Below are 248,592 nucleotides of genomic sequence, written 5' to 3'. Positions count from 1 at the left end.
TTTATGAATGTCGATTACATGTGATCGGGAACTGTGCAAAAGTATGCAAGAAGTTTTTCTTGAATACTTTTGACATTTCTAATGGACGACTCTCTAGGCTTTTAAGAAAAAGGCAAGGAAGAAGGTAAACCTCACCTTGATGGAACGGACAAACATCAGGACAAATTCTCTGTACCGGAAGGTCTGATCAATGATGTAAAGAAACATATCAAAAGCTTTCCAGTTTCCGAGAGCCATTATGCAAAGAAGGATAATCCCCACAAAAGGTTTTCAAATCCTGAGCTGTGTGTGGCCAAAATGTACGATTTGCACAAAGATAAATGCATATCTCAGAATAAACAAATTGTGGGGGAGCACATCTATCGAAAAATCTTTAACAATGATTTCAACCTGTCATTTCGACCACTAAGTAAAGACATTTGCTCTTCTTGTGACAAATTGAACTTTGAAATGGACGCTGCTACCAATCCAGAAGAAAAAAGAGAGCTTAAAACTGAAAAGGAGCTTCACCTTAGGAGGGCTGAAGCTGCAAGAACAGCAATGGCTACAGACACAGTATGTACAGAAGAGGCATATTCCCAGGTGTTCGTGTTTACCTTTGACCTGCAAAAAGCACTTTCATTTCCTAAAACGATAACATCGATATCTTACTACAAAAGAAACATGTACGTGTATAATTTTGGTTGCCACAATTTAACTGACGGCAAAATCCATATGTATTTTTGGGATGAAACATCTGGATCAAGGGGTTCGCAGGAAATTGGTACCCGTTTATTGAAACATATTAAAAAGTGTGTCACTTCTCAAAAACAGGTAGTTGCGTACAGTGACACGTGTGGTGGGCAAAACAGTAACATAAACATTGCCTTAACACTAATCAAAGTGACACATTAACAGGTTTATCTACAATTTTCAATTTATTTTATTTCAATAGTGGTACAGCTCCATTACATCCACTTTTCTGCCTATAATGCTGCTGAAATTAATGATCCAAACAGATAGAAAGAAAGGTTCATATCTAGCAACAAGCCATATACTTAAATATTTCTGGTATCTCAACTGCAGATTTTTCAGCGGTCATTTAACTTTAGGACTCTATCTCAGAATGAACAAAAGTGGACTTGTACCACTATTGAAATGAGCCCTTCATATATACTACTACAAAGGGATGTTAACCTTTGTGTTGCATGCAAATGGAGGACGATTCAGCACAAGACGGCGGTCGTATTGTTGGAGGCTACAATACCTGCTCGGACGCGGTTAAAGTACATTCCGTAAGTGAAGCCGCAGCCCTAGAAAAGCGCTGACCCCTCCAGAAAAAAAATTACAAATTTTGTCAAAAATAGATGCGAGAACATTATTGCGTAATATGCTAATTTACTGATAGTTAGCATGACTCATTTAATATGGTTATGGAAAAACAGATGACCAAATCACAGGTTTTTAAACTTCGTTACACTGTGTCCAAGCAACACGGTTTAGACACAGTGTAACGAAGTTTAAAAACCCATGATTTGGTCATCTAGTTTTCCACAACCACATCAACTGAGTCATGCTAAATGCCCGTAAATTATCATATGACACAAATGTTCTCGGATTTATTTTTGACAAAATTCGTTTATGTAACCGAAGATACATGTTTTGACAATGACTTGTGTTCTACTCAACTCTAATGATTTATAATACTTGTAACATTTGATCGTGGCCTGTGACCGAAATCTAAATTGCGAAATATATTTGCAGAGCAGTATATATATATATATATATATATATATATATATATATATATATTGCTCTGCAAAATTTAAATACGAGATAGATAAAGTCCGTAACAAATTAATGACTTGGTGGAAATGAATGAAAGTGTGGGAGCACGTTGCCTGAGATCTTCCAGTCGTGCAAACAAATTTGGTCGACACATGGCGTGAGGTCATCGTGACTATAGCGCAAAATGGGGCTGGCCCCGCAACGGGAGGCATTTGAAGGAACGGTGAAAGACGGTGTGTCTCAATCAGAGAGCAGTTACGGTGCCCTACTGTGGTACTCTTCACTACAGCATTGGCCGGAGACAACATTTGGATGACGTCACACGGGCGCGGGTCGTCGGGAAACTGGAGGAAAGACGAAGTTCAACGAGTGTAGCACTGGAGTTTGGCATTGCTCACAGCATTGTTTCACGTCGTTGGAGACCGTTCCGAACTACAGCACTGCTGCCCAAAGGAGAAGAGGCGGTCGACCTGGTCAGCTACAGCAGCAGATGACGCTACATTGTGCAACAGGCAAGAAGGGACCCATGTCAAAAAGTGGCAGCAGTTGCACGGTCTGTGATTGTGCCGAGAGCATAAGGGACTGCACGAATGAGGACCGGGGATGAATGCTTGGCTGACAGGGATGCAGTCTGAGTAGTGATTCTCGATATGTTTTTATAAATCGAAAGATTGGAAAACGTAATGCGCCCACATCTACAATATCTAACATGATCGTCTTGATGGTCTAGGTGTTATAGTGTGGGGATGCACGTCGTTGCATACGCGAACGGACCACCAAATGTTTTAACACGGTACACCCACCGGTCAACGTTATTGTCACACCGTACTCCTTTCCCATGTGCGTCTTTTCAAGGACGCAACGGGCCCTGATTTCGTTTTCATGTGTCACTGCGCGACCGCATCGAACAGCATAGGTGGAGAAGGTCTTGGAACGAGGTAATATTAGGCGAACAGACTGTCCCGCCCACTCCCCCAATTTAAATCCTGTCAAGCAGGCGTGGGATGTGTTAAGGAGACCTACTGCAGCAGGTCCACATGCCCCAACGGCCATCCAGCAATTGCCAACTGCGCTGGTGGAGGCTTCGGAGCACGTTGCAATGCATGCAATGCATGCATTACTGCCTGTGGTTATTACATGCCCTATGAACTATCACGTCCCGCCTTTTGTAATGTCGAGGGGGCCATCATAGATCGCGGAGACACCAGTGAAGCATCGAACAGCAAAAGTGGAGAAGCTCTTAGAACGAGGTGATATTAGACGAACAGACTGTCCCGCCCACTCCCCCGATTTAAATCCTGTCAAGCAGGTGTGAGATGTGTTAGGGAGACCTACTGCAGCATGTCCACATGATCCAAAGACCATCCAGCAATTGCCAGCCGCGCAGGTGGAGCACACAGAGGGCAGGGGAGCACGTTGCAAACCGTGCTTCACTGCTCTGTGATGATCACACTTCCTATTAAGTATTATGTCCAGGGGACCATCATAGATCGCGGAGACGTCAGTGAAATATGTATGGTGCAAAGTTTCATCCAGCTATGGTACTTGGCAGTGACACATCGTGCGAAACTCACTTCTCTGTTCAGTTTTGCACATCAGGCTATATATGAGAACCAACCACACAGTGTGTTAACTGTAAGTCAACCAGTTGCCAGAAAAGGTTGTTGGGAGCGGAGGGAGCGAACCTGGTCCCCCCACTGAGTGCCACGCGGCTAGCAGGAATGCGAGGGGAACAAGCCCTCCTGTTTCTTCCTATACATGCACCTTAACCACCCTTTATGCTTCCGCAAGACCAGAAACAGAGGGGTAACGACCGTCTGAATATTTCTGTGACTGAAACTGAAATCGTCTTATTTATGCTATGTTCAATAAACTTCTTAACTGCAACAATTACGTACACTTATCACACCAATAGGAAACAGTAAGGCATATTAGAAAACAGTAACACAGCAGACAACAACGGCTGCGTCACACAGTACTGTCAGCTAGGAAAAGCTGTCTGCGACGAGAAATATAGAAGCGCCGACTGAAGCCTTTCGGCCTCTATGGACTTGTACCAATGCAGGTCTAAGGAGTCGATAGGCCACCTTGCAGGTAACACGCTGTAGATAAATTTTGTGGGAACACAAGAGTCACGCTCCAAATTCCCTAAGCTCTATCGGGATTAAAATCTTATGGAAAAGGGGATCATTTAATTTTATATATAAAATTAAATTGGGCAGGTGCCAGTAGGAGTCGCACAGTGAGGGTTCCGCAAAACTTAATTGTGTATGCATATAGTTAATCCATCCTGGAAATCGACAGCCTCAACGACTTTTCCCTGTTATCGATATCGATACTGGCAAGATTTTGGACCCAGGAATTCCAAGACTGTATCAAAATCCTTACAATAGTTCTTCAGACTAACTCCGACATACAAGAGAAGCAAACAAGCGTCTCCAGTTTATGTATGTAGAGAGAGAGAGTGAGAGAGAGAGAGAGGGAAGATACACTAAAACATTTTTATTCGTTTGCTAAAACATGACTACAACTTACATTTTATATTTACATGCAGTAATGTTCGTCTATTACGCTTCTAACGGATGATGAATGCAATGGATATTCAAATGGCAAAATATTTTTTTTATATGATAATATTACAGTTTAACAAGTTTCAGATTTTTTACTTTACTTGTACTGTGAAATCTAGCTTCTTGCTACATCATCCTAGGTGGACGGGAAGTACATTATAAATTTTGATGATTTAGTTTTCGAGTGTCAAAATATGTTTTGATTGCATTGACTTAGAAGCCTACAATTTTTACATCGCCAAGGTACCAGGCCCTTAACATTTTACATAAATTTGAGCGTGATACGCCTAATTGTTCCAAAGAAAAGGGGTCTTAATAGACGAACAAACAGAGAGCCGGGAAAAATGACAACAAATATTTTTTCGTGTTATGTGATTACAAATTAACATTTTTCGGATTTTTTCCTTCACTTGTATTGTGAAACCTCTTGTTTTGCTAAATTTCATGGGTCCCGGTTGACGGGAAGCATCCTATAGGTTTTGATGAGTGAGTTTTCTAGTGTCAAAATATGTGATGTAAATGGCCCCATCTTTTGACCGGAATGACTTATAAGCTTAAAATTTTCACACCTCCAAGCGACCATTGACCTTAACATGTGACATAAATTTCAACTTTTACGTCCACCATTGCTGAGAAAAATGGTTTTTCACACTCAGTTAGCCAGGGAGGCAGACAGACAGACAAACAGACAGGACAGATAGACAAACGGACGGACAAAAAGCCATCCTATAAGAGTTCCGTTTATATGGACTGAGTGATGGAACTCAAAAAATGTTCAAATGTGTGTGAATGCCTAAGGGACCAAACTGCTGAGGTCATCGGTCCCCTAGATTTACACACTACTTAAACTAACTTAACGCTAAGGACAACACACACACACACACCCATGCCCGAGGGAGGACTCGAACCGATGGCGGAGAGCGGCCGCACTATTAGTGACATGGCGCCTCTAACCGCGCGGCCACTCCGCGCAGCGATGGAACTCCAAAAACGTACAATATTGCCTGAGTCGTAAGGGCAACTACACAAATAAAACTACTAATATTAAAATAAATTTATTGGTATAACTATCAACATTAACAACTGCAACCGCACATGACCGACACTATTGGTCATTTAAAGTAAAAAATCTTACGTTCCACAAATTTTGCATAGAAATCAAAACAAGAATACGTTTACACTTCATTAATTACCTGTAGAAGAGATGATATTGATTTTCACATCAAAATGATTTACAACTGAAGACAATGACTTATTAACTTCATATTTTTCCGACTTTACAACGGGTAGCCATAGAGTTTTAACTGTCACTTCGAAAAAATAAACTTGTGTAATTAAGTTTTTGTTTGCACAAGTACATTTCGCGGTCCCGCTACACGTTGAAATCAGTGCGCCACAACATTGCAGCTCCCCCTAAAGGGTCCTAAATAAAACGGTTCTGTCTATTGTTAGAGTGGAGCATCGTGTGGGAAACGTTGTAGGTGAATCAGGCTGTCTAGTCTTCAGTCGTCTGGATTGGTCTGACACAGTGCGCACCATTCTCGCTGCCGCTGAAAATGATATACCGCACGAAAATCCACTCCACGAATGAGCATGCTGCGGTACTGTGGAGCGGAATGTCTACCAAGACTGCAGACATACCACTGCAAACAAAAAATTCTGTAACTTTATTTTTTTGATGTGACTATTAAAACTTTATGGTATCTATCACTTGTATAGAGACACAAAACATCCCTGACAGGAAACTTTTCGGGAAAGTCGTGAGCCTTTGTTGTTGGCATAACGGAAGAGGAAGATAACAGGACTCAATGCAACATTATCACTGACCAGTTGCACCCTGGCAGTCGTTCCGCAACGACTCTCGCAGCTGAGGCGACTTAAGGATTTTGGATTTGTTACAACTGCCTCAGAATAATGCTTACAGAAATAAATGAAACATAAAACTGTCAACATTCGTAGTACACAGTTTTCAGTCATCAGTTGAACACGTGGCACTGATATTCAGTCGATGTCGAGCTTTTTGAAGCTTCCTTCCACGCCAAACAGTTCTCCAGCGCTTACTGACTTGCCCGCTCGCTTGGACTCGTCAGATTTCCATGACTCAGTTTCTATGTACCAGTCGCGGTTAGCCTCGACCTTAGCTTTCAGCACTTCTGTAAAAAGAAAGCACAGTTTCACCGTAAAACGCACTCACTGAGACTGCGTCAACTCCAGACAGCGTTCTGATACTCACCTGACAGTTCTGCCATGCTCGCCTCTTCTCCTCCGAAATCTTTGGGTAGAATGCTTCTCGGTATTCGCGAGTACAGAGGTTCCAGGTCAGTAGAGTAAAAGTACATCTGAAAGAAAGAAATATTACTTTCTCAGCAAAGAAAGATAAACCATCGTACATTATTGTTAGGAATGTGCAGCTAGTTCTTTTTCTGATCTTACGTGGTCCATTAGCTCTTTCTTCATTAAAGGCTTCACGACGCCCATAACTTTGTCTGCCACGGCACTCATATTGATCGTGCTGACACTCTTCATTCTAATCCGGAGACCTTCCTAAAATTCAAAATGAAGACACTTAACACTTTTATATTTTCAGTCTACAGCAGGAAGCAACATCTTCCAGAATATATAAAGTGTAACGGGTATAAGAGCAGACATTTTGTCTTTTCTTTGCATCGAACAGTCTTCCTACAAACACACCACAAACTTTATGACCTGATGTTTTCTGCACGGTCGTAACTGTACCTCTAAGTGGACTACACCTGTTAGTATAAGTTAACTATTTTGCATCCACATGTCCATACTTCAACACCCGACCTGCTGCCCGGGGAAAACACTCGTAAACTTTAATGGCTTGCTCTTGCCACATGTACTTGGAGGAACTCATCAATCTAAAAATATACTATTCCTCACAGCTGCAACTATTAGTCTGCACGGCTGGTCCCGGCGAAGGTTCAAGTCCTCCCTCGGGCATGGGTGTGTGTGTTTGTTCTTAGGATAATTTAGGTTAAGTAGTGTGTAAGCTTAGGGACTGATGACTTTAGTCCCATAAGATTTCACACACATTTGAACATTTTGAACATTAGTCTGCAAATGAAGTAAATATTGACATAATGTTGATCAATACACCACCATCAGTCAGCAACAGCAATATTTGCACTTATACCTGTTACCCTGTTATAACTACATTAAACAGTTTTGCAGTAGACTAAATATATTTCAGAAATTTTCATTTAAGAGAAAAATTACATTATTGCATGGCCTTCCCTGATGTATCTGAATACCGATTTTATTTCCACGAATTAGTCTATTTACTATGGCAGCAGCGTCATATTTGGAACCCTAGGTTGAGTCTATGGAGAAGGGCTCTACCATGAAAAGTTAAAGTGTGAAAAACAGCATTTTGGAGAAATTTGTGAATTACAAGCCTATAACACAGATTTTAAGGTTTATTATTTAATTGTAAAAAATTTTATTATGCAAGTTATGATTTAAGGAACTGATGAAATAAAAGATGAACTTCCCTTTTTAAAGTCTTCTTTCTTATTATGGGGTTAGATTGTACTTTTTGGCGGTCCATAGCAGTACAGGATTTCCACGTGAAACCTTCCTGATTTTCAAATGGAAATTTAAAAAAGCTGCGAGACATTCATAAGTGCGGTGTGTGGCGTCATGGAAAGCAAAACAAAAAGTTTTGTGTATGGTTTTTTTCTGAACGATTCCTCTCTTTTGTTTCAGGTGATAAATAATAAACAGAAAATACTACGTCTCAAAAGAGAGCCCATTGCTGTCCAAAGAAATTTCCGACGTGAGCCACCAGGCACTAAGACGATTAGGGCTTGGCGTGACAAGTTCCTAGCCACTGTGATCGTAAGAAGAGCGCCAGGTTCTCGCAGAAAGCACGTATCTGATGAAATGGTAGAGGAAATGAGAAAGACCTTCCAAAGGAGCCCATCCAAATCGTTTCGCTGAGTACCACGAGAGCTAAACATCCCTCGCTCAAGAATCATGACGTGCTGTATGTACGAGTTCGCTTGCACGTTTACAAAGTTCAAATCGTTCAAGCATTGAAGCGAAACGACTTGTAGCTTTGCCACGAATATGCTACTGAACCGTTGGACCGAATCCTGCAAAACCCCAACTATCTAGGAAATGTCGTTTTCTCTGACGAAGCTACCTTTCAGAAATGTGGTAAAGTTAAGCATTGGCATCTGGGATTCAGAAAACACACACAGTTTTCGGGAGCATTTCAGATACGGCGAAAAGGTAAATGTATGTCGTGCGCTGTTGAAAGATAGTAAAGGTGGATCAGTTTTCTTCAACGAACGAACTGCAACACGAACCATGTATCTGGACATGCCTGAGGAATTTGCTGTCTCTCAGCTTCTTCCCCTTCTTCCAAACGCGATCTTCCAGGAGGACGGTACACCACCACACTAGAGTTTACACGTTCGTCACTTCCAGGACCGAACATTTTCACAGTGATGAGTAGGAGGAGGACCAACTAAGCGGCCACCGAGATCTGAAGGCGTGATCTCTATAGATTTCTTCCTGTCCAATCACGTGGAACTCATTACATGTACCTCGCCGATAGGGGACTTGGCGATCCCCGCAGAAGTTTTGTGGATAAAATGTGGACATGTGTGGCCAGCGCTTTCTTCTGACTACTGGACAGAAATTTTTGTTCGAGTGTTCTACGACAGATTATATTTAACAGAAGGGTTAACTCAGCACCAAGTTGGAAATAGAATCCGACAGGGATTCCAGCGCGCCCTGGGGCTTTAGTCAGTTTTAACGATTTCAGCTGTTTCTCAGCGCCACTGACACTAACATTTATTTCACTCATGTTTTCAGTGAAACGAGAATTAAGTAGGAGCAATACTAGTGGGTTTTCCTTTGTGAAGAAACATTTGAAAACATAGTTAAGCAAATCTGCTGACATCGAAATAAGTGTCCAAGGAATAGAAAAGCAACTGAAATCACTCAACAGAGGAAAGTCCACTGGACCTGACGGGATACCAATTCGATTCTACAGAGTACGCGAAAGAACTTGCCCCCTACTAACAGCCCTGTACCGCAAGTCTATATACACTCCTGGAAATGGAAAAAAGAACACATTGACACCGGTGTGTCAGACCCACCATACTTGCTCCGGACACTGCGAGAGGGCTGTACAAGCAATGATCACACGCACGGCACAGCGGACACACCAGGAACCGCGGTGTTGGCCGTCGAATGGCGCTAGCTGCGCAGCATTTGTGCACCGCCGCCGTCAGTGTCAGCCAGTTTGCCGTGGCATACGGAGCTCCATCGCAGTCTTTAACACTGGTAGCATGCCGCGACAGCGTGGACGTGAACCGTATGTGCAGTTGACGGACTTTGAGCGAGGGCGCATAGTGGGCATGCGGGAGGCCGGGTGGACGTACCGCCGAATTGCTCAACACGTGGGGCGTGAGGTCTCCACAGTACATCGATGTTGTCGCCAGTGGTCGGCGGAAGGTGCACGTGCCCGTCGACCTGGGACCGGACCGCAGCGACGCACGGATGCACGCCAAGACCGTAGGATCCTACGCAGTGCCGTAGGGGACCGCACCGCCACTTCCCAGCAAATTAGGGTCACTGTTGCTCCTGGGGTATCGGCGAGGACCATTCGCAACCGTCTCCATGAAGCTGGGCTACGGTCCCACACACCGTTAGGCCGTCTTCCGCTCACGCCCCAACATCGTGCAGCCCGCCTCCAGTGGTGTCGCGACAGGCGTGAATGGAGGGACGAATGGAGACGTGTCGTCTTCAGCGATGAGAGTCGCTTCTGCCTTGGTGCCAATGATGGCCGTATGCGTGTTTGGCGCCGTGCAGGTGAGCGCCACAATCAGGACTGCATACGACCGAGGCACACAGGGCCAACACCCGGCATCATGGTGTGGGGAGCGATCTCCTACACTGGCCGTACACCACTGGTGATCGTCGAGGGGACACTGAATAGTGCACGGTACATCCAAACCGTCATCGAACCCATCGTTCTACCATTCCTAGACCGGCAAGGGAACTTGCTGTTCCAACAGGACAATGCACGTCCGCATGTATCCCGTGCCACCCAACGTGCTCTAGAAGGTGTAAGTCAACTACCCTGGCCAGCAAGATCTCCGGATCTGTCCCCCATTGAGCATGTTTGGGACTGGATGAAGCGTCGTCTCACGCGGTCTGCACGTCCAGCACGAACGCTGGTCCAACTGAGGCGCCAGGTGGAAATGGCATGACAAGCCGTTCCACAGGACTACATCCAGCATCTCTACGATCGTCTCCATGGGAGAATAGCAGCCTGCATTGCTGCGAAAGGTGGATATACACTGTACTAGTGCCGACATTGTGCATGCTCTGTTGCCTGTGTCTATGTGCCTGTGGTTCTGTCAGTGTGATCATGTGATGTATCTGACCCCAGGAATGTGTCAATAAAGTTTCCCCTTCCTGGGACAATGAATTCACGGTGTTCTTATTTCAATTTCCAGGAGTGTAGGAACGGAAGGTTCCAAATAATTGGACAAGAGCACAGGTAGTTCCAGTTTTCAAGAAGGGTCGTCGAGCAGATGCGCAAAACAATAGGCCTATATCTCTGACATCGATCTGTTGTAGAATTTTAGAACATGTTTTTTGCTCGCGTATCATGTCATTTCTGGAAACCCAGAATCTACTCTGTAGGAATCAACATGGATTCCGGAAACAGCGATTGTGTGAGACCCAACTCGCTTTATTTGTTCATGAGACCCAGAAAATATTAGATACAGGCTCCCAGGTAGATGCCATTTTCCTTGACTTTCGGTAGGAGTTCGATACAGTTCCGCACTGTCGCCTGATAAACAGTGTAAGAGCCTACGGATTATCAGACCAGCTGTGGGGCTGGATTGAAGAGTTTTTAGCAAACAGAACACAGCATGTTTTTCTCAACGGAGAGACGTCTACAGACGTTAAAGTAACCTCTGGCGTGCCACAGGGGAGTGTTATGGGACCATTGCTTTTCACAATATATATAAATGACTTAGTAGATAGTGTCGGAAGTACCATGCGGCTTTTCGCGGATGATGCTGTAGTATACAGAGAAGTTGCTGCATTAGAAAATTGCAGCGAAATGCAGGAAGATCTGCAGCGGATAGGCTCTTGGTGTAGGGAGTGGCAACTGACACTTAACATAGACAAATGTAACGTATTGTGAATACGTAGAAAGAAGGATTCTTTATTGTATGATTATATGATAGCGGAACAAACACTGGTAGAAGTTACTTCTGTAAAATATCTGGGAGTATGCCTGTGGAACGATTTTAAGTGGAATGATCATATAAAATTAATTGTTGGTAAGGCGGGTGCCAGGTTGAGATTCATTGGGAGAGTCCTTAGAAAACGTAGTCCATCAACAAAGGGGGTGGCTTACAAAACACTCGTTCGACCTATACTTGAGTATTGCTCATCAGTGTGGGATCCGTACTGGGTCGGGTTGACAGAGGAGATAGAGAAGATCCAAAGAAGAGCGGCGCGTTTCCTCACAGGGTTATTTGGTAAGCGTGATAGCGTTACGGAGATGTTTAGCAAACTCAAGTGGCAGACTCTACAAGAGAGGCGGTCTGCATCGCGGTGTAGCTTGCTCGCCAGGTTTCGAGAGGGTGCGTTTCTGGACGAGGTATCGAATATATTGCTTCACCCTACTTTACCTCCAGAGGAGATCACGAATGTAAAATTAGAGAGATTCGAGCGCGCACGGAGACTTCCCTGCAGTCGTTCTTCCCGCGAACCATGCGCGACTGGAACAGGAAAGGGAGGTAATGACAGTGGAACGTGAAGTGCCTTCCGCCGCACACCGTTGGGTGGCTTGCGGAGTGTAAATGTAGATGTTGATTTGCTGCTCTTAGTTTCAGTTCCAGCTTCATCCACGAGTGACTGGACGTCTATATTGGTGCCACAAACAGCCTTTACATATGACCAGAATTTATTTGGGTTTCGTGGAAGATCGTTTGACAATATGATGCTAAGGTAGTCACTGAAGGCTTCACGCGTTGCTCCCTTGTCTGCAAACGCGTTTCATTCAGCATCTCTCTATGGCCCTGGAACGCGGTTCTAGAATGATAGAGCGCCAACCCATTTTCTCCGCAATGACAAAGAACATCTCACACAGACATTTAATACGCAATGGATTGATTGGAGACGTCAAGCACTTCGGCCAGGTCGTTTCCCAGATCTTAATCTCTCGAATCTTTTGGTTGTGGGTACACCTGAAATTCTCCAGTAATCTCTGTTTCTTTAGAAGTTTGTTTACAGTAATTGTATATCATGGAGAATCTCTCCTGTTGTGAATTGTCCTACTGGGTACATATCTATCCAGTGCATGGTAAACTATTGTTTTAAATTTGCGCCTTAGTTCCCTACGTGTTCCTACCCTGGGCTAAAAGTTTCAAGTTCCTTATTAATGTATGACACCATTGTTTCTGTGTCTAGTTTGCTCAACATATAAATCTTTCTGCTTGTTTTAGTTGCCCATTCTGTTTTGGGATTCATTGTTGCATTCCAAAAGCTCCTGGGATGTGGTTCTAGAATGATAGAGCATCAACCCATTTTCTCCGCAATGTCAAAGAACATCTCACACTGACATTTAATAGGCAATGGATTGATTGGAGACGTCAAGTACTTCAGCCGGGTCGTTTCCCAGTTCTCAATCCCTCGAATCTTTTGATTGTGGGCACACCTGAAATTCTCGGTGTATGCAAACCCCACTGATAATGTAGAAACACTACAGGAACGCGTCATAAAAGACGCAGGGCATCTGTGAACAATCCGGAGTTTTTAAGAGATATGGAACAAATGAACGTCTCACTGTGAATGGACTCATCACCGAACATCATCCTTAGCGATGGATCAAGTGCAGGTCGTAAGTATGCAGATTACATTAGAAGCTTCGCTGTTTCACTGTAACAGAGTAACGCCTTCTCATTCGTTCATTCATTTGTTTACTGCATACTGTAGGTCATTCGTCATAGCAAAGAGCCTGTAGCAGAAGAGATATGTTTCACAACAGCGAATATGAACAAGCGCCCATAGCTCTTGAAGTACCCATTTTAGAGCCCATGTTTCCTGGATTTTTTCTTGTTCTAGACCATACTGCCACCTATCAAAATATGGAGAACTTTTTTTTAAGCCTTCTATTCAGCAACATATTGTATGTATCGATGGTCAGCTTCCAGAAGAAATATCGATTGTGAATGGAGTTCGCCATGGTTGCACTGTCTCCCCATTACCTTACAGCATCTATCCTGAAAAAATTTTGCGCGATGCTCTTGATGGAAGTATGAAGGAGTGATGGTTAATGGAACTATCATCAATAACATTAGATTCGCTGATGACTCTGTCTTAATTGTAACCTGAGAATCCGCAAGACATACTAAGCAATGTTACTGAAGAGAGTTACGTTTGAACTCCAAGAAGACAAAATACGCGTAGATATCTGTGGGTAGAAACCGGGACGAAATTCAGGGCAATTAGAGTTGAGTAACGGATAGTTACTGCAGTATTGGGTAAGCAACTGGAGGCATCTGAAATTTGGACGTATCCAAGGATATTAAGGATACCATGGATAGATGAAGTTTCAAATGCAGCGGTACCGCGGCGTATCAACTAAGAGTTAGAAATTATCAATACTGTCAAGGTAAGAAAACATGAATACTGTGACCGTATAATGCGCAACAACAGATACAAGTTGTTGCAGCTAATACTTCAAGGAAAGATTGATAGCAGACGTGGCCCAGGGCAAAGAGGGTTATCCTGGCGAAAGAACTGAGGAAAGTGCTTTGGATGGAGCACACAGTAGCTGTTCACAAAAGCCATAGGCAAAAAACAGATCTCGCTAGTAATTGCCAGATTGTTTGGAAGACGAGGCACTTGAGGTGGAGAAGGAGGAGGAAGAGGAGCAGACAGTTTTATTCAGAAAATGTAGACAATTGAGGAGCCTAGTAACCTGACGGCCAAGTCCATTTTTTCGATTTTCTGATATCGATGTTTTTTACATTATTTTCTGTGGTGAATCAGATGGTAGCTTCAATTAGTACCATAAAACGGACGAAAATGGTTTAAAAAGCTGTTGATAAGTGTGTCTTTACTTCAAAAAGTGCCAAGTCCAAGCAGGTGTTGTTTCAGAAGTGGCCAACTCCACCAGTAGCCAAGCATAACACAAGACTCTGCACGTGGTACCCATCTTGCTCTGTGGATACGAAAAATGTTGAAGATGTAAAAACATTAGTTGGGAAACATTTCGGTGAACACTGGCATGTAACAGAGTGACTGCAGTGGTATCGCAACATCACAAAAACAAGCGTCTGGTTTGGAGGAGAATGAAGAACATTGCGAATGTAAGAATACGGGAGAAGATGAGGATTTAGTGGTGAGTTCATCTGCTTCATTCTTTACTGTTTCTTTGTAAATGTTTGAAACTTGTCAAGTATTTATCTTTTTTATTCAAGAACAATCAGTCCCAAAATTGATGTTAATTCAACATTTTTTGTTTCAGATGCTTCAGTTAATAAAAGTTTCAGTTTTATCGTTCAGTTTTTAATATTTTTTTTTTAATATTGTGGGAACTAATCTAAGAAGCATGTGGATACACTTTGGTTTAGTTTCAAAAGCGAACAAAAAAATGGTTCAAATGGCTCTGAGCACTATGGGACTCAACTGCTGAGGTCATTAGTCCCCTAGAACTTAGAACGAGTTAAACCTAACTAACCTAAGGACATCACAAACATCCATGCCCGAGGCAGGATTCGAACCTGCGACCGTAGCGGTCTTGCGGTTCCAGACTGCAGCGCCTTTAACCGCACGGCCACTTCGGCCGGCAAAAGCGAACAAATCCAGTAGTTAGTATCAATGCCGACCAGGTTCAGCTTTTACCCATTTATACGACTGTACTATTGATTGTTGCCATGTTTTCGTTACCGAAAGTCATTTGTTTGATATAAAAGGGAACAGACAAAAAATTTCAAACGGGAAAAAATGGTTCAAATGGCTCTAAGCAGTATGGGACTTAACATCTGAGGTCATCAGTCCCCTAGACTTAGAAATACACTAAGAAGAAATGCATATGATAAACGGGTCTTCATTGGACAAATATATTATACTAGAACTGAAATGTGATTACATTTTCACGCAATTTGGGTACATAGATCCTGAGAAATCAGTACCCAGAAGAACCACCCCTGGTCGTAATAATGGCCTTCATACGCCTAGGCATTGAGTCAAACAGAGCTTAGATGGCGTGTACAGGTACAGCTGCCCATGCAACTTCAACACGATACCACAGTTCATCAGCAGTAGTGACTGGCGTATTGTGACGAGCCAGTTGCTCGGCCACCATTGGCCAGAACGTTTTCAGTTGGTGAGAGATCCGGAGAATGTGCTGGCCAGGGCAGCAATCGAACATTTTCTGTATCCAGAAAGGCCCGTACAGGACCTGCAACATGCGGTCGTGCATTATCCTACTGAAATGTAGGGTTTCGCAGGGATCGAATGAAGGGCAGAACCACTGGTCGTAACACATCTGAAATGTAACGTCCACTGTTCAAAGTGCCGTCAATGCGAACAAGAGGTGACCGAGACGTGTAACCAATGGCACCCCATACCATCACGCCGGGTGATACGCCAGTATGGCGATGACGAATACACGCTTCCAACGTGCGTTCATCGCGATGTCGCCAAACACGGATGCGACCATCATGATGCTGCGAACAGAACCTGGGTTCATCCGAAAAAATGACGTTTTGCCATTCGTGCACCCAGGTTCGTCGTTGAGTACACCATCGCAGGCGCTCCAGTCTGTGATGCAGCGTCAAGGGTAACCGCAGCCATGGTCTCCGAGCTGATAGTCCATGCTGCTGCAAACGTCGTCGAACTGTTCGTGCAGATGGTTGTTGTCTTGCAAACGTCCCCATCTGTTGACTCAGGGATCGAGACGGGCTGCACGATCCATTACAGCCATGCAGATAAGATGCCTGTCATCTCGACTGCTTGTGATACGAGGCCGTTGGGATCCAGCACGGCGTTACGTATTACCCTCCTGAACCCACCGATTCCAACGCGATTCCAACGCGAGGAGCAATGTCGCGATACGATAAACGGCAATCGCGACAGGCTACAATGCGACCTTAATCAGAGTCGGAAACATGATGGTACGCATTTGTCCTCCTTACACGCGGCATGAGAACACCGTTTCACCAGGCAACGCCGGTCAACTGCTGTTTGTGTATGAGAAATCCGTTGGAAGTTTCCTCATGTCAGCACGTTTTAGGTGTCGCCACCGGCGCCAACCTTGTGTGAATGGTCTGAAAAGCTAATCAATTGCATATCACAGCGGTTTCTTCCTGTCGGTTAAATTTCACGTCTGTAGCACGTCATCTTCGTGATGTAGCAATTTTAATGACCACTAGTGTACTTAAACCTAACTAACCATAGTTCATCACACACATCCATGCCCGAGGCAGAATTCGAACCTGCGACCGTAGCATTAGCGCGGTTCCGGACTGACGCGCCTATAACCGCTCGGCCACAGCGGCCGGTTCAAAAGGGAAAAAGAAATCAAAACTAGACCCGGTTGTGTTAGATATTAGGCTCCTCAATTATCTCAGGCTTATTCAGGAAATTTATAACCTATATTAATTTACGAAGCGGCGGTTAATACTAGAATTCTATGCTGCGGCTGTCCGTGTGCCCACCTGCACGTAGACCATGTACTTGCGCAGCACGGTGAAGTTGCACCTGGCCAGGTGTCCCATGGCGAGGCCGGCGGTGTCGTATATGAAGTGGTAGCCTGGAACTGTGCCGTCCTCCCGCAGGCTCGCGTCCATCGCCAAGAGGAACACCTTGGTGGCGTCGGCGTGGTTGAACTTCTGCGGGTCGGTGTCCGCCAGCTTGACCACTATCACCTTGTTGCCTTCGGGGTCCCTCTTCGGCAGAGAGGCAATGTGTCTGTGCAAATAAGTCCTGTGTTATTCAGGGCTTAAAACTTTTCTACGCCAACATAAACACATCAAATAGCAAGACAGAAAAGATAATAGATTTTACTTATTAACAGAAAACAATAAGCAAAATTCCATTTAGTTTTTCCAAAATATCTGGGGAAACAGCCCACTACAATTATGCAATTACATCGCCTTAAAAAAAAAAAAGAAAAAGTGAAGCACCCAAAAGGCGTGGGGTCGGTGGATGTCAGTGTAACTTACAAGGGAACCTCCCCATCGCACCCCCTCAGATTTAGTTATAAGTTCGCACAGTGGATATGCCTTGTAAAACTGAACACAGATCAATCGAGAAAACAGGAAGAAGTTGTGTGGAACTATGAAAAAAATAAGCAAAATATACAAACTGAGTAGTCCATGTGCAAGGTAGGTAACATTAAGGAGTATTTGAGCAAAGGAGCGCCATGGTCTCGTGGTTAGCGTGAGCAGCTGCGGAATGAGAAGTCCATGGTTCAAGTCTTCCCTCGAGTGAAAAGTTTACTTTCTTTATTTTCGCAAAGTTATTATCTGTCCGTTCGTTCATTGACGTCTCTGTTCACTGTAATGAGTTTAGTCTCTGTGTTTTGCGACCTCACCGCAAAACCGTGCGATTAGTAGACGAAAGGACGTGCCGCTCCAATGGGAACCGAAAACATTTGATCGCAAGGTCAAATGTCAACCGATTCCTCCACAGGAAAACACGTCTGATACATTCCATACGACACTGATGACGGCATGTGCGTCACATGACAGGAATATGTTGTCGACCCACCTAACTTGTACACTTTGCGAATGGGTGAAAAGATTCCTCTACCTTGCCCCATTTAGGTGTTCTAATGGATGTGATAATCACTCCCAAAAAAGTGATGAAACCATAAGAGTTTGTCACATAAACTGCAACAAATGAATGCAACAGTTTCACAGTCGCACAGTTTTCCCTGTGCTCTGTCGAAACATATGTTTTTAACGTTATCAAATTTTTCCGTGTGTAGACCGTCAAATCCTGCATATGTCCAAGCAAATCTGAACATGTCCTAGAATTTTGGAGAGCGAAGTTGATTATGTGTGAGTGCCTGAACTTTGGATAATTGTGTGAAAATAAAAAATTAAAATTTTCGCTCGAGGGGGAGAGTTGAACCAAGGATCTCCCGTTCCGCGGCTGATCACGCTAACCACGGGACCATAGCACACCTGACCTGATATAGGCCTTGATATGACCTATCTTGCACATGGACTACTCAGTTTGTATATTTTGCGTATTTTTTCATAGTTCCACACAACTTCTTCCTGTTTTCTCCATTTATCTGTGTTCAGTTTTTCAAGGCCTATCCACTGTGCCAACTTATAACTAAATCTGAGTGGGGTGCGATGGGGAGGTTCCCTTGTTAGTACTCGTGGTCTTTCAGTAGCGTTCTCGCTTCCCGCGCACGGGGTCCCGGGTTCAATTCCCGGCGGCGTCTAGGATTTTATTTGCCTCGAGATTTCATCATCACTGACTCGCAAGTCAGCTAAAAAGGACTTGAAATTTCGGCGGCCGAACACCCTGCATGGGGTCTCCCGGCCAACAATGCCGTATGATCATTTCATTTCATTTCGTACACATGCACATCATTATCGGGTACGTAAATGATTAGAGTTGCAATTCACGTAGAACTGCCACAAGAGTGGCCTGGGAAGGAAACGGAGATGTCACATACTCGTTTGAGACAATGTTACCAGCACCTAACAGAATTTAAAAGGAGGTCCATTGTGGGTCTCCGTTTGGCCACCAGTTCGAATCGTGCAACATCTACCTTTGTGGAGCAGTCGGGTGTAACAAGAACCCGATGTTGGGTTGGATGGGAGCGTGAAGGCAGGCTTAATCGTCGTCAAGGTTCCAATTGACCACGTCTGACCACCACGGGGAGTATCGCAATATCTCCCACCAAGCGTATCGTAACCGCTTCATATCTGCGCCTGCTACTCTACAACAAGCAATGGACTCCCTCGAACATGCTGTGCATCTTACATCATCGTTTGCAGACTACTGACAGCTGGACTAGGTTTAAGATTGTTGTTATTTTTAAAAATATCGAGAGTCTGATATATCGACAGTTTGAAAATTGTGGTTATCTTACATTGACATATCGAAAAGAGAAACGTTGTATCGATATGTAGACGGAAGAAATGTCGGCGTACCGGCCTGTAAATATATCGGCTGCACACTGTAAATATACTGCCGGTTTTAGAGTTGTATATTTAACTATTGACTTATTATTAGATATTCTGCACATCGACAAGCTAGCAGCCTGTTTAACCCGCTTAGAGCAAGAACGTTCACGCTTGGCGATAACCACTCTGCTAACAATGGTAACAGCACATAAAAGCACAATAAAAGGTGTCCAATGTCTCTATCGTTCGTTTTCGCCACATATCAGATTTGTATGATTCACTTCATTTCGACTTCCTTGTTCTTTTTTTTTTTTAATTTCTGCAAACGGCAGTGACCTAGCCGTTGTAGTATCATGACTGCGAGATGAAGTCAAACGTTGCAGTTTCTATTGGCAGCACGGCGCGCCGATTACGTCAGCATTTCCCCTCACACGTCTCTGCACACAGTAAAGACCAAACTTGTCATTTATATTTTCGTTCATTATTTTCAGCAACTCTTTTTCAAGAATGCCGATGTACAGAAATAGCACAATACTTTTAATAGCTGTGCTATTTCTTCACATCGGAAATCTTGTTATTCGAATCACACCGCCACCCCCTAGTGCAATCGGATTTCTTTTGTGTCACCTATACTTGCTTCACACAGTCAAAGAGAAAGACTGGACGTGATGAACCTCAAAGAGTAGTAAGACTCTTTCACAGAGTGAAAGTAAAATTATCTTAGAAAAAAAACCATTTCAATTTGCGAAAAAAATATATAAATAACGGCACCAGATACTGCTATTTGAATATATATATATATATTATATATATATATATATATATATATATATATATATATATATATATATATATATATAAGGTATCGATATATCGATATTTTATCAACTGCCACAATAGATAACTGCTCATACCATGCGTATGCTGCCGTTAAGGCGACAATACAAACTACATTTGGAGTGTGCTGTCTCCAGGAAGCAGAGATTGGTGATGAATGGCGTCTCATTGTGTTCAGCGACGAATCGCTGTTTTGCACTAGCTCGCATTGCCATCGTTAGCGAGTATGGCGACCTGGGTAGATGTCCTGTTATTCCAATGTCTTGCAGGAAGAGACAGGTTTTACTCCTGAGGTCGTGGTGCAGGGAACTGTCGGGTAGGACTTCATGTGACGTCTGATAGATGTTGAGGGAGTTCTGACAGCACAATGGTACGTCTCCCACATAATGCGCCCCCATGTGTTACGTCTCATGCGACAAAATCGTGATGCCATTTTTCAGCAGGACAATGCTCGTCCACACATGGCACAAGTCTCTCGGTCAACGAGATCCCCTGATCGGTCACCAATGGAACAAGTGTAGAACCAGCTCGGATGTCAACTCTGTATCTGAATACTGATTCAGGATACCAAAGACAAGTTACAACATTTGTGGGCCAGCTTGCCTCAGGAGATGCTACAACGGCATTATGACACCATTTCGAACCGAATAAGTGCAAGTGCGTCCCTCCAGGCAATAGGGGATGCAACGTCAAACTGATAAGCGGGCTCAAACTGACAAGTTTTTACCAAATATATTCGATTTTCTAATCACTGAAATAACGTCACATGCTATCTCAATTCGTGAAGGTTCATTTCGTTACCTCCTCCCTTTTTGGGTGCTTCTCTGTTTGGGGTTTCGTGTCTCAAACAGTAAAAACAGAACCCATGTACGATCGGTTTGTTGTCCGTCTGTGTGTCCATCTGTCCGTCCAACCGTTGAAAACCCTTTTTCTCAGGAGCGAGTATACATATCTCGTTTAAATTTGTATCACATACTGAAATCTATGCTCCTTTCGCAGTGTAAAAAATTGAAGCCTCTAAGCCAATGCCATAAAAAGATGCAGCGATTTACGTCATATTTTAACAGTCGCGAACTCACTCATCAAGACCTACAGTGTACTTATCGTAGATCTAGAGTCATGAAATTTGGCAAAAAGGAACATTTCACAGTGCAAGCAAAGAAAAAACTGAAAACTGTAAATTTGTAACTACATCACTTGAAAAATATGTTTTTGTCATTTACTGTCTGAATATCTGCCTGTTCGTCCGTCTGTTGAGACCCATTTTTCTGAGGAAAGGGTGGATATATCAAGTTGAAGATTATGTCACGTAATAAGATCTATGGTCCTTCGTCAGTGTAGAAAATTGAAACCTCTAAGTCGATGCTGTCAAAAGATACGGTCAATTATGTCACATACTTTGATAGTCGCAAACTCACTCATCAAAACCTATAGGCTACTTCCCGTTGGTCTAGAGTCGTGAAACTTAGCAAGAAGCAAGGTTTCACAGTACAACCAAAAGAAAAAATCCAAAAATTGTAAATTCGTAATTAAATCAAACGAAAAAAACTTTTGTCATTTGCTATCGGACTGCCTGTCTGTCCGTTCGACTGTTAAGACCCCTTCTTTCTCAGGAACGGGTACACATCTCAAGTTGAAATTTGTGTCACATACTCTGCGGCTCTGCGGCCGCCTCCTTGGTAGTATTCGAGTAGAGTGGACTGTATGCTGGCATCGGACTTCAGCCTCTGGCATCATCGACAACAACAGACTATACGACACCGCACTATTACACTCACCCTTAGCACGATCACTTAACACAAGATAACTGACATGCCAATCATCCAAGTAGCATCAGCAGCAGCTGGGCCCGCAATGGGGCCTCTCTCAAACTCTGTCGGGTGCTCATAACGCTGTCTCACGTGACTACGCGGGATCATCAACATCATCATCGTCACTCAGTATGACAATCTGTGTCTTAAAGGGAAAATCTTCCATTGTTCTCCGTAACCACAATGATAATGATGCTGTCCCCATAAACCATAATTTAATCTCTATAATTCATTCATTTCTTATATTTCGAAGATTATATTACGAAGGAGAGCTTTCAGATGTGTGTCAAGACATATTTGCCAGGACATATATTAACTGAGAGAAGTAGCACTCGCTAGCTATTTGTGCAGGCCGCGTTAACAATGAATAATCATCAAACCGTTATTCCACGTGGATGTAAAGACACAGGCCCACTCACGAATATGATGTCTGTTATTGCTTGTCATACCACGGAAAGGTGCTATCAGATCTATAATCTAGCTACTCAGATAATTTCTTATAGAGAGTAGCTAAGAAATAAGTATGTAGCTTTTATATAGAATTTAAAGGGATTCGTATGTTGTTACAGACCTTGTATCAAGCTACTAGAACCCACTCTGAAACCTGTACCAAATCAAGAAGCCGAAGTTTACTCATTTTCTTGTCCTGTATCATGGCCACAAAATGCGCAATTCATTTTCAGCTGATTTTTATTACGAACTGCAAGTACTAATAATTTTAAGCAGCAAATGTACTGGTAGTAGTACGTAAAAATATCACGTTCTTTGAAGAGGCCTCTACAGGCTGCATTAGTATCTGCTGTTCACAATACTCATATTATTATCTTTGGCTGAATAAATTAACCACGTTCTCACATAAAAAAATTCATCCGGAAAGCACGAAAATCTAAGTATCCTGAATAACCTAACCTAGCTGTGTGCAAGTCAATGCAGTGAGAGATACCGCCGAAGATAAAACGAGTTTCACCAGGTTATCTACGGGCTGACTCCATTTTAGCTAGTTTACAAACAGACGCTACGGAATTTCACGCACAGTATTTCATTTAATGCGGAAGTATTAATTTCTTTTTCCGGTACCAGCCAATGACTTTTACAGATGTCGTACAAGAAGGACGGAAGGAAATGTTTTACAGAATTTTCTTTTCATTACTGACATTTGGCAGCACCGATGCAGTCATTCGTCTGTTTTACATTTTCTAAGATAAAAGTTTTGTCATCTTGCTCTGGTATTTCTACCATATGTTCAATAAATTTACTGATTCTGTTGGTGCTCGTCGTAATGTCGGAGGAAGTTCCAGAGAACCATAGTCATATGAATTACCGGGGTGGTCGAAACTACCGTTCCCATATGTCGGCTTCGATTTGTGACGCAATACCTCAACAGCAAGAAAACAGAACACTGAACTACTCCTTTCACTGCTATATTATTTTTTTGCAACGCTGATTGTGGCGATAGACACATGTAGCATAGATCGTGGTCTACATTAGGTTGAAAGGTGGCATATTGTAAATGGCCGAAATCAACGAAATTGATGTACGAAAATGACAATAGTTCTTGTTATGGTGCGTATTTTACACATATCGGATTTCAATGATTATATCTACCTTGATGGCGTCAGACGTCCAAGTAGGTTCAGGATTTGCGAATCATCGAGTAGCGACGAAAAGGAGAACACATTTGGTTGATCGAGCTTCGCGTGTCGCGGAGAGAGGAAGCTGAGACTACTTACGCCATCTTCCAGACCGCCTGTAGCTCCGGCTTCAAGGGGTCCCGATCGGAGAACATTTCCGGCGCCAGGCACCTGATGGTGTACGAGGCTTCAATTGTCTTCTTGGCTCTTTCTAGACTGTAGTAGCAGCTGTGCAGGAACAGGATCAGCTGGTCGTCTGCGTAGATGAGAATCCATTTGTATTTACTTATAAACGGTGCATAACAATAACATAAAGAAATATAGCGTAATAAACCCAGTTGTTCAACATGACAACGCCTCGCCGGGAAAGCCTGAAGAATTACCTCATTAAAGAACTTTGCGCACGTCAGGGCTCTTGGCTCTAGCTGAACAACAAATTGACTGTCCAGTTATCATGAAACTGAAACAGTGTTCCATTACTGACAGATGTAAGACCTACTACTTTGCTTTAAAATGACAAACATTACACTTACCCCGTGGGCAAATAAAAAATTTCCTACTTATTAGTCTAACAGTTGCTAGTTGTTTACTAACCAATAGCTATTAAATTTATACGCTTCGTAAAGAGCACACCTTCACATTACTCTATATTAGTAGCTATAGAGGCTGGCACAAAAATAGGGCTTCAAGGTCATCTCACCATCTTACAGCATAGGTTCAAATGGCTCTGAGCACAATGCGACTTAACGTCTGAGGTCATCAGTCGCCTAGAACTTAGAACTAATTAAACCTAACTAACCTAAGGACATCACACACATCCATGCCCGAGGCAAGATTCGAATCTGCAACGGTAGCGGTCGCTCGGCTCCAGACTGTAGCGCCTAGAACCGCACGGCCACTCCGGCCGGCTCTTACAACATTGCCAGTTTTTTATAATGATGATTTAAAATGTTTGTAAAAATTCAAAAAAAGCATTGGGCAACCCTATCTTTAGTCTAGAATATAATGGAGTACTTTCCAAGAGAAAATTCTCACTATCTGTCAGGAGAAAAAAAAAGAAACCTAACGTTACGAGAAATTTTGAAGGAAAATAAATTTTTACTTCAACCTGTGGTAGTAACAGAATCACTAACGTAATTGGACTGAAAAAAATATATCAACGTATTCAAAATTTGCAGATGCATATGCTGCGTCTTTTATTTCGGAAACATAAAGGTATTCTGAGATAAAAAATAAGACATTATAAGAGGTGTGAAACCGTGTCCAGTGCGTAGCGAAACATGTAGTCGCTGATGAATTTTCGTTCTGTAGGACTGCAAAGAAACTTCCCACAAGAAAGTTGTTAAGAAAACTACAAAATTATTTTTGGTAACATTTCAAACGTCATTATTGTATCGTATCACGTACAAGGCAAATTACTTCCGCAATATTCCGTGCGCAGCAGTGCGCGAATCGCTGTAGGCCGTCGCCAAGAGTTTTGTGCGGACAGCTAGCTTTAATATGACCGAGAATATTCCCTACTTCCCGAAAATATTTTACTGGCTGCTAATACATATCCTTCGTCATTGCATGCATCACTCAAAACGCCAATATAAGCTACGCAAAAGTAATTGCAGCTATTTTGAAGCCAATATTTTCACTGAAGTCGAGCAAAGTATTTGTACGAAAGGTTTTGTGAAACCGAAGTTTTATCTAACTTTGCTGTAAGCCTATTATTCTCAGCACGCAATACGTGCTTGGTACACAAAAGCCTCGTTCTTACTACTGCAATGTTACTGTCTTTTGTTACAAATTTAGTCCATCATTACAGTTTCTGAATTAAAAACCAAGTGGGCGGAGAAGACAGTGCATTGAAGTGAGTGGCCAGAATAATCAGTTTTATCACGGACATTGCCCTGCATTTTTATAGCCATCGGATAATATCCTCTGTCATACTGAAGTAATACAATTCTACGTTCTAGCTTTCTGAAAATCGTCAAATATCGTAAATTTCTATTCTGTTCTCGGAGAATTAGAATAGGTGCTGTGACTGTTCTGATGTTACTACGCTCGTTATATATACAGTCAACACAGAAACACCACAACGTTTTCTCATTTTATGAACTGCATTACCCTTACTACGAAACAGCCAGTAAATCCTTCTATCAAAAAAGGGAGTTAAATTTCGAATGTGCAAGTAAACCGAATGCAGTAAGATTATATCCGAAAGTAATTTAGGAAAAACTGTTGTTAATTAATGCAGAATTGACAACCTTATTTTAATTGACAGTTACCGTCGAGTAAATTAATCGCCACCACTTGTGATCAATTTATCAGACTCTACTGTAAGGGAAAAACATTCGCAGTAACCACTTGGTGTCTCATTTCGTTTGCCAGTTGATCGAATTCCTAAGTCTTTTTGACACGTACGATTTCTTCCTTAGACAGGAGTTCAGCCTTCGTTTCATCGACTGAAAATGAAACATTCTTTCTCTTTAACCACTCCATAATATCTGCCTTGTGCCAATTTGAACGTGGCAGGTTTTCTATCTGAATGGAGTGGTAGCTGGCAATATCATTCACGATGACCCTTCTTCCAGGGCAGACAACAGTTGAATAAACCAATTCTTAATAACTTCTCTATTCATTTCTGAATGGTAATCGGATTAGCAAGTTTGGCCTCTGGTACGAATCCTGTCGTTAATGAACCAGCGTGAGCGATGATTAATCGGCCAGCTCTACAAGTAGGCACTTTCAAACCGCCGTTTGCTTTGGAGTCATGCCACATATACTTATTGGTGTGGTTCTGTGAATCCCAAGCTTCATCCAAGTACACTACAGACCTGGTGTCTTCAGCACACAAGCTTCGCTCTTGCTGCTGCAGTGTCTCTGCGTTCCGTTAAGAATTTCCGTCCGTCATTACACTTCTTGAATCGGAAACCAAGGGAGCAAAGAAGACGAAGAACGGTGGTCTCTGAGCCCGAGTAATTAATTTTTTTCACGGAGATCAGTCTGTATGTTTTTAGCCTAAGGACAAACTGACACACCCATGCCCGAGGGAGGACTCGAACCTCCGCCGGGATCAGCCGCACAGTCCATGACTGCAGCGCCCTAGACCGCTCGGCTAATCCCGCGCGGCTCAGAGACAGTTGTTTTCCGTTCATGTTCATATCACTTTCTTGGAGAATCGAAGCACTCATTCATTTCTGGAGATTCTGCCAGTGGCACAGATTTGCTAATATGGCCTACAGTTGGAGACACCACACGCTTTAGCAGTAAGTTTATGAATTTGTGCAAAATTTAAGTTATTCCTCAATTATTTATTGTCAGCCAAGTCAGTAAAAAACTTGAGCATATTCGATTCGATATGATAATTATCGATTGTTTACGATTGTCTTTCTGCCCCTTACGCACACCGACCGGAGAAGTACTACAAGCAGCCATTGCTCCTGCACTGTTGTTCACCACCGAACACACGTCAAAGCACCTTTCTGAAGACAGTAAGACACTGAGATCAGACATGAACACTTGATATAGCACGGTAACACAGCTTTCAGCTGCTCTGACTTACTGCACCGCTAAATCTCCCTACATGGCAACAAAGCACAGAAGCGAGCGAATCACAGCCCGCAGCCCCTGCTGGCGGCAGGCAGCAGCTGTGACCTTGAGGACTCTACTTTCGTGTCGGTCACTATAATTGCCAGTCTTTCCCCTAACAGGTCATTGTCAGGGTAAGATTTAGCCGTATGCTACTACCATTTTATTGAATATATAACTTCCTCATGGACAAGCGCATCATCTGCGAAAAATTGACATTACGTATCATCATTTATGCCATATCATTAACATACATAGTGTCCATGTAATTAGGGCAGCTGTAAAACCTTTGTTAATTTTGATAAGATAACAAAGTTATTGAGACAAAGCTTATCTAGTTCATAAAATTAGCCACAGCCTGGGGGATGTTTCCAGAATGAAATTTTCACTCTGTAGTGGACTGTGCACTAATATGAAACTCTATCAGGTAGAAGGCAAGGTACCGGCTGAACAAAACCTGTGAAGAGAGGTCCTGAGTCGTGCTTGGGTAGCTTAGTCGGTAGAGCACTTGCCCACGAAACGGAAAGGTCCCAAGTTCGAGTCTAGGTCCGACACACAGTTTTAATCTGCCAGGAAGCTTCATACCAGCGCACACTCCACTGCAGAGTGAAAATTTCATTCTGGAAACATCCCCCAGTCTGTGACTGAGCCATGTCTCCACAGTATCCGTTTTTCCAGCAGTGCTAGTTGTGCACGGTTTGCAGGAGAGCTTCTGTGAAGTTTCAGAAGGTAGGAGACGATGTAAGCTGTGAGGAGGGGCCGTGAGTCGTGCTTGGGTGGCTCAGTCGGTGAAACATCATGGCGAGGAACAACAGAAAATGATGATACACTGTTGCACGTGCTACAAAGTTATCGCAGACAAGTCATTATTCTTGTAATTCTTCGTCGCCATTAGTCGGCCGGCAGCACTGTGAGTGGTATATGTCGTAAGAGCCAGAGAAACATAGAACAGAGTTGCACCAGGTATATTTTATGAACGCCACTTTCTGACGCCACATTTGGTTTTGATAACAGGAGACACTCCTCACTAACGTTAAAAAGAATGGCCACTCAGAAATAATGTTTGATACAAGTAATGCATATTTCTACATAGGTGCGAACACGAGAGATCAAAACATTGCAGATTACTACGGCCAGAGCGAATTTAGTTGCATTTAATTAACATTTTCATCAATAGATGTGTCCATAAGGTCTAAGCGATTTTTGGGAAAGCTTAGGGCATTTAGTACTGTACTTTTGCGACCACTAGTTGTTTATTCAGGATACCGAACTCATGCTGATTATTTCGTGAGCACTCATAACATTGTGTCTCTGGTAAAAGACTTATCCTTAAAAAACGCAGGACTGAGATTTCTTAAGGCGATTGTGTGTTACTAGTAGGTAGGGACAATTAACTAGTGTTTTAAAAATAAATTCAAAGAGGGACTGAATATTAATTCTGGAACTATTCTTATTTCATCTATTCTTCTCGTTGTTGTTGTTGTTGTGGTCCTCAGTCCAGAGACTGGTTTGATGCAGCTCTCCATGCTACTCTATCCTGTGCAAGCTTCTTCATCTCCCAATACGTACTGCAGCCTACATCCTTCTGAATCTGTTTAGTGTATTCATCTCTTGGTCTCCCTCTACGATTTTTACCCTCCACGCTGCCCTCCAATACTAAATTGATGATCCCTTGATGCCTCAGAACATGTCCTACCAACCGATCCCTTCTTCTTGTCAAGTTGTGCCAATAACTCCTCTTCTCCCCAATCCTATTCAATACTTCCTCATTAGTTATGTGATCTACCCATCTAATCTTCAGCATTCTTCTGTAGCATCACATTCTTGTCCAAACTATTTATCGTCCATGTTTCACTTCCATACATGGCTACACTCCATACAAATACTTTCAGAAACGACTTCCTGACATTTAAATCTATACTCGATGTTAACAAATTTCTCTTCATCAGAAACGCTTTCCTTGCCATTGTCAGTCTACATTTTATATCCTCTCTACTTCGACCATCATCAGTTACTTTGCTCCCCAAATAGCAAAACTCCTTTACTATTTTAAGTGTCTCATTTTCTAATCTAATTCACTCAGCATCGCCCGACTTAATTCGACTGCATTCCATTATCCTCGCTTTTCTTGATGTTCATCTTATATCCTCCATTCAAGACACTGTCCATTCCGTTCAACTGCTCTTCCAAGTCCTTTGCTGTCTCTGACAGAATTACAATGTTATCGGCGAACCTTAAAGTTTTTATTTCTTCTCTATGGATTTTAATACCTACTCCGAATTTTTCATTTGTTTCCTTTATTGCTTACTCAATATACGGATTGAATAACATCGGGGAGAGGCTACAACCCTGTCTCACTCCCTTCCCAACAACTGCTTCCCTTTCATGTCCCTCGACTCTTATAACTGCCATCTGGTTTCTATACAAATTGGAAATAGCCTTTCACTCCCTGTATTTTACCCCTGCCCCTTCAGAATTTGAAAGAGATTATTCCAGTCAACATTGTCAAAAGCTTTCTACGAGTCTAAAAATGCTAGAAACGAAGGTTTGCCTTTTCTTAATCTAGATTCTAAGATAAGTCGCAGGGTCAGTATTGCCTCCCGTGTTCCCATATTTCTACGGAATCCAAACTGATCTTCCCAGAGGTCAGCTTCTACCAGTTTTTCCATTCGTCTGTACAGATTTCGCGTTAGTATTTTGCAGCCGTGACTTATTAAACTGATAGTTCGGTAATTTTCACATCTGTCAACGCCCGCTGTCTTTGGGATTGGAATTATTATATTCTTCTTGAAGTCTGAGGGTATTTCGCCTGTCTCATACATTTTGCTCACCAGATGGTAGAGTTTTGTCAGGACTGGCTCTCCCAAGTCTGTCAGTAGTTCTAATGGAATGTTGTCTACTCCCGGGGCCTTGTTTCGACTTAGTCTTTCAGTGCTCTATCGAATTCTTCACGCAGTATCATATCTCCCATTTCATCTTCATCTACATCCTCTTCCATTTCCATAATATTGTTCTCAAGAACATCGCCCTTGTATAGTCCCTCTATATACTCCTTCCACCCTTCTGCTTTCCCTTCTTTGCTTAGAACTGGGTTTCCATCTGAGCCCTTGATATACATAGAAGTGGTTGTCTTTTCTCCAAAGGTCTCTTTAATTTTCCTGTCGCCAGTATCTATCTTACCTCTAGTGAGGTAAGCCTCTACATCCTTACATTTGTCCTCTAGCCATCCCTGCTTAGCCATTTTGCACTTCCTGTCGATCTAATTTTTGAGACGTTTGTATTCCTTTTTGCCTGCTTCATTTACTGCATTTTTATATTTTCTCCTTTCATCAATTAAATTCAGTATTTCTCCTGTCACCCAAAGATTTCTACTAGCCCTCGTCTTTTTACCTACTTGATCCTGTGCTGCCTTCACCACTTCATCCCTCAAAGCTATCCATTCTTCTTCTACTGTATTTCTTTCCCCAATTCTTGTCAATTGTTCCTTTATGCTCTTCCTGAAACTCTCTACAACCTCTGGTTCTTTCAGTTTATCCAGGTCCCATCTCCTTAAATTCCCACCTTTTTGCAGTTTCTTCAGTTTTAATCTACAGTTCATAACCAATAGATTGTGGTCAGAGTCCACATCAGCCCCTGGAAATGTCTTACAATTTAAAACCTGGTTCCTAAATCTCTGTCTTACCATTAAATAATCTGTCTGAAACCTGTCAGTATCTCTAGGCTTCTTCCATGCATACAGCATCCTTTTATGATTCTTGAACCAAGTGTTAGCTATGATTAAGTTGTGCTCTGTGCAAAATTCTACCAGGCGGCTTCCTCTTTCATTTCTTAGCCCCAATCCATATTCACCTACTACGTTTCCTTCTCTTCCTTTTCCTACTATCGAATTCCAGTCACCCATGACTATTAAATTTTCGTCTCCCTTCACTATCTGAATAATTTCTTTTATCTCATCATACATTTCTTCAATTTCTTTGTCATCTGCAGAGCTAGTTGGCATATAGACTTGTACTACTGTTGTAGGCGTGGGCTTCGTGTCTTTCTTGGCCATAATAATGCGTTCACTATGTTGTTTGTAGTAGCTTAGCCGAACTCCTATTTTTTTATTCATTATTAAACCTACTCCTGCATTACCCCTATTTGATTTTGTATTTATAACCCTGTATTCACCTGACCAAAAGTCTTGTTCCTCCTGCCAGCGAACGTCGCTAATTCCCACTATATCTAACTTTAACCTATCCATTTCCCTTTTTAAATTTTTTGATCTACCTGCCCGATTAAGGGATCTGACATTCCACGCTCCGATCCGTAGAACGCCAGTTTTCTTTCTCCTGATAACGACGTTCTCGTTAATAGTACGTAATGTAGATTGAAAATTTTATCTTGATCGTGTTTGTTACGATACGGAACTTGTTAGGAATAAACGCGATCTACACATGCGAGCACCACTACCAGCTAATCTGTCGGATGCCAAAATGTTTTGAACTATAATGGCAAATACTGGCAGCGATTTTGAACACTGATATTACTTACTTCTATCATTTATATTGTAACACATGCTGCAATAATCTTAGTTTATTTTCAGGTCGTTCGTTCAATGGAGAATATATTTAAAAGTTTCCTTAGCGGCTGTTTAAGTGTTGTCAGTCAGGATTTAAAGGAAATTCTCAGTTGTTTGCGTGTTTGTGTAAGTTTCAGGTTAGTTATGATCCAGACCGAATACCGGTGGATTTCTGAGAAACGTAGGTGGTGAGAAACTCGTGATGTTCGCAAATGTCCTACAAACCGTTGATAAAGATTTACTGCTTTATTCTGTGTTTCTATCTCCCGAAAAGCTGCTGATCCACAATTACAGTGACGTTAAACAAAGATATGTGGTCAGATTTGTAACACCATTGAGTATTCTTTTCTTAACATAGGAAACTACCTTACCGTGGGAAGGGAGTCATACACAGATGTAGAAACATCCACAGATTTGTCTCAGAAAACTGTTAGGAGCGCAACAACTGACGTCACGTCTAATGAATTGGTGTGAGATGTTCACTGTAACCTCAGCCTTTGCGAAAACAAGCTGTTACTTATGATGAAGTTTTATTCCTTAAGAAATGCTGTACAAATATCCACACATCGATATGAGGTATTGACCTCTTGTGGAAGCTGCCGCTAGATCTAGGAAAACGTAATGCGTGAAACTTCATGAGAGGAAATAGTGCAGTAAACCTTGACTAACAGATTTATGGGCCACGACCTACAAACAGTTGGGAGTGTGAGCATTAATGCAGGTGTCACCATGGTGTAGCCACTACAGGAGCCGGCCTGCGCCCACATCTCCTCTGCGGATAAGCCGAGAAGGCCACGAGAGAAATGACAGTGTCTAGCAAGAGGCTGTAAAGCCTGAAACTCCATCAGCCATAGAATTCTGCTAAAAAAAAAATGAAATACAGGGTGAGACAAAAGTTCTTAACATTTGACAGTGCCAAATTTGCAGGATAAAGAAGGTGTAGAGGTAAAAATATACACACATGCCTGAAATGACATAGGGTTTTAATGAAACCAAAAACGAATGCAAAAACTAGCCAACATATTGATAAGTGTCATGTATAATTTTGGTATCTGAATCGATTGTGAGCGTACAGCGATGTTGTAAAGCTGTATCGCAGAAGTTAGGTTGTGCGCAGAGGTGCAGGATCAAATAATGTTAAGCTGTGTTGGAGTGAGGAAGCAATTGTAACGTTGTGTTTCAAATGTAAAGTTTTTAATGAACATGATTATATCAAGATTGTAACAGAAACTGAATCTGTGAAGGAGGAAGTTTAATGGAACTAAGTGTACACCAGAAGTGGAATGTCAAAGGTAAGTATTATAATTCTGTTACATATTTTTTCATTATTGCTGCGCTATCGGACTTTGTTATTGTACTAATAGTTACTAGACTTGAAAGATAGGAAAGTGTATTATTTGGATGTTAGGACATTCATTAATTTTGAAATCAGCCATGAGGACTTTTTCACAGTATAATACAAAAAAACTTAGTGTTGTCATTTATGCCAATATTTCATTTTTTACCCACCTTTACGTTACAATTTTTAACTGACGTGTTTTGTTTTTTAATGGAAAAGGAACTTGCTGTGTTCGGAAAATATTTCGATTTGCAACTAACAGAGATCTCATTGCACCTCACGAGTGTATCTGTTCAGATATAGTAATTTGCAGCTTTAGCATATCCGCACGTAAGACAGAGCAGTACAGCAACGCGTTATCCAGATTTGCGCAGAATAGAGGTAAGGACTAAATATTTTGATGTTTTTTTTTATTTGTTCAGTCTGGGCCAACTTATGTCTTTCAGAGACAGTTTTTGTGATCAGTTTTGCAAAACTAATTATTGTAGGTTTTATGTCAAAGTTCATTAATCAGGTACTTTATACTGTTCGAAATTCTTGCAGTCAGGTTGATATCTTTTACAGTAGAAATACTTCCCTTTTCATTACAACAATTAATTATTATTAGAAAGCAACTTTGTCTTCACGTTACTACAGTACAAGTTTCATTACGGAAGTTCATTTATTACTACAGCTCAGATCTTACAATCAGAAACAGTACGTCAGTCATATTTCTATTAATTAAAGAGAACTTTCAAGATAGCGCTGGACAGTAACATGTCAGTACCGACACGTGAGAATCGTGTAGTGAGGGAGGGAGTTAGATGTCCCAGCAGTCGCGGCATGTTGACTTTACCAGAGAAGGCACTATTAGCGAAGCTTTACTATCAGAATCGAGAATCCGCTACTGCAGCTCTACGATTCTCTCGACTTAAGAAGGATGTTCGAACGGGAAAAGGTCCTGTGACTCCAATGCTGTACGTACAAAATCCAGCTTCATCATGAATTGTTAGTTACCGCTTTTGTGACGCGGAGAGGAGCTGCGATGTGGGCACTTCAGAAGATGGAGATAGGTGACGAATGGTTGTCTAAAGTGTTGTGGATCAACGAAGCCCATTTCACACTCCGAGGGTCTGTCAACACCTACAACTGCAGAATTTGGTCTACCGAAGATCCTAGGACGGTCTTGGAAACCCAGTTGCATGCCGAGGAAGTCGCGGTGTGGTGTGGATTTACCACGTCAGTCGTGATCGGAGCCTTTTTCTTCGAGGGAATGCGGGATGCTACTTTCTGTCAGCGTGAAGATGGCAGGGTACGCCGATATGTTACACAATCGCATCATCCCTACCCTGGCTGGTAAACACCAGCTGCAAGGTACGATTTTTACGCACGATAGCGCTCCACCCTGTACTGCGACAGGCGTGAAAGATCTCTGGCGCGCATTGTTTGGTGAGAGTAGCGTGCTGAGTCGTCACTTTCGTGGTGTTTGACCTCCCACGTCCCCAGACCTCAATTCGTGTGATTCTTTGTGATGGGGTTACCTGTAGTCGCAATTCTACCATGATCATTAGACCTCGTTAGGGATGCTAAAAGACAACGTCTGATGGCAACTTTTCACCATACCTAATGATGTGCTGTACGGCGCTTTTCACAACATTGCCCCTCGACGGGAGATATTTTTGATGAATGACGGCCGACATGATGAAGATTTGTTATAAAGACTTCAAGCATCTGTGCCAATTTTTACCTCTTTATCTACATTATCTCGTGAACCATTGAATTTTCAAATATTGTAAGTAGGCTGTTTATGTTTTTTTATTGGTAACGCCACGTAGCGCTCTGTATGAAAATCGCTGGCTGTGCTGTGTGCAGTCTGTGGCTGGTTTGCATTGTTGTTGGCTATTGTAGTGTTGGGCAGTTGGCTGTAAACAGCGCGTAGCGTTGCGCAGTTGGAGGTGAGCCGCCAGCAGTGGTGGATGTGGGGAAGTGAGATGGCGGATTTTTGAAAGCGGATGATCTGGACGTGTCTCATTAAGAAAGAGTAAATTTGTAAGAATGGATGTCATGAACTGTTATATATATTATGACTTTTGAACACTAGTGAGGTAAATACATTGTTTGTTCTCTATCAAAATCTTTCATTTGCTAACTATGCCTATCAGTAGTTAGTGCCTTCAGTAGTTTGAATCTTTTATTTAGCTGGCAGTAGTGGCGCTCGCTGTATTGCAGTAGTTCGAGTAACGAAGATTTTTGTGAGGTAAGTGATTTGTGAAACGTATAGGTTAATGTTAGTCAGGGCCATTCTTTTGTACGGATTTTTGAAAGTCAGATTGCGTTGCGCTAAAAATATTGTGTGTCAGTTTAAACACAGTCATGTATAATATTTCTAAGGGGGCGTTTCAATATTAACGAAATTTTGTCACCCTGTATAATGGTTTAGCTATAATGGATTAAACAGGCTAGATGTCACTTACGATCAGATGCTTATAGATACCTATATATGTAGAGAGAGAGAGAGCGTGGCCAACCCTAAGAGGAGATCATGTTTATTTCCAGACTGCACGTGGAATGGAGAATTAGATAACGTCGCAACATGCAATGCAGTCACCTATCGCCTATAACAAGACATAAATCTGACAAGTGAGACCAAAGCAGCACTTCAAAATTTAGTCCACAAAAATTGATATTCAAATGTAATGAAATAATCATCACTACAGATTCGACTCACATAATTCTTTCATCGATGTTAACTTACGTACAATGAAACAACAAAGGACATGCTAAATACACCAAGATCAGCAGTAATGCTGTGCCAACTAGAGCACACTCTGTTTACAACACGTGACCGACGTCGTTGACCTAGCTGCATCATCAGTCTTATCTTCTCTTCCTCTCCCCCTCCCCATCCTCTCACCTACAACCAACCAAAATGTAGTATTAGGCCAATTAAAAAGATTCAAGACGGCGGAATTAACGTAACTGCGTTGTTGGGGAATTAAAAAACACTCTCTCACTCCCCAATAAAAAATCCATGATGGGAGAACAAGCTCAATTGCGCTTTATGTTCCACCCTCCTTTCCCTGTCTCTGGCCTATCACAGTGAGGTACCAAAAGTTAAACATCCAGTCGGAGATCTAAGATGGAGGAACTAGCTCAGTCCTGGTTTACATCGTTCCACATCCCCTCTCACGGCTCTTTCTAGGCAATCAGAATGTAGTATTAAAAATGTGTAAAAATGACACCAAGTTGCATAATTGCCATGAGTGTGTAAACACACACTGTATAAAGTATCATCTCCCTCCCCTTTCCTATACTCAGAGCCTAATATTTTAGTCACTGTTAAACTGAATGAGTCAATTATGGTGTCGCCTCACCCCAACTGTGCTCAACAGTATCCAAAGTATCACAAAATATATCACATACCCAGAAAAGTATCTGGATCTCGTAGAATGACGAAAATGCTGTCAACTACGTTTTCATTACTGTCTTGATAAGTCGTTTATAGATTGGCTCATATACTTTGGCTATACTACTCACTGATTGGTTGGGAATGAAAGTAGGAAGGGCTTGGGGTAGCGTAAAGTACAACTGAGCTAGCTCCCTCATGTTGGATTTCCAATTAGCTGTTTCAGCTTCAATACTTCACTGTGATTGGTTGAGATAGGGAGAAAGGATGGCACATGAAGCATAATTGAACTAGTTTCCCATCTTGGTTTTTTTTCACTAGTGGAGACATGGGAGGAGGAAAGGGCTTTTTAATTTCCCGCTAACACAACTATAGTAGTTCCGCCATCTTGGATTTTTTGATTGGCTCTTTCATTTTTAACACCACATTGTGATTGGTTGGAGATATGGGGAGGGGATGGGGAAAGAGGAGGTAGAGGTAAAAAGGGGATGTCGCTCCCCATTGGTAAGAACAATGTCATCACTTCTAAGAGAGATGACGTCACTGATAAGATCAATGACATCACTTGGTCACGTGATCTAAACAAAGTGCACCAGTTAGTAAGTATATAACCTAAGTGTGCTGGAATCGACATACCGTCATTAATCCTATTGTACTATGCCACAGAATAAGTATTGGAGGTCTTAATATCAGCCTACGATAGCATTAGTAAACATAAGACATTTAAAAATATAGCGTCTTGAGCCTTCAACCAATCAGCATCACCCTAGTCCTGTTTTTCGCTCTCTCTCTCTCTCTCTCTCTCTCTCTCTATGAAGGCTTTCTAGATGTTTGGAACTTTTACTGCTTTGCTAATTCCGTAGTTTATTGGGATTACACTTGCCATTCAGACACACTAGTGTACTTAACTGAGGAATGTCCTGAAATATCCAATAAATCGTTAAAGAAATTGGGTTTCAAATTAACAATTATCTTGCTATCAATAAACCTGTATTCTTCATTCTAAAATCACTGAAGACTTAAACACTATAGCGACTAATCAGTGTCTGCAGAGGCGGATCCGTTAGTATAAAAGAATGAGAGGAATATTGTGTTGTCAATAGAGATGCAGTAAAAGAGGAATCGGTCGAACAGGAGAGCTAAGTGAATTCGAACGTCGACTAATCCTTGGATGTCACTTGAGTAACGTCCGCCCCTGGTAGCCGAGTGGTAGCCGGCACGGTAGCTCAGCGTGTTCGGCCAGAGGGTTAGATATTCTCTGTAATAAAAAACTGACTGAACGGATCAACGAAGAACCTGAACGGATGTCATCGAACGTCCGCCCCCAACAAATTCCACGAACAATATAGAACAAAATGAGATCAACCAAAAGGACGGCACTGTAACTCAGCGTGTTCAGTCAGAGGGTTAGCTGCCCTCTGTAATAAATAAAAACTGAGTTAATGAATCAACGACGAACTGAACCGGGCGTCTTGCGACGTCTGCCTCGAGCAGATGCAACGAACGAAAACGAACAAAATGAGATTTAAAAAAAGAAGTGGTTAGCGTGACGGAATGTCATATCTAACGGCCCGGGTTCTATTCCCGGTTGGGTGGGGGATTTTCTCCGCTCAGGGACTGGGTGTTGTGTTGCCCGTATCATCATCATGTTATGCCCATCCACACGCAAGTCGCCGAAGTGGTGTCATCTCGAAAGACTTGCACCAGGCGAACGGTCTACCCGACGGGAGGCCCTAGCCACACGGCATTTTACTTGAGAAACAAAGCATAAGAGACATTTCAACCCTTCTGAAGTTGCCTAGAATTTGATGTGGAACCACGAAGTAAAAGCTACAGCTAAACCAAGATCAGGCAGAATCATGTAGTGGCGATCAGCGAACGTCGAGTATTGCGGAGGATAGTTGCAAAAAAACCGCATGAAATCAGCCAAAGAAATCACCTATGACACTCAAAGAGGTTCTATCTGTCCAACTGACACAATGACTGAGCGCAGGGAGATAATAAAAAGATGTGCAGTGCTGAAGCAACTTTTCATACCCCACATATTGCTGTAGTCAATAGTAAGAAACACTTGAGGTGGTGTAAAGGACGACGTCGCTGGACAGTGACTCGACGGATGACCGAAACAAGTGGTGAATGATGCTATATTCTGTGGCAATGCAATGGAACGGAACGATTTGGGTTTGGTGAACGTCTGGAGACCGTTACCTGCCATCATGCGTAGTACCAACAGTGAAGTACGGAGGAGATGATGTTCTGTATGAGCGTTTCTTTTGTGGTTAGGGTCTGTTACCTTATTACCCTTAAGAGAGCGCTAAATCCAGAAGGATATGAACACGTTTTATAGTATTGTGCACTGAGTACAGTAGAGAAACAGTCTATGATTATTTGCATCAGAATTACAATGCAATCTGTCCAAGCTAGCATCTGTGAGGTAATGGTTTGTGGACGATAACATCCCTGAGATGGACTGGCCTGCCCAGAGTCCCAACCTGAACCCAGTGCAACATCATTGGGATAAGTTAGAATGTTGAATTCGCTCCGGACCCCAGCGCCCAACATCAATACCTTCTTTTGAGAAACATGCGCTGCCATTTGTACACAGACATTGAAACACCTCACTGAAAGCTACATTGCTGATAGACTCGTGTATGTTTCACACCAAGAAAAGTCAACAGTAGATTAAGTTGCTTAATCTTCGACATCACATAAAGAAATATGACACGCACCATCGTAGATGATTGACGTTATTAGACTTACAGAGATACAAAAGTATTACTCGCATATAGGCAATAAAGCGTGTCGTGCTTCATTGAACGCCATCACGTACATCACAGGGGGAGGGGGTCACCAAAGGAAAGGATCCTATACAACAGAACAAATTAAAATATTGATCCAATGATGTTGATATATACTACAGTTACCGTAGATCAGGTTGTTGCGTCTCTCAATTTACAGAAGATGATTTTGCTGAATAGGGCATTGCGCTCTACCAAATTTATGGTAGTGAATAAAGGAATGTGTGAGAGAGAAACTGGGAGCAGACGACTTTTGTTTCTTTTTTGTATGTTTGTTTTGCACATCCTCAGAACTGCACATCGTTCAGTGTTAGTCTATTGTGTATTCTGTAACCTACAAAATGTAAATTGCGTTTCATAAACAATAAAATTAGTTGATCGCGTAACTTCTGCGCTTTTATTGAAGCAACGCAGTCACTTCTGATGCATACTCAAACATAAACATATAAAGCTACATAATTATTGTTGTTATTTTGTACTCAATGTAAGGTTCTTCAACATGGTCAAAGGCAAGGGTTTCTTGTTATTACTGATGAGTGCAAAAGTCTTTTATGTATAACAGAAACATGTTTCATATAAGCTGTGTTTTCTGGCGCTACACGATAATGTATATTTTTTATTTTTCCTATAACACCCCGCTGTTTCACTTTACAAATCAACAATATATTAAACACTGACAGTTTCAATTTTGCTAAAATACTCTTCATTATTATGTAACAGAGAGGAGGATTAAGCATGTAGAGCAAAAATGTTCCATAGGTTACGCAGCCCTTTATGTAATCATCATTCAGTTTCTAGACGATTCACTGCTTACTATTTCAAGTGGAGTCTAATAAGATGCTGATCGCATACGCAAACAAAGCGATCGAAATGACGTAATGCCCGATTCGTATGCAACACACCTAACGTACAGGTAACGTGGTCACGATCCGAACTGACCAAGGTTACGAGGGAAATTACCGAAGTCTACGGTAGACTACGGCAGTTTTACGACTATAGGTACGCCAGACGACCATGTGGAACGTTCTGCACAACTGTCACCATCCACCTCACTTACGAGGCGTGCAGGCCTTATTATCTACGGACTGCCTTCGCGGCGGCGATTTTGTCGCACTCCGTCGAACAGGCCACCACTCTGCTGGGATTTCTGCCATCCATCTTATATCATAAGAGCACATTTTCGATGCTTGGTATCGTCAGCCTTCACAGCACCCACCTGTGGGCTACGGACAATGCCCAAGATATGGTGGCAACGGAACATCAGCACCGGTTCAGCCTCAATTAGTAGGCGGAGATTATTGGTGACCACCTCGTGGGGCCTGTCATTCCTCCACAACGCTTCACTGCTTTAAAAATATTTTTTTCTGTTTTAACGAGAAATGAAACAACGCAAACGTCAACACTCGGCGCCGCATGAAAGACGACGATCAGTACTTGTTTGGGATGACCGCAGCTACACGTTACAAAACGAAATTACAAATACCTGCAAAATCATCAGATAAAATGCGCCTGACGACTCTTACGAGAGACGAACATATCTACTGACGAGCAACTGAATTAGGAACGCTTGATGCATTGGAGACAGTGCCCTTGTCTTCACAACGAATCGTATAGTTCTAGGCCTCATGTGAAAGTGATGTCATCAGACCTTATGCTGCTGTCATTCTGACAATTGTGTCAGCGCAATAGACAACAGCAATATCCATGGGGCACTCCACGTTCAGTACTGTGCAATCACTACGCTCTTCGTGTGACACCGTCTCAAGGGCGAACCACAAATACCTCGATTCGGAAAACATGCGACAGCTAAAATTTTCAGATTGTGTGCTGAAGTTGTTTGTAAACTACTTGAGAAGCAAACATACCTGTGGGAATGAAAAGTCGTCCTGGAATTATTTTCTCTCAGTACCAAAACGGTAAGTCCGAGGCTACTACTGTTCTACTTGTCGTCATTGACACCTCGTTGAATCTGTCGAGTAAATATCACATCTATTCCGAAGGCCTCCATCTTTACTTAAATGCCTGACCTGCAGGCATCAACAGTAGGGGACTGTGTTGTACAGCGGAACACTTTACAAACATTCTCTTACAGTCAGACCTTTAATAGGAGTTAAATGATTAATTAATAGGAGTTTATCCCATTCCATTTTGGAATGATGGCATTCAGTTTTTGTACGCTGCATTCTTTTTTTGAAATTGCAAAAATTACTCCAGAAAACTAAGATTTTTCCAAATGTGGAAACGTGTCCCGGGATACAGTATAGTCATCTACCTAGAAACAAATATTCTACTGAAATTTAAAATCGAGAAAATCCTTTCAATACTGTATTTAGCCATTTAGGCCTACCTGTTACAGTAATTACTTCAATATACACCCCGAATCAGTAAGTACAATCGAATTACGCATAAGCATTACCAAAAACGAGTTACAACTTAAATACTTTTTGAAAGTTAAGCTAATGGAAAGTAATACAAGATTCCATTTTCAAGACAGGTTAAGTTGTTCAGACATTAACGAAATTCAGTTAATTTGCGAATACCCCATATTCCATTGTAAAAGACTGTGTTTTGTTCCAAGGTACAAAATAGTGTATGACCGACGAAGTATGGCTTAACCACCCATACGTTATGTAACTAGTTTCAAAATTTTATAGAATTTTACCTGTCATAAAAATTTGTAACTGAAGAATTAACCATATACTCCAAATAGCTTCAATGTGTTACAATGCACTTAAATGTGTAGGGCTAGAAATATTACAAATGCTGCACAAAACACAACCTCATCTCTAGCAACAACAAGAAGTGCAGAAAATGGCGGAAACTGCTCACGGCAGTCTCTAATGCACATTCCTTCATGCGATTCTAAAATCATACATTGAAGTATTGACCAAACGACATCACGTGTTCCTATGTACTCTATTCTCTATGTACAACAGTCTCAAATACTATCGTTCAGATGTCTGATGTTCCGAATGTGGACGCACAGCCTAGGCTTTAAACAAAATGGGAAGAGGTCCCAAGCAATTTTAGTATCAAAAAATGGCTCTGAGCACTATGGAACTTAACATCTGTGGTCATCAGTCCCCTAGAACTTAGAACTACTTAAACCTAACTAACCTAAGGACATCACACACATCGATGCCCGAGGCAGGATTCGAACCTGCAACCGTAGCGGTCACGCGGTTCCAGACTGAAGCGCCTAGAACCGCACGGCCACACCGGCCGGCTATTTTTTAGTATCCCATTAGAAAATAATTAGTTCCGATTCCACAAACAATTAATTATCTTCTACTTTTCTTGATTGCATCCCGACACCATATTAAAAAATGGCCAAGAACTCGGATGTAAAGTTGGACGAGTCTCTCAGATGGGCAGCAAATGCCGTCGCCACCTACAGGGACAGTTCCGACTGTCTCTATGCATTCCAGAAGTTTCGGAACATATTTCCACAGTGAAATGTAAATTTGTGGAATCACGCCGGCCGATGTGACCGAGCGGTTCTAGGCGCTTCATTCCGGAACCGCGCTGCTGCTATGGTCGCAGGTTCGTATCCTGCCTCGGGCATGGATGTGTGTGATGTCCTTAGGTTAGTTAGGTTTAAGTAGTTCTAAGTCTAGGGGACTGATACCTCACATGTTAAGTTCCGCCGCGCGGGATTAGCCGAGCGGTCTCAGGCGCTGCAGTCGTGAACCGTGCGGCTGGTCGCGGGGGAGGTTCGAGTGCTCCCTCGGGCATGGGTGTGTGTGTTTGTCCTTAGGATAATTTAGGTTAAGTAGTGTGTTAGCTTAGGGACTGATGACCTTAGGAGTTTAGTCCCATAAGATTTCACACACATTTGAACTTTTTTTTTTTTGTTAAGTTCCACAGTGTTTAGAGCCATTTGAACCATTTTGTGGAACCTCTCGTTCTGCTAAACCTCAACTGACAATATTTATGACTCAACAGAATATAGAGTTCACCAGATATCAGTGGTTCAAATGGTTCAAATGGCTCTGAGCACTATGGGACTTAACATCTCAGGTCATCAGTCCCCTAGAACTTAGAACTACTTAAACCTAACTAACCTAAGGACATGACACACATCCATGCCCGAGGCAGGATTCGAACCTGCGACCGTAGCGGTCGCGCGGTTCCAGACTGAAGCGCCTAGAACCGCTCGGCCACCAGCGGCCGGCAGATATCAGTGGATTAAACATTATTCGGAAGTGCTTTCATGGTAACATTTCTGGCAATTGTGTAGTTTCTTTGGCACACTAAAAGAGGGCGTTAAAAAGTGACAGCGAAGGTTGCTAACATATACTCTGATGAGCCAAAACACTATGACCACCTGCCTCATGAAGCGTTAGTTGACATTTGGAAAGCAATGCAATGCAGAAGCGGTTCTGCATAGTACAGATTCGATGAGGTACATGGCATCAGATGTCTAGGAACAGGCTATACAAATCCTGTAAATTACGGGTCGGTGCTAATAGGCATGGAGCTGATGCCCTATAGCGTCTTATATGTAATCCGCTTTGTTCAAATCAGTAGAACTTGGTGCCCAAGACATCAGTATGAATCCACGAGTTACCAGTAACAACCTCATTAGCAGTGCAAGAAAAATTAATCTTACAACCTACAAAGGTGAGGGGACCAGTAAGCAGTTCTTGTTGACCAACATCAGTAGGAATCATATCAAAACTGCTGACAGGCTTGTACACAGGCATTCTGCTCCTACGAGAATATCTTCTCCTCCTGTAAGGCATGCTGCGTGCGGCTGCCTCGAGTCGAATGAGTCCCCTAGAACTTAGAACTACTTAAACCTAACCAACCTAAGGACATGACACACATCGATGCCCGAGGCAGGATTGCCTCACGAGCGAGATAAGGCGGCTTCTCATCCCAACGCTGCACGACTGTGACGGCGACAATTTTCCGGCTTGAAGATGCCATCGGCCTCAGGAAGGACATCAAGCATTCAGGTGATCCACAGTAAGGCTCATTTAGTGCGCGGGAGGTCATGATGGCTTCGATTGCCACCACAGGTTCCATGGAAGCTCAGGTGAACGTCCCCTACCGCACAATACCACCCATACCAGCCTATGCCCGTAGTGTGGTGCATGTTTCGAACAACCGTTCACCTAGATGGCGGAGTATCCGGACGCGACAGTCGGCCTTCTGTAACAAAAAACGTGATTCATCGAACCCGGCGCTTCGTTTCCATTGATCCACAGTCCAATCTGGATCGCTCATCGCAATCGTAACTGATGCTGTTGATCAACATGAGAATCCACAGCATTCGTTTCCTACGGTGTCCCGTGTTCAACAAAGTCCGCTGGGCGAAGAACTCCTAAACACTTGCGATTGCACCAGTACTGTAATCTTGTCGTTAGGTCTGCCATATATCGCCGCCTATCCTGTTTTATTGACTGGACCTGTCTCCGACCTCCAATTTCCCTTACGAGGCGTAGTCGAGCACATTGGCTGATCAGTGTACAGTTTATTTAGAATATTGCCTACATATAGGTTGTTTCCAAAGTTTAATCTGATTTCAGAAGTCTATATCTTGTATACGAATGACGACGGAAATTTGGGTTTCGTGCAAGTGACGATCAAAAACTTTCCATTTGAGGACGTTGCTGCACCGAATATGCAACATAGCGTGACTCTGATGCGAGAATATGAGCACAGGCATGTAGACAAGGGGTTAGTGTAGCACTCGTGTCTATTCGATGTGAGTGCCATAAATGCGGAAACGTGGAGTATGGCGACGTTATTAACAAATCCGTGCAAACAGCAGCTACGCACTGTTACTTTTCTTTCTTGGAGGCCGAACACCGGTAGACATCCATCGGAGAATCAAGAATATGTATGGGGCAGCGTGTCTGTCGAAAACCAACGTAGTGAAATGGCGCGCTACAAGCTGTTGCTTCATCATAATGCACCCCCCCCCCCCGCCCCAATATCGCTAATGTTGTAACGCAAAAGTTACGACAACTCAAGTGGGAGGCACCCTAGCATCCGCCCTATAGTCTGATCCCTCCTCACAAGATTATCACCCTTCGATCCGCTAAAAAAGACCTTGAAAGGTCAACGATTGCTGTCGGACAAGGATGTGAAGCAGGAAGTTGACTTCAGGCAACAGAAGACGGTGTTTTACCAAACGGCTATCTTCAACCTGGTGTGTCGTTGGGATGATTGCCTCAGTGCTCACGGCGATCTTGCCTGATTCGCTTACCGATTCTGGACCGTACGGCATTCGAAAGGAAACTCTTTAATCACCCCTTATGTTAACTTCCAACTAAAAATTAAATGTGTACCGTGCAGACAGTTGTATGTTGTTGGATCATACGGTTCCTGATAGAGATCTGTGGAGTGCAGGTAGGTCACTCTCTCGTTCGCTCACAGCTCAATACACTTTGAGTCGAGATGGCGGTAACAGAGAATCTGTAGGCATTTTGTGTTCTGCGTTTCACCAGGTGCAATTCAAGCTACGATTGTAGGGTGTCATTTTCATCGACACTGAGCCTCCGCATTTGCCTCCACGGTCGCTTATCTCCCAGTATGTCGTTTTTTTTCTGAAGGTGTGTGAAAGATCCTATGTGCCTCCCGCTCTATCGAATATGAGTGAACTGTGCTGACACACAACAGCAGCAGTGAACGCTATCCCAAATTTTTATTCACATTCATCTACATCTACATCTACATTTATACTCCGCAAGCCACCCAACGGTGTGTGGCGGAGGGCACTTTACGTGCCACTGTCATTACCTCCCTTTCCTGTTCCAGTCGCGTATGGTTCGCGGGAAGAACGACTGTCTGAAAGCCTCTGTGCGCGCTCTAATCTCTCTAATTTTACATTCGTGATCTCCTCGGGAGGTATAAGTAGGGGGAAGCAATATATTCGATACCTCATCCAGAAACGCACCCTCTCGAAACCTGGCGAGCAAGCTACACCGCGATGCAGAGCGCCTCTCTTGCAGAGTCTGCCACTTGAGTTTGTTAAACATCTCCGTAACGCTATCACGGTTACCAAATAACCCTGTGACGAAACGCGCCGCTCTTCTTTGGATCTTCTCTATCTCCTCCGTCAACCCGATCTGGTGCGGATCCCACACTGATGAGCAATACTCAAGTATAGGTCGAACGAGTGTTTTGTAAGCCACCTCCTTTGTTGATGGACTACATTTTCTAAGGACTCTCCCAATGAATCTCAACCTGGTACCCGCCTTACCAACAATTAATTTTATATGATCATTCCACTTCAAATCGTTCCGCACGCATACTCCCAGATATTTTACAGAAGTAACTGCTACCAGTGTTTGTTCCGCTATCATATAATCATACAATAAAGGATCCTTCTTTCTATGTATTCTCAATACATTACATTTGTCTATGTTAAGGGTCAGTTGCCACTCCCTGCACCAAGTGCCTATCCGCTGCAGATCTTCCTGCATTTCGCTGCAATTTTCTAATCCTGCAACTTCTCTGTATACTACAGCATCATCCGCGAAAAGCCGCATGGAACATTCACGTAGATGATATAGTCTTTTCAAATCAGATGAAACTTTTTGAGACACCCTGAATTGTGGCAAAGAAAAAAAGCTGTTGTTGTTAAATTCAGATATTTGTTATTTTCATAGCCACTGATGTGGTCTCACTTTATAGCCTTCATTTTGGACAATAAAAAAAATTTGTGTACTCACATTCTAGAGCCTGCTGGAGAATTTTAAAGAATCATCTTACCTGGTATGTTTGGTAGATGAGGCTGCTTTGACACCCATTCCCGCAAGTGCTGGAGGTCGTCTTCCTTGAGCTCTGGATTTTTGCTGAACTCGTCAGCTACGGTGATTACCTTCATTTCCGTGGGTGGCATTGTTCCCTATAATAGGAATAAATCGTTTTAAAACTCTGGAAGTGGCAATACTTTTAGCAGGTATACAAAATTATGTTCACACGTTTTTTAACTGGTAAACGTACGTTTTGAGTGACAGACTAACACTGGAGCAAAGAATCGCTGCAACCGTGATTGAGGTCTGTGGTTAATCAAGTAATATTATAATTTGACGAAAGATTGTAGAACGATGAGCACAAGAGCCATCTAACAATATATCATGTCTATGAATAGTTTATCAAGTAGCTACGAAGGCGCTGTGATCTATAATGAACGAAAGAGGCCTACCAAAGTCTTTCACAAGTTCTCACGAAAATACCTACATTAAAATAAAACTGGACGCACACTTACCGAAGGCGCTAAAAGCTACTGAAGGTCTGAAGAAAGGTTTAACATTTGTGTTGAAGGTACTCTAAAGGAATATAACTTGTACGGAAGAAAGTTTAAATTAAATTCAAGCAGATTTACATAATCCAGAATGAGATTTTCACTCTGCAGCGGAGTGTGCGCTGATATGAAACTTCCTGGCAGATTAAAACTGTGTGCCCGACCGAGACTCGAACTCCTTGCCTTTCGAGGGCAAGGGTCCCGAGTTCGAGTCTCGGTCGGGCACACAGTTTTAATCTGCCAGGAAGTTTCAGATTTACATAATATATCAGTTATCTTTTCACAAAATTAGGATGTACGGTACTATGCATGATATTTCGCCAAGTAAATCTACTGTGTAATGAAACTATCCATAATAGAAGTCATAAATCGTTGCCTTCAAAAAAGCGCACCCACTTACAACAAAAATTTGAGTTTCTGATCAGTTAATAGGTCTTACACTTTAACTATTTGAGACGGGGGATAAAATATGCCTGAAATTATGATATAAACAGTAAAACACACAGATTTCGATGTACACGTGGTACAAAATAGTGAAGAAAAAAACAATAAGAGCGGAAAGGGTCTATCGCTGAAAATTCGTATAACAAAATAGTGCTCACTATACGGTACAGCTACGCAAATTGGTGCACATTGTAAAGTACCCTTTCCCAACCGGTTCGGTTGAGTTTTGGGAAGAGTAGTTATTTCACCCCCAATTTTAGCTTGGAAAGTGGTATGAAAAAAGGAAGTGGAAAGTGGTATGAAAAAAGGAAGAGATATGGATGATTGATATTTCACGAACTCAAATGAAGGATTACACACTCCCCTAATAAAATACTATGATAAAAATAGGGCCCAAACACCTTTTAAACTTCATATTTAGAGCGTAAAATATGTGTTAAAACTTGACTCGCTCATCATCCCTCTCACTCACATTCACTCGTTCGATGACACATCATCACGCAATGCTAATAACCCGCTGTATGAAATTCTTTTTTAAAGTCTAATAAAATGATTTTATCAGGATTAGAACCATAAATCAGAAAACAACGCTGGGTGATATGTTATAAATCATATGAGCTGGTTGCGAAAAGAGAAAAGAAATGTACGCGATGCTATTACCAAGTATGGTAGCGGGGAGTGCAGTGGTATAAAAGAAGTGACCCATTATGTGAAGAATTAGAGAACCAACCGAACGTGACCAAATGAGAAAGGAATTTCAGAAATAAAATTAATAAAAGAAAAGAAAAAAACAGCAAGGAGTAATTTATGTCCTCTGAAGACATACGCAAAATGTAGTAGTCGAAACTCACTTGAACTAATAACAGTAAAACGGGTAGTCTGAAAAATCAACAAATCAAACGATGCAGGCCTTCAGGACCAGTATTTGCGTTTTTGCTGATTTTTGTTTCAGCGGCGTTAGGCCATGGTTCATGGCAAATTTCTCTGCCTAACGTGTCATCTTCCAATGCTGGAGTCGCCACAACAGGCTATAACCTCTCAGAAAGCTATTACAGACACAAAACAAGCTCAAGAAGTCGACATGTTTATACGTAGCCACGCAACTAAAAAAATGGCTCTGAGCACTATGGGACTCAACTTCTGAGGTCATTAGTCCCCTAGAACTTAGAACTAGTTAAACCTAACTAACCTAAGGACATCACAAACATCCATGCCCGAGGCGGGATTTGAACCTGCGACCGTAGCGGTCTCGCGGTTCCAGACTGCAGCGCCTAGAACCGCACGGCCACTTCGGCCGGCGCCACGCAACTGTCGGTTCGTGTTGTCATCAGACTACAGCCTCGGATCGCTGAGTCGCGCCGAGGCTTTGTTATGGGGATTGTTTTAGATTTTATTTGCTTTCTGAGACTATAGTCTCGGATAATGTCTCCGGCATTAGGAGACGAAACGTTACCCAGAGAAATATGCCTTGGGACCACGGCCTAATACCCATAAAACAAAAATTACCGAGGAAACAAATACATGTCATTTTGCCAGTTTTTCTGCTTCAGTTGTAAGGTAGCAGTATTTTGCACCTTACTGTAATATAATAATTGTTGCAAAGACGAGTTAGATATCGATTATTATGTTATTTATCAGGCAATCAGCCTACTGAAATTAATATAGGGAGTATCAGACGGCATAAGACGCGTATTAACTTTAAGAAATTCGCATGTTGCATGAAGTCGGGGTTCAGGCGATATTTTCACGGAGTTTGGCTGGAGCGGACGAGCGGCAGTGCTCAAAGGCAGGGCAGAGTGGTGCGGAAGTTTACAACAGACCATTACGAGTCGGCATGCGAAACGTCCCACTGGGGGAGACGCGCCGCCGGAGCAGGTAGGCACCCATTGCGTGGTCAGTTCCCTGAACACTATTTAGTTATTAAATATTAATCAAAATCAGTGAAGGGGCAGTTTTCATTAACAGGCTGGGTCTCTGCCTAGGGTCCCTAATCATCATTTCATTGAAAGAAACCCCTTCCACAGTGATCAAGTTTTAAATTTTTAAGGGACAGATTACCTGGCAATGATTAATAAGGTAAAACTATCTTCATAATAGTTCATTTCCATTACACAGCCACTCTATATATTCTTACACCTTTCAGCTTTCCCTTTTTGGTCAGCAGTCAGCACTGGTCTTTCATCTGACTCTTGACATTCATATAGTTGCTTCTCTTTTCCCCAGAGGTCTAGGTCCCACCCATCTCCTTAGCGTCGTATATTTTTGTAAATTCTTCAGTTTCAATTAAAGCTCATAGCCAATTAATTGCGGTAAGATTTCACATCTGGCCCTTGGAAATGTCTTACTTTTACAATCTGGTTCCGAAACCTCTGTGCTACCATTATACAATCAATCTGAAACTTTCCAGTATCTCCAAGAGACTTCTTTCAGAAGTAAGCATACAACATACAAGGTAGATCTAAAAAAAATTACCACACTTTAAAGAAAGGAAAGAAGATTAGGATTTAACATCCCATCTGGCTTTACAGATCACACGTTTTGAAATCACAATGGGTGTTTTACAATGGGTGTAGTACAATGGTTGAGCAGCAGATGTGTTGTGACGCGCCAGTGTTAATGTACAAAGTGACGCCGTGGCGCAAATATGACTGTTATTCGCGCAACAAAAAAGCATTTTCAAATGGTAATGGAAATTCAAGAACATCAGTGAAGTGCAACGACACTGAAGACAGGAATATGGAACTGTACCACCGACACGACCAAGCGTCGCTCGCCATCGCTATTGAGTTCGAAACTGTGGAACACTATGCATAAGGGAAAATCAGACCGGCACAGAAACAGGTGAACCTCCGCTGAGGTGCTAGACGCATTCACCCGCTAATCATGGGAATCAACGTGCACGTGAAACAGGTGTCAGTAGGGCAAGCATAAGGCGTATTTTGCAGAGTAAAACGGAAAGTTTACATTCCGCAACTGTTACACTCACTGAATGTGGACCACCGAGATACGAGAAGGCAGTTTAGTGAATGGTTCCTCGCGCAGGTTGAACATGTCAATTTTGTTTCCAAAGTGGTGTGGCCTGATGAGCCACAATTTAAATTACATGGTACGGTAACGAGGCATATATGGTGTAGGGGCCCCGCGAAATCCTCAGGTTATGTCGAGAGAGCGGTCAATGTCTGGTGCGGGTTATCAACAAGGGGACCGGCTGGATCTTTCTTTTCCGGAAAAGGAGTTACTAGGAGATGCTCGACTTATTAATTTTACCATCCGTTCGTGCTTTATTTGATGGAATACAAAGAAGCAATTCTGCTAGATTTTTTACCGATAGGTTCGAAGAATACGCAGGTATTACGGAGATACTTTGGGAAATTAACTTGGAATCACTGGTGAGAGGGCGACGTTCTTTTCGAGGAGCAGTACTGAGAAAGTATAGAGAACCAGCATTTGAAGCTGACAGCAGAACGATTCTACTATCTCCGGCGTAAATTTCACGGAAGGACGATGAAGATAGATTAGCGAGGTTAGGGCTCATACAGCGGCATACAGACAGTCATTATTCCCTCCCTCTACTTACGAGTGGAACAGAAAAGGAAAGGCTGGTAATGGAACAGGGTGCCCTCCACCAAAGACCGTATGGTTGCTCGCGGAATATGTATGTAGATTTAATGTCGACAAACCTATTTTCTTCCAACAAGTTGGCGCTCCATCCCGCTTTCATAGGGATGTGCACGCCCATCTGGATAACAATTCACCGGGAAGTCGGGTTGGAGAAAGGCGTCCTATCGAGTACTTGCACTTTCTCCTTATTTTCCCATACTTGATTTTTACTTATGGGGTACCCTCAAGAAAGTAGTGTACGGCAGGTAGCCATACACACTAGCGCAACTGCGGCATGAAACTGACACGGTTTGTCAAGCAATTCCTGCAGCTGCTCTGGAAGATGTGACCTCGAACGTAAGAGGAAGAGGTTAGAGGCGGGTGGTTTGCAGTTTGAATACTTACTGTAATTGTTTTACTTTGAGTCATTGTAATATGATCATAATATATAATTATCTTTATCAAAAACTGTACACTTCTTTTAAATCTAGCCTTCTACCATTTAGTGTACGGAAAGCCCGCTGTCTTTTGTAGTGACAGAAAGTAGCTAGCTTAGTGTACCACTAAGATATGTACACGCGATCATCCGACGTCGACAACATTCTCTTCGCGGAAGGTCGCTGCAGCAACTGACGAGTAACTGTGCAACCGTCAGCGGGTGTGTTGCCTACCTCAGCTGACTCGCCATCGGTAGCGCTATGTGCTGGTCATTGCATCACGAAGGGTTTTCTGCGCTGTTTTGCCTGAGTCAGAACGAAGAATTACGCTCGAGTAAACTGTCATAACAGTGCGATGGAGTTGTGCAGCGCGCTCACGTCGCGATGTGTGTTTCGCATTCCGAGAGCGCGTTCCAAACCGTATTTTTTACCGGCCTTACAAGCAACACTTTTCTTGACAGCTCAGTTCAATGATTGTAGTTCCCGGTTCCCTACAGTTCCCACTCTTTACGTTGGTGTGCCTCTTTAAATGACATGCATGCTTGGATCTGTAGACGCCGAAATTAATGTTTTTTTTTAATTTTTTATACACCGTATTCTCTCGAGCTAGACGCCTGTTCTTACCGTGCGGAAACTGTAGGCGTTCTTGACAAATAAACCAAAAGCTTCCTCGTTATGTATCACTTCCCTCAGAAATAATACTGTAAAACTGATTTGAATTAATTTATACTTTTTGATCACCTAAAAGAACAAATTCTAGGCTACCAGCCTGCGCAACCGAGAGTTACGTAGTGGCACTCTGGTTTGAATCGATCCTTCCCTTATTTCTGACAAATGTTCACTCTTCGTCTCTCCATATCCGTTTCCAGTTATCTGCCGTAACAATGTGTTCCATCCACTCTGTTAAAAAAAAAAACTAGACATCTGACACGTTGTCTAAATCTAGAGACTCGCATTCAGAGAGGAACGGAATTCAAACCCATGTTGGTCACCTTACCACTGTTTCCTTAAATTAGGTCAGTCGAATACCCTTCATAAACCACGGCCGTCTGTCTTCGCTCAGTTCAAACTAATTCTCTGTCTCTAATGAACTTACTTTAAACATTAACTTCCCTTATTCCCTTCTTCTCTTCCCTCCATCCTTTATGTTCCCAGAAGTATCAAGGTCAACACATCTTTAATGGCTTAAGGCGGCTAAGACGTCAAACGGGCCGACTTGGAGCAGGAGAGGCACCACACGACATTTTAATTTCCACTGTCTGTGCTTTTACAAATAAATTCATAAAACTTCGTCAGCATTACCAGGAAGGGTACAGGATTCACACTCATAGCAGTGGAAGTTCAAAAACATAACAAAATAAATTTCTTTTCATTTGAAATTTCATCATTTTGTCATTTACTTGTTGCTATACGTACACAATTCTTCGTAAGTATGAGAGATTCTTCGATGAATTTTGCACAGCACACAAACCATACTTACAGGTGTATAAATCTCTAGAATTTATTTAATTTATGAATAAATGGTTGAGCTGTTACATTTGAAACTTCATTTTTGGAAAAAACTCAAATTTTACAGTTTTTAGCACAGTTTTTAATAGATTTCGAAAATTCTAGAGTTTTGCATTAAGAAGGGTGTTTAATAAGCAGTGCAAAAATCAGCGAACAATCTCTCATACTTATGAAGAAAAGTGTACCTGTAGCAACAAATGCAGCCAATAACAAGTGAAAAAAGATGAAATATCACGTGTAAAAAAATTATCTTGTTATGACTTGGGCTTCCGCTGCTATGAGTGTGAATCCTGAATCCTTTCTGATCATGCTGACAAAGTTTTATGAATTTATTTCTAAAAAAAAGAGATAGTGGAAATTAAAGTGTCCTTTGGTGTCTCTCCTGCTCCACTGCTCCAAATCGGCCCGTTTGACGTCCTATCCCCCCCCCCCTTCCTTAAGACATGTTCCGTCAATAAATACCATTCTTCTAGTAATGGCTTTTCAGAATTATTTGCACCGAGAAATCCTTTTTTAAATGGATCTTTAGTACTACTCCTAACAAAGTGAATTCGCATGAAAGATGTTTTCCTTTTACCATCCACTTCGGCCACATGATGGGCAGTATTCACCTTTTCTACCACTTATACCAGATGTTTCAGGAGAAATAAATATTTTAGGAGGCAGTAGTGTAGATTAGTTTGCGTAAAACATTCCTTATAACATGTATCCAATTTTTATTCGTTATGTAAATATAGCTGACAGAATGCAACCGAAATAAATACTCATGTAAGATGTTAAGCAAAGGTAAGTTATTAAGTTCAAGAGTGGTTTTCATAAATTTCCCCTCTCCCATCAATGCACTTTCGAATTCTCTTGACAACAGCTCGTGTAGCTCTTCTAAAGTCTTGGTGTTATTTTATAAGGACAGCACTATTCACAATCGTAACGATCAGTATTTCTTTTGTGTTTGTCTCTGTAGACTTAGCCTTTGAAGCATCATCACGGGAAGAAATCTAAAAGGTGAAGGTCTGGAGACCCCCGTGGCCAAGAAACGTGACCGTTTCTGCTGATGCTTATTCCGGGGAATGTTAGGCTAAGTGTATGCAGGAGCGACAACATACTAAAAGAGCATAGCCATCTTTGTAGACAAAGGAATCTCTTCAACAATGCTGGAAGCTCGTATTCAATAAAGTTTAGATAACAGGGCCACGTAAGACGAAGCGATAAAACAACAGGTCGAATCAGTTGATTATCGTATTACGCCACACATTTACAGAGAATTCTTCTTGAAAATGAGTCTCCGCAAAGGCATGTGGGTTTTGGTCGAGCCACTGATGCGACTGACGAATGCTGTCGACGCCGCCACCAGTGGGAGAAAATGTATTAATGGGATTACTCAGAGATTTGCTATCAGCCAACGAAAAAGTCCCAAATGTGTACGTTCATCTCGATCTTGAAGGCGTTGAGTCAGCTGTAAATGATAAAGATAGAGGCCGTGCATACGTAATGTCCTTCATAATCTTGGAATTGGGATACGTATAGAAATTTTGCGTTTGTTTGTTGAACGACTACGTCTGCAAACTTAATGTCTTGTATTTCATCCACATTCTGTCCATCTACACGTTCAGATGAAAATGATTGTTGCGAGCAGCACCAGCCTACGGAGTTTAGTGAAAACACCACTTGAGCCTGGTGCTCTGCGGTTAGGAAATCAACTTCCGTATTGTCTACAAGCAGCACCAGCGCCGTTTCCATTACAAAACCCGTACAGAAGTAACATCTCGACATACTCAGCATTTGTTAAATGCGTGCGAAATGGTTAAAATTTGAACCCGCTTACTTAATTCAAAACTGGACCATACTCTACAAGTTTAACCACCCTCTCTGCTCCCAATGCCTCCCATTACCAAACTGAAAATTCCATTATGCTTAAGGACGTGCCCTTCAAACAATCTTTTTTAGTCACATTGTGCCACATATTTCTTTTTTCCCCATTTCGATTCTGTAGCTCCACATTAGTTACGCAATCTACCCATCTAATCTTCAGCATTCTTCTAATACATCACTTTTTAAAAACTTTTATCCTCTTCTTGTCTGAACTGAAATGCTTAGCATCCACGTTTCAATTCCATTTAAGGCTATACTCCAGGGAAACACTACCTAACACTTAAATTTATATTTAGTGTCGTCAAACTTCTTATTTTCAGAAACGCCACTGCCAGTCTGCACTTTATATCTACCCTACTGCGTCATCGTTACTTGTTTTTCTGCTCAAATACCAAAGCTCATCTACTATTTTGAATTTCTCCTTTGCTAATCCGATTCCCTCAGCAATGTCTGATCCATTTCGATTACACTCCATGACCCTCGCTTTATTGTTGTTCGGATTCATTTTTTAATCTCTTTTTAGGAGACTATCCATTCTGATCAAATGCTTTTCCATGCCCACTGTCGCCTCCGGCAGAATTACAGTGCCATCGGAAAATCACAAGATTTATATTTCTTCTTCTTGAACTTTAAAATTTCTCCTTGGTTTCCTTCACACTTTGCTCAGTATGCAGATTGAATAGCATCTGGGATAGACTTAAAATTTGTCTCACTCCTTCATCGACTATGGCTTTCTCATCATGCTCTTTGTCTCTTATAACTGCATTCTAGGTTCTCTACAAGTTGTAAATAAATTTGATCCACCAACAGGATTGGAACTGGCTACTTCCTGGGTTGGGCACCGCTGCACTAGCGTGCCGTTACGGCCTCGGTTTCAAAGATCAAATGGCTCTGAGCACTATGGGACTTAACACCAGAGGTCATCAGTCCCCAAGAACTGCTTAAACCTAACTAACCTAAGGACATCACACACATCCATGCCGGAGGCAGGATTCGAACCTGCGACCGTAGCGGTCGCGTGGTTCCAGAATGAAGCGCCTAGAACCCCTTGGCCACACGGCCGGCTAGTTTCAAAGAAAAAAATAAAATTTATTTACAAGCTCCTTTAAAGAGATTCTGAATGTTTTCCCCATGAAATGGCATATACGTGCTATAAGTCAGCCGATGATTTAGGTCTTACTGGTAAAAGAATGCGTATCATGAAAGTGTTAACAACAACAATAATACTGCCATTCCAGTAGACTACAGCCGCGGCGCAGTAATTCAGTTGCTTTTCTCTCGTTCTGCAGAAGCCACTCTCACAAGGGAACCATCGTACCTGTTACTCACGGATTTTCATGAATTTTTGGTAGGCTGCAGAGGGACTTGAACTGAGTACCTGACTAGCAGTGTTCGATGCGACGGCCGTAAGTTTCCAAGAAAATCGATGTTGAAGTTAGACAAGTTAATACCAAGTGAAGTAGCGCCGCGGCACGTGTTCACGACGGTCAAGGTGATGGCACAGGTTCAAATCCCGCATCTGTACGTATTTTTCTTCACTTTAATCGTACATGATATCTTTTAATAGTATATGTCACACAAAATTATTCAGAAATAGTCATTTTCGCTATTGTAATTTAACTAACAAATCAATCATTACAGTAAACTGTCTTCAGATGTCTTCGTTACAGAATAGCTTACAAACCGTCTTACACGCTATGGATTGCATCGCTTGCTGTGCCAGAACACAATTCCGGATGATACGTGTCGTAAGAACAACTAGAAAAAAAAATGCATAGAGTACCACGCACATTTAATGAAAGCTACTACTACCTTGTTGCCACACGGATGTTACAGAAGCGATACCGGCAAACATAGCTCCTTTACATTCAAAAATATTGTTCTTTCTACGGTCAGCTTCGATGCGAACTAAGTTTATATCATCATTCCTGTGAAAGCAGGCCCACTAAACCGATGCAGATTTTTTTTTAATGTGTTTTACGCAATCTTCCCTCTAAGCTATTTCTCTGTTATATTCTGTTCATCATAAGAATAAACATAATGTAAACAAACACAGACGCGATGATTGTCAGAAACCGTAGCACACGTACACTGGTGGTGTTACGCTCTTGGAAGTAGGTCTTACTTATGTGTTGGATATCTTATTACTTAGTTGCGTTAAATGATATTCTAATGCATTAACAGCTGTTTTTCTTAATCTCGCTTTAGCTACGTAATTTTTGTTTAAAACATCATGTTCTGTCACGACCCCCTTACTGTTGCGCTCTGATTGTCGCGTAATACACAGAACGAAAATTGCTGAGGCTGCTTCCTGCCCCGTATCGAAATACGCGTGTGGAACACGGTTAAAAACTGCCGAGAAATAGGTTGTTCCTGGTGGTTTTCATAAATTTACAGATAAAATCGGCTTTGAAGTTATTCGAGGGACTGTATTTAATACAGCTGAGATTCAAATGCACACTGGATATATAGCGGAATCAGTAACGTAGTAGATACATAATTTGATGCAGTTCATGGATCAGTGGATCTAGTCTCACGTTGGACTTTTTTTTCTTTCCTTTTGTACAATCTACATCTCGTAATTGTAAAATTCATCATTTTTTTAATCAATAATGTACGTCTTCTTGTTTCTGATTACATAATGTTGCATTTCAAATATAAGATTTTAATTATCGATATTTTATGAAAGATTGTTAATAAAGGCTGCTTAAAATAAGAAAACATAAAATTTTAATTTTTAGGACAAAAATGAAAAACCAAATACTCTTTATTTAGACTACGTCCATTGTTTTATGCCACAGATGTAGTCACACCCGAACCAGAGTGAGAAGTGTCGTAGAAACATGAAAAACAACCTTCTTCACAGCATCGAACACTCCATGCAAATGCTGCATATTTACATTTGCCACTGTACCATTATAATATGGAACCAACGGAAGTGATCTGGAGCCAAGTTAAGGGATTTGTCGCGAAAAATAACAAGACTACTAAGCTGCCAGACGTATTACAACTAACGTACGCAGCTTTTTCACACGTCGCTGCCGAACGCTAGCGGGGTATAGAACGGAACGCCATAAAAGGATAAAATGCGGTGCCTTGGTGGCTTCGTGGATTCTGTTGTTGATCGACTCGTTATCGACAGTTCCAGAACTGAAATGTAGTTCTCGAATTCGGGTAAGGAAGGAGCTAAGAGATTATCAGATGACTGACCGCAATTAATACCTTCAGTATTCAACAATACGGTGAAATCTCTGCAGTTTGCTTTTTGCATCAGACATAGCTCTCACAGAAAAATTACATTATGTGTAAGTTAGAAATTTTCATAACTCTTCTTTGCAATTAGAATACTATATTAGGTGAGAACGAGAGCATTTTATGCCTTCCGTCTGGTCACCTAAAAAGCGTGCGATAGTGCTAGAGTTTTGTCGAATATTATTTCATTCTCTTTAAGAATTAAATGATATTCGAAGCTATATTGTTTCTCTGCTCGTCTCTTTTTAAGTCTGAACTGCAGATGCTCACATCATTGCAGATTAGTTACACCAGTTAGCTGGCTGGACTGTGCTGTCCAAGTTAATTCTCCGGTAAAGCTGCTGTCCCGCATTATCGCTCAATCTACGTGCCCGTAACACAGCATGAAACGTATCCTTATGATCGTACTTGCCTGTACTGAACACAGCTTGGCTTCCTCTCCACGTGAAACGAAATCCAGTGAGAGAGAAGCAAACACGGAAGAATACATGGTGTAATGTTTACATCAGGTTTATTCTTATTATGAACAGAGTATTGTCTGTAGCAAGTTGAGAACATTTTTTGTGGAAATTTTAAACTGCTTGTAAAAATAAACATCATACTGTTGGCAAAGTGGAGTAAATTTGGATGAGATTATTGTTACGATGTAGGTATTTGCTTTTCTTTAATCTACAAAGATTTGATCGTAAAGTCTGTGGTCGGTATACGCCCCCAGTGATCAGTATGCCCCCCCCCCCCTCAGCCCCCACTGATCCGTATGCCCTCCCCCCTCCTCCGCCCTCACAAGAATCCTCAGAATTTTATCCAAATATTTGACATTGTAATTACGAATTACAAACATAATACGCATTTGCAGAAAGTTTGCTGTGATAATTGATATACCAATAAAATTACTACAGCGAAAATGATTGTTTCTGAATAATTTTACTTGACGTTTACTGCTTAATGTTATTGTCTATGAGAAAACTGGAAAGAAGAAAAATCCGTGGGCAGGATTTTAAACAGTACCATCAGCGTGATAGCTGCGAATCTTAGCCGCTGCGCTACTTTTGCTTGGTTGAAACAGGGCTGACGTTACAAATATATGAGGCAAGCATAAAACTTCAACATCGATTTTTTCGAAAACTAGGGGCTGTCGCATGAAAAGCCGCTAGCCACTCAGGACGGGTCACTCAACGACACACCCCAGACTCACCAAAATCCAGGACTAACAGGTCTGATTGTCCCTTGTCAGACACTCAACAGTACGCATTCCCGTTTATGTTCTCCGTCGTTTCTCCAAGTCCACCGCCGAGCTCCAAACCCTTATTTTTCGTGTGACTTAGAGATACCTTTCTAAATACATCGCATTCGACGAGACGATAAACTCATGTCTTCCTCCAGACAGACGCCTTTGAAAGAGGTTAACGCGCCGGGACAAGATTAAGTAACGACTTCACAAATGACCTGCAGGAAGACCTAGGCAGCTAATCGACTTCCCTAGGCAGTTACCAGGCCTACTGCCAATGGACGTTAAATGGATGTTTACAAAGTTTTCAGTAAATCATCTCCGACACATTACGCCGGTCTAATGATAACAAAATATCCATGTAGAGTAAGAACAATGCAACCCTGTAACGTGCCAACGTCTACGACCCGTTAGGGTTTTAGCACGTCTCTTAGAGCAGGTGTGACTTGTCTAGAAGATATGCAGCATTTTCTCCGTTAAAAAGAGTGTATCACATTAAAATTGTAGCTTAGACTCTACACTGATGTGCATTTGCATCATATCGACCGTCATTACTTCAGAGCAGACAGGTGCGTTCACGATGTGACTGTAAAGCATTCAATGCTGATTATTTTAGCACCGTTTCACTCTACAGTTTCCGACTTTTTACCGAACTGGTATTGTACAGCTGTCTGTCTGTATCCACTCTCTCAATTTACGTCTGAATTTTCGCGGTAGTTCCTGCTTGCAAGTTGAAAATCACATTATTTTGAATCCTGTTTAAGAAGAAAAAAATGAATCTTCATTTTGCCGAAGGGACCACACTCAAAGTTCTTTAATGATAAGCAGATGCCAATGCAAATAGCTTAAGAAATGAACTAATTATGGAATGTTACTCTTATTTTTCCTCAAAAAAAGTCATCTAACTTCCGGGCTCAGCAATTGAACTATTTTTCTTAAAATATACACCCAACTTCGGTTCATAAGACTGTGTCTTTCGCGGATTAAAGAAAAAGAATTAAATATGCTATTTAGCCCACGTCATAGGAAGTCTAAACCTTATCATCATTGTTTTCTCTTTCTCCTTTTGGAAATTTGTGGTAAGTTCTATGAGATGAAACTGCTGAGGTCATCGGTCCCTAGGCTTACGCATTACTTAATGTAACTTACAATAACTTACGCTAAGGACAACACACACACACACACACACACACCCATGCCCGAGGGAGGACTCGAACCTCCGACGGGGACAGCTGCGCGAACCGCGGCAAGGCGCCCCAGACCGAACGGCTACGCCGCCTGGCCTTTTTTTTTTCTCTCAACCGTCTTATTCTAGAGCGCAACAAATTGAGAGTAAATGAAACTTAATTCTCTTACACAGAAAACGCAGAGCGAGAAACGACGTCAGCGCCAATGAAAGCAAAGTAAGTAAGTAAGTCTTCTTCTTTTTCTTCTTGTAAACTAATATCCTTCTTGGTAAAAAAAATACCCTTAGAAACCAAAAGTCACCTGTATCGTAAAAATCTTATAACAACACGAACTTTTTACCAGGAATAAAATCAGTATTTTGAACACGGCTGCAGTACGGCAACCGTTACAGAACAGAAGGGATAAAGGACATCCAACCAGTTGCAATAAATGATGGTTTCCAAATAACCTTGACCACGGTTTCGACGGACCTAAACTCGTCTTCTTCAGAGGAGCAGGAAAACGTCACGTTAGCAATTCACTCAGTAAATCTGTCTCCACGTGACAACTATCGGTAACCATCTGTATGTCCATAAGTAAAAATTAAGGCCTCTAGAAGCAAGGGCTTGTCACATCAGTAAAACCGATCACTTAGTATAACAGTTCATGTTAGTAGCTACATGCCGGCATGTAGCTACTGACCGTCGAAACCGTGGTCAAGTTTATTTGAAAAGCACCATTTATTTCAACTGGTTGGATGTCTTTTATTCCTGCAGGAAAATAAAATCTTACACGGATGTAAAATTCCTCTCGAAAAATAACGTTTTTTCGGAAGAAAAATCTTGTAATTTTACTGTACCGTCCGTGCACTCTGAACTAGTTACTCGTTTCCCCATATACCTCACAAACTCTAATAGCACAGTGCTACCGAAAAATGGGCACACAGGCTGGACTTCCAGTGCGTTATTGCATAGTTCATAATTTTCACAAATTTTCATCATGGCTTATGAAATATGCCATCTTTCGTTATATTATTTTGTGAAACAGAATATTTCATATAGCTCCAGGAACTTTTCCAGCGTTAAAATTCCCTCCGATAATCTGCATTCCCATTATATTTTGCGAGTTTGCAGATGACGAAGGCTCCATCTGTGTAAGAGAACGCTGGGTCAATACGGTCGTGTCGCCATCTCACCGAGACGCCTGCAGTCCTCGGTACGTGCGCAAACTCTGGAAGCAGTCCTCAATACGCCCTGATCAAGCTGCAAGCGACGACTTCGTGGCACCTGCAAAGCTGGCGTGCCAAGCACTGAGGCCTGCATACGGCCAGCTGCTGAGGCAGCCTGCGCTGTGGACGTGCAGTGTTCTAATACCCATCCCTGAAACTCATTTAGCTTCCCTAACTCGACTCTGGTGAATTCCGGGATGGTTCCTTACAAAAGGGCAACGGTCGATTTCCCTCCCCATTTTTGTCCAGTCGGGGCTGACGTTGAAATATGTCAACAGAAAATCAACCAGGCCATGAAAAATATTTATAAGCTAAGAAGTATGTAAATAAGAGTTATAGTGAGTAAGAAAAATGTTAAGAAAACTGTTTTGTAAAATTTGTTTAAGGTCTTTGCATATCGATGGAGACAGTGAAGCATCCGCACCAAGCTCTTTGTTGGCGGGAGAGCCAGCGCATTGATACATAGGGAGCGCGGCGAGATGCTCGCAGCATTGTCGATACAATTACTCTTGAGTCAACCTTTGTGCAGTCAAGTTGTGTCTAGAGACAGAGCGGTGTGCCTGTTCGCCACCAGCTATATATATTACTTGAAGAATACTACAACTGTATAATTGGTAATTAGTTATGAATTTTTAGAAATCGACGTCATGAAGACATCAAAGGTATTTAAGTGCTAACTGCATACTGTAAGTTCGTTGTTACATTTTTTATCTGTTTTATCTAAACGATCCCCAAACTAAAGTTTTATAAATTGAATCATTATAAAGAGTTAAAAATTTATATTCAATAATTTTCAGAATAGATCATTTTATCTCAGTCAGTATCGTATTATTTTTTATTGAACCCAGTAACCACAAGATTTAACTTTTGTTGAGTTTTTTCAGTTTTTTTATTTGATAAGGACATTGAATTTTGCACCAGTAACTTCAATAAAAAAAGCAAACGACTAACAACCCAAATAATTATCAACAATAGAGCAGAGTGAGTACATTCAGACATGCAGTCAGACGACGTTATCCAGAGGCGACCCAGTAAAATAAAAGGTAAGGAAAATATATATGTATGTTTTCAGGTTCACTGCATAGGCAACCAGTACTAAGGCCCTCGGCGTATACTTATGTGTTCACATCGAAATAATCTTCTTTTGAGTAGATTGAATTGCTACCCATAAAGGCACAAGGCGTACAACATTGTGTACGCTAAAGAGTATCAGATCAGACACGTTGTCAATAGCAGCAAGTCCAGACAGGAAAGCTGCAAGGCACAAAAAGTTCAATTCTCTTTCTTTCTCTCATTAGACGGAAAGTAAGTTAAATTATTTTATTCTAGACGGGAAGGTTATGGTCTAAACGCATTAAATTCATCATTATTTTTTTATTTATTCGACGGGAAGGTTTCAGTGTTGCATCGATAACGATACCGGTGAAGCTAAATTCAAGATTTTCGTAACTCGACCAGTTCAAACCAAAAAATAAGGAAAAAATTGGTGTCTCTCGCTCTACGGCAAAAAAAGACACACCACGAAGGAATTATCCGAAAGAGACTGAAATCGGTAGGTGTCATGTTCACGTACGGATAAACAAATCATTATAGTTTCGAAAAAAATTATGATTTATTCAAGCTTCATAAATTAAGCAAGTGAATAACGAGTTGTCTACCGCAGGCCATTATGCGAGCACTTATTCGGCATTCGTCTTGGCATTAATTGATAAAGGTGTTGGGTGTCCTGACGGATATCGTGCCAAATTCTGTCCAGCTGGCACATTAGATTGTCAAACTCCGAGGGCCCTGCCTATAAATGTTACAAACGCTCTCAATTGGTGACAGATCCGGTGACTTTGCTGGCCAAGGTAAGGTTTGGCAAGCGCGAAGACAAGCAGTAGAAGATCTCGCCGCGTGCGGGCGAGCATTATCTTGCTGAAATAAAAAAAAATGTCGTGTGACTAGGGCCTCCCACCAGATAGACCGTTCGCCGGGTGCAAGTCTTTCGATTTGACGCCACTCGCGCGACTTGCGCCTCGATGGGGATGAAATAATGATGATTAGGACAACACAACCCCCAGTCCCTGAGGGGAGAAAATCTCCGACCCAGCCGGGAATCGAACCCGGAGCCTTAGGTTTGACAGTCTGTCGCGCTGACCACTTTTTTTCTGAAAAATATCATTTTGTTCGCTTTCGTTCGTTGTATCTGCCCTGGGCGGACGTCGAAAGACACCCGTTTCAGTTCGTTGTTGATCCATTAACTCAGTTTTTTTATTACAGAGGGCTACTAACCGAACACGCTCATCTACCGTGCCGGCTACCACTCAGCTACCGGGTGCGGACATCTTGCTGAAATCTAAGCCCAGAAGGGCTTGCCATGAAAAGCAATAAAACGGGGCGTAGAATAGTGTCGATGTACCGGAGTGTTGTAAGGGTTCAAATGGTTCAAATAGCTCTAAGCACTATGGGACTTAACTTCTGAGGTCATCAGTCCCCTAGACTTAGAACTACGTAAACCTAACTAACCTAAGGACATCACAAAGATCCATGACCGAGGCAGGATTCGAACCTGCGACCGTAGCAGCAGCGGGGTTCCGGACTGAAGCGTCTAGAACCGCTCGGCCACAGGGGCCGGCGTTGTAAGGGTGCCACAGATGATAACGAAAGGGGACGTGCCATGAAAAGAAATGGCATCCCATACTAATGCTCCTGGTTGTCGGGCAACAGTCAGGTTGGTATTCCACCGCTGTTTATGGGAACCCCAGGCACATCTTCCTCCTGAATATCATTGAGTGGAGTAGAATTCTATTCAGTGACGAGTCCCGCTTCCAGCTGAGCCTCGATGACCGGCAAAGACGTGTCTGGACACGTTCCAGACAGCGGTGGGATACGAATCTGACGGTCTTCCCCCATACGTCCCGCCAGCCGGAAGTGATCGTCTGGGGTGGCATTCCATTTCACAGCAAGACCTCTTTGGTTATCATCCGCGACACCCTTACAGCACAGCGGTACGTCGACGATTTCTGGGCTTACATTTCAACAAGATAATGCTCACCTGCACACGACGAGAGCTTCTACTGCTTGTCTTCGTGCTTGCTAAACCTTACTTTGGCCAATAAAGTCACCGGATCTGTCCACAACTGAGAAAGTTTGTAGTATTATGGTCAGGGCCCCCCAGATTTTGCCCATCTAATGCGCCAGTTGGACAGAATTTGGCACGATATCCCTCTGGAGGAAATTCGACATCTCTGTCAATCAGTTCCACGCCGAATAACTGCTTGCATAGGGTGAAGAGGCAGATCACCGCGTCATTGACTTGCTCAATTTGTAAAGCTCTCTCTCTTGAATAAATCATCCAGTTTATCTGAAATTATAATGATTTGTTTGTCTGTACATGTGCATCATGTCTACAGATCTCCATACCATTCGGTTAATGGCGAAGCTGCTTCTCGGATCACCATATTTTCTCCTTTCCCTGTTTCATTCACGAATGGAAAAAGGAAATGAGCGTTTGGCGTCATTGGCCGGAAGGCCCCTTGCGGGGCAGGTCCGGCCGTCTAGGTGCAGGTCTCGTTACACTCTACGCCACGTTGGGCGACGTACGCGCCGGATGGGGATGAAATGATGATCAAGACAGCAACAACAACCAGTCCCTGAGCGAGGAAAATCTTCGACCCAGTCGGAAATCCACCCCGGCCCCGCAGGACGGCAATCCGTCACGCTGACCACTTTTTATTTTATTTTTTTTTTTGTTCGTTTTCGTTCGTTGTATTTGCTCGGTGCGGACGTCGGAAGACACGAGTTTCAGTTCGTCGTTGATCCATTAACTCAGTTTTTTTATTACAGAGGGCAGCTAACCCTCTGACCGAACACGCTGAGCAACCGTGCCGGCAGCACTCAGCTATCGGGGCGGACATTCACGAATGATGTGTGGAAAGTATGATTGTCGGTAAAGCTCGATGTGACATCTAATTTTTCTGATTTTTTTCGCCGTGATGACTGTATAAGACATAATTAATAGAGTGCAAAATGTTGTGTTTTTCGACTCTTCTTGGGACATACACTCATGGAATTCTAACAGAAGATGTCCGCGATGCATAATGGCATTCTTGTAACGTCTGCTAGTGAAGCTTGTTGCATTCCTGTAATGCTCCCGTGCCAAGTAAACTATCACGTGATGAAACGCGCCCTCTTTATTGAATTTTCTGTCTCTCTACTATTAATCCTACTGATAAGAGTTCCAGACTGATAAGCAATACTCAAAAAAGCCACTTATTTTGTGCATGACCCATAATCGCTCAAGATTCTCCCTCTGAATCTCAGTCTGTCATTTGCTTATCCTACAATTTGCTTTAAGAGGCAATTCCAGAGGGTTACTCCCAGGTATTTTACGGCTTATATTGTTCCAGTAATTTGTCGCCAAGGGTGTAATAGAACAGTAGTGAACGCCTTCGCCTTTTTACGTGCAAGATGTTACACCTAATTACGTTCAAAGTCAATTGTAGTCACCTGCACCAACTGTCGAGCCTCTGTCGGTCTTTATGCATTTCGCAAAAGTCATCTGTCGTTGCAGCCTTCCAGTGTCTGCAAATAGGCTTATGTAGCGTCCAATATTACCTTGGAATACTCTCGTAATTACCTTTTCATCTGTCTTTGGACATATCCAAAAACATACTCGTATGTAGAAAATGGAGGCGTGGAAAATAAAATACGCGAAGAATATCAACTGATAAGAGACATGCAACTAACATTTTCGCATTGTCAACACACTATCATAATTTCGCTGTGAGGTAGCTTAAATGTGCGACTGTGACCAGTTGGAGAAGTGTTCTGTGAATGCCTCATTCCAATGCATTTCACCCGGTCCTCCTTTCGCTATATCAGCAGTTTCCTGGCAGTAAGTTTCGAAATCGGTTGCGTTTCTCCGAATGCTGTCTATGAAAACAGTAAATTGTGGTGCAAGATTTTGTCTGTTATTTGGCTGATAATCCACACTGGCTGATAGAAGTTGATAAACAACGGCCTTGGCCTGTCAACGTGTAGTGGGCGCTTCTCAAGAATCGCATCACTGGTCCCATCATTGACTCTGATGAAACTATAAGAAGTCACAAGTAACTACAGTTGCCGAAAGGCATAAAATTGATCATATATCTACTCACATGGTACTAATATGACAGATGTCCATTCCGCACAGATATTTACAGGACTTCTGTGTATAACACATGGAGATCGTTGGATCGATTGTTTCGTAAATAAACAATCATCTGCTTGTTCATCAGGCTTAGCACCCCTCCGCTTTTATCTACGGGAAAAAATTAAAACTGTCGTAGTGCTTGCAGTGGATCCTGATGCCGACAGTTAGGCGGGAGCTGAGAAAACTTGAATTTCATGGACGAGCGGCTGCTTAAAAGCCACACATCACGCCGGTAAATGGCAAACGACGCCTCGCTTGGTGTAAGGAGCGTAAACATGGGACGATTGAACAGTGGAACAATGTGTGGAGTGACGAATCACGGTACATAATGTGGCGATCCGATGGCAGGGTGTGGGTATGGCGAATGCCCGGTGTGTGTAGTGCCAACAGTAAAATTCGAAGGCGGTGGTGATAAGGTGTTGTCGTGTTTTTCATGGAGGGGCTTGCACCCCTTGTTGTTTTGCGTGGCACTATCACATCACAGGCCTACATTGATGTTTTAAGCACCTTCTTGCTTCCCATTGTTGAAGAGCAATTCGGGGATGACGATCGCATCTTTCAGCACAGTCGAGCACCTGTTCATAACGCGTGGCCTATGGCGGAGTGATTACATGACAGTAAAATCCCTGTAATGGACGGGCCTGCACAGAGTCCTGACCTTAACCCCAAAAGACACCTTTGGGATGTTTTGGAACGCCGACCGACATCGATATCTCTCCTCAGTGGAGCACACCGTGAAGAATGGGCTGCCATTCCCCAAGAAATCTTCTAGCACCTGACTTAACGTATGTCTGCGAGAGTGGGAGTTGTCATCAATCCAAAGGGTGGCCTAACACCATAATTACTTCCAGCATTACCGATGGAGGGCGCCACGAAGTTTTAAGTGATTTTCAGCCGGGTGTCCGGATACTCTTGATCACATAGCGTACTTTTCAAGTTTAATCATGTTTCGGCGTTGAGTTCTTCTTAGAAAGATCCATCCAGTGCCACTGAAATAAGCATACAGTTCCACAAAAAAAAGTCGGCGTCATAATTCGACACCTACAAATGTTGAAACTGATTTTCATTAAGTCATGAAATTCGCCCATTTGTGCGCTATGGCTGAGCGAGAACCACATACATGCTACGATCAAAAGTATCCGGACACCTATTTGTGGACTTTAATAAACGGTGTGTTCACCCTTAGCCTTTATGACACCTTGAACTATGCTGCCGGCTGCGGTGGCCGAGCGGTTCTAGGCGCTTCAGTCTGGAACCGCGTGACCGCTACGGTCGCAGGTTCGAATCCTGCCTCGGGCGTGGATGTGTGGGATACCCTTACGTTAGTTAGGTTTAAGTAGTTCTAAGTCCTAGGGGACTGATGACCTCAGATGGTAAGTCCCATAGTGCTTAGAGGTATTTCAACTACGCTGGGGACAATTTCAATGTCTGTGGAGGAATGGCAGCGCATCCTCCTCGACAGCCGAAAGTAGAGAAAGTACCGATGCTGGACGTTGGGGTCAGAAGCGAAGTCGGCGTTCTAAGTCACCCACTGGGTTCAGATCGGGACTCTGGGCAGGCTACTTCATTTCAGGAACGTTACTGGGCACAACCATTGCCTCCCAGATCTTGCTTTATGACTGGGTGCTTCTTCATGCCGATATAACTCATTATCGTCTCCCAACTGTTCCCCTTCTTATTCAGTACACAATGTTGTAAAATGTGTACATATCATCCTGATTTAGTGTTCTCCTAAGCCCAACAAGGGGACCATACATCATCCACGATAAACATCCCCGTACAATGACACCGTATCCTCCTTATTTCACTGTTCACACGACACATGATGGCAAGTAACGTTCTCCAAGCGTTCGACAAACTCAGATCCTTCCATCGGGTTTCCACTGGTTACAGCTTGCTTCATCACTCCAAATCTCTTTTTTCCAGTTGTCCACTGCTCAGTGGAGTCTTTCCTTACACAACGTCGAGCGTCGCTTAGCACTGCCTATAGAAATGTGGGGCTTATGAGGGGCTGCTCTCGACTGTACCCTATTCTTTTTGGCCCTCTAGACACAGTCACTGTGCTAGCTGGACAGCTGGTGGCGCTTTGGAGCACTCGAGTAATCCCTTTCGCTGATTTCACGCGATGTTTTTATCCCCACCCCCTTTAATGTTAGACTGTCTCTGGTAGGCAGTACATGCGGTCTGTCTGGTCTTGGTTTAGTCTGTAGTTGTTCCTTCGCGATTCTACTTCACAATCTCATCATCAACAGTCGGCTTGGGCAGCTTTAAAAGGCTTGATTTATCCTTGAGGGATTTGTTACTCCAGTGACATCTAATGAAAAGTCCACGTTCGAAGTCACTAACCTCTCCTGACCGACCCATTCCGTTGTCACTGTTTGTCCACTGACAACACGATACTCCCCGCATCCTTTCAAGCAGACGGGTCGACCTCCCGTGACATCTAGTGGCCAATTCCGCATTACATAGGGGTATTCGGAAACTTTTGATCAGATGCTTTATTTGGGATGCCCTATTTCAGCTACCTCATCCTCCTCTATATAACCTCATTGATGTTTCAAAAGAACGTTTCCAAACTTCCTGCTTTGTAAATTGCTTTATATTTTACTCTTTTTGCTACATCAGATCTAATTATACAAGCACACTATTAACACTATGCCGTCCGGCGACACCACAGTGGTGTCGTACGCGAAATAGCGGTCAACGGCCGGCGACACCACAGTGGTGTGTGCATAGTATCGCTCAGTGGCCAGCGACACCACAGTGGTAACGTGAGCGTAGTATCGCGCAGTGGCCATCCACAGCACGTTAGTATCTTTGCATTCTGTTGCTGTTTTGTTTAGGTAACAAGTTACGCACGTCAACAAGTGTTTTGTTTTTATAAGTACAAGTACCCTTTCATCGTGGCGGACAAAAGAGACAATAGGATTATTTACGATGAATGCGCGGACGTCTTGTCTGACTTTCCGGACGACTTGGACGACTGGGAAGAAGACACTGGACATCAAAAAAATGAAAGTGAAGCAGAATCGTAGGAAGATAGTGAAATACGTCCAAGAAGAATTCGGGGAACGCTACGTGTAATGACACATTCCGACGCAGAGACATACAATACCTTAAAGGCTGCGCCAAAGATTAAATTGAGAGGCATGTAGGTTATAATCTTTGCAATGTTCACATTGGATTCCCTTTTGTTTCATACTCCAAGAAGGAGCTAAGGGACACTTTTGATTGTTGCCTCGTGGAGGATGGACGTAATTTTTGGTGTCTGCGGAAAGGCAGCCATATCGTTAGTAATTATGGTTTGTGCGACGAGCAGTGCAAGTCTTATTGTCTTGTGAATAAAAAAAATAGTGAGAAGTATCGAAGTGTTACGAAAATTATTTAAAGCAACGTAGCATTGTATTCCTTGGTTTCCACCGTCTTCGTGAAGTGAACCGATGCCGACTTAGGAAGATACACACGGTCAACAAAGAGAAGAACTTCGATGGCGACTGATGAATTAATATTGTGGCAGAAGGACTAATTCTACGTCTAAGGTGAGAACTCTGATTAAATCAACTATGACGTAGAATTCAAAATGTAATTAATCGGAATGGTAAATTATATTACAGGCATATTTCACGCAGCACTGTATTTGTCCGCATTCAAGCCGGTCAATACAGTCCGTAAAAAAGCCTTTCAAAAATTCTAAAGTTAAAAAACACAATAATTTGACAAATGTTTTTTTTATTTATTTCGCCACATACGGTTGCCAATTGATTCGTCTGAATCAGACTAAGAAGACGGTGCACAGCGGTCAGACTTTGATTTACCGAGGACCAGTAACAAATTTGAAGGATCCCCGGGTCCGAACATGTTTCCCAAAGATACACAGAGCGTCGAGGATATCGTACAGTTATATATTGGGAACGATCTATTTGAATATATTAGCAACGAAACCAAAAAGTACTACAGTCAAAATTGCAATAGAAGAAAACTGGATTAAGAAAATGCCAGATTTGTCGACGTTAAGGGACCCGAACTTAGAAAATGGTTTGGGCTTGCTATCCTTATGGGAACTGTAAGAAAAGCAAGGATCAATGATTATTGGTCAACGAATCCGTAGATAGACACATCGACATCCCGCAACCGATTCAGACAAATATTATAATTTTTACATTTTTCCGACAGAAACAATAAACTGGATAAAGCCACATTATCACTGTTAGCATTCAACCGCGATTCTTATACATGTTTTTTAACAACGCGTTTCAAGAAACAATGCTCCCATCATCAGGTTGTAAAATCTATGTCATGAAATTAAACGGACTAAAAAGACAAAATACAATCACAAATAGTTGGGAAGTCCATAGAGTAAAACAGAATTAAAAGTATATTGGACTGTGGGTCCTCGTCTTACATTGAAGTTGTTGACACAAGTCTATGGCCGTCCCGTAGCTACCAAGTATGCTGTCGCTCTGTGCCGGCTCGGGAGCTGTTGTGGACTGACGTGCCTAGGTGTTGTGGCGTGGTTACAGCCGTGTGCTTGACGGTAACGCTATGCTATTGGGCGCCTGATTTCCTTATAGCATTGGTCTGCCATCGTTAGTCTCTCGCAGCTCCGTCAGTGACATGCTACAAGTTTAAAGTCGCATACCTACCCTAAAATAATCCTAAAAACCCGCTAAAAAATCTCATTTCTTTAAAATTATCTTGTGCATTTAGAATGTTGCTTTGTTTCTTTTCATGGATAGCTATCTCAAATACCTCTAGTAAATCAAGTTTCCTCCCTTTCTTTTCTACATGCAATATTTCTACGTTGTCTTCTATGCTATTAAGGGGATGGCCTGTTTTATATATATGGTTCGCAACAGCTGATTTGTCATAATTTCCTAACCTGTACGCATCTTTATGTTCTTTATACCGGATCGCGAATGATCTTCCTGTCTGCCCTATGTATTTTGCATCACAAGTTCTGCACTGTATCTTATAAACTCCCGATCATTCAAACGTATTTCTCTTCTCGCCAATATCGTGCTTAAGGCTATACCTCACTAGGTTACTAGTCTGAAAAGCTATTTTAACATCGTATGGCTTAAAAATATTTGCTATCTTTTGTGAGACTGTTCCGTAGTATGGCATCGTGATAATTTTCACTTTCTCCCCGTCAGGTTTATTCTTTTTGCGCTTATTACTTTTCCGTAACAGTTTTTTAACCATATCTATTCTGTAACCGTTATTCATCGCTATTCTCTTAACGGCATTAATTTCAGTCTCCCTATCTTTTTCGCTCATAGGTATATTGATTGCCCTATGCACGAGACTACGGAAAGCAGCTTCTTTATAAGCCTCCGGATGGCATGAATCATTCGGGATCACGGCATCAGTCGTAGTTTGTTTTCTATAAACGGAGAACGCATGTTTGTTGCCCTGCTTTTTTATATTCAGGTCCAGGAACTGTAAACAATTGTCAGTTTCATACTCCACGGTAAATTCTATTTTATTATGTGCGTCGTTGAACTGGATAAAGCCAGCCGGCTTGTCAAAGTGCAATTCATAATTGATTATTTTTCCAAAAAGTTTACAGAAACGTTTAATCTAACTCAAAACATCTCAACTGATGGAGGAATGATACCGTGGCGTGGACGGTTAAATTTTAAAGGTTACAATCCATCGAAAATTACGAAATACGGCACACTGATACGGATACTGTGTGATTCGAGTACGGGATACATTTCCTCAATCAAGATATATTCCGGCGCTGGACAGCCTTTAGCAAAAACAGTGATGGAACTACTGACACCTTCTAATGGAAAGTGGCATCACTTCTGCATGGATAATTATTATAACAGAGTAGAACATGCAGAGAAGTTCCTTGAAAAGAAAATTCGAGTTTATGGAACGACATGGAAAAATAGAGGATTTCCGGAAAATTAAAGCGCACAAAAGTCAATGTGAGTGAAGCTTGTCATCAGCGGAAAGGTGACAAGCGGCCGGCGACAAGCCAAGTGCGGACGGCCAAGTGTTAATTTTAGTCTGCACATGAAGCGATGGCATGAAAGAGAATTAATAAAAAAAACTATAAATGCTGTACTTATTAACATGTCACTTTCTCCATAAGAATCATAGCTATTGTGACAGTGAGTGACCCATGTCACCATTCTCATTGTTGAAGCTAGAAAGCAAATTTAAAAACAGTGTTTTTGTCTTGAGACACGAAACTCGTGGGTGTATCATGGGAAGGCGTGCATCTTGTTGCAGAAATTATGTAACGACACTAGCAGAGGGGTTTCTTTGAGGTTATTGGCGTGGAAAATTGCCTGTGAAAGTGCGACTGCGTCTCAAAGAGACAAGAAGGCCTGCAGACATGTCCTTGCGCAGCAGATTTTGTCCTTATGCTGTAACTTCTTACGCAATAGTATCATTCCTACTGCAACATAAGACATCCAAGGTAAGACAGCTCACGCGACGAGAGATGCATATACACGGCTCCAAAATAAAGAAAGCACCAGTTTCTCGGAACACGGTGTTGTTCTGATGCGAGTATTGTTGTTGTTATAGCGGTATGGTAAAGAAAGTTTTCTTTCGTATAATTAGCTAGACGCAGTTCATTCAAAATAAGAATCCGCGATGCCTTCTGACGAGAAAGTATTGTTGGTGCAAGATATGTTGAAACAAATTATACCTAACAAACATAAAGTACAGTATAAAGGAAAATGATGTAGTGTTACACAAGTGGAATTATTTCTCAACCTATTTCAGTGGTGGACGCAGAAACTATGCGTCCATTACCAGGAAATGTAAGTCACTGAGGAAATGGAAATATTTACCAGTGACTAAAATGGAAAAATGAAATACTAAATGAGACGACAGATTTCAAGATCTCACGGTTTTTCACGTACTTTAATTCAGTACCCGTTGTCAAATTAGAAAATCCGAACTGGTCAGAACTATGTATGAGTCTGAATTTTCAATACTTCTATCTTTGTTCTTTTTGAGTAACAATATCTTTGTCGTTAATAATGAGAGATATATTATATTAACTGCCGCAGTAACACAGTTCTACTTGGAACATCAAAGCTACTCTGTCCAAGTGTGTAGAAATTACAGAGTGGCAGATAACACTACCATCGACACATGGACACTGAAATCCAACCCAGTTTTTTTTCACGGCTATTTTGACTGCAGTACAGACTGGTGTTCAGTATAATAAACGATGCTTTGCAAGTACGGACAAGAAAAATCCAGATGGTCATAGCGGTGCAAGAAGTAGAATAAACCACGATAAAACGGCCATTTATGACGAATAATGTAGTTACTTACGATTTTTTGTTGTCAGTTCACCAGGAAATAAAGAAAAGCTTGCTCAGACGTATTACACTTCTCCTTCCCTCGAATGTACTCCACAAAATGCACAGAGTCAGAAAACTACCACATTAAGTTAATTGTGTATTAATGATGAATGATTTTGTGTTGCCTATTTTGATTGATGATGAGGTCAAACGTGCTGCATTACCAAGATCACTAGAGAAAGTCACCAAAATATTGAGACTGATGGAGATCTATAGACAAAAACATGTTCAGAAACTTTAACAGTCAGTCACAGTCTAATAGAAGATAATTCGGCTTTAAACTGAATTGCCTCTATTAGGACTGTGTCCAGTTAATAACCATTTATGTGCTTTTGAATTTGGCTTCCCTGCCTATTGACAGAAGTCATCGAGTGAAAATTAGATAATGTTTGTGTGTCCCCAAGAATGAGCTGTGTGTCCTCTGCTGTTCTTACAAGACGATCTGATCAGCCCCCTTAGATTGTTTGCAGATGATGCTGTCGTTTACACTCTAGTAAACTCATCAGTAGATTAGTATGAATTACAAAGTGATTTACACAAAATATATGCATGATGCAAAAAGTAGCAGTTGACCCTTAACAATAAAAAAAATGTGAGGTCCTTCACGAGAGTAGTAAAAAATGCATTAAATTTCGATGACACGATAGACGATACAAATTTAAACGTTGCTGATTAAATTAAATATCTACGGATTACAAATACGAACATATGAAATTGGAAGCATCACGTAGATGATGTTGCGGGGAAAGTAAAAAATTTGTGGTAAGATCTTTTGGGACCAAATTGCTGAGGTCATCGGTCCCTATGCTTACACACTACTTAATCTAACTTAAACTAACTTACGCTATGGACAACACACACACCATGCCCGAGGGAGGACTCGAACCTCCGACGGGGAAAGCCGCGCCGACCGTAACAAGACGCCCTAGACCGCGAGGCTATCCGTGGGGAAAGGAACCAAAGGCTGTATTTTATTGACGGGATATCTGAGGAGATACAATAAACCTACAAAAGAGAGACTGCCTGCACTATGCTTATTTGTCATCATATGGAATACTGGTGAGTGGTATGATATCTATTGACGGACACAGAAGAAGTCCAGAGAACGGCAGCTTGGATTATGGGGAGAGAATGTCACGAGTATGATAAGAACGTTGGAGAGGCAATCATTAAAAAATATAGTTTTTGAGGGTGTCCGTATACTTTTGATCACATAGTGTATTTGTAGTTTCAGTGGCACAGTATAAAGCTGCTAATTGTGTGTTAAATTGTTTCTGTTTCCTCTACTCTGATACCGCTTGATACAGCCGATTTTCAACCTTCTTAGTGAAGAAATTTTTGTCATCGCCGTCATCGTTGTCCGATTTTCAGCCTTCTTAATGAAGAAATTTTCGATGTCGTCATCATCATCGTCTTCGAGGATCTGGCCTTTTGGCCTGTTTCGCATCAGAACATCTCTGTTAAGAACTTAGTTTCATTTTGCTATACGGTTACAGTATAGTACTACAATTTTAGTTATCCTAGTATAACATTGAACACGGTCTTTCCAGTTCAGTCTTCATTTTTCAGTTATAATCTTAATGTGTGCTACATATACGTAGCCCTAGTCTAATAACGGTGTTTCTTTTGATCCATTAATAAATATCTCGCTACAAAGCGAGGGAACTTCATCACTGATGACTCATCTCGTAGTAACTGATGAGATGTTAGGGTCAAAAGGCTATCACTTTGTGAAGTTTAATTAATGCTTCTTTCCGTACGTTGTATTGTAACATACTTTGTTACACAAAAATGTTTGTAGCTCTGTGTGATATGAATTGGGATATTTAAAATTTCATCCCAGGTACTTAAACTCTATTCCTTATCAATTACTTTTTTGTATGTAACAACTTTGTCACTTGTGGTTTCCAGTCCTTGGAACGTCATCACTTTTGTTTCATCTTTAGACACTCTCTTTTCGTATTTAGCGGAAATTATGAACCGCAGTTAGAACTTTTTCTTCAGATTTCTCAACTATAAGCTGATCATCAGCAAAGAATATCGTCAAGAAATTAAAATTATCACTTCTTATTGTGTCGTTTAATATAATCAGCCATTTACAAATGATATCATCAATATAAACATTTAAAAGCTTACGGTGTGAGCGGTAGCATGTTTACATGTCCAGTCATTTTAGAAGAGCGAATGACTGGAAAGAATTACTTATATTTTTGGAAAATTCGTTTGCTAAACACCATGAGAACATTTCTTTGGCCACGTGGACTGTAATGTATTCCAGAACCATGGAGGCCCTCCACATTATACCATACGTGTGAGGGAACATCTCAGTCACACTTATTTTAACCGTTGGGTTGGTTGTGGTAGCACAATTAACTGACCACCGAGATCGCCAGGCCTTACGCCTTTACATTTTTATTTATGGGGTGAAGTGAGTGGTGTACAAACGAATGGTGAATACGCGAGATGACTTGCTTGATAGCATTATGGGTGCTGATACCCTCAATAGGGAACCTGCGCAGTCACACAGACAAGCAACACAACATGTTCTCCCAAGACTGCACAAACGAACTGAAGTTAGCGATGGTGTACTCGAACACTTACTGTGAGCTGTATAGCAACTGTAATGTGACATGTAAAATAATACTTAGAGGCGAATGTGTTAAAAAACCCATATTTTCCAATTGATACTTAGTAAAACATATGTTGTAATATTTACTACTTGTTACACATGTGTAAACCAAACAATATATTGAATAATACAGAAAATAAATGACAATGTACATTAAATATGTTCCCTCTATGAAACTATGCGGAATAGAGCACAAGTCCACATAAAGTTTTTTGCTTCAAACTACCGTTCCTGTCATATACCTGAATGCTGACCATTCGTCCTGTGGCATCCTTAGACACAGTTGGTATGCTGCGCTGTCAAGTGCGTGAGGTAAAAGGTTGTCCTCAACCCTAAGGTTCATTTGAGCATAAAAGTGCTTTACTACGCACATCTGAACAGATTTACACGCCCAGTTATAGGGAAGCATGGTGCAGATCATTGCCAGAAGTGAAAGAAGCCGCACGTGCTACAAAAAAAATTATAACTGAGGAACGAAACCCGAAATGGTATGCTTGTTTTCTGACATTTATCTACTTGTTGTTAGTGACTGAGTTCTATAGTCAAGTGTATAGTTTAGTGTTGAAACTTATAGTACTTAAAATAGGAATAGCATCAACAGTGAAGCGGGGGTATTACACTTTATAAGTAATAAATATGCACTGTGAGTCATACATGTGGAAAAATGTTATGCATTAGAAGTCAAAAAGCGTTGTTATTTAGTTCCTCCTGAACTTATTGTTCACAAAGGAACGAGGCACCGAAGAACCTCAAGATTTAAACGTACCAATCTCGCACAGATATGTCACATCAGACAAAAACCTTGATTTATAACAACGAAAATAATGTTTTTAACAATATAATGTAACTGGATAGATAAAAAAAAATCTACTCACCAAGGCAGCAGGAGAACACACACTCAAAGGAAGTTTATACTTATTCAAGCTTTCGGAGCCAGTGGCTCCTTCTCCCGACAGAAGGGTTGAAGGGGAAGGAAGAGGGGTGAAGGAAAAGAACTGGAGAAGCTTAGGAAAAGGGGTAGATTTCGGAGAGTCACCCAGAACCGCAGGTCAAGGGAGACTTTCAGTCTTTCCTCATCATCCCCCGATCCGCGGTTCTCGGTGACTTTTCCGAAATCTACCCCTTTCCCTAAACCTCTCCAGTACTTTTCCTTCACCCCTCTTCCTTCCCCTTCAACCCTTCTATGGGAAGAAGGAGCCACTGGCTCCGAAAACTTGCGGAAGTATAACCTCCTTTTATGCGTGTGTTCTCTTGCCGTCGCTTGGTGAGTAAATTTGTTTAAAAATCTTGATTTCTATCAGCTAGTTCTGGGAAGACACGGAAAAAGGATCATCTCAACGTAGAGTACGAGCAGTCAGAACCACGCGTTGCTGACAGTAGCCATTGCGTAGACTTCCGGTTCCATACACCTCATAAAACGTACCAAGAAGTTCTCAAATCCACGACACCCGGAATCGCTATTGCACTGCGTTCCAGAGATGGACCGACATAGTATTGATAAGGTGGTCACAATGTTTTAGCTCACCCAGGCTAGCTCAAGTGCTCAGCTAAATGCTTAGGGATTACGATTACGAAAATTTAAATTAGAACCATTTTTTGCATATTGCTGTGTGGAAAGCAAACCAAGGATTGTGATTTATTGGTAGAAAACTTAGAAAACGTAACAGGTCTGCTAAAGAGACTGCTTACACTGTACCTGTATGCCCTCTTCTGGAGAATTTTGTGCGGTGTGGGATCCGCAACAGGAAGGATTGACCGAGGACATCGAAAAAGTTCTAAGAAGGGCAGCTCGTTCTGTACTATAGCGAAATAAGGGAGAGTGTGCCACGGATATTGTACAAAAATTGGGGTGGCAGTCATTAAAACAAAGGCAAAAGTTTTTCGCTGCAGCAGGACCTGCTCATGAAATTTCAACCACCAACCTTGTCTTGAGAGTGTGAAAATATATTGTTGGCGCCGATCTACATAGGGAGAGACGATCATCATAATAAAACAAGCAAAATCAGAGCTCACACGGAAAAATTTAAGTGTTAGTTCCTCCCTCGAGCTGTTTGAGAGTGGAACTATAGAAAAGTAGCTTAAATGTGGTACGAAGAAGCCCCTCGGAGGCACTTAATTGTGAACTGCAGATAATCATGTAGATACAGCAGCAGAGTAATGGTTGCGGAAGGCAAGGTTCTGGTTTTGCTATTTCAAGATCTTTCAAAACTGCTCACATTCAGCTGCAGAGTGTAAGGTTCAATCTGGAAACATCCTTTAGGGTGTATCTAAACTGTTTATGTCCCGGGTTCGAGTTCTGACCCATCACACACTTTTATTTTTCCAGGAAATTTAACTACAGTATTAATTTATTTCTAAGCGTTGATACGTTAGTTTATACCAGTAAAACTCGATTCTTTAAAGAACCGTACTTCCGTGTATAAAACAGCTTTGCAAATTAGTTAATGTGTAAAGTATTTCTTTTATTCATGTAAGCCAGGAAGGTTTAGGAAATGTTTGAAATTATGCTTAAAATTTGTTGGAAGTCACTAAGAGCTTTCATTACGAAACAATGAGTGAATATGGTCGGGGTAATTCGCGCTCAATTTCACACAAAAGCTATTTTTTCACGTATCTCTATATTTATGACACCATATCTCCAGACCTATTATTTCCTACAATGATACATTGCTTGACAGTGCTAAAGAACAACCGACACGTGCTAAGGAACAACAATCAGTTGCTACGGAACAACCGACAATTGCTATGGAAGCTTCAGCCAATGATAGTAACAGGGAATATAGAGGGCGGGATGTGTTAAATGCAATGAAGCCTGTGCACGAACGCTCTGTTTACATTCGACATTCCATGCCGTTCGGTTTTTGACGAATGCTGTTGTGGAACCGATTAGTGTAACATTCGGTATGGCACAGCAACTTGTTTGCAAGACATCATGAGACTGCTTACGATCGTGGACGAGTAGACGGGCGACTCGAAGCTGGTCGAAGTGTCGCTACTGTAGCCACAGTAATGGGTGTGTCCAAAAGGGCCATCTCGCGATTAAAAATTACCGCTAAAGGTGCTGCTTAATATCGTGTAGGGCATCCGCGAGCACGCAGAAGTGCCACAAACGACGTGGCATGGATTCGACTAATCTGGAGGGAATCGACACCATGAATCCTGCAGGGTTATCCATAAATCCGTAAGAGTACATGGAGGTGCAGATCTCTTTTGATCAGCAGGTCGCAAGGCATCCCAGATATGCTGAATAATGTTCATGTCTGAGGAGTTTGGTGGCCAGTGGAAATGTTTAAACTGAGAAGAGTGTTCCTGATCTAACAACTGCGTCAAACACTTGTTGTCTTATATAGGCATTGCCGACCAGAGCGCCGTATTCTGCCTGTTTACGTATCTCTGAATTTGAAAACGCATGCCTATACCAGTTTCTTTGGCGCTTCCATGCATCTCGTAGTGAGTAGATTATGACAGAATTTCAAATTTGGTCAATAATTATGCGAAATACTGAAAATCTAATTTTTGTCGCCCCTGCGGTGCGAGTGGTGCCGGCTCTCGGGATAGCGTTTGAGTAATATAGGAAGGTCAGTCAGAACGTAATGCCTCCTATTTTTTCCTCCTTAAAGAAAGTTTATGCGAAAAATCTGAACTGGCGCTTGGGCGCAAAGCTTCTTTTCCAGCCGACTGCAGTACTAACTTTTTGAGGGAACAGAAACCAGTACTGCAGTCACTTGCAAAATGGCCGACATCGATATTCGTATTAGACAGCATTCTGTGATAGAGGTCTTAGGTGCGCAAGGTGAAAAGCCCTTTCGCATTCGTGAAAAACGGAAAAAAATGTGTATGATGATATCAGCACGGTTACACCACGGAATCGTCGCTGTAACGAAGCTGAAGAGTAAACAACCATTTGCTGACGAAACGCGGAGCGGTTGGCCAATGGCTGACATCATTCATTGCGACCGCCGGGCGAATGCAGACGATCCGGGTCTCGTTAACTCCCTCAATAAAGGCAGGTCTTCAGCGAGGTCACCCAAGAAAAGCTATGGATAATGTTCTTCATTTGCATGACAATAAAAGACCGCACACCAAGGGTTTGTGAAAACTGCGTGGTAAGTCTTGCCTCATTGCCCATACAACCCCGAGCTAGCACTATCAGACTTCTGTCTGTTCGGGCCATTAAAAGAAACTCATCGTGGGGTTCACTCTGAAGACGAAGAGGCCGTGAAAAAACGTTCGCGTGTCAGTGGCTTCGGGAGGAGCGTTTTACCACACTGGAATACATGGCTTTGTTGAAAGATGGACCAAAACTGTGGAAATGGACGGAGATTATACTAAAAAGTCATAAATTAATCGTGAAGCTTGTGGTTTTCAACCAGTGTAGTTGCATCTGAAATTCTTGACAAACAGGTGGCATTACTTTTTGACTGATCTTCATCGATACGCGCGTCCCTAAAAAGAGGAAAGTGTTTGCTTTGCGCGCGCTGTAGATTGTGTAAAATTGGTGACACGCGATCAAGTGATATTCCACTGCTGACATTTTCAGATTTATTAGTGTACTGACGGGAAGCCAGCCGCTGTGGCCGAGCGGTTCTAGGCGCTTCAGTCCAGAACCGCGCTGCTGCTACGGTCGCAGGTTCGAATCCTGCCTCGGGTATGGATGTGTGTGATGTCCTTGGGTTAGTAAGGTTTAAGTAGTTCTAAGTCTAGGGGGCTGATGACCTCAGATGTTAAGTCCCATAGTGCTTGGAGCCATTTGAACTAACGGGAACAGTCTGAAATGTTTGCAAGAACTAATTTGGCAGTCATAGCCTTGTTACACGGCGTACGAAGAACTAAAGAGATAATTGCAGACAAGGATGAGAGACGAATGTAGCGGATTGTCAAAGACAAACAGTTTCAAACTCGACAGGAACTGCTGCTGTCAGTGAACACTGAACCGAGGCGTGTAGTAGGACGCGTGGCATGATTTTGCCTCTTTGCAAATGTTGCAAAGCGGCAGGTGCACCGACGGGCTGAAGAAGAATTTAGTAGACAGAGTATGAAGAGTGTAGTTCAGGATCGAGGTGGTTCAGTGATAGTCTGGAGGCGTTTTTAGTGACTTGAGTTGGGTCCACTCTTCCAAGTTACCATGAACATGATCCACGACGCTGATTTCAACATTCTTGGGAACGAGGTATTGCCCTTTCTCTTCTACATCTTCTTGAGGCATATGCTGTGCACACTGCTGTCTCCCAAGATGGCAGCAGCCGCGTTCACAGATGTGGATGCATGTTTACCTGGTTAGAAGAAACTGCAGACACGCTTTCGCATCTACTCTGGTCCACTATATCGTAACAGCGTAAAGGAATGTCGGGGAGTGTTTGGAACATGTGTGAAACGTAGCAGTTAACATCACTGCAATTTGGCAACTCTTGGGGATTTAATCATGAATGAGTGGCTTCAGCTGGATACAGCAAACCTGAAGAAACTTGTGGACTCTTCTACTCGCTGAATTGAGTCCATCATCAACGCTAGCACTCAGAATCCGCGAAATTTGGCAACTCTGCGGAATCTAATGACCAATAAGTGTCTTCAACTGGATACTGAAGAAATTTGTGGACTCTCCTACTCTGCAAATACAGTCCAACATCAAAGCTAGCACTCAGCATCCCCAAAATCTGGCAACTCTACAGGATCTAATCATCAATGAGTGTCTTCAGCAGGACAGCGCCAGCCTGAAGAAACTCGTGAAGTTCCTACTCATCGAATTAAGGCCCACGTGAAGATTACAGGTGGTATCACATGGCATTAGCGTGATGTCTCTTGTAGGTTACTAATTTTTTGTATTGTTGCTTATGCTTTTGTACGATTCCCCGATGATTCATGATCTTTCACTACCGTGCCGACACATGAAAGTACTTTTTAGTTCTACTGGAGTTAACTTTCGCTGATCTTTGCGGAAGTTTTGTTATGTCAAAATTTCTTATGAGCTAATAATAAACCAATAACGAGACACACAGTTGTGTGGAACTGATTTGATTGTTATTCATCTGTTGATGTTATATGGGAGCCGTGATATGTGTGGAATTAATAAGTATCTACGTTTTACAATGGTGAATTTATATACGATCACTAGTATCACAAATTACTTCAACAGGGGGGGGGGGGGGGGGGGGGTATTGTAAGACAAAAGGAAAATTGGAATTTTGTGGTAAGGTCTTATGGGACCAAACTGCTGAGATCATCTGTCCCTAAGCTTCCACACTACTTATTCTAACTGGAACTAACTTACGCTAAGGGCAATAGGCAACACACACGCCCATGCCCGAGGGAGGACTCGAACCTCCGAGGGGGTGGGGGTGGGGGGAGCCGCGGACAAAGGCTTTAGCAGCGTGAAGATAAGGGACAGATACGGGAATGGTTTCTGACGCTTTTTTTTTCCACAGTACCGTTAGTGTTAGATTGTACCCGCTGCAGACGCCGCGTCTAGCATGAACTCATACTTCACTCAACGATTTACATTTGTACTTTAGTGCTACTGGCCCGAGACAACACATAAAAACTGTAACGTCCTGGTAATCAAGAATCAGCATGCAGCAGTACGTAGAGTGTGTGCTGTTTTAAAGTGCACAGGACGTGCTGCTTCGTGAGCTACGTCACCCGAACGTGACACGTCACAGCTTAATGCGTGATCAGCGTGCGGCAGCGTTCATCCTACGGAAGACTGCGACGCCAGCCACGGCAGTGTTCAAGGGATGGAAAAAACATGTAAACAACAAAAACATAACAAATCACCTCGCCTAATACGGTGCAGAAAAAGACTACAATTCAAAACATTTTCAGTCGTCTCTATAATGACACATTCCCATGCAGAGATATACAATGCCTTAAAGGCTGCGCCAAAGATTAAATTGAGAGGGATGTAGAATATAATCTCTGTAATATTGGATTCTCTTTTGTTTCATACGCCAAGAAGGAATTAAGAGACACTTTCGATTGTTACCTTGTAGAGGATGGACGTAATTTTTGGTCTGTGCGGAATGGCAGCCATATTGTTAGTATTTATGGTTTGTGCGACGAGCAGAGCAAGTCTTATTGTGTTGTGAATAAAAAATAGTGAGAAGTATCTAAGTTTTACGAGAGTTATTTAAAGCGACGTAGCATTGTATTCCTTGGTTTCCACCGTCTTCGTGAAGTGAACCGATGCCGAGTCAGGAAGATACACACGGTCAACAAAGAGAAGAACGTCGATGGCGACTAATGAATTACTACTGTGGCAGAAGGACTAATTCTACGTCTAAGGTGAGAACTCTGATTTAATTAACAATGACGTAGAATTCAATAATGTAATTAATCGGAATGGTAAATTATATTACAGGCAAATTTCACACAGCACTGAATTTGTCCGCATTCAAGCCGGTCAATACAGTCCGTAAAAAAGCCTTTCAAAAATTCTAAATTTACAGTTCCATATCCATAATTTTTCCTCTTTTCAAAACATCAATAATTTTTTTTTTATTTATTTCGCCGTACTGGCGACCGTGGCAGGATAGTGCTGGTGGAACAAAGAGTAAGTACTTGATTGTTGTACTAGAAATGTACTTGTACTAATTACTGTTTCTCTGTTACATGACGCACATGGAAAATGACGAATAAGGTGAAACAATATTAATTGTATAAACGGATGGCACAATAACCAGAAGGAACAAGGACAAAGATTTAAAAAACTGACGTAATCGTGAGTGACGCAGCTCAACCGGAATTAAGGTAGGAAAGCGCAAACGCATGCAGCGGCTGCATCTTGGCTTAGCTCCACTTAAAGCAGAACCTTTCATTTCCATATTAAAATCCTGGTAGTTTTGGTGGCAACACATAATTACACTTTGATAGTTACTTTTTTATGTTCAACAATCGCAGAATTAGAAGACGTAGTGCGCCATCTTGTAAATTTTCAATGCGCAACAAATAACAATCGCGAAATATTTTTATTAATTCGACTGCGAGAGAATTTAAAGATTTAGATTGACAGTAAAGTCCAGATAAAAAATAATATCTTCACAATGGAATCGGAAAATTTTAATTTGACAAATGTTCATGGACACGTCACCGATTCTGACAATAGTGACGTAAATGATGACGCAATTTGTTTTTCAGCACAACATAATGTAGAAGTAAATACAATTCAATTGCACTCCACAGGGATTAACAATAACGAACCACTTGTAAATGAAACCTTGTACACAGTCGATGAAGCATCGATTACCAGATCAGATTAAAATATTTCGCGTGAAATCAGTGAACCTAGCCCGGTTTCGATTCAATCAGTCCATGGTAGAGAAACAATTGTTACAAATAATGACATAAATATAAATCGTCAGTTACGCTTGAGGCCATATATAGTCTGATGTCAAACGTGAGCGAGCAATTATCTGATTTAAAGATCAGTCACAACACAACGAACACAAAACTGGCGAAAATTGAAATCAGCCAAAACGAGACAAACACAAAATTGTCAAACATGGAAATTGGGTTCCAACAGCAGTTTTCAAGTGTAAACACGCAGTTTGAAAATATGCACAAACATTTCGATCAACGATTAAATAAACTCACAAATGAAGTCGATCAAAAGATCGAAGACAAAGTCATCAAAACAGTCAATAGTGTGTACAATGTATTGGCAAATGATTTAGAAAAGAAATTGTCAGATCTTACAAACAAAGAGGAACAGGAACTGTCAGAAATCGTAGAAACGCACAATCAAACACAAACGGTACAAAAAGAAATACACGAAAACATACAGGCTATTCAATTTAACCGCATGTGAAGAAATATCTGACCAAGTTAATAAAGTTAACGAAGAAGTCGGTTTTCTGAAACAGGAGACTCGGCCTATCAACGAGGACATTATCAAAATACAGGAAACTTTAGAAAACGGTAACGTAAATGAATCAATAACTGACCGGGAAACAAAACTTTTTGAAAAATTAGGTAATGAAATCAAAGTAGCCAAGGACAGAATACGTAAGGAAATTGCAGGTAGGCTGAATGTTTCAAATGATTTGCCTACGTCAAGCAACAGGCAGCGTGACACTTATTCGCCCGTGACAGATTACGATGTGAATAACGCAGAATATCACGCGGCCAGTCCGGCGTATGTGCACGCACCGGCGCAGGCAAACAATGGCTATTCGCCAAACGTGGTGCTGCAACAGGCAGTAGGCGTGTCGCCTTGCATCTCGACGATTCTAATCGATGAGAGCCTGTTGAAACATAGACAGTGTCCAGTTTTCTCCACAGAATCCTGAAAAACTCATCCAGTCGTATTCGTAAGAGCATTTAAAAATGTCTAACCAAGAAACTGGACTGAGGCACAGAAGATTAGATATGTAGTAGGCTTCACACAAGGCGACGCACTTTTGTGGGTCACAGACATGGCTAAACAGTTGCGTCACCTACGAGCAATTTGAACGGGCTTTCTTGGACAAATATTGGTCTGCTGGGGTCGAAGAAAGACTGCGACGTGAGGTATTCAACCCACAACCGTTCAACCTCAAAAACAGCGGGTTGAGAAAGTATTTCGAAAACTATTTGAATAAGACGCGCTATTGGAACAATCCAATACCGCACGTAGATGTTCTCAAAATTCTGAAAAACAGACTACCCGTGAACTTACGTGAAAAATTGGTAACCGGAGAACGACCTTGAATACTTTCTTTCCGTGCTTGACTCAATTGATCTAATATATGAAGAAGAGCCGAACACAATTAATCGGAATGAACACTCCGTAACCAATCAAAACAACGGTAACGGGAATCATTTTAATGGCAATGGACAAAACCAGCACAGTTGGCATCCGTATGCGACAAGGCCAAATAATGGGAACTGGAATTACGGAAATCGGAGGAATTCGGCGCCACAGAGACGTGAAGACCGAAGATATAATACAGATTACGGTCCAGTCCACGCCGGTATGGAAGTGATAGAAATCACGTGAATGATTGGCCAGGTCCGCGTTATGAAAGGCGGCACACAAATGAGAATTACAATAGTTACGGTAATAGGAATGACCGACCAAGAAGAAACAGCGACGGCCGGCCGCAAGAAAATGTTGCACGCAGCGGTCCGGTAACTAATTGGCGACAGAATAACCACTCAGTACACTTCGTAGAGGTAACGTACAGTAATGAAGCAACGCCGTTGTTCCCCCCCCCCCCCCGGTAAACAACAATCAGTGGCAATGAGCCCCCACCGGCCGACCGATTTGACAACAGGGGGCACAAACAAGCACACATTACATCTTAAACAACTATTTTTAAGATATGATCAGGATGCTACCGTACAAGAAGATCTATGTGAAGAAGAGACGAAAGCACCGAACAAGGTAAGTGACCTCGTGCAAGCTGTAATAACAGCAAAGATAGGAACTATAATTACCAACGTAATTTTAGATACAGGCGCATCTACGAATATTATATCTAACAGTTTATTTAAAGAAGTTTCGAAAGCATTAAAAGTACCAGTGTTGCCAACGGAAAATAGTAAAATCTTGACAGCTGTAGGTAACAAGTCAAAAAGTATTAAGTGGCAGACGCAAATACCTGTTACCATTAGCGATGTCACGATAAACTGTACATTCTTAATCGTTGACAAATTAATCGTCAATTGTATTTTAGGTATGGAAGTTTTCCGGCAGTATGAAGTAAACATCGATATAGGCAGTGGACTTTGCTATTTCCGAGTGGGCAGTCGTAGTGTGAAGGTCAATCTTGTAAAGTCAACAATAAAGCGTAATGACCAATTACAGAAACAAGCTGAAGTAAAATTAGTTTACCCACAAGTTTTATTGATAGATATTCCTTTCTCCGAACAATTAGACACGGAAATAATTAACGAACAGGCCGCCCACGAGAAGGTAGGAGAATCCACTTGTCTTTCAGAAACTCAACAAAATGAACTAGCAGATCTTATTTATGAATATCGAGACATTTTTAGAAAACAGCCGACAATAATCAAAAATTATGATTACAAAATGGAAGTCTACCCACACAAAACGTACTGCCATAAATCATATGCGATACCATGGGCAAAGAAGGAAGCGGTTCGCAAAGAAATAGATAGAATGGTTCTGTGGAAGGTGATAGAGCCTTCGCATTCACCCTACTGCAGTCCCATCCTAGCTGTCAGCGAACCTGACGGGTCAGTCAGATTAGTACTTGATGCGCGGGAAATTAATAAGATCATCGTACCAATACGCACTAGGCCGGAAAATTTAGATGAGCAATTGCTTAAATTTCATGGAGTGAAGTATTTAACATCCGTTGACACGAAGGCTTCGTATTGGCAAATAGCCCTACATAGTGATAGCAGAAAATATGCTGCGTTCATACATGCTGTCAGAAGCTATCAGTTCCAAGTACTACCGTTTGGACTCAATGTGAGTGCTGAGGTGTTTATAGAGGCTTTAGTCAGAGTATTGGGTCAAGAACTGATTAGCAAAGTGACGTTGTATGTAGACGATCCCTTGATAGCCACGGAGACCTGGCAAGAGCATGTAGAATTGGTACACAAGGTGTTCCAAAAATTCCGAGAATATGGCATCACAGCAGATTTTAAGAAGTCCGAATTTGGAAGGGATCGAATAAAATTTTTGGGCCACATTATTTCACCAGGCGGAATTTTACCAGATCCAAAAAAGCTCGATGCCATAAAATATTTCCCCTCACCACAAACACGTAAAAAATTGAAAGCTTTTCTGGGGGTCACGTCATTTTTTCGAAAATTCGTGTCCAAACAGTTACTGAATAGTGATTCCCTACTCAACCTTTTAAGGAAAAACCACACGTGGTTGTGGGCTGAAAAATGTGAAGAAGATTTCGTAAAAATCAAACAGGCACTCATAAACGCACCCATTTTGAAGCATCCTAACATTAACTACAATTTTTGTTTGAGCACGGACGCCTCATGTCAGGGATTAGGCTCTTGTCTGTTCCAATTAGTAAATGATGATGGATAACAAAAGTAAACATAATTAGTTTTGCCAGTAGAACGTTAACGGTATGTGAAAGAACCTATTCGGCAACTGAACTTGAAGCGTTAGCTGTAGTGTGGGCTTTCCGCAGGTTCCAATACTATCTCTAGGGAAGACATACATGAGTGTTTTGTGACCATCAAGCATTATCGTTTTTTACTCACATGTAAACTGTTGCACAAACGGATTGCACGTTAGTGTTTATTCCTCCAGGAATTTGGTTTCGAGATAGTTTATATCAAGGGTGAACAGAATGTAATAGCCGATGCATTATCGCGCTTGCCACAAGGCTTGAGCGAGTTCAATGAATTGATCGAACAGACTTCCGATTTTAGGGTTTTTCCGATGCATGATGGCACATTTCAACCATACTACAGAAAGATGTGTAAAGACATGAGCAAACTACAAAAGGAAGACAATAGATGGAGACAAGTTATACAAAAACTCCAGGCAGATGACAATAGTACATTGACACAATATTACACACTGTCAAACGATGTTCTTTTCTACAGGCGCAATCCACAATCCAACACCTGGTGTGTTGGTGTGTATGCATCCCAGAAGAATACATAGACAATTTGATAAGACGCACACGTAGAGTATGGGGACACTATAGGGTATCAAAATGTACAGCGAAAATATCAACGTATTGTTACATCCCAAATCTCAGATGCAGGATTGAACAAATAATAAAAAAGTGTACAATATACCAGAAGGTTAAACATCTTAATAGGTCTTGTTTGGACGTATTACACCCTATTTATTCCAACTAGACCAAGACAACTAGTTTCCGTGGACGCAGCAGGACCATATCCACGAGCTAGGGGAGGAGTTAGATATGTGATCGCATTTTATGATGTCTTCACAAAGCACTTAAAATGTATGCTATAAAAGCAGTACTGTTGGGACCAATAATGAAACGCATGATGGAAGACTACATACCACTAGTGGGAAAACTGAAAATTATATTAACTGATAATGTAACAAACTTCACTAGTAATAAATGGAAAACATTTCTCGAATCTCAAAACATAAAACATATATTGGTATCCAAATTTCACCCAGAATCGAGCCCGATTGAGAGAAATTTTAAAGAATTTAATTGCTTTATAAGAACTTATATACCAAATAAACAGACAAAATGGGTAGAATACGTAGCCCCATTTCAGCATATTGTAAATAATTTAATTCATACTTCAACAGGCTTTACACCTACAGAGTTAATGTTTCAATGAACAAAACTTGACGAATGGGCTAAACCTTTACCTAAGTTAACCACAAAACTAGACGAAAAGGTACGTCAAGCATTACTACAGATGGAAGAATAAGCAGAAATAAGGAGAAAACAGTTCAACAGAAAGTAAGAAAGGTGACAGAATTTAACGTTGGACAGGAAGTACTATTACGTACCCACCCAAAATCCTCTAAAATTAAGGCATTAAACAAAAAGTGGCAATTTTTGCATGATGGTCCTTTCATTATAATAGACAAACCTCACCCAGGATGTTATCTGTTAGGTAACACACGAACGGGGAAGGTGAAAGGGTTATACCCCCACAAGGATATGAAGGAATTTTTTCATTAAAGGTTATATGTTATTTTAGCAAAATTGAAATTATAAAACCTTGGATCACATAGTAAAATTGCTGTCATTAACCTAAAAAACTAGCGAACACGAAAATCTAAGTCCGGTGTTCGTAGTTTAAGAAGTACATTGAAAAAGACAGTTAGTGAAAAACATGAATTAAACTAGAAAACCTAACTGAAGTTTCAATTAAAAATCGAAACTAGTAACCAACTGGGGGCATATGCCAGCTTAAAAACGCATAGTTAACCACACCTAATGAAACATGTGTTACTGTGAGTCTTAACACTATAAAATAAACCATACGGTACTTTTGTAGTCTAACTCAGTTATTTCAGAGAGAGGAACAAAGACAAATTAGCGCGTAGGTCAGAGTTTGTTCGCTTGGGACGAGCAACAAACCACGCGTCGAAGTTGCAATCCAACGCTCAGCTGATGAGCACGCTATAGCTGCATGGCAAGACGAGGGCATTGGCCGTGCTGTAGACAGCGAGCCGGGGAGAAACCTTCCCCCTTCCCTTTCCGATCAGCTGAATGTATACAAAGCGCGAAGACGCATGCGCGGTCGAGTCCAGACGACACGTGACTCATATTACACTATGACGGCTATCACGAATAATGTTCACCAACAATGCAGAGTTTTCCCCGCGCCTACAGTCCAGTCGTGGTACATAAGCGCGCATGCGCGGAACGTTTAAAAGTTTGAGACCACGCTTACTATGAGACACAGTGACGAAAGTCATTCAAAAACAAGAAAGAAAAGGGTACACAAGTCTTGTAAATAGTAGCTTAGAAAATTTAATTATAAGCTGGTACTATGTAATAAAAGTGAACATACGAGTACATACTGGTCATGGATGGTATTGTAATATTATATTATATTGAGTAAAATCTTAGCGTGTATGGAAGGAGAAAGAAAATAGCACAATAGAAAAAGATAAATAATGCAGATATATAACCGGAAGAAAGGCTATGTACACGAGAACAACACACAATTACATATAGGGAAAAAGCAGCAAAGAGGAAAGCAAAGAGATAACGCATACATTTACATTACACAGTAGCGAGCGATTTTCAGAATGAACAACAAAGCAAACGCGTGAATTTTTGTGACTAAGGAAGAGAGTGACACAAGCTTTAAAATAGGAAAATAATAAACAAATCTATGCAGCGTGAGTAATGAACTGAATCGCCCTCAAAACAAATACCTAGGCTTTATAGAGAGAGAAACACATTAACGTTAGGAAACACCTAAAGCACTCAGCAAACAACTTTGTAGAATATCTAAGCTATACACGATGGTACATGTACGAAAGCGAAAGTTAAAGTATTGTTGTTGTTGTGGTCTTCAGTCCTGAGACTGAAGACCACAACTCTATCCTGTGCAAGCTTTTTCATCTCCCAGTACCTACTGCAACCTACATCCTTCAGAATCTGCTTAGTGTATTTATCTCTTGGTCTCCCCCTGCGATTTTTACCCTCCACGCTGCCCTCCAATACTAAATTGGTGATCCCTTGATGCCTCAGAACATGTCCTACCAACCGATCCCTTCTTCTGGTCAAGTTGTGCCACAAACTTCTCTTCTCCCCAATCCTATTCAATACTTCCTCATTAGTTATGTGATCTACCCATCTAATCTTCAACATTCTTCTGTAGCACCACATTTCGAAAGCTTCTATTCTCTTCTTGTCCAAACTATTTACCGTCCATGTTTCACTTCCATACATGGCTACACTCCATACAAATACTTTCAGAAATGACTTCCTGACACTTAAATCTATACTCAATGTTAACAAATTTCTCTTCTTCAGAAACGCTTTCCTTGCCATTGCCAGTCTACATTTTATATCCTCTCTACTTCGACCATCATCAGTTATTTTGCTCCCCAAATAGCAAAACTCCTTTACTACTTTAAGTGTCTCATTTCCTAATCTAATTCCCTCAGCACCACCCGACTTAATTCCACTACATTCCATTATTCTCGTTTTGCTTTTGTTGATGTTCATCTTATATCCTCCCTTCAAGATACCATCCATTCCGTGCAACTGCTCTTCCAAGTCCTTTGCTGTCTCTGACAGAATTACAATGTCATCGGCAAACCTCAACGTTTTTATTTCTTCTCCATGGATTTTAATACCTACTCCGAAATTTTCCTTTGTTTCCTTTACTGCTTGCTCAATATACAGATTGAATAACATCGGGGAGAGGCTACAACCCTCTCTTACTCCCTTCCCCACCGCTGCTTCCCTTTCATGTCCCTCGACTCTTATAACTGCCATCTGGTTTCTGTACAAATTGTAAATAGCCTTTCGCTCCCTGTATTTTACCCCTGCCACCTTTAGAATTTGAAAGAGAGTATTCCAGTCAACATTGTCAAAAGCTTTCTCTAAGTCTACAAAGGCTAGAAACGTAGGTTTGCCTTTCCTTAATCTTTCTTCTAAGATAAGTCGTAAGGTCAGTATTGCCTCACGTGTTCCAGTATTTCTACGGAATCCAAACTGATCTTCCCCGAGATCGGCTTCTACTAGTTTTTCCATTCGTCTGTAAAGAATTCGTGTTAGTATTTTGCAGCTGTGGCTTATTAAACTGATTGTTCGGTAATTTTCACATCTGTCAACACCTGCTTTCTTTGGGATTGGAATTATTATATTCTTCTTGAAGTCTGAGGGTATTTCACCTGTCTCATACATCTTGCTCACCAGATGGTAGAGTTTTGTCAGGACTGGCTCTCCCAAGGCTGTCAGTAGTTCCAATGGAATGTTGTCTACTCCGGGGGCCTTGTTTCGACTCAGGTCTTTCAGTGCTCTGTCAAACTCTTCACGCAGTATCGTATCTCCCATTTCATCTTCATCTACATCCTCTTCCATTTCCATAATATTGTCCTCAAGTACATGGCCCTTGCATAGACCCTCTATATACTCCTTCCACCTTTCTGCTTTCCCTTCTTTGCTTAGAACTGGGTTTCCATCTGAGCTCTTGATGTTCATACAAGTGGTTCTCTTATCTCCAAAGGTCTCTTTAATTTTCCTGTAGGCAGTATCTATCATACCCCTAGTGAGATAAGCCTCTACATCCTTACATTTGTCCTCTAGCCATCCCTGCTTAGCCATTTTGCACTTCCTGTCGATCTCATTTTTGAGACGTTTGTATTCCTTTTTGCCTGCTTCATTTACTGCATTTTTATATTTTCTCCTTTCATCAATTAAATTCAGTATTTCTCCTGTCACCCAAAGGTTTCTACTAGCCCTCGTTTTTTACCTACTTGATCCTCTGCTGCCTTCACCACTTCATCCCTCAAAGCTATACATTCTTCTTCTACTGTATTTCTTTCCCCCATTCTTGTCAATTGTTCCTCTATGCTCTTTCTGAAACTCTCTACAACCTCTGGTTCTTTCAGTTTATTCAGGTCCCATCTCCTTAAATTCCCACCTTTTTGCAGTTTCTTCAGTTTTAATCCACAGTTCATAACCAATAGATTGTGGTCAGAGTCCACATCTGCCCCTGGAAATGTCTTACAATTTAAAACCTGGTTCCAAAATGTCTGTCTTACCATTATATAATCTATCTGAAACCTGTCAGTATCTCCAGGCTTCTTCCATGTATACAGCCTCCGTTTATGATTCTTGAACCAAGTGTTAGCTATGATTAAGTTGTGCTCTGTGCAAAATTCTACCAGGCGGCTTCCTCTTTCATTTCTTAGCCCCAATCCATATTCACCTACTACGTTTCCTTCTCTTCCTTTTCCTACACTCGAATTCCAGTCACCCATGACTATTAAATTTTCGTCTCCCTTCACAATCTGAATAATTTCTTTTATTTCATCATACATTTCTTCAATTTCTTCGTCATCTGCAGAGCTAGTTGGCATATAAACTTGTACTACTGTAGTAGGTGATGGCTTCGTATCTATCTTGGCCACAATAATGCGTTCACTATGCTGTTTGTAGTAGCTTACCCGCATTCCTATTTTCCTATTCATTATTAAACCTACTCCTGCATTACCCCTATTTGACTTTGTGTTAATAACCCTGTAGTCACCTGACCAGAAGTCTTGTTCCTCCTGCCACCGAACTTCACTAATTCCCACTATATCTAACTTTAATCTATCCATTTCCCTTTTTAAATTTTCTAACCTACCTGCCCGATTAAGGGATCTGACATTCCACGCTCCGATCCGTAGAACGCCAGTTTTCTTTCTCCTGATAACGACATCCTCTTGAGTAGTCCCCGCCCGGAGATCCGAATGGGGGACTATTTTACCTCCGGAATATTTTACCCAAGAGGACGCCATCATACAGTAAAGCTGCATGCCCTCGGGAAAAATTACGGCCGTAGTTTCCCCTTGCTTTCAGCCGTTCGCAGTACCAGCACAGCAAGGCCGTTTTGGTTATTGTTACAAGGCCAGATCAGTCAATCATCCAGACTGTTGCCCTTGCAACTACTGAAAAGGCTGCTGCCCCTCTTCAGGAACCACACGTTTGTCTGGCCTCTCAACAGATACCCCTCCGTTGTGGTTGTACCTACGGTACGGCTATCTGTATCGCTGAGGCACGCAAGCCTCCCCACCAACGGCAAGGTCCATGGTTCATGGGGGGGGGGGGGGGGGGGGGGGAGGAAAATATGGAATGATTGCGCATTAATGGACCGTAAGGCAGTTATGTATGTAAGAAGAAATACTTAGTTGTAAGTATTATTAGTATGAGGGGACGATGCTCAGCACACCCTGAATTATTTTGGAATATTGAGGGAATGGTGTAAGGTACCGAAAAAGGGCCCCACCAGCAAAGTGTATATTATAGTGGTAGATATTTTTTGTGTGTATAAACGTATGTATGAATATGTGAAAGGCGAAAGAAGCTCTGTACATGTACGGAACCTAAACAACTTAGAAGTGTATAAGGAAAATTAAACTCTAAGACAACCTTAATTAAACAACTTAATTAAAACCGTAAGACTCTACGAGTTTACGAGTTTACGAGAAAATACGAAAAAACTGATACACAGTGCAACATTAGCGGTGCTTCACTCATGTATGCAGAAGGAAGGTATGAATTACTTTACACACTTGAAACATGAAATGATAAATCATGTCAAAATTATATCTTTCATACATATCACGATTTACGGTCACAAAGAATGAAAATGATATCGCCGCTTTACAAGAAATAGGTATGTAGTGTGATCGACGACCTGTAAGCAAAGGAATCAACTATAAAAGGAATTATGAACAAAAACGTCATACAGAATTTTATGCTGCACTGAAGATATGAATGTCGGATTATTCGTGTACATAGATTTTCATGAGAACCGTTGCATTAAAATGTTTGTATTTTTTTTCTCACGATAATACAAGACGCCTATAAGCGCACTTTAATTGAAGATGATACATGCACACAAGGGCGTGCTGCTATTATGAAACACTGTGTTGTGTACATAGTTCCGTGTAGTCAGCACGTACACAACTTTCCCAATAGAGCGCGCCCCGCTAAGCACAACAGCGCAGGCGCAGCGCTCGTCCGTCTCCGCACTACGAGATGGCGCTGTCTTAGAGACGGACCAAATTCTGCTTCCGCCGATCCGCGTATTAATATGTCACGCAGCCAATGAGATTGCTGCTAACGTAGAACCTTTTCTCCTCACGGATCTCACTCGCGCAGTGATACCTGAACGCTGGAGGTATTATAACGAGTGTACAGACCTCCAATTAGTCAGTCTGCATCATTCTGCATTAGTCTGTAGTGAAGTTTCAGTCTGCGCCTAATAAGATTACCATATTCCTGTACATAGCGATGAAGAAAAATTACTAGACACGTTGTCAAGTATCAGAGATAAGTGAGAATAAGATTAACGTACCAAGACCAAAGGAACTTCAGATTGTCAACTGTAAATAGCATCCAGAACCAAGTTAAGTTATTTTTATGCTTGTTATTATTTTAATAAATGTGTGTGAAAATTAATCAAGTTCCGTTTAAAGCTGGTCACCGTCAATCTGCTACTCTAAGCTTGCAAGTGGCATTTCTATTGTCTGACCTAACGGCAGCAGATAAACACGCCACGATAAGACCACGAGACATATTGCTAACACTCGCCCACTTCGTTAGAGTGACAAGTCAAATAATCTGATGGTGTGTGTACCGAAGGTCTTACACTACGCACACCACACACTGTACATAGTAATAGTAGCTATACCCTGAACTTCAAGATTTTATGTTTTTATGTCCATGTTAATGTAGGAAGTTATATTAGGGGTAATGATTTACAAGCACACCAGAACGTGCTTAAGCACAAAACACTGTACATATTAGGGTTATGCTGCATACAAATGATCATTTCGTGGGTTTTCAGATTTTATACGTAAAAATCGTAGCATACACGTAGCCGTTGCCATTACCCTAAGTAGAAGGTAGAAAATTCCCTTCCCAAGCTTCAGTGTATCCTCTGCATGCTGATGCATGTTGTTGCGTATGAAGAATACGTAACGTAAGGTAAACCTTAACTTACACTCGAGTTCAAGGATGAAAACAAAGGACTTGTTCCTTCTAACAGATTAATGGAAAAAAGTGTGTGTGTCAGTAAAATCCCAGACGAAGAAGCCACTATGAGTGGTCAAAAAATTTTTCAATTTTCGTCGATAGTTTATTCCTGTAATTCATGTAAACAATGTATTGTATGTGTTACATGTTATTCCATTGTATGTGATGTATTTTGTATTTCATGTCAAGTCCCGTGACTTACAAATTTGTGAATACTTATGTACATTGACCAGAGGTATTGAGGAGAATGAATCTTGGTACAATAGGTAAAAGGGGTTAATGCGAAGAAAAAAGTGTAGTGAAAAAGGAAGTTTCGATCGCAATACTCGTGGTTAAAGTGGTGTGTGTAGAAATTAAAACGGTGCAAAGTAGTGCTACGTTGCAAGTGTCAGCGAGCCTAAACAAGTGACATGGAAAACTGAAGCTTGTATCGTCAAACGATCCATAGCGTCACAATAGGAAAACACAATGCCAAACAAGTTTGACATGGTACGCTTCTTACCTGGAGCTGCATCGACGGGATCGTCCTCCGCCTCGCACATAGTGTGGTGTGTTCTTCGGGGCACATATTCCAATGTACCTCGTCATATCCAAGTCTAAATACTGGAAGGAACTACAAAAAGCACACGCATACTGAGGTTCGGAAGTCTAGACGGTACCCGCACGTCGGTGTATATTCACTGCACTAGCGCGCGCATTCAAACAACGTCGCCCGCTAACGGACGACCAAACAATCAGGCGCCCGTGTCACCCTCCCATATTCAACACTGGGCCAGCGAACAGAGCTCGTCGCCCCAGAATAAATACAGAAAGCAATACAAGGAATACAAGGACTTAGTTTTCACCTCTGATGAGGAAGGAACATTTGTATGTAACGTTGTAGTCATTATATATTTTATTGTACAAACTTTGCTACATGATGGCGTTTTCTCAGTATTAATCAAAACTTTGTATATTAGGATTAAGGTTTGTAAATATTAGTATAAGTATACCAAAAAACTGATACACACTCAGTAATACCAAAGAATTCTCAGTGCCATGAAAATGAGACAGTAAAAATGAAGTTGTAAATAAAAAAAAACCAAACCTACCAATTGCAAGGTCGACTACTGTATCCTGTCAACCAAATAACATTTTCTAGTGACAGTATACAGTAGGGGGGGGGGGGGCAGTTGTAATGACACATTCCCATGCAGAGATATACAATACCTTAAAGGCTGCGCCAAAGATTAAATTGAGAGGGATGTAGAATATAATCTCTGTAATATTGGATTCTCTTTTGTTTCATACGCCAATAAGGAGTTAAGAGACACTTTCGATTGTTGCCTTGTAGAAGATGGACGTAATTTTTGGTCTGTGTGGAATGGCAGCCATATTGTTAGTATTTATGGTTTGTGCGACGAGCAGAGCAAGTCTTATTGTGTTGTGAATAAAAAATAGTGAGAAGTATCTAAGTATTACGAGAGTTATTTAAAGCGACGTAGCATTGTATTCCTTGGTTTCCACCGTCTTCGTGAAGTGAACCGATGCCGACTCAGGAAGATACACACAGTCAACAAAGAGAAGAACATCGATGGCGACTAATGAATTAATTTTGTGGCAGAAGGACAATTCTACGTCTAAGCTGAGAACTCTGATTTAATCAACAATGACGTAGAATTCAAAAATGTAATTAATCGGAATGGTAAATTATATTACAGGCAAATTTCACACAGCACTGAATTTGTCCGCATTCAAGCCGGTCAATACAGTCCGTAAAAAGGCCTTTCAAAAATTCTAAATTTACAGTTCCATATCCATAATTTTTCCTCTTTTCAAAAAATCAATAAATTTAATTTTTTTTATTTATTTCGCCACATCTCGGAATGGATAAATATAGGGCCTACATGGCTTTCAGAGGAATCTTATACCAGTGTTCCTGCAAAACAGTCGCAAGTTCAGGTAACAATGATGGAGGTGAAGAGTGATCACGGACTCTTCTTCAACGTAGCCCACAAAGGCTCAATAATAACACAGATCTGCGACATAAAAATTGTTTCAAATTTATTAAGTTATTTTCATAGTGTTTTCAACACTGATTTCGGGAAAAATAGTGAAAAAATTCCATCAGGTACAATTGTTTCACAAACCGCTTGTCTAGTTTTAGCTTATTTTGATATTTAAGCACTAGTGAGTTTGAATTTCGGTTTTTAGGATCTCCATAAACTGTTATTTAGCCGTTTTTATACTAGATGTACGTAAAATAAAGAGTAATTAGGAGAAACCAGCAGTATTTTCATGTCAGCGCCTGTCTGTCGCGCTGCCCCTTCCACCGCCATCACCAAGCAGTGAGCTTCTGCTATAGTCCTTCAGTTCACAGTACCTCTTCACTCTGTGATGTTCACATGTTGTTCTTACTAGTGTTTTAAAATAGTGACTGTTTTCTTGTGTTGTGAAGTTGTTTTATGGACAATGGCTACCAGAGGATGTATAAACTCGCCAGGTTGCTTTTGCTACATTTGTGGTAACTATACCGTTAAAAAGCAGCAAAGAAACATTTCTGGTTTTGTTGAAAAAGTATATTTCGCCAATTTTGGTATAAAGTTAGACGTTCAAGATAAGCCTTGGGCCCTACACAAAGTTTGTTCAGTGTGTGTTGAAGAACTGAGGTAATGGTTTCAACGTAAAAAGCAGTCCACACGTTTTGGAATACCAATGGGAGGGAGCCCAAAAATCATAGTGATGACTGCTATTTTTGTTCTTACAATGTACGAGGTTTCAATTTCAAAAACAAAAAGGATATTTCTTACCCTAACATACAATCAGCCATTCGCCCTGTTCCTCATGGACCTGAAGTACCAATATCCTCTCCTCCAAATTCTTTGGGTGATACAGACGATCACGAGCCATTGGCTGAGCAAGGTGATATTGAAGAAGACAGAGATACCTACGATCCTGCCACAACCGATCCCATTCCATTCTCACAATCTGAACTGAACGATTTAGTTAGAGACCTAGGCCTTTCTAAAGAATCGGCAGAGGTTTTAGGATCTAGATTGAAAGATAAACATATGTTGGCTCCGGGTACATCCTTTTCTTGGTATCGATCGAGGGGCGACCTGGTGTTTTGCAGTGATGTTCCTGGACTTATGGCACGTTTCAAAATAGAATATGCTCCTGATGAGTGGATACTTTTTATTGATTCGTCAATAAGAAGCCTTAAAGCAGTACTTCTACACAATGGCAATAAGTATGCTTCTATACCAGTTGGACACTCGGTTCACTTAAAAGAATGTTACGAAAACCTTGAACTGGTTTTAAGCAAACTCTGCTATTCAGACCACAACTGGACACTATGTGGTTATTTAAAAGTGATTTCAGTGCTGTTTGGTCAATAAAGTGGCTATATGAAGTTCCCTTGCTTTCTCTTTCAATGCGACAGTAGAGACAGAAAGCGACACTACATAAAAAAAGCTTGCCCTTTGAGAAAAACCTTATAGGTAAGGGTTAAAAATGTTGAGAGGAAAAGCCTTGTGGATCACGAAAAGGTGTTACTTCCACCATCTCACATTAAGCTGGGGCTGATTAAACAATTTGTTAAGGCATTGCCAAAAGAAGGGGAGTGTTTCAGATATCTTTGTGGACAGTTTCCTGGTTTATCCGAGGCAAAGCTAAAGGAAGGAATCTTTGTCGGACCAAATATTAGAAAACTAATGACAGATCCTAACTTTGTGAATAAAATGGAAACAAAAGAAAAGGCAGCATGGACATCTTTTAAATTAGTTGTTACCGGTTTCCTAGGAAACAAAAGAGATCCAAACTACAAGACAATCGTTGCAGACTTGCTCGACAACTTTAAAAAGTTGAGCTGTAATATGAGCATTGAAGCTCATTTTCTCCACTCACCTCTTGACTACTTCCCTGCAAACCTTGGTGATGTAAGTGAAGAGCGGGGCGAAAGATTCCACCAAGACATCAAAGAAATGGAAAGAAGATATCAAGGAAGATGGAACGTCATCATGATAGCGGACTACTGCTGGATGATAAAAAGAGATGATCCTCAACTAGTCCACAGCAGGAAAAGCAATAAAAGAAGCTTCGACAGAAAGCAAAAGCGTTATTATAAGGACTTAATGAGCTTAAAGAGAAATGGAAGTGTACTGGAAATGTATTTCGGAACATCATTTACAAATAAAATAAATTTTTATAACGTTGGAAAAAATGTGATAAATTGCTTAAATTTTGTTGTTATACCCAAAAATACTTCCTTTTTTGTGAGAAAACCTGACGTGATAGAAAAAGTGGATTGCATTTTTTGAAATCAGCGCTGAAAAGTACATAAAAGTCAGTTATCAAATTTCAAACAACTTTCAGAAAATATTTTTTTGCAGACCTGTGTAATCAGATGTGGTGGCTGTTGTGGCCAAGGGGGAGATGCGAGAGTTCATCCTCGAGCTCACAAACCCAGTCCTGGACGAGGCGAGCTGCTTGAAAAGGTACGCTGTCGCCTTGAAATACAACATCACCATTGGGGGCAAACAGTGTACCATGGGATGGACCTGATCAGCCAAAATGGTCATACAATCCTAGGCAGTTAGTTATCCATGGTGCCTATGGAATACCACTATATGGCTGCCCAAATCACCTCCGAAATCCCGCCATGTTTCACTCTTGACACGAAAACTAGGGAAAATGTTGGAAACAGTACGAAATAAGACTCATCCGACCAAATGAGATTCGTTCGTTGGTCCATTGTCCAGGTGTTTAGGCTTCGGCACTACGTTTCCTGTTAGAGGCATTTGCAACGCTGGTAATGGATTTATCAAATTCCAGAGCTAGCAGGCGTTTGCTGCAGTGAGCACATAACCAAGCGTGCAATAAGAAATATTAATCACTACATTTTTTTAACGAGTCACTTAACTGGCCTCGTCTCGATGGCACGTTGTTGTAAGTTAACGGCATTCGTTTCTCTTTTAGTGATGATAAAGTGACATAAGTGGTGAAATTGTAAAAGGCAATATTACTCACGCAGGAGGTGAGAAGATACTTCGTCATTCAGACAGTACCTGCTGACGAACGACCGAAAGCACCTCGTATTAGCGATTACGTGTCGGGACGCTAAAAGGCGCTTTAAACGCTCTCAAATCCTGCTTGTCATTGCCTTCGACATAAAAAAGGACAAGAAAGATGAAGTTGTGCAAAGCGGTCTCGTGTGCATTACGGATTCCAAGAATCCACAACCGGTTAATTAAGCAGTTGAAGACAACTCGTTTTGGTCTACGGTCACTGGGCATGTGGAAAGTTAAGATGATCGCGGAACAGAAAATCAGCTAAAAACGCTTAACAGTGAAGCGCATCTGGACCGGACGAAATGCATATGACATGCTACAGATATCCTCGTTTCCAAAAATGGTTGTCGGATGGATGCTTATAGTGATAGGCCTGTGTCGTAGATGCCAGTCTACAATATATTCATGGAACATGTTCAACACTCACGACTTATGATGTTATGGGATAAAGGAAATACTGATAGCGCGTACCTCGACTTCAGGACGGCATGCGACAAAGTCCCATTCTATTGATAGTGAACAAAACACGAAGTTACCGAGTATCGAACCAAATTTGTAATTAGGTTCAGGACGTTCTAGTAGACTGAAGTCATCGCATTGTTCTTAATCTGGCGTACTCGAGGGAATGTTATTGGGTAATTACTGTTTACAGTATACAAGGAGGGCAAAAGTCATTACCCATCGTAACTGTGGTATCGTCCAAAGATCGCAGCGCCACACCAAACACACAGTCATTAGCGATGTCTCGCTGTAATCCGCAACGACGAATGAGAGAGACTAAAGAAGACACTCGCTCTCTCTCAGCACGGCAGTGACCTCGCACAGAGGTCAATATTGAGCCGACCGAGCTTGGAAGCGCTCTGCACAGTTCGTGACTTTAGATGAAACAGTCAACATTATCGAGATGGGCTAAATATTTGTTCAAGTCTCGTATGGAAATATACTTTTGTAAATGTTGAACACTTGCGGGCTTTCAGAACTATGCTGAAATTATGATGGCGTGACCCTCAACTACGTATCCTCCGACTCAACGTTGAAATGTTAAAATCTTGGCTGGTTTCGTTGTCTAGGGGCTGGGATACGTAGTTGCCGCATTACAGGCCAAATATTGCTCAGTCTACAGTATATGATAAGAATACACACATGAATCGAGTGGTCGAAGGTTTCTATCACTTGGCAATTGCGAATTATGAAAGTAAAATATAAATCGATAAATGAAAGATTGCAATTAAATAAAATCTGCAGGTACTGTCTTAACAACTTTAAATGATGGGTACGATAGTAGAAGCACTTTTGAGAATGCGGTATATTTCTGCAAAACACATATTGGTGTCGATGTTCCAGCAACTAAATAAAATATAAGTTGAATGACAAGGAAACAATAGATTCCTACTTCACATAACTAGTTATTAACAAAAACATAGCTCGCAAGATATTCACTTCTAAACGCACACTACATCTTCACTGTAAAAGCCACGGAAATCTCACAAGTGCACAAGTCGGCACTCCGAAGTTTTTCTATCCGTCGCGATCACGCGCAAACCGGTCCACACTCTCCAAGTCTCTCCGCGACTCCGTGTCCGTCGCGTCCAGCACTTTCCGTCTCCTGTCCCTTCCTGACCAGAACTACCCCTCGTGTCCTCTCTCGAAACGATCCTCTTTCCCCACTTCCATACAGTCTCACCATTAATGAACGCTGTGATTGGCTAGAGCGCTCTCTCCATGTCTCCAAGTGAACGCACACTCATAACATACTCTACTGGCCATTAAAATTGCTACACCAAGAAGAAATGCAGATGATAAACGGGTATTCATTGGACAAATATATTATACTAGAACTAACATGTAATTACATTTTCACGCAATTTGGGTGCATAGATCCTGAGAAATCAATACCCAGAACAACCACCTCTGACCGTAACAACGGCCTTGATATGCCTGGGCATTGAGCCAAACAGACCTTGGATGGCGTGTACAGGTACAGCTTCCGATGCAGCTTCAACACGATACCACAGTTCATCAAGAGTAGTGACTGGCGTATTGTGACGAGCCAGTTGCTCGGCCACCATTGACCAGAACGTTTTCAATTGGTGAGAGATCTGGAGAATGTGCTGGCCAGGGCAGCAGCCGAACATTTTCTGTATCCAAAAAGGCCCGTCCAGGACCTGCAGTCGTGCGTTATCCTGCCGAAATGTAGGATTTCACAGGGATCGAATGAAGGGTAGAACCATGGGTCGTAACACATCTGAAATGTAACGACCACTGTTCAAAGTGCCGTCAATGCGAATAAGAGGTGGCCGAGACGTGTAAACAATGGCACCCAATCCATCACACCGGGTGATACGCCAGTATGACGATGACGAATACACGGTTCCAATGTGCGTTCACCGCGGTGTCGCCAAACACGGATGCGACTATCATGATGCTGTAAACAGAACCTGGATTTATCCGTAAAAATGACGTTGTGCCATTCGTGCACCCAGGTTCGTCGTTGAGTACACCATCGCAGGCGCTCCTGTCTCTGATGCAGCGTCAAGGGTAACCGCAGCCATGGCCTCCGAGCTGATAGTCCATGCCGCTGCAAACGTCGTCGAACTGTTCGTGCAGATGGTTGTTGTCTTGCAAACGTCCCCATCTGTTTACTCAGGGATCGAGACGGGCTGCACGATCCGTTACAGCCATGCGGATAAGATGCCTGTCATCTCGACTGCTAGTGATACGTGGCCGTTGGGATCCAGCACGGCGTTCCGTATTACGCTCCTGAAGGCACCGATTCCATATTATGCTAACAGTCATTGGATCTCGATCAACGCGAGCAGCAATGTCGCGTACGATAAACCGCAATCGCGACAATCGCGATAGGCTACAATCCGACCTTAATCAAAGTCGGAAACGTGATGGTACGCATTTCTCCTCCTTACACCACGCATTACAACAACGTTTCATCAGCCAACGCCGGTCAACTGCTGTTTAGGCTACAATCCGACCTTTACCAAAGTCGGAAACATGATGGTACGCATTTCTCTTCCTTACACGAAGCATCACAATAACGTTTCACCAGGCAACGCCGGTCAACTGCTGTTTATGTATGAGAAATCGGTTGGAAACTTTCCTCATGTCAGCACGTTGTAGGTGTCGCCACCGGCGCAAACCTTGTGTGAATGCGCTGAAAAGCTAGTCATTTGCATATCACAGCATCTTCTTCCTGTTGGTTAAATTTCGCGTCTGTAGCACGTCATCTTCATGGTGTAGCAATTTTAATGACCAGTAGTGTATTTAAACACATACAAAAAGCTGGAGTTACCTTTAAATAACTTGAAATTAAATAAATATTCCTACTGCTGGACCATAAACACGCTCTAAAAAACATTATTAGGTAGATAAACAAATTAAATAAACATATATCAAACGAACAGAACAAAAGGTAAGCCAGTAGCCTAATGTCTCTGTGCTTTCCAAAACACTGTAAATATTTAACCAATTTCTTCATGAATAGTATATATCGGATATAAAAAAAGACATAGAGGAATAAAAATATTTATACGCATGATACTACCGTTTTTTTGTGTAACTCTGGAGTACTTAGGCTTCAGGCGATCGATAGTAATCCGCCACTTTGACCTCTAATAGCTCACGTACTATTCTAGTTACGTACCTGTAATTTATACCAATTTAGGTTTACACTAATAACTTTCTAAAGACACGTCTATCGACGAAATCGGATGAAGCATTTAAATTTTGTAAATTCGTTGCTGCGCATTACTTGTATAATTTACCGTCAGATACTAAACTTCGAACTAATAAAGACATTGAAAATCTGATTACACAATCAGAATCGTCGTGCAAATAATAGTAATATTTCTTTTTGAGGTATCATTATTCACTTGGCTACTGTCAATTTCTACACGATCTATGAAATGTCTGCAATGATGGTTTCACAAGGTTGCCATCTTTGGCACTCTCGGCATACACATCTCCTTCATCGACACGAAGCACCGTCCTCGCCACAGCGTAACTCCCAGCCACGCGGCTGGATGGACCACGTGCAAAGGCCGCTGTGAGGCACCACGCGGATGCATGAGCTCGGCCCCAGCGGTGGCCGCCAATTCTGAACTTAGAATATTTCCAGGGCGCCGCAACTCGCACGTTACCTCACACACTATACTTCAAGAGCACAGTCTGTTAATTAATACATTAAGTGATGCTTTCATAGTCAGTGATACTTGTAAATCATCAAGCACTCCTGTGACAAAGGATTGTATCAATTTAAGTAAATTGTGGTGTCACCGCCAGACACCACACTTGCTAGGTGGTAGCCTTTAAATCGGCCGCGGTCCGCTAGTATACGTCGGACCCGCGTGTCGCCACTATCAGTGATTGCAGACCGAGCGCCGCCACACGGCAGTTCTAGAGAGACTTCCTAGCACTCGCCCCAGTTGTACAGCCGACTTTGCTAGCGATGGTTCACTGACAAATTACGCTCTCATTTGCCGAGACGATAGTTAGCATAGCCTTCAGCTGCGTCATTTGCTACGACCTAGCAAGGCGCCATTGCCAGTTACTATTTAGATTATGAATAATGTACCATCAAGAGCGATGTTCACCATTTATGGATTAAAGTTAAGTATTCCAGCAGCAACGTACGTTTCTTGCTAAAGTCTAATTTCCTTGACCTGTTCCAGACCTCACGCCAGTCTGCGTGAGCTAAAACGCGTGCCTTTCGGCTTCCTGCAGTATATCGGGTTGGCTCTTCTGCCAACCCACAACATAAATCCCTTTATTATTCATGTAAGAAAGTGAATTACTATTTCATCCGTTGTAATTCCGATGAGACATCTCCCAGAGCAATCAAAGAATCCACGGTTATGGCCATACGAATGTTGATTCGTCAGGTTATAACAGTAATTTACTTGAATGCAAAGCAAAGAATTGGACTCCTGAAATAAGTGAAGATGTTATTGAAGCTACAGGGTTCTTTATAACGTTGTTTTCGAGAAATTAGAGCTAATACAGAGGCTTATCGACAATCATTCTTCCCATGCGTCGTTAGCGAGTATAACAGGGAAGGGCGGATCAGTTAATGGTACCAGAAGTACCCTCCGCTTCTCACTGTTAGGTGACTTGCGGAGTATGATATAGATGAACTGTTTTCCAAATTTGTTGATAAATTTCGTCAGACGACCTGGGCCGCCCAAGCATACTCGTTTACACAGCCGTGTAGTAGAATCAATGTCTTCAAAAGCGCAGTAAATAGCTTCTTTCAAGTCCTCAGTCGTTTGTGGTTTTGTAGCACGCCCCAAAAGAACAAATTCATTTATGTATGGTCAGGAGATCCGGGTGGCTTTTCCATTGACCTCTACCGTCCAGTAACTTCCCCAACAAATGCCTCATTACCGTAGTTTCTCACAGCTGTTGCGTAATGCGGTCGGGCTCCATTATGTTGAAAGTGAAGTGAGTTGAAGACGTCGTAGGTTATTTGCAGTCACGCAGTGGAAAAGGTTGTCAAAATTTCCAGGTAGTTCTCTCCAGTTCCTGTTACATCAAATAACCAAGGCCCAATTACTCATCGACATGAGATCCATCCCAATCGATAACATCACGTAGATTTTAATACCAAACGACTTCTTATCAGCGGCTCTTAAAACATTGTCTCGCAAAATTGAAACCTACGATCACGGTATGTAATGTTTAAATTTTGCCTGTGTGCAGTTCTCTACACAAAGTTTTACAAACATGCGGTTAGAGAGGTAGCGTGCGAGTAGATTTTATGTAGCTCTGAATAACCGCTTGTAAAACTTTAAGCCTAGTCTCATCACTCATTGATGGCATATCTGACCTGTGGCAATCCCAACTCCATTTTTCTCAAAACGTTTCTGTAAATTATAGACAGCCTTCCTTATAAATGTAGCGGTGTTGAAATTATTATTGCACTCATCTATTATTAAATTACTATCACCTTCGTACCACGTTGTTAAAGCAAAATTCTTTCTTCAGTACAAAACATATTCACAACGGCTTAGAATCAACACTGAATAATGTCGGAAATGTTTATTTTAATAGCAATGTACTCGGGTGTTTGTAACAATAATTGAATAAATGGTTCAAATGGCTCTGAGCACTATGGGACTTAACTTCTGAGGTCATCAGTCCCCTAGAACTTAGAACTACTTAAATCTAACTAACCTAAGGACATCACACACATCCATGCTCAAGGCAGGATTCGAACCTGCGACAGTAGCAGTCGCGCGGTTCCAGAATGTAGCGCCTAGAACCGCTCGGCCATCCCGGCCGGCTAATAACTGAATATTTGTGGCACTGTCAAAATAGGAGAAAGCGATCGTAACCAGATAATCTAATATAACACCATAAATTTTTTTTAAAAACTTATTATAAAACCATTTTAAAGTTGCCAAAAATTTTTATGTATTTTTTCAGCCACATTTAACATTAATTTTTTTTATTTTTATTATTTTTTATTTATTTTTTTACTAAGTGATGACCAGTTTCGGTAGCTTAACTAGCATCTTCAGATCACATGTAATATTATAAATGCAACTAGCAGTGTACGACACTGTTTCAACATCATTACTGTCTTATTTTAAATCTTCAGGTAAAATCTTTTGTATTCAGCCACGCTATCTGTGATAGCAATTGAAACAGAGTCGGTATACCCCTACATTTTTATATACATACAGAATGTTACAGACGATGCAACGGCGTTGCACACTGTTAATTGCATCTCTAATACTACATGTGATCTCAAGATGGCAGTTAAGCTACAAAAACTGGTGATCACCTTGTAAAAAAATTTAATGTTAAATGCGATTAAGACAACACATACAAAATTTTTGAAATTTTGTAGGAAGTGTGTGTGATGTAGCAGATAACATCGGAAACTCCATGAGGCTTAAAGCAGACTATGCTTTTCTCTGTAGGAAGATTGTAATGTCAGGAGACAGTGCTCAATACCTCCATAGTAGCGATGATAGGTGCATGGAATGGTACTTGATCATGAACGTAAATAAATGTAACTTATTGTGCGTAAATAGGTGAAGATATCCATTACTGCTTGATTACGCTATTGGCTAGATACTGCTGGAAACAGTAACAATCACAAGATGGTTGACAATGTCACAGCCTTACTCACAAAACCCAGCAAATCTACCCATGCATCAACAGTTTGTACCCATCGTCAGCTTTAGATTATAAATACAGGTTTATATTATAAACAGTATACCTATCATCATGTTATTTTAAAGCATAATCGATGTATATACCTATCATCATGTTATTTTAAAGCGTAATCAATGTATAACGTCAAACTTCACTTAGTTGTAACATGTAGCAGATGTAATCTTAACATCCCACAGCTATGGCATAACCAAAACTTTACTCTCCATCTTCACATTTATCGTGAATTGTTTTAGTTGTTTACAGGTTTTTTTCTTTGATATTTTATAAATTAACAGTTGACTTACCTAACTCATAAGACCCAACAGACCCACCCAAAAGCCGATAGTTAGTACCCCAAGTCAGCCTGATATCACATATATCTATTTATATTATTAAGAGTACATCTATCTTCATATTTTTATTACTTATAAATACGTTACTTTAACATTTTCTTAGATATAACATATAACGTATGGAAACCTAATAAACTGAAGCTGTGGTAAACCAAAACTTTGCTCTCCTCTTGTCACTCATTTCACCCTCCATCCCCGATCCCCAACCTAAATTTTTATTTATTTATAGTTTTGTCAGTGTTAGCAAAGAGATGATTACTCTTAATGTTTTCAACATGCATCCCGATTACATATATTTTAGCTAAACAAACTTGACAGAAATGATTGTGTACCACTTGAATAGATACGTTGGTGTAAATATTTCAAGAAAAGATCTCAATGATGCTTTAAGAATTTGTCCAAAATAATTGTTTCGCTTTACTAATGTTCTTTGTACTTTGAAATAGCGTCTCCGTTTTTGTTTACAAAATGTGGCAGTTTATGTGTGATATATGACGAAATAGAGGAAACTGTGGCCACTGGGGGGATTCTATTTTACTTGGTTCATTTTCTCATTTACATTTACGCTCAGTCTTTAGTCAAAGACCTCTACAGAGCCATGTTCTGAAATAACGCTTTGTCGCAACACAACACACACATGTCATATTAATACATACAAATCCACTTGATATCGTATGTTTGAAAGTATGAAACGTCTTGTGGAAATAAATATACAGTGACTGGCAACAGTAAACTTGTTGTTTCATATGATATCGACAACAATCACAGGGAAGCCAAATCAAAAATATTCACATTTTTCGTATGTTTAATTCTGACGCAAAGTAAGTAAATTTATTCACGAGATTAAATCTATGAACGAATTTCTATGAACTGCGGTTGATTAGGGTAACCTTTCGTAGTTACAGGCATATACCTAGTTTCTCTTCATATATCTCTAGATTCATTTTCCTAGCCTCTCTTTCAAAAGTTGTAAGGGCATCTTTCATTGCTCTTGGCGATCTCACAATTATATCACTATCGTCTGCATATGCCAGCACCAGGAATGATTTGTACAGTATAATCCCCATTGTAATTATATCTACTTCTCTTATAACCTTTCCCAAAGCTATATTAAATAGTTGGCAGAACAACGAATCTTCCTGTCTTAATCTATTTTTCGTGGTCACAGCAGCTGATAACATACTCCGTACCTTAATTTGACTGAGTGTATTGCATAGCAGCTTTCAGTTTATTAGGAATCTCGATGCGAAAACCAGATAAGTTAATAGAACAGTTCGCGAATGGGACAGTGGACGGGACAAATGACTGCAGTACCAGACATTCCTTCCAACGCGTATCGGAAAGTGGCTTGAGGAATTGAGGAATATATGGGGGGGGGGGGGGAGGGGGAGGACAAAACTATGGAAATACCACAAGCACAACACATTACCATGCCTAACACGGTTTAGGGAAACCATTGCCGTTCAAAACAGCTGATGGAAGTGTATAGCCCTCACGTACCCTTCTCTGTAAAATAGAGCACAATAGCTCAGTAATAGTGAGATCTGGTGACTGTAGTGGCCAGGGAAGATGCTACAATTTATCTTCGTGTTCACAAAACCAGTCCTGGACTGACACCTGTGTGATCACTGGTCCTATCGTCTTGGATCACAGCAACGACGTTGCACAACAAATATTGTGCTATGGGATGGACCTGGTCAGCCGAAATGATCGCACAATTCGTGGTAGTAATGTGACCTTGCAGGGTAACCACTGAGTCCATGGAATATGATGAATGGTTGCCCAAATCCTCACCGAATCACCGCTATCTTTCATTATTAGGACGTAAACTCGACCAGAAACATTGTCATTCGACCAAATGATATTCTTCTATTGCTCCATAGTCCAGGTTTTATGGCTTCGGCAGCACTTTCTCCTGTTACGGGTATTTACATCACTGATGACTGGTTTTGGAATTCCACCTCGCTCTGCAATTCCCTGTTTCTGGTGCCCTCTTCGTGTTGTTTTGGCGCTGACGGGGTTTGCCAGTGAGACGTTCAAGTCTGCAGCGGCTTTTGCAGCTGTTGCCCTCTTATTTTTCGTCACAATGCTTTTCAGTGCCCCTCTATCACGATGACTCAACACACACTTTCGACGGTTTTCCCGCATTCCTTGTATAAGCATATACACTGAAGAGCCAAATAAATTGGTACGCCTGTCTAATATCGTGTAGGGCCCCCGCGAGAACGCAGAAGAGCCGCAACACGACGTGGCATGGACTCGATTAATGTCTGAAGTAGTGCTCGAGGGAACTGACACCATGAAACATGCAGGGCCGCATGAGTACGAGGGGGTCAAGATCTCTTCTGAACAGCACGCTGCAAGGCATCCAAGATACGTTGAATAATGTTCATGTGTGGAGACTTTGGTGGCCAGCGGAAGTGTCTAACCTCAGAAGAGTGTTCCTGGGGCCTCTCTGTAGCAAATCTGGACGTGAGAGGTGTCGCATTGTCCTGCTGCAATTGCCAAAGTCCGTCGGCATGCAAGTGATTAGACAGGATGCTTAAATACGTGTCACTTGTCAGAGTCGTTTCTAGACGTATCAGGGATCCCATATCACTCCAACAGCACACGCCCCACACCATTACAGAACCTCCACCAGCTTGAACAGTCCCCTGCTGACATGCAGGGTCCATGGATTCAAGAAATTGTCTCCATACCCATACACGTCCATCTGCTCGATACAAATTGAAACGAGACTCGTCCGACCAGGCAACATGTTTCCAGTCATCAACAGTCCCAGCCCGCATCTCGTGGTCGTGCGGTAGCGTTCTCGCTTCCCACGCCCGGGTTCCCGGGTTCTATTCCCGGCGGAGTCAGGGATTTTCTCTGCCTCGTGATGGCTGGGCGTTGTGTGCTGTCCTTAGGTTAGTTAGGTTTAAGTAGTTCTAAGTTCTAGGGGACTGATGACCATAGATGTTAAGTCCCATAGTGCTCAGAGCCTCAACAGTCCAATGTCGGTGTTGAATGAACCAGGCGAGGCGTATAGCTTTGTGTCACGCATTGATCAAGAGTACACAAGTGGGCCTTCGGCTTTGAAAGCCCGTATCGATGACGTTTCGTTAAATGGTTCGCACGCTGACACTTGTTGATGGTCCAGAATTAAGATCTGCAGCAGTTTGCGGAAGGATTGCACTTCTGTCACGTTGAACGATTCTCTTCAGTCGTCGTTGGTCCCGTTCTTGTAGGACCTTTTTTCCGGTCGCAGGGATGTCAGAATTTGATGGTTCCTAGTATTCACGGTATACTCGCGAAGTGGTCGTATGGGAAAATCTCCACCTTATGGCTACCTCGGAGATGCTGTGTCCCAGCCCTTGTGCGCCTACTATAACAGCACGTTCATATTCACTTAAATCTTGATAACCTGCCATTGTAGCAGCAGTAACCGGTCTAACAGCTGCGCCGGACACTTGTTGTCTTATTAGGCGTTGCTGACCGCAGCGCCGTAATCTGCCTGTTTACATATCTCTGTATTTGAATACGCATGCCCCTGCCGCTTCACTTTGACACTGTGCCTCTTGCCTTTGTTAAGGGAGCGCCCACCATAAGAACACCAACAATTTGCCCACATTGGAAAGCACAATGCTCCGCCACACCGCACTCACAACTATACCGAACACTAAAAGGTAATGGGACATTGAACAGGTGCCGTTCATTGTCAAATAGAACAGTGCAACCTGTTGGGTAGTATCTGTATGTATGTCCCAGCTTGCATTTCTCACGGTGTTCCCATATTTTTTCCGTCCCCGTAGTTGTACACGTCGAAATACAGTAGCGGCCTTCGAAGGTAATGGGCCACGAACAGCGAGGATAGACGTGCCCCTGAGCGGACCAGGAGTAGGGGAAAACCAGCCACTTTCCATTCCATTAGCTCCAGCGAGCCGGCAGCTAAGCTCTGCCTCGAGGATCGCGCTTCAACGCTGGAACTACTCTTCCAGGTGGCGCATGCGGCTGCCCGGCGCCTTGCACAGACTGCTTTGTTCGTTGTGGTCGGTGCAGATCTGAGGACCTTCATTCGGTGGTCGGTGTGGTAAATCATTTTCCTGGAGGAATGACTTCTTTAACGACGTATTAACATCGATTAAACGAGAAGAGTCAGAAACGACGGTTCTAACAACAGCATAAAATACGTGGTCCATGTGCCAGTAGGTCAACTTAGACACCGGTGTTAGTGAAACCTGCAATATTATCAAGGATGCATATAAATGACAGCAAAACTACAGGATACCCAAAGTCAAATGTTTGATTCAAATTGCATGCATATCAAGAGCACAGATGGCAAGCTAGTGTGTATTGTGTATCGAACCGGGTTCCTAGAAACGACGGGGAGGCTTCGTCCCGCCGTAGCCCTCAGTTGTTCACAACCCCACAACAGGCCGCAGCAGTCCACTCACCCCACCGCCACCCCACACCGAACCCAGGGTTATTGTGCGGTTCCAAGTTTGATAGAGCTGGATTGCCTGGCTGTGACACACCACGCGAAGGTTACTTTCGTCCTTAAGTTTTGCACGCCAGTGTATTATATACACAAGCGTTGTTTCATTATCTTATACAAACTCACACATTATTTTCTTTCGGTGTCGAACGATATTACACCGTCAGTAAACGTAAGTGACGCAGGCAGCAAACTATTAGTGCTGAAAACACAAATTTAAATTCTTGATATATTTAGAAGAATTTAATGCCTTCGTTTAAGTTCTTGAGCTGAAACTGGCTGCAACATTTCATTTCATAGGAACAGCGCACAGAAGGTTTGTACTCGAGATGAATTCTTACGTAAAGCCACAGATCGCAACTTGTTGAATTTGGAACATAGGACAGAAAATTGACTTATTTGACTTGCCCACGGTGTATACGCAAGTACTTTGAACTTTTGATTTCCCTTCTGCTTGTGCGCTGTCATATAGATGAATAAATTTGCTCTTCCAAGATAAGTTTCAGAGAATGTAGCTCTATATAAAGATGAAGAACTGTTATTTGCAATACTTTTGTTCGAAACGACACGTAAAGCATACTCGGTCGTCAGTTAAATTCCTTTGTCAGTCGTGTGAAATAGAAAGTGATGGAATACCTGGCAAAAATAAAAGCTCAGAAGATTTGGTTCCGTCGTGTGAATCAGCACATACTATCTGTTATAAATAAGAGACAAACTGGCCATTCGACTATAAGTGTGCAAAAAGCCTACAGATTCTAAGCTGATAAATACTTACCACGTTTTTCTTTATCTCATTAAAAATACTGCAATGGGAATGATCAGTCAGTAAATTGTGCTTAAATGCAGCATTCAGACTTATTTTGTAGCGTTTGGAGTAAAATGCAAACAAACATTACCATAATTTACATATTTGGACGCAAAGGGACATTTGTATAGGTGGACGTTGTTATGTGAAATTCAGTGATAATATTCTTGGAAGTTATTTGGCTTAATATGTCCAGCAGAAAATTCCAGCGTGCACAAACCGCCCGTGACGCCAGTGGGGAAACAAATGACAATGTGTGGTTGCATTCTGTGTCTTTTCCCTGTTCTCAGGAAGAGCCTCTTCGTGCGCTCGCCGCACGCCACTTGGGTACTCTGGGAGAGGCAACTTACGGAGCCCGCTGCGTGCTGTTTTACATCGTCCTTCATTGTTTGAGGCCATATTCAGAGGAAGTTAACATCTACATATATATCGCGCAAAACGTACGAGGCAGCGTAGTGGTTAGCACAATGGACTGACGTCCGTGGGGACGGCGGTTGAGATCCCCAAGATTTAGCTTTTGTGTGGTTTTCCTAAACAGCTTAAGGCAAATGCCGGCATGGTTCCTTTGAAAAGGTCACGTCCTATTTCCCTCCACATCCTACGGTAATTTCTAATGAGCTTGTCGTCGACGGAACGTTAAACACAAATTTTTCGTTTCTTTTATACTCCGCAAGCCATTTCACAGCGGACGGCGGAGGATCTATCACTTCCAGTTCCCTGCTATTTCGTTGGGAAACGGCTGACTCTGCAACGGATCATTACGCGAAAAACACTGTACAATTAAAAAAAGACTTAAATTGTGTCAATACAATACTATGTAACATTTGTTTCAATACGGATTTTCTGATGGAACACTGCTGAATACTAATCTAACTCGAATATAAATCCACAATGCTCTTTAATTCCATCGTAGTGTTTGCTTACCATGTTTGATTAATAAATATCTACATTTCTTGAAACTTCTTGATTTCCTTGCATTGTTAACTCTCAGCTACTTAATTTAGTCTCTACCAATAGAAGAGCTGAACCAACAGCAGATGTCTTAGTTTTATTTCTACAGTGTAACTCAACAGAAGGTGCTATGAGTGCGTCTGTGGGTGTGTGCGTGAGGAAAATATCGCTTTAGTAAGCTATCCGCATCACGGATCAGTCCGACAGCCATTCCGACACAAGTGTAGCTCATACACCGTCAGATCAGAAGTATGTGCACATCTGCTAGTGGACATTTAATACAGGGTGTGTCCTCCCTTAGTCTTTATGATGGCCTGAACTGAGCTGGGGAACTTTCAATGAGGTGTGTGAAGTTCTGTGAAAGAATGACAGCCCTTTCTTACTCAAGAGCCGAAAAGAGAGGAGGTAATGATGTTGTACGCAGTGGTCTGGAGCGAAGTCTACTTTCTAACTCATCCCGAAGGTGTTCCATTGGGTTCAGGTCTGGAATCTGGGCCGCCCAACCCATTTCAGGAATGTTGTTATCGCCTCGTGATGACTGGGTGTTGTGTGCTGTTCTTAGGTTAGTTAGGTTTAAGTACGAGGGCAGTTCAATAAGTAATGCAACACATTTTTTTTCTGAAACAGGGGTTGTTTTATTCAGCATTGAAATACACCAGGTTATTCCCCAATCTTTTAGCTACACAACACTATTTTTCAACGTAATCTCCATTCAATGCTACGGCCTTACGCCACCTTGAAATGAGGGCCTGTATGCCTGCACGGTACCATTCCACTGGTCGATGTCGGAGCCAACGTCGTACTGCATCAATAACTTCTTCATCATCCGCGTAGTGCCTCCCAAGGATTGCGTCCTTCATTGGGCCAAACATATGGAAATCCGACGGTGCGAGATCGGGGCTGTAGGGTGCATGAGGAAGAACAGTCCACTGAAGTTTTGTGAGCTCCTCTCGGGTGCGAAGACTTGTGTGAGGTCTTGCGTTGTCATGAAGAAGGAGAAGTTCGTTCAGATTTTTGTGAACAATTGTGACAGCACTACCAACAGAGATGTCAAGTTGAGCACTGAGTTGTTTGATGGTGATCCGTCGATCATCTCGAACGAGTGTGTTCGCACGCTCCGCCATTGCAGGAGTCACAGCTGTGCACGGCCGGCCCGCACGCGGGAGATCAGACAGTCTTGCTTGACCTTGCGGCGATGATGACACACGCTTTGCCCAACGACTCACCGTGCTTTTGTCCACTGCCAGATCACCGTAGACATTCTGCAAGCGCCTATGAATATCTGAGATGCCCTGGTTTTCCGCCAAAAGAAACTCTATCACTGCCCGTTGTTTGCAACGCACATCCGTTACAGACGCCATTTTAACAGCTCCGTACAGCGCTGCCACCTGTCGGAAGTCAATGAAACTATACGAGACGAAGCGGGAATGTTTGAAAATATTCTACAAGAAATTTCCGGTTTTTTCAACCAAAATTGGCCGAGAAAAAAAAAAGTGTTGCATTACTTATTGAACTGCCCTCATAGTTCTAAGTTCTAGGGGACTGATGACCATAGATGTTAAGTCCCATAGTGCTCAGAGCCATTTGAACCATTTTGAATGTTGTTATCCGTAAACCGTTAACTCACAGAGTCTGCTTTACGATAAGGTGCATTGTCGTGCTGAAACAAACAAACATCATCTGCGAACTGTTCCTCTACTGCACGCGGTACACAATGCTCTAAAAAGTGGCCATCACGGACGTTTTCTAGCCACGAAAAACATCCTCGTACCATAACACTTTTTCCTCCGATCTTCACTGTTGGCACAAGAGATGACGGCAAGTAGCGTTCTGCATGCATTCGCATAGCTGCTGATTGGACAGCCGCAGCTACATTTCTGATGTGTTGAGGCAGCCGCTGCTGCTGGAGAAACGTTATATGGAGAATGAAATTCCCGTTGACTAAAGATCCCGAAACAGACGCCTCCAAGTTTTTGTGTCAGAAGACGGCGACAGAAGATCGTCGATAAACCAACAGTTTGTCAAAGGAGAAATGATCCATATTCATGGATATGTCAGGAACGATCATTCGAAGCAAAATGTCTAGTAAACATGGGCGCTAAAATGCATACCTTAAGAGTTATGGGCACTTCTTCATCTTCGATACTGTAAAACAAATCTCTTCTTTGCTTTCCATATTTTGTGAGGAAGCCTATGGACCAAACCAAGAAAAGTTTTTTTGTAAACTTGGGCTCTAAAATGCATACATTTAGAGATATGGGCACTTGAGTAGCATAGATGTGTTTCACAGTAGTGAATATGAACAAGACCACATAGCTCTTGAAGTATGCACTTTACAGTCCATGTTTACTGGACCTTTTCTGTTTTGACCCGTACTACCTCCTTTCAAAATATGGAAACCAAAGAGCATGCAGCATAAGAGATTTGATTCACAGAACTGACGATGAAGAAGAACTCATAGTTCTTAAGGCGAGCATTTTAGAGCACATATTCAGAAGACTTTTTAAGTCGAATGATCGTTCCTGTCATATCCCTGAATATAGATCTTTTCTTCTGGGACATCCTCTATATCCAAGGTGAACCCGAGCACTACGCGTGACCTGTGGTGGTTCGTTACACAGTAGTTACAGTCATGTTTAGAAAAAAACAGAACACCTTTAACGACTAGAGATGTTGTTGTTGTTGTTGTCTTCAGTCCTGAGACTGGTTTGATGCAGCTCTCCATGCTACTCTATCCTGTGCAAGCTTCTTCATCTCCCAGTATCTACTGCAACCTACATCCTTCTGAATCTGCTTAGTGTATTCATCTCTTGGTCTCCCTCTACGATTTTTACCCTCCACACTGCCCTCCAATGCTAAATTTGTGATCCCTTGATGCCTCAAAACATGTCCTACCAACCGATCCCTTCTTCTAGTCAAGTTGTGCCACAAACTTCTCTTCTCCCCAATCCTATTCAATACCTCCTCATTAGTTACGTGATCTACCCACCTTATCTTCAGCATTCTTCTGTAGTACCACATTTCGAAAGCTTCTATTCTCTTCTTGTCCAAACTAGTTATCGTCCATGTTTCACTTCCATACATGGCTACACTCCATACAAATACTTTCAGAAACGATTTCCTGACACCTAAATCTATATTCGATGTTAACAAATTTCTCTTCTTGAGAAACGCTTTCCTTGCCATTGCCAGTCTACATTTTATATCCTCTCTACTTCGACCATCATCGGTTATTTTACTCCCCAAATAGCAAAACTCCTTTACTACTTTAAGTGTCTCATTTCCTAATCTAATTCCCTCAGCATCACCCGACTTAATTTGACTACATTCCATTATCCTCGTTTTGCTTTTGTTGATGTTCATCTTATATCCTCCTTTCAAGACACTGTCCATTCCGTTCAACTGCTCTTCCAAGTCCTTTGCTGTCTCTGACAGAATTACAATGTCATCGGCGAACCTCAAAGTTTTTACTTCTTCTCCATGAATTTTAATACCTACTCCGAATTTTTCTTTTGTTTCCTTTACTGCTTGCTCAATATACAGATTGAATAACATCGGGGAGAGGCTACAACCCTGTCTTACTCCTTTCCCAACCACTGCTTCCCTTTCATGCCCCTCGACTCTTATAACTGCCATCTGGTTTCTGTACAAACTGTAAATAGCCTTTCGTTCCCTGTATTTTACCCCTGCCACCTTCAGAATTTGAAACTAGAGATAGGACATTCATATTCACAGGACATGTACATTAGTATGTTCTGGAGAAATGACTAACGTTTCAACCATGTCGGCTCAACATCGATATTCCTGCGCAAAACCACCTTCCAGAAAAATATTCGTGTGGCTCTCGTTGTCCCTATAGACCGAAGGCAATGGATCACTGTGACTTGAGTAGATGTGCCGGATGCCTCGCAGATATATGCAGCAATCGTACCGTCAAACCAGTGAGTTTGAAAGAGGGCGCATTGTTGGCATGACAGAATGCGAGGCATCCATCAGGGAAATTGCTACTCGTGTAAGACGAAGTGTCGGCAGTGGAACGGGTGTGTGGATAATGGTCCATGGAAGGCCATAGAACACGACCAGATGGGTCAGTTCGCACCACCCACACCACCACCCGAGAATATCGACACCTCATCCGAATGGCGTTGCAGGACAGATCTACACTCATGCTCATAAATTAAGGATAATTGCAGAATGTGGTGCCACACAACGTGGCACTACACAAAACTGCGCTAATAGCCTATGCACATAGGGAACACACACGACACAGATTTGTAAGTCCACGGTATTGGTGATAAGTTGGGAAAACCGACCCGAAACATATGTGCTTCAAAACGCCACTGTTTCCTGCGCATGTATCCCGACGTCAATATGGGATATGATCACCATGCACACGTACACAGGCCACACAGCGGGATGGCATACTCTGGATCAGGTGGTCGAGCAGCTGCTGGGGTATAGCCTCCCATTCTTGCACCAGTGCCTACAGGAGCTCCTGAAGTGTCGTAGTGGTTTGAAGACGTGCAGCGATACGTCGACCGAGAGCATCCCCGACGTGCTCGATGAGGTTTTGGTCTGGAGAGCAGGCAGGCCACTCCTTTCGCCTGATATCTTCTGTTTCAAGGTACTCCTCCACGATGGCAGCTCGGTGGGGCCGTGCGTTATCATCCATCAGGAGGAAGGTGGGACCCACAGCACCCCTGAAAAGGCGGACATACTGGTGCAAAATGACGTACCGATACACCTGACCTGTTACAGTTCCTCTGTCAAAGACATGCAGGGGTGTACGTGCACCAATCATAATCCCACACCACACCATCAAACCACGACCTCCATACAGGTCCCTTTCAAAGACATTAAGGGGTTGGTATCTGGTTCATAGTTCACGCCAGATGAAAACTCGGCGAGAATCACTGTTCAGACTATGCCTGGACTCGTCCGTGAACATAACCTGGGACCACTGTTCCAATTACCACAATTACCATGCACTGTGTTCTTGACACCAGGCTTTACGGGCTCTCCTGTGGCCAGGGGTCAGTGGGATGCACCTTGCCGGTCTCCGGGCCAATAAACCATGTCTGTTCAGTCGTCTGTAGACTGTGCATCTGGAGACAACTGTTCCAGTGGCTGCGGTAAGGTCCCGAGCAAGGTAACCTGCAGTACTCTGTGGCCGCCTGCGGGCATTGATGGTACCTCGGCCCCACATAATGCTACCCCAAAGCAGCAGAGAACCTCCACCTTGCTGCACTCGTTGGACAGTGTGCCTAAGGCGTTCAGCCCACCGTGTTGCCTCCAAACAGGTCTTCGTCGATTGTCTGGTTGAAGGTATATCCGACACTCATTGGTGAAGAGAAAGTAATGCCAATCGTGAGCGGTCCATTTGGCATGTTGTTGGGTACCGCGCTGCAGAATGTCATGGTTGCAAAGATGAACATCGCCATGGACGTCGCGAGTGAATTCGCGCATCATGTAGCCTATTTCGCACAGTTTGAGTCGTAACACAACGTCGTGTGGCTGCAGGAAAAGCATTATTCAGCATGGTGGCGTTGTTGTCAGGGTTCCTCCGAGCCATAATCCGTAGGTCACGGTCATCCACTGCAGTAGTAGCCCTTGGGTGGCCTGAGCGAAGCATGTCGTCCACAGTTCCTGTCTCTCTGTATCTCCTCCATGTCCGAACAACATCTCTTTGGTTCACTCCGAGACGCCTGGGCACTTCCCTTGTTTGAGAGACCTTCCTGGCACAAAGTAACAATCCGTACGCGATCGAACCGCCGTATTGACCGTCTAGGCATGGTTGAACTACAGACAAACGAGCCGTGTACCTCGTTCCCGGTGGAATGCCTGGAACTGATCGGCTGTCGGACCGCCTCCGTCTAATAGGCGCTGTTCATGCACGGTTGTTTACATCTTTGGGCGGGTTTAGTGATATCTCTGAACAGCCAAAGGGATTGTGTCTGTGATATAATATCCATAGTCAACGTCTATCTTCAGGAGTTCTGGGAACCGTGGTGATGCAAACCTATTTTTGATGTGTGCAATACACTTGTTGGCTCGTTTTGTAACGAGACGTTTTGCTGCGAAGGCCACGTGTGACGTACAGAGCGTCTCTCATTCATGTTAGTTAAGCATATCTGTCACGGTTACAGACCCGAAACAATTTCTTTGGATCGTCGCTGTGGCATCCACTAATGCTACTTGGTAAACACTTCACACCGACGAATAACATTCCAGAAGTAATTGAACTGAAGAAGTGGTGATTTGCTGGCAAATTGTTTCGCGTTTGGATTACACAATCCATTGGATTCTTCCGGAAATCCCAGTGCCGCACGTCCAGCCCTAATGACGAGATTCATGCGCTCCTTTAAGCATAGATCGCTCTAAACAGACACCGCAAAGTACGTGTAACTGATTAATCATCTAACCGTTAATAGTGTGGTAAAACAATGTTTACTCTTTCTCTTTATTTAAGTGCATGACATCAGACTTATTTCCAGTACAGTTATCCACCAGTCCTTACATCAAACGTTACTTGGTCCTTCTGCATTACTTAATCATTTTCCATCGGAGTTTACAGGTGTCGAACAGAAATATGAAAGCGCAAAATGCATGTTTCAACATAAGTGCAGATGCAAGCCTCAAGCTTGCCCTGTTGCACTTGACCACGAACGGCGCCTGGGCAACGTCGTCAATGCGTTGCAAATGTCAACCGTAGTTGGAATAATGGTCTGTGTAGTTGTGAGTGCGTTATGTCGGGCAACGTGAATTCGAACGTAGGCAAACTGTTCGCAGTCGTATGGCAAGTGCTTCCATAGCCATGGCTACCTAAGGATATCGAAGATTTATGCTGCGTAAAAGGAAAGCGGAGAAGCATCATCCGGTAAATCACAACGCGGACGAAAGAGAGTGTTGAATGATCGTGACAGACGGTCATTGAAGAGGACTGTGACGAAATATAAAAGGACAACAGCTTCAAAAGTCACTCCGGAACTGAAGGGTGCACTTGTGGACTCCATCAGCTCCAAAACAAAACTAATGGCGCTCCATAAGCAGAAACTACAGGGCGAGCCGGAATTCCGAAACAATATAGCAATGATATTCTTCACAGACGAATGGAAATCCTGGTAGAAGCCGACCTCGGGGAAGATCAGTTTGGATTCCGTAGAAATGTTGGAACACGGGAGGCAATACTGACCGTACGACTTATCTTAGAAAATAGATTATGGAAAGGCAAACCTACGTTTCTAGACTTTGTACACTTAGAGAAAGCATTTTACAATGTTGACTGGAATACTCTCTTTCAAATTCTGACGGTGGCAGGGGTAAAATACAGGGAGTGAAAGGCTATTTACAATTTGTGCAGAAACCAGATGGCAGTTATAAGAGTCGAGGGGCATGAAAGGGAAGCAGTGATTTGGAAGGGAGTGAGACAGGGTTGATGCCTATCCCCGATGTTGTTCAATCTGTATATTGAGCAAGCAGTAAAGGAAACAAAAGAAAAATTCGGAGTAGGTATTAAAATCCATGGAGAAGAAGTAAAAACCTCGAGGTTCGCCGATGACATTGTAATTCTGTCAGAGATAGCAAAGGACTTGGATGAGCAGTTGAACGGAATGGACAGTGTCTTGAAAGGAGGATATAAGATGAACATCAACAAAAGCAAAACGAGGATATGGAATGTAGTCGAATTAAGTCGGGTGATCCGGAGGGAATTAGATTAGGAAATGAGACACTTAAAGTAGTAAAGGAGTTTTGCTATTTGGGGAGCAAAATGACTGATGATGGTCGAAGTAGAGAGGATATAAAATGTAGACTGGCAATGGCAAGGAAAGCGTTTCTCAAGAAGAGAAATTTGTTAACATCGAGTATAGATTTAAGTGTCAGGAAGTCTTTTCTGAAAGAATTTGTATGGAGTGTAGCCATGTGCGGAAGTGAAACACGGACGATAAATAGTCTGAACAAGAAGAGAATAGAAGCTTTCGAAATGTGGTGCTACAGAAAAATGCTGAAGATTAGATGGGTAGATCACATAACTAATGAGGAGGTATTTAATAGAATTGGGGAGAATAGGAGGAGTTTGTGGCACAACTTGACAAGAAGAAGGGACCGGTTGGTAGGACATGTTCTGAGGTATCAAGGGATCACAAATTTAGCATTGGAGGGCAGCGTGGAGGTTAAAAATCGCAGAGGGAGACCAAGAGATGAATGCACTAAGCAGATTCAGAAGGATGTAGGTTGCATGGGAGATGAAGAAGCTTGCACAGGATAGAGTAGCATGGAGAGCTGCATCAAACCAGTCTCAGGACTGAAGACCACAACAACAACAACAAAATATCAATGATTCAAATGCCAGTAAAAGGAATACGTAGTGCCGAATCCATATTGCTATTATGCTATGGAGTAATGGAAGAAAGCTGTGAAATTATCGGGGCAAGCATCCAATCTGGTTGTTTAGAAAACTCTTGGGCAAAATATGACTATTGGATATTAATACATCGGAAAACAGTGATCTTCAGTGAACATGTCTACAGAATTAGAATAATCAATACTTCAGTGTCACACCAGTTACAATGCAGTAGTATGATGACAGAGTACTGTGGAGAATGGCGAATTAAGTGCTGTCAGAATGGCGAATTAAGTGCTGTCAGAAGGACTATCAAGGTACTGTACTGCGAAAGAGCGAAGCACTCTTGTTTACAAGGTAAATCACGTAACCCACTGCTGACGACTGCTAGTGCGGGCACAATCAGCTCGTCGATTTCATACTATGAAGTGTAAGCGCAGTGTTTTCGCTGAACACGCATGACAGCGTCAAACACAATGGTCACCACTTCGCTGTCCAACGGAAACAGAATGACCACTATGCACACTTCGATCCACAATAACGAAGTCAATCTTAAGTGAATGGCAGAGGATGTGAGAACCCATATTTTAGCTCCATTCCCTATTCTATTTGGGGAAGAAACAAAGTAATTGTTAGCTTGCCATTGCTTCACCTTAAATCTTTTACAGCTTCTTTCTTCCCTTCCGTTCTTTGCGCAGAATGAACTGAAACATTCGATGTGAATGAAATTCGTGTTACCACAGCTCAAAGTAACATTTCTTAAAACATTTGCCTATCCGGCCGCCCACACCTTACCTGAGTACAGGAAGGGTTGACGGGTTCCAACAACCGAATGTCACACATCTCTTACCAAGTATTTATGGACAGCTCGAGTCGTCTGGAGTTTCCACTCTCTGTGCCGTATAGTTAACACTCGGCAGGATTAGTCTAGTGGCTAGCGTTGCTGCCTTTGGGTCAAGGCGTCCTGGGTTCGATTTCCTACCGGGTCGGGTATTTTCTCCGCTCGGGGACTGGGTGTTTGTGTTACCAGCATCATTTCATCATCATTCGTGCAAGTGGCGAATTTGGACTATGTAAAGATTGGAATTTTGTACGGGCGTTGATAACCGCGCAGATGAGTGCCCCGCAAACCAAATGTCATCACCATCAGCTGAATTAAAGACTCGACTAATTTTTATTTTATTTTAGATAACTATTTCCACCCAAAATAAAACAAAAATTAATCCCGTCTAGCAATACTGCCGAATGTTTACTACTGTGACTACTGTGGTGATATTAGACGCAGTACAAGAGAAAAAACCTCCTGAAGACGCTATCTTGTCAGAACACTTGTATAATATTCGGTTGTTCGACCACATTAGTCCTTCCCACGTTCAGTGAAAGCAGACATGGCCGTATAGGCGACGTGCTTTTCACTCGCTGTTTTCTTCGCAGATTTCTTAATCACCGGTGCTCTCAACGCCTATCCTCGCATATCAAATACCCATCATCATTCCATAACTGGAACACGAGATCGGATAGATTCAGCAAAATAACCCAGCAACCTGCGACTTATGCAGAACCAATCCACAATCAAGAAAAAATAAAAGCCTCAACTGTTTACATGACCATGCCTTCCCTCTCGGGAATCTTGTCAAGTGAAATAAATGCACAAATAAATAAAATAAAAATAAAAGTCTAACAGAAAATTTTTTATGCTGCCCATTTTGATAGAGAATTTGAAATACTTTACTTCGTGCACAAGGATGCCCTTTGCTCTTGAATAGTTCCTCAAGCCATATACATTATCTAAATGATTATACTGTCTCCATGCAATGTGCACTAGATGATTAATTCGATTATAAAGTCGTCATTTTTCTTTCCTCGCGCTCAAAGTTGTATGATTACTAGTCTCTTCAAGTTTATGTCCATTACAGCATAGGTTAAAAAACAGCCATACTTTGAGGATGAAAAAAAAACAAGTATTGGAATTTAATGAAACTTCCTTGAAATTAAAATTGTGTGCTAGACGGGGACTCGAACGCGTGCAGAAGGCAAAGATCTCAAGTTCGAGTCCCGACCCGGAACACGATTTTAATCTGCTGAGAAGTTTCAAATCGGCGCACATTCCTATGCAGAGCGAAAATTCGTTCTGGATTAGGGTCTACTGTTCCGTCGATGATGACAACGCCGTTAGAGACGGAGCAAGGCTCGGAACGGCGAAGAACAGGGAAGGAATTCGGTGGTGTCTTTAACAAAAAAAGAACATCCTTGCTTTCACCTTGAGCTAGAAAAACCACGGAAACCTTACATTTGCATGGTCAAGTCGGGTTTTGAACCTCATTACTCCCTAATGCTAGCCCATTTCCTTAACCATTGCACCATTTTGCTTTGAATTATTGGAGGTCGTTTCGGTCATATTCTCCTCTCCTGATGCTTCACCCTGATGGATAGATATGTGTCTTCAAAACAAAAGCACTAATTGTTCCGCACCCAGTCTCGCTAACACGACATATAGTGGCGCTCCATCCGGAAGTTCAGTTATTTTATTTCCTTTTTTTTGTAAATATAAAATATAAATAAATATAAGTACTTATAAATGTAAGTACAGCAGATTAAAATCGTGTTCCGGGTCGGGACTCGACTTGAGATCTTTGCCTTCTGCACGCGTTCGAGTCCCCGTCTAGCACACAATTTTAATTTCAAGGAAGTTTCATTAAATTCCAATACTTGTTTTTTTTTTCATCCTCAAAGTATGGCTGTTTTTTAACCTATGCTGTAGCGTGACTGCCAAGTGAAGTGAAGGTCCAGGTTTCGAGTCCCATCTCGGCTATATACCAATGATGTGTGTTATTGTGAGTTGATGTTGAAAGAAAATTATCATAGAAATCGGTATGTTCAAGATCAGCTGAATGGAGAGCATAGTGTATTGAAAAGTGGTTATAAGATGAACATTGACAAAAGTAAAGCAGGTGTAATAGATGTAAGTAGGCTGTTTAGGTTCTTATATTGGTAACGCCGCCGCCACGTAGCGCTCTCTGTATGAAAATCACTGGCTGTGCTGTGTGCAGTCTGTGGCTAGTTTGCATTGTTGTCTGCCATTGTAGTGTTGGGCAGCTGGACGTGAACAGCGCGTAGCGTTGCGCAGTTGGAGGTGAGCCGCCAGCAGTGGTGGATGTGGGAAATGAGATGGCGGATTTTTGAGTACAGAATGGATGTCATGAACTGCTATATATATTATGACTATTAAGGTAAATACATTGTTTGTTCTCTATTAAAATCTTTCATTTGCTAACTATGCCTATCAGTAGTTAGTGCCTTCCGTAGTTTGAATCTTTTATTTAGCTGGCAGTAGTGGCGCTCGCTGTATTGCAGTAGTTCGAGTAATGAAGATTTTTGTGAGGTAAGTGATTTGTGAAAGGTATAGGTTAATGTTAGTCAGGGCCATTCTTTTGTAGGGATTTTTGAAAGTCAGATTGCGTTGCGCTAAAAATATTTTGTGTCACTTTAGTGAATGTTTGAGTACGTTCAGTTTTGCTCAGCTGTTTGAAAAGCAAATAGTGTAAGAGGTTTATCAGCACAGTAATTCAGAAATTTTTCAAAGGGGACGTTTCATAGAATGCAGTTGAATGAAACCAAACGATGCTGGGGGAATTAGAGCAGGGAATGAGACATTAGGAGTAACAGACGATTTTTGCCTTTAGGGCATCAAAATCACCGATGTTGGTCGAAGTAGAGAAGATGTAAACTGTAGACTGATTATAGCTAGAAAACCATTTGGAAAAAAGAGAAGTTTGTTAACATATAATACAAATTTAGCTGTTAGGAAGTCTTTTTCTGAATGCCTTCGTCTGAACGGAAGCCCTGCACGGAAATGAAACGTGGACGATGAGCAGTTCAGACAATAAGAGAGGATAGGACTCTTTGAAATGTAATGCCACAGAACAGTGCTCAAGATTAGGTGGGTACAATGAATAATTAATAAAGACATACTGATAGGACGGGTAAAAAAAGTGATTGATTTATGTCACAAATTCACTAAAAGAAGGGACCACTTGATGATAGAACACATGCTGAGGCATCACAGAACCATTAGTTTGGTAATGGATAAAATTGAGGGGGGTAAAATTTTTTTGAGGGTAACCGAGGAATGAATAAAGTAAGCAGGATCAACTGGATGTATGTTGCAGTAGTATTGGGAAATGAAGAGTCTAACACAGGACAGACTAACCTGGAGAGAACTTAGAACTACTTAAACCTAACTATCCTAAGGACATCACACACATCCATGCCCGAGGCAGGATTAGAACCTGCGACCTTAGCGGTTGCGCGGTTCCAGACTGTAGCGCCTAGAACCGCTCAGCCACTCCGGCCTGCTCCTGACTGAAGAGTCGTCCTCAGCTGACACTCGCATCCGAGTCTCCACATTTCTCCTGCATTCCCATTGCTGCATCGCAGTTCAGATATGGAGATGCCTGTGATGGCTTAGCGGCCAATCCTGGCATGAAACGTGTGGCCACATACAGTGCACATTATAGAGGGTGGAGGGCTGTCTGAGCCTGGAGAAGTTTGCTTCTCTGACGCTTTTCATTTTTCTGCTTCCGACGTTCCTATTTAAAATGCAAGACAGCAGCTGAAGTAGTTTTCCGCCAATGTTTACGACCTTCTGCTGCGACTCACCAATGGAGTAGAACAAAAACATGTGTTATTACATATAGATGAATAACTGCTGTATTAACGGAAACTATTCGTCTACAAATAGTGTGTTGAGCTGACGTAATGGCTTCGCAGCCGAAATTTAAATTTTTGCTTGATAAAAAGTAGAAAGATTGTAGTGGAACTTCTCTATACTTCTGGTTTTCCGCGATATCGTAGATTACGATACACCAAATGCTAAAATATTTACCTTCTTCGTACACGTTAATGTAACACTTATTGTTTCCTATGACCATTTCTTTTATGAAATGTTAAAAGGGAAATAATTTCAATCATATCGATACTGAACATATATCTCTGGATGTAAATGTCGATGTGTTCAAACATCTGTGAGCTGTGAGTTATGGTATCTTTTATTGTTGTATTTTTGTGTATCAATACTAGCGACAAGCCAACTCGGCTTTACGCCAAACCGAGTTAACTAAGTTGAAAGTATGTGTAAACCGAGTTGAAACCTAGTTAAACCGAGTTGGGACGACAAAAAAGAGCTAACATTCAACGCCGTCCTCTCTTTCGCATCTGCGCACCTTACCATTCAGTTCTATTACCCATATTACACATACAGCGAAAAGCAGGATGATACTACACAGCGCGTAATTTTTGGTCTTCCAGCTTGAAATTTTGAAGACAGACTTGTGAAAAACCTGAAATATGCAGTACAGATTTTGATGGGAGTAGGGCGATCGAAAGGTAATCAAATGGCTGTTCATGATTATGACTGCATATCGCACTAGAGATCGCAGTATCGGGTCTTTTGGTTTGAAACTTTGAAAATACGCTTATGAAACATCCGAAGTTCAGAGTATAGATTTTGGCAACCATTGGTCGATCGTAAGGTAGCCAAAATCCCATTCGCGAGTGTGACTGAATGCAGCGCAGCAGGCAGCAATCATGGGTCTTTTGAAATTTGGAAAATAAGCTTCTGAACCATTCGAAAGCTGCTGTGTAAATTTTGACAGCTATTGGGCGATCGCATAGTAGCAAAATTCCTGTTCGCGAACATGACTGCGTACCACGCAATTTTGGGACTTTTCATTTGAAAGTTTGAAAATAAATTGTGAACTACCGAAATTCACATTACAGGTTTTGACACGTATAGTGAAATATTGTTACGAGCATTAATGGATGCCACACTACCGGCTAAAATTTGAAAATGCACTCATGAGACACTTTGAATTTGGTGTAAGATTTGGATGGTGATCGGACGACCTTAGTGTAGTCTTGAAATGATTATTGAATTAAGAGTGTGCACAAATAGTGCGGTGAGATATCCGGCATTAGCTGTAAGGATTTTGACGACGATCGAACTGTCTCAAGGTAGCCAAATACCACGCCTCAAGCATGAATGTTTTACTCAAAATTTTAATATATTATATATTTCCGAGTCGTCAAGACGCTAATGTTCTGTACAGAACAGTTCGTAAATAACATTTATCAAACGCTTGACAAACTTTGATCGAACAAAATAAATCATAATATGCTACTGCAGTGTTAAAGATCAAAGTAGCTGACGTCCCGTTCTCTAGGCAGAAACTCTATTCGGCACAACCCGCGTTCGGTTTGTGCGACGCTGGTAAACTGCAACCTCGAGCGAAACCATCATCGATATCTGTGACGGCTGCCACGCAGCGGTGGATCCCAACTCGAGTAACATTAAATGAATTCATGATTTCGAATAAGGACAATCATCAGCTGTAGAATGGAATCACGACAATGAAAATTTGTGTCGAACTGGGATTCGAACACGGATTTGCCGCTTATTGCAAGGGGGCACTTTACCATTTGGCTATCCGTGCACGACTCACTGCCAGAACCAAACTTTCGTATGTGGTGGAACTCGTACATCCTGTACTGGTCTGATTATCTACTTTAAAGTCACTTGCCCGGTATTGGCAGATAAGTACGAAATTGCAATGCCTGTGTTATTCTGATTACGATGCAAAGCTCCTTTGGACATAAAAGAAAGATAACCAAATGGTAGCCGGCACGGTAACTCAGCGTGTTCGGTCAGAGGGTTTGATGCCCTCTGTGATAAAAAAACTGAGTTAATGGATCAACGACGAACTGAAACGGGTGTCTTGCGACGTCCGCACCGAGCAGATACAATGAACAAAAACGAGACCACCAAAAAAATAAAAATGATAAGACGACTGCTCGTCATAAGTGAGAAATCCCAGTTCGACTCACGGTTCCGCACAAATTTTTATTGCTGTCATTCCAAAAAATAAAAGAAAAATAAAAAAAGATAACACGTTCTCATCCCAGTCCACTACATTAAAAAAATAAATAAACGAAGAAGTTCAAATGCGTGAAATCTTATGGGACTTAACTGCTAAGGTCATCAGTCCCTAAGCTTACGCACTACTTAACCTAAATTATCCTAAGGACAAACACACACACCCATGCCCGAGGGAGGACTCGAACCTCCGCCGGGACCAGCCGCACAGTCCATGGGCTGCAGCGCCTAAGACCTCTCGGCTAATCCCGAGCGGCAAAAGAAGAAGTAGATCATTGAGTAGACTGCTGCGACATCAAACCGACGTCCAAGTAAAGAAAAAAAAAAATAGCCAACTGGGAAGGCTACCTTTCGCGATAAACGGGAAATCCGGGTTCGAGTCCAAGTCCGGCAAAAATTTTAATTGTCGTCATTCCATTCTACAGCTGATGGTTGTCCTTATTCGCAATTCCGAATTCATTTGATGCATTTCATAACGAATATAGTACCGCAGAATCGTAATCAGAATAACACAGGCGCTGCAATACCGTACAACTCGAGTTGGTTAACAATGTAACTCGGCTTGACTTGAGATCCCCTCAAACCGAGTTAATCCAGTTTGGTAACCCATGTTGACGCCTCTCTAATCAGTACAATACAGTCTGTTACGGAGTAAGAAGCAGGAGTCAGTCTGAGTGTAGTCAGGTTATGAGTTGGTTGTAGTTCTGTGGTAGCGTAATTGGTTGGACTTTGGATCTGGTATTGTACAGTTATGATGGAATGAGATGCAAGCAGTTATGATGTGCTTTACAGAATATTAGTTTTTGTAAATATTTTCTTAGAATTATGCAAAGTGTTTTGAGTGATGTTATGAAGTGAAAGAATCGACACACATTAAGGAATGCTGAAGTGAAAATATTGTTCCTATTTCGTATTACATTTCACCGTACATATATGAAAGCAACAAGTCATCCGTTATGTAGGAACCGAGATAATCGAACTAGAAAACTCGCCAAAGAAGAATTCTACGTAAACGAGAACAAAGTTAATCAAGGGATATAGTTTTTAACAGCCAGTGGCTCATTTTGTATTATCACGCAAATGGTCGCATTGTTATTAAATGCCTGTACTTGCTGTGTTTATTTTTCTGTTACTGTTGCCAATCGAGCGTGAAGGCATGTTAAAAGGTCTGCGACGTGGCTGGTCCTGTTCGAGAAATTTAAACTATACGCTGGTACTGGTATTTACCAACTCACGTCTTTCTCTCCGTCACCGACAAGAGATAGCAGAAACAAGCCTACATTAGTTAGGCGACTGGATCTAATCCACGGCATCCATCAGTCAACAATGCAATATGATATTATATTCTATACCATTGCTTGTGAGGTGCCTGAGTCGGTCATTAACTGGCTATAAAACTGAATTTTCTATTTTCAGTTGCGGTCTCTCCGACGACATTTTTTACGTTCATCTCATTCTTTCATCGGTGATATTATTACGTGAATATGAGAAATGCATAGATCAACTGTGAGTCGGAAACTACGTTAAATTGTAGGGCCCACTTTAACTGATAGATCTACTTATTTCAGAGGCTGGAGAAAGTCAAGGACACACCACCTATAATAGGACCATGACTGCTAAAGTTTTGCACGGCTCATAAGAATCTTCGGATTGTAGACAGCTTCACTTTATTCAGATCTGTTCTCGGGTTGACGATAAAGTGTCCTTACAATAAAATGTCGAATTTTTTTAGCGCTACAGGTATCATCCCGTGACCTTCCACTCTCGTGTGTTAAGATTATACGTATTTTTTATCTCCAAATGCAAGCTTACAGTTTCGGCGAATAGTCGGCCAATCCCAACGTAATACAATTTTCGTTTCATTTTAATTACATATTAAATACGTCTTTGACAACTAGGAAGCAAGTTCAGTGGCTTACGCTAAAGAAAAATGCGAATCTCAGTGGTATGTACGTAGTTTTGATTACTAATGTGAAGCGAAACAGTGAAGTATCACAGTATCATTGCTGAAGTTACATCTTTAAAGTGGGAGTCTGGGTACACCGCTGCATGAGTGCCTAAAACACCACATACCACCATCCAGTATCAGCGGATGAGTCTGAAGAGACGACACAGCAGACGAAAAAGTGTCATAGTCACTTCATAAATGTTTGCATACTTAGGTTTTCAACATGTAGTAATGCTTCATCCGTCATCCGCTAAACAACAGATACCTCGGGAATACTAAGTGCTAAACGTCAGAAACAATGCACAAAATATCACGTCCTCATTTTTAGATATGAAGCATAATTCAAAAATTTATTGATGTTATCTCAGTGATCGGTTGACTATTAGCTGAAACATGTAACGCACAGCAACATAGTAAAACTATCAATAAAGTAAATATAAATTATCGTTTTTCGTGCCCGGTGCCGGCAGTGTAGGAAAGCTCATCTAGACATTGGGTGTATGCACGAGATGCAGCGATTGTCACGTTTGTAATAATTGTTTAGAAATGAACCAAAACAACATTAAAATAACCGATTTCTATCTGCTTAGCAAGTCTTGTGCAGAACATTTGTTGCCTTCATTGTAGTGAAATGAAACCGACAGAGTGGAAAACGAGTTACTAAACAGTCATTACTGGTGCCACTTACATTTTTGCATTTAGACTGGTTATTAGGTATAATTTTCTGCCTGTCATTGAATACCTGCTGCGAGAGTTTCTTAACTAGCACTGTTCATAGCTTTTCCAATTTTCCGATACTTATTGCTTCGAAAAGTGAAAACTTTGGAAACGTTACAAATAGCAACGGCGACAGAAGCGCCAACAAAACGGTGCACGGATATCCGAATTCCGGAAACGACATATGTCCTTCGGCACCTACAGCAGATGTATATAGAAATCGTGTCACATTTGTTAAGATAGCGTATATGTTGGAACTGCTAATAGATGCATTGAGACTTGTCTCAAGGCACAAAAGAGCAAAAAACAAAAATGGCTCCAAACACTATGGGACTTAACAAAAATGGCTCAAATGGCTCTGAGCACTATGGGACTTAATATCTGAGGTCATCAGTCCCCTAAAACTTAGAACTACTTAAACCTAACTAACCTAAGGCCATCACACACATCCACGCCCGAGGCAGGATTCGAACCTGCGACCGTAAAAGCAGCGCGGTTCCGGACTGAAGCGCCTAGAACCGCTCGACCACAGCGGCCGGCTAGCAAAAGAGCAACTGTCACATAGGCGACAACTACAAGCCGACACAGCTGCAGACCGTGTGCCAGAGAACAACCATGTAAGATTTTCTGAAAAATTAAATTTAATCCATATTAAACCACTATAAGACATGAAAAATTCAAAAACATGAGGAACGCTTTAGTAGAAAGGAAGAAAGACTCGATGTAAATAATTTACCAGCTAATTCGTCATCCAAGATCCAACTGGGTTCTATCTGGCTATCTCTGACCGTTTTCAGATGGCGTCATGACACATTACAGGGCCGGCCGGGGTGGACGAGGGAATTAGATTAGGAAATGAGACACTTAAAGTAGTAAACGAGTTTTGCTATTTGGGGAGCAAAATAACTGATGATGGTCGAAGTAGAGAGGATATAAAATGTAGACTGGCAATGGCAAGGAAAGCGTTTCTGAAGAAGAGAAATTTGTTAATATCGAGTATAGATTTAAGTGTCAGGAAGTCGTTTCTGAAAGTATTTGTATGGAGTGTAGCCACGTATGGAAGTGAAACATGGACGATAAACAGTTTGGACAAGAAAAGAATACAAGCTTTCGAAATGTGGTGCTACAGAAGAATGTTGAAGATTAGATGGGTAGATCACATAACTAATGAGGAGGTATTGAATAGGATTGGGGAGAAGAGTAGTTTGTGGCACAACTTGACTAGAAGAAGGGATCAGTTGGTAGGACACGTTCTGAGGCATCAAGGGCAGTTTAGTATTGGAGGGCAGCTTGGAGGGTAAAAATCGTAGAGGGAGACCAATAGATGAATACACTAAGCAGATTCAGAAGGATGTAGGCTCCAGTACGTACTGGGAGATGAAGAAACTTTCACAGGATAGAGTAGCATGGAGAGCTGCATCAAACCAGTCTCAGGACTGAAGACCACAACAACAACAATAACAGCGCTTTTGTATGTCCACCCTTCTGATTGGAGGTTTGAGGGACTTCAGTATTTCAGTTACGTAATAAAAATGGTTCAAAATGACTATGAACACTATGGGACTTAACTTCTGAGGTCATCAGTCCCTTAGAACTTACAACTACTTAAACCTAACTAACCTAAGAACATCACATACATCCATGCCCGAGGAAGGATTCGAACCTGCGACCGTAGCGGTCTTGCGGTTCCAGACTGTAGCGTGTAGAACCGCTCGGCCACTCCGGCCGGCTACGTAACAAAATAGAACACCTACAGCCATCTTTGCGATGTTATTTATTATGTGGCTACGAGTTTCGGAGCTTCAGTACACCATCTTCAGGCCTTACCTGACGCTGAGGGGCTTAACGCCAATAGAACACACGATTCCATCAGTTGCCAACATCTATGAATTGGTTTTCGCAACGATTACAGGTAGTCTGCGAAAACCATTTCGTAAATGTTGATCACTGATGGAAACGTGCATACGATTGGAGTTAACTCCTCAGCGTCAGTTAAGGCCCGAAGATGGTGTACTGAAGCACCGAAACTGGTAGCCATATAATAAATAGCATCGTAAGGACGGCAGTAGGTGTTCCATTTTGTCACACTCGTAGCGTTGGTCTAATTGGTCTACGTACTCAGCTTTAGAGAAGCATTTTGTTTGTGCGATGGTTCTCAGAAGACTAGATTTTGCTCCCCATTTCCTATTTACGAGTTTTTATTATTTCTCGAGGCCATCTTCTCTTCACAGTGGTGTCTGTACGCCACAGATCTGTCCAACGGCACACCCAGATACGTGGGTTTATCTGTGTGTTCCAATGTGGTAATATTCCAGGAAACATTCAGCCTTCTCTTTGCTTGCCGATATCAAAGCGAATGTGCAGGTAGTAATTTAGTAATATTTGAATAAAAATAGTCGCAACAAATATATGACTCACGAAGATGATTTATTCTTTCTATGAAGTGAGCACAGCGTACTGCACATGTCGGCAACATCAAACCGATCACATGACTTATGTATAATATTGTTTGTTTACATATTGAACTAAGACTGAAACTTTAACATTATACTTATTTGTCCTGTTTTGTACACCTTTATTTTTCAGTAATGGCAGTTATGAATAATTGTTGCTGCTACAAATACAAATATTGAACTGCATCAAAGTAGGAAAATGTACGAGGGTAATCCCAAAAGTAAAGTCTCCTATTTTTAATAAGTACATAGACCTGTTTATTTCCACAACGGTTTACATCAGTTTACAGCTTTAACATTTAGCTATTTTTCGACATAATTACCATTTCTGTCGATGCATTTTTGTAGACGCTGTGGCAGTTTTTGTATGCCCATGTCATACCAGCTCGCCGCCATGCTGTTCAGAAAGTTATGAACCTCTTCTTTCACCTCGTCGTCGGAGCTGAATTGCTGGGACCACAATTAACGCTGACAGGTACTGTGAGACTCTGAAAAAACTCAAACGGGCAGTTCAGAACCGGAGAAGAGGAATGTTGAGCAAGGGCTACACATTCTCCATGACAACGCTCGCCCGCGCTCTCCTGCAACAGTTTCAGTGGAATGTAATCAACCACTCATCCTATAGTCCTGACTTGGCGCCCAGTGACTATCACCTGTTACCTAGGTTAAAAGAACATTTGGCTAAAAAGCGATTCAGCTCCGACGACGAGGTGAAAGAAGAGGTTCATAACTTTCTGAACAGCATGGCGGCGAGCTGGTATGACATGGGCATACAAAAACTGCCACAGCGTCTACAAAAATGCATCGACAGAAATGGTGATTATGTCGAAAAATAGCTAAATGTTCAATCTGTAAACTGATGTAAACCATTGTAGAAATAAACAGGTCTATGTACACATTAAAAAAAGGAGACCTTACTTTTGGGATTACCCTCGTAGAATGAAATTTACACTCTGCAGCGGAGTGTGCACTGATATGAAACTTCCTGGCGGATTAAAATTGCGTGCCGCACCGAGACTCGAAACCGAGACGTACGACAGAGTGAGGTGGCGCACTGGTTAGCACACTGGACTCGCATTCGGAAGGACGACGGTTCAACCCCACGTCCGACCAGTCTGATTTAGGTTTTCCGTGATTTCCCTAAATCGCTTCAGCCAAATGCCGGGATGGTTCCTTCGAAAGGGCGCGGTAGATTTCCCTTCCCATCCTTCCCTAATACGAGTTTGTGCTTCGTCTGTAATGACCTCGTTATCGACGGGACGTTAAACACTAATCTGCTCCTCCTCCTCGTCCGCCCCTGGTAGCTGAATGGTCAGCGTGACGGATTGTTAATCCTCTGGGCCCGGGTTCGATTCCCGACTGATTCGGGGAATTTTCTCCGCCCAGTGACTGGGTGTTGTGCTTTCCTCATCATCATTCTATCACCCTCATCGACTGCAGGTCGCCGAAATGGCGTCAAATTGAAAGACCGGCACCCGGCGAACGGTCTGCCCGACGAGAGGCCCTAGCCATACTATTAAATAAATCCTCCTCCTCCTCGAGACCTCCGAAACGTGGAACTGTCGGAAGTACAGTTGTGAGGACAGGTCCTTCTTTGCATTTGTGTGGCTCAGCCGGTAGAGCACTTGCCTGCGAAAGGCAAAGGTTCCGAGTTCGAAACTCCGTCCGGCAGACGGCTATAGTCTGCCAGGAAGTTTCATAGGAAAATGTACTTTTAAAAGGTTGTTGCCACAATATTTTATTTCTGGTGACTACACCAGAGTGGTCCTCGTTGTATGTGCAAAATACTGAGACACAATGTAGTAAAGAGTTAATATTGTAGGAGTAATTTTTGTGACCATATGGTTCACAGTTTTCGAGAAAAGTGCTTGATAAAATAAGTAGTATCAAGAGTGTGCTGCCAACCAGTCCGGTGAATTTATAATCTTTTGAGCATTTTTATGCTGCAGATAAGATCCATATAGGGTGACAGTCAGGAACAGCACGACCGCTACGGTCACAGGTTCGAATTCTGCCTCGGGCATATATGTGTGTGATGTCCTTAGGTTAGTTAGGTTTAAGTAATTCTAAGTTCTCTGGGAATGATGACCAAAGAAGTTAAGTCCCATAGAGTTCAGAGACATATATAGGGTGTTTCCTAAAGAGCGTGCAAAAATTTAACAGGACATAGGGGATGCTCCACTGAACAATTTCAGGTCAGGAGCCATCTTAAAGAGATAACAGGTATAAAATCACGGTACTGTGTACTTTTTTATTTATATTAGTTGCAGATAACTGCAAATACCATCATTGACACGATGAACGTAGCATTTGTACTGTATATTACAAAATGTGCTGAAACTGACGGCCATCACCGTCAGTGCAAGCGTGACATCGGCGAACAAGATTCTGACGCAACCTGACAGATATTCCTGGTGTTTCGCCTCACATCACAGGCAGCTACAATTCTGGCAACTAATTCCACCTCCGCAGCCACAGCCACTGGGGTCTCATCACAAGTAACTTTAGGTATCCTCATAGGGAATAATCAAGGGGACTCAAGTCAGGTGACCTCGCAGGCCTTGGAATAGGGCCTCCCATTCCAATCCAGCGATCAGGAAATGCAGCATTGAGATCGTTACGGACATCCACACTGAAGTGGACCAGTGCACTGTTATGTTGTATCAACATCCTCTCGCGAACAGCCAGCGGGACAATGTAAATACGATAGAACAGAGCCGCCTTATGGACAAGTAAGGTAAACAAAACCTCCATCATGACTTCCAAGTAATCAGGCTCATCTTCTTTGTTTCCTTGCAGGAAATAAAGAATGTACATGTAAATAAAAAGCACATTACGTGTAAACTTGTACGAGAGTTAATTTTATATAAGCTGGAAAACAGTAATGCTAGACAAAGCGGTAGACAAGTTTACTTCCATGTCGCTTTAAGCTGGTTTCTCCCATCCTAGGCTACCTACCTCAAATTGTTCAGTGGAGCATTCTCTATGCTCTGTTACATTTCAACACGCTCTTACGGAAACATCTTGTATATGAAATTTTGAGTCACTTCGAATTACACAATTCCCCAAGCCATTAGCCTAATTTTAAAATGGTTGCTAAAGGGTCAGTCCAGATCAAGTGGCTTAAATTTAAACAAGATGTTATGTGGATCTATACGCACATTTGAAAACTCTGTCAAAACTGTTAATAGTTATCTTTGTTTTCCTTAGAATAAAAATTAATTTGCTCAGCCTTTAACTTTCACCAATGTTCATCTGTTCATTTAGGTTGTTCATGTACTATTTTAGAATTCACCACACTTTTCACCAAGTGAAAGTAAGACTCAAAATACAGCTGTAGTTCCCAAAAAAAAAGCCCACAAACAACCTAAAGGAACAGATAATCATTTATAAATGTCAAATACTGAGCAAATTAATTTTTTTTAAAGAGAAACAAAGATAACTAATAAATCTTTAACAGATTTTACATCTACATCTACATGGATATCGTAAATCAAACTTCAGTAGCTGGCAGTAGGTTCATCGAACCACCTTCACAATAATTCTCTATTATTCCAAACCCGAAAGGCGAACCGAAAAAACGAACACTTATATTTTTCCGTGCGAGCTCTGATTTCCCTTATTTTATTACAATGATCGTTTCTGCCTATGTAGGTCGGCGTCAGCAAAATTTTTTCCCTTTCGGAGGAGAAAAATAATATTCAGATGTGCGTATCCAGGAAGCCCACATATCCTTCGCTAGTAATAGCAGTCAAAACACGTTTTTGAACTTCCCTATTATCTAGTTTTTCTCAAAAATTAAACACACTCTTCCCGATAAAACAAAATGAGTTCTTTCAAATGGTGCAAAGAGAATCCAAATCCGAGATGACCGTGTTGGGAAAAGTAGACGAAATTTATGAATAAAGTTTTTGAATCGATTTTAATGTTGGATAGCTCAGTAATTATTTGAGTAATCAAGACACCACATGACAAACTTATGACATTCTGGCTGGCTGGAAATGAGAAAAAAAATCATCATCAGAAAGTCATTCTATCATAAGAGACAAGCAGCCAAAACGTCATCCAGATCTTGACGGTAAGATTTATGAGCTACTTTGCCAGCTAATTGGGATAAATCTGCTGTGCACTGAGAGCATATTTAGCTAAAAGGTTGTTGTACCTAATCAGTTGAGCAGAATAACCAAGTGTCAGCGTGGGAATCCTTAGGTCATCAGCAACAGTAAAGCAAACCTGACGATTTATTTATACCTGTGGCGATATAGAAAAACTGGCCCTTACAAAAGTATGATTAGAGGCCACAGAAAACTACTTATGAAGCTGTAATTTGGCATGGCTTCGTGTAAGACCTATATATACATACTGTAAAAATATCATCAAAATTGGAGAGCGTCGAGTGGGAACCCTTACGTAACTAGATATGGAATGAGCCAATAGGAAAATTTACTGCAATTATTTACGACGTAGGAAACGGTTATGAGCGGTTGGCGTTTTAATTTCTGTAACAATAACCCAAGAATAAAAGGATTGTACCAGAAAGCAAACTGAAAAATTTTTGTCTCTGAAAACTATTTTATAGCGAGATCAATCACTAATATTAACCCGCCAGGTTAACCGAGAGCGCTAAATCGCTGCTTCCTGGACTCGGGTAGGCGCGCCGGCCCCGGATCGAATCCGCCCGCCAGATTAACGACGAGGGCCGGTGTGCTGCCCAGCCTGGATGTGGTTTTTAGGCAGTTTTCCACATCCCTCTATGTGAATACCGGGCTGGTCCCCACGTCCCGCCTCAGTTACACGAGTCACAGACATATTTGAAACACTTCCGCACTTTTCCATGATTTACCCTAGCCGCAGCTAGATGGGGTACTCTGATTCCGTCCCGGAGGGTACGGGCTGGCAGCGGGAAGGGCATCCGGCCACCCCTTCAACTTAACATGCCAAATGCGATTTAACCACGTCAACCCCGCGCAAAATGCGGGGCACTGGCGCAAGCGATAGATAGATGTATCGCTAATATTCTGGATGTCATAGCTCCAGATTCGAAATTTTTCGGAGCGTTTTGACTTTAGCTTACTAGGAAGCCGCTTGACGGTTCAACCACAGAAAAAGAGACACAACGATACGATACATTACAAAACCTAAAAAATAGCGATGGCTCTCCCTTCGTTTTTGAGATGCCTATGAACTGTATGTACGAAATCTATGGTACATTTGAACGGGATTCCTTGCAAAAGCCTTACGGCCCACTCAAGAACGGTGATGTCGCAACTCACAGCTATAAATAATCATTTTGTAAAGCAATTTAAGTATCCTTGCTGATGGTCTCTTCCACAGTAGCAGATGAAAAGAGGGATCGGAAGATCATGCTTGAAGCCACGGCCAAAACACTGGCCATTATCGTAAACATTTTTGTGCGATCTCGGTTCAGCTCTGAAACAGGTGTTAACGCACCGTAGTTATTCTCGAATTAAACAGCAATGAAGAAGTGCGATGAGAGTGACGGCGGATTTGGAGGGCGTGGCGAGTCGCAGTACTCACCGGTGCAGAAGCAAAGAGCTGGCCGTGGCAGAGGCGAAAGGACAGGGCAGAGGTGACGGCGCAAACTGCGATTCCTGGCTGCGTCGCCGCCGTAGCTGCGCTCGCGCTCCGCTGCTGGAGAAGATTCCGGCGGTGGGGGCGGCTGGAGGGGGCCGGTGAGGAGTGGGGAGAGGTCTACAGGATTGCGTAGCAGCAGGCAGGGTCGTCGCCCGCGACGACTTCCACAGCACGGCGGCGAGCCAAACGACCGCACACCTTAGACGGAGGAGGGCTACCTTTAGCGTCCGGAACAGTCCAGTCCTTCTGGCGGTTGATGTACCGGGTGATCAAAAAGTCAGTATAAATTTGAGAACTGAATAAATCACGGAATAATGTAGAAAGAGAGGTACAAATTGACACACATGCTTGGAATGACATGGGGTTTTATTAGAAACAAAAAAATACAAAAGTTCAAAAAATGTCCGACAGACATCTGATCAGAATAGCAATAATTAGCATAACAAAGTAAGACAAAGCAAAGATAATGTTCTTTACAGGAAATGCTCAATATGTCCACCATCATTCCTCAACAATAGCTGTAGTCGAGGAATAATGTTTTCAACAGCACTGTGAAGCATGTCCGGAGTTATAGTGAGGCATTGGCGTCGGATGTTGTCTTTCAGCATCCCTAGAGACGTCGGTCGATCACGATACACTTGCGACTTCAGGTAACCCCAAAGCCAATAATCGCACGGACTGAGGTCTGGGGACCTGGGAGGCCAAGCATGACGAAAGTGGCGGCTCAGTACACGATCATCACCAAACGACGTGCGCGAGAGATCTTTCACGTGTCTAGCAACATGGGGTGGAGTGCCATCCTGCATAAACATCGTACGTTCCAGCAGGCGTTTATCAGCCAGGCTGGGGATGATGCGATTTTGTAACATATCGGCGTACCTCACACCCGTCACGGTAGCAGTTACAAAACCAGAATCACGCATTTCCTCGAAGAAAAAAGGCCCGATAACGGTAGATCTGGTAAATTCAACCCATACCGTGACTTTCTCGTCATGCAATGGAGTTTCCACGACAGTTCTAGGACTTTCGGTAGCCCAAATTCTGCAGTTGTGGGCTTTGACAGACCCTCGGAGCGTGAAATGAGCTTCGTCGGTCCGCAACAAGTTACTCAACCAATCGTCATCTTCCGCCATCTTCTCAAACGCCCACACCACAAATGCCCTCCGCTTCACTAAATCGCCAGGTAACAGTTCATGATGCCGATGGATTTTGTGCGGATAGCATCGGAGGGTATGCCTAAGTGCCAACCAAACAGTACTGTACGGAATGCCGGTGCGACGTGCGACTGCACGAGCGCTGACTTCCCCGTGCATAGACGAACCCGCTACAGTCTCCTTTTCTTCCTGATCTGTCTCAGCAGCATTACGCCTTGTGTTCGGTCGGCCACTACGGGGTCTATCGTCTAAACAACCCGTGGCTTCGAACTTCGAAATCATTCTCGCCACAGCTGCATTTGTCAACGGACCTTTATCCGATCGAATCCCCTTCCTATGGTGATAGGATTGTAACGCTGAGCTAGCACATTCCCCATTCTGATAATACAACTTCACTAAAAGCGCCTTTTTAGGTAACGTCGACATGCTGCGATTGCTGGCGCATCTGATTCTCTCTCTCATTACAGCTCCTTTTATACACGATTGTCATGCGCACTGACGTTTTGCTGTCCAGCGCCATCTGTCGGACATTTTGTGAACTTTGGCTTTTTTTTGTTCTAATAAAACCCCATGTCATTCCAAGCATGTGTATCAATTTTTACCTCTCTATCTACATTATTCCGTGGTTTATTAAGTTTTCAAATTTATACTGACTTTTTGATCACCCGGTACATATCGATATGCTCATGTACGTATGGCGGTAGTATCGCTTACACAAGGTATAAAAGCCGGCCGCGGTGGTCTAGCGGTTCTGGCGCTGCAGTCCGGAACCGCGGGACTGCTGCGGTCGCAGGTTCGAATCCTGCCACGGGCATGGGTGTGTGTGGTGTCCTCAGGTTAGTTAGGTTTAAGTAGTTCTAAGTTCTATGGGACTTATGACCTAAGATGTTGAGTCCCATAGTGCTCAGAGCCATTTGAATTTTGGCGATTCATGCGAAAAGGTGTCCGATGTGATTATGGCCGCACAACGAGAATTAACACACTTTGAACGCTGCGTTTTCGTAGAGTTGTCAGTACTAACAGACAAGCAACACTGCGTGAAATGACCGCAGAAATCAATGTGGGACGTACGGCGAACGTAACCATTAGGACAGTGAGGTGAAATTTGGCGTTAATGGGCTATGACAGTATACGACCGACACGAGTGCCTTTGCTAATAGCACGATATCGCCTGCACTAACTCTCTTGGGTTTGTGACCACATTGGTTGGACCAGCCCCGGACGACTGGAAAACCGTGGCCTGGTCAGATGAGTCCCGATTTCAGTTGGTAAAACCTGAAGGTAGGATTCGAGTGTGGCACATACCCAACGAAGTCACGGACACAAGTTGTCAACAAGGCACTGTGCAAGCTGGTGGTGGCTTCATAACGATGTGGGCTGTGTTTACCTGGAATGGACTGGTTCCTCTCGTCCAACTGAACCGATAATTGACGGGAAATGGTTAAGCTGGGCTACTTAGAGACCGCTTGCAGCCATTCTTGCACCTCATGTCGCCAAACAAATGCTTCAAATGGTTCTAAGGACTATGGGACTTAACATCTGAGGTCATCAGTCCCCTATAACTTAGAACTACTTAAACCTTGAAAGGTCTCTGTTGGATTCCTTTCATGTTTAATTTCTTAAATCTGTTGACATTTATGGAATAAATTCCTCTTCTAAATGTACTGTGGCGTTTCTGACTATCTGGGAGGAGACTGAGCAGTGGAACGTGTTACTTTTACACATAAACAAGAACGATCTGTCACACTACTACACTTTAAAGCACAGTTTATATGTAATTCTTATATGTAATTCATGTCACACAGTCTCATACGGAACCTACATCCGCTTTCTTTTATATACTGTATATGATAAGATACTGTCATCCCCCTTCCCTTTTGTGTGAGAGGATGAATGAGCATATGTATTTCTAGTTGCATGCTTGAGGGTAGCAGACAAGGCTGTCTGCTAGAGAACAGTAGGACCAACGTCGGAACAGGTAGCTACGCTTCCTAAAAGCAAAGAGGTTTCTATCCTTAGTATGGTCCTGTCCGTCCGTTGTCATGTTGGTATAGGAAGCTGCCCCTCTGGCCACTTCCGTTGGTCTTTGTGAGCCACCCTCAGGAAGCACGCTCGGCAGTAGGGCAGTTGCAGTGTGGCTGTGGCGAGCGTCTGAAGTGGTAAGATCTCCGGCTAAGCGCGTGTCTGTTAAGTCCGTAGGACAATGGATTTCTTAAGTTCAGCCTAACTGAAAATTTAATCACCTTGATTTCAGGTTTAGCTCTAAAATATCTAATGCTATCTTAAAGTGCAGCGGAGTGTAATTCTCGTGTTAAATTCAGATTATTTTGCGGTAGTTGCTTTGTTACTACTTTGTGAGTAAAGTGGAACCACGTGTTGATCAGTAACTCTAACTAAGTTCATCAATCTTAAATGCGAATGCTTGTGTGATTATAACGTCTCGTCTTGACTATATTTTCAATATAGCAACTTTTCTTTATGTTCAGCCCACGTGGGGTGTACTTTGCGAGACCACTACCACGTGCTTATATAACTGTTTGACCCATCAGGTTAATAGTAAGACGTTAGTAACCAGTTCAAGGTTTTTCTTTGGTCAATTGCTTTTCGATCTAATTTATTTTAATTATCAAAATTATTGTGGAGTTGTACGCTTTGTGTAAACCAAGTTGACCACGTGAAGCATGTGGTGTAATCATCAAAGTAGCCCTCAGCTATTCTTTTCGCGAAGATTTCACAAAGAGTTAATATGAATTTAGTATACCAGTGTGTGGTAATTACATGACGGACAGGATTGTGGTATGAACGTAATTTCTTTGGGTAAAAACTGAATCAGTTGGTTGTGGTTAATTTCTTCTTGTTTATGTTTCAATGTTCTTCGTGTGTTATTTTATGAATGCAGTGTTGTGTGCAGTCTCCCAATCTTGGCTCCATATTTTATGTGTTCCGTAAGATTACAATCTCACATTTTTTTAATCGTAAATAAGGCACCAGCTCAGTTATAACTCACGTATAATATGCTGAAATTTCAAGGAACAACCTTAAAATAAATTTCCAAATACAAACCGATTTCTTTCTTTTTATTTAAATTCTCCTTTATATATATATATATATATATATATATATATATATATATATATATTACCGGTTTTGTATGACTATTAAAAGATTATCATTAATGTTAGTCTGCTTGGTAAACCTAGACTAAATATCTGATGAAACAGTTGCCCAGTAATCCACGGTTAACGTCCCCAGACAGATCACGGCTTTTAACCCACTTTCATTGTCAATTAGCACCGATATCAGTATACCAAAATTAAAGTAACAATATTACACATCAGCTAACAAAATTAAAGTAACAACATTACAACCTAACTAACCTAAGGACATCACACACATCCATGCCCGAGGCAGAATTCGAACCTGCGACCGTAGCAGCAGCGCGGTTCCGGTCTGAAGCGCCTAGAACCGCTCGGCCACACCGGCCTGCGTTTCCAAACAACAATGGAATTTTTATACATAACAATGCGTCAGGTCACCGGGCCACAGTTGTTCGTTACTGATTTGAACATCATTCTGAACAATTCGAGCGAACAAATTTGCCATCCAGGACGCTCAACATGAATCCAGTCGAGCATAATAGAGAAGCCATTTCGTGCAGAAAGTGCTGCACCGGCAACACTTTCTCATTTATGGACGGCTATAGAGGCAGCATGGCTCAATATTTCTGCAGGGGTCTTCCAACGACTTGTTGAGTCCATGCGATGTCGAGATACTGCACTATGCTCGGGGAAAAGAGGTTCGACACGATATTAGAAAGTGTTCCGCAACTTTGTTACCTCAGTGTAAGTCTTGATTTGTCATCACTGGCATTTTATGTCATTATTACACGAAGACAATGGTGAGAAGAAGGACCCGTGTTCGATTCCAGATATCTCCTCCAGTTTCTCTGAAAAAATAGGGCACATCATGACAGATACAGTTATTAGTGACCACAAGGTCGAGGTAGCGAGACTGTGTACCGTAACATCCAAAACACTAAACATAAATGCAAAATACACCTATTTAAAGAAAGCAGAAGCAACTCTAATTCAAGTCTTCCGGTCCGAATTGTATATCAAATAGATTCATTTCAAAGTATGCTCATATAATAGCTCCATACCTATCGATGACATATCACCGCTCGCTCTCGCGTTTCCCAATGAAGTATTACAGGTCCCCTTCTATTCCTGTTCTGTATAAATGATTCAGAAGCGAATCTGAGCAAAGTTCCTTGATTGTTAGCAGACGATGCTAATATTTACCGTCTAGTTAAGTCTTTAGAAGATCAAAACCAATTGCAAAATGATTTACACAAGATATCTTTATGGTGCGAAAAATGAAATTGACTGTAAATCCGAGCGGTTCTAGGCGCTTCAGTCTGGAACTGCGCGACCGCTACGGTCGCAGGTTCGAATCCTGCCTCGGGTATGGGTGTGTGTGATGTCCTTAGGTTAGTTAGGTTTAAGTAATTCTAAATTCTAGGGGACTGATGACGTCAGATATTAAGTCCCATTGTGCTCAGAACCATTTGAACCACTTTTTTTTTTTTTACTGTAAATAATGGAAAGTGTGATGTCATCCACATGAGTTCTAAAAGGACTCCGTTAAATTTCGGTTACATGATAAATCACACAGATCTAAAAGCTGTCAGTGCTGCCAAATACCTAGGCATTACAAATTACGTACAAATTTAATTGGAACGATCACGTAGATAATGTTGTGGAGAAGGCGAACCAAATACTGCATTTTTTTGGCAGAGCTCTTACAATCATAAGATGAAACAAATCTATTAAAGAGGTTGCCTACACTACGCTTATCAATCCTCTTCTAGAGTATTTCTGTGCGATATGGGATACTTACCAGATAGTATTGACGGAGAACGCCGGAAAAGTTCAAAGAATTGCAGCTCGTTTTGTATTACAATGAAATTGGGGAGAGAGAGTCACGGATACGATATTTGAACTGGGGTGGCAGTCACTAAAACAAAGGCGTGATACATCAAGGCGAGGTTTTCACGAAATTTCAATCACCAACTTTCTTCTTCAAAGACGAAAATATTTTGTTAGTCATCGTAAGAAAATAAGAGAAATTAGAGCTCACATGGAAAGATTTAAGTGTTCGTTTCTCTCAGAAGAGTTGAAAGGTTGAGAATTAGTGTGAAAATAGTTCGTTTATCCCTCTGCCAGGCAATTAAATGTGAATTGCAGAGTAGTCATGTAAACGAAGAACTGTAACGGCGTCCAGTCAGCCTTGTGAGGCTAAATGAGGAGCCGCCTGATTAAAGAAACAGCGAAATCATCGAAATTCTTCCACTGGCAATAATCGTTCGAGAGGCATTCTGGTCACATGTCCCGCAGTTGTAGATCGCTCCCCGTACGTTCTTGGAGGTTCGTGCCGGCCGGGGTGGCCGAGCGGTTCTAGGCGCTTCAGTCTGGAACCGCGTGAACACTACGGTCGCAGGTTCGAATCCTGCCTCGGGCATGGATGTATATGATGTCCTTAGCTTAGTTAGGTTTAAGTAGTTCTAAGTTCTAGGGGACTGATGACCACAGATGTTAAGTCCCGTAGTCCTCAGAGCCATTTGAACCATTTTTTTGCAGGTTCGTGTCGGTTAGTTGTAACAGGCTTAAGGCCTAATATCCGTAAGTGGTGGTTACGTTTACATTTTAATCGCAAAATGACTACCTAAGTTCCTTGTGACGTGCTCGAGAACGGCAAAGAGACTTTGGTTGCTTTTCAAAAACTGATCACCAAAAATGAGTGTGAGAGGATTGCAGAATTATAGCAAGATTCATGACTACGGAAAGGGTAATCTCACAGATCAAAATATTACTCACACTTTAAAGGACCTCACGTTTCGATTTGGACCACTGTAATACTGGTATCAGCCCGTCATTTGGCGTTCCCTCGCTGACGTTGGAACTGAAATGTATGAGGTGTGATCAAAAAATACGGTAAACAATTTTATTAGAAACAAAGTAATAACAGTGCATGTAATTTGAGTTAATCTCCTTCAAACTACTGTCCTTGGCTAGCAACGCACTTGTGCCAAGGTTGAATCCATGACTGGAAAAATGGTTCAAATGGCTCTGAGCACTATGGGACTTAACTGCTGAGGTAATCAGTCCCCTAGAACTTAGAACTACTTAAACCTAACTAACCTAAAGACATCACACACATCCATGCCCGAGGCAAGATTCGAACCTGCAACCGTAGTGGTCGCGCAGTCCCAGACTGTAGCGCCTAGAACCACTCGGCCAATCCGGCCGGCCATGACTGGAAACATTTGTGTTGCGGCCCCGCTCAATGAAAGGAATTGTGACAAAACATTTCCCTTTAAGAACGGGTTTAATTTTTGTGAAGAACCCGAAGTCGCATGGTGTCAAATCTGGTGAGTAAGGCCGATGTGGACAAGCAGGAACACTTTTTCCGGCCAGAAACTCGCAAATCAAAAGCGAGGTGTGACACGGCGAGTTGTTGTGATGAATAAGGAAGCCAATGTCCCATTTTTCTGGCCTACCTCTTCGGACATCGTTTCGCAAACGTGTCAGTACGTCCTTGTCAAATTAGGCGTTTGCAGTTGTTTCCCTTGGAACGAACTCTAATCGCAGTATGCTCTGAATGTCGGAAAAAAATGAGCATCTTTGATATTCGTATTTGACTGATGTGGCTTTTTAGCTCGAGGAGATTTATTGTTTTCCAGTAAGCATATACAGTGCTGATTGGTCGCTAATACCACATCGTGGATGTTTCATAGAAATGTTGTACTGAATCCAAACACTTTATTGCGCGTTTCGGGCGTACCCCATTATCAGGCAGTCTGCTAAAGAAATGTAGCACAAAAATGCTTCACGATCCACACAGTAAGGAAAAACAAGTGACAGACAAATTTACAGAGTATATACCAGTGTACATAACAAAGAAAGTTTCGTAAACACAGACATATAGTACACGAGATTTCACAGTGAAAAACAGTCAAGTGCAGTTGTTGAACATGAAAACTAAAGTGAACAAAACATGCTAACCAGAGCGAAGTAAACTAAAATCCCGCCAGATGGCGTGCCGAATATAGCGCTCCAGACGATTTCAAATATAAGAAAAATTACAGAAAGTAACAAAAAGGCTATAGTTAGCCGTGTGTTACGATGAATATCATCAAAATGCACAGCGCTAATGGGAGCAATCCATATATCACACTAAAATACATTAAAATACGTACGTATTAAAAGGCAGTATCAAATGATAGCAGTAATTTATACGGACTACGTGATTAAAGCTGGAATCAGGGATAAAATATATGGACGGAAGAGGATATTTTACAAAAAATTATTTTTACACATGTAGAGGAATTCAAATTTGAAGTCGTATAGTAAAATCATAGGAATAAATCAATGGAAAATACTTGCTTATAAAACCTCTGTGAACAAAAATTACGAGGAGAACAATTGAAAATTATGAGCCAACTACCAAATCTTTATTAGAAAACAAAAAAACTGTAGCAGTAGAAGCATGCTGCGCTCAGGGCGGCCATAAGCAGTCATCAGTTATATTTGTACGTCATAGCACGAGACAAACTTCAGCCAATAAAATCCAAGTTCTAGGAAAACTAGGAAGGCCAGACACACATTTTCACATAGGGTCGCATGAGAACCAAAAAAAAATCCACTCATATAGAAATAAATCAATGAAACAAACCAAAGCGTGATAAACGAGAGTCGGATGGCAGCAGTCCTAAATGAGATCACTAAAATTATATAAGATATTAACAAACCGATTCCTGTTGCTTGCAATATGCACGTTAATTACAGTCCTAGGATCTAATTTGTGGTGCACATACACTTCGAGTTCTTCCAGAATATCCATGTCCCTAACCTTACGCTCGATGTGAAGACTATGTAAACCTCTATTCATCGAGGATAAAACATGGTCCTTCGTTTTTAAATGCCAACCTAGTGCACTATCATTACTTCCGTACGTGTGTTCTCTAAACGTTATTATGAACTCTCCCCAGTCTGATCCTCTTAAATCCTGTCACGGAAACCACACACAATTTCATAAACCCCTGAATTTTTTAGATTTATTACCTGCAGTATCATGATTGTGTCGCAAAAGGACCCCAAGTTTTTTGCATGTGCGGAAACCTACTTGTACCTTTGTCTTTCTAAAGGCTTGCGCTATTTTATCGAATCATGGGGTGAAACAGGATAAGGATACATGCTGCAAGCTGCCTTTAGACATAGACACTGTACGTATGGTTTCACTCTGGCGAGGATTCTGTTCCCCATATTCTGTATACTCTTTTCAGAAAAACGATTGGCCAGGCCCACCAGTATTTCGACATAATCTCTTTATTAACCACATTGTCGTCTAAACCTAATCTAGCGAGCCTGTGGAACATAGACGAAAAGAGTGCACGCTTACGTGCTGCAGAATGACGCCGCGCGGGATTAGCCGATCGGTCTCGGGCGCTGCAGTCATGGACTGTTCGGCTGGTCCCGGCGGAGGTTCGAGTCCTGCCTCGGGCATGGGTGTGTGTGTTTGTCCTTAGGATAATTTAGGTTCAGTAGTGTGTAAGCTTAGGGACTGATGACCTTAGCAGTTAAGTCCCATAAGATTTCACACACATCTGAACACAATTTTTTGCAGAATGACAGGGAGTCTGAAGCAATAATGACATTAGATCCAGTCGGCTTGCGAAAGATATCCATAATCAACTTAGAGCCTGCCCTGGAAATCCGAAGATCAAGAAAATTCGAGCGGTTCTAGGCGCTTCAGTCTGTAACAGCGCGTCCGCTACGGTCTCAGGTTCGAATCCTGCCTCGGGAATGGATGTGTGTGATGTCCTTAGGTTGGTTAGGTTTAAGTAGTTCTAAGTTCTAGGGGACTGATGATCACAGATGTTAACTTCCATACCGATCAGAGCCATTTGTACCATTTGAGCCATCAAGAAAATTCAAACTACCATCATCTTCGTTTTCCACCATGAACTGTATGTTCCCATGCATTGTGTTAAAAACTTGTGCAAATGAATGAAAAGGACATATATATCATTCGCATATCTGTGGTACACAATAGTTTTCTTTTTTAGATCAAGACAGGAGTTAAAGAACCTATACGCATGAGAATCCACAAAAATATCGGAAAGGATCCCAGAAAGGCTACACCCCATAGCAAGACGTGTACATCTACATATATACTCCGCTAGCCACCAAGCGGTGTGTGGCGGAGGGCACAGTTTGCGCCAAAGTCATATTCCCCCCCCCCCCCCTCTGTCCCACTCGTGGATCACGCGAGGGAAAAACGACTGTCTGAACGCCTCAGTACGACTTCTAATTTCCCTTATCTTTGAATGGTGATCATTGCGCGATTTGGAAGTTGGTGGTAATAATATATGCTCTAAATCCTCGGCAAAGATCGAATTTCGGAATTTAGTGAGCAGCCCCTTCCGTTTAGCGCGTCGGCCATCTGCACGTGTGTCCCCTTCGAACTTTCTATGAGATTTGTAATACTCTCGTGATGGCTGAATGTACCAGTCACTCTTCTTTGGACCTTCTCAATCTCTTGAATCAGATCCAACTGGTAAGGGTCCCACACAGACGAACAATACTCCAAGACTGGACGAACTAACGTATTGTAAGCTATTTTCTTTGTTGAAGGACTGCATCGCTTCAGGACTCTACAAATAAATGGCAATCTAGAGCTCGCCTTGCCCCTTGCTTTTGTAGTGTAATCATTCCATTTGAGATCATTTTGAATAGTCACACCCAGGTACTTGACGAATGTTACCGCTTCCAAATACTGGGCATTTATTTTGTACTCGTACATTAATGGGGATTTTCGACTCGTTATACGTAGTAGGTTACACTTATTAATATTGAGAGATAATTGCCAGTCATTACACCACGCATTTATTTTCTGCAAATCTTCATTGATTCGTTCACAACTTTCATGTGATACTACTTTCCTGTAGACTACAGCATCATCGACAAACAGTCTAATGCCGCTGTCAGTACCATCACCCAGATCGAATATGTAAATGGTAAAAAGCAGTGGATCTATTACGCTGCCCTGGGGCACACCTAAAGTTACTCTTGATTCTGTTGAAGTCACCCCATTCAGGACGACATACTGCTCTCTGTCTGTTAGATAACTTTCTATCCAACCGAATATGTCATCGGATAGACCGTAAGCGCGCACTTTTTGGAGCAAGCGACAGTGCGGAACTGAGTCCAACGCGTTTCGAAAGTCGAGAAATATAGCATCAACCTGGGAGCCGGTAGGTCATGCACAAATAAGGCCAGCTGTGTCTCGCTTGACCGCTGTTTCCTAAAACCGTGCTGGTTTCTGCAGATGAGCTTCTCAGAGTCTAGAAAGGTCATCATGTCTGAATACAAAATATGTTCCGTGATTCTACAACAAATTAATGTCAGTGAAATTGGCCGGTTTTCCAACGATCTCTGATAGATGATGGATAAGAATGGTGCTATATTTGTAGCATAGTCAAAATATAATCTTACGGGGATACCGTCAGGGCCAGATGCCTTCCTGGCGTCTAACGATCTTGACTATTTTACAATCCCAGATACACTAAACACTATGTCAGCCATCCTTGCATTTGTTGATGATAAATGCGACCGTTAAATGTAAAGTGATTAGTATTTTAGTTTATGATTTAATACATACTACTACACATTGATCTTGCCAAAAGCCGAGAAGCGATTCTTCTTGGTGTTTTAGCTCTCTGGGGCACTCTGGGATGCTCTCTCTGCCAGTCTGAGATTATCTCTATCTGACATGTTCCACATCCTGGAGGACCTCCTCACTACGGATCAATTGGAGTGAAAGTAAATCTAATCTAATCTAATCTAAAAGACAAGATAAGCGCATGAGTTAACGAACTCACTGGCTTCTCCTAGACTTATTTTGCCTAACTTCAAAAAGAATTCACAATGATTTCCAGGGTTTCTTTAATGGGCATATTAGTAAATGGAAGCAAGTATCGCCTCATCCGGGACCTCAACGCCCTTTAGCAACCTGAATAAGTCAAGGCTACTTTTTAAACTGTAGGGCTTTTAGTTTACTTCGCTGTGGTTAGCATGATTTGCTCACTTTAGTTTTCATGTTCAGCCATTTGACTTGACTGTTTTTCTCTGTGAAGTCTCGTGTACTACATGTCAGTGCTTACGCAACTTTATTATATACACTGGTATGTATTCCGTAAATTTGTCTGTCACTTATTTTGCCACACTGTGTGGGTCGTGAAGTATTTTTGTGCTCGTGATGTTTGTATTTTTTAACAGACTGTCTGATGATGGGCCACGCCCGAAACGCACAATAAAGAGTATGGATGCAGTACAACATTTCTATGGAACACACAAGATCTTTTATTAGCGACCATCCTGTATTGTATCTGTCTATGAATTAATCATAACGGTCGCATACCTCATGTGCGACTTGAAGTAGCAATTGCCATTCATTGTTTTTCCATAGGGAATTCTGAATTTTCGTCACAGGGTCATACCCAAAGGTTCAAGTTTCATCTTCAGTTACAATTTCGGACATGAAGTCCTGATGCGAATGAAGACGATCGTTCAGCTGCGTGCAAACTAACACACATTATCCTTCCGTTCATCACTCAAAAGTCTGGAAACAAATTTTGTCCTCACTCGTCTCATTTGTAAATTATCAGTTAAAATGCTTCGCACGGACCTGTACGAGACACTAAGTTCCTCGGAAAGCTATCGAATAGTTACTCCCCTGTTTGAACAAACAATTTTTGATACTTTTTGTACGTTTTCTTCTATTTTTAAGGTTAAAGGACATCCCAAACGTCGCTCGTTTTCTACAGACTCGTTTCCGGTTTTAAATCGCTCATACCACGTGTAAACAGTCTTCCGAGTCGCAGCATTCTCCCAGTGCACCAATTTCAATATGTCAGGAGTTTCTTTGGCTCATTTATGCAACATGAAACAGAAAACGTCCACGCGTTGTTCGAAATCCATGACGCGCGACAGACAAGCTTAACACAACCTGACGCTTGCGTCTCTGGACGCTGACTGACGAGTCAGAACGTCTTCCGACTTGCCGCGCCTGCGTCAACGCATCAGGCTAACATGTAGTTACCTATTTGCTGCAATTATCCCACCACCTATATAACAGTTGGCGGGCAGTATTATTATTACTAATACAATTACATCTGTGACAGTGTGTTAACAATTGGAATTTCTTTTTAGTTCTTTCTTAATGTAAATAAAACGTTATAAAATAAAATACAAAGATTGGAAAACATAAGCAAATAATCAGTAAAGATAATACAAATAGTAAAGAAAGGTGAGGAAGTTAGTGAAAGAGAAAATTTGTCCCCGAAATTATAGCTGTTCCAGAGACGAGGGCTCGGGAAATCTTCGAGCCTGTCGTCACTGAAATAGCTTTACAAGTACTGTATTTGGTTTCACAACTGATGTCTTTTGCCTTACATAATAGTTTTCATTAACTGTGTTATGAATTAATCCTAGCCTAATGTTAATTACACAGTTTTTTTACACTATTTTATTTGTTCTATTGTTAGGTTCTGTTGTATCACATTGGTCTTTTGAGCTTCTATAGATAATTACTCTAATATTTGAATGTCACGTTCAGTTTCTGTATCTGTTGTTTCATTCGAATCAGTGTCAGTTTCGTGCCACGTGTTTTGCTGTCGTGTTTGTGTTGCTTTTTGTAGTGTTCTTAAGTATGGTCTGTTTTGTCTGTAAGCTTCATGAAGAGTTTCAGATACGTCATCTGCTAGTCTGTTCAGGGTGTGCCATTTGTTCTGATCTCTTTCTGTGTTTCCAAGATCTTGTACATTCGGTCTTAGGTGTGTTAATGTGTTGCAATGGATAAAACTACAAGTTCAGCGGTGCCATATCCACTACATGCACAAGTGCCAGTTTCTTTTACATCTACGCGATGGAGACAGGGAGCATGTGGGCCATGTCCCGTCAGGAAATGGGTCATTCCTCTTGTGGGGTCAGTATACGAGGGTTGGAACTTTAATAGTGGCAACTATTTTTTTACAGCTCGTGCAAATAGATATATGTTTCAAAGTTTTACTGACCTTCAAAGTAGTCACCAGCATTGTGTATAACCCGTTGCCAGCGATGTGGGAGCCGTAGGATACTCTCAGCAGTGCCAGTTGTGTTGACAGTTCGAGCGGCGCGGTCTGTTGCCCGACGAATTTGTAGCAGCTCTGAAGCAAATGCCGTGAAGTGTTTCCTTCAATTTAGAAATCGAGTTGAACTCACGTGGGCTATAGTCAAGGCAGTGCAGTAGGTTGCATAGCATTTAGCAGCCCCATCAGTCAAACAAATCAGTAACAGCTTGCACTTTCGTCCTTGAGCACTGTCCTGCAAAATGATGGCCAGGTCCTGCAGAAAGTGTCATCACTTATGTCTCTAAGCTGGTCGTAGGTTATGTTCCAGAAATGAAGAGCAGGACCTGATCATCATTTTGCAGGACGATGCTCAAGCACTTACAGTGCAAGCTGTTGCTGATTTGTTTGACTGATGGGGCTGTTAAGTGCTATATCACCTACTGCACTCCCCTGACCTAAGCCTTCGTGAGTTCAACTCAATTTCTAAACTGAAGGAAACACTTCACGACATTCGCTTCAGAACTGCTGCAATAGACCGCACCGCTCGAACTGTTAACACAACTGGCACTGCTAAGAGTACTCTACGACTTCCACATCGCTGGCAACGGAATATACATAATGCTGGTGTCTACTTTGAAGGTCAGTAAAACTTTGAAACATGTATGTCCCATTCCTCCTGACATGTCTCAGTCCGCTATATGTTAAGCTGTCTTTGGTCTGTTATGTTGCGTCCAGTTATGTCTTGTATTTTGTCTGGTCTATCTTTCTTTAACCAGTATGTCGCTTCTCGGTGACGAATAGTGATATCAACGGGGCACACACACATGACTACACACAGTACCTCTATCGATGTTGTTCTAAAAGCTCCAGATATTCTGATGAGCACTCTCCTTTGTCCGCGTATTACAATATTTTTATATGTGATCGGTCTGAGGGGTGTGCCCAGGTGCTCGCAGCAAGACAGACTGTTAACTCGAAGAGTGCCATGTGGTACATCCGCATAGTCTGTAGTGTAAGTCTATTGGGTCGTATTAAGTCTAGCTAATTTACGCATTATTGTCACTGTTAATTTTTATTATAGGCTTCCTTTTAAGAGTCCCCTTTACTAACAGGTACTCTGTTTTGTTAACTGCTATAGACAGCTTATTACTTGTGCACCAATTGTTGTGTGGCCTTTGTTTCTAATTCTAGTCTTGAATTTGCTGACACTACAACCAGCAAGTCGTCAGCCTCTGCCACCACCCCTTATGCTCTGTTATCCTCATTGATTTTATTCAACAGAGGTTCGATGTCAATATCCCAGAATACTGGCCCGCAAATGGACCCTTGTAGACATCCTTTGGTAATCTTTTTGATAACCTTCCGGTGGCCAGACTTCCATTCAACTATTCTGTGCTTGCAGTAGTCTACCAGATTATTACACAAAGCTGATGAATTCCCTGTATCTCCTAGTATTCCGAAGAAAGCCGACCACCAGAGGTCATCAAAAGCTCCAGCAGTGGCTATCAATATAGCCGCTGCATATTCGTCGTCAGTTGTCTGTATTGTTTCTATTAGTCTGTTTACTGCGTCACCTATGGATCTGTGTTGACGAAATCCGTACTGATGGGGTTTTAGTCCGACTAGCTGTCTGTGCGATTGTAGTCTGTCACATAGCAGTCTTTCTTGTTTTTCCGCAAGGTTGTTGATAAGGCATATGGGTCTGTAGGTCTTTTGGTCAGTCGGGTCTCGATAAGGTAAGGTATAATTTGTGGAGCAGCATTTTTGATCGTTTCCGAGTGAATGCCATCGCAGCCAGGGGATTTCCTATTTTTTTAATTTTCCGATTGCCAAGGCGACCTCTTCAAGTGCAAAAGGGGCACTGACTCCGTTACTTGGATGTGATTCAGTTAGTTGTCTGCGTAAGTTTGTATGTTGTCAATTTTTTTGTGTATAGTCGTCGTCTTGAAGGAGTTTATTGATGAGGTATAAAGAGGACCATCTCCAACCTTTTGTGAACGCGCTATCCAGTGTTCTAAGCGGACAGTTCAGGTCAAATGGTGTAGCGTCAGCAGTTGCTGAAAAAAAAATCATTCATCAATCTTTCATCACACCTCGTGTACATGCCAGCCGACTGCATGGAATTAATATGGTAAGTTGGTTTGGCGTGAGGACGTGAGAGAATGGCAGAAAGGGGCTATCGTATTTGCATGTGCCCATGAAGAGCAGTAAAAGAAGTCACCCGTTTTCTTTGTGTATCGACGCAGAGCGTCCAAAGTTTCTGCAAGAAACGGTGTACCACAGGCAACGATGTATCAACGAGCAAGAACGGCGGTTGTAAAAATATCCTAACCGGCAGAAAATGAAGACGAGTGTCACGCCTCGTCAACAACAATCGATTTCCAACCCGACATGAATTGCTGCTGTCAGTGTAATGTAGGTCCATCTCATACAATTTCTAAACGAACCTTGCGAAAGTTTGTGTGTGTGTGTGTGTGTGTGTGTGTGTGTGTGTGTGTGTGTGTGTGTGTAGTGTGGACTGAAGAGATCATCCTTGATGACTTATTCTTCTGCCCGCATCTCGTGGTCGTGCGGTAGCGTTCTCGCTTCCCACGCCCGGGTTCCCGGGTTCGATTTCCGGCGGGGTCAGGGATTTTCTCTGCCTCGTGATGGCTGGGTGTTGTGTGCTGTCCTTAGGTTAGTTAGGTTTAAGTGGTTCTAAGTTCTAGGGGACTGATGACCAATGGCTCAGAGCCATTTTGAACTTATTCTTCTAGGATGGGATGCAAGGATAAAAGGAAAACACTTTATTTATTACGCATTCAGTTAGGCTTGGGCACGCAATGGGTCCTTTAGCCTGCTGTCTTTGGTGATGTCTATCTCCTGTGGAGGGTGAAATGTGTCAAGGCTGTTATGTGTGACTGCTTCCTCGTGTTATGACAGATTGCCTATGGGGGATGAAACGTTATTGACTTCGGTACGCGATACTTGTGCTATCTTGCAGAGTTTACCGTTCCTACCGATTGTAATTGTCGAACTTCGTCCCTAAGGGCACCTTGCGAAAGGAACAGCATGCAATGGAAATTTGGGGTTGGCTACGCACGGTTCACAGCAGCACATGTAACTGCACGTGTTCAGTGTTCCAAACGACACACAAACTGAACACTATCTGACGAGAAGCGTGCACTGTAGACCTCGGAGTCCCGGGTTTACCACATTTCAAATGATGCAAGGCGTTAAACGCGACGACGCCTCAATGAGGCGTTTAACTGGCAGTGTGTGGAGCTCGTAGTTCAGGCCAGTAGTGGTACTGTGATGGTTTTTGGGGCTTTTTCCCTGAGCTATGGAACGAGGTGTCGCAGTAGTCGGCACATTGGACCCGCTTTCGGGAGAACGGCGGTTCTAATCCGTTCCGCAATCCAGATTTATATAGGTTTTCCGTAATTTCCCTAAATCGCTCCGGAAAACGCCGGGATGGTTCCTTCGAAAGGGAACGGCCGATTTCCTTTCACATACTTGAAACTATCCGAGCTTGTGCTGCATCTCGAATGACCTTAATGTCGACGGGACCTTAAACCCTCATATTCCTTCCTTTTCATGAAGCAAAAGGTTTATTTGAACTGTCTTGGCGAGCAAACGTTGCTCTTACCTCTACGTCAGGGCCGGCCAAATGCTGCACATTGTGCAAAAGTGCGGAAGTGCGACACAGGTGCGCACAACCGCAAGCAGTATGTATCATTAGGAAACTCGTACCAGTCAGAAACCAGATCCATCAAATATGGAGTGCCGCAGGGTTCGGTAATGGGGTCATTGTTATTTAATGTATTTGTTAATGATATAGGTGTTGAGGAGGAAGAAAAGAAAATATTGTATGCTGATGACATGACAATACTAAATAGTGACCAAAATATGGAACAGCTTGAGAGAAGAGCATACATATCTGCAAATGTCACAGCTCAATGGCTGTTGGAAAATGAACTGGTTATAAATCTAAAAAAGACTATGTATGCAGTGTTTAAAAACAAGGAAAAGGCTGTAGACATGGATTTAAAGGTTGATGGAACAAGGCTGGAAGAAGTAGAATCTTCTAGATTCTTAGGTATTCTTGTGCATAATGACCTGAAATGGAAAAAACATATTAATAATGTCTGTAAGAAACTGAGCTCTGTCATATTCTTAATGATGCAGCTATCACAGTATTCAGACAAGAACCTTCTGTGTACAGTGTATCATGGACTTTTCGAACCATACTTACAGTATGGAGTGACTGTGTGGGGAAACTCAAACAAACAAGAGACAAAACGAGTGTTCACATTACAAGAAAAAAGCAATTAGGACCATTTTAAGAAGAAAGACCTCTGAAACATGCAGAAACTGTTTCAAGAATTTAGGTATCTTAACTTTTTCATCGTTGTATATATACAAAACAATAATGTACATCACAAAAGGTAGTGAGGACTGGATTACAAATGCTAGTGTACACACCCACAATTCAAGAAAGAAGAATGAAGTACGGAGCATACCCCACCGACTGGCAATGCTAGAAAAAGGACCCCAGTACTCTGGTATCAGACTACTAAGAAGTCTGCCCAAAACCCTACAAGATAGTGTACTTCACAATGACTTTCCAAAGAAACTTAAAGACTATCTCATTGAAAAAGAGTTTTACAGTGTTGCAGAATACTTATGGCATTAAATTTGTATATATTGTTACTCATTATCAGTGATGTAAAAATGTAAGCTAAAGGTGTAGAAAAATAAGTGATAAAGAATGTTAATACTTTGACATGTCCTATATTACACATACATTTACTGTACACAATGTAATCTTACAGGATCAAATAAAATTCAATTCAAATTCAATTCAATTCAATTCAACTTCTCAGCCAGCGGGAAAAGGGGAACAGTGACATCTGTGACCAGACACGTATACCAAATGAGCGGCGACGGTTCCGCTTTCTTGTTTACACGGTACGAGGAGGACCGAAGCACACCCAGCCTTGCTTCCCTCTGGCGATTGTAACCACGCGTGAGACGTACTGATAAATGGCGAGTATTGCAAAAACAGCAGAGAACGGGAGATCAGTGTGTAAACACGACTGCGAACTGGAGTTCTTTACAGCAGTAGGTGAAAACTCACGGTGTCTGCTGTGCCGCCGATTAATAGACGGCCAGCGCAAGTGCACCACTTAAAGACACTACAACTCATTTCATAGGGAAGAGTGGAGTGTACTGAACAGCGGTGAACGACAAGCCAAATAAAAATGCACTTAAGAAAATGGATTAGACAAATCGACAAGTTTTTAATGTAAGTCATAATAATTAATACCTCTTGAACTCTTCGTTTCTAGTGTTAGATTCGTGTATATTTTACTGTACAATGTACAGGGTGTTTCAAAAATGACCGGTATATTTGAAACGGCAATACAAACTAAACGAGCAGCGATAGAAATACACCGTTTGTTGCAATATGCTTGGGACAACAGTACATTTTCAGGCGGACAAACTTTCGAAATTACAGTAGTTACAATTTTCAACAACAGATGGCGCTGCAAGTCATGTGAAAGATATAGAAGACAACGCAGTCTGTGGGTGCGCCATTCTGTACGTCGTCTTTCTGCTGTAAGCGTGTGCTGTTCACAACGTTCAAGTGTGCTGTGGACAACATGGTTTATTCCTTAGAACAGAGGATTTTTCTGGTGTTGGAATTCCACCGCCTAGAACACAGTGTTGTTGCAACAAGACGAAGTTTTCAACGGAGGTTTAATGTAACCAAAGGACCGAAAAGCGATACAATAAAGGATCTGTTTGAAACATTTCAACGGACTGGGAACGTGACGGATGAACGTGCTGGAAAGGTAGGGCGACCGCGTACGACAACCACAGAGGACAACGCGCAGCTAATGCAGCAGGTGATCCAACAGCGGCCTCGGGTTTCCGTTCGCCGTGTTGCAGCTGCGGTCCAAATGACGCCAACGTCCACATATCGTCTCATGCGCCAGAGTTTACACCTCTATCCATACAAAATTCAAACGCGGCAACCCCTCAGCGCCGCTACCATTGCTGCACGAGAGACATTCGCTAACGATATAGTGCACAGGATTGATGACGGCGATATGCATGTGGGCAGCATTTGGTTTACTGACGAAGCTTATTTTTACCTGGACGGCTTCGTCAATAAACAGAACTGGCGCATATGGGGAACCGAAAAGCCCCATGTTGCAGTCCCTGCATCCTCAAAAAGTACTGGTCTGGGCCGCCATTTCTTCCAAAGGAATCACTGGCCCATTTTTCAGATCCGAAACGATTACTGCATCACGATATCTGGACATTCTTCGTGAATTTGTGGCGGTACAAACTGCCTTAGACGACTCTGCGAACACCTCGTGGTTTATGCAAGATGGTGCCCGGCCATATCGCACGGCCGACGTCTTTAATTTCCTGAATGAATATTTCGATGATCGTGTGATTGCTTTGGGCTATCCGAAACATACAGGAGGCGGCGTGGATTGGCCTCCCTATTCGCCAGACATGAACCCCTGTGACTTCTTTCTGTGGGGACACGTGAAAGACCAGGTGTACCGCTAGAATCCAGAAACAATTGAACAGCTGAAGCAGTACATCTCATCTGCATGTGAAGCCATTCCGCCAGACACGTTGTCAAAAGTTTCGGGTAATTTCATTCAGAGACTACGCCATATTATTGCTACGCATGGTGGATATGTGGAAAATATCGTACTATAGAGTTTCCCAGACCGCAGCGCCATCTGTTGTTGAAAATTGTAACTACTGTAATTTCGAAAGTTTGTCTGCCTGAAAATGTACTGTTGTCCTAAGCATATTGCAACAAACGGTGTATTTCTATCGCTGCTCGTTTAGTTTGTATTGCCGTTTCAAATATACCGGTCATTTTTGAAACACCCTGTACTTTTTTCAATTTCCCAGAATTACAATCACACAATACATTCGATTGCAAGCATGTTTCAGAATTGCATTAAGAATTGCAAGATCCTGGAAACGGTTTTCCGAAGGGGAGTTTGTAAAAGAGTGTTTAATTAATGCTGCAGAACTTTTGTGTCCCACGAACGTTAAGACGTTTCAAGAAATCGGCTTTTCCAAACAGTGACACGACGTATAAATGTTATGGCCGATTATCTGCGCAGGCAGTTAATAGAAAAGGCTAATAACTTCGTTGCTTTCTCTGTTGTGTTGGAGGAAGCAACAGATCTTACAGGTACGGCTCAGATGGTGATACATAAACCAGGTGTCGATAACGCTCCGTGAGTAACAGAGGACGTGCCTCTGAAACGGACTACGACAGGTATAGACTTACTCCAAGTTGTCGAGCAAGCGATTAATGGTCTCCGTACCGATTGTAATAGCTTAATGTCAGTGACCACGAATGGATCACCGGTAAAGCGACGCCGCCAGAGATAACTCATACACTGACGCGCAAAAAGCTAGGACGCACAAAAGAGACATGGTTTGGAGTTCGCTGCATTCTACATAGAGAAACGCTTTGCGCAAAATCAGAAACGTTAGAAAACGTCATGAAACGTGTGGTGCTTACTGTAAACTATGTGAAAACACATGGGCTTACGCATCGCCAGTTTCGGCGGTTCTTGGAGGAATTAGGAGATGAATACGCGACATACCTCTCTATACCGAAGTGTGGAGGCTCTGTCGAGGTAAAATGCTAAAAAGATTTTTTGGTCTACTTTCAGCCGTAGATGAGAAGCGAAAGAGCGAACCGAAATTAGAAGACCCTTGCTGGATATCAGACCTTACATTTCTCGCGGACATTACGTCTCACATGACAGCCTGAATGTCATTTTGCAAGGTGAAAATAATTTGGTTTCTGACATTTTGGAAAAAGTAAATTCTTTTGAAAGGAAGCTTGCTGTTTCGGAGAGCGAACTATTGTCTGACAACACGGAACATTTCCCTGCCGTTGTTTTGGTCAGTGGAAGTGCTAATTTTCAAGAATATGTGTCGTTGTTGTTGTTGTGGTCTTCAGTCCTGAGACTGGTTTGATGCAGCTCTCCATGCTACTCTATCCTGTGCAAGCTTTTTCATCTCCCAGTAGGCCAACCTATACTGCAACCTACATCCTTCGGAATCTGCTTAGTGTATTCATCTCTTGGTCTCCCCCTACGATTTTTATCCTCCACGCTGCCCTCCAATACTAAATTGGTGATCCCTTGATGCCTCAGAACATGTCCTACCAACCGATCCCTTCTTCTGGTCAAGTTGTGCCACAAACTTCTCTTCTCCCCAATCCTATTCAATACTTCCTCATTAGTTATGTGATCTACCCATCTAATCTTCAGCATTTTTCTGTAGCACCACATTTTGAAAGCTTCTATTCTCTTCTTGTCCAAACTATTTATCGTCCATGTTTCACTTCCATACATGGCTACACTCCATACAAATACTTTCAGAAACGACTTCCTGACACTTAAATCTATACTCGATGTTAACAAATTTCTCTTCTTCAGAAACGCTTTCTTTGCCATTGCCAGTCTACATTTTATATCCTCTCTACTTCGACCATCATCAGTTATTTTGCTCCCCAAATAGCAAAACTCCTTTACTACTTTAAGTGTCTCATTTCCTAATCTAATACCCTCAACATCACCCGACTTAATTCGACTACATTCCATTATCCTCGTTTTGCTTTTGTTGATGTTCATCTTATATCCTCCCTTCAAGACACCATCCATTCCGTTCAACTGCTCTTCCAAGTCCTTTGCTGTCTCTGACAGAATTACAATGTCATCGGCGAACCTCAAAGTTTTTATTTCTTCTCCATGGATTTTAATACCTACTCCGAATTTTTCTTTTGTTTCCTTTACTGCTTGCTCAATATACAGATTGAATAACATCGGGGAGAGGCTACAACACTGTCTTACTCCCTTCCCAACCACTGCTTCCCTTTCATGTCCCTCGACTCTTATAACTGCCATCTGGTTTCTGTACAAATTGTAAATAGCCTTTCGCTCCCTGTATTTTACCCCTGCCACCTTTAGAATTTGAAAGAGAGTATTCCAGTCAACATTTTCAAAAGCTTTCTCTAAGTCTACAAATGCTAGAGACGTAGGTTTGCCTTTCCTTAATCTTTCTTCTAAGATAAGTCGTAAGGTCAGTATTGCCTCACGTGTTCTGTCAGTAGTTGTAAAAATTAAGGAGCAATTTCGAGCATGATTTGTAGATGTTACGAGTGTGTCTACTATCATTCGTTTCTTTGCACGGCCGTTTTCAGCATCAGTTGAAGATGCTCCGTGTCTTCTACTGATGGAACTAATCGATCTGCGGTGCAATTCACGGCTGAAGGACAAGTTCTTTGCAGTACAAAGTACAAAATAATTCTACGAAAACTTTCCGTAGCAAGAACTTCCACGCCTGAATCACGAAGCTGCGAGAGTTATTTCCATGTTCATATCTACTTACGTGTGACAAAGCTCTTTCTCCATAACTAAAATGAATAAATTAAGGTTTCTATCGAGTATTAGCGAAAAAATCTTCGCAACTGTTTGTGTTTATCAATGTGCTTTTGTGTCCGACATTAACTTCATCATTTCTCATCACAAACGATAACATGTTTCGGATTTCTTTCTTTTTCTAATTTAAAATTATTATTTACTAACTAAAACGAGGATAATGGAATGTAGTCGAATAAGTCGGGTGATGCTGAGGAAATTAGATTAGGAAATGAGACACTTAAAGTAGTAAAGGAGTTTTGCTATTTGGGGAGCAAAATAACTGATGATGGTCAAAGTAGAGAGGATATAAAATGTAGACTGGCAATGGCAAGGAAAGCGTTTCTGAAGAAGAGAAATTTGTTACCATCGAGTATTGATTTAAGTGTCAGAAGTCGTTTCTGAAAGTATTTGTATGGAGTGTAGCCATGTATGGAAGTGAAACGTGGACGATAAATAGTTTGGACAAGAAGAGAATAGAAGCTTTCGAAATGTGGTGCTACAGAAGAATGCTAAGGATTAGACGGGTAGATCACATAACTAATAAGGAGGTATTGAATAGAACTGGGGAGAAGAGAAGTTTGTGGCACAACTTGACTAGAAGAAGGGATCGGTTGGTAGGACATGTTCTGAGGCATCAAGGGATCACCAATTTAGTATTGGAGGGCAACGTGGAGGGTAAAAATCGTAGAGGGAGACCAATAGATGAATACACTAAGCAGATTCAGAAGGATGTAGGTTGCAGTAGGTACTGGGAGATGAAGAAGCTTGCACAGGATAGAGTAGAATGGAGAGCTGCATCAAACCAGTTTCACGACTGAAGATCACAACAACAACAACTGTGTCCATCCTGCTCGATGTTACATACGCGAACATTGTTATCTGAAAAACTGGTATGAATCCGGTTGTTCAAGGTATACTTGAGTGTTTAAAAATTATCCCTAATTATTGAGTGACGTGTTTGATATCCTGCCATGAAGGGTATTCAGATACCTATCGCGGGCGTAAAACCAGTCCGACGTATTTATGCCCCATTTATTCTTCTGTTTTTTTAGAACCGTGACGTGTTGATAGAGCGATGGAATTACACGATACCTTTCCATGATTACATTGCACACTGTGAAAAGAACACTAGAGGTACAGTGTATCCCAGCTAGTGGGTAAAGCGAAGCAGCGACATCTGTGCTTAGATACATACACTAAATGACCGGTGACAGTTTAGTTTCCCTGTTTACACGTTTGCTAGGCGTCCAAACTGTGACCAGGAAGTTACACACCTGCGGCATCTCCTCACGTGTTCGCAATTTCTCGCCGGCCCTGCCCTACATCTTCGTGATGAATATGCTGCGCACACTCCCGTATTCCAAGTTGACAGCAGACGTGTACATCTTCCCGGTTTGATATACTCTTAGGTACGAAATCGCATCTCGATTGATCCGAAAATCATCCAATCTGAATCCCACAGAAAATGTCTGGAGCTATTTGGAACGGTGACTGAAACATAATAATGAACATCCCCGCAATTTGGTAGCTCTGCGGAAACAGAACTTGACCGTAAGAGCTCACTTATTAGCGTGACTTTGAACCCTCTTCGGCCTCGAAGCACGCATTTATCCGCTCGGGGATGGGGTAAAATGGTGTCGTGTCGTTTACTGAGGCAAGCAGCCACACAACTGTTGCAATTGGTCCTTGATACCTTGAAGATTGGCACTAGGGCCCATTTGACAATCGAACTGGTCCCAAACATGCTCGGTCGAGGACAGATGTGGGGTTTTTGCTGGTCACTGGCGAGCCTTAAAATCACGCACACAATTCGTAAAGACACGTTCCATGTGTGGGCGAGTAGTGTTACGTTGAACAACGACACTACGATAAAGTCACATGAGATGTATAACAATAATTAATGGCAGTCTATGCTTGGGATGGCAAATCCCTAGTTTGGCTGCTTTTAGTCTCTGACTATTAGTACGTGATGACACATAATGTTGCATGGGGTTCATCACTTACGATGTACTTAGTGCACAATACGCATATCCTCCAGTGGTTAGACGTGGGCGACGAAACCTTCACAGCGAATATGTGTGCCCTCATGTTCCCACGCAATCCAACACTGGAACACTGTCATATCCGAAGATACAAAAAATCTGGTCATTACTCGACTCGACCAGAAAGCCAAATGGGGACCCACAATGAGGCCGCTTTCAGATTTTGTCAAGTGTTGATAACGCTTTCTCACACGATTACGCGATGTCTCCGTATCCCTCATCTCTCATAATCTCGCGCTATTCACGCTGGTCATGTACCCTATAAGGCTTGCTAACAATACTAAAAGCGAACAACAATTATGTACTCTGACGCCCGTTTTACCTGTCACACAGAGTTGTAACCCTAATTATTGACATACCCGCCGATGGTGTGTACATGCACGAAATTACTTTCGCATCCAATCAGGTCTTCCGGGTGCTTCAGTGCTTTCTATCAGGCAACGTAAGTTAAAAAAATGGTTCAAATGGCTCTGAGCACTATGGGACTTAACTTCTGTGGTCATCAGTCCCCTAGAACTTAGAACTACTTAAACCTAACTAACCTAAGGACATCACACACATCCATGCCCGAGGCAGGATTCGAATATAAGTTCGATCTTCAAGTAATCGAGGAATCCACGTTGGAAATTATTGGTAGAGATAAGGAAACAAGCAACTAGATGAGGGACAGAGAGGAGTGAAAGACGTGAGTATGACTATAATGACAGAGAAATCGAAGTTGGTAGATCATGTAGACAGATGGAGGGATGCTGGATCGAGCAAAAATGTGCCTAATAACTTTTTCATAATGTGGGGCCACCGTCATAATATATTTCTTTAAAGTCAGTACCGCCATTAGACTGTTGTTTATTTGCAGTGTTTGACCCTTAGACAATGTGTCTAATAGTGTATTTTATATACGACAGTATGCCATCTTGGGCACTGTATAGCACTTAAAACACTTGATAATGGCACTTTGAAGCCGAAATCATGATCGTTTAAGTGTAAATGTAACACTGCAAATAAACAACAGTCTCATGGCGGTATTGACTTTAAAGAAAAAAAATGTATCTGTTGGATTTCAAGATTTTAAAGAGCGAGACGATGACATCCTGGATGATGAGCAGATGACATTAAAATACATCCGGGAAAAATTCGGAGAAAACCTTTATCTAGTTATGTATGTCAAAAGGCTGACTGTGTTTGCCATCTTTATACAACCACAACTCACAGCTAGCAGATGACATCTTGAATGCTACCCATCATCAGGTATTCTCCGCAAGTAAACCTCTTGTTCGCTGAGAAATGTTTCAAACGAAACACAGAGAGTAATTTTATTGTTTCATCTTACCCTACTCAGTTGTGAGGTTTCCTGGGCCTCTTGCATTCCCTTGGTTCGCAGGATGTATGAAAATAAAGAAAGGTAGCAGAAGTGATCCACAAAATAAGCGTCCAATATCCTTCGCAACCATCTTGTTGTAAAGTTTTAGAACATGTTCTGAGATCAAACGCAACGAGGTATCTGGAACAGAATGTCTTTCTTTATGGCAACCAGCACGAATGTCGAAAACATAGATCATCTGAATCTCAACTTGGGGTTTCCAGAAAGCCATGAATCATGGCTGTGAGGTAGATAAAATATTTCTACATTTGTGAATGGACTGAGGATTTTTTGTTAGCAAGAACACACCGTGTGTTCTGTGCCACATGGAAGAGTTTGGGGACTTGTACTTCATTTTATATATCAATGACTTTGCAGAGAATGTTATAGTATCGTGGGAACTTTCGCAGATGATGCCGCTATGTATAATGAGGTTCTGGCCGAAATAATGTACACAAATATTCAGCCAGATCATGATAACATTTCAAGATGGTACGAAGATGATATCTTGCTTTAAATCTTCAGAGGTGCAAAATGCTGACGTTCTTTTATAAAACGAAAAAATAAAGCGAGGGGCAGACTTCAGTCCATTCGTAGGAAACTAGGAAAATGCAGGCTTCAGCTCTCAGCTGATATACGAGTGTGAGTACAACCCAGAGGGAAAGTTAAACGTTTACATTTTTCTGTGTTTTCCTCTTAGTACATTTATTCAATTTCGTGCTTGTTTTTCTGTTTAAGGGGTTTAATCTCTCGTTTTTGCAAGTGTAAATTCGTTCAGCCGGTAGCGCAATAGTTGCTCACTGAACAGTCCATTAACGCATCACAGTCCATTGACGACACATGTGGAGGGTAGCAAGTTGCATATCTACACTCCTGGAAATGGAAAAAAGAACACATTGACACCGGTGTGTCAGACCCACCATACTTGCTCCGGACACTGCGAGAGGGCTGTACAAGCAATGATCACACGCACGGCACAGCGGACACACCAGGAACCGCGGTGTTGGCCGTCGAATGGCGCTAGCTGCGCAGCATTTGTGCACCGCCGCCGTCAGTGTCAGCCAGTTTGCCGTGGCATACGGAGCTCCATCGCAGTCTTTAACACTGGTAGCATGCCGCGACAGCGTGGACGTGAACCGTATGTGCAGATGACGGACTTTGAGCGAGGGCGTATAGTGGGCATGTGGGAGGCCGGGTGGACGTACCGCCGAATTGCTCAACACGTGGGGCGTGAGGTCTCCACAGTACATCGATGTTGTCGCCAGTGGTCGGCGGAAGGTGCACGTGCCCGTCGACCTGGGACCGGACCGCAGCGACGCACGGATGCACGCCAAGACCGTAGGATCCTACGCAGTGCCGTAGGGGACCGCACCGCCACTTCCCAGCAAATTAGGGACACTGTTGCTCCTGGGGTATCGGCGAGGACCATTCGCAACCGTCTCCATGAAGCTGGGCTACGGTCCCTCACACCGTTAGGCCGTCTTCCGCTCACGCCCCAACATCGTGCAGCCCGCCTCCAGTGGTGTCGCGACAGGCGTGAGTGGAGGGACGAATGGAGACGTGTCGTCTTCAGCGATGAGAGTCGCTTCTGCCCTGGTGCCAATGATGGTCGTATGCGTGTTTGGCGCCGTGCAGGTGAGCGCCACAATGAGGACTGCATACGACCGAGGCACACAGGGCCAACACCCGGCATCATGGTGTGGGGAGCAATCTCCTACACTGGCCGTACACCACTGGTGATCGTCGAGGGGACACTGAATAGTGCACGGTACATCCAAACCGTCATCGAACCCATCGTTCTACCATTCCTAGACCGGCAAGGGAACTTGCTGTTCCAACAGGACAATGCACGTCCGCATGTATCCCTTGCCACCCAACGTGCTCTAGAAGGTGTAAGTCAACTACCCTGGCCAGCAAGATCTCCGGATCTGTCCCCCATTGAGCATGTTTGGGACTGGATGAAGCGTCGTCTCACGCGGTCTGCACGTCCAGCACGAACGCTGGTCCAACTGAGGCGCCAGGTGGAAATGGCATGGCAAGCCGTTCCACAGGACTACATCCAGCATCTCTACGATCGTCTCCATGGGAGAATAGCAGCCTGCATTGCTGCGAAAGGTGGATATACACTGTACTAGTGCCGACATTGTGCATGCTCTGTTGCCTGTATCTATGTGCCTGTGGTTCTGTCAGTGTGATCATGTGATGTATCTGCCCCCAGGAATGTGTCAATAAAGTTTCCCCTTCTTGGGACAGGTAATTCACGGTGTTCTTATTTCAATTTCCAGGAGTGTAGTATTCTGTCCCGTTTTATCGTTTACTTATTCAGTTAGTCTTGTTAGGATGGCTACGATGTCTGCATACTGTGGACGGAAGCAGGAGGAGCTGGCCGCAGTTCGCGAACAGCTGAATGTGCTTTTGGCTATGGTCAGACACCCTCAGGCTGCTGCCTCGGGGTGTAGCGGTGGCGGATAATCTAGTGCGTCGCATGGGAGACCTCAGGTGTCGCTTGATTTGCCCACGGGCTCTGCTTCCGAGGCACCTCCTAGTGCACCCGACGCAGTGGATACGTCCTCACAACAGGCTGAGTGGCGGGTGGCAAGCGTTCTCGTCGCTCGAGGCGGATGACCGATGCAGAGGCTGGACGCCTGGCCTCGCCCATTCACCCTGTGAGTGGCCAGGTGGCCGCTCCTTCAGCAGGACCCGAGCCGGCACACGGGGGGAGGGTTTACTGGTTATTTGGAGCTCCAATGTTGGGCACATTGTGGAGTTCCTTAGGCAGATAGCGTTCAGGACTGGAAAAAATGGTTCAAATGGCTCTGGGCACTATGAGACTTAACATCTGAGGTCATCAGTCCCATAGAACTTAGAACTACTTAAACCTAACTAACCTAAGGACATCACACACATCCATGCCTGAGGCATCTGTTGACTCAGGGATCGAGACGTGGCTGCACGATCCGCTACAGCCATGCGGATAAGATGCCTGTCATCTCGACTGCTAGTGATACGAGGCCGTTTGGGATCCAGCACGGCGTTCTGTATTACCCTCCTGAACCCACCGATTCCATATTCTGCTAACAGTCATTGGATCTCGAGCAACGCGAGCGGTAATGTCGCGATACGATAAACTGCAATCGCGATAGGCTACAATCCTACCTTTATCAAAGTCGGAAACGTGATGGTACGCATTTCTCCTCCTTACACGAAGCATCACAACAACGTTTCACCAGGCAACGCTGGTCAACTGCTGTTTGTGTATGAGAAATCGGTTGGAAACTTTCCTCATGTCAGCACGTTGTAGGTGTCGCCACCGGCGCCAACCGTGTGTGAATGCTCTGAAAAGCTGATCATTCGCATATCACAGCATCTTCTTCCTGTCGGTTAAATTTCGCGTCTGTAGTACGTCATCTTCGTGGTGTAGCAATTTTAATGGCGAGTGGTGTATAAATAGCAAAGTGCCAAGCACAGAACATTAAGGAACTCGTCGAGTTACATTTAGTATTGGGACTTTTGGTTATTGTGAGCCACAATTTGCTCCCCTTCACTGATACAGGAGGTTGTGATTGAGAGTTCTAAGTCTCTAACCCCATAACACCAAAGTTTCTCCAGTAGTATTGTATGGTTCACCGAATCAAATGCCTTGCTTAGATCAACTAGAATGGCTTCAGTAGATTCAAAAGAGATTCGTGCACCGCTGGTAAAGTTGTTTTAGCAGGCCGGCAGCAATAGCAGAGCAGCGTTTTGGGAATATCACCGACAGAAACAACTGAGAAGAGGCCCTAAGTCAATAAATGGGCTGAGCAATATGATCAAAAAATTGGAAGGAACAGTGAAATAGGTGTGGCAGCATGGAGAGAGAGGTGGTTCCCGTGGTAGTTATTGTTGAAACTGCTGCAGCTACAGCTGTCCATGCAGCACATACATGTGCTCGAGGTGTCACGGGAACTGGCTCTCACCTGGTCAACAGTTTAAAAGATTTTGCGGCGCATTTTACACTGGAATCCCTACAAGATTCAGAATGTGCTCCAAATGAAGCGCCATGACTTTGGACTGCGTTTTTTGGTACGCATGAAAATGGGAGACATGTGACCGGGGAATATTCTTTGGACGGACGAGGCACAATTAACTCTGCATTGTGACGTTAATGCATGAAACTGTCGCATATCGGGTTCTATTGCGCCACATGCTGTACAGGAACACCCACTGCACTTATCGTATGTGACTGTGTGGATTGGTTTCGCAAGCTCCTTCATTGGTTCAAATGGCTCTGAGCACTATGGGACTTAGCTTCTGAGGTCATCAGTCTCCTAGAACTTAGAACTACTTAGATCAGGTCAGACAAAAACTGACAGGGAAATCTGCTCAGAAATTGAGATACTGGGGAAAGAGTGCTAGTACTGAGAGATGTAAAGAGTAGCCAAGGAGATAATGTCTGACGAAAGGAAAAACAAACTCAATGTAAAGATAGAAAGAGAAGACGGAAGTCTCTTAAGCGACCCACATGAAGTTCATAAGAGGTGGGAAGAGTAGATTTAAATTTCCAATGAAGCTGATCAAAGACGTTCTGATCCGAAGATTGTAAAGGAACAAGCAGTAAACGAAGAGGAAAGGTGAGAGTTTATTGTAGAGTCATAAGTAAGTAAGGCTTTGGAGAAAATGAAGAACAAAAAAGCGTATGATGTCGACGATATTCCAGGAAAAATTTTGAAGATTTTAAGAAAACGAGCTGAAAAGAGTTGACATCTCTCTGCAGTTACATTTACGACAATTGGGACTGGGCGGAGGGCTTAATTCCATGCACAACAGTCCCAAAACCAATGCGGATAAATTATAAAAAGTGAGAAGCGCACAGGACCATTAGGCTAATATCGCGGGCAGCAGAAGTTTTCTTAGAGTTCTGATCAGAAGGCTATAAGGAACGCTGGACAAAGCGTTTGGAGAGGAGCAACATGTCCGAAAGAACAGACACCACATATACATAGACGGCCAGAGTGGCCGAGCGGTTCTAGGCGCTTCAGCCCGGAACCGCGTGACAGCTACGGTCGCAGGTTCGAATCCTGCCTCGGGCATGAATGTCTGTGATGTTCTTAGGTTAGTTAGGTTTAAGCAGTTCAAAGTTCTAGGGGACTGATGACCTCAGCTGTTAAGTCCCATAGTGCTCAGAGCCATTTTAACCAGCCACATATACATAATTAAGGCGAAGAAGGCCATTGATCTCTTCAGTGCGGATACACACCAGGCTCTGTCTCTTATGGGAATCGGCTAAATGCCGCGAGTAATGAGGACAATGGTTAAGGGGCACTACATTAGTAGTGAGTGGATAAGTTGAAAGTTTGGGTCTGGCGGGAGGCGTGCTAGGCTGGACCATGCAGTTGCGATGACACTGTGTCCGGATGGCTTAGTGGTCCGAGCCTAGAGAAAAGGGGTAACGTGGAAAGAGAAAATACACATTGCAGATCTGTAATTTAATCTGAAGGCGACCGTGCGAGTGGAAAATTAGATCTTGGAAGATAGGGAGATCGAGAGAGGGGTCAGATAGGGCTGCTATTTCTCGCCTATCCTATTTAATGTTTATTTGGAAGAAAAGTGAAAATTTGTTTTGATGGGAAACAAGGCTCTAGGGTAGACGGAAGGAAAACAATATGCTTAAGATTCCCAGATAACATGGAGATTCTTCCTTAAAATGACCTGAATGAAGCGTGTGTGGTATACGGTATGAAAATAAATAAAAAAATAAAAAGGGCTCATTACAGGCTTAAAGAAAAGAAGGGCGAAATATAAGTTCGAGCCTTAAATCACAGAACACGAGAGTGCATTCAAATTTTTGTGACTCTGTCTTAGGAAAGATAAGCATTGTAAATAAGACGTTAGAGTCAAAATTATACTGGCGAAAGAGGCATTTAGAAAGCAGAAAAGACTCTTAGCTCGTGGTTTAAGCACAGAATTAAGTAAGTGATAGTGAAATACCTGTTGTGGAGCTTCGCCTTGTACGGATCAGGAAGTGGACATTGAGGAAGAAGGAGGAGAGAATGGATTCTTGTGAAATTTGGATGTGGTGCAGAATGGAGAAGACCACCTTAGACTGTAAATGTCCGGAATACGAGGTACTGAAAGAGTTGGAGAATACCGGACGATGTTGCTGAAAGTGAAGAACAGGAAATTCTAATTGGAGAGGACACAGTATGAGACGAGACTGCCTTCTAGTAGAGACAGTTGAAGGATTTTTTTTTTTCGGGGAAGAGAGAGACAGGCAGATGAAGATACCAGATGCTGGATGACGTCAGTAGACCAGAAGAAGGGAACCAAAGAATGAAAGAGAATGCAGAGGACAGGAAAACATGAACGGCTATGAAGTCTAAATCTGCCACAAGGCAGCTAACCAAGCGACGATGAGCAGGAATATCTATGGAGTGAGCATTCAGATACACCGACCAGAATTTTTGCTGTCGATAAAAATGGACTCCAAAAGTGACATTACTACGTTGTAGTCTATGATTTGTCTGGAAACGCTCTGCAAATTCTGAATGTCGTTACATCGTTAGTACAGGAAGAACCCGTCAAAAGTACCATTTATTTTGTACAATTATTTCATTTGGATCTTTTGGAGTTTTCTCCAAAGGGAGCCGAAAATGAAGCCGTACGTAATTCAGATTTGCAGTGACAAAGTTAATCAACATGATATTCGAATACGAGACACTGAAAATCCTTCATGTGTGACTGAACATGAGCGTCATTCACCAAAAGTTAGTGTTTTCTGTGCTACGTCACAACAAAAATTGTGCGGTCCAATTTCTTTCATTGAGCTAAGTACTTTACCTATACATGTTTGAACTGTAGGCGACACCACAGCTCCATACGGATTCCACGGATTACATCTTTCAGAAAGATGGAGCACCCTCATATTGGGCTATGCCGATTTGTACATTTATAAATCAATCTTTAGTTCTATTGTTCCAGATGCTAAATTGTTTACTTTCGAAGTTGTGTTTGAATAGATATATGAATCATACTCTCTTATTTTCAGGTAATATATTTAGGTTTATTGGATACTAGCTTAGCTCACGCTGCTTCGGTAGCGTAGACTGCGTCCCGCACAGATTTTTTTCTTTGATCGAATTTTATGTTGTTCTCATGATAATTAAGACCATAGAAGAACGCTCGTTTCCACTCTGAGTAAAAAGCGATTCTGGTAGCCGGAGTCCAAGGTTTTTATTAATCATGCCTTTTATATTATTGTGGTGATATTTCCTTAGAAACTTTCATCCCCTAAGACATATTTCCTTATATCTAACAGAGAAGTAAAATACCAATTTTCATAGGTTTAGCTTTAAAATTTTTTTTTAATACAACGAAAGATTTACTTAAAACTTTTCATCCTCATTTCCACTTCCTTACGGGGTTGAATTTCCGAAAGTACTCGAACACATTTTTTTTATTTCTAGCTGACAAGTCAAATATCAGTTTTCATAGGTGTAACTTCAAAATGGCTTCTTTAATAACGATTTATTTTCATAAAGCTAACGCCTTTTAGCTTTCCATTTAGTAGTTGGATTTCAAAAAATGCTGAGAGACGTATCTTTTTACTTCTGACTGAGAAACCAAGTACCAGTTTTCGTAGTTACAGCTCCAAAATTGCCTTTACAGTGACAGATTTTCGAAAAACCTATCATCCCATATTCTGCCCCTTCGTGATGGCCAATCGGAAAATTCCCTTCTTAAATGACCCCTACACACTCTGCATATTTCAAATTTCCATCCTTAGTAGTCTGGGCTGGACGATGATGAGTCAGTGAGTGAGCCTATCAGTCGGGACACTGCCTTTTACACTACTGGCCATTAAAATTGCTACACCAAGAAGAAATGCAGCTGATAAACGGGTATTCATTGGACAAATATATTATACTAGAACTGACATGTGATTACATTTTCACGCAATTTGGGTGCATAGATCCTGAGAAATCAGTACCCAGAACAACCACCCCTGGCCGTAATAACGGCCTTGATACGCCTGGGCATTGAGTCAAACAGATATTGGATGGCGTTTACAGGTACAGCTGCCCATGCAGCTTCAACACGACACAACAGTTCATCAAGAGTAGTGACTGGCGTATTGTGACGAGCCAGTTGCCCGGCACCATTGCCCAGCCGTTTTCAATTAGTGAGAGATCTGGAGAATGTGCTGGCCAGGGCAGTAGTCGAACATTTTCTGTATCCAGAAAGGCCCGTACAGGACCTGCAACTTTCGGTCGTGCATTATCCTGCTGAAATGTAGGGTTTCGCAGGGATCGAATGAAGGGTAGAGCAACGGGTCGTCAGACATCTGAAATGTAACGTCCACTGTTGAAAGTGCCGTCAATACGAACAAGAGGTGACCGAGACGTGTAACCAATGGCACCCCATACCATCACGCCGGGTGATACGCCAGTATGGCGATGACGAATACACGCTTCCAATGTGCGTTCACCACGATGTCGCCAAACACGGATGCGACCATCATGATGCTGTAAACAGAACCTGGATTCATCCGAAAAAATGATGTTTTGCCATTCGTGCACCCAGATTCGTCGTTGAGTACACCATCGCAGGCACTCCTGTCTGTGATGCAGCGTCAAGGGTAACCGCAGCCATGGTCTCCGAGCTGATAGTCCATGCTGCTGCAAACGTCGTCGAACTGTTCGTGCCGACGGTTGTCGTCTTGCAAACGTCCCCATCTGTTGACTCAGGGATCGGGACGTGGCTGCACGATCCGTTACAACCATGCGGATAAGATGCCTGTCATCTCGACTGCTAGTGATACGAGGCCGTTGGGATCCAGCACGGCGTTCCGTATTACCCTCCTGTACCCACCGATTCCATATTGTGCTAACGGTCATTGGATCTCGACCAACGCGAGCAGTAGTCTTGCGATACGATAAACCGCAATCGCGATAGGCTACAATCCAACCTTTATCAAAGACGGTAACGTGATGGTACGAATTTCTCCTCCTTACACGAGGCATCGCAACAACGTTTCACCAGGCAACGCCAGTCAACTGCTGTTTGTGTATGAGAAATCGGTTTGAAACTTTCCTCATGTGAGCACGTTGTTCGTGTCGCCACCGGCGCCAACCTTGTGTGAATGCTCTGAAAAGCTAATCATTTGCATATCACAGCATCTTCTTCCTGTCGTTTGTAGCTCGTCATCTTCGTGGTGTAGCAATTTTAATCGCCAGTAGTGTATACACTGATGAGCATTATGGCCGCTGCCCACCACGGTGTTGTATGCTGCCTGGGGGCGTTGAGGGGACGTGATGCGGTAAGAGAAGTATATGAGCGGAGCAGTGGCAAATGGGGAGTCATTCTAGCGACAGTAAGTGGCCCAAATGCGGAAATCCTCCGACTGAAGTGAGGTTCAAATGGCTCTGAACAATATGGGACTTAACATCTGAAGTCATCAGTCCCCTAGAACTTAGAACTACTTAAACCTAAGTAACCTAATGACATCACACACATCCATGCCCGAGGCAGGATTCGAACCTGCGACCGTAGTGGTCACGCGTTTCCAGACTGAAGCGCCTAGAACCGCTCGGCCACTGCGGCTGGCCGACTGAAGTGACTTTGACAAAAGTTATATCGTTGTGGCCTAGTGCCTGGGAATGAGCATCTCAGAAACGGCAAAGATGGGCGGCTGTCGTGAGTATCTATGGTAAGTGGTTGAAGAATGCTGGAACTACGACTAGGCGACAAGAAGTTGAGAGTCCATGCCTCATCATACAACATTGGGATCGGACGCTTACCCGCTCTCTAAAGCAGTATAGGCGGCGATCTGTGGAACCTCTGATGACAGAGTACAGCGCTTGTACAGGCACAAGTATTTTGGAGCACGCTGTTCAGTTCACAGTATTGAACACGGTGTTCCACACATGTTCCCATGTTGACCCAACAACATCGTTAATTATGTCTACAGTGGGCCCGGGATCGTCGAGATTGGGCCGCGGATCAATGGAATCGTGTCGCCTGGACGGATGAATCCCGTTTATTGTCAAACCAGGTCTATGGTCGTGTCCAGATCAGCCGTCATCCTGGTCAACGGCTACTCGAAACACGCAGTGCGCCACGGACACAGGCCAGACACGTTATGGGAGACATACACTTGGGCTTCCACGGTACCTGCGGTAGTAATCGAAGGCGCCACGACAGCTGTGGACTACTTGAACATTATTAGGAACCTGTAACCCCTTATACTTTATGTCTTCCTCAACAGCGATGACAACTTCCAACAGGATAACTGTCCGTGTTACAAGGCCAGAATCGTGCTGCAGTGTTTGAGTAACATGACAGTGAACTCGCTTTGATGTCTTGGCCATAGAAATCGGCTTATCTGAATCCGATGAAACTCAACCGGGACGCTGTTGGGCGCCAGCTTCGCGCCCACAAACCAGCCACCCGTAATTTACGCGAAGTGCGTGACTTGTGCGTAGGTATCTGGTGCCAGAAACCTCTGGAAACCTGTCAAGTACTTGTCAAACCATGGCACACAGAACCAATGCTGAAATCCTTTCCAGAAACGGACCAACACACTTTTAAGTAGGAAGTCATAGTGTTTTGGCTCATCAGTGTACATAGAGATTAAACAGGGCGTCTCTCTTAAGAATCGTCAGGCGCATTTTATCTGGTGCTTCACGAGAAATTTGCAATTTCAAGACGTCACAGAAAGTACGCCTGACGACTCTTACGATAGAACCGATACTAGGGTCTTAATCGTGCTGCGCCTCGCTTAACACCGTATCGTCTAGCCCCTTCTTAACAACTGAACTGATCAGCCCGAAATACTGCGTTCTGTGTGCGTTGTTGGAGGGGCCTGATGACTCAGCCCTGCATATCCAATTTCTAATCTTATTAAAAATGACCATAAAGTGAAATATGAAATAAATGTATGCCAGTACATTAACTAGAGATAAACTACTGTGAATCTCAATCAAATCGAAATAATATTTCAAAGGAATTATTGTGGCCAAGATAGATACGAAGCCCACGCCTACCACAGTAGTACAAGTTTATATGACCACTAGCGCTGAAGATGACGAAGAGGTTGATGAATTGTATGATGAGACAAAAGAAATTATTCAGATAGTGAAGGGAGACGAAAATTTAATAGTCTTGGGTGACTGGAATTCGATAATAGGAAAAGGAAGAGAAGGAAACGTAATAGGTGAATATGGAATGGGGATAAGGAATGAAAGAGGGAGCCGCCTGGTAGAATTTTGCACAGAGCATAACTTAATCATAGCTAACACATGGTCCAAGAATCATGAAAGAAGGTTGTATACATGGAAGAAGCCTGGAGAAACTATAAGGTATCAGATAGATTATATAATGGTAAGACAGAGATTTAGGAACCAGGTTTTAAATTGTAAGACATTTCCAGGGGCAGATGTGGACTCTGACCACAATCTATTGGTTATGAACTGTAGATTAAAACTGAAGAAACTGCAAAAAGGTGGGAATTTAAGGAGATGGGAACTGGATAAACTGAAAGAACCAGAGGTTGTAGACAGCTTCAGGGAGAGCATAAGGGAACGGTTGACAAGAATGGGGGAAAGAAATACAGTAGAAGAAGAATGGGTAGCTTTGAGAGACGAAATAGTGTACGAAGCAGAGGATCAAGTAGGTAAAAAGACGAGGGCTAATAGAAATCCTTGGGTAACAGAAGAGATATTGAATTTAATTAATGAAAGGAGAAAATATAAAAATGCAGTAAATGAACCATGCAAGAAGAAATACAAACGTCTCAAAAATGAGGACAACAGGAAGTGCAAAATGGCTAACCAAGGATGGCTAGAGGACAAATGTAAGGATGTAGAGGCACTAGGGCTAAGATAGATACTGCCAACAGGAAAATTAAAGAGACCTTTGGAGAAAAGAGAACCACTTGAGTGAATATCAGGAGCTCAGATGGAAACCCAGTTCTAAGCAAAGAGGAGAAGGCGGAAAGGTGGAAGGAGTATATAGAGGGTCTATACATGGTCCATGTTATTGAGGACAATATTATAGAAATGGAAGACATGTAGATGAAGATGAATTAGGAGATATGATACTGCATGAAGAGTTGGACAGAGCACTGAAAGACCTAAGTCGAAACAAGGCCCCGGAAGTAGACAACATTCCATTAGAACTACTGACAGCCTTGAGAGAGCCAGGCCTAACAAAACTCTACCATCTGGTGAGCAAGATGTATGAGACAGGAGAAATACCCTCAGACTTCAAGAAGAATATAATAATTCCAATCCCAAAGAAAACAGGTGTTGACAGATGTGAAAATTATCGAACTATCAGTTTAATAAGCCACGGCTGCAAAATACTAACACGAATTCTTTACAGACGAATGGAAAAACTGGTAGAAGCCGACCTCGGGGGAGATCAGTTTCGATTCCGTAGAAATGTTGGAACACATGAGGCAATACTGACCCTACGACTTATCTTAGAAAATAGATCAAGCAAAGGCAAACCTATGTCTCTAGCATTTGTAGACTTAGAGAAAGCTTTTGACAATGTTGACCGGAATACTCTCTTTCAAATTCTGAAGGTGGCAGGGGTAAAATACAGAGAGCGAAAGGCTATTTACAATTTGTACAGAAACCAGATGGCAGCTATAAGGGGCTTGTAAGGGAAGCAATGGTTGGGAAGGGAATGAGACGGGGTTGTAGCCTATCCCCGATGTTATTCAATCTGTATGTTGAGCAAGCAGTAAAGAAAACAAAAGAAAAATTTGGAGTTGGAATTAAAATCCACGGAGAAGAAATAAAACTTTGAAGTTCGCCGATGACATTGTAATTCTGTCACAGACAGCAAAGGACCTGGAAGAGCAGCTGAACGGAAAGGACAGTGTTTTGAAAGGAGGGTATAAGATGAACATCAACAAAAGCAAAACGAGGATTATGGAATGTAGTCAAATTAAATTGGGTGATGCTGCGGGAATTAGTTTAGGAAATGAGACGCTTAAAGTAGTAAACGAGTTTTGCTATTTGGGGAGCAAAATGACTGATGATGGTCGAAGTAGAGAGGATATAAAATGTAGACTGGCAATGGCAAGGAAAGCGTTTCTGAAGAAGAGAAATTTGTTAACATCGAGTATAGATTTAAGTGTCAGGAAGTCATTTCTGAAAGTATTTGTATGGAGTGTAGCCATGTATGGAAGTGAAACGTGGACGATAAATAGTTTAGACAAGAAGAGAATAGAAACTTTCGAAATGTGGTGCTACAGAAGAATGCTGAAGATTAGATGGCTAGATCACATAACTAATGAGGAGGTATTGAATAGAACTGGAGAGAAGAGAAATTTGTGGCACAACTTGGCTAGGAGAAGGGATCGGTTGGTAAGACATGTTCTGAGGCACCAAGGGATCACCAATTTAGTATTGGAGGGCAGCGTGGAGGGTAAAAATCGTAGAGGGAGACCAAGAGATGAATACACTAAACAGATTCAGAAGGATGTAGGTTGCAGTAGGTACTGGGAGATGAAGAAGCTTGCACAGGATAGAGTAGCATGGAGAGCTGCATCAAACCAGTCTCTGGACTGAAGACCACAACAACAACATTCCAAGGGACTATGTATTGTGAAGCTTGAGATGGAATATTATAGCTCCATGAGCCATAAATGTTACAACGGACGTGCAGCTATACCCTTTCTTCTCTCCCTCAATCGACAGTGAAAATGCTGATGATATTTACAGTGAATTCCGGCTTCACGGGAACAATTTCACTATGGTGTCATGCTCGAAGGCTGTCAACAATATTAGCAGATACGCGTTTCTGGAGTGATGGCATCGCCATAAAGGTCATTACGTAATAGATAAAGCCCTGATGATGCTGTGATTTCGAAATGTACGTTCGCAAATGAAAAACAAAAAAGCCAGAAGCTGGGGTTTATTACGAGAGCTGTTCAATTACGAATGATCATAATTTTTTTATGGTCATAATTTCTCGCCATAAAATTTAATCCTATGATATTCTCTTAGCTTAATGTGCAATAAACACGATGTAGTAGTTTTATTTTTGGGACTCCTGGTTCCCGCTGTGAGAGGCAGGCAAGGTCAGACATATTCAGTACCGCCTACCGTTGCTATGGAGGTAATACGCGGGGAACAATATGCGGCTTTGAAATTCTGCTTTCATCGCAACAGATCTTCAGCTGAGGCCTATACAATGTTGCAGGAGGCCTATGGAGAGTCTGTTCTTCCCTACAGCACAGCTCCAGTTACTGCTCTTACGGATGAAAACATCAACACTGCTGCTGTCATTGTGAGAGGGGTCGACAAATTACCTTAAGATCGCTTTCTGAAACACTGAATATTTTATTGGGTGCCACTCACACGTTGGTGTCAGAAAAATTACGCATGACACGTGTGTGTGCGTGATGGGTTCCAAGACTCTTGATTCTCAAACAAAAGGTCATTCGCGTGCAGGTCTGCATGCAGTTAAAGCTGACGTTAGAGGAAGATCCGAAGTTTCTTTCAAATACAATCACTGCTGATGGAACTTGGCTACATCATTTTGATCCTGAGAGGAAACAGCAAAGCTCAGTGTGGAAACATCCTTCATCACCAACACCCAAAAAAGCAAAAGTGGTTGCTTCTGCTGGAAAAGTTATGGTCATCTCATTCTTTGATATTCATGGGAAGGTTTATCAGCATGTTGTACCTGCACACACATCAGTATCTGGACAATACTGCAGGGATGTCTTGAAAACACTGCAAGTCCATATCAGGCGCAAAAGACCACATTTCCGTGAAGCAGGCTGGATGCTGCACCACGACAATGCACGGCCGCATATTGCCAATGTTGTTGCTGAATACCTTGCAAAGATCAACGTGAAGTGCATCCCTCACCCTCCCTATAGTCCGGATTTAGCGACAAGTGACTTTTTTCTATTTCCTAACATCAAGAAACGCCTTTGTGGGAAGCATTATTAATCATCAGAAGCAGTGGTGAAAGCTGCGGAGGCGATTTTGAAGGGCCTCTCAAAAAATGGTTTCCAGCATGTATTTGAAGACTGGCAGAAACGCTGGGACAAGTGCATCGCATTCATGGGAAACTGTGCAGGACCGTAAAAAATTATGAGGATGAGTAAAGGTATGTTGTCAAAGAAATTATGATCATTCTTTATTGAACAGCCCTCGTATTAAGGTTTGTCTTTGTTTCTCTGCCTCGTTTTATCAAGGATAGCACCTACAGCTACAAAGAAATGACAAAATGGTTTTCATCATGACACACGATGTATTGCTAAGACACTAATCAAATTGTTTGAATATAGTATCGTGTACATGATAAAAGATCGCTCTTGAGCGTTACGATCATTGCTGACGATGTCCCCAGGTGGATTCAGTATTCACGGACTTGAGTTTTACATTAGAAATATCAAACGAGATTTGCGACCCCATCTCACGAATCCCATTTAAGCTTGTCCACTGTGTATATTCTGAACACTGTGGTCGTACAGTAAATCAGTTACAGCATCATATGGCTGCAGTGAACTGAGAGTTGTAGCTGAGAGCGTTATGTTGCGTTACATGAGAACCGAGTTTCGGTATGTGAAAACACACACCATCTGATCACATGTATATGGACATTATTAGTGGAACTCTGCTGGGGACACATTCAATGAGATTTCTCAATATCTGTGGAGGAATGGCACCGCATTCTTTCTTAAGAGTCAAAACGATAGAATTTAGTGATGTTGGACGTCGGGGTCTGGAGCTCAAAATGGCTCTAAGCACGATGGGACTTAACATCTGAGGTCATCAGTCCCCTAGAACTTAGAACTACGTAAACCTAACTAACCTAAGGACAACACGCACATCCATACCCGAGGCAGGATTCGAACCTGCGACCGTAGCAGCGGCGTGGTTCCGGACTGAAGCGCCTAGAACCGCTCGGCCACAGCGGCCGGCCCGGTCTGGAGCGAAGTCGATATACCAGCACATCCCAAATATGTTCCATTGGGTTCAGGTTGGAACACTGTGCAGACTGGTCCATTTCAGGAATGCTACTGTCCATAAATCATTGCCTCACAATTGCTGCTTTATGACACGGGGCATTGTCATGGTGATACAAACAACATCATCTGCGAGCTGTTCCTCTGCTATGCATAGTACAAAGTGCTGTAAAATGTGTTCAGATCCATCCACATTTACAGTTTTCTTAAGCGCAATAAAATATCCACACTCTAACCATGAAAAACATCCCCATATCGTCACAACACCTCCTCCGTGTTTCACTTCTGGCACTACACAATACGGCAGATAACGACCTCAAGGCATTCGCCAAACTCAAAGCCTTCCATCTAACTGCCAAAGGGTACAGCGCGATTAATCACTCTAAATCATACACTCCTGGAAATGGAAAAAAGAACACATTGACACCGGTGTGTCAGACCCACCATACTTGGTCCGGACACTGCGAGAGGGCTGTACAAGCAATGATCACACGCACGGCACAGCGGGCACACCAGGAACCGCGGTGTTGGCCGTCGAATGGCGCTAGCTGCGCAGCATTTGTGCACCGCCGCCGTCAGTGTCAGCCAGTTTGCCGTGGCATACGGAGCTCCATCGCAGTCTTTAACACTGGTAGCATGCCGCGACAGCGTGGACGTGAACCGTACGTGCAGTTGACGGACTTTGAGCGAGGGCGTATAGTGGGCATGCAGGAGGCCGGGTGGACGTACCGCCGAATTGCTCAACACGTGGGGCGTGAGGTCTCCACAGTACATCGATGTTGTCGCCAGTGGTCGGCGGAAGGTGCACGTGCCCGTCGACCTGGGACCGGACCGCAGCGACGCACGGATGCACGCCAAGACCGTAGGATCCTACGCACTGCCGTAGGGGACTGCACCGCCACTTCCCAGCAAATTAGGGACACTGTTGCTCCTGGGGTATCGGCGAGGACCATTCGCAACCGTCTCCATGAAGCTGGGCTACGGTCCCGCACACCGTTAGGCCGTCTTCCGCTCACGCCCCAACATCGTGCAGCCCGCCTCCAGTGGTGTCGCGACAGGCGTGAATGGAGGGACGAATGGAGACGTGTCGTCTTCAGCGATAAGAGTCGCTTCTGCCTTGGTGCCAATGATGGTCGTATGCGTGCTTGGCGCCGTGCAGGTGAGCGCCACAATCAGGACTGCATACGACCGAGGCACACAGGGCCAACACCCGGCATCATGGTGTGGGGAGCGATCTCCTACACTGGCCGTACACCACTGGTGATCGTCGAGGGGACACTGAATAGTGCACGGTACATCCAAACCGTCATCGAACCCATCGTTCTACCATTCCTAGACCGGCAAGGGAACTTGCTGTTCCAACAGGACCTTGCACGTCCGCATGTATCCCGTGCCACCCAACGTGCTCTAGAAGGTGTAAGTCAACTACCCTGGCCAGCAAGATCTCCGGATCTGTCCCCCATTGAGCATGTTTGGGACTGGATGAAGCGTCGTCTCACGCGGTCTGCACGTCCAGCACGAACGCTGGTCCAACTGAGGCGCCAGGTGGAAATGGCATGGCAAGCCGTTCCACAGGACTACATCCAGCATCTCTACGATCGTCTCCATGGGAGAATAGCAACCTGCATTGCTGCGAAAGGTGGATATACACTGTACTAGTGCCGACATTGTGCATGCTCTGTTGCCTGTGTCAATGTGCCTGTGGTTCTGTCAGTGTGATCATGTGATGTATCTGACCCCAGGAATGTGTCAATAAAGTTTCCCCTTCCTGGGACAATGAATTCACGGTGTTCTTATTTCAATTTCCAGGAGTGTATGTTTCCAGTCATTCACTGTCCAAGGGCGTCGCTCTTTACAGCACCTTCAGCGTCGCTTAGCAGTGACTACAGAAATGCGTGATTTTTGAGGAGCTGCTTGACCATTATTTTCAACCTCGCTATATGACGGTTTGTAACATACCCACGGTCACTGTCGAAAATGTTCGTTTTGGTGGTACATGTGGTATGGAAATAAGGTACTGACCATGAAATATTTGAACAGGGTACACTCAACGGTCAACGTCATTGTCACATCTTCCTCCTTCTCCATGTGCATCTTTTCAGGGGAACATTTGGCCCTGACTTCACTTTTATGCATGTCAATGCGCGATCACATCGAACAGAGAAAGTGTAGGAGCTGTTGGAACGTGCGGATATTTGCTGAATGGAATGGCCTGTATGTTCCTCCGACTTGAATACCATAGAGCACGTATGGAATGCGTTGGGGAAACATACTGCAGAATGTCCAGATGTACCATCGACCATCCAGCAGCTGTCAACGCTTTAATGGAAGGATGGTATGCTCTACCACAAGAACTCCTTACCAACCTTGTGGCGGCCAGCATGGGAACACGTCGCAGAGAACGCTTTGCTGTCCGTGGTCAGAGCGCATCCAATTAAGAACTGAGACGCGCTTTTTGTAATGTGCAGCGTACCATCAAAAATCGCGGTAACTAGAGTATAATTATTGTCTTTGAACATAAGTGTCATTTATGTTCGTTTCATTGCGCATTTCTTTCAATTGCGCTGTGCATTACACTGAAGCAGTTATTTCTAGGTGCGGTCCAAATTTTAATCGATTTATGTATCTTGGTAGAGCCATATCATGCGAAAGTTACTTGCGACATTAAGTTTTGGGCACAAGTATACGTAACAGATTTTGGAGACAATGTGAATAGCTCTTTTAGATTGTTTGCAGATGATGCTGTCTACCGTCTCCTAGTCATCAGAAGGTCAAAAAGAGCTGAAAATGATTTAGAAAATATATCTCCGTGATGCAGAAAGTGGGAATTGACGGTGAACAATTAAAAATGTCCGGTCTTCGGCATAAGTGTCAAAAAAATTACTTAAAATTTCGATTACATTATAAAACACAGAAATTTAAAGTTTTTTTTAAATTGTGGTAAGGTCTTATGGGACCAAACTGCTCAGGTCATCGGTCCCTAAGCTTACGCACTACGTAATCTAACTTAAACTGACTTACACTGTGGACAACACACACACCCATGCCCGAGAGAGGACTCGAACCTCCGACGGGGGGAGCCGCACGGACCGTGACAAGGCGCCCTAGACCGCGCGGCGATTTAAAGGTTTCTGATTCATCTAAACGACTAGGGATTATAAGTACGAACAATTTAAATTGGATCCATCACATAAAAAAATTAAATGGGGGAGGTGAACCAAAGACTATGTTGGTGGAACACTTCGAAGTTAAAACATATCTGCTAGAAGACACTTGTCTGTTCTCTTCTGCAGTATTGCTGACTGATGTAGGATTATTACCAGATAGACCTGCCACATAGCATCGACAAGGTTCAAAGAACGGCAGTTCGTTTTCAATTTTCAAGAAATAAGTGAGAGAGTGTCGCGTATATGATAAGTGAGCTGGATTGACAATCGTTAAAAGAAAGGCGTTTTACAATGCTGTGAGATCCTTTCACAAAAATGCAGTCACCGAATGCTGAAATATTGTTTTTGATTTCCATCCGCCGGCCGGAGTGGCCGTGCGGTTCTAGACGCTACAGTCTGGAACCGAGCGACCGCTACGGTCGCAGGTTCGAATCCTGCCTCGGGCATGGATGCGTGTGATGTCCTTAGGTAAGTTAGGTTTAATTAGTTCTAAGTTCTAGGCGACTGATGACCTCAGAAGTTAAGTCGCATAGTGCTCAGAGCTATTTTTTGACTTCCGTCCATTTAGGCAGTAATAACTATCGTGATAAAATGAGGGAAATCAGAGTTCACACAGAAAGATTTAGGTGTTCATCTTTCCCGCGTGGTAAACGGCAATAGAACGACAGAGAATACTGTGAAAGTTGTCCTATGTACCCTCAGAGTCTCTTCGAAATACCTGAGCGTAAACTGTAGACTAATAATGCAGATGTAAATGATCGTGAAAACTTTGTCTAGTACAGAGACTCCTATGAGGTGACTGTTACGCCAACAGGTAGTCAGTCGTTCCCCGCGTCGTATAGTCCTGCCTGCTCATGGACGTCGAATTGCTGAGTGAAAGGAGAGTTTATCCGCCGCCGGAGAAAGCACGGCAGCGGTTTCGCCTTCGTTAGCGAACGCAGAGTCGCCGGATGGGACGGAAACAGGTTACAAGGCGTGCAGTAGTTGGTGCCTACACTTGCTTTCTCTGCACGCTTAGTGAACCGCAGACTTCCGTAGGCACGTTCTAGCCAACGACCACAGCAGCACCTTACCGGAAAACGGCACAGAAACAATTTCACACCAAATTACAGCGCTTATTCATTCACAGTATGACAAAGTGTCAGTCTAGAGATCAGCATGTCACCAGCGCAGTAGTCACAGAGGCGAAACAGAGAGGTAACTTAGCCGGCCGGGGTGGCAGGTTCGAATCCTGCCTCGGGCATGGATGTGTGTGATGTCCTTAGGTTACTTAGGTTTAAGTAGTTCTAAGTTCTAGGGGACTGATGACCTCAGATGTTAAGTCCCATAGTGCACAGAGCCATCAGAGTTGACAGATTAGAAGTGTCAGTCACAGGTGGGTTTGAAAAGCACCTTGTCATTCACGTGCTATAGTCTCACTCTCACAACTTTGCATGCACGCCACGAAACACGAGTCTCATTCTTCACTCTTCTATTACTCAATATTTGGCGAGAGCACTGAAAATGTAAGGCAGAGTCCGGATTCGTACCGCAGTGGAAACGCTCATATAATTTTGAGACACAAAAAAACGTGGAGTAATGTGTGTGTGTGAACTTCAGAAAGTAAGTTACTCATTACTGTGGCACACCAAGTAACTTTTATCCAATCTGAAAGTTTCTAAATGGTGGAACTTTCTAAATGCTCGTTTATACTATTGTAACTGAATGAACGTGATGCAGCTATTACATTTTACTTGGAGTATAAGTCTTAAATTCCGATTACAGATTATGATATACACTGAAGAGCCAAAGAATCTGGTACACCTCTCCAATATCGTGTAGGGCCCCGCGAGCATGCAGGAGTGCCGCAATACGACGTGGTATGGACTCGCAGCACTGTATTGTGCCTGTTTACGTATCTTCGTATGTGAATACGCATGAGTTGCTTTAGCTACTTTTTTTTGTAACACGAACATATCTTTATGTGATAACAATTAAACTAAACTGCATCTATCCGTAAATAAAACTGAATATAAAGAACGGCATCAGTAATACTGAGAAAGGATTTGTCACGAAACAATCACAAAAAAATGGTTCAAATGGCTCTAAGCACTATGGGGCTCAACATCTGTGGTCATCAGTCCCCTAGACTTAGAACTACTTAAACCTAACTAACCTAAGGACTTCGCACACATCCATGCCCTAGGCAGGATGCGACCGTAGCAGCAGCGTGGTTCCAGACTGAAGCGCCTAGAGCCGCTCGGTCACATCGGCCGGTCGAAACAATCACACATATTGACTAACTGTTGCGTAACGAAAACCGTGCTCTGTTATAAAACGCATCTACTGAATTTATGTGACAATTTTGCTAATGAATACGAGGGCGTTTGAAAAGTCCGTGCAAAGTCCGATAGACGGCACCACCGGCGCGTATCGAAGTCATGCTTAGTTAGTAGCATCTTTGGAAAGAACGCACACCAAGTTTCAGCCATATTGGTCTACACTCCTGGAAATTGAAATAAGAACACCGTGAATTCATTGTCCCAGGAAGGGGAAACTTTATTGACACATTCCTGGGGTCAGATACATCACATGATCACACTGACAGAACCACAGGCACATAGACACAGGCAACAGAGCATGCACAATGTCGGCACTAGTACAGTGTATATCCACCTTTCGCAGCAATGCAGGCTGCTATTCTCCCATGGAGACGATCGTAGAGATGCTGGATGTAGTCCTGTGGAACGGCTTGCCATGCCATTTCCACCTGGCGCCTCAGTTGGACCAGCGTTCGTGCTGGACGTGCAGACCGCGTGAGACGACGCTTCATCCAGTCCCAAACACGCTCAAGGGGGGACAGATCCGGAGATCTTGCTGGCCAGGGTAGTTGACTTACACCTTCTAGAGCACGTTGGGTGGCACGGGATACATGCGGACGTGCATTGTCCTGTTGGAACAGCAAGTTCCCTTGCCGGTCTAGGAATGGTAGAACGATGGGTTCGATGACGGTTTGGATGTACCGTGCACTATTCAGTGTCCCCTCGACGATCACCAGTGGTGTACGGCCAGTGTAGGAGATCGCTCCCCACACCATGATGCCGGGTGTTGGCCCTGTGTGCCTCGGTCGTATGCAGTCCTGATTGTGGCGCTCACCTGCACGGCGCCAAACACGCATACGACCATCATTGGCACCAAGGCAGAAGCGACTCTTATCGCTGAAGACGACACGTCTCCATTCGTCCCTCCATTCACGCCTGTCGCGACACCACTGGAGGCGGGCTGCACGATGTTGGGGCGTGAGCGGAAGACGGCCTAACGGTGTGCGGGACCGTAGCCCAGCTTCATGGAGACGGTTGCGAATGGTCCTCGCCGATACTCCAGGAGCAACAGTGTCCCTAATTTGCTGGGAAGTGGCGGTGCGGTCCCCTACGGCACTGCGTAGGGTCCTACGGTCTTGGCGTGCATCCGTGCGTCGCTGCGGTCCGGTCCCAGGTCGACGGGCACGTGCACCTTCCGCCGACCACTGGCGACAACATCGATGTACTGTGGAGACCTCACGCCCCACGTGTTGAGCAATTCGGCGGTACGTCCACCCGGCCTCCCGCATGCCCACTATACACCCTCGCTCAAAGTCCGTCAACTGCACATACGGTTCACGTCCACGCTGTCGCGGCATGCTACCAGTGTTAAAGCCTGCGATGGAGCTCCGTATGCCACGGCAAACTGGCTGACACTGACGGCGGCGGTGCACAAATGCTGCGCAGCTAGCGCCATTCGACGGCCAACACCGCGGTTCCTGGTGTGTCCGCTGTGCCGTGCGTGTGATCATTGCTTGTACAGCCCTCTCGCAGTGTCCGGAGCAAGTATGGTGGGTCTGACACACCGGTGTCAATGTGTTCTTTTTTCCATTTCCAGGAGTGTATTTCTTTGTGTTTGGCATTCGTGTGAATCAAGGAAGATTACTGATTGTCAAAATATGAACGAAAAAGAATTGTGTGTGGTGCTTAAAACTTACTTTATGAAAGGCAAAATGCCTCAGGAGACTACAGAGAAGCTTGATAAACATTACGGTGACTCTGCACCTTCGATTAGAATAGTTTATAAGTGGTTTCAAAATTTTCGGAGTGGCCATATGGGGACAAGTGATGCTGAACGTTCTGGACACCCTGTGGAGGTTACGGCTCTAGAAATCATTGATAAAATCTATGCCATGGTGTTGGATGACAGAAGAGTTAAGGTGCATGAGATTGCTAGTGCCGTGGGCATCTCGAATGAACGGGTACATAATATTTTGCATAAACACTTGGACATGAGAACGCTATCCGCAAGATGGGTTCCGCGATTGCTCACGCTTGACCAAAAACGGAATCGTGTGAAGTGTTGCAAGGATGGTTTGCAGCTGTTCAGGAAGAATCCGCAAGACTTTAAGCGTAGTTTTGTCACTGTGAATGAAATATGGATACATTACTATACTCCTGAGACCAAACAACAATCTAAACAATGGGTTTCCAATTGAGAATCTGCAACAAAAAAGGTGGAGACCATTGTTTCGGCCGGAAAGGTTATGGCGACTGTCTTTTGGGATTCGCAAGGGATAATCCTCATCGACTATATGGAAAAGGGTAAAACTATTACAGTTGCATATTATTCATCGTCACTGGACCGTTTGAATACCGAGCTGCAAGAAAAACGCCGGCGATTGGACCGCAAAATGTCCTTTTCCTTCACGACAATGCACCAGCACACACCTCAGCAGGTGTGATCGCAAAATTAATGGAAATAGGATTCAAACTCGTTTCACATCCCCCTATTCTCCAGACTTGGCTCCCTCGGAATATAAGTTGTTCCCCAATTTGAAGAAATGTCTGGTGCGACTAGATTTTATTCAAACAAGGAGGTGATTGCAGCAACTAATAGCTGTTTTGCAGACTTGGACAATTCCTTTTATTCGGAAGGAATCAACAAATTAGAACAGCGTTGGACTAAATGCATAAGTATAAAAGCAGACTGTGTCGAAAAATAAGAAAAAGGTATACCCCAAACACCTAAATAGTTTTTATTTTTGCATGGACTTTTCAAACGCCCTTCGTATTGTTCCTAATTTTCATCCTGAAGATTCGTTTAGGACCCACAAACGTTTCTTTACTTACGACGGATAAGTCTGCTCTACTGTGTATGCACCCTGCAAGAATGTGAAGTGCTCAACTGCATGATCACCTGCCTTACCTGACTTATTTTATTTATCAGGCTGCTTTATTCAAATTAAACTTTTGTTCCTTTTTTTGAAAATATGGTTGAGTCAAGCAATAGTGCAAGGCGTGACAGAGCAGTCTTTACCAAATCTGTCTTTCATCTAATACTTGGGATAAGCTTCGTGAAATATTTATAAATGACAAAAAGAAAGTATTCTGCAGTTATACTGAATCCTTTAAATGACATAAAAACGACTTGAACTAACATAAACAATAAGATTTTCTTAGCATTGCCATACCACCATAAAAATTACTTTTACACACAGTATCTAAATTACAAAAAATTACTCTTTGCCCTTTTAAATGATATACTTTCAGCTAACGATCTACATCTACAAGGATACTCTGCAAATCACACTTGAGTCACTGGTAGAGGATTCATCGGACCATATTTACAATAATTCTCTATTATTCTACTGTCGAACATCGCGCGGAAAAAACGAACTATACAACTATATGTTACTGAGCGAGCTCTGATTTCCCTTATTTTATCGTGATGGTCGTTTCTCCCTATGTAGGTCGGCGTCAGTAAAATTTATGCATTCGGAGGAGAAAGCTGGTGACCGAAATTTCGTGAGAAGATTTCGCTACAACGAAAAACGCATTTGTTTTAATGGTGTCCATCATAAATCTTGTATCATGTCCGTGACACTCTCTCCCCTGTTTCGTGATAATACACAACGTGCTGCTCTTCTCTCAACGTTCTCGATGTAATTCGTTAGTCCTGTCTGGTAAGGATCTTACACCGCGCAGCAGGACTCTAAAAAAGGAAGAACGAGCGTAGTGTAGGCAGTCTTTAGTAAATGTGTTACATTTTCTGCGTGTTCTGCCAGTAAAACGCAGTCTTTGGTTTTCCTTCCCCCCAACATCTTCTGTGTGTTCTTCCCAATTTAAGTTGTTCTTAATTGTAATTCCTAGGTATTTATCTGAAAGTACGGCCTTTAGATCTGACTGAATTATCGTGTGGTGGTGGTGGTTAGTGTTTAACGTCCCGTCGACAACGAGGTCATTAGAGACGGAGCGCAAGCTCGGGTTAGGGAAGGATTGGGAAGGAAATCGGCCGTGCCCTTTCAAAGGAACCATCCCGGCATTTGCCTGAAACGATTTAGGGAAATCACGGAAAACCTAAATCAGGATGGCCGGAGACGGGATGGAACCGTCGTCCTCCCGAATGCGAGTCCAGTGTGCTAACCACTGCGCCACCTCGCTCGGTAATTATCGTGTAACCGAAGTTTAAAGGTTTCCTTTTAGCACTAATGTGGATAACGTCACATTTATCATTCTTTAGGATCAAATACCAATTTTCGCACCATTTAGATATATTTTATAAATCATTTTGCAATTTGTTTTGCTCTTCTGATGATTTTACAAGACGATAAACGAAAGCATCATCTGCAAACAATCTAAGACGGCTGCTCAGATTGTCTCCTAAATCGTTTATATACAGGGTGGTCCATTGATAGTGACCGGGCCAAATATCTCACGAAATAAGCATCAAACGAAAAAACTACAAAGAACGAAACTCTTCTGGCTTGGAGGAGGAAACCAGATGGCGCTATGGTTGGGCCGCTAGATGGCGCTGCCATAGGTCAAACGGATATCAACTGGTTTTTTTTTTAAACAGGAACCCCCAGTTTTTATTACATATTCGTGTACTACGTAAATAAATATGAATGTTTTAGTTGGACCACTTTCTTAGCTTTGTGATAGATGGCGCTGTAATAGTCACAAACGTATAAGTACGTGGTATCACGTAACATTCCGCCAGTGCGGACGGTATTTGCTTCGTGATACATTACCCGTGTTAAAATAGACCGTTTACCAATTTGCAGAAAAGGTCGATATCGTGTTAATGTATGGCTATTGTGATCAAAATGCCAAACGGGCGTGTGCATTATATGCTGCTTGGTATCCTGGACGACATCATCCAAGTGTCCGGACCACTAACCCGGATAGTTACGTTATTTAAGAAAACAGAAAGTGTTGAGCCACATGTGAAACGTCAACCACGACCTGCAACAAATGATGATGCCCAAGTAGGTGTTTTAGCTGCCGTCGCGGCTAATCCGCACATCAGTTGCAGACAAATTCCGCGAGAATCGGGAATCTCAAAAACGTCGGTATTGAGAATGCTACATCAACATCGATTGCAACCGTACCATGTTTCTATGCACCAGGAATTGCATGGCGACGACTTTGAACGTCGTGCACAGTTCTGCCACTGAGCACAAGAGAAATCACGGGACGATGACAGATTTTCTGCACGCGTTCTATTTAGCGACGAAGCGTCATTCACTAACAGCGGTAACGTAAACCGGCATAATATGCACTATTGAGCAACGGGAAATCCACGATCCCTGCGACAAGTGGAACATCAGCGACCTTGGCGGGTTAATGTATGGTGCGGCATTATGGAAGGAAGGATAATTGGCCCCCATTTTATCGATGGCAATCTAAATGGTGCAATGTATGCTGATTTCCTACGTAATGTTACACCGATGTTACTACAAGACGTTTCACTGCATGACAGAATGGCGAAGTACTTCCAACATGATGAATGTCCGGCACATAGCTCATGTGCGGTTGAAGCGATATTGAATAGCAATTTCATGACAGGTGGATTGGTCGTCGAAGCACCATACCATGGCCCGCATGTTCACCGGATCTGACGTCCCCGGATTTCTTTCTGTGGGGAAAGTTGAAGGATATTTGCTATCGTGATCCACCGACAGCGCCTGACAACATGCGTCAGCGCATTGTCAATGCATGTGCGAACATTGCGGAAGGGAGCTACTCGCTGTTGAGAGGAATGTCGTTACACGTACTGCCAAATGCATTGATGTTGACGGACATCATTTTGAGCATTTATTGCATTAATGTGGTATTTACAGGTAATCACGCTGTAACAGCATGCATTCTCAGAAATGGTAAGTTCACAAAGGTACATGTATCACATTGAAACAACCGAAATAAAATGTTCAAACGTAGCTACGTTCTGTATTTTAATTTAAAAAACCTACCTGTTACCAACAGTTCGTCTAAAATTGCGAGCCATATGTTTGTGACTATTACAGCGCCATCTATCACAAAGCTAAGAAAGTGGTCCAACTAAAACATTCATATTTCTTTACGTTCTACACGAATATGTAATAAAAATGGGAGTTCCTATTTTAAAAAACGCAGTTGATATCCGTTTGACCTATGGCAGCGTCATCTAGCGGGCCAACCATATCGCCATCTGGTTTCCCCCTTCAAGCTATACAAGTTTCGTTCTTTGTGGCTTTTTCGTTTGACGCTTATTTCGTGAGATATTTGGCCCGGTCACGATCAATGGACCACCCTGTAGATAAGGAACAGCAGAGGGCCTACAACACTACGTTGGGGAACGCCAGAAATCATTTCTGTTTTACTCGATGGCTTTCCGTCGATTACAACGAACTGTGACCTCTCTGACAGAAAATCACTAATTCAGTCACATAACTCAGACGATATTCGATGAGCTGCAATTTCACTACAAGCCGCTTGCGTGGTACAGTGTTAAATGCCTTTATGAACTAATTATAATACTGAACACATGACTGACACTCCCTCTACATACCAACACGTTGTTATTGTCAGATACAATGAAATCTTGGGACTGCAGTACTTCGTGATTAATGCTTGCAGCTTGTTACCTTCTTCCAGAAGTATCGTCTCTATTAAATCGTCTCAAAATCATTTTCAATCCTCAATCACACGGTGGACATCTCAAACAAAAGTTCATTCTGTGTGCGATACGTCCGCCATCCAATCTCCTCACTCTGCATCTCAAGCCGGCAACTGCTTCCCTCGCTCGCCTGAACTCTAAAAAATGGTTCAAATGGCTGTGATCACTATGGGACTTAACTGCTGAGGTCATCAATCCCCTAGAACTTAGAACTGCTTAAACCTAACTAACCTAAGGACATCACACCCATCCATGCGCGAGGCAGGATTTGAACCTGCGACCGTAGTCGTCGCGCCGTTCCAGACGGTAGTGCCTAGAACCGCTCGGCCACCACGGCCGGCGCTTGAACTCTACTCACAGTGGAAACTCCCCATTGCATCCCCTCCTCCCCTGCTCCTCAGATGTAGTGGTAAGGGGTCCTAGTGGGCAGACCGACAAAAACTGAGCACAGATCAAGCATGAAAACTGGAAGAAGCAAAATAGAAACAGTGTGTGGTGGCACCGCCAGACACCACACTTGCTAGGTGGTAGCTTTTAAATCGGCCGCGGTCCGCTAGTATACGACGGACCCGCGTGTCGCCACTGTCAGTGATGGCAGACCGACCGCCGCCACACGGCAGGTCTAGAGACACTGACTAGCACTCGTCCCAGTTGTACAGCCGACTTTGCAAGGAACGGTTCACTGACAACTACGCTCTCATTTGCCGAGACGATAGTTAGCATAGTCTTCAGCTACGTTTGCTACGACCTAGCAAGGCGCCGTATTCAATTGATATTGAGATTCTATTAATGTATCATCAAGAGCGATGTTCTACAAATGTGCATTAAAGTTAAGTATTCCAGAAGCTACGTACTTTTCTTTATAGCATTCATTACGTATCCTGTTTCAGACCTCACGCCAGCCTGCGTGAGTTTAAGCGCGTGCCTTTCGGCTTCCTCTCATTGTGTCTAGGCTGTCTTGTCTAGACACAACACAGTGAATGGTCCAAGGACAAGAAGTTCAATATAGAGCAGCTTAGAAAAGCAAGGGCGTTGTGGTTCTGCCGGCACAGTAATGAGCGTGTCAGAGGGGTAGCTACGCTCTGTAGTAAGAAACTGAGTGATGGATCAACTAAGAGAACGGGGGTCACAGGACATTTGCCCCAAACAAATGCAACAAAGAATAACGCACAAAATGAGATTTTTTTTTTAAAGTGATTGCGGTGTTTCATTGCCAGGTGAGAGACCTGATTTGAAACTTCCCTCATGCCTGTATATTCGCTCTTCGCTGTATTCTAATTTGTGTCTGTGTCGTGGTGTAACGTCCGTTTCCAACAGCGAGGTGTAAGAAAGGGACCTATAATGACAGTTCGATCTGCACAACTACCCTATTAGCAGCCGAAAGGAAGTGGGTTTCGAATGGGAACCGCAAACGTTTGGTCATATGGCGACAGGTCAACCGAATCCTCCACCGGAAAACGCATCCGGTGTGTCATACACGGTATTAGTGACAGTACGTGTGTCATATGATAGGAATCTCTTACCGACGCACCTAATTTGTATGCCTGGTAAGTAAATGAGATCCGTCTCCTTGCCCGATTTAAGTGTTCGTATAAATGTGAATGTGATCACTCCCAAGGAAATGATGAAAACATAATAGTTTGTCACATAAGCTGCTACGAATGAACGCAACAGTTTCGCAATCACACAGTTTGTCTGTGCTCTGTCTTAACCTATGTTTTTAACGTTTTTGAAGTTGCGTTTCGTTTTGGAAGTTTTGACTCTTGAATTCCTTTGTTGTAACATAGTTCAGACTGGTTTACTTGTTGTTTTTAATTTCTGTGCGACTTCCACGTGGTATCTCGCCTGCTCTCACTATTCATCGCGTTTACTTGTGACGGTACAGCATTCGTACCACATGATTAATATTCTGTAGCCAATGTGTAGTATGACAGATGCGGAGACTACAGAAAGTGAACAAACATTTCAGTGAGCGGATGGACAGTTCTTAATGTTGTGAAAAGATAAATAAATAAAGAAATTGGTACGAGGTAGTTTTGAAGACGACTTGCCCGTTTAATAGTCTAGTAACGTGATCACTTAACCACGACGCCACGGTTGTTTAAATACGCTCAATATTACCCTTGTGAGCTTGGGCCGTTTACTGTTTCTATTTTTCTTTCTCTACCGTTCAGTACATCTTCCTCCTGTTTTCAAGCTTGATCTGTGTTCAGTTTTTGATGGGCTATCCACTGCGCCATCTAACCACTAAACCTGATGGGGATGGGATGGGGAGTTTCCTTTGTCAGTAACACTACCACCTCTGGTAGCCAAAGATCTCGTACCTCTCATGTGTTCAGAAATGCGAAGATGCCCATAGCGCTATACATGCCAAATAAATTGGCAAATATAGTAAACAAACTGTCATTTCTCACTATATACACATTTTTCGTAACCACTTCTCCCAATAGGCACACCTTTCAAACGCTGCACTTCATTTCAAAGTGACAGATTTACGACAGTGTTTTTCCTTTTAGTCACCAAGTCTGTGTAAGCAACTGTCGGAACGCTCAACAAATCGTTCAGTTTCTCGACGACAGAAATCCGCTCCTTGGTCACTGCACCATTCGAAAACAGTTATGTGAATGTCCTCATCGTTAGAACATCTGGGAATGCTGCGAAAGAGTACCTCGATTTCACGGACACTGTCGTCTATGATCGGTGTTGATGCTTTCTTCCCGACCAGCATCACCCAATCTATGCGGCTTTGGTCAAATTGTTCGCACCATTTGACTATGGGTGGACGCGAAATTATATTTGGCCCATGTACCGTCACAAGAATGGTACTGTACCGTCTGCTTCAACTTTGGAGTAATTTTCCAGTTGCCGCGCCATTTCATTCGCGCACTGTCATATATATCTGTCATCTGTACAGCGGCAGAAGTGTGTCTGTAGGTACCTCTCCTGGTAATGCGCCGCTCTTCAAGCGCAATGGTCTCAGTGTGGGACATGTGAAATTTACTTTTTGCAGTCCTCTCATGCGTTAGTAATTGTTGTAGATGTAAGGCGTACCGAATACGAGGTGCATTCAAGTTCTAAGGCCTCCGATCTTTTTTTCTAATTAACTACTTACCCGAAATCGATGAAACTGGTGTTACTTCTCGACGTAATCGCCCTGCAGACGTACACATTTTTCACAGCGCTGACGCCATGATTCCATGGCAGCGGCGAAGGCTTCTTTAGGAGTCTGTTTTGACCACTGGAAAATCGCTGAGGCAATAGCAGCACGGCTGGTGAATGTACGGCCACGGACAGTGTCTTTCATTGTTGTAAAAAGCCAAAAGTCACTAGGAGCCAGGTCAAGTGAGTAGGGAGCATGAGGAATCACTTCAAAGTTGTTATCACGAAGAAACTGTTGCGTAACGTTAGCTCGATGTGCGGGTGCGTTGTCTTGGTGAAACAGCACACGCGCAGCCCTTCCCGGACGTTTTTGTTGCAGTGCAGGAAGGAATTTGTTCTTCAAAACATTTTCGTAGGATGCACCTGTTACCGTAGTGCCCTTTGGAACGCAATGGGTAAGGATTACGCCCTCGCTGTCCCAGAACATGGACACCATCATTTTTTCAGCACTGGCGGTTACCCGAAATTTTTTGGTGGCGGTGGATCTGTGTGCTTCCATTGAGCTGACTGGCGCTTTGTTTCTGGATTGAAAAATGGCATCCACATCTCATCCATTGTCACAACCGACGAAAAGAAAGTCCCATTTGTGCTGTCGTTGCGCATCAACATTGCTCGGCAACATGCCACACGGGCAGCCATGTGGTCGTCCGCCAGCATTCGTGGCACCCACCTGGATGACACTTTTCGCAATTTCAGGTCATCATGCAGGATTGTGTGCACAGAACCCACAGAAATGCCAACTCTGGAGGCGATCTGTTCAACAGTCATTCGGCGATCCCCCAAAACAATTCTCTCCACTTTCTCGATCATGTCGTCAGACCGGCTTGTGCAAGCCCGAGGTTGTTTCGGTTTGTTGTCACACGATGTTCTGCCTTCATTAAACGGTCGCACCCACGAACGCACTTTCGACATATCCATAACTCCATCACCACATGTCTCCTTCAACTGTCGATGAATTTCAATTGGTTTCACACCACGCAAATTCAGAAAACGAATGATTGCAACCTGTTCAAATAAGGAAAACGTCGCCATTTTAAGTATTTAAAACAGTTCTCATTCTCGCCGCTGGCGGGAAAATTCCATCTGCCGCAAGGTGCTGCCATCTCTGGGACGTATTGACAATGAACGCGGCGTCATTTTAAAACAATGCGCATGTTTCTATCTCTTTCCAGTCCAGAGAAAAAAAATCGGAGGCCTTAGAACTTGAATGCACCTCATAGTTCCCAGAATATATAGCTCATAATACATATTTCCAAAACAAATTATTTATAACAAGTTTGTTTGTGTGGCCATCCTCCGCAGCAAGCATATAAATACTTGCCTTGTAAATAAACCTGCCTTTCCTGCTGCTAGTTACTTTATTTGTCTCATACGCGTTTCGCCTTCTCTTGTTCTAAGGCATCATCAGTGGAACCTATAATGATACACTTTTGTTAGTTTTAGATTATTAAACAGTTTACTTCGCGACTTTTTTTGGTAAAAAAACGTTATTACTTACGATTTTCTGATCTGTGTTTCCTCACATCTGGTCTGTAGGACGTACTACCACTTTTATCACTGCCATATAATCACATCTTTTTCTCGCCTTCCACAACTAAATAGTTGTATCGAGTGACAAAATAACAATAGCCCACCACAAAATAGAGTGAGAAATATGGTGAACAGCGTTTGGAAGGCAAGAACACAAAGATATGACTATATGGCAGTGATAAAAGCGGTAGTGCGACCTCCAGACCAGATGTGAGGAAACGCACATCACCAAATCGTATGTAATTACTTTTATAACAGAAATAATCGCAAAGTGAACTGTTTAATAATCTAAAACTAATAAAACTGTATCGTTATAGGTCCCACTGATGATGCCTTAGGAGAAGGCGAAACGCGTGTGTGATAAATAAAGTAACTAGCAGGAGGAAATGACAGTTTTATTTAAAAACAAGTATGAAAACTATTTATGGGTGGAGAAACAAACCAGCTCGCAGATGAACGTAAACAAGCCAAGACAGACCAAGCAAGAATAAAAGCAATCTTTTGCATTTTTATCTACTGAACCAATCTATTCATGACATCTCAGTTGACCAGGAGATGCCTTACGACATATGACACCAACACAACTTTTCATTGGTACGGTTTTTCAACAGAGTTGTACCCTCAGTTATTCATTTTGCACTCTAAGAGAAGGTTACATTTTTAACTCCGTTTTGGAACAAAAAATTTCAAATGCTTCCAGTTTTTGCTACTCATTTTTCTCCACACTCTACATGTCACATGCATACATCAGAACTCCACATGTCCGGTTGCAGAAATTTCCTCAGTTTCATGTCACATATTTTTTTCATCTACATCTATATCTACATGTAAAGGATACTCTGCAAATCACACTTAAGTGCCTGACAGAGAGTTGATCGAACCATCTTCACAATAATATTCTGACCGAGCGAGGTGGCGCAGTGGTTAGCACACTGGACTCGCATTCGGGAGGACGACGGTTCAATCCCGCGTCCGGTTCAAATGGTTCAAATGGCTCTGAGCACTATGGGACTTAACTACTGAGGTCATCAGTCCCCTAGAACTTAGAACTACTTAAACCCAACCAACCTAAGGACACCACACACATCCATGCCCGAGGCAGGACTCGAACCTGCGACCGTAGCGGTCACGCGCCCGCGTCCGGCCATCCTGATTTAGGTTTTCCGTGATTTCCCTAAATCGCTCCAGGCAAATGCCGGGATGGGTCCTTTGAAAGGGCACGGCCGACTTCCTTCCCCGTCCTTCCCTAATCCGATGAGACCGATGACCTCGCAGTTTGGTCTCTTTTCAGTGCGAGCTCTGATTTCCCTTACTCTATTATGATGATCGTTTCTCCCTTTGTAGTTAGGCGTCAACAAAATATTTTCGAGTTCGGAGGAGAAAGTTGTAATTGAAATATCATGTGAAGATTCGTCTTTGTTTTAATGATGTCCACCCAAATACTGTATCATGTCACTGACACTCTCTGCCCTATTTCGACATGATACAAAACGCGCTGCCCTTCTTTGAACTTTTTCGATGTACTCCTTTAATCCGATCTGGTAAGGATCCCACATCGTGCTGCAGTACTGCAAAAGAGGATGGACGAGCTTAGTGGTGGCAGTCTCCTTAGTAGGTCTGTTACATTTTCTAAGTGTTCTGTCAATAAAACGCTGTCTTTGGTTTGCCTCCCCCACTAACTTTTCTATGTATCCTTTCCAATTTAAGTTGTTCGTACTTGTAATTCCTAGGTATTTAGTTGAATTTACATCCTTTAGATTTGACTGATTTATCGTTGAACCGTAGTTAAACGGATTCCTTTTAGCTCTCATGTGGATGAGCCCATATTTTTCATTATTTAGAGTCAACTGCCAAATTTCGCACCATTCGGATATCATTTCTGAATTGTTTTGCAATTTGTTTTGATCTTCTGATGACTTTACTAGACGATAAACGACGATATCATCTGAAAACAACCTAAAACGGCTGCTCAGATTGTTTCCCAGGTCTTTTTCATTATTATTAATGAAAGCTGTTCTTCTATTGAAGTATGTGTTTTTCGCCTGCACGATTCCGTTCATGAGGTCTCAGCTGATCGGAACATGTAGTTTGCTATTCAACATGAAATTCGACATAAATATGCTGCAAATCAATGTGAAGTAGAATTGCACCACTTGTTAGGAATTATTCCGAACCAATCACGTGTGAAGCGAGGTGAGAATGACTGCTTACACGGCTCTGTGTTCGGTGTAATGATTCTGATCTAGTGCTTTTGGTCCCTAGGGGAGTGACCCGAACGAGAGCCTTTCTAGAATGTATTGAGTCTTGAAACTTCGTAAGTAATCTTTCGCAGAATAACTGACTCCTTAGTTCAGGCGTATGCCAATTCTGGCTTTTCAGCGTTTCTGTGACGCTCCTCGGAGTTTCAAACAAACCTGAGACCATTCGCGCTGCCCTCCTATGAACGCGCTGAGCTGTTTGTCGATTTGGTATGCGTCCCACACACACTCGACCAATATTCTAGGATGAGACGCACAAACGTTCTGTAAGCAGAATCCTTTGTAGAATGATTGCACTTCCACAGTATATGGAAAATGAACCGAAGTCTGCTACCACTTTCTTTGCCTACAAATGATCCTATATGACCATTCAATTTCAAATCCATACCTAGGTTCTAGTATGAATTCACAGAACGTAACTGTGACTCATTGTTATTCTAGTAATACGGCTACGACACTACTTTCCAGCGTTTTATGAAGACAAAAGTGTTACATTTCTGTGCATGTAAAGCAAGTTGTCAGTGTTAACGCTACTTTGAAATTTTTTCAGTAGCTGATGCGTTGACGATGCTAACTGAATATTTGTGCAGCTTTTTTCAGATATCACTGAGAGGGGATAATATGCCCCTCTTTCTTTACATCTACATATGTGCTCCGCAAGCCACCGTATGGCGCATGTCGGAGGGTGCCTTGTACCACAACTAGCCATTCTCTTTCCTGTTACACTCACATAAAGGGCGACGGAAAAACGACTGTCTATGAGCCTCCGTACCAGCCCTAATTTGTCTCATCTTATGTTCATAGTCCTAACGCAAAATGTACGTTGACGGCAGCAGAATCGTTCTGCAGTCGGCCTGAGATGCCGGTTCTATAAATTTCCTCTATAGTGCCTCACGAAAAGACCGTGCTCGCTCCAGTGATTCTCAAATTAGTTCACGAAGCCTTTCTGTAATACTTGCATGCTGATCGAACCTACCGGTAACATACTTAACAGCCCGCCTCTGAATAGCTTTGATGTCTTCCTTTAATCCGACCAGCGGGGATCTCAAACACTCGAGCAGTACTCAAGAATGGGTCTCCTTTATAGATGAGCTACACTTTCTCAAAATTCTCTTAATAAAATAAAGTCGACCTTTCGCCTTCCCTACTATTAACAATCTGATGGATCCATGTCACATCGCTTTGGAACGTCACGTCTACATATTTAATTTAATGTGACTGTCTTAAGCAGATGACTGCTAATGCTTTGCTTGAAAGTTACAGGATTGTTTTTCCTACTGACCCGCCTTAACTTGTATTTTGATACATTAAGAGTAAGTTGCCATTCATCAAACAACTTCAAATGTGTGTGCGACTTGTACCATGACATTTTGTCCCCAGAACTTGTTACTTCTGTTTTTAGATTTTCTCTTTTACTTCGCCGCAGCCTAATCGCCTAGTTTCTGGTAAAGAAAAACGCGCGTGTGTTTACTTATTTACCGTTTTCCTGCTGCTTTCCGCCCTTCCTTCCATTCTTTGGTATATGCGTGTGTGTTATCTGTATAACTGACATTATTCGAATGTTTTGAAGAACGTTCCCCTGTAGCGGGACACTATCTTGGTGGCATTGGCTAGCAGTGTCAGCTAAACTTTTCAGCTGCTTTCCGAGTTCAATGAATCCCTGTACGCATGCCTAGCTTGAATAATTATGGAGTTACAGAATTTTTATGAAACTGATACACTTTGGCCGTGAACCATCACCTTTTCCACCGTGCAAGTGCGCCGTCCCATTATCCTGATCGGAGCGTACGGGAAGGTGGAGCTAATGAGCAAGATGGTTACGTACATATATGGAAGGTTGCTGCCCACCAATGGCTTCCATATTTTTGTACCTTTGTGTGTTGTAGCTTCCAAGATATTTAAATGCACTTACTTGGCTAATGGTAGATTGTCCTATTTTAATACCGGACAGTCTGACTCTTGTACTGACGACAATACTCTTTGTTTTTGTTGTGTTTATTTGCATCCCATATTCCACACAAGCTTCATTCAGATCTTTCAGCATGTTTTCACTGTCCGCTCACTTTCTGCCACTAATACCACGTCATCAGCAAATCTTATACATTGTATTCTCTTTCCACCAATACATATTCCTCTTTTCCCAACTAAGCCTTTCGCAATAATCTCTTCAAGGTATGCGTTAAAAACAATGGGGAAAGGCAACAACCTTGTCTAACACCTCGTCCAATGCTGCTTCCTTCTGATATCTCGTTTCCAGTCCTTATCCTTACTTTCTGGTGTAAATATATATTCTGTATCAATCGTCTCTCTTTCTAATCTACTCCTTTCCTCTTCAAAATATCCATCAGCTTGTTCCACTGAACTCTGTCAAAAGCCTTTTCTAAATCTATAAAAACAGCAAAGACTTCTCTACCTTTTTCCATATAACTTTCCCCTATAGTTCTTAACAGGCCAATAGCATCTCTTGTTCCTTTTCCTCTTCTAAATCCGAACTGCTCCTCTGCCATCCCTCTGTCCAGCTTGCCATATAGCCTTCTATTCAGCACTCTCAGCAAGACTTTAGTTGCATGAGAAATTAGACTGACGGTCCGATACTCTTCACATTTTTAGCACAATAACTGAAGACTTGAGATGTCACCAGGAGGTGAAAATTCGAACTGCCATAGCGAAGGAGGTATTCAACAGAAAGAGGAGACTTGTGTGGCAAATTAGATAAAGGTCTAAGGAAAAGGCTTGGCAGATGTTTTCACTGGAGTGTGGCACTATATGGGGCAGGAACGTGGACGCTGAAACGAGAGGATGAAAAAAGATTAGAAGCATCTGAGATGTGGATGTGGAGAAGAATTGAGAGAATAATCCGGATGGAAAGAGTGAGTAATGAAAGAGTATTGAAAAGGGTTGGTGAGAGAAGATGCCTGCTGAAGGTTGTAAGAGAAAGGAAAAAGAACTAGTTGGGACATTCATTGAGAAGGGAGTGCTTGCTAGCAGATGCTTTGGAAGGATTGGTTTGTGGGAGAAGACTGAGAGGAAGAAGGAGATACGAGACGATAGACGACATAAACGGAAGAGGAAATTATGCAGACCTCAAGAGGATGGCAGAAGACCGGACAGCGTGGAGAACTACCATGTGAAAACCTGCCTTTTGGCAGAAAACTGATGACGACGATGATGTGTGTTGTAGCTACAATTCGCGAGGCATACTGACGTTCACCTCCATCGTACTCTGCAGTGCCCTCTGAGTCATATCGAACGTTCAGTTTAGCCAGATTACTGTAGATGAACTTCTGCACGTGTATGTGTCGTGCATGAGTCTGACTCCGATGCTTCTTTCGATCCCCAAATCGTGATCAGTGGGGCTGAATCTTATTGAATCACATCTCAGTTGTTTCCCTACTATGTATTGGACAATGTTAACTAAATATCAGATTCATAGTGAATTTTGCATCAGATGTGTGTGAAGTGCTGGGAGGACGCTGTCGAGTAGACGTAATAAAGCAACACTAAATTTGAAATGAATAAAGGCTCCCTACATTCCACCGCCATTTCTCTGTTCCAATCATTCCTTTACAGAACCACGAAAGATGATAATAATAATAATAATGTGCTCCTAAAGCATTAGTAAGTAAAAGAAAGGCTAGGTTCTCATATTCTAATTATTATTTGCACTGCTCACGATGTTATCTCCTTCTTGATCCTGTATGACTATCCTACGTCCAGTCGCATCCAAACGTCTCTATCCGTTATGGTGCAAAAATTCATTACTAACTGTTTTATAGGGCCATCCATGTCATATATTGTGTTCAAATCTTGTCTATTGACATACAAGCTAGTAAAGAGCGCGCGTGAGCCAGATCTGATTACAGAAGCATGGAATAGCAGGTGCAGACATCAGGCAAGTATACCTAATAGTAATATCACATCCAACGATTGAGCTCGTATACGAGGCGAGTCTTTCAGTGCTTTATTAAAAATAGCTACACACACTGCAAAATAGTCTGAGGTTACTATTGACTGCGCTTGCCACATTGTTATAGGCAACATAAACAACAAGGCTTCGAGTACACTTCGCTAGCACACGCATGACTCACACATAAGTCGAAGACTCGTCATTCAAGACAACGTGCTGTGAGCTCGCTACTTGGAAATCCTTATTCCCGTCAAGAGTTTGGTTTGATACCCTGTCTTATCGTACTCTCTTTATTAACAGCGTCGCTAAAGCAGATTCACTACACACAGTTTTCCAAAATTCCTTCGCCAAAGAAGGCGAAATAAATATTCCAGAATTCCAATGAAGTACAGCTGCCAACGCGAGTAACTTAGAAGCAGATATCCACAGTATAGCTAAGGAGCTTACAAAAAAAAAGTCCATTTATATTATAGAGATGTATGTACGTGTACGCGCTCAAGTGCGTGTGTGTGTGTGTGTGTGTGTGTGTGTGTGTGTGTGTGTGTATGTGTATGTGTATGAGTGTGTGTGCGTCTTCCACATCTCCATCTAAACCACTGGAGCGAATTCAATCAAACTTGGCACACATCTCCTTTACTGTCAAGCAACATTAGCTGTGAAGGTAGGAAACACGTACCAACCTTAGTTCGGGAAGTATGACGTCATAAACAATAAGATGCCTGAAAAACTGCAGCGTCGTGCATCACGTTTACATTTATTACGTCTTTCCTACTACCTTTCTGCTCAAAACAGTTTGCACACAATATCCACATACGCCTCTAAATGTACTTACAAAATTATATCACTGAATGACGCATATATCAGCAACTATGACTTCATAAACATGGAGATGCATGAAAAACTGTAGCATCATCCCTGACGTTTAAATTAATTGTTCCTTTGTTACTAAATCCATTCGCAACATATTTCGCCTACAGTATCCACATATCCTGCTGAATACACCTACATAAATACGTCGTAGTCTGACACAAACTTCAAAAAATATGACGTCGTAAATACTGAGATGTGTGAGAAATTGCCGCATCATGCGTGAAGTTATAGTACAACTATTCTTTACTACTAAGTCACTAGTAAAGTCGAAGCCCGGCTGCTCTTTTGACAGCTTTCAATTGCGAACCGTAAACGGCTGTAGCCCGAAACAGTAGCCATCCTTGAAGTTATGACGAGGCGTTTCCATAGAGCCGTTCACAAAATCGCGTTACAGACACGAGAAACAGCTGCGCCCAACGTACTGAAACAATCGTATTTTGCGTATTTCTTTATACTACTATTTAATAATTTCAAAGGTGGTTTCGCGAATACATGTAAATGAAATTTTTTCGATACAGTTTATTTTTTGTTTCTGTTTCTAATTGCAAATTGGCAAAATAAATACGCAGGCAATGTCGGGTTTGTCAGCTAGTACTTAATAAAGGCAAGTTCTCCGGTTCCGACTGTATGCAATTAGGATCGTTTCAGAGTATCCTGACATCATAACTCCATCCTTAGCAATCACATACAACCTCTCGCTCTACGAAATATTGGTAGCTAAAAACTGGGAATTTGCACAGGTCACACCAGTACTGAGCAAAGAAAATGGGAGTGAGCTGTTCAACTAGAGACATGTCACTAACGTCGAATTGGAGAAGGATTTCGAAAGATGTACCTTGTTCGACTATTATGAATTACTTCGAGGGAAACGATTTATTGACAAATGATAAACACAGATTGAGAAGTTATCGTTCCTGTGAAACACAATTATCTCTTTATTCACACGAAGTAACGAGTGCTATCGACAGATGATCTCAAATTGATTTCATATGTATGCATTTGCAGAAGACAAGTCACTGCTAATCAAACTTCTTGGCATATAAAAACTGTGCGTCGAATCGAGGCCCGAACTCGCGACGTACGCTTTTCGCAGCCGGCATTTTTTTTCGCTCTATTGAGCGATCCAAGCCTCCAAAAATTATTACGGTGAGAGCAACATACCCATCCGATTGAACTACCCGAGCACGACTCTGAACTCGACCTCACAGCTGTACTTCTGCCAGCTCCTCATCCTCTATCTTCCAAACTTCACAGAAGTTCTCCTTATTAATTAGTGGGACTAGCGTTACTGAAAGAAAGGATATCGCTGAGACATGGCGTAGCCACCGCCTTGGGCATATTTCCAGAATGAATTGTTCGCTCTGCAGCGAAGTGAGTGCTGATGTGCAGATTAAGATTGTGTGGCGGACCCAGGCTCGAACTCGGAACATTTGCCTTTCTCGGGAAAATGTTTGGGAGGTAGAACATGACGTATTGGCGAAAGTAAAGCTTTGATGACAACTCGTGAGTCGCGCATGGATAGCTCGGTCGGTAGGGCATGTGGCCGCGGATAACAAGGGTCCCGAGTTCTTGCCTCGGTCCGGCACTCAGTTTTAATCTGCCAGAAAGCTCCGTTATCAGCTCGCACCCCGCTGCACAGTGAAAAATTCATTCTGGATTTCTAATCAAATTGCGTGTCTACGGAGTATCGTCGCAGTTGTGCGACAAGATTCGTGATTTCCTGTCACAAAGGTATGTAGTAATTGACGGAAAGTCATCAAGTAGAACAGATGGAATATCTGGTGTTTGTGATATAAATGAACGATTTCAGAAACAATCTGAACAGCTCTCTTACATTGTTTCCAGATGATTCTGTCGTTTAGAGTCTCATCAGATGATCAAAACTAACTGCCAAATCGTTTAGCAAATATATCTCTGCCCGCATCTCGTGGTCGTGCGGTAGCGTTCTCGCTTCCCACGCCCGGGTTCCCGGGTTCGATTCCCGGCGGGGTCAGGGATTTTCTCTTCTTCGTGATGGCTGGGTGTTGTGTGCTGTCCTTAGGTTAGTTAGGTTTAAGTAGTTCTAAGTTCTAGGGGACTGATGACCGTAGATGTTAAGTCCCATAGTGCTCAGAGCCATTTGAACCATTTGAATATATCTCTCTGGTGAGAACAGTGACAACTACCTCTAAGTAATGAAAAGTGTGAATCATTCACGTATGTACTAAATGGAATCTGCTAAATTTCGGTTACTCGATAATCACTCAAATCTGACGGCTGTCAGTTCAACAAAATAGTTAAGGATTACAATTCCGAACAATTTAAGCTACGAGGACAAAGACAATGCCGCGGAGGAAGTGACCCCAAGACTGCGTTTTATTGGCAGAACACACTGGTCTACCAAAGGGATTCCCTTCAGTAGGCTTGTCCGTCCTTTGCTAGCGTACTGCTGTGCTGTGTAGGGTCCTTACCAAAGGCAGGATTGAAGGAGAATATCGAAATGTCAAAGAAGAACACCTCGTTTTGTATTATCGCGTAACAGGGAAGAGAGTGTCATGGATAACATACGCGAGTTGGGATGGCAGTCATTAAAACAAAGGCGTTTTTCGTTGTGGTAGGATCACATCACGAAAATTCAATCACCAACTTTCTCCTCCAAACATGCAAATGTTTTGTTGGCGCCCACCTCCAAAGGTGGAAATGATCATTTTAATAAAATCAGAGAAATCATAACTCGTGCAGAAAAATTCAAGTCTTCATTTTTTTCCGCTCCTGTTCGAAAATGGGACAGTAGAGAAATAGCTTGAAGGTGTTTCAGTGACCTCTCTGCCAGGCAACTGGTTGTGTATTGGAGAGTAATCATACAGACGTAGAACTAGTTGAATACCCGTTGGTGTGCTCCTGAATCGAACGGAAGTCAGGAAATGCTGCAACCACCTGTTTGCCTTGAGCCGTGGTTTTCAGGTTGTTGCGTGAGAAAAGCGCGAGTTGAGTTTCATGTGAACGTTGTTTCCGAATCTATTCTACTTGGCGTGGAGAAGGTCGTTCTGTTCTAGATGCCTCATTATGTCTGAGCTCAGAATACGTTATAAGAATACGTTATAAGAATACGTTCTAAGATTTTAGAACGGGTGGGTGTTTATGAGACTAGACGGTAGTTTTGTTGATTACTTCTGACACCATTCTTGTAGACGGGTGTGACTCGCGCTTTCATCAAACCACAGGGGTCAGCTTCTGTCCAGGGACCTACGGTGTATTATGCTTGAAATTGGAGCTAACTCAGTTGCAAATTCTGCATCGCATCTGACAGGGACCTTGGAGCCTAGTTTATTTTAGTGATTTCATCTCTGTCTTAACGCCACTGACACTATTATCTACTGTATATCAGTCACATTTACATATCTCGCATCATCCTTCAATGACTGGGCACTAACTTCGGTGTCTCTTACAGATTTTTCGTGCGGCCAAAAATTTTTTGGGTACTGTGAGAGATGTTTCGATAATATGCTACTACGGTTGCCACTGATGGTTCAAATGGCTCTGAGCACTGCCGGCCGCGGTGGTCTAGCGGTTCTGGCGCTGCAGTCCGGAACCGCGGGACTGCTACGGTCGCAGGTTCGAATCCTGCCTCGGGCATGGGTGTGTGTGATGTCCTTAGGTTAGTTAGGTTTAAGCAGTTCTAAGTTCTAGGGGACTTATGACCTAAGATGTTGAGTCCCATAGTGCTCAGAGCCATTTGAACCATTTGAACTCTGAGCACTATGGGACTGAACATCTGAGGTCATCAGTCCCCTAGAACTTAGAACTACTTAAACCTAACTAACCTAAGGACATTACTCACATCCATGACCGAGGCAGGATTGGAACCTGCGACCTTAGCGGTCGCGCGGTTTCAGACTGCAGCACCTAGAACCGCTCGTCCACAGCGGCCGGCTGCCATTGAAGGCTTACCCTTTTGACAGGCAAATCACCTTTCATGCCGCATCTCTCTCTCTCTCTCTCTCTCTCTCTCTCTCTCTCTCTCTCTCTCTCTTCCTCTCTCTGCATCAGTTACTGTTTCTTCAAAAGTTTCCTTACAAAAGCTGTAGACCATGGGGGCCCCTCTCATCATGAACTGTATCACTAGGTAAACACCTATCCAGAATGAGATTTTCACTCTGCAGCGGAGTGTGCGCTGATTTGAAACTTCCTGGCTGATTAAAACTGTGTGCCCGACCGAGACTCGAACTCGGGACCTTTGCCTTTCGCGGGCAAGTGCTCTACCATCTGAGCTACCGAAGCACCCCAGGCTGTGGCTAAGCCATGTCTCCGCAGTATCCTTTCTTTCAGGAGTGCTAGTTCTGCAAGTTTCGCAGGAGAGCTTCTGTAAAGTTTGGAAGGTAGGAGACGAGATACTGGCATAAGTAAAGCTGTGAGGACCGGGCGTGAGTCGTGCTTCGGTAGCTCAGATGGTAGAGCACTTGCCCGCAAAAAGCAAAGGTCTCGAGTTCGAGTCTCGGTCGGGCACACAGTTTTAATCTGCCAGGAAGTTTCAAACACCTATCCAGTTTGATATCGAATACTATTTTGAACTTGACTCACGGTTTCTCTACATGTTCGTCCTCAGAGGAATATGCTTTGAGTTTCTCTTTGAGATATGACACGACTGTCCTTCTGTCTAGGTTACTGCTCCATAATGCACAGAAGAATTCAGTTATTTCTTCTACCGACTTCCTTACTTCACCATTTCTGAATTCTACCAAATGACAATTCTACTACTACCCGTCACCAATTCCTTTTTGTTTAAGCCGAATTATGGACTAAGTAGCTATGTATTCGAATCAACAACTCGTCTGAGCAATGTTACGGTGCTGCTTGCGAACGCATCATTACTTGTAAAATAAACTTCCCATTAGTATCTTTTTTCCGTTTCACTTTTACCAGGATGTTTTCTTGGATTGTTTCATCGATTTACAAGCAGTGTCGATAAGGCGGAACGCTGACTCACATTATTCATAAGACAGTTCCCATCCTTTGCTTCTAACATTTACTGCCCTACTGGGCCTCTAAACTCATGTAAATTCTGCTCCTCTATGTTGTTTTTCCGCAATCTCCTTAATACACTCTAAGACAAAAAAGTGACGGAGCACAAAGGAATTGTCCGACTGTATTCAAACATTATGAATCACCTCGAAGGGAACTATCTATTGATACGTAATCAGCATGGTTTCAGAAAACATCGTTCTAGTGCAACGCAGCTAGCTCTTTATTCGCACGAAGTAATGGCCGCTATCGACAGGGGATCTCAAGTTGATTCCGTATTTCTGGATTTCCGGAAAGCTTTTGACACCGTTCCTCACCAGCGACTTCTAATCAAGCTGCGGGCCTATGGGGTATCGTCTCAGTTTTGCGACTGGATTCGTGATTTCCTGTCAGGAAGGTCGCAGTTCGTAGTAATATACGGCAAATCATCGAGTAAAACTGAAGTGATATCAGGTGTTCCCCAGGGAAGCGTCCTGGGACCTCTGCTGTTCTTGATCCATATAAATGACCTGGGTGATATCTGAGCAGTTCTCTTAGGTTGTTCGCAGATGATGCTGTAATTTACCGTCTAGTAAGTTCATCCGAAGACCAGTATCAGTTGCAAAGCGGTTTAGAAAAGATTGGTGTATGGTGTGGCAGGTGGCAGTTGACGCTAAATAACGAAAAGTGTGAGGTGATCCACATGAGTTCCAAAAGAAATCCGTTGGAATTCGATTACTCGAAAAATAGTACAATTCTCAGGGCTGTCAATTCAACAACTTCAGTTGGAAAGACCACATAGACAATATTGTGGGGAAGGCGAGCCAAAGGCTGCGTTTCATTGGCAGGACACTTAGAAGATGCAAAAAGTCCACTAAAGAGAAAGCTTACACTACACTCGTTCGTCCTCTGTTAGAATATTGCTACGCGGTGTGGGATCCTTACCAGGTGGGATTGACGGAGGACATCGAAAGGGTGCAAAAAAGGGCAGCTCGGTTTGTATTATCACGTAATAGGGGAGGAAGCGTTGCAGGTATGATACGCGAGTTGGGATGGAAGTCATTAAAGCAAAGACTTTTTTCGTCGCGGCGAGATCTATTTACGAAATTTCAGTCACCAACTTTCTCTTCCGAATGAGAAAATATTTTGTTGAGCCCAACCTACATAGCTAGGAATGATCATCAAAATAAAATAAGAGAAATCAGAGCTCGAACAGAAAGGTTTAGGTGTTCGTTTTTCCCGCGCGCTCTTCGGGAGTGGAATGGTAGGGGGATAGTATGATTGTGGTTCGATGAACCCTCTGCCAAGCACTTAAATGTGAATTGCAGAGTAATCATGTAGATGTAGATGTAGATGTAGACTGAGACGGAAATCAGTACATGTAACGTAAACTACTGGCCATTAAATTGTTACACCAAGAAGAAATGCAGATGATAAACGGGTATTTATTGGACAAATATATTATACTAGAACTGACATGTGATTACATTTTCACGCAATTTGGGTGCATAGATCCTGAGAAATCAGTACCCAGAACAACCACCTCTGGCCGTAATAACGGCCTTAATACGCCTGAGCATTGAGTCAAACAGAGCTCGGATGGTGTGTACAGGTACAGCTGCCCATGCAGCTTCAACATGCTATCTCCGCTCCGCTCTTTACCTAGTTGGATAGTGCCTGACTCTAGGTTAAGCAAGTTAAGTGCTTTGCACTATTCCTGCGTTTCCTAATATGTACACTCCTGGAAATTGAAATAAGAACACCGTGAATTCATTGTCCCAGGAAGGGGAAACTTTATTGACACATTCCTGGGGTCAGATACATCACATGATCACACTGACAGAACCACAGGCACATAGACACAGGCAACAGAGCATGCACAATGTCGGCACTAGTACAGTGTATATCCACCTTTCGCAGCAATGCAGGCTGCTATTCTCCCATGGAGACGATCGTAGAGATGCTGGATGTAGTCCTGTGGAACGGCTTGCCATGCCATTTCCACCTGGCGCCTCAGTTGGACCAGCGTTCGTGCTGGACGTGCAGACCGCGTGAGACGACGCTTCATCCAGTCCCAAACATGCTCAATGGGGGACAGATCCGGAGATCTTGCTGGCCAGGGTAGTTGACTTACACCTTCTAGAGCACGTTGGGTGGCACGGGATACATGCGGACGTGCATTGTCCTGTTGGAACAGCAAGTTCCCTTGCCGGTCTAGGAATGGTAGAACGATGGGTTCGATGACGGTTTGGATGTACCGTGCACTATTCAGTGTCCCCTCGACGATCACCAGTGGTGTACGGCCAGTGTAGGAGATCGCTCCCCACACCATGATGCCGGGTGTTGGCCCTGTGTGCCTCGGTCGTATGCAGTCCTGATTGTGGCGCTCACCTGCACGGCGCCAAACACGCATACGACCATCATTGGCACCAAGGCAGAAGCGACTCTCATCGCTGAAGACGACACGTCTCCATTCGTCCCTCCATTCACGCCTGTCGCGACACCACTGGAGGCGGGCTGCACGATGTTGGGGCGTGAGCGGAAGACGGCCTAACGGTGTGCGAGACCGTAGCCCAGCTTCATGGAGACGGTTGCGAATGGTCCTCGCCGATACCCCAGGAGCAACAGTGTCCCTAATTTGCTGGGAAGTGGCGGTGCGGTCCCCTACGGCACTGCGTAGGTTCCTACGGTCTTGGCGTGCATCCGTGCGTCGCTGCGGTCCGGTCCCAGGTCGACGGGCACGTGCACCTTCCGCCGACCACTGGCGACAACATCGATGTACTGTGGAGACCTCACGCCCCACGTGTTGAGCAATTCGGCGGTACGTCCACCCGGCCTCCCGCATGCCCACTATACGCCCTCGCTCAAAGTCCGTCAACTGCACATACGGTTCACGTCCACGCTGTCGCGGCATGCTACCAGTATTAAAGACTGCGATGGAGCTCCGTATGCCACGGCAAACTGGCTGACACTGACGGCGGCGGTGCAGAAATGCTGCGCAGCTAGCGCCATTCGACGGCCAACACCGCGGTTCCTGGTGTGTCCGCTGTGCCGTGCGTGTGATCATTGCTTGTACAGCCCTCTCGCAGTGTCCGGAGCAAGTATGGTGGGTCTGACACACCGGTGTCAATGTGTACTTTTTTCCATTTCCAGGAGTGTATTTTAAGTGGGCGTATCGTGTGTGTTGGTCCTATTTTGTTATGAGCAGTAAATAATCGTTACTGTGGTGGTTTTTACTGCTGTAGCAGATCGGGCCATCTTGTGGTGCCCCTTCTATGTATCTGGTTCCCGACGTTCGAGACCAGTCTGTTCTCTGACTGCTGTGATTTCTCATAGAAAAATTGAGCAGTCTGTCTTATTCTTTCCTTTATTGGCTGCACTCCAGTGATGGTATGCAACTCCCTAGTGGGAAAATCACGCGGGAGTTTCATTATCATCCTAAGTACTCTACCCTGGAGGCCCTGTAATCTCCGGATGTGGCAGTCTGCCGCGTTGCCCCACACTGCTGCCGCATACTCCATCACCGGCCTTATAAGGGCGAGAAACAGCGGTATGCCGCAGCGTGTGGGTAGGGTTGTCTTCGGGTTCAGGATTGGGTATAGCGCTCTCAATCTGCCATAGGCTTTACCCACAATGTCCCTTATGTGTGGTCCCCACGTGAGGCGCCTGTCTAGGGTTACCCCAAGGTATTTCGCAGTGCGGGTCCATGTGATGGGGCCTCCCATGATCCGCACCGGCTGTAGGTCGATGGGGATTCTTTTCCTCGTAATGATGATTGCCTGGCTTTTGCTGGCATTGTATTTCAGGCGCCACTATGTGGCCCATGTACCTAGAGCTTCACATGCCGTCTGCAGGCGGCGGCGCATGAGGTTCACGTTCGCGCTTCTGGTATACAACGCGGTGTCGTCGGCGTACAATGCGAGCGAGACTCTGTTAGCCTTTGGCGTGTCCGAGGTATATAAGGAGTACAACAGGGGGCCAAGGACAGAACCCTGTGGCACTCCCGCCAGTATGGGCCTTGCTGTGGATATACCCGCTCCCGCACGGACATTGAACGTTCGTCCACTAAGGTAAGACTTGATGAGTCGAACGTGCGGCGTAGGTACCCCCATTGCAAACAGTTTGTAGAGGAGGCCCTTGTGCCACACACAATCGAAGGCCCTAGAGACATCGAGCAGCACTACCCCTGCGTACTGTCGACTCTCCAGGGCACCCATCGCATCCTCCACAAGACGTAACAGCTGTTGCTCTGTGCTATGTCCACGTCGGAAGCCGAATTGTTCCGGCGGGATCAGCTCCTCCGCGTTTACGTGAAGCATTAGCCTTTTAGAGTACAGGCGCTCAAATACCTTAGAGATTGCTCGTAAAAGGCTGATCGGCCTGTAATTCTGTGGAAGCCTGGTGTCTTTGCCCTGTTTTGGTATGGCAACCACCTCTGCATGTTTCCATGCAGAGGGGAAGTTGCCAGTCTGCATGATTCGATTGAAGATCGCGGTGATGGGGCGAATGGCTGCTTGTGGTAACTGAAGTAGTATTGCATTTTCTAGCTGGTCGCACCCCACCGCTTTCCTTGGGTTTAACTGCTTCAATTGTGCCTGTACTTCCTCCTCTGAGAAGTCTTCTATGTCTGTTCCTGCATCACTTTCGAGGAAGACTGGGAGCCGTTGCTGCACTAGACGAATGTGCCCCTCATCAATGGGATCCTCTACAGGAGTGAAATTCTCCGCAAAGACATCGGCCAAGGCACTGGGCTTGGCGTCAGGCTCGCATATCGCCTCACCCCTGACTTGTAGGGGAGGGACGTTTTGACCTTTCCTCAGAAAGTACTTTGTCGTTTTTCAGGCTGACCCATCGTTTATCTGCAAGCTGGCTATTTTCCCTTCCCATTCCCTATTACGATGGCCTTCCACCGCTACTTTCAACTCTCTCCTGAGCCTGTTGAGGAGACGCTTAGTGACAGGACTTCTGGTTACTTGCCATTCCCGAAAGACTCTATTTTTGCGGGCTATAGCGTCTATTAGCTCTGGGGGGAGCTGGCGTGAGAAGTCTTTAATTTTTTGTGGGCCTCTGGGGGACGTATTTGCTACAGCCTGTATTGTAGCTGCATTAAGTCTTCTGATTGCCTCATCTGTACCTATATCAGCTGGGTCTGGGATGTCATTGAGGGTACCTTGCAGGCTCTCTCTAAACTGTTCCCAGTCGACTTTACCTAGTGGCCTTCGGTGGCTCTGGAGTAGCTCGCCTTGAACCTCCAGGTCGAATATTACCGGTAGGTGATCCGACGATAGCGCGTTTCGGGTTGTCGCAGTTGTGCGGTTGCCCACTCCCTTCAGCAGTGCGATGTCGAGCACGTCGGGACGGCCGCCTTTTGCGGGGTAGGAGGTGGGATCATACGGTCCCAGGGCGACTGCGTTGTGCTGTCGAACCACATTTAACAGGCGACGTCCACTCGTGTTGGTCACTCTGGAGTTCCATTCGGCGTGTTTGGCATTGAGGTCCCCCGCGATAAAGATTTTACCGCGGATGGACAACAATGCCGCGAAGTCCGCCGGGTCCAGTAGTTTACCTGGTGGTCGGTAGGTTGCAACGAATGTGGTTTCGCCTGACGATGTTTGTACTACAACTGCTGTGGCTTCAACCGTGCGAAGTCTTGGCAGTTGCACAATGTAGTGTTTGAGGCAGTTTTTAATATAAATGGCGGTGCCTCCTCCATGTGTTAACCTATCTGTGCGGTGGCATGTGTAATTCGCCGCGCGTACGTAAATACCTGGCTTTAGTTTAGTTTCCGAAACTAGGCATATATCTATTGCCTCGTTCCGGAGAAACTGCCTGAATTCCCCTCCTTGGGTACGTATGCCATTTGCGTTCCAGGCGCAAACTGTTAATCCATGAATGGCGTTATTCATTGGTTATATTGGTTCCAGATGGTTGTTGGGCCTTGTTGGCTGTCGTAATTGCAGTTACCAGGAGCTGCGGTAGTGTTTTCATCATTTCGGCTATCGATGTCATTAGAAGGCGCATCTCGCGGAGTTCTTCAGCGATGTTTGTGGAGGTGTTATTCGCGTCATTGGTGTGTTCTGTGGTCGTCACTGTTTCGCTCGTGTTAGCCGCGCTCTCGGTGGCTTGCGCGTTCGCGCTTCTTGCGCCTGCGCACTTGCCACCCGCTGTTGCTTGCGCGTCATTTCGCGGCTTGGCAATGCTGGAGTAACTTACGCCATTTTCGATTTTCCTGGCTGGTGTGGTGTTTTTTCTCGCCGGTATGTTGTTCCTAGTCTATTTGTTGTCAGCCTTCCTGAAGACCACGCACCCCCTGTAGCTTGCTACGTGGGCGAGCCCACAGTTGCAGCACTTGGGCGTGTTCGTGCTTGGTGCGGGGCAGTCTCTACTTTGGTGCTCCCCTGCGCATTTCACACACCGTGGGGGCATTGTGCAATATCTTGCCACGTGGTTTAACCCTTGACAGGAGTATCACTGTGCCCTGCGCCCTTTGCCGCGGAACTTCTCAACTTGCACGTTTGTAATGTTCGCGACCCTAGTTACCTGGAATATCTTCCTGTTTTCTACGTTGTCTACCAGGACGACCATGAACAGCGGCGTTTGCCGATTTGTCTTCGGCGTCTTCATGCGTGATACAGCCCTTATTCCGTAGCCTAGATCCTCAAGTTCCTCTTTCAGATGGTCAGGATCCATCTGAAAGGGGAGTCTGCGGAACACTACCTTCAGGAGCCTCAATGGTTCCGTGCTGTGAGTATATGAGTGCAGCCGTTTATCTTTCACTACCTTCATAATATTGTCGTAGTCCTGTCTAGATTTTGTGAGGACCTTGTAGGTATCTCTGCCTGCCACCTTGAATGATAGTGTGGACGATGTCACACCCTTCAAAAGTATTTGGAGGCTTTTGAAGTCCTCGGTCCATACAATGACTATTGGGGGGATTTGAACTGTTCTCTGTGTCGGTTCCTCAGTGGGTTCTCCTATTGTTGGTTCCTCCTGCTCGTCCGTGAATGTGACGTACCTATTTGAGGTGTCAAGTGGTCGTACTTGTTTGGGCACCGCTGCTCCGGCCGTGTGCCTCTTTTTCGGCACTTGGAAGCCGTCCTCAGTTATCTGTACTCCTTTTGTGGCCTTTGTGCCGGCATGTGATGCCTTTTTGCACGTTTGCAAACTGGGAGCTTTTCCTTTAGAGGTGGTTGGCCTTTTGGGGATGTTATTTGGGAAGTTGCCGCTGGCCTCTTTCGTGGGACATTCTCCTCTCCTAAATAGGTCTGTTTTGGGGGGAGTGTCTTCTCAGAGGCCGCCTCTGAGCACCACGGCTGGACAGCCGCCCCGTCTGTCGCAGCCTGGTTCCTTCCTGGTATCAGAATTGTGAGGAACTCTAAGCTACTACTAGCCGCGTCCATTCCCGCGTCTGCAGAGTTATCCTCTTTTGCTGCGTTTGCATCCTCGACTACTGATATGTCCGGCCGGTTTTTCCCCCCCTCTTCCCTCTCTACAGCCGGTGTTTCACCCCTCTCCTCTCGGGTTGTCTCCTTACGCGGTTGTTTCATTGTTTGCTTAGGCGACGCTTGTCCTTTCGGAAGTAGCAGTCGCAGTACGGTAGGGGTTTTCCTGTCTTTAGTTGCGCTTGCAAGTGGAAGCTGTGATGGGGGTGGAAGAGCTCTAGTTGGTGGTGATAAGCCTAGGGGGGGTTTTGGAGCTGAGGGCTCCCTGTTTGCACTCGCCTCTACAGTTCCTAAGATCGCAATGGCCGACCCTCCCGCTTGAGGGACAATTCTCGCTTTCGCTCCGATGATTTTCATGTTCGTCGGCGGAAAGGGAGTCAAAGCTGCCAGGGAGTGTCGGGAGTCGCTTTCGTTGTCACCGATATCCGTCTCAGGCGACAACACCGACCCTATCGTCCTACCAAGCGCGGGTGACTGGCCAGCGACCAGGCCCTGACTTGGGAAATTCCCTACGCCTCGGGGGCGGGGGGGCAGATGGAGTATCTGCGGCAGCTAGGCGCTCTATCCGGCCGGAAAGGCAGCACTCGGCAGCAAGAAGGCACGCCCCAAACCGCGCCAACCCGCAGCCCACAACCAACAACGACAATTTGTACAACGGCTGTCTGTAATACAGCCCCTGGTGTCCGAATCTTCTTGCAACTTCGCTCCCGATTTAATAAAATCAGGAGCTCGGAAGCCTCAGTGCACGTAAATGTCCGGCCTTAGCGCAGACAAACGAGCGACTGTTCCCGCAAGCGGGTTCCTAAGGCTTGGTGCACTACCGTATGCGCTCCCGCAGCCCAGCACACGATCACCGCACAGTACGGCTGTCACCAAGCGTCTGCGTGCGTGCGTCGCGTACGCTATCACAGTTCATCAAGAGTAGTGACTGGCGTATTGTCACGAGCCAGTTACTCGGCCACCATTGACCAGATGTTTTCAGCTGGGAAAGATCTCGAGAACGTGCTGGCCAGGGCAGCAGTCGAACATTTTCTGTATCCAGAAAGGCCCGTACAGGACCTGCAATATGTGGTGCAGAATCCTGCTGAAATGCAGGGTTTCGCAGGGATTGAATGAAGGGTAGAGCCACGGGTCGTACACATCTGAAATGTAACGTCCACTGTTCAAAGTGCCGTCAATGCGAACAACAGGTGACCGAGACGTGTAACCAATGGCACCCCATACCATCACGCCGGGTGATACGCCAGTATGGCGATGACGAATAGAGGCTTCCGACGTGCGTTCACCGCGATGTCACCACACAGGGATGCGACCATCAAGATGCTGTAAACAGAACCTGGAATCATCCGAAAAAATGACGTTTTGCCATTCGTGCACCCAGGTTCGTTGAGTACACCATCGCAGGCGTTCCTGTCTGTGATGCAGCGTCAAGGATAACCGGAGCCATGGTCTCCGAGCTGATAGTCCATGCTGCTGCAAACGTCGTCGAACTGTTCGTGCAGATGGTTGTTGTCTTGCAAACGCCCCCATCTGTCGACTCAGGGATCGAGACATGGCTGCACGATCCGTTACATCCATGCAGTTAAGATGTCTGTCATCTCTACTGCTAGTGATACGAGGCCGTTGGGATCAAGCAGGGCGTTCCGTATTACCCTCCTGAACCCACCGATTCCATATTCTGCTAACAGTCATTGGATCTCGACCAACGCGAGCAGTAATGTCGTGATAAGATAAACCGCAATCGCGATAGGCTATAATGTGCACTTTATCAAATTCGGAAACGTGATGGTACGCATTTCTCCTCCTTACACGAGGCATCACAACAACGTTTCACCGGGCAATGCCGGTCAACTGCTGTTTGTGTATGAGATATCGGTTGCAAATTTTCTTCATGTCATCATGATGTAGGTGTCGCCACCGGCGCCAACCTTGTGTGAATGCTCTCAAAAGCTAATCATTTGCATATCACAGCATCTTCTTCCTGTCGGTTAAATTTCGCGTCTGTAGCACGTCATCTGTTTTATGGCGTAGCAATTTTAATGGCCAGTAGTGTTTATGTACAGACAGACAAATGATTACAATTTCAGAAAAATTAGATGATATATTCAAGAGAAAGAGCTTCACAAATTAAGCAAGTCGTAAACCCGTTGTTACACGTCTGGCCCTTCTGGAAGCAGTCGTTCGGCTTGGCACTGATTGACAGAGTTGTTGTATGAGCTCTGCGGGATATCTGCCAAATTCTGTCCAATTGGATCTTTAGATAGTGAAGATCGCGAGCTGGTTGGAAGGTCTTGCCCATAATGCTCCAAATGTTCTGAAGTGGGAAGAGATCTGGTGACTTTACTGGCCGAGGTATGGTCTGGCAAGCACGAAGCCAGCGGTAGAAACTCTCGCCGCGTGTGGGTATGCATTGTCTTGTTCAAACGTAAGCCCAGGACGGCTTGCCATGAAGGGCAACACAATGAGGCATAGAATACCGTCGACGTACAGCTGTAAGGGTGCCGCGGATGATAACCAAGGTGGGTCGTGTTATGAAGTGAAATGACACCCCAGACCACCACTCCTGGATGTCGGGCAGTGTGACGAGCGACAGTGAGGTTGGTATTTGTCAGTTGCGTTCCCAGACACGTCATCGCTGCTCATCGGGGCCTACAGTCACACTGACTGGAATAGAGTTGTCTTCAGTGATAAGTCCCTCTTCGAACTTCACCACAGTCACCACTGAAGACTTGTTTGGAAACGCACCAAACAGCGCCAAGATACCAACCTGTCAGATACCAAGCTGTCACCCGCGTACGGTCTGACAACCAAGAGTGGTGGTCAGGGGTGCCATTTCACATGATGGCAGGAGTCCTTTGTTGTCGTCCGTGGTGCCCTTACGGCAAGCACAGCGGTACGTTGACGAAATTCTGCTTCCCTTTTCGTTGCCCTTCATGGCAAGCCATCCAGGGCTTACATTTCAGAAAGACAATGCCCACCCGCACACGGTGAAGGTTTTTACCGCTTGTCTTCGTGCTTGCCAAGCACTATTTCGGCAAAAATTTCGTCGGATCTCTGCCCAGCTGAGAATCTTTTGAGCATTATGGACAGGGGCTTCGAACCAGCTCGAGATTTTGATAACCTAGCGCGCCAGTTGGACATAATTTGGCGTTATACAGCTCAGGAGGACATTCTAACAACTTTATCAATCAGTGCCAAGTGGAACAACTGCTTGCATAAGCGCCAGATGCGGACCAACGCGTTATGGACTTGCTCAATTTGTGGAGCTCTTCGTCGTGAATAAACCATCCACCTTTTTCTGAAATTGTAATCATTTGCGGTCACATCTACTGATTTCCGTTCTATTCTTATAACTGTTTAGTGGTGCGTCGTTTTTTCTTATCTTAGAGTGTATTTCAGAATCTTATTTTACTTAATCTTGTCGATGGTTTACTACAAGTACACAAACAGGAACAAGAGGTCTTGTATTATTTTTACTATTCTTTCCATTAGTAAATAACAGTAATTTCGTGTTACTCAATGGTGTGGTACTGTTTTTTTTTAACGCCATTTCAGCGACTTGCGTGTGCCTAATCTACACTCCTGGAAATTGAAATAAGAACACCGTGAATTCATTGTCCCAGGAAGGGGAAACTTTATTGACACATTCCTGGGGTCAGATACATCACATGATCACACTGACAGAACCACAGGCACATAGACACAGGCAACAGAGCATGCACAATGTCGGCACTAGTACAGTGTATATCCACCTTTCGCAGCAATGCAGGCTGCTATTCTCCCATGGAGACGATCGTAGAGATGCCAGATGTAGTCCTGTGGAACGGCTTGCCATGCCATTTCCACCTGGCGCCTCAGTTGGACCAGCGTTCGTGCTGGACGTGCAGACCGCGTGAGACGACGCTTCATCCAGTCCCAAACATGCTCAATGGGGGACAGATCCGGAGATCTTGCTGGCCAGGGTAGTTGACTTACACCTTCTAGAGCACGTTGGGTGGCACGGGATACATGCGGACGTGCATTGTCCTGTTGGAACAGCAAGTTCCCTTGCCGGTCTAGGAATGGTAGAACGATGGGTTCGATGACGGTTTGGATGTACCGTGCAGTATTCAGTGTCCCCTCGACTATCACCAGTGGTGTACGGCCAGTGTAGGAGATCGCTCCCCACACCATGATGCCGGGTGTTGGCCCTGTGTGCCTCGGTCGTATGCAGTCCTGATTGTGGCGCTCACCTGCACGGCGCCAAACACGCATACGACCATCATTGGCACCAAGGCAGAAGCGACTCTCATCGCTGAAGACGACACGTCTCCATTCGTCCCTCCATTCACGCCTGTCGCGACACCACTGGAGGCGGGCTGCACGATGTTGGGGCGTGAGCGGAAGACGGCCTAACGGTGTGCGGGACCGTAGCCCAGCTTCATGGAGACGGTTGCGAATGGTCCTCGCCGATACCCCAGGAGCAACAGTGTCCCTAATTTGCTGGGAAGTGGCGGTGCGGTCCCCTACGGCACTGCGTAGGATCCTACGGTCTTGGCGTGCATCCGTGCGTCGCTGCGGTCCGGTCCCAGGTCGACGGGCACGTGCACCTTCCGCCGACCACTGGCGACAACATCGATGTACTGTGGAGACCTCACGCCCCACGTGTTGAGCAATTCGGCGGTACGTCCACCCAGCCTCTCGCATGCCCACTATACGCCCTCGCTCAAAGTCCGTCAACTACACATACGGTTCACGTCCACGCTGTCGCGGCATGCTACCAGTGTTAAAGACTGCGATGGAGCTCCGTATGCCATGGCAAACTGGCTGACACTGACGGCGGCGGTGCACAAATGCTGCGCAGCTAGCGCCATTCGACGGCCAACACCGCGGTTCCTGGTGTGTCCGCTGTGCCGTGCGTGTGATCATTGCTTGTACAGCCCTCTCGCAGTGTCCGGAGCAAGTATGGTGGGTCTGACACACCGGTGTCAATGTGTTCTTTTTTCCATTTCCAGGAGTGTATTTCAGTTATCCATTTGGCGAAAGAGGACCTACAATTTAATGTAGAATCCCCACCACGTGTCGTTCTTGGGGATCCCTCACATCGTTGAGAGGTGGAGGTTAAATTAAAGGCAGACTGAAAATTCCTTGGTCCGTTCGGGATTTCATGGCGGGACCTCTCTCTTGCCAGAACTAGACCACAAAGCCCGGCAATTATCAAACACAAGATCAATATTCTTTACTTTTCTCTTTACAAAGCTTATCTTCGTCCAGTATATTTTCTATTATTCCCTGCATCTTTCTAGTTTGCTCATAGTTGGCCGTTAGTTCACAAAGAACTTTTTTAATTGTCATGTTGACAATACATTACTAGAAAACCAATTGTAGGTCTCTTATTTCACCAATTGTGGATACCACAACTTATTGTTTCTAATATCATCCACTGATTTAATAACTCTGACAATAGCTTAGAGTCGATTCTTATAGAGATCAAACAATTAAGTTCAAGTCATTTTCATTCTTAACACAGCACACTTATTCCCTCTAACTGTTTTTCCATTCGTATGTAATAGAAGTTACCTAGCATGGGGTCAACGTCTTCACGCTTTATTTATCAGAAATGGCGTCTGATTTTCGTGTACACAAAATCAAACTTTTTTAAAATTCCTTCCGATGTCTTTTTTATGTTTTCCATCGTGTTAGATGTCTTTCTGGTCCGTTCTGATTTTCTCCTTTCCATTTCTTGCAGGTTTCATTTCTAAGGTGCAAGACTGCTGGTTTACCATACTTTCCTCTGTAAGCCAAAGTGCATCCTGTATTATCTACAGCTAATCGTTTCAGACTGTGATGAACCGATGACAGCATTTCATTATTATTTTCATAATCATGAAGTTAATTTCCCCTTGTACTAAACTATACACAACACTTAACTTGATCAGTATCACTACCTAACTGAATTCCAAATTCGTCTCACCGTTTACTCAGTGCCCAATTTTTTGAACGCTCTTTTATTTTCATTGCTCTTTTGAATTTTTCCTACTGTTCACGCATTGTGATTAAAATGCACAACGTGAATACTGCTTTGCAGTTCAATGATTTTTTTCCTAAATACATGTTTAACCGGGATGAAGAGCAGAAGAATTTCCAAACGTGTTTAAATGGTTGAAAGTTAATTTTCTTAGATTAGAATCACGAAGGAATATTAAGGTTTAACGTCCCGCCGACGACGGTGTTATTAGAGGTGGGGCACGAACTCGAATCTTTACGAAATTTGGCTTAAGCAGTGTAGGGAAATTACAGAAAATCTAAATGGGAATGGTCGAACGGAGATCTGAATTGTCGTCTTCTCGAATGGGTGTCCATACGTATCTCATCTCTGCCCCCATGCTCTCTGAAATTTGTGGGATTCGGTACAGTTGCCTGCTCTTTCCCACGATGGAGGAAATCCTGTAGATAGCCATTGCTGATCGTTCTAGAGACATCATTCGTGTAATAAATAATGCCAAGGACTCCCTTTGCTATTATTACATATCGCAGTGTGTCCATAGAAGTCCGATATCATTTTAAAAAATTCTTGACTTGGAAACTATTAGAGACAGAGATTCGTGGTTTGTTGTAAAACGTTGAATATCTCTCAAAGCTATTTTTTTCTCGTCCTTTGTTGCAGCTTTCACTAGGAGTACATCAAAATGGCGACAGACCAGGAGAAGGCGCATCGTGACATCTGGTATGCAGAATCCAAATTTATGGAGACAGTACTGAAGAATTATCGACACCACTATGGGAGGGGACCACCAGCACAAACGAGCGTAATGAGGTCGTTCAAAAACGTAAAAGAAACAGGCAGTGTCGAAGACCTCACTCGTAATGAAAGAACTCCTGTGTCTCGACAGAGTGCAAGCCACATTTCAAAACACCTCCCAGAAGTCAATTCGATAGACATCATGCGACCAAATATTGCAGCCAAACTATCTTCCTCTGCAATATGCATTCGTGTATTTCATGCTGGTCTCCATAGATGTTGACAATGACGATCTGAAAAGTGCCTCTTTTCAGATGGGCAAAATTCCAAATTTCTCGACATGTGAATCACCGCCAGGCCCGTATAAGGGAGGTTGGGGGGGGGGGCGGTTGGAGGGGGGAGAGGGTCAAATTAACATTCTTGAAGGAAGTCTATCGATTGTTCATATGATTTTGAAACGCGTCCCTGTCGGTTTTTGAACAAATTCTAAGTGTATTTCTGAGACAATCATAAGTTGCCTTTTGAATGTGTGCATAGTGTACGTGATGTCTCTGCCAGGGGAATCCTTGCCGCCTGTGGAACCAGAAAACTTTCCCGAGGACAAAAGGGGACAGGGTTATACGAGCTGAGTCGAATAAACCCGAACGGGTGAATGCCAATCCCTGTTTGTTTACACGGTTGATTGGGTATGCAAATGATAACCGTTGTTATAATTAGTAGCAAATTCCATAGATTCAGTCGTTGATTGTTTGTGCAAATGATAAGCGTTGCGCCGGCCGTGATGACCGAGCGGTTCTAGACGCTTCAGTCCGGAACCGCGCGACTGCTACGGTAGCCGGTTCGAATCCTGCCCCGGGCATGGATGCGTGTGATGTCCTTAGGTTAGTTAGGCTTAAGCAGTTCTAAGTTGTAGGGGACTGATGACCTCAGATGTTAAGTCCCATAGTGCTCAGAGCCACTTGAACCATTTTTTATATGCGTTGTTATAATTAGTAGCGAAATCCATAGCTTCAGACTACCAGAGCGGAAATAAAAGAATAACAGGAATAACAGGTAAGGAAGGTAACATGTTGTTACCCAAGAAAATGAAATTTTGACAGAAAATTTTTGCCAGATCGCTAGGCTACTAAGGACCAGTTGTACAGTGCCTGGTTAGCATCTGCTTAAGTTCTCTTCTGGGAACAGCTCGGAAAATGCGTAGCACGAACACATAATAACGCCTAACCGAAGAATAAACGCGGGATAACTGAACCGGTGATACTGGCAGGATTAGCGAAATGAACCAGAGAATAAGTTTTGGAAGTTGCGGGAATAGTTAACAGAATTAGTGATGACAAGATTATTTATTAGAACGAGGCAGAAGAAGAAACGGTGACATCACACAAATTTTGTGGAACAATATGACACTTCCAAATTTATATAACATTTCGTACCACTACTACTTTTCGAACTCATACTTGAGAAACTGGACAGTACGAATGAAATGTGAAATTATTTCCTAACATAAAACTTCTTGCCTGTTGCAGGCCTAACAAGCATTTGATATGGGTACTACGTGTATTACATTCTGTCGTGTTATTTATGTAAATGCACTCCGTCTTCAGGCCAGAAGTGACCCATCGGGACAATCCGACCGCCGTGTCATCCTCAGCTGAGGATATTGATAGGAGGGGCGTGTGGTCAGCATACCTCTTTCCCGGTCGTTATGATGGTTTTCTTTGACCGGAGCCGCTACTATTCGGTCGAGTAGCTCCTCAATTGGCATCTCGAGGCTGAGTGCACCCCGAAAAATGGCAACAGTAGATGGCGGATGCATGGGCACCCATCCAAGTGCCGGCCACGCCCGACAGCGCTTAATTTCGGTAGCCTGACGGGAACCGGTCGTATCCACTGCGGCAAGGCCGTTGCCATCTATGTAAATGAGGTAGATAAAAATGACCATTTGTGCCAAATATGGCGTATGTTACAAATTGTTGCAATATTAGGAAGGCCAATTTCGTTTTATCTAGTAGACAATGACAAAACAGACGTAATCAAATCAAGAAACCACATCTGTCCCGGGTACTATTCGTGTTAACAGCATTTTCAGTGTTAGACAATGACATTTTAATTTTTCACATAGCAAAACGTTTTTCGAACTTTGACGAGCTAATAGATTCTTTCGCAAAAAGGAAAGCACGCCGTGTAAATCTGTACCAAGATTAGAGAGAAAAATGATGGGACCTAAGGATTGAAGAAATGCGTACTGTCTTGCTTGTCTCTTGCCTTTACGGATTATATGTTTCCCATATTTAATTTCATGTCACACAAGAGAGAAAGTTATTAGCTATAGGCAATAGAGAGTGCAAATTTTCTGAAGAGTCCTTCTTCTCACGCTCACAAATAATTCCACCCAGTATTAATTGTGATTTTTCTAAAGGGGGGTATGATGTGAAGCCGGCCGACTGGGTGCAGGAGAGGCGCCACACGGCATTATTACTTCCAATGTTCTGAATATAGGTTTTATGGCTTCCACTACAAAATATAGGCGTCTGAATTCCACATAGCGAAGACTGCTGTGTGAAGAGGCGTGGCACTGCACGTTGGCACACTTAAGACCGAACAACATGTCTTACAATTCCTCGAACATATGTGTTTTATATATTACACTCTTCAGAAAGACAGGTGCTACAAAAAGAATATATTTTTGAAAAATCGATTTTTTTCTTTTTAATTCTGTTAGCGTTCTATCTCAAACGCACGAGGGGAGGGGGGGGGGGGGGGTTCGGTGCCGCCACTGTCAGGTAGAAACTGTAAAAATGTTTTCATAATGCGAGGCCACAGTCATAATATATTTCTTTAAAGTCAGTACCGCCATTATACTGTTGTTTATTTACAGTGTTACATTTACACTTACACAATCATGATTGCGGCTTTAAAAGTGCCATTATCAAGTGTTTTCTGAAAGCAGGTTAGACAATAACGGTGAAATACATAACAAGTAATGTATCCGTATAACAATTCATATTTATAATGCTTACTTACAAGTGTTATAAATTGCCTAAGATGGCATATTGTCATATTAAAATACACAATTAGACACATTGTCTAAGAGTCGATATTTCTGGCTGAGCGTAACTGCTTTGTTTCATTACTGAGTACACCATCTTGACTGAATGACAGTTGGATAAGTGTCAAATTGTCTTGGTCAAAGAAATTCCTGTTACAAGCGGGTGACCTTTTTTTTTAGTCTTTGGACTCAGTGCGCGTTGTTTACGCGAACGACGTGATCTGTGCGTTGACATCTAATGACACGCACCTCCAAAAACCTGACAACGAAGTGTCGGATCCCTGATAGGCAAAATCAGTGATGTATTTCGTTCCGTAGGCGGAAAAACAAGCTAGTAAGCACGTGGTCATAATATTTTGGCTCATCAATGGAAGTAGCGCTTAAAGATGATTGTTACGTCTTAAAAATCACAACGTACAGTAAAATGAACAGTAGCACATGCGTTACATTGACACGTTCCATTAATTACTGACCCACCTTAGACGGCAATTGGAAATTTGTTGTAAGTTCCTATGGGACCAAACTGCTGAGATCATCAGTCCCTAGGCTTCCACACTACTTAATCTCACTTAAACTAACTTACGCTAAGGACAACACATACACCCATGCCCGAGGGAGGACTCGAACCTCCTACGGGGGAAGCCGCGCGAACCGTGGCAAGGCGCCTTAGGTCGCGCGGCTACCCCTCGCGGCACCTTAGACGGCCTATATGGCACAACTGGATTTTTTTACCATGTGAAACCGGTCGCTCCTTCTAATTTCTCAACATGAGGAAATTCAAGAGAACATAGACTGGAAAAACATCCACTAAGCATCGTCGGCTGCTGACTGCCGGTGTCTTTTCGTTTCAGTAAGATGACCATGAGAAAAAGATTGAACGGCCAATGAAAGGATAACGTCCTACGAGTCGGGGCGTTGACTGTCAGAAGTTTGAACGTGGTAAGGAAGCTAGAAAATCTGGAAAGCGAAATGCAAAGGCTAAATCTAGATATGGTAGGGGTCAGTGGAGTGAAATGGAAAGAAGACAGGGATTCCTGGACAGATGAGTATAGGGAACTATCAACAGCAGCAGAAAACGGTGTAATGGGAGTAGGATTCGTTACGAATAGGAAAGTGGGCCAGAGATTATGTTGCTGTGAACAGTTCAGTGATAGGGTTGTTCAAATGCCTCTGAGCACTATGGGACTTAACATCTGAGGTCATCAGTCCCCTAGAACTTAGAACTACTTAAACCTAACTAACCTAAGGACATCACACACACCCATGCCCGAGGCAGGATTCGAACCTGTGACGTAGCGGTCGCGCGGTTCCAGACTGAAGCGCCTAGAACCGCTCGGCCACACCGGCCGACCGATAGGGTGGTTCTTCAAATTTCCTGCCAGACCTAGACTCGATCTCGGGTAAGGCACTTGCCCGCGAAAGGCAAAGGTCCCGAGTTCGAGTCTCGGTCTGGCACACAATTTTAATCTGCCAGGAAGTTTCATATCAGCGCACACTCCGCTGCAGAGTGAAAATCTCATTCAGGGTTGTTCTTATCAGAATCGACAGCAAACCAACACCGTCAACCATAGTTCAGGTATACATGCCGTCATCGCAAGCTGAGGAGGAAGAGACAGAAAGTATATGAAGATATTAAAATGGTAATACAGTACGTAAAGGGAGACGAAAATCTAATAGTGATGGGGGACTGGAATGCAGTTGTAGGGGAAGGAGCAGAAGAAAAGGTTACAGGAGAATACGGGCTTGGAACGAGGAATGAGAGAGGGGAAAGACTACCTGAGTTCTGTAATAAATTTCAGCAAGTAATAGCGAATACTCTGTTCAAGAATCACAAGAGGAGGAGGTGTACTTGGAAAAGGGGAGGTGATACGGGTAGATTTCAGTTAGATTATATCATGGTCAGGCAGAGATTCCACTGGAACAGTAGTGGGCAAAAGCTGTAGAGGAAGATAGAGGTTGGAATACATCCAGGACGTGGGTTGCAAGTGCACAGGGGAGGTTAGCAGAGGGGAGAAGTACGTGGCGGGCCGCTTCAAACCAGCCAGAAGTTTGATGACCCAAAAAACAAGTTTTTCATTTCGAACTTCGGCTTGTGTCGGCAGAAAACGAGAACGAGAAACGTGAGGCAACTCTGCTTAGCGCCGCGCGCAGTCACAGCGTCGAATGTGGCGCGTCGTAGCTGGTCGCGACTAAACATCAAAATGTACCACGTATTTAGTCGCTGTGTTATCTATATTTCGTGCTCAGCAATATATCACCTCAAACGCACCAAACATAAACTGACCATCAACTGCATTCCTCACTGCGAACTTTTCAAAGTATGCACCGTGTTTTGCTTTACTTCGAAGTATTACATTAACTATGAACAATAACGAAAAGAAAATCGGTTCGTTATCAAGCTGTGATGTTAGACATGAAGGTACGGAAAAATCATCTTTTTTCACCGAATGGCTTCATGAAAAACGAATGAGAGTGTCTGCGTAGTGGAAAACACGCGTGGATCTCAAGCCAGTGGTTTTGATTTTTTCGTGAGAAGAAAAAGATTTGCTGACAGAAGCAACTACAGGGACAGGGACGGGTGAAGCTTTGCTTCGTCTACGTAAAACAAGTTTTTTGAGGCAAGCAGCCAGCACTCCACGTTGCACTGGGCAATACGACAGAAGTACGTGTAGATGCTGTACTGCTGTCGACCCAGTGGGAACCAATTAGGTCAGTTCCACTTAGGGTTGTCATCCGTCCCGAATATCGGGACCGCCTCCGTGATGGACCTTCCTGTCTCGACATCCCGACCACGCCATCCGTTAGCGCAAAAAGTAGATGCAGCCTCATTTATTTTCATTTATGTCATCAGTGCCAGTTTAACTACCAGCTGACTTGCACAGAGTTTTATAAATACGCGAAACGGAAAAAATTCTTGATGAAAAAGGGTGAAATCTTTCGAAGAGTATGGCGTACAAACTACTTCTGTCGGAACAACTTCCATGTAATTGTGTTCTAAATAAAAAAGCAATTATATTAAATACTTCTTTTACTTCATCTGAGAGTGTCCTGACCAGGACCCAGCTAGATAATGGCAACCCTACTTCCACTAGGCTTCTATGCGCTCCAAAGATGCGGGTTGCTTCTGCTTCGTATCACGCTTGTCGCATCGCGTATCGCATCGCCTCGGTGTGAACCTTGCCCGATGATTTCCAAGTTACAATTTTTTAAAATGATAGCATGACCTTATGGATACCCTATTAACCTCCATTCAGAGGTTTCCCACATGTTCTCGTTCACTGAACGTGTAACATGTCTCCGTCCTTTCTGAATCATGATAAATTGTTGCCTTGCTTTTGAGTGAACTTACCCGCATTATAAATAGATTTTCTTGCTCATAATAAAGATATTCAACGTGGTTCCGCTCGGAGCTCACCAATTAACAAATCCACATGATTTCCCTTAAATTCCGAAACAATCTATGCCCTTCGATACCCGAACTGCTACGACAATGTGGGAGTACTTATTGTTCTGTCTACAATGGCTTCATAAATACGTGCTTTCATACGACTTTTTACTAAAACTAAAGGTTGGAATCCAAAGAAGAAAACATGACCATCACATTATCGGCATCCGCAGGCGTCGGCAAAAAGATGCGTCGGCAAAAAGAGGGGGGGGGGGGGGGGGGGCAAGTGGCGGCACCTACCCCCTTCCTGGGATCTGGGGTAGACATTTTATTCAGTACAGAATCCCTTCGAATTTCTAGAAATTATTGCTTACGACGCTACTAAACTGCAGATTAACATTATCGTGCGAGACTGGAAAAGCTGTGACTACCCGTCTTGCAATTTTTGTTTATTTTTCACGCATGATAAATTATGCTGATTCCTTAGTGCGGTGGCAATTTCAACGCGGTTTTGCTATGAATGCGGATGCGAAGTTTTGGATAAAAGTGCTGAAATAGTGGCTTCAATCTTTTCTCTGCCTCTTCCTCGTAAGGCCCTTTCCGATCTCCCAGAAGACACCGCTCCAGCACACGGGGCATAGGATTCCTTGCATGACATACAGATGGCAGCAGCATGCACGTGCTCTTCGTCTGTGTCCACCTTCGTCGAGAACGTCCCGTCTTCTTTCTGCATAACGGATTCTCTATTGTAGTTAACCGCTAGCGTGTGAATAAAGAAGACCAATGAAGACTTGCAAAATCTACCCTCAGATCTACGTAGTACGCATATTGCAATAGACTCTGAAGAATACAGCCGTCTGCACTTAATGCATGAGTCTGAATTCTTAATCGAAACAGATAATCCCATTTTACACGCTAGAAGAGAGGGGAAAAAGTTTGAAATTTCCTCTCCAGGAGTTGAAACTAATGACGGGAAAAACTGAACGGTTAATACCGATACCGGTATCTTAGTTCTGAATAACCGGTATTTTTCGGTATTCGTTTGACTCAGTTATAATAGTTGTTTTTTTATTTTTTACTAATAACCGAGTAAAATACTAAATATCCATTAGCTTAGCAGTAGTGCCAGTGCTAAAATTTTTCGTTTTTGTATCAACCTTTTTTAAAAGGAGGCAACGGCCTTGCCGCAGTGGATACACCGGTTCCCGTCAGATCAGCAAAGTTTAGCGCTCTCGGGCGTGGCCGGCACTTGGATGGGTGACCATCTACATCTACATCTACATCTACATCTACATCCATACTCCGCAAGCCACCTGACGGTGTGTGGCGGAGGGTACCTTCAGTACCTCTATCGGTTCTCCCTTCTATTCCAGTCTCGTATTGTTCGTGGAAAGAAGGATTGTCGGTATGCCTCTGTGTGGGCTCTAATCTTTGATTTTATCCTCATGGTCTCTTCGCGAGATATACGTAGGAGGGAGCAGTATACTGCTTGACTCTTCGGTGAAGGTATGTTCTCGAAACTTTGCCAAAAGCCCGTACCAAGCTACTGAGCGTCTCTCCTGCAGAGTCTTCCACTGGAGTTTATCTATCATCTCCGTAACGCTTTCGCGATTACTAAATGATCCTGTAACGAAGCGCGCTGCTCTCCGTTGGATCTTCTCTATGTCTTGTATCAACCCTATCTGGTACGGATCCCACACTGCTGAGCAGTATTCAAGCAGTGGGCGCCACGCGCTGTTGCCAATTTTCGGGGTGCACTCAGCCTCGTGATGCCAATTGAGGAGCTACTCGACCGAATAGTAGCGGCTCCGGTCAAAGAAAACCATCATAACGATCGGGACAGCAGTGTGCTGACCACACGCCCATCCTGTCCGCATCCTCAGCGGGGGATGACACGGCGGTCGGATGGTCTCGGTGGGCCACATGTGGCCTGATGACGTAGTGCCTTTTTTGAAAGAAGGAGTAATATCTATTCGTAAAATTTGCATTGGTTTGAAATGTTGCGGTATTATAGAAAATGGAAGAAGCGACGAGCGCTATTTTAGTAACAATGCCGAGAGAAACAAGCGACAAACACAGGGAATAAGACTCGGTACAACATTCACTACGTTTACATGCGACACATCTCCCGAAAGACGAAAACGAATTTCGGAAACCATTTTTCACTGTCGTGTTTATAATACATGTCAAGGTCTGAAGCGGATTTGCTAGCCCAGTGAAATATGGCGTCTAGAAAACAGCTGATCCAGTTTGCATTTAGTCAACACAGTTCACTTCACTTAAATATTACAGATAGACAACTTCATTCTCAATCTAATATTTCTGCTTCTCCTTCACTGCACGATAAGTCCATACTAAGCGAGTATTATGAAAACAAGACGTAACTTGACAATCCACGCACGTTTCAAAACAGGTTGCGTGCGTTTACAAGGAAGCGAAAATCGATCGCGAAATTGGAAAGCCTGCAACTAGAAGCGGATTTCCAGAATCGATTTTGAAGTGTTCACACGGTCACCCAGAAGAGGCATTGGGAAATCGGTTTACGAGATCAAGTTTTGGGAGTCCCATGTGAACAAGATGATTTTTGAGACTATATGATAGTTTCTCGCTGTCTTCGCCAGACATCCGTTGTATTGCAGTTTGAAAATATTTTTATGAAGTTCCGTAGCAGTGAAGTACAATGCCTTCATTTGCTTTAAAAGATTAAAGATTTGTTTGCCATGTCTATGAAATAATAAATCCACTATTCTTGTCACATGTTACATCATGACTCATTTCTCTTCAATAATTCACCCCGCTGTTCGGCAGGCAAATTATGGTGCAGTTTGCATCGTTCTTAGCAACGGCGCACATTGTTTCTTGTCTTCAGCATCTGCCGGTCAATAGACCAAGTGAGATAGCGCACTGGTATTCGGGAGGACGACAGTTCAAATCTCTCACCCAGACAATCAGACTTTGGTTTTCCGCCACGTCCAGCAAACGTCGGGGTTGAAATGGGTGAATTCCATCTCTATAATGTGACCCGTTCCTAATGACCTCGTCGTCGACGATACGGTAAGCGGTAATCTTCCTTCCTTCCTTCCTTCCTGGGCAACAGACCGACTGTGAAATCTGAATCGTGTCGCGTCTCGACACATCGTTCTTTTAATGCCTTTCCTTGCCTGTTCAGACGCTTGTCCAATCACACAAATTTAGATTTTCTGTGATTTCTCCAAATTACATGAGACGAATTCAGCTATGGTGTCTTGGAAAATGAGCAGGCTAATTTCCTTACTCAACTTTGCCGTGTCCGAACTTGAGTTCTGTCTCGGACGGAACGTTAAAGCCTAAACCTTATTTTTCGTTCTTCTCGTAGGTGAGCAGCAAGGAAAGAACTCTGTAATAGCTGACAAGAATGTTTGACGAATAGATGGTAAATTAAAATTTAGAGTTCAAACAACCCTCCCCCAACCTCCGATTGTCTAAACCAGGGGCGGGCAGGAATCCTGCACGTGTGCGGTGCACATGCACGTGTGCAGTTAACAGGTGTTCTGCGCGCACACAAGCTGGCCACCCGCTTCTCTCCCCTCCCCGCCATACCGTCTCCCAGCTTCTTCCTTTGTAATGCGTCTTGTTTCCTGGCCTGCTTTATTGAATGAAGGAATAAGGTTAGTAGGAGTGCTTAAAAGTAATCGTGGTTTGATAGAGTACCTATTACCTACGATACGTTTTATTTAATTATCACAGGTGGAGTTTACAATACGTTTAAAACATTTTCGTTACTGATGTTTGCCCTTAACCGAGACTTTCATAACAGAAAAAAATCTCTCACAAACCTATGTCGAGCGAAACATTGACATTATCTTCATGGCTTCATGATGGAGACGAGGAAACTCTTGCTGTGAAAAGTCGTGATAAAAATCTATTACACGTCTTGCCAAGAGGAACTTGTCTCTCAGACGAGAATTACGCTGTAGATCTATTAATTCCAATTGCAAACTGGGATGAATATCATCTACAGAAACAGCAGATTGTCTCGAGAACTATTCAAAGCCTTGGGATAAGTAAGGTATATCCCCAAATCGCTTCAGAAATTCCTCTTTTATTGCACCAAGAACGGCAACATACTGAAACTTATTATAATGGCGTTCAATATTAAATTACCGCTGACCAGCCAGAATACTGCCACATATTATACATTTCCAATTTTCACGTTTTCGCACAGAGAAAAAAATGATTCTCCCATTCCTTTTTAAAAGATAGCAAATCTCCAACTCTCCGTTTCCTTGATTCACTCTGCATTTTCCGGTTCTTGAAATACAACGTTCACTACGTTGTGGTCGCTTCGCTTCAACGTCCGCATCTTAGCCTGGTACTACACTGCCGCAACCTGCTGGCTGTCGCCACTGCCCCTGTCGACGATTGCACGCGAGCAGCACAGGTGCAGCGCTGTGTGCTCATGAGCCGCGTGCAACGTTTGCGCGCCTCTGGTCTAAACCTTTGTGTACCAGTGGTCTCTGCGTGGAACAGCCATTTTACTATTCTTTCGCATGAAACAACCGACGCTATTGTAAGCTAGAGACATCGGGCGTGGCGATTGTGCTATGTGATTGTAGGAGATTGTGATGCGTTTTTTTGTTTTTGTTTTTTGTAGTAATCATATTGGCGAGATCATTCAAAGTGAAATTAAGTGTATTTATAGTTACCGTAGCGCAAATTTTGAATTTGTACTACTGTTGTGAGAGGTTTCGAAATAAAAGCGCTGCAGCAGTATCTACTTTTGATATAAATTTTTAAAATGTTACACACACTTTTACTTGTTGTTTAGGACTGCAATTTGTCTGAGGCATTTTGAATTCATGGAAGTTTCGAGTGTGGTATTGCGTCTAGGAAAAATGCGAAATTGCATACAAATATACATCATGAAATGGTAGGTAACTGTAAACTTCATGTCGCAGAGGCTGCAAAGTGAAACCACAACTTTAGAACAATTCATTGTTTACTTTTTGCCAATTTCTTCTTTCATTCGTTGCTTAGTATAATGGTAAAGGTCAATTCTGTGAAAAAACGTGAAATTAAATTTTTTCTTATGTTCTTGCGACTCAAAGGGTTAAAGGGTCAATCTTCCATATAAAAAACATCTAGTTTTTCACCCATCTCAATGTTTATGATGTCGTATCTCCTGAACAATGATATAATTTGTCAGGTATATTCAGTGGTATATGTGAAAACTGTCTGCAAACTGTTTTGCGAACAGAGTTAGCAGTGAAGAAGTAATAAATTAAAACGTCGTTCCTGAAGCTGACGTTTTACTACATGAAAAGCGAAAATGTAGTGAGCCATTAACGTTTTTCGTTTCATTATTTTGTGGGGAGAATCAACGAAAAAAATCAAAAAAGTTTGAAATCACGTGTAAAGTTTGTTGGAAATCGCTATATGTTCTCATTCTCGAATACTGGATGAAAATAGAGTGGATAATTTGCGCACCATAAGTTAAACCGCCCCCGCACATACACATAGTTTCACACTTTAATAATTGACTTATTGTGTTAAAAAATTAACGTTCGTTATACCTCTTAATGAGTAGATTACGACATAATTTTAAGTTTTTAAAGTCCGACAATAACTGTATGAAATAACGTGAATAAAACTTTTGTCACCGAGCGGGGTGGCGCAGTGGTTAGACACTGGACTCGCACTCGGGAGGACGACGGTTCAATCCCGCGTCCGGCCATCCTGATTTAGGTTTTCCGTGATTTCCCTAAATCACTCCAGGCAAATGCCGGGATGGTTCCTCTGAAAGGGCACGGCCGACTTCCTTCCCAATCCTTCCCTAATCCGATGAGACCGATGACCACGCTGTCTGGTCTCCTTCCCCAAACCAACCAACCAACCAAAACTTTTGTTCCCCCTCTGGCTGCATTACACAGGCAACCTGAAATAGGTCTTGGGCGACCAGGTGATCGATTTAACCGTTCAGTACTACAGATGGTTGCTGCCAGCAAATATTTTCGATTTACCACAACAGTGAATGCGTTTAGTGTTTCCCTGGCATTTCGCAAGAATTTCAATCTCATCTTGGCCCACTGATTTATCTTGAATGTTGCAATGATGGTCACTCAGGCATCAAATTCCGTGTAGCGTTTCACAGGGATCGAATGAAGGGTAGAGCCACGGGTCGTAACACATCTGAATTGTTACGTCCACTGTTCAAAGTGCCGTCAATGCGAACAAGACGTGACCGAGACGTGTAACCAATGGCACCCCATACCATCTCGCCGGGTGATACGCCAGTATGGCGATGACGAATACACGCTTCCAATGTTCGTTCTCCGCGATGTCGCCAAACACGGATGCGACCATCATGATGCTGTAAACAGAACCTGGATTCATCCGAAAACATGACGTTTTGCCATTCGTGCACCCAGGTTCGTCGTTCAGTACACCATCGCAGGCGCTCCTGTCTCTGATGCAGCGTCAAGGGTAACTGCAGCCATGGTCTCCGAGCTGATAGTCCATGGTGCTGAAAACGTCGTCGAACTGTTCGTGCAGATGGTTGTTGTCTTGCAAACGTCCTCATCTGTTGACTCAGGGATCGAGATGTGGCTTCACGATCCGTTACAGCCATGCAAATAAGATGCCTGTCATCTCGACTGCTAGTGATACGAGGCCGTTGGGATCCAGCACGGCGTTCTGTATTAGCTTCCTGAACCTACCGATTCCATATTCTGCTAACAGTTATTGGATCTCGACCAACGCGAGCAGTAATGTCGCGATACGATAAACCGCAATCGCGATAGGCTACAGTCCGACCTTTATCAAAGTCGGAAACGTGATGATACGCATTTCTTCTCCTTACACGAGGCATCACAACAACATTTCACCAGGCAACGCCGGTCAACTGCTGTTTGTGTATGAGAAATCGGTTGGAAACTTCCCTCATGTCAGCACGTTGTAGGTGTCGCAACCGGCGCCAACCTTGTGTGAATGCTCTGAAAAGCTAATCATTTGCATATCACAGCATCTTCTTCCTGTCGGTTAAATTTCGCGTCTGTAGCACGTCATCTTCGTGGTGTAGCAATTTCAATGGCCAGTAGTGTAAGATCAGTCATTTCACGATCTATAAAAGAGAAGAGTGAGGCGCGATTGAAATTTCCCTGGGAAATTTAGAGATTGGGGGATGTGGGATGTGTTGTAATTGAAGTTGTTATTCCAAACTTAATGTGCTTGTGCAGCATCATGGGGGACGGTGTAGTCGTAACCTCGTAGCGACAAGTACAGTACCTGAGTATTAATGATACGACTAAGATACTACCTATGCCTGATGTACAGGCAGAATTATCCCCATTTCGTTCAATGCTAAGGTGTTATTCCTGTGTCGGTGGGCCTCTGCAGTAGTAATACTAGTTAAAAATTGGAAATTTGTGGTAAGGTCTTATGGGACCAAACTGCTGAGGTCATAGGTCCCTAAGCTTACACACTACTTAATCTAACTTAAACTAACTTACGCCAAGGACGACACACACACCCATGCCCGTGGGAGGGCTCGAACCTTCGACGGTGAGATCCGCGCGGACCGTGTCAAGACGCCCTTAGGTCTTGGCTACCCCGCGCGGCGATACGAGTTAAGAAGGGGAACATAAAGATGGGCCAAGGTGTGAACAAGAGGGAAGGAAACATACTAGGGTAATCGGCGCAGTTCTGATAGCTACAGCGCCTGGGTGTCACTGTGGTTGGAGCATCTGCTTCGTGAACAGGTGACTCAGGTTCCAGTGCCGGCCTAGATACAAACTGTAGTTCATTGCTTCGGCCTGTAGTCATTAACATATGTGCCTGTCAATTATAACGTTGAATATTATGGTCTACTGGTTTTGAAGGGAGTGCTAAATCTTGAGAGGAATGGAAATTCACTGTAGGGAAATTAATGGACATGCATTTGATAAGAGCCGGCCGAAGTGGCCGAGCGGTTAAAGGCGCTACAGTCTGGAACCGCACGACCACTACGGTCGCAGGTTCGAATCCTGCCTCGGGCATGGATGTGTGTGATGTCCTTAGGTTAGTTAGGTTTAAGTAGTTCTAAGTTCTAGGGGACTGATGACCACAGCAGTTGAGTCCCATAGTGCTCAGAGCCATTTGAACCATTTGATAAGTATCTTTATAAATGGATGCAGATCCACAGTATCTCCATTTCAGCCTTCGTGATTTATCGCTTATACAGTTTTATCACGTCTCATAAAGCGACTAACTTACGTCTCATAAAGTGACTAACAAAACATTCTTAATTCGAACCTAGCGATGCAGGACGACTGTACAGATCCCAGTCTGCCCATCCTGATACATTTATTCCACCAGTAATCTCATCACCGATTCCTTAAAGAATCGAACTCTCATTTACAAAATAGCTTCAAATGGCTGATTACTTTGCAAACGAGATATGCCGCGCGGGATTAGCCGAGCGGTCTCAGGCGCTGCAGTAATGGACTGTGCGGCTGGTCCCGGCGGAGGTTCGAGTCCTCCCTCGGGCATGGGTGTGTGTGTTTGTCCTTAGGATAATTTAGGTTAAGTAGTGTGTAAGCTTAGGGACTGATGACCTTAGCAGTTAATTCCCATAAGATTTCACACACATTTGTGCAAACGAGATACTGTGCTAAATATCTGACGTTGAGCTTCCTCTTGATCTCAAACGATGGAGGAGTATAAGCTAGGTAATTTGTCCTCCGTTTTCGCTCATCTTAAAATTCATGGTGTCATATCTCCTTAATTACGTGTCATATGTAACACCTCCGTTTATCATCCCGACCTGATCTGATCGAATAGCAGCCCAATATTTATTATTAACATGACCGTGAACCTAATGGGGATGGTAATCGGAATTGACTGCTACGTAAGTTGTTACTTTCCAGTTCGTCCTGTTCAGTACTATTTTTTCGTGTTTGTTTTGAATACAGTCAGAGTCCCTTTAGTCAACCATAGTGCCAGTAGTGCTAGTGTTTGTTTTCAATACAGTCCAGAGACAGGTAGTGCTATTTTCATTGTTCTCTACAAGAAGTGGCTAGCAACCACAGTTTAGTAAATAAACAGCCGCCTTTAGTGAATTAGCAGTCTAGTTAAAGGTTGATTAACTCTCTTCAGTAAATTGATTCCTTAGGATGGATAGGATGTGTGACTGCTGTGTACGGATGCAGGAGGAGCTGGCCACTGTTCGCGAACAGCTGAGCGTGTTGATGGCCGCGGTCAGCCGTCTTCAGGCTGCTGCCTCGGAGTGTAGCGGCAGTGGGGAGTCTGGTGCGTCGCAAGGTACACCCCAGGTGTTACATGCTTCACCCACTGTCCCTGCTGTCGAGACATCTTCGCGGGTACCGGCCGCGGTTGGGCCACCCTCTCCCCAAGGGGAGTGGCGGGTTCAGCGGCGTTCGCGGCGCACGAGGCGGAGGTTCAATGTGGAGGCTGGCCGTGTGGCATCGCCCGCTCTGCCTGTGAGTGGACATGTGGCTGCTCCTTCAGCAAGGTCCGAGCAGGCACACGGGGGGAGGGGTTTATTAGTTATTGGGAGCTCCAACGTTAGGCGGGTGATGGAGCCCCTTAGGGAAACAGCGGGAAGGTCGGTGAAGAAGGCCAGTGTTCACTCTGTCTGCTTGCCGGGGGGTCTCATCCGAGATGTGGAGGAGGCCCTACCGGCGGCGATAGAGAGCACTGGGTGCACCCGACTGCAAATTGTTGCTCATGTCGGCACCAATGACTCCTGCCGTCTGGGTTCAGAGGTCATCCTCAGTTCGTACAGGCGGTTGGCGGAATTGGTGAAGGCGGAAAGCCTCGCTCGTGGGGTGGAATCAGAGCTAACTATTTGTAGTATCGTTCCCAGAACCGATCGCTGTCCTCTGGTTTGGAGCCGAGTGGAAGGCTTAAACCAGAGGCTCAGACGATTCTGCGGAGATCTGGGGTGCAAATTTCTCGACCTCCGCTATCGGGTGGAGAAATGTAGGGTCCCCCTGAATAGGTCAGGCGTGCACTACACGCCGGAAGCGGCTACAAGGGTAGCGGAGTACGTGTGGAGTGCACATGGGGGTTTTTTAGGTTAGAGAATCCCCTCACTAGGCCCGACAAGACGCCTTCTGAGACGCGGCAAGGTAGGAGTAGGCAAAATGCAACAGGGAATAACAATATTAATGTGCTAATAGTAAACTGCAGGAGCGTCTATAGAAAGGTTCCAGAACTGCTCTCATTAATAAACGGTCACAACGCCCATATAGTACTAGGGACAGAAAGTTGGCTGAAACCAGACGTAAACAGTAATGAAATCCTAAACTCAGATTGGAATGTATACCGCAGAGACAGGCTGGACAGTGAAGGGGGAGGCGTGTTTATAGCGATAAGAAGTGCAATAGTATCGAAGGAAATTGACGGAGATCCGAAATGTGAAATGATTTGGGTGAAGGTCACGGTTAAAGCAGGCTCAGACATGGTAATTGGATGCCTCTATAGGCCCCCTGGCTCAGCAGCTGTTGTGGCTGAGCACCTGAAGGATAATTTGGAAAATATTTCGAGTAGATTTCCCCACCATGTTATAGTTGTGGGTGGAGATTTTAATTTGCCGGATATAGACTGGGAGACTCAAACGTTCATAACGGGTGGCAGGGACAAAGAATCCAGTGAAATTTTTTTAAGTGCTTTTTCTGAAAACTACCTTGAGCAGTTAAACAGAGAACCGACTCGTGGCGATAACATATTAGACCTTCTGGTCACAAACAGACCCGAACTATTTGAAAAAGTTAACGCAGAACAGGGAATCAGCGATCATAAAGCGGTTACGGCATCGATGATTTCAGCCGTAAATAGGAATATTAAAAAGGGTAGGAAGATTTTTCTGTTTAGAAAAAGTGACAAAAAGCAGATTTCAGAGAACCTGTTGGCTCAACACAAAAGTTTTGTCTCAAGTACAGATAGTGTTGAGGATCAGTGGACAAAGTTCAAAACCGTCGTACATAATGCGTTAGATGAGTATGTGCCAAGCAAGATCGTAAGAGATGGAAAAGAGCCACCGTGGTACAACAACCGAGTTAGAAAACTGCTGCGGAAGCAAAGGGAACTTCACAGCAAACATCAACATAGCCCAAGCCTTGCAGACAAACAAAAATTACGCGAAGCGAAATGTAGTGTGAGGAGGGCTATGCGAGAGGCGTTCAATGAATTCGAAAGTAAAGTTCTATGTACTGACTTGGCAGAAAATCCTAAGAAATTTTGGTCTTATGTCAAAGCAGTAGGTGGATCAAAACAAATTGTTCAGACACTCTGTGACCAAAATGGTACTGAAACAGAGGATGACAGACTAAAGGTCGAAATACTAAATGTCTTTTTCCAAAGTTGTTTCACAGAGGAAGATTGCACTGTAGTTCCTTCTCTAGATTGTCGCACAGATGACAAAATGGTAGATATCGAAATAGACGACAGAGGGATAGAGAAACAATTAAAATCGCTCAAAAGAGGAAAGGCCTCTGGACCTGATGGGATACCAGTTCAATTTTACACAGAGTACGCGAAGGAACTTGCCCCCCTTCTTGCAGCGGTGTACCGTAGGTCTCTAGAAGAGCGTAACGTTCCAAAGGATTGGAAAAGGGCACAGATCATCCCCATTTTCAAGAAGGGACGTCGAACAGATGTGCAGAACTATAGACCTATATCTCTAACGTCGATCAGTTGTAGAATTTTGGAACACGTATTGTGTTCGAGTATAATGACTTTTCTGGAGACTAGAAATCTACTCTGTAGGAATCAGCATGGGTTTCGAAAAAGACGGTCATGTGAAACCCAGCTCGCGCTATTCGTCCACGAGACTCAGAGGGCCATAGACACGGGTTCACAGGTAGATGCTGTGTTTCTTGACTTCTGCAAGGCGTTCGATACAGTTCCCCACAGTCGTTTAATGAACAAAGTAAGAGCATACGGACTATCCGACCAATTGTGTGATTGGATTCAGGAGTTCCTAGATAACAGGACGCAGCATGTCATTCTCAATGGAGAGAAGTCTTCCAAAGTAAGAGTGATTTCAGGTGTGCCGCAGGGGAGTGTCATAGGACCGTTGCTATTCACAATATACATAAATGACCTGGTGGATGACATCGGGAGTTCACGGAGGCTTTTTGCAGATGATGCTGTGGTGTATCGAGAGGTTGTAACAATGGAAAATTGTACTGAAATGCAGGAGGATCTGCAGCGAATTGACGCATGGTGCAGGGAATGGCAATTGAATCTCAATGTAGACAAGTGTAATCTGCTGCGAATACACAGAAAGATAGATCCTTTATCATTTAGCTACAAAATAGCAGGTCAGCAACTGGAAGCAGTTAATTCCATAAATTATCTGGGAGTACTCATTAGGAGTGATTTAAAATGGAATGATCATATAATGTTGATCGTCGGTAAAGCAGATGCCAGACTGAGATTCATTGGAAGAATCCTAAGGGAATGCAATCCGAAAACAAAGGAAGTAGGTTACAGTACACTTGTTCGCCCTCTGCTTGAATACTGCTCAGCAGTGTGGGATCCGTACCAGATAGGATTGATGGAAAATATAGAGAAGATCCAACGGAGAGCAGCGCGCTTCGTTACGGGATCATTTAGTAATCGCGAAAGCGTTACGGAGATGATAGATAAACTCCAGTGGAAGACTCTGCAGGAGAGACGCTCAGTAGCTCGGTACGGGCTTTTGTGAAAGTTTCGAGAACATACCTTCACCGAAGAGTCAAGCAGTATATTGCTCCCTCCTACGTATATCTCGCGAAGATACCATGAGGATAAAATCAGAGAGATTAGAGCCCACACAGAGGCATACCGACAATCCTTCTTTCCACGAACAATACGAGACTGGAATAGAAGGGAGAACCGATAGAGGTACTCAAGGTACCCTCCGCCACACACCGTCAGGTGGCTTGCGGAGTATGGATGTAGATGTAGATGTAGATGTACTATAATACTGAATGTCTGGTAATAAGGAACACCAACACAGTTTACTAATTATGAACTTATATTCTTCTCAAAACACAAAAAGGAGATAGCCACTGCCTTCGTCATACATATCTAATTACGGCTAATCTCAGCACAGGCTTTCTTCATTTTCCATTATCGTCACACGCTAATCCATCGCTGCATCCAACACTGCAATCCAAGGTTAGGCCGGCGCGGTAGACGCGAAACCAAATATCGGCATTAGTAACGTTACCGATCACTTTCATAATGATACTTCTTTACTTTCCCGGTATTAATCTATTGCTTAGGGGTCTAACCACGACGATGGTGACACCCTTCTCGGTTAAAAGACCCTGTATTTCAACAATGGCCTTCACACACACATATACCCGCCAACCACACTGGCACATCTCGACACTCGCTGTCTCAACACGTCAGAATCGATTGTTCGCCCTATCGACCTGTGCCAAGTGCAAAGTTATAGTAAGGGCCTATGGACCCCTTACACATACTGTGGTATCATTTTGCAGGTACATTCAGTGATGTATGTGGATACTGCCTTCTAAACGTGTTGTGAATGGAGTTACTTTTTTAATACTA

The 248,592-nt window shown here is 43.2% G+C and overlaps 1 protein-coding gene across 1 annotated transcript; it reads right to left on the bottom strand.

Moving 5' to 3' along the window:
* Positions 1–5,403: 5,403 nt before the first annotated feature.
* LOC126100393 (alpha-tocopherol transfer protein-like) lies at positions 5,404–142,529 on the bottom strand. The gene is made up of 7 exons (XM_049910989.1): positions 142,425–142,529; positions 47,162–47,297; positions 23,877–24,033; positions 17,066–17,318; positions 6,771–6,881; positions 6,571–6,676; positions 5,404–6,490 (listed from the first exon to the last, which is right to left on the bottom strand). Exons 2-7 carry the CDS (start codon positions 47,289–47,291, stop codon positions 6,339–6,341), a joined length of 909 nt encoding a protein of 302 aa, XP_049766946.1. The 5' UTR covers positions 47,292–47,297; positions 142,425–142,529; the 3' UTR covers positions 5,404–6,338.
* Positions 142,530–248,592: the final 106,063 nt, after the last annotated feature.

Source organism: Schistocerca cancellata, chromosome 9 (genome assembly GCF_023864275.1).
Source record: "Schistocerca cancellata isolate TAMUIC-IGC-003103 chromosome 9, iqSchCanc2.1, whole genome shotgun sequence".
Taxonomy (NCBI): Eukaryota; Metazoa; Arthropoda; class Insecta; order Orthoptera; family Acrididae; genus Schistocerca; species Schistocerca cancellata.
This window is presented reverse-complemented; position numbering and strand designations above follow the sequence as displayed.

Coding starts and splice junctions, on each gene's coding strand:
- LOC126100393 (XM_049910989.1), bottom strand. CDS start 47,291: ATGCCACCCACGGAAATGAAGGTAATCACCGTAGCTGACGAGTTCAGC. Junction 24,034..47,161: donor TCATCTACCAAACATACCAG/GTAAGATGATTC, acceptor TCATCTACGCAG/ACGACCAGCTGATCCTGTTC. Junction 6,882..17,065: donor AGTACATGGTCTACGTGCAG/GTGGGCACACGG, acceptor TTTGAATTTTAG/GAAGGTCTCCGGATTAGAAT.